Below are 288,358 nucleotides of genomic sequence, written 5' to 3'. Positions count from 1 at the left end.
CCCAGTTAACTGTAAGTCCCTACAAAACTCGAACTAATGATTACATTCTTAACCTGTAGACACAATGATAAAGTTGAGCCTGGTAATAACCAATTTCTGGGAGTACCATTCTTTCTCTATTTGCTAAAATAAAATTGCTCTTTTATGTAAAAACAAATCATCTGTGGCTTCTGGGTAGGTTGCAGTGAAGTCATGCTCATAAAGGTTGAATCCATTAGCGAGAATAGTATCTCAAGGAGACATGGTAAAGAGCAGAAGGACTAGTAAATACAGAAGTGGAACCAAGCAAAAGCAATATGCTTGGCCTTCACTTTCTTACTTTATTTACCTCCTGGGTGAGCCCATCGCACCCTGCCCCAGCCCTTGATTATCATAAACATGCTATGTTCAACCTGCCACCAGCTCAGACTCACTCCCAGTGTCCACACTTATGGCCAATGGTATACTTGGCATACCTAAATATACATCCCAAGCCACTTCAGAACCATCCTAAGTAAAACTGGATTAATCCCTTTCCACTCCAAATTCTTTGTTCATTTACCAGCTAATTAAATAATACCTGTTGTGGACACTCCAAAAATACTGGGTGGACCTCAAGCCAAAATTCATCCAGATGTCAAGAGTGATGATGCCCCAAAAGGTCTGGAAACATTTACTATTCACCTAATGAGGTTTTATGGGGCAAGCAGGGAGCTCTGCATCAGGTTGAGACTGGTTTGGCTTTTAATGTGATTACAGGCTTAAGCTAGAGTGACAGTTCCCTTGTTTGGTCCAGGTCTTGAGGTGCTGGGACTTCCCAGGGGGCAGGCATTAAAGAAGTGAACACCTGAGTTTTCTTATCAACTTCCCTGGATGTGGGGCAGAAGGAAAGGGAGGGCTTAAGAGCTGTCAGTCACCCTTACGTGTGAACTGTACGAATGATTCTGACACCGATTTTGAGGATTCATTTTTGATGTGAATTTGAAACAGGGATTTAGAAATTCCTAACCACCCATGCAAACACATGGAATGTACTGTAATCTTGATAGTGTATCCTTATGGATGTTCACTTTCATTCTACAGATTATAATTAAGTGGTGCTATTTCTAAGGATAAATTTAATGTAGCAATCTATTAAATAAGTGGACACTGGCAATGATTCACAGACAGATAGTAAAGAGTAGAATACAACACTGGATTTGAACTGGAAAAGTTAAATACTGTGTATATATACGATAGATTATATACGTATATATGATAGATTAACGGACTAGTGTGTGTGTGTGTGTGTGTGTGTGTATGTATATATATATATATATGTATATATATATATATATTTACACACATAAAATAAAATTGAATATTATATTTAACATTCTATGAAATAAAATGCATAATGAATTTTAGGCCAATGTAGAGTGAATTTAGTAAAATTACCAAATTTTATTACACGTATTACACTTGAGAAAAAGATACTCCTATTAACATCTGTTTCTTCACATATTGTTCCTTGGTGCTGTTGAATCATTCATAAATTCTTTGGAATAGAAGGTGAAATACTGAAACTGATGTAAACAGTTTAAAGTTGCACCACGTAAAAAATTAAACTTTTATTTTTAAGGAGGACTGGTCTTTAATCATGCTGTGTTCTCTCATTAGTAGCCTCATGGTTTTTTTCCTACAGTTCAAATCTCAGAAGAGAAACTTTCATTGCTAAGAAGTCCCTTAGTAGGTCAATGGTAAGGTTTATTTTACCAGAGTTGGCCGGATTTGATGAGAACAATTAATCACAATAATTTTTACAATGGCAGAAATGGATGGATTTAATTTTTTATCTTTTTTGCAAGGAAGAGGAGGGGTGGAGTAATATCTTTTAATATTTAAAAAAATAGCTTATTGACAAATTTGTAAGACAATTAAGAAAAATTGTATTATAAAGTCTCTGTTAAATCATTTCATTGTTGCAAGTATTTTGACCTCAATATTAGTTTCCCTCAAAGAGGATTTGACAAAAAAGGATGCTAAATAAAATATAGACTGAGAAGGATAAAATAGATTTTAAAAATATATAACCTATTAAAATCGTTCGTTATTTTATTTATTTTTTAAATGTTTAGTTTTGAGAGAGAGACAGTGTGAGTGGGTAGGGGCAGATAGAGAGGAAAACACAGAATCTGAAACAGGTTCCAGGCTCTGAGCTGTCAGCACAGAGCCCCACGCAGGGCTTAAACTTATGAACCATGAGGTCATGACTTAAGCCAACGTTGGACACTTAATCAACTGATATATATATATCCATCCAAAACAGATGTTTTTATAAAAATACTTAATTTCTTGGGGTACATGGGTGGCTTGGTTGGTCAAGCATGTGACTTCAGCTCAGGTCATGATCTCATGGTTTGTGGGTTTGAGCCCCATGTGGGGCTCTGTGCTGACACCTCAAGAGCCTGGAGCCTGCTTCAGATTCTGTGTCTCCTCTCTCTCCGCCCCTCCCCTCATGCTCTGTCTCTCGGTCTCAAAATAAATATAAATACAAAATAAATATAAAAACATTTTTTAAAATAAACTTAATTTCTTAAATTGAAAGAACCATTTGCATAATCTTGGTAAATACAAAAGGGTTTGCCTCAATTATGCTGGCTTAAATTATTTTCTTTGGCTGTATAAACATATACGGTTCTATCCCAATATAGATATTTTAGGAGAACCCAGCAGACAATTATAAGAAATATTTAACTGAATGGATTCGACATCCAACAACATGCCAGGACTCACCGTCCTGAAACCCTCTAACCTAATGATTCTAGATAAAATATTGCACGTTCAGTGAATGGCTTTGAGAAGGGAAGAAGAAAGAAGTCTGCAGATACCCTGAACAAGTGAGCAAGAAAAGCCAGTCCCAGGGGGTCACAAACATAGTGATAGCTGCGGATTCTTCAGTAGGACTTAAATGCCACAGGCTCATCCGGGTTCCTCTAGTGTTACTACGAAAGCTACTTCTGTCTTTATCACAACTCTCTGAGTAGGTACTGTTGTTATCCAAGTTTACAAATGTGAAAGCGAGATGCAGAGATGTTACATGACTCGCCCAGGGTCACACAGGTTGTAGGTGGCAGCCATGGAATGAAAGCCTATACACTGTGGTACCAGAGACAGTAAGCTTGACCAGTTGGTAAGTTACAACCCCGTGGATCTGAGATACCACCAGTCTCAAAGGTTCTAAAATGGAATTCAGAGACATTCACAAATAAACAGAAATCACAATGAAAGAATAAGACTGTAAAATAAGAACAAACATATTCGAAGAAGATCTAAAATAGGACATGAGGAAGGAAAAGAAAAAGTCACTCAAAGCAAAACTCATCTTCCTTTACTAGGTATTTCTTTAGTAAACTAGTAGTATTCAGCACAGTGGAATGTTGGAACGACAGATAAGGTGAAACGTGCTGTATTTTTCTGGCACTAATTTAGGAAATGAAAACCCATTGCACGCTTCTGCGTTGTAAAACTTAAAGCTTCATGGTTTCCTGCTGCCTCAACATCCCCAAAACAGGCTCTAAGCACCTTGCCCACATGACCAGGAGAAAGTGAGGTAAGCCTGGCCCCGGACGCCATAACCCTTTTCACCCTGACTGTGACCTAGTGACATCAACTGCACACTTACATCTCCTGCTGTTCTCGGGGGTACTCCACTCTGACCTCCAGTAAAGGCACTTGCCTAGAGGTCTCCTCTCTTTCCCTTCTCCCTGCCTCCCCCTCTCTCTCTCTCACCTCCTCACCTCCTCACCCGCTTGGCTGGCACACTCCCCTGATGCCCTCTTTGTGGTCCCTCTTGAGTCCAGTGACTGTCTCTCTCTAGGACCTGTGAGTATAATATCAACTTTGTCTTCTTGAGCCTCTCCTGTGTCCCCTCTTATGGCAGCACCTGATGGACCATCTCATGAAAGAAAAAGGCAGTTGACTCATAGAGCTGTTTCTTCAACTTACACTTGCCACATCCAACCACACAGGTCAGAAAATTACAAACCTACAACGTGCCCAGGTGGAGGAGAACCAGAATACTGGAAAATACTTGTCCTCTGGAAAATACTTCTACTATAAATATTCTTTGATGAAAATATTTTATTATTTCCCCTGTTGTTATTTTTTAAAAATGTTTATTTATCTTGAATGACAGAGAGAGAGTGTGTGCAAGTGGGGGAAAGGGAGAGAGAGAAGGAGAGAGAATCTTAAGAGGACCTCGGCCCAGAGCCGGACATGGGGGCTCCATTCCACGACCCTGGGATCATGACCTGAGCTGAAATCAAGAGTTAGACGCTCAACTGACTGAGCCACCAGGCACCCCTCCCCCTTTGTTAATATTGAAACACATTTAAAAAACTTTTACTGCGTCATCAAGTGAATTTCAAAAAGCCTACTTTTCTTATAATTAAAAATCTTACTAATAGCTCAGTGTATATTTTATGGTTCTATCACACACACACTATGAACTTGGTTGCTTTTCCTGAACTGAAACGGTCAATTCCATTCCTAATAATTACAAACAGAAAAGTGATAACAAATTCCACCATCAATGACAGTAGGAGGTTTTCTTCCTCTGTTTTGGCAGAGGCACACACACATACTAAGATAATTTTCAAAATGAAAATCAGAATGATCACTGAGAACGACCAAAACACAAAAGTCTGAGATTAAATATTACTTTCATTAGTGAGGATGAAATTAGTAATTCAAGGGGCAATCAGCTGCCAGTAGTCTTTTAGGAAAATAAAGAGAAGTAATGAAGGAAATACTTCTTGTGCTTTACCAGGTATTAAAATAAAGCTTTGCCAAGTTTTGGCAAAGAGATGCCAGGAGAGACGAGTATAGACAAAGCGCGAGTTTAACAGACTGAATCCTTAGATCTAGGTTCCGTGTACCAGGGGCACTGATTTCGCCCACCTTCATACAATCTATGCTAATGCCTCCAAAGGACTTTAGAAAGGAGAACTTCTAGTCCCTTTTAAGATTTTTTAAGTATTTGTAACAGAAAATGTTTGGATTTTCCTTACCACCAATTATACATACTAACTTTGCTTGAGTCATTAAATGTGACTAATACATTTCAAATAAACCTGACAGTTTTCAATTTACTCTTTGCTTTTGTCCTGACTATCTTCCCCATGTTGTACTTTTCATCTCCGTGACTTATTAATTACACAAGAGTAAATGGTGTAATGCATGACATGCATTATTATTTACTCTACATGTTTCAATAGAGTCAACGGAGTTATTTTTATCTTAGAAAATTCTCTGATTTTCAAAACCGTCTTTTTCCTTAACGTCATAGAACACCATAAAATCGCTTATATTATATTAAAATGGGCCTCTTAATGACAGGCCACCAAGCATGGATGACCCCTTATGGGTCAGGTATTTTACACATCTTGCAATAAGAAATCGTATCTCGGGGAGATCAAGTTGCTCGCTGAAGGATTCTCTAAGGAACAGACTTGAGTAACCAGGGTGTATGAATGAAAAACTCTTTTCCAGTCCTCAAGCTGCCTCCTGAAGTGACAAGAGGAAGGAGAAGCAAAGACAGTAGGACTAGAGAAAAAGAGAAGCACCCCGATGACATTTGCAAGAAATAATTTCTCTCTCTTTTCAATGCCCAGGATGCTTTATCTGTAACTAAACTATCATCTCTTGTAACAAACATTGATTTTAAATACAATAAAAATATCTACCATTACTGAGTTCTTACTTTGCCCCCAAGTACTTTTTTTTACCTTTTTAAAAATTTATTTATGTATTTTGAGAGAGAGAGAGAGAGAGAGAGAGAGAGAGAGAGAGAGAGGCAGGCAGAGAGAGAATCCTAATACTATTACTGTCTTAGAAGGTAGCAAAGTCTTCTCTAAATAACAAGTGTGTTTTCTGATATATTTTATATCCTCATGTTTTCCTAACTTTTTCCAACATCAAGAGCAATAGGATTATTGAGGAAAAGTAAACCTTTCATGTTTAAAAAAAATTTTGAAGTGTGCGGTAGTAAACATCTCAGGAGAATCATGTCAATTCTTATTATTAACATAGAGCAGGTTTCAGTTAACCATTTATTTCCTATCCCTTTTCGTCTTATTTATAATCTGACGTTACTCATTGTGATTTTCAAATCCCAAGGGATGTTCTGAGTATCTCTTGGCCTCCCCATGATCCTGTCCTTTTGACGGAAGGGCAAGGAGGTGGGTGACCAGCCTGAGATCAGGCTTGAGCTACCCAAATTTAGGATTAGAGCTTGAGGACCTTGTGATGCTGCATTTAGCTCCCCACCCCAACAACCATTAAAATTCATCGGCCGCAATAACAAGTACAACAATCACAAAATCTAGTAATTACTTCATTCTCCTCCCAACCGAGGAACAGAGTCACAGAATTGTTAGACTACACGGATCACAATCCAATAATCAAAGAAGGAAAAGAGATGAACAGCACCTTGCCTTGAAAAGCTGAAGTTGAAATAAAGGCTCAGATGGGGACACGAATGACTTACCTTAGTGTATCTTTGATCCTTTCCAGATTCTTCATGACCCAGAGAGGGAACACAAACGGCTTACCTTAGTGTATCTTTGATCCTTTCCACGCGATTCTTCATGGCTCAGAAAGGGAACACGAACTTACCTTGTGTATCTTTGATCCTTTCCACGTGATTCTTCATGACCCAGACAGGGACTATGCTTCCTCATGTATCCTTTCTCCGACATGGAATCCTTTAAATATAAAATAAACAAGTATGTGGTGATGTGTTTAAGTTATTCTAATTTAATTTGACATAGTTCAAATGTATGTTATTAAGCATGCAGGAAGGTTTTCTTTAAACAAGCAGTAATTAAGTCTAAAACTTTCAAGAATACCTACGGAAGTGTCTCACACCTACCCTCTGGCAAAAAGTAAATAAAATGGCTAAACTGACTACTTAGACAAGGGAATATTTGATTGAAAAGACAGTCGTGTACAAGAAAATAAAAGAGGAACTAAGATCTCAAGTTACCTGGGTGATTACTAGAATTCACATTTCAGAGTGTCACAGCGGATTTTAGTCACTTACACATCATTAATGAACAGGCAGACCAGACTGACAAATATCTGACATGTGTTCACTTACGAGCCACTGATACAACTTCAGGGATCCTGATATTTCTCAGGATCTGATATTTAGCCTGGAATGGGCATCAATTATATATGTTTCCTAGGAACACTAAATTTTGTTACACATATATATGATTCACTAATAACTTAAGAATACCAACTAAATTTTTGAAACCTTGATTTTTTATAAAGTAACATGACTGGAATTGACATTTCAATTTCTTGCAAGGAAGGCTGTTTACAATAAATGGAAGGTGTTCTCTTCAAGCCTGATTCATGCCCCACATCAATGCAAATTCTTTTTCAGACAGTCACAAAGGAAGTGAATCAGGTGTATTAGCATTTGAGTCATGAATACATTTTATCAAACGTATTAAAGGAAAATATAAAGAGAACCTAAATATTTTATTTAAGCATTCAAACATTTTCTTGCTTACCATTATAGTTGGCCTTAATTTGCTTGCTCTCTTTTTTCTTTCCTTCCCGTCCACCCCCACCATTTATGTGTGTTGTCTTGTAGAAATTGAAAAACAAATTGTATTCGGAAAATTACAAATTCCAAAAAATTAATGAATGACTTGAGCTGAGAATATACAATGGATTACTGATTTGGTCAGATTTCAGGAATCCTGTCTGAAGTTAATTGTTTAAAGAAAATGAAATCAATCATCACCAATTTAACACTATGTCTTAAATATGGCAGAGATCTTTATCCCAGGTATCTTAAATGTTTCTTAACTTCTTTTTCCACATCAAAGTATCTCCTCTTCTCCCTTCCCATAAATAGAAAAACAGGAAATAAAAATCAAAGTTTTTAATATTGTGTGTAACTTTTTACTACAATAAAGATTTAACTATGATGATGAAGGAATCATTACAACTATTAACTTGAACATAAACAAAAATTATGCCTATAACATAAACTTATATTGCTTAAAGATATAAGCAGGTTAGTGTAACATTTATAATTGAATATGATATTATGCTTATAATAAAAATTTTGGTTTCGTTTTAAAAGATTAACTCAGATTTACATTTTTATAGTAAAATATTTAGCATGTTCACATTTTAGTTTTTAATATATAGGCATAGATAAGCTCTATAATGATTTAAACTTTTAAAATGGTGTATTTTTTTAGGGGCGCCTGGGTGGCTCAGTCAGTTGAATGTCCGACTCTTGGTTTTGGCTCAGGTCATGATCTCACGGTTTGTGAGTTCGAGCCCCGCAGCACCGAGCCTGCCGGCGATTCTCTGTCACCTTCTCTCTCTCTTCCATTCCCCCACATGCTCTCTCTCTATCTAAATAAGCCATACAGAGAAAGACAGATACCATATGGTTTCACTCTTATGTGGATCCTGAGAAACTTAACAGAAACCCATGGAGGAGGGGAACGAAAAAAAAAAAAGAGGTTAGAGTGGGAGAGAGACAAAGCATAAGAGACTCTTAAAAACTGAGAACAAACTGAGGGTTGATGGGGGGTGGGAGGGAGGAGAGGGTGGGTGATGGGTATTGAGGAGGGCACCTTTTGGGATGAGCACTGGGTGTTGTATGGAAACCAATTTGACAATAAATTTCACATATTAAAAAAAATAATAAAAAAATAAAATAAAATCTTAAAAAATAAGATAAACATTAAAAAATAAAAATGGTATATTTTTTAAAAAGTTTATCACAATCTTTTTATATAAAACCATGAAAATAACTGTCTTTGCAGTATCAAAAAATTTAGTATTTAGCATCTATTTTCACTTCATGTGCAAACTCTGATAATTTTTCAATAGTTTTTTCTAACGTATTTCTTCTTTTTCTAAATGCTATCCACCTTTAAATAAAACCATAACATTCTAACTAACGATCACTTGGTACATTAAAACAGATAAAGCACATGTGGATAATTACATATATTTAAAAAATACATTATTATTTCACTTACTTTTAAAAGCCTACACATTTAATCATATCTAAGGCACACACTTCCTTTTCCTTTTTAGATTGCTTTTAAAAATACACATGTCTCTCTGACTCCCTCTCTCTCATACACACACACACACACACACACACACACACACACACACACACACCTCTTTTGAACACAAGAATTTTTCCAGGATCCTCTCAGCTTCTCATGGACTATATGACTCAGAGCTTATGTTCAATCATTGTTTTGTGAATGTTCAAATAAATGGACTCCAAATGGATTAATATGCACATAAACTATACTGTTATTATCATTTCTAATCATTTCTTTCAGAACAATATTTAATCATGTCTTTGGTGTTGTTCATTTATTAATTTATTTTTAAAATATCTCCATAAGGAATTGGCTCTTCTCACCCGAGTAAAAACAGCTGTCCATCCTCTGTGCCTATGCTAATCTTCCTGCATATGGCCAAGCCCTCCGTTCCTACATTTCAAGCACGTGTCAGATCCACCGGCTGGGATCTGAGCCCTGGCCTTCTTTAGCTTGTACTATCGTCTTGTCATCGTGCTTTGGTAGGACAAAACTCAGAACTAAGTGGAAAGAAAGTTTTTCACCGATTAAATAATGTATACACGTTGACTTTCAAAGTGGCTTGCTTTGTAAGACTATAGATACCAGAAACATCTACTGGAGTCTGGAGCCTTGAGTCCTTCTTGTTTTGCTTCCCATGTGCAAGTCAAGTCTGAACTCCTTTCCCCATCAGCAAAAAGTGAAGATCTATATCTAGGTAACACAAAATTGCTGTGTTCATTTATGACTATCTGAAAACACTATATAAAGTGACATCAATATAGGAATTGGCAAATTATCATCTGTGGTCCAGCTGCCTGCTTTTGTAAATAAAGTTGTACTGGACCACAGGCACACACATTGATTTATGTATTTTCCACAGCAGGCTTCAGCTATCATGGCAGAATTGAATAGTTACAACAAAGACCTCTGGCTTGCCAAGCCCCAAATATTTACTCTCTGGCCCTTTAAGAAAACAAATGCGGAACCCTCCAATTAACATTAATACTTACTACTATTACTTACTTACTAGTAGTAATAGCAGCAAAAGTCAATTTCTACAAGACTCATTAAAGCCATTTGAAATACCCACCAAGTAGTGATGTATTGTTTCTTTCTTTGGAAAATGAATATGGTTGATCTTGCTAACTATTCAATAAAGTCAAATGGGAAGTTTTTATTTCCATATATCCAACCTGAAGTTTAAACCCTCCCATCAGCGTGTGTGCTTAGTAATCTCCAGGATGACAATGAAAGCTTCAGGCACTTAATGTTTCAACAATACTGCTCAATACTGGCTATGAACATTGGAAAGCGGGCTGACACATTAGTGTGTGGTCATCAGATAAAGTTCTATATATTATTCATATTTACAATGTGGTACACTGAACAGATGTCACCTATAATTACTTGGCTTAAATTAAAAAACTATAGATTAATGTTTCCAAGTTTTAAAATACATATCAGAAATGAAAATCAATTGGATTATTTGATCTAAGTTAATTAGAGAAATATATTCATTTTATTAGAATCTTCAGATTAGAGGCAATTTGAAATCAGTAGTAGCCAAGCAAGAAACTGCAAAAATGATCTATTGGACACCAATTGTAATGCAAAGTCATCCTCTGCAAAAGGAAAAGCCATTGGAGGTTTGATTCCATGTAAAAGTTTGTGTGACTGACAAGTACCGGAAACGCAGTAGACACACGAGAGGTCCCAGTGAGATAAGAGACAGCCAATGCAGTACAGATCAGAGGGAGATTTGTTATTCGTGGGGACTTCCTCTTTACAGGTATTTCATTTGCTGATATTTTAGCTGTGATAAATCACAGTTTTTAATGTGATATTTATTTGAAGAAATCAAAACAGTATTTTCTTTCCTTTTGGGACATAAAACTTACAAAGTTTCTAACTAACTGTAACCTATAGCTATTAGTCTAAACACTTAGACTATTATTACATACTCTTCAAAAACAAAACATAATCTGTCAAACACCCCAATGACAGACGATTTATAAAAACAGGCTTCCTACTTTTCGAAGGTTATTCATAAAACATCTTGACCCTTTGATACAAGTCAAGAGTCGTCTCACCCATAATCTGCATTCAGCATAGAACGGATCTATTTTAATTCTAGTCCATCCTCACGATTTGACCATATTGATAAACCCTCAGAAAAAGTCTCCTCAGAAGAAAAAAATCATCAATACATTTTGACTAGAAATTCCATGATTTCTTAGGATCTTATATGACTCTACTTTGGGGGATCTAACTTCTAAGTTAGTATCCCACAGACTAGTATAGATCCTCTCTCTCCAAGGCCTCTATTCATAAAAATGATGCACACTCTTACTTGTCTACTTGTACATTACTTTAGAAGCAAATCAATTAACGAGAGGAATTTAAAGGAAGAATTTCAGGATTTTTTCAGGATTTCTCAGGATATTCTTGAGATGTGTCAAAGTCTTCTTTAAAAGATTACAGAGTTTTGTTTTGTTTTCTTTTCTTTTCTTTTTTTTTTTGTATTTTAAGCAAAGCTGATTAATGCTCAGCCTGACTTGTGTTGCAAGCTCATGAGAACAGATGATAAATGAACTGCTCTCTGATATATAATGTTTAATAATGAACTTGAGCCAAAAAGAAATATCAAAGAGAATGGTTCAAAAGCTAAAAATCAATAAGCCAGTAGTTTCTCCCCTTATATGTATATGACTATGGGTGGAAAACTGGAATAAAATACATATTAAAAAAGAACATAATTCTACCTAGATTTTTGGTCAAGTAACACTAAAGCAAAGCAGAAGGAACAAACAAGATAATAAAGAGCAAATTGAAAAATAAACCTGACAGGAAAACTTAGAAATGTGTGTCAAAAACCTTAATAATATCCTTAATAATCAATCACATCCATAACTTTTGTAATCTGTAAATGCTATGGTTCTAAGAACAAAAAAAAATCATATTCCTTTCCAGGATTTTTCTATCACCTTAAATTCTTCATAGAAGATAAAGAATCACCAAATACAATGTTTGAATCACATAAAATTATAAATATATGTATATATATGAATGTGTGTACAGATATGTGCATATATATTAAATATACGTAATTTCTAAGAGCTGTTGAAAAGAGGCTAGGCAAAGAGCAGTCATTCAGAAAGTTCCCAATAAACTCAATTTAACACTTTTGTTTGGCTATTTAGTGACCCTTACAACCAACACAAGCAGAATTTATTATAATTTAATTTGGGGCTGTTATGACAAATTATCAATGGATGAACCAGTATAGTTATCTCTTAAAATCTCCTCACTTACTTATATGTCTGTCCTTTCAAAAACAAGAATTTATAACGTGTATAAAGAAGAAACTCTATAAGGACACACATCTGAACAGGCATTGTTGGAGTAAAAATCTACCTCTGCACCAAGAAACCTCAGTGTTCTCAAATAAAGTTCTGTGTGTCCAGTAAGTTTAGCATGCAAAGCTCCCCAGATGCTTGCTTTTGGGGGGAAAAAAGAGCACACAGAGAACACGCTGGTCACTGCCATATGTTTTGGCCGGAACTGACGGTGCGCGTGATCACGTGATTGCAGCTACCTACTGTTTTCCATGCCACCTGTGACCCTGCCATCCATTTCATGTAATTAGTGCTTTAAATAAAACGACTCAAAAGCTTTTCTCCGTTTTGCAAAGTGAAAGATCAGATCATTGTAAGGGAGAGAGTTAGCATCAAACCAGCGTAACCAGCTATGACACCTAGTAATTGAGTCCTGTCACGGTGCACAAAAGTTATCTACAGCTCATTATCTCCGAAGCATTCTGCATATATGAGACTATAAAATCAGTACTGCAAAATTGCCAAACTACTGTCCTCCACCTTCTCTGCTATGTGGTTGCTTCGAGAAAATTAAGTCCACTATCTTCGCTTTCATTTTCCTTTTAGACATTGAGTAAGTGTGATAAATGTTTCATTTTAATTTCCATGATCAGATCGTCAGAGCCACAGACCTATTCAAGGGGGAAATGACTTGATATCACTAAGTCTGGCTGTTTTCAGAGACGTAATCCTGCAAGTAGGGGCTGCCGACGGACAAGCCACTCCCTGGATTTAACCCAGAGGCATGTTTAACCATCCCAATATTTTAGAAATTGGGAGATTTTATGAAACATTCCTATTTCTTGACGTCTCTTGAAAACAAACAATCTTTCGGTATGGATCTTCGTTCTCGTCTGGTAACAAGAAGCCAGATGCAATTCCTATTTGCCAATCTGTACCATTTTTATCACCTTATGTCCTGGGCACCTCACTGATTCAAACTGCCTACAGGCATCTGACTCTGAGTCTCTTGCAGTAGAATATCTACATTTTCTGGCTTAGTTGCTTTATCCATGACTTGGCCCCTGGCACAATTCAAAATAGCAATTACCTGTTCCCCTACATTTTTAACTAATATTTCCTATTTGCTTCCTTATCAATTTTATATGGGCTAACTAGATTCATGCAGCATGTGATAATTGAAGAGTACAGAACAATAAGGTAGGAGACTGAAATCTCCTTTTATTAATGATTAAAACAGAAACAGCCGGAGTTTGCATTAGGATGTGCATTCTGGCCACTTGTCTCTGGAGCTTGAAACCTAAACACCAAAATTGCCAGTATGCCTGTGGTTGGTCCACTGCATAACCTGACCTATGTAGACAACTCCTTGGACAAAACTATGAACCAGACATTTTTTGGAATCTTAAATTATAAGTACCAAACCCCTTCTGAACCTCTTCAGTGCCAGAGTTTAGAGTGAAATATTATAACAATACTTTATAATAATCAGGTAAAATCCCAGAGTAATCCACTTCAATGGACACATTTTTAGTTTTAGTTTTTTTTTAAAAAGTGGTTAGCACTAAAAATGGCATTCCTCTGTAGATGGTAAGCTTTCTTATAATAGGTATATGCAATATGTGGCAATAATATAATTGTGCCTGACAATAATAATATGTGCCTGATACCTTACCTCTGTAATCCCTAATCCGGACCTTTTCATCCTCCATATTTCCTACCACAGTTGAGATGATAAACACGAGCAGCATTTAAATGTGACCAAACCAAAGAACTGTGATGAGCTTGATTCTACGTCCCTTCAGCACACAATTTCTTTTTCTATAAGGCATGATAATCAGATGCATTGAAACTCTGATCTTTGGGCTACATTTTTTAATTTATCACTTAGGTTTTCTTAGTTGTGTTTTACTTCATTCTAAGCTTCATTTCTGACACAATATCTCTAATTCAAGCATGCCACTGCCAGATGGAAATAACTTCAATAATGTGGAGGTACAAATTGTAAAGGCAAATTCAGATTCCTAAAAGAATTACTGGAGAATATAAATTTATCATAAAAATCCAAACCATACTCCATTATGTATGAGATACTTCTTCGAAAACAAATACAAACATAAACGCACACTCACACGCAAGTCCCTTTTTTAAACAACAATCACTGTAATTTGTGTGTTTTTTATATGCTCACTACAGATATTAAAGTTTGTTTCTTTCACTCGATGATATGTCTTAGCCATCTCTCCTTATTAAGATGTGTGGATTTAGTGTATACTTAATGCCTACATAGGATTTAATTGCATGATAAATCTACATTTCGCAAACTGCTTCTGGGAGAATACGGGTTATTTGTTTTTCTTTCTTTTGGGGGGGGGCTATTACCAATTTTAAGTGACTATTTGTTTTTACATCTTTTCACACTTGTATAAGGTGAAAAGGGGATGAATCTTTAGAAGTAGAATGGCTGGGTCAGACCTTTGGCAAATAAATACAACAGTTTAACACCGGCCTCTGAAAATATTTTATTACTTACACTCTTACCATTTCTTCATCAATAATGGAAGATGTTTGTCTCTCCATATTCTTGTGGACACCGAGTGTTGTCAGTTACATAAAACTTTTAGACTTTGCTTAATCAGTTTGTGCCACTTGTATTTTTTTTTATCAGAGATAAAGATTTTAGTACAGTTTTCTCTCTCATAATATGACATATTAAAACCCCTGAAAGTGAGCATTATTACTAAACGCTGTGTCTTAAAAAGGGATAGATAAATACTAATCAAGAAACAAAACTACCGCTGTCTAACCCTTCTAATTTAACCAAATCACTGAATATTTTAACCCATTTCATAGCTCATTCGCCACCATTTTAGACATGGTAGTTTGTGTCCTTTGAAGCACAAGCCATTTCCTTTAGTATTTGCGACACCATTTGGAATGTACATAAAGCCTTAACTGGTGTCAAAGATCTGGAAGAGTTTCCTTGTCTCCTCTGACTTGACCATTAAATGCTTTATTTTCCCATTTTTTTAAGTTACTCTCTCTCAATCTACCACAGAAATTTTAGTCACTTATGCGTATGGTTTCTTCAGAAAAGGTGGGGTTTACTTTTTTAAATAGATAATATGCTATATATTATATGATAATATACAATATAATACTATAATATATACTTTTCTCTTTAAAAAGGAAGATTGTATTTACTACATAATTTGTCCATTACACTACGTTTAAATAAACTAGAATTATATAGTAAATAATATTTTGTAGATTTTTTTAAAGACTTGACAGTATACTTCTTTGTTACATACGAAATCTTAGTAAGTGAATTCTCTAGAACTACAGTAGAAGGATTTTAATACCAAAAAATAGCAAGATATTAGGTTTCTAAACACATAAAAAAATAAACAATACTACAACAAAACAAAATCAAAAGCTGCTAACTATGGCTTCTAGCCTTGGGATCAAGATGTGTTAAGTAACTTCAGGCATTGAGGAAACACTTTCTAAAGCAGAAAGTGCTATTTCTAAAGAACAGCTTCTGGACATGGAAATAGTTTGATGATATCAGAGTCTCAAAAAGCATCAAATAAAAAAGAACAGTGCAATCAGGAAGTTAGTGTTGGATTTCCATGAAACTTCCATATTCATTTTCCTGAATATACGTTAATGTGTTTTGAAGTTGTGTTTATTCTTTTTTTTTTTTAAATTTTTAAATGTTTATTTTTGAAGGAGAGAGAGACAGAGTGTGAGCAGGGGAGGGGTAGAGAGAGGGAGACACAGAATACAAAACAGGCTCCAGGCTCTGAGCTGTCAGCACAGAGCCCAACACAGGGCTCAAACTCACAAGCTGTAAAATCATGACCTGAGCCGAAGTCATAGCTTAACGGACTGAGGTACCCAGGTGCCCCTAAAGTTTAGTTTATTCTTTAACACACTATTCCCAATGTTTTTCATCGTATTAGTGTAGATGCCCCTCAAACCTGCCTCTTGATATTTAAATTAGCCTTTGCTCCTAAATTTAGATCTTAAAAAAGCTCTATATCACCATCTATTCAAATATTTCATTACAAGTACAATTACTTAAGCTTTTCCTGTTTTTCCCTAAACTTCAGCATTTTTTTTCCAATCTATACTATTTAACAGGAAAAATGAGATATTTCTTATGAATCATCAATGAAAAAACTCTAATAAATAAGTTGCTTTCATAGATCATTTTTTGACCCACTACAGAAAAAAAAAACTTTGAGCCACACAAAGTGTGCTAAGAAACTGAAAACAAACAAACAAAAAATACTGTAGGAGTCAAAGAATGGCATCTGTTGTCACTAATGAGAAGTTCAATGATATAGAATCGTTTACTCATTATGGCACATACGTAATTGTGCTTTACTAAGCAAAATAATTTCATAAAAACCTCCAGCTTCACCTCATTCGTGAACTAAGACATTTACTCTTTTTCTAAACACAAGTAATTAAATATAAAACAAGGGTTCAACATATTCAACCCTGGATAGACTTAAATCTTACTTTATTCCTCAATGTACTCTCCCTTGGTAAAACTCTTGGGGAACCATACAGAAAAACAGACTCAATGGATTAAGGACCTAAATGTGAGGCCTGAAACCATAAAACTCTTAGGAAAAACCACAGGCAGTGATTTCTTTGTCATAGGCCACAGCAACATTTTTCTAGATCTGTCTCTTAAGGCAAGGGACACAAAAACAAAAGTAAACTACTGGGACTACACCAAACTAAAAAGCTTTTCACAGCAAAATAAATCATTAACAAAATGAAGAAACAACCTAATGAATGGGAGAAGATATCTGCAAATAATACATCCGACAAGGGGTTATATCCCTAACACCAAAAACGCACAACTCAACACCAAAAAACCCCAAATAACCCAATTAAAAAATGGGCAGGAGTCCAAAATGGACATTTTTCCAAAGAAGACATACCAGTGGCCAACAGACACTTGAAAAGATGCTCAATATCATTCGTCATCAGGTAAATGTAAATCAAAACCTCAATGAGAGATCACCTATACTTGCCCGAATAGCTAGGATGGAAAAGATAAGAATTAACAAGTGTTGACGAGGATGTGGAGGAAAAGGTAACTGGTAGTAAATGTAAATTGGTACAGCCACTGTGGAAAACAGTATGGAAGTTTCTCACAAACTTAAAATAAAAATACTCTACGATCCAGTAATTCTAGTATTTACCCAAAGGAAACAAAAATACTAAATTGAAAATATACATGCGCCCCTATGTTTACTGAAGCATTATTGACAATACTGAAGATGCAGAAGCAACTCAAGTATCCTCTGGGATGAATGGATAAAGAAGACGTGACACCTATATACAGTAGAATGTCACACAGCCATGAAACAAGGGTACGATCTTGTTATTCGTAACGGATGGACGTAGAGGGCATTTTGCTAAATGAAAGAAGTCAGATAGAGACAAATATCTTACGCTTTCACTTGTGTGTGGAATCTAAAAAACTAAACAAATGAAAACATAAACAAAAAGCAGATTCAGACCTATAAATATGGAGGAAAGAACTGATGATTGCCAGAAGGGAGGGGGTAAGAAGGTAGGCAAAGTGGGTGAAAGGTACCGGAAGATACAGGCTTCCAGTTATGGGATGAATACATGGGAATAAAAGGTATGGGGGCGCCTGGGTGGCGCTGTCGGTTAAGCGTCCGACTTCAGCCAGGTCACGATCTCGCGGTCCGTGAGTTCGAGCCCCGCGTCAGGCTCTGGGCGGATGGCTCGGAGCCTGGAGCCTGTTTCCGATTCTGTGTCTCCCTCTCTCTCTGCCCCTCCCCCGTTCATGCTCTGTCTCTCTCTGTCCCAAAAATAAAAAATAAAAACGTTGAAAAAAAAATTTAAAAAAATAAAAAAAAAAAGGTATGGCACAAGCAACATGGGCCATGGGACTGTAAGGGCGCCATATGGTAGCAGACGGTAGCTACACTTGTGGGCAGCATAGCGTCGTGCACAGACTTAGCAAATAACTATGATGCAGTCCCGAAACTAATGGAGCATTGTGTGCCAATTCTCCTCAAATTTTAAAAATTTACTGAAAAAAATTATTTAATATAATCTACATCTGATACTAAAAAACAAACCAGCAAAAACGTCTTGGAGAAAGTCTGATCTGATCTTTAGGATACGTCCAAAGTAAACTTCTATGTAAATGCCAGCTCAGGTCCTCTCTTATCAAACTTCTAGTCATCCAGTATATTGGATTATGGGTATCCCAGTACTTGTCATTTACCCAGGAGATACCAATGCCTTCCTGGGACAATACCTAACATGAAGTCGTTCCCTCCCAGGGCTTGACTTTTGGCTTTCTCCCATGCGTCGCCTTTCTTTAGACTGGTGTTTATATTTTGTTTCTGCATTTGTTTCTTGGAAAGCACGCAGGATCTTAGCTTGGGCTCATTTTCAGTGATATGATCATGGAAAATTCAGCAGAGTGGTTAAAAGCCTAGGCTTAATTCAAATAGTTCTAAATTTACATTCTAGGGATACTGTTTACTAATGCAGTCTTTGGCAATATACAGAGTTGGTTGGAGTAAAGCTTCTTCATCTATGAAGTGTTACATTCCAGGATGGTTTTAAAAGTTAAATGAGAAACATATGTGGGTGATGGGCACAGGGCTGGGAATGTATTAAGTATTCAATAAATGTCAGCTATTAGTATTATTGGTGTTTTTATGAACCGTCTTGGAACAACACCTTAATCGTGGCCCCACCCGACCCATATCTCAGGATCAGGCCCCTTGCTTCAATAGGAGTTTCACCCTCTTCCCATTCCCTGAATGAGATAATAAGGAGAGAGAGAGAAGAGATGGGAGTTCTAAAATCTTGTGTGCTCCCCACAACTGTGTCTAACACAGTTTTACACACTTATGGCACATATCTAACGTTTATAAAAAGAGGACCATCATTTTCCCACATTAACTGGCTCTGAACGTGTTGTCAGAGGGAACAATAAGACAAAATAAGTGATGATTCCCTCCATATTTTATTCAGTGCCCTCAAAAGGCATACTGATGCATAAACCGTATACAGAGTGGTAAAGGATCATACAAAAAATGGCATGAGTTTATGTAGGAGGGGGAATTTTCCTTTAAGTCTGTGGTTGGCTGGAGACTATAAGAGAACACAGTGGAGTATAAATGCTAACTGTGGCCATAGGGACAAAAGAAAAGCAATGTTACATAATGCTGCTGGTTAATCTTAAAAGTCGTCAGCTGATCTCCCCATCAGAGTACGCAGATTATTCTGCAAATAGTCAATTAATTTAGTGCAAAAGCTAATAAGTCAATCCAATACACTGACACTAGATAATTCATCTTCCAAATTATTTGAAAACAATTTTAGCCTCTGACCCAGAATGGCAAATGACTAACAGTCTTTAAATCAAAAGATCAAAAAGGAACTGTTTTATATTTTCAGGTAACTACACATTATCTCTGACTGGCTTTTAAAAATAGATCTCAAGCCTTTTGGAAAAAGTTGGATCAATTTCACGCACTATGCCCCAAAATAAATTTGCAGAGGATAAGATAATTAAATGCAAAAAAGAAACCCCACCATTTAAAATATACCAGAAGTAACAACTTGTGTGAGAGAATCTCTACCTTGTGAATGGCCTATGACTCAAAATCAACCAACAATAAAGATATAGAATTTGATTTTATAAAAATTACAGTATTTAAAAATCTTGGCATGGCAAATGCAACCATACATGAAATAAAAAGACAAACACAAAACTGAGAAAAATATTTGCAATTTATATCACATACACAATGTATCTAGTATATGAAAATGCTCTAATAAGAGAAGAAAAAGCAAAATGTTTCAGAACAATGGACTAGAGGGGCACCTGGGTGGCTCAGTCAGTTAAGCGTCTGACTCTTGATTTCAGCTCAGATCATGATCTCACAGTTCGTGGGTTTGAGACACACATTGGGCTCTGCACTGATGGCACAAAGCCTGCTTGGGATTCTCTCTCTCTCTCTCTCTCTCTCTCTCTCTCAAATATAAACAAACATTAAAAAAAAAAAAAGAACAATGGACTAGAATAATGATCAGTTAGTTCATAATAAAAATGCAAATGGTTCTAAGACATAAAAAAAGTGATATATGCATGAATCTTTTGACTCAACAATTCCACTTTTGGAAACCTCCTGCAATTATACCCCGCCAAATATGAAAAGATTTATATTCATGGCTACTCAATTACTTTTTTTAACGTTTTTTCCATCTTTTATTATAGTAAGACTGATTAGCTTTTTTTATTTTTTTTTTTATTTTTTTTTATTTTTTTTTTAATTTTTTTTTCAACGTTTATTTATTTTTTTGGGACAGAGAGAGACGGAGCATGAACAGGGGAAGGGCAGAGAGAGAGGGAGACACAGAATCGGAAACAGGCTCCAGGCTCTGAGCCATCAGCCCAGAGCCTGACGCGGGGCTCGAACTCGCGGACCGCGAGATCGTGACCTGGCTGAAGTCGGACGCTTAACCGACTGCGCCACCCAGGCGCCCCTGATTAGCTTTTTTTCAAACACAAACAAATAAGCATCTAGTGTAGTAACTTTGACTACCCTCTTCATCACAGTTTCTTTTTTTTTCAAGTTTTATTTAATGTTTATTTATTTTCGAGACAGAGAGAGACAGAGCATGAATGGGGGAGGGGCAGTGAGAGAGGGAGACACAGAATCCGAAACAGGCTCCAGGCTCTGAGCTGTCAGCACAGAGCCCGATGCGGGGCTTGAACTCACGGACCGTGAGATCATGACCTGAGCCGAAGTCAGACGCTTAACCCACCAAGCCACCCAGGTGCCCCAATTTCAAGTTTTATTTAAATTCTAGTTTATTAACCTTTAGTGTAGTTAAAATGGCAAAACTCGTGCCATTTTGGTTTCAAGAGTAGAATTTAGTGATTCATCACTTACACCTAACACCCAGTGCTCCACACAAGTGCCCTTCTGAAGTCCATCACCCGTTTAGCCCATCCCCCACCCACCCTCAGTTTGTTCTCTGTAGTTAAAAGTCTCTTATGGTTTGCTTTCCTCTTCTTCCCCCTCCCCTAAGTTCATCTGCTTTGTTTCTTACGTTAAATCATACGGTATTTGTCTTTCTCTGACTTCTTTAGCTTAGCATAATACACTCTTTAGTTCCATCTTCATCACTGCAAATGGCAAAGATTCATTCTTTTGGTGGCTGAGCCATTTTTCATTATCTTTCTTTATCTACCTACCACGTCATCTTTATCCACTAATTAGTTGATGGACATTTGGGCTCTTTCCATAATTTGGCTACTGTTGATAACGCTGATATAAACATCAGGGTCCATGTGCCCCTTTGAATCAGTAATTTTGAATCCTTTGGGTAAATACCTAGGACTGCAACTGCTGGGTTGTAGGGTAGTTCTATTTTTAACTTTTTAAGGAACCTCCACACTGTTTAACACGCATTAGCTTTTTAATGTTAAAACAATCTTGCGTGGCTAGGATAAACCCTGCTTGGTCATGATGTATTTACCCTTTCTATGTTCATTGCTGAATTCAATTTGTTAATATTTAGTTAAGGATTTTTGAATCTATATTAATGAGGGGATACGGTCTCGAATTTTTTGTTTTCTGTGTTTTTTTTTTGTAATATCGTTGTTTGGTTTTAGTATCAGGGTAATTGCTGGCCCACAAATTAGGTTTGGAGAGTATTTTCTCTTTAATTTTCTGGAAGAATATGTAGAATTGGTATTATTTCTTTCTTATGTGTTTCACAGAACTTACCAGTGAAGTCATCTACTAAATGACTAGTTTTAATAACAAAAGGCAGGCAACAACCCACTTGTCCATTAGTAAAACATTGAATAAACTATGATATTATATAGCCCCATAAGGAATATAAAAAGTTTTAAGAAGTAAGTAGAGAAATAAATGTATAATAATATACTATCATTTATATAAGGGGAAAATGTGACCATATGTATGCCTGAATTTTTAATTAAATTATGAAAAGATAAATAATCACTTTTTAAATGTTTAGGGAAAGGCAAGAAATAGGGTAGGTATGACAGACTGAGAAGCGGGACTCTCGACCAATCTCGTTTTGTAGATTGGAATTTTAAATCATAAAAAAATTTTTACATAATTATAGAACATTTTAAAAAGCAATCTCTAAAAAATCTAAGTAACATGGAACAAAGAAAACTAGACATGTATTCAGTTGCTGGCAGAATGATTATAACGATGTTAATTTGATAAGACATTGCCAAAGGGAAAAAAGAACTAAGAACAAAAACAAACAAAAATACCTTGAACTATTTTCAGTAATTGACTGTTGCAAGTGGTGTCGGTATAGATATAAGATTTTATATATATATTAAAGAATAAAAGGCATGAGTAATTATGTGGAATGCTAAGGACATCAATGCAAAATAGAAGGGGTTAAACAAAACATCCATGGCCTTCATTCTGAACTGCAAGTTATCAATATAAACTACTGATGTATTTTATCTTAAAATTCTATTTTCTAGCTCTTGTCCCTGAAACACTCTGGAAACAATGACCTATCCAGTAACAAGGAGCCCTGATATCGCCCAAATCTAACATCAAGTTTTAAGATCTGTTTTTACTAGAAGGAACTAAGGTCATTGAAAAATATGGGTGATTCCGGGTCTTAGTCAAGAAATGGTCAAGAAAATCCTAGGCCATGTTCAGGCCTGTGATCAAGAAAAATTATAAAAGATGAAAAAGTTCATGCCAAAAGGCTCATCAACCATCTCAGTGAGGTTCCCCTGGCCCATTATGGAAAATCTGAGTATATACAGATCAATAAATTAAATGCTTCTACTCAAAAGTCTATAATGATACTAAAGCAGCACAAAACAAAATTAAACAACTAATTGGTCACCTCCAGATGACAGAGAGTGGAATCATTTTTTTAATACCTGGAACATAAAGGCAAATAACATAAACATTTATCCAGCCTTTCCTATATATACTGTGCCACTGGATAACCAAAAAGTAGACGAGGTGAAGTTTCTTTATTTTAGCAGTTTCTCAATTAATAAACAAAGAGGAAATAATAGAATGAAAATAGCCTCATTATACAACATTAATATACAATGAAAGATCTCCGTGTTGCGTATAAATGCTGCTAACATCACAGAATAGGAAACACCCAGATAGCATGGGCCTCTTGATGAAAAAATCACATTACCACTTATGAACCTAGTATTACCAAAGGGTGGAAAAAACAAATCTAAATGTGATCACATCTCTAGATCAGCACACAGGGAGACATGCTAAATTACACCACAGGGATATAATCAGCAATGTTCAGACTGTGGCAAGCTTTGCAGAATAACCCCTCTCCTGGCTTCTTCAACAATAAATTGCATGTGAAAAAGAAAAAAAAAAAAAGAGCAAGACAGTTGAAGGAGAAATCATAGATTAAAAGAGACTTCAGAGACATTGAACTGTCACAAAACGTTGATGCTATTTAAATCATTCTTCAAAGAAATGTGGGGGAAAAAAACAATAGGCGAGAGATTACTGGAAATGTGAACATTGAACTGATATTTAATAATAAGTACATTTTAGGTACATTAATTACATTGTGATCGCATGAGAAAAGAATTCTTATCTTGTAGAGTTGCATACGGAAGTAATTATGGATGGGATGGATACAATTGGGCTTTGCTTCAAAATAATTCAGATAAGGGGAAGTCGGTGAAACAGATAATGCAAAACTGACCACGAATTGATGCTTGTTGACAATGGCTGAAGGGAACATGTGTCTTCATTACTCCATTATGTTTTTGTGTTTGCTTGGTGTTTTCCATAATCAAAGTTAAAAATCAATAAAAGAGTAATCTCTTTCAGGCCTTTCCTTCACAGTTAGCCTTGATAAAATAGGCCAGTTCAATTTTGCAAAATAAAAATAATTATATATTATTCTCTGCATAAAAATTTTACATTTTAAGAGGTTTGTAACATGTATTATTATCAATAAGACTATCAAACATTTAATTGCATTTTTGCTTTTCTTTTGGATTAGTGATTCTTGCTATCCTTCTTAATATCTAATTCACATGAAATAACCACAATGCTTTTCTGCATTCTCATTTTTATAATACGGCTTCAAAACACCCCATGTCCTTTTGGACTTCTTCCAGGATGATGGTTATAAATTACTGCAGCAGCCCCTGATAACAATGTGTAGTCTTCAACTATTATTATTATTATTAGGACACCTTAGAATGCATAGAGATTTTGTGGTAACTCTATATAGACACTTTGATATTACTCCTGTTTTCTTCAGGAAATGAACTATAGAATGCAGAATGAACTATAAACTGATATTTTCAAAGTCCTGTAATAATTGAGAATTTCACTGACCATTAATGGTACACTGTGATTGTTACTCACTCTCACTCCCCATGTCTATCAGGTGGTCTCAGTGCAATGCACAATTCCCAGCACACTTACGCTAACTGTACCCTTGCCTCCCTCAATTCTGGAATGCATGTGAAAAAGTGGGTCATCATTATGGTAAAGACCTGAAACTAATTTAAAAAATACTATACATTGTTATTACTAAGACATTATTTGTGGCGCACCTGGGTGACTCAGTCGGTTTAGCGTCCGACTCTTGGTTTTGGCTCAGGTCATGATCTCACGGTTCATGGGTTCAAACCTGACACCGGGCTCTGTGTTGACTCGCAGAGACTACTTGGGATTGTCTCTCTTTCTTCTCCCTTTCTCTCTCCCCCTCCCCTGCTCACTCTCTCTCTGTCTCTCAAAAACAAATAAACATTGAAGAAAAAGGAAGAAAGAAATTATTTACATAGCTCCTCACAACTCATAGCAATGCATTACTGTGTCATTAATATGGTTGAAACTCTGCCTCAAAAGATAACTTGGTGTTTTGAGACACAAAGACAAAGTTCATTACGTGAAATTCTTAAATCTTAAGTCGTTTGCCCTTTCAAGGGTTACATTTCCAAGGGAAAAAATATTTTCATTCTTATTTATTTATTTGCAAAAAATGAGTCATCCCATTTGAGAATGGTGCTGGACCAATGGGTAGGAAACAGGAATAAAATACATGTATTCATTCAGAGAAAGAATAAAAGGAAACTTTAAAATGCTCACACACACACACACACACACACACACACACACACACCCATACTGATGAAATTAGCTGACTCAAAGAACAGAAATTCAAAATGGGCTTAAGTCTGTATTCAGCAAAATAAGAAAACGTTTTACTACATTAAAACAAAATTAGAGGGTCTTCAATAGAATTTGCTGCTAGAAATAGTTACAGATTGTTTAGTCCCACTGCATTGCTTCCTGTATTAAATCTAACCACCACTGAGCTTTGCAAATTAGTCTGCCTTAAGAGGTTTTCACCAGCACTGGCTTTCACAGATCGGGATTACAAATAAGGCCCAGTAAAGCGGGGTTTTGTCGCTGTGAACTGCTGACCAGTGGGAGTTGTGGAGTTAGATGTTACTAACGCTTCATTAATAATACAGGAGTAGAGGGAAGACTATGAAGGAGGCAGGATCATGTGGCAGCTGTTTCTGGGAAAGTGCCAGATGGGTTCTGCCTCCTGGTGTCCATTTTTTTTTTAACAGAACTTTGTATTGCAAAGCTGCTTGAAGGGGTAAAAATACACAGTGGGGTTTACCAGATACATACAAATGATGCCACCCCATCTTCGGCACATCTATGTGCATGCCACCGAGAGCGTGCGACATGGCACATGTAAGCTGCACACCTCCACGTTTCTTTGGTAGCACGTAAAATCATTGAGTGCCAAGTATCAAATCATCATGGTCAAAATAATAATGTAACTTGACGGGGAAACTCAAAGTTGTCTCAGCGCAACTGATAGTTGATAAATTGAAATCACACCGCACAAAAGAGAAAACGATGTCATGGAATACGTATTAAAACTATGCACCAACAATACCATTTGATAAGGTAACCTAAACCTTTGGACATGAATTAAACTTTAATTTCCCAGCTTAACATTAATTTGGAACGTGACTTTCTTGACCACTAAGTGTGGAAGGAGTCTGTAGGCTTGAAATGGGTTCCCTGACAATAGGAAGCTGTCAATCTAACTTAACCTGGTAGATGTGCTTTCACAGCTGGTACCATATTGAGATCACGTTTGGGCCTCTGGGAGGAAAAGGATACGAAGCCCAGCGAGCACCTTTGTGAAGTTGTTTGGTAGCAGACCTAGAAGTTAAAGTGTTGTTTTCTTAACACGACTCTAGAATTCGCTGAAGCTTTTCCCCTCAACCCCAATAAACCACGTTGATTTCATGAGTGATCATGAAGGAAATAAAGGAAATAAAACTTAGACTACTCATCTCCTGTTATGTGAAATTTTTATGTGAATCTAAAAAAAAAAATTCACCTGGTGAATTCACTTCTAGAATTAATTTTTAAGATGACCGAACACATCTTCTCAACTTAAAATGGCGAAATAAATTTTTTTCTGCAGCTTCTGTTTTTTTCAGAACCGCTACCTGGAGAACACAGCCATCTTTGAATCGGAGTATAGTACGTGTCCCAATTTCATGAGAATTTTAAAGTGAAAACCTTGGGTTAGATAGTTCCCTCTTATGTTTTCTTACAGATTTCTGTTGATAATTGTGGGTTTTCTTAAAAAGTCTTCAATAATCTCTGAGTCACTTCCCCATGATCAATAGCATCCCCTTCCCAATGAATGGCATTCACAGAAAGGTAAGGCGGGGGCAAAGCACGCTACCATTGATCTCCATGGATTAGCAGTGTGGTCTCCTGAGAGGACACACAGATAACATCCCAAGGTTTGTTTGGAGAAGCGCTCAACTGAGGTCACTTTTCAGAACAACAAACTGCTGCTCTCTGTGACCCCGAAAGGTTAGAGTTTAGGAATTTCCTGGAGAGACTGTGTTTTGTCTAGCATTTCTTTTAAAACTATCGAGGGACTCAACTAGCAATAGTAGGATTATCTCAGTCAAAGATGTGAAAAGGGGGTGGGTTTAACAAAGTGCATTGAGAACTAAAGGTGAAGCAAAGAGAAGACAGTCAGGAGGAATCATCAACAAGAAAAAAATGCTCCACTTTCCATTAAACAAAAGTCAAGTCATTTGTATGGTTCTGTTTGCTGTATTGCTGCTTATTCATTTGCAGTAACTTTTTAATTGTAATGGGAGTGGTCTGGGTACAATAGTATATGCATCAGTGATAACTCCTGCTTGCAGCTCACGTTTTCTTTTGCACTTATTGTAACTCATTAATAATGTTTTGTGTTTGGTAATCTTTGTATATATTCACGTGACTTATCAGTAGAATAAAGCTCGAATTCCAAAAATCTAGTGTAATGCCAAGCAATACCATAGCAGAGCTTCCAATGCCATCAGGTTTTTCTTTTTCTCCTGTAGACGTTTCTCTGTGTTGAAACAGACCTGCCTGGAGATGATGGTCAGAACCAATCTCTTCTGCTGCTTCCTAATCTTATGCTTTAGTCAACAACTGGACGGCAGACATGCGGTGTGTCAAAATTAAGTAGCTTTTATTAGTTATGTTTATCTCAAATATATACACCTTGAAAAAAACATGAATTCAAAATACCTATTTAAATTAGTTTTTTTTTTTTTTTTTTTTTTACAGTTGTACACTAGCAAATGTCCTGAATTTTTCTGGTGGTGTTTTTCCCAACTTCACAGGTGATGGGTCAAAGTCATCACTCAACTGAATTATTTGCATAAGGAGGGCTTTGTCCCAACTCAGCCCCATATTGAGGCTACTCTTGGATTCTCTACTGTGAAATTTAACATGAGACAAACTCCCAGTATGTCTTGGGGTCATGTAGGATTTTGGCAAGCAATGCCATTACGTGCACTTAGCCACTGAACTGTACTGTGAAATTCAAATGCCTGTTATCGTAGATCCTTTAAACAGGTGGTGCTCGTCACAGTACCAAAGGTCCAAAAAATGTCAAGTGGACTGAGGAGAAACAACATCATTATGGCTTTTGGAAAGGATTTGGCTAAATTTTCTTTTTCTGTATGCTACAAATACAAAACTGTGTTTTTTCTATATAATGAATGGTTTGTTAATTTCCAACACACTAAGCCAAATACTTTAGCCAGATGTGAATTATACCTACATATTCTGGAGGGAAAAAAAATCAGCCCTTAAAAATCAAGAGAGGATTTTGACAGGTCAGCATGAAGGTTAACTACAAATGGTAGATTATGTTGCTAGATGAGTCGTGCCTAATGAGGCTTAGTGTTATAGTACTTTATCTATGAATTGCTGTGCAAGGGAAATATACTTTCTAGGGAAGGCCCTTTTCAAGACTCCATGACAGAGAAATGAACTAACAAAAAGGAAGACGCTCCGAGGGCTACCCAGGACAAATAATGTTAGCATCTCTTATTTGGACCAAAAGTTTTTGTAAATGTATGTGGAGAAAAGAATCATGCATGTTAACTGGATAAACACTTATTATTAACAAGCACTTGATTTTTTGTCAGGTGTTATATATATCCAGCAGCAAATATCAATATCTGATATCACTGGGATCTGATCAGACAGTGAGAAAAACCAGGTTAAGCAGAAATAGAAGTATAATAAACAGGCAGGAAGCCCTGGTGCTTAATGGACATTATGTCCCTGCTGGTGTCCCCAAGAGCTGCGACATCTTTTAGAATCAGAGACAGCATGGCTCTAGGCAGCTTACCAGAAACTCAAAATTTATCTTTATATTAAACTTTAAAATTCATTATTTGAACTTAACATGAAAATATGATATTATGTTCCTTAGACAAACTCTTGGTAGATATTATTTATTATCCTTGGTAGATATCATCTAAACCTTTATTTTAAGAGGAGGCGATGAAAACTCAGAATACAATTTATAATTACTAATATAGAAAAACTACCTAGAGGTTTTAAGAAAAAACAATTTAAAGGTGGAATATTAAAACAATAATGTTTAAAAACTCCTAAACTCTAGGTGAGACTGGGTGGCTCAGTCGGTTAAGAATCAAACTCTTAAATTTTTTTTTTTTCAACGTTTATTTATTTTTGGGACAGAGAGAGACAGAGCATGAATGGGGGAGGGGCAGAGAGAGAGGGAGACACAGAATCGGAAACAGGCTCCAGGCTCTGAGCCATCAGCCCAGAGCCTGACGCGGGGCTCGAACTCACGGACCGCGAGATCGTGACCTGGCTGAAGTCGGACGCTTAACCGACTGCGCCACCCAGGCGCCCCAAGAATCAAACTCTTGATTTCAGCTCAGGTCATGATCTCACAGTTTGTGAGATGGAGCCCCACACTGGGCCCTGCACCAACAGTGCAAAGCCTACTTGGGATCCTTTTTCTCTCTCTGCCCCTCCCCTAGTCGCGCTGTTTCTGTCTCTCTCACTCTCTCTCAAAACAAGTAAATAAACATTAAAAAAAATAAAGAAATTCCTTGGGGCACCTGGGTGGCTCAGTCGGTTAAGCGTCCAACTTCGGCTCAGGTCGTGACCTCGTGGTTCGTGAGTTCGAGCCCTGCATCCAGCTCTGTGCTGACAGCTCAGAGCCTGAAGCCCGCTTCAGATTCTATGTCCCCTTCTCTCTCTGCCCCTCCCCCAACGGTGCTCTGTCTCTCTCTCTCAAAAATAAACAAACATGAAAAGAATAAGAAAAAAATTCCTAAAATGTGGTTTAATCTTTTGTTTCTGTTTATTATTATCCCTCAATCTAAGGATGCAAGTTTATTCCATACACTTTCGCATTCGCAGACTTGCAGAATGGCACTGACACTGAAAAAAGCTGCTGGCGAGTAAGCCCCCCATTGTGTGCTCTTGTCCCTTGCGTGTCACAGTGTCAATGGCTTCCTGTGTCATCAGAACCACACTCACAAGCCATGTGAATTTGCTGACGCTTAGGTTCTCACATATAAAACCCAGGGAAGAGTGCCCCCCTCAGAACATTAGGGACATACTAAAGGAACACATGGATATAAAGCTTGGTACCTGGACACAAGAAACGGCGGATAACTAGTAGTTATTACAATTACTACGATAATTTCATTATCATCACCAGTAGCAATAACATCGAACTCAAGAAGGTCAAACCTTTGGCCTTTTGATAACTAAGTAATTATACTGAATTATGGCCAACCACATAGTCGAGGATATTCATTTCAAATATGAAACTTAAGAAGAAGAAAATAAGAGTAATTCTTCTTGATCTGTAACGCTTTCCGGTTTTATTTGTAAGTTTCTCACATCATTTTACCATAGTCAATACTTCCGGGACATAGAGTCATCTTGTTTCTGACACATGTAAACTATACCCATTGTCATCTGTCAGCTCTTTATTTTTCTTCCCCCCAACAGCTCCTCCTCTGGCGTGTGTAACCTGTACGCCTCAATCTGGTACATAAGGAGGAATTTTCACACAAGCGTGCTAAGAGGAAAGTTAACTTTTTGATGACAAATTTCTTTAAAAAGACAATTTACAAACCTATCAGAGTAAAACAACACAACCACACACACACACACACACACACACACACACACACACACACCTTAGTCTACCACCGTCCGTGTCCCTCCCCCTTCTCACCATCCTGATCCTTTTAACTCCAGAACACTCGGGATTTATCTACTTCTCGTAATGTAATTTAGACAGATGGGACACAAGGGACATTGGCCATATAAAGTTGCAACACCAGCTTATCTTTCTAATCTAACCTAGTCAAACTGTTGTTTTTAATATAGAGACTTCATTTATTATACACCGGGAAATATTTCTTTCCTGTAGCTTATGAAAATATTATTCAAATTTACTATAACAGATTCCTATTAGAAGCATAATTGAACAAGTAAAAGAAGAGGTAATAAATATGTTGTATAATTAATAATATTCAAAGAAACATGAAATTCTAACACTTGGAAATTCTTGTGCTTGTGAAATCCTCAAGATTTAGCAAAATTTCTATGATAAAGCATTACACGACAAAGGAGGGATAGAAAATAAATTTGAAAAAGTGTCAGCCTGAATTTTCAAAGCAAAAATTACATGGCATTTTTGTGCAATCTTGGGTTTCTAGTGTATCAAGATTTACTAGAAAATTTTTTTTCTCACAAAGCTATAAAAATTTTCTTAAGACTGAAACATTAACTTCATAAATTAACCATGTAATGAGATTTCTTAAATTTAATTACATATTTATGGAATAGGAAAATGACCATGCTACTCTTAAAAATTCTTAGCTCTTAATTTTAACTCTGCCAAAATGATGAAATCTATGGTTAAAGGCTGAATGGGAACGCACACACAAAAGTAGAATAGGTTGATTTCTTGATGACCCAGGATAGTGCATGAAGTTGTTTTTTTTCTACCTTCATTTCTTCTGACATTATTGTTACATTATAGTGTTACAACACTATAGTATTATATTATTGCAAAATACTATATTGTTACTATTTGAATAGTTTAAAAGCCCTCATTTAAAAATAATTCTTTCTTGGGGCGCCTGGGTGGCGCAGTCGGTTAAGCGTCCGACTTCAGCCAGGTCACGATCTCGCGGTCCGTGAGTTCGAGCCCCGCGTCAGGCTCTGGGCGGATGGCTCGGAGCCTGGAGCCTGTTTCGATTCTGTGTCTCCCTCTCTCTCTGCCCCTCCCCCGTTCATGCTCTGTCTCTCTCTGTCCCAAAAATAAATAAAAACGTTGAAAAAGAAAAAAAAATTAAAAATAATTCTTTCTTTAAAGCCTAATTTCTTTGGGGCGCCTGGGTGGCTCAGTCGGTTGGGCGGCCGACTTCGGCTCAGGTCATGATCTCGGAGTTTGTGAGTTCGAGCCCCGCAATGAGCTCTGTGCTGACAGCTCAGAGCCTGGAGCCTACTTTGGATTCTGTGTCTCTTGCCTCTCTCTAACCCTCCCCTGCTCATGCTCTGTGTCTCTCTGTCTCTCAATAATAAATAAAAATAAAAATTGTTTTTAAAACCTAATGTCTTCATAAATCATAAAAAAGTATTACTTTACACAATTTGAGGGGCGCCTGGGTGGCTCAGTCGGTTAAGTGGCCGACTTCGGCTCAGGTCATGATCTCGCGGTCCGTGAGTTCGAGCCCCGTGTCGGGCTCTGTGCTGACAGCTCGGAGCCTGGAGCCTGTTTCAGATTCTTTGTCTCCCTCTCTCTGACCCTCCCCGGTTCATGTTCTATCTCTCTCTGTCTCAAAAATAAACGTTAAAAAAAAAATAGTAAAAATCTGAAAACAAAAAATGCAACATTAAACACAATTTGAGGGTGTATCTATGAACAGAATGAAACAGGGACACCTGGGTGGCTCAGTCAGATAAGTGTGTGACGTGTGACTCTTGATTTCAGCTCAGGTCGTGATCTCACAACTCACGAGATCAAACCCTGTGCTGGGCTCTGGGCTAACAGTGTGGAGCCTGCTTGGGATTCTCTCTCTCCCTCTCTCTCTGCCCTCCCCTGCTCTCTCTCTCTCTCTTTCAAAATAAATGAATAAATGTTTTAAAAAATAGTAAATTTTGAAGAGTTGAATAAAAATTTTACATACTGATACAACAATCGTCTAGATATTTTATGTGAGCACAACTTTACAATAAAACAGGTGAATAATATGTATATCTCTTTCCTTTATCCAGTTGGTGAGAAAGCCAGAAATAAAGCCATAGACAAAAAGATACTTGATTGCTTACTTCTGGTCTTTTTTTGTTTTCATCTTTTTTCTTTTTTTAAGTCTTCAGAAACCCTATTATCCCTCTTTTTTCAGGAGGGTGAAAAGTAAACTGTTCTTATGCCAAAATAACTCAGAGAGTAAGTTGTTGTTGTTTTCTTTCCTTTGTTGATACTGAGGCACTGAGATACTTTGAACACTGAGAACAAGCTGTGTTCTTAGCAGACCCTTTGAACGTTTGGAAATGCCCTCACTTACCCATGCAGCATTTAAAAACATCACACAATTAAAAGAAAAAACATGAAACCTTAAATTACTTAGTGAGTGGGAACACTAAAAAATTCCTCTGGACATATCCTAGATTTTAGGCACGTACAGATGGGACCATTTCCCTGGGTAGTCAGAGTATATTTATATAAAATATAATATGCAATTACATTAATTATCTATTTAACAATTCCAGCTTGTGATTAAAAAAAATGTCTCCCCATGGTCAACCACCATACTGGCACCACGCATAGCAACCTTCACCAACCCAAGTCACTGACCCAAGTTACTGTATGGGCTACAGATTTTTGTTTTGACACAGGACAGACAAGAGACAAGGTTGAGAAGCGAGAGACTCGTGTTCAGAAATGAAAAATTGGGATGAGAGGAGCTGGTATAGCAAAGAACAGAATGGATGTCCCAGAAGATTGATATGAATGGATCCTCTGAACGACACACACAACTGGAAAGCAGCTAGGGTTGGGATGCTCTGTGAGCACAGGGAAGAGAAAGGTCCTCTGCGCTCCCCTTTCTTGTCACCAACCTCAGGAGCACCTCCTGGGACTTCTCTTTTTTCCCCTATGTCTCCTCATCACTCTTCCCTAGTATATGAAGGAGACTGCTAATCTGGTAATAGAGGATTTTCTCTTTATAGGGCTGTTAGGAAATCGGAAACAAAATCATAGCCACTTGTAGTAAATAGGTAGCAATGCTTTGAACTTAAAATACCACCACCATCATCTTATTGCCCTACTCAAATTTTCCTTTTAGCCAAATTTCTTTTTTTTTTTAATTTTTTTTAACGTTTATTTATTTTTGAGACAGAGAGAGACAGAGCATGAACGGGGGGAGGGGCAGAGAGAGAGGGAGACACAGAATCGGAAACAGGCTCCAGGCTCTGAGCCATCAGCCCAGAGCCCGATGCGGGGCTCGAACTCACGGACCGCGAGATCGTGACCTGGCTGAAGTCGGACGCTTAACCGACTGCGCCACCCAGGCGCCCCCCAAATTTCTTTATCTAATTTGAATTCCATTGTACAACTCTGATAAGCTGCCTCAGATCTTCTTTTGAAGGAGGCAGCAGATAGATGGATGAATGAGAAATCGATGATAAAGAGAAGACGGATGAATATTTATACTCTCAGCCTGCACAGGATTCAAACTGTGTATAAAGACTGGAGAACAGTACAGATGGGAAAGACAGGGAGCAGAAGGGATCCTACGGTGAAAGAAAGACATTTTCTCTCCCATCCCCTCTCCTTCGTGTCTTCGCCAAACCCAATATTGCATAGCACACAATAGGGAGCAAGAGATGAAGGACGATGGACAAATACTGAGAGAGGCTTGGGTAGAAATATTTAATGGTAGCAGTAAAAGCAGAATGAAACCCGCTTATAGAGAAGTCAAGAATTGTGCGTGTGTGCGTTACACAGATTTTCCTTATTTGTATGAATGTATGTTATATACTGATTATGTGGCATAACACACACACACACACACACACACACACACAATCAGTTGAGAAAACACAAGAGATTTATGATACTAAGAAGGGGAAAATGCAGCCAGAAAACTGCTTTCTGGCCATCTTTCAAAATGAATCTTGATTAGTTGGCGTATATGTTATAAATAATTTCTCTCTCTCCCCAAAGCGTTTGAGTCTCAAATTAATTCTGTGCCTTGTAGCTACAAATTAGACATATCCAGTAACACTCTGTTCCAGCCTCAAGCTCAGAAACTTGTTTGGGGGGCTAATAGAAGATACTATAGAAAAATTAAATCTTTACGGCTCAATATGTCCAAAACAGGACTATTGGTAGTAAATATTATATCTCTTAGCATTTCTCTGGAATTCAGTACATGACAGACAAACATCCACCAGATTTCCCTGGGAAACAGCCTAGGAATGCAATTCTTAGTAATACAGCCTGCATTGAAAACGATAAAAGTCCTGGTACAAATGACCATCACATACCATGATTTAAATTATTAAACTTCAATAATGATTTGTCTTAAGAGCACATAGCCTATAGCTTTGTAAGTCAAGACTGAGCTCACTGGTCTCGAGATGACTTCACATCAACATGTCTGACACATGACATCAAAGAGAACGGTAGTAGGGGCGCCTGGGTGGCGCAGTCGGTTGGGCGTCCGACTTCAGCCAGGTCACGATCTCGCGGTCCGTGAGTTCGAGCCCCGCGTCAGGCTCTGGGCTGATGGCTCGGAGCCTGGAGCCTGTTTCTGATTCTGTGTCTCCCTCTCTCTCTCTGCCCCTACCCCGTTCATGCTCTGTCTCTCTCTGTCCCAAAATAAATAAATAAACGTTGAAAAAAATTAAAAAAAAAAAAAAAAGAACGGTAGGAGGGGCCAGGTTATACACTATCAATTTTCCTTATTCACTTATTATACCATCTTTCCAGACTTGTCTCTGGTTCTTTCAGGTCTAATTTCACGATGTCATGTAGTGAAAATACTGGATGATAATTCAGTAAGAAGCTTCTCAAAGTTTCCAGTTTTGTACTGAAAATTACAAAACCACAAAAGAACCAGAAGACATACCTCCACCCCTTTTACCATTAGTGACAAATAACAAGATGCTTCGGATGATGCATAAAGCGATCAAGAGAAGTTGTAAGCAAAACACTTAGGTTAAATAATACCTATTAATCAGTGTCTCACTGCCAATCGTTCTGTAGTTAAATATTAAATGGACACGGATACCTATTACATGACAATGTTTTCAAATATAAGGAAACTAAGGCTCACAAGGGTGATTTCCATAGGGTCACAAAGATGACGGGAGGGACATCTTTAAGTCCAGTGTCCTTTTTACTAAGTTTCTATTACCTTCAGGAGTAAAAGAAAGGATTCCCTTATAACCGGACTTAATGTTAGGAAATCAAGCCTGTTCTATGTTGAATATAGTTTCTTTAAGTCCAAACAAATGGAAAGAAGACATCTATCATGAGCTGGCATAGAAGTAAATAAAATATGGGCGCCTGGGTGGCTCAGTCGGTTAAGCATCCGACTTCAGCTCAGGTCATGACCTCGCGGTTCGTGAGTTCGAGCCCCACGTCGGGCTCTGTGCTGACAGCTCAGAGCCTGGAGCCTGCTTCGGATTCTGTGTCTCCCCCTCTCTCTGCCCTTCCCCTGCTCACACTCCCTGTCTCTCTCTCAAAAATAAATACACATTAAAAAAATGAAAAAAATTTTTAAAAAGTAAATAAAATAATTTGCTTCTTCTCTTGCCCAGGGTGGACGGCAGCGTTGATGGACATATTCTCACTATGACATAAATGCTGCATCCTTTTCTGCAAACCTGACCCCAGAAGACAGGGCAGTAGAGTCCCAAGAGGAACTGGGAAGAAGGACAGTCTAGAGTTACAGTGCCCAAACTCTCTGGCATGGTGATTTGCTGGAGCTGGCACAGGACCGGTCAACTTTCCTTTCCTAAAAATTCTCTCTGAGCAGCCTTTTAACGGATTTTACCTTGATGGGAGTAAATATATATATATAAGGAGCCAGTAGTACACACCCAAATAATTTAAAAATTGCTTGTGTACACTGAGTTTATAACATAAATGTCATAATAAAAATTAATTTTAAAAATTAAATATAACACACAAAAACCCCACACTCAACCAATAAGGAGTTAAATGCATTCTTTGGGACAGTACAAATTAATTCAGGAAGGATAATTAATGTTGTCTGAAGCTGAGGAATCCTTTAGCAGGAGGGTTTACTTAAAGGGCAGTGACAGAGGTAAAGCTTTTCCCAGTCTGACAGCTCTTTTCCATCGAAACTAAATTGTTTTTGCAATTTACCTCTATTCCCTGAGTCTGTCAGTCAAAGCACGTATTAAAAATGTGCTGGTTTGTTTCATACGTAAAAAGAGAAAAGCCAAGGGACAGCCTAGATCCTCTTCCATTCATCGCTGATCAGAAGTGGGGTCTTTCCACATCGAAGAAGAATTTGGGGGTCAACACAGTAAAACTAATCTTTTCCGCATATTGCATACGGTTGTCCTTTCTCTTAGAATCGGGATCCAACATGTTCTGACTCCAGGGAGCTGAAGTAAATAAAATGATTTGTTTCCATCAGACAGCTTTCATCATGGACACTACTCATCTGTGAAAGCACAAAGCATTATTTATATACCCTATTGCATACTGACGTCCTGAGGCACCTGGGGGTTAAAATTTCCTACAAGTCATTATTAGATACACTTCAAATAAGAGAATTGCAATCCGGGGGATCGTAAAGCAGGAAATATAATTGTTTTTCTCCCAGTGTGACTCTTCCAAGATTGAAGCATCTTGAGTCTCAAGTGAGTAGAGGTGAAACAGGAAGCTGGGTCTTTGACAGTATCTTTTCTTCAGCGTCTCCAATGTGTTTATGTACGAGAGTCCCTTCTCCTTATGGGCTTTTACGTTAGTAATGGACCTATGACTAAGTAAAAACATTTATCAATAAATAACCTGGAATAGATCTTGGTGCCTTTGGCACGAACTAAACTGAAGGCGTACAAATTTCGATCATTTAAGATGAAACGGAAGAAACTAAATATTTACCTCCTTCTTTTACAGCATTTGTGGTTTTTACCCAAGTACTTGTTTAATGTCAATCTTTCCCATTCTCCTTTGAATATCAGATTTTTATTTCTTCTCTTTATATCCAGGTTTTCAGCAGATTTCATCTGAAATCTAGAGGGTACAAAAATGTTTCTTGACAAATGTCCACTGAGTACAACTCATTTTCATCTTGATGTAGTCAATTCTCCCTGAAGTCAATTTTGCCTTCCTTTTGACAATTGCCTCAACATTGTGGTTTCACATGATAATGGTAAAAGCACCAACCGAGGAACTGAGTCAGATACAATGGTAGAACTTTCCATTTACTACCTTAAATAGTCTGCCCAGCAATCCCATGAAGACATGACTATCATTGCCTCACATAGCAGATGAAGAAACCAAAGGCCTAAAATCTTAGAAATGCATTAATGGCACACACATTAATTATTTAATTATAAAATAAAACAAGTTTTGTTTAAAATGTTATAAATCCTCATGAATTCTGAACTTTAAGATTTTGGCATCTGAAAGACATAGCCCAGAAATTATAAGCTGCTACAAGTAGGAATTTTAGCCATTTCATTCTGACCTGTACTTGAAATGATAATAATAATAATAATTAGTATATATGAGAACATGTATTGTAAATGAGCAAAAGCATAGAATTGTAAATTTCATTAAAGTATATAGCTATTTTCACAAAATGATATTTTCTGTTTCTAGTTCAGACATGTTCAAGGAATGAATATGAAATAGGGGCACTTGGGTGGCTCAGTTAAGCCTCCAACTCTGTTTTTCTCTAATATTTATTTATTTTTGAGAGAGAGAGAGAGAGAGAGAGAGAGGCAGAGCATGAGTGTGGGAGAGGCAGAGAGAGGGAGATCAGAATCTGAAGCAGGCTCCAGGCTCTGAGCTGTCAGCACAGAGCCTGACGTGGGCCTCGAACTCGAAATGGCGAGATTGTGACCTGAGCTGAAGTTGGACACTTAACTGATGAAGCCACCCAGTGCCCCAAGCATCCAACTCTTGATTTCAACTCAGGCCATGTTCTCACAGTTTGTGGGTTCAAACCTTGCATGAGGCTCTGTGCTGACAGTGCAGACCCTGCTTTGGATTTTCTCTCTCCCTCTTTCTCTGTCCCTCTTCTATTAGCTTGTTCTCTCTCTCTCTCTCTCTCTCAAATAATTTTTAATATTTTTTTAATGTTTATTTTTTAGAGAGACAGAGCGCGAATGGGGGAGGGGCAGAGAGAGAGAGGGAGACGCAGAATCCAAAGCAGGCTCCAGTCTCTGGGCTGTCAACACAGAGCCCAATGCAGGGCTCGAACCCATGAAACATGAGATAGTGACCTGAGCTGAAGTCGGATGCTTAACCGACTGAGCCACCCAGGTGTCTCTCAAACTTTTTCAAACAAGAATGAATATGAAATAGGAATAGAAGAGAAATTTAGTCAGATATTAAGTACAGATTCTAGCTTCTGAGCAATGTCAGATTGATTTCCACATCACGTAACAAATCTCAGTGACTAACATAGCTAAACAAATCTAAGCACCCTACCTGGATCCCCCATTTTGTCCTAACCACAATGCTCTGCTTGCAAAATGGCGGGCACACTGGCTTCAACATGGGAGTATGATGAAGGTTTGAAGGAACCCTAACTGTCCCCACACAAAACCTGGACATCATGTGATTCACTCCCCTTGACAGCAATTGAAGGAAGAGGAAATAACTAGAACGGCTGGATTGTTTAAAGTGCTGTTTGTGAAACTGTCATCTTGTCCTCTTCCAGGTCAGAGGATTGTTCATTCTTTCTAAATCATTCTTAAAAAAAAAATTACCCAACATAGAATTGTTAGTATTTTACTAACAGTTTTGCAGTGTTTACCTGTTGTTACAGGGACCATGTCAACATTCTACAGAACTCCAGGGAGCATCATTCACACGGAACGCAAGGTGAATGGCTGCCTTGAGGTGTGACCAGTTTTGACCCTGATTTCTTTTTACCATATGATTTCATTTACATGTGGAATCTGAAAAGCAAGGGAACCATGGAACAGACAAAAAGCAGAAACAGACCCATAAATACCGAGAAGAAACTGGTGGTTGCCAGAGGGGGGCAGGCAGGGGAGCAGGGTGAAGAGGAGTGGGAGGTATGTCTTCCAGTTACGGACTGAAGGTCACAAGGATGAAAAGTCCAGCCCAGGGGACAGAGTTCATGGTGTTTTCATAGTGTTATATGGTGGCAGACAGTAGGTGCACTTGTGCTGAGCATAGTATAAGGCATGGATAGACTTGTCAAATCACTGTGATGTCTCTCTGAAACTAACATACATTGTGTATCAACTATATTTCAATGTAAATATATATAAAAATTAAATCATTCAGTTCTTAAACTATTACATTCTTCAGGTCTGACAATATTCAAGTTTTTGCTAAACATTACAAATGCGTTTATAGCAAACGTTATAACTTCTCTTGTGGTGTAGAGGAAAGGGATCCTCAACCTGGAAGAAGTTTTTCCAAGCACCGTGATTGACTTTTGAGTAGACTCAATGTTTGCCATAAATCGACATGATTGCATGTAAGATAAAGCCTTAAAAGCTGTTTTACAGGCTTAGCATGAAAACATTGGTCTAACTGCTTTCACTTATCATGTACTTTCTTGGCTAGAGGTGTCTGGGGTATCTTTTTCAATGGGGTGAAAACTAATTTATATGAATTACTGAGCAAATTAACTAATTTCCTATAAATGTGTACAATAGCTTCCAGTTTACCAGCAATTATCTGCTGCGTAGCTTGCACGTGCCTGCCACGGGGTCAGCACTGGACTTGACTCACGACGAATTACAGTAAAACCTTGGACTGTGAGTAACTTGTTCTGTGAGTGTTCTGCAAGCCGAGCAGACATTTATAATAAGCCTGATCTTGATAAACGATAGACGTCTTGCAATATGAGTCGTACGTGACGTTGAACGTCACACGATCACAACTGAGCCAATGGTTCTTTTCTCTGTCTCTCTCACTGGGGGACTGTGGGTGATTGTCTCCCATGCACGGATGCTGGGTCTCAGGTCATGATATGTGGCAGGAATCAGTGATTTTTCAGAATGTTGGAAGGTTTCCACAACTGGCACTAGTGTACTTTCTGTCACTTCAAGACACCTATGGACAGTCCTTTGCTTTCCCCTACAAAAGTAAGCTTAGGAATGCTTTGCTTCCTTCTAGGTCAGGCCGCCTGCAGATACAGACCCTTTCCTCTGCTGCCTTATTGCCAGTTCCATGAAATACAGCATATGACAAGAGTTTATTAATACTGTACTGCAGTCAACATCCGTGCAAGTGTATACAATGGTCCCCATGCAAAAAAGATATCATGGAGCCAATAGATAGCAGTGATCCTGTTAGTAATAGTGTAAGTCGTCCTACACAATAACCCTCCTCTCTCTTGTCTCCCTCACACCAGCCACGAAGAGTTTCAAAGGCAAGTGCAGGTTAATTTGCTTATTTTTCTTTGTATTTTGTATTTTATTATTTTGTATTATTTAACAGTATTGCAATAGTTTTTTTATGAATTTTGGGGGTCATGGAACAAACGATGTGAATTTCCATGATTTCTTATGGGGAAATTCACTTTGACATATAAGTGCTTTGGATCGTAAGCATGTTTCCCGAATGAATTATGCTCACGAACCAAGGTTTTACTGTAATCTTAAAGAAAGGATACAGATTCGGGAAAAATTCATGCTCCATTTTAATAAATGCCTCCTAAGAATCTACAGTGGATTCTTGGAAGACACACTTTTAATACCAAAGGGACAGCCAAAGGAACATGAAACCCATTTTAGGAAGCATAATTTGGCTGGATGTGCAAGAGATGAAGAGGCTCGAGGTGAGGTTACGTACAGACAGAGGAAGAACAATAATATATTATTGCTCCGTCAAACTAAATGGAATATGCTGGGTCTTATTTTCATGTTGACTTTGGCATGAACCACAATACACTTGAATCATTTTGAAAGATGATAATATGAGAATTTGTGTTGGCAACTGGCCAAGTAAAAGCTAAGGATAAAAAGCAGTAGCCATGACTATTTACTTTTGTCTCTAGAGGTTTTGCTAATCCCAGAGCCACGGGCAATTCCCAGCGGGAAAAACTCTTTCTCTTCGCAAGTGAGAAACGCTGGAAAAATCTAGGGAAAAGAAGAGGACCCAAGAAGTGGCAACACAACTGACACAATTTCACACAGTGAGGTTAGAAGGGAGATGAATCATGCTGGGCAATTCTTCTTTGGCCTTGGGGACACCTGCAATATGGAATCAGCACAGCCTTTGATGGCTCCCTTGAGAAGCGCTATGCTTTGGAGAATGCTTTCCAAGGGAATTCACAAGCGTGGCTTTATGGGTCGGCTTCTCCCCATACTGAGGATTTGCTCTCTTTGCTGCACTGGTTGCTGTTCAGACTTTTAGATTTTTCTTAGTGACTCAGAGGCCATAATGACAGTACTAAAAATAAATATACATACTCACACATAGCCATGACTGACAACACCCTACTCCAAATATATCATTGTGTCATAAAACCTAACGAAAACCGACCATCTCCTCCATAACACTGCCTTGACAGACCCTCTCTCAAGTGGCCCGCCTTGAATGGACAGTCAGATTGGTAATGGACAATCATTACCATTCTGGGCCACATTGTTAGTGCCCAGTGAAATGTTCAGTTGTCTTCCAAAGTATAAGAAAAATAAGAATACTTATAGTAAATTTAATTAAAGCTATAGTTATTCACTATAATGAAGCATCTTTTAATTTGAAACTATGTCACCCCATTTTTCAAAAGTTCTTCACCTAAAAATACTGGTAAAAAACTAGCTTTTTTATACATTGTTTTGCACTTTAAGTCTTTATTTGGCCAAAGTAGGACAAACTGACAATTTTTGCCAATTCTGATTTTACTTTTGTAATGGATTGTTCCATAAAATTAAAAAGTCCAGGGGCACCTCGGTGGCTCAGTGGGTTAAGCGTCTCACTTTGGCTCAGGTCATGATCTCATAGTTTGTGGGTTTGAACCCCGCATTGGGCTCTGTCCTGACAGCTCAGAGCCTGGAGCCTGCTTCAGATTCTGGGTCTCTTTCTCTCTCTGCCTCTCCCCCACTTGTGCTCTGTCTCTCACTGTCATTCAAAAATAAATAAATGTAAAAAAAAAAATTCCAGGAACTATTTCAAATGGTAGACCTAGTGACAAAAATTTGGCCTTCCAAGCTCTCCAAATTAAACATAGGAAACAAAGTACAAGGAAAACAAATGAACCTCTGTCAACTGGAGGAGTTGTATATATGTATATAAGAAGGTTGTGAAAAGGCAGCATTATGCAAATGAAAAGTCAAAATGACAAAGCTACTAACAGTGAGTGTTGGAATGAGTGTAACAGGCATCGTCACACCCCAATGACAGCATTGCACGCAGATACAAATATCTCGATTCCCATTGTTAATGGCTATCAAAAGACCTGTCAGTGCACATTTCTACATGTAGGCATTTCTACATGCAGAAATTAACTCGAAAAAATAATTATGGATATATCCAATGATTGGGCTCCCAGTAGTCTCTCCTTGGAAGTGCTCATACTGTTAAACACATCAGAAAATACCCAGTGTACTGAAATGGGGAACTGGTCTAAAAAAAAATCATGTAGTCCCAAAACACAATATTATATAGCATTAATATCACGTTAAAACATGTGGTTTTTTTGAAAGACTTTTACAGTATATCGTTAAGTCGGGGGAAAACACAGATCTAAAATCCTGTGTGTAGTGTGATAAAATGGAGAGAGACAGAGACAGAAAGAAAAACCTGAAGGTGTACATAACAAAATAACAGCGAGGTGGTAAGATTAAAACATTTTCTTCCTCCTCTTTTGTTTTGATGAGTGTTATGAGTTCAATCGTGTCCCCCCAAGGATATGTTGATGTCCTCACCCCAAGCACCTCAAACTGTGACCTGATTTGGAAACAAGGCTGTAACAGGTGTAACTGTTTAAGATGACACATACCGGAGTAGAGCAGGCTCTCCATCCAATGTGTTTGGTGCCATGTAAGAGGCATCATGACAATAGAGATACGAAGACAAAAACACCACGTGACAACGGAGGCAGAGACTGGAGCAAAGTAGATGTGAGCCAAGGAGCGTCAACAACCACTGCCGGCAACTAGGAAGAGGCAAAGAAGGATCCCACCCAGAGCGTTAGAGGATACAAGGCTTTGCTAACACCTTGATTTTGGACTTGTGCTCTCCAGAACTGTGGAAGAGTAAGTTTCCATTGTCTTAAGCCCCCCAGTTCATGTACTTTGTTATGGCTGCCCTGAGAAACTGATACAATGGTAGCACATTCAGAAAAACACAAACATACGTATGCACAGCTCAGGGAATTCGTGAAAAGAAGATGTACCTGTATGACTACACCAGGAGCTGCTCTAATGACTCCTCCCAAACCCCATCCCTTGCCCCCTTCCAAAGGTAACGGCTATCATGATTTCTAAAGCTTTCTAGTTTAGTTTTTGGTATTGAAAATGCATTTACAAATGGAACCAGATGGAATGCATTCCTGTGTGTATGGCTTCTTTCACCCAGTATTATGGTTCTGAAATTAAACCACACAGGGCCACCCGGGTGGTTCAGTTAAGCGTCCGACTTCGGCTCAGGTCATGGTCTCAAGGTTTGTAGGTTCAAGCCCCATGTCAGGCTCTGTGCTGACAGCTCGGAGCCTGGAGCCTGCTTCGTATTCTGTGTCTCCCTCTCTCTCTGCCCCTCCTCCGCTCATGCTCTGTCTCTCTCTCAAAAATAAACATTTAAAAAAATTGAAGTTAAACCACACATATACTATAATCTATGCATCCATTTATCCCTGATGGATATTTAGGGTGTTTGTAGGTTACCACAATTATCAATAATGCTATGAACCTATCTACGCATGTCTCCTGGGGCCTACGTACATCCATTTCTGTCATTTAACTGGGAGTGGCAATGCTGAGCCACAGAGTGAGCTCATCCACGACCTTACAGAGAATTAACAAATTTCTAAAATACTTGTATCAACTTACACAGCCACGAGCAGTGAGAATTCTTTTTATTTTTTATTTTTTTAATGTTTATTTTTGAGAGAGAGAGAGAGACAGAGTGTGAGTGGGGGAGGGGCAGTGAGACAGGGAAACACAGAATCCAAAGCTGAGCTGTCAGCACAGAGCCTGATGCAGGGCTTGAACTCACGAACCGTGAGGTCATGACCTGAGCCGAAGTCAGATGCTCAACAGACTGAGCCACCCAGGCACCCCTTGAGAATTCTTACACTTGGTACTCATGGTCTTTTTGAATTCTCATCATTCTTGAGGGAGAGTAGTAGGATCTTACTGTATTTTCATTTGCACTTCCCTGATCACTAATTAGTACTTTCCATGTGTTCATTAGCATTTGGATACCTACGCTGTGAGTGCCCAGTGGTGAAACTACACTGGAAAAGAATGTGATGGAGTAAGTAGTTTAACGGTATTAAGAAAGGTATTAAGCATAATAGTTATTAGAAAATATTATCATTGGTAACACATTTTAGTAATATTTATTGGAATTAATATTATGATGTGTATCAACAATAAACGTTTAGAAAAGGAGTGACACTCATACTACGTCATTCATCTGTAAGAGTTTTATGAAGCACATTGCATCAAGATATTCTCTAATACAATAACAATTGCCGAATATAATAACAATTTCAGAGTAGCATGGCTCCAGGCTTGATTAACTCAGTAAACATCATTGAGACCCTTTCTCCAGTGTTCAGCTCTACAGTGGAATACTGAAACAGGTTCTGTATGGGTATAGACAATAAGGAGGTGCCCTTCAAATTTATGGAAAAAGTTGGTATATTATCAGTGACTATTTCCTCATGACCGATAAGCTCACTGATTTGTTATCTGATGATATGCTTTGTCTTTTGGGGAAAGAAGGCCAATGTCCTGAGTCAAATTTCACACAATATGGCCTACTAGATGTAGGCGAGGAAAAACTCTAAGTAGTAAGTATCTTGAATTAATGCCCAATTAACAAAATTACCAAGTTTAAATTCCACATGGAGATTTCCTCATACCCAAGTGGGTCGTTACACAAATCTATAACCCAAAGATCATGCTTAAATGTTATTTAACACCTTAATGCAGGACACTGGCTAATGCTTTAGTCATATGTGGATAATCTTATTTCAAACTAGAAGTATTCTTCAAAATGAGATTTCAATACGAAAAGAATTACTAGATGGCAGAAAAGGTTTATTAAAATATTTTGGTGAAAGTTATACAGAGATATCTAGAAACAGATTTTTTTTGTTACTAGCAGTTAACATTCTTGATAAAATGAAACATAAAATCTTTCCTTGTAAAGATGTTTGTGCTAGAATTGCATTCTTTAAAGATCCCCCTGGGCTCACTGATGCAAAATAACTATCCCCCACACCAAGATCCTAAACCCATCCCTGGCAGCCTCTGCAGATATCACCAAACAAACAGAAAACTAAGGCATGTAGAACACGAACACCCACCCCCACACTCGCCCTCAGAGAGGCCCTGTCACTCTTCCCCAGAGACGAACTAGGAAGCTGTAACTCCCTTCTGCCTTCAGGTTAGCCCAGCAGATGGTTCTCTCCCCTACTTCAACCCCTGCTTTCCTTGAACCTAGTTTTTCTTCTCTTTTTGGGTATTTCACTCAATTCCTGTGTCACTAGGATCACCCTTCCTCTCCCTTATGATTCCTCAATCTCATGTGGGCTTCAGGATCCGGCACATTCCCTACTTACAGAAAAAGCATGGAGGTTCTCACGGAAAACAGAACCAGTGCTCTAGAAAGAATTTCCCACGCTTTTCTCTCCTGCCTTAGATGGTCTTCTTTCTCCCAGAAATAGGCAAGAAACTCAAGAAATGTTGCTGCCTCATTCACCCGGGTCCCAGTAGATACTGATGAGGACATAGTCAGTTAACTGGAGGTTAAGACTGATGGACAGTTAACATTTCCTTTGCAGCCCAGAAATGATCTGCTAAACTAAACAGAACCTGCTACACCTTCTATCTATAACTATGATTAAATGCCATATGTCTATGACTATCATTAAATGCTTTTTTTAAAAAAAGCTTTCTTAAAGACACAAGAAAAGATGCTCAAGATGGAGAATCATCAGGGAAATTCGACTCAAAACCAGGATAAGCTATCAATTCACACCTGCCAGAATGATTATTATCAAAAGATAAGAAATCACAAGCATTGGTGAGGATGTGGAGAAAAGGGAATCCTGGTGCACTGCTGGTAGGAATGTAAATCGGTGCAGCCACTACAGAAAACAGTATGGAGTTTCCCCAAAACATTAAAAATAGGACTTCCATATGAGCCAGCTTTTCTGATTCTAGATATTTACTTGAAGAAGACAAAAACATTAATTTGTAAAGACATACACAGCCCTATGTTTATCGGGGCATTGTTTGTAACAACCAACATATAGAAGCAACCTAAGTGTCCATCAATAGATAAATGGATAAAATATTTTTGGTAACAGCTATATGGAAATATATAGAAACAGGCTTTTTTTCACTTGGATTTAGCATTTCTTCATAAAAAATAAAGCCTTTACTTATAAAATTTTTTTAGGTAAGAGTCTATACACACACACACACACACACACACACACACACAGGAATATTACTCAACCATAAAAAGAATAAAATCTTGCCATTTGCAACAACATGGATGAACCTAGGAGTATTATGCCAGGCAGAGAAAGACAAATACCATATGATTTCACTTATATGTGGAATCTAAAAAAAAAACAAAAAACACACAACCCAAAGTGGGGACTTATAAACACAGGGAATAAACTAGTGACAGGCACAGGGCAGGGAGGTCAGGGAACAGGCAAAATAGATGAGGGGGATTGAGAGATACAAACCAGTTATAAAATAATTGTCACAGGGATGAAAAGTATGCGTAGGGAATACAGTCAATAATATCATAGTAACTTTGTATGCTGACGGATGGTAACTACACACTGTGGAGAGCACTGTATAATGTAGAGAATTATCAAATCAGTATGTGGTACACCTGTAACTAATATAATACCATATGTCAATGATACTTAAGGTGTTTTTTTTAATTTAGTAAAAAAAAAATTTTAAAGCTTTCTATCTGTAACTTTGATCACATGGTCAAAAGGTTAGCATCAAACCCGTGACAAAGAAAAGGGTTAACCAGCTCGTGTTAAGGGAAAAAGACACTTAAATATTCTGAGCACTAGACTCATCCCTCCATACCTACTGTGGTATTTGGGATACCAAACTGTACAGGCCAATACTGTAAGTACTACCCCATTTTTCAGTAGGGCTTTAGAATCTTGACCAAAGACATCCCTGTAGGAGAACACTAAGACTGTGACCGCTGGTTAGACGCAGCTAGTGAGCAACTGAGATACGGCTAGGGAAGCTGAAGAGCTGAATTTTAAATTTTATTCCATTTTAATTAACTTCAATTGAAAAACTGCTACTCGAATCTATTGTTAGAAACTTTAAGTGTGCTTGGAACAATTTTGGTACGAGTCTGCTTGTCAACTTTCTTATTTCAATGAACTAAAGATCAAGGATTTCAGGTAAAATTTTAACACCGAATGGAGATATTTTAGCTGTGAGTATAAAATATACTTTGGATTCAAAGACTCAAGACCAAAAAATGTGTAAAATATTTCATGAATGGTTTCTAATATTGATCGTATATCAAAATGCTATTTTGAATATATAGATTAAATAAAATATGTTATTAAAGGCAATTTCACTTCTTTAATGTGACTCCCAGAAAATTTTAAATTACATATGTGGCTCATATTATATTCATACTGAACAGCACGGGTGTGGAGAGGCTAACTTTAGAGTAAAATCTAGTGTGTCTGACTCCCACACTGGTTAATTCCATCAAGACTAGGCTGATTCTCAGTGTGTGAATCACTGGTATTAATCATTTCTCTTTGAGTTAAATAGAAAAATTGAATAATGTTAAATTTTAGGAGTAACTGGGGAAATTAAGGTGGTATGTTTTTATTCCATGCTTTCAGGGCCACCAGGGTATGCTTACACAATATTCAGTAGTCCAACACTGCTTTGGTTTCATCATTCTTAGATCTATTTCCTTGCAAAAATTGTTTTTCTTATTTTTCCCCCTTGTTCTCTGACTGAATCTTCTCCTTTCTCCAAACCTCCTACAGTCATGTTTCCCCGGCAGATCTTTCTTGCCTAATCTCACACACCTTTGGTACTTATATTCTGTGGACCAGGCAGTCAACTAAAGGGGTCCTCTAGCATCAAGTAGAAACTATCATCCATTTAGCACCTGCTAAGCATGGACTGTCATCTGTACCATTTGTCCAAATGGCTCTCAGAGGAAAGCAGACAGACATAATGTAATGGCCTTCCAAAGAGTATTTCGGCTGTGTAGAGATCTTTCATTCTTTTTCTGTTTAGCTTCCATTTTTGGCAATATTCTAGATGTTCCATGTGGCTAAATAAGTGAATATTGGTATTATTTCCATTTTTAACGTTATTTTGGCTCAAAAGTTCAAGTGCACATTAATTAACTCTACAGCTGTTACTATCTACTAAAAATGTCAAGAGGAATCACAGCAACGAAAATTCTGAAATACAGTGTATTAAATCAAGAGTCAAAATATTCCATCTGCCAAATTGTTTATTTCTGAATGAAAATCCATTAGAGAATATTCACAAAAAGACCTTTGAGGGCTCATCATGATAAGGATCTTCAAGACACCAGCTAGTAAGGTGGTTTTGTTTTTCATACATTTCCATTTTGTAGTAAGACTGCTGTTTCGAGTACAAAACCAAATTAACAATAGATTAGCGTGTACTCTAATATCCACTTACAAGGTCTGAATAACTGTTCTTACCTTGGTATTATAATCAAGGTCAAGACACCAATTTAATTTATTGACTACTTTTGGGCTTTAAATATTTTGTTTTGGGTTCTTTGGATTCTATTTGTGTGTTTATTTTCATGCCAGAATATCCATGGATCCTACAGTCAAGAAAATTTGGAATTTCCACAGATCAATTTACTCATGGAGCTTTGAGTTTTAAAATGTTAGGGTAGATTATAAAGAAACCAGCATAAATTACAAGATTGCGTTTTAATAAAGGTTATCTACATCAGCTTTTCAAAAGGTTTAGACAACTTCCCAAAATGTAGTCAGATTTATTTCCTGAACAACAACAACAACAAACAACAAAACCAACCACCACAAACCGGACTTAAAGTGCTTAATATAATAGGAGAAGAAGAGAAACACAGTAAGTAGGTCCCAAGGGGCAGTGTTTATAGACTATCTGTTAGGACAGCTAGGACACTATTACAAAGGGCAAGCTCCAGAGCCAGGCTACCTCAAGGTGCTCTGACAAATATTCCTTTCAGTACTCCAGTCATCGTGTTTTCAATGTTATTCTGAAAACATAGGCTATAAATATCTCTGCAGCAGAGTCAGTCCTCCCTGGAGGGCAGAGCACAGAACAAATGCTCGTCTTAATACAGGATGGACCAGCCATGCAGAGACCCAGGCATTCCATTCATGTCTGATTCACTTGTTGATCTTGTTGTCAAGACTCAACCCTCCATTCTTCCCCAAGCTGCCACCCTGTGGCATACATCGTCAAGAGGAGACAAGCAAGATAGGTCAGATCTGGAAGCATTTTGTGTCATGTTGTTTTTTTAAAATAACTTCTCATGTTCTACCACTTTACTGGGGATGTTCTCCTAAAATCAACTGAAGGAAAACTGAAGTCTTTTATCAGAAAGAAAAATGAAAACCAAAATGACAACATACAGAATGCCAGAGTTGACCCTGTGCCCAGCAACTTGTACAATCTCACCGTTTGCTCCTCTAGTGAGAGCTCTGATCGTGCTTCTTTCAGAATGTACCACGGTCACCACTTTATCCGTGGTGTCACTTTCGGTGGTTTTAGTTTCCCACTGTCAGGAAGCAGATGACCCTGTAGGTCAGAAGGTCAATAGAAGCCTGACGCTACAACACAGCGTGCACGTCACTGAGCTCACTTCATCTGAGCACATAGGCATTTTATCATCTCATATCAGCACAACAAGAAGAAGGTTCGGTGTGGGACGGTAAGATATTTTGAGAGAGAGGGGCCATATTCTCATAGCTTTTACTACAATATGTTGTTATAATTGTTCTATTTTTATTAGTTATTGTTGCTGATCGCTGAGTGTACCTAAAATTTCTAAGTTAAACTTTATCATACGTATGTACCTATGGGGAAAAAAGGATAGTATTACCAGGTTCGGTACTCATCACGGTTTTAGGCATCCACTGGAGGTATTGGAAGGAATCCCTTCCAATGAATTAGGGGGAACTACTGTATCTTTTGTGGAAATTCAGTAAAAAATGAATTCTTATTCCATTTGTTCCCTTATCCTCAATGTCTACTGAATATAAATTTGACTTTTCAAAGTTACCAGTGGCCTATACTTAGAAGAAATGTAGAATTTATTTTAAAGCTGTATGTTAAAGTGCCTTATAAAATGTTTTAGGGTTCATGGTTTTCTTCTAGAATGTGAAACAACTTACATAGACCTTCTCGGCTGAAAAATGCCCTTAAACACTTATTTTGAATTACACTGTGTACAATTTCAATGGATTTCGGATTGATTAAAAGGGACTTTCCCAAGGGTAGCAGAAAAACTCATGAGCTGTATTACCTCCCTGAATGTATGTTTTAGTAGTCTACAACTTTTACCTATTGGAGAGTGTATGAATGGGGATCGACCATCAGTGGTTGCATGGAAACTTTTTATTTGATTTATGCTGCTTTCTCCCTGGCACTGAAGCTTTAGGATTTGTTCCTCAAATTTATTGATTGTAAATGATTCAGCCATGTGTTCATTTTTAATGATCTCAATAGTTACTCAAAATGGATTTTTAAAAATCATTTTAATCATAAATATAAGACAATAAATCCTTCTATAAATTTAAGGATAACTCATTTTGATTATCAGTGAGGAAGCTGAAAAAACAGAGGCCAAGAGGAATAATTCAGAGACATCCACCAGACCCATGACAAAACAGATGTACCTAGAAAACAATGTACATCAAAAAATAAGTCGAGAGAGATCAATAAATAATGTCTTGTACATTTCACCCCATTTTTTCCAACTTCTAGATGATGGAGTGCCCCAGGATTTATTCTTCACACCTCCTCTTATCCATCAATATTTAGGCCCTATGTAATTGTATCCAGTTTCAATTTTAAATGACACCTGTACACTTGGCACCTCATAAATTATTGTCTGCAGCTCCAGCTCTCTTCTCTATTCCAGACTCATACACGAGTCTGCTCGACTCCTTCATTCAAATATCTAACAAAGAACTATCTGAAATCCGTATCCTATTTTCTCTCAGAACCTGTTCCTCCCAAGGTTTTCCCCATTTCGGTAAAAGAGTGTCTCCTGTTGCTAAAAGCCAAGAGCCTTGGTGTCTTACCAGGAAAAACCTATAGGCTCTACTTACCAAACACACTCAAACTATGACCAGTTGTCTCCCACCCAGCCCTAGCAACCTGAGCCCAATTACCATAACCTCTCATCTGGATTGTGGTGGTGCAAAACCTCTCAACTGGCTGCCTGCTTTACCAGTGCCCCTTATTCTCCACGTAGTAGCCAGAATAATGGTTTTTTAAAGTTTGTTTTGTAGCTCAAAACCCTCCACTGCCTTGATGTAAAATCAAAAGGCAAAACAATGATTTACAAAGGCCTGCGTGATGTGGCTACTAACACTTGTGGGACTCTGGCTTCTACTACTTCAACTACCATGCCCTCCTACCCACTCTGTTCCAGCCCCAGCGGCCTCCTGCATGTTCCTTGAACATCAAGGTGTTGACGCTGCAAGGCCTCTGCTCTTAATGTTGGTTCTGCATAAATGACTCTTTCCCCAGATATTTGAATGACTTACTCTTCCTTTCCCTCATGTCTTGGATGAAATAGAAACTCATGAGCAAATCCTTACCTCACAGCCCTATATAACAGTTTTCTCCCTCACCCTTGCACTCTATTTTCTCTTGCTTTATTTTTTAGTCACCATCTGAAACACTAGATTTATAATATTTCATCTATTTATATGATGACTTATATAGGATTTGATGTTATTACATCTATTTATATGTTTGTGTGCTGTCTGAACTCTCCCAGAAACATAAATGGAAAGAGACTTGGGGTTGAGTATGTTTTGTTTTCTGTTTTCTCTCCATTGCTTAGGACAGTGCCTAATATCTGGTGGATTCTCGAAAAAAATGTTGTTTAATGACAGAGCTATTCAGGTTTAGTTTACAGAACATAATTCAGGAGAGGGAAAGCACAAGAAATGGATCAGGACACTGTCATGGTGACACATGTGGTAGATGATGGCAGCACGGACCAGGGTGGCAGGAAGGATGACAGGGTAATTGCCCATCTTAAGATGCATATTTATAGTGCCAACTGCATTTTCTGGTACATTAGACTTAGACCCAGATTTAGGACTAGAGTAAGTATGTGGATGGTGATGCCATCAATTGAGATGACTAACAATAGATGAATTTGTTGGGAGTCGGGGAAGTCCCAAGTCCTGTTTGGGATATTTTGGACATCTATTAGCATCAAAGTAGAAGTGTCAAGTCCGCAGTTTGATATCTAAGCCTGGATTCGAGGGAGTGCTAATGGCTGGAGAGATCACTGGGTATCAAACCACACACATGGATTTTAAAGCTGTGGTAGTGGATGAGATTTTCCAAGGAATGAGTGTATGTAGAGGAAGAGGACCAAGAATGGGGCTTGGGATAATTCAGTATTTGCAGGTAGGGGCAGAGGAAAAGGAAGACAAAGAGAAAGAAAGAGTGGCCAGTGAGGTGGGAGGTGATTTCAAAAGCTAAGGGGAAAAATTGTCTCAAGAAGATGTTGTAACTGTCAAAATGAGAGAATTAATTTTTCTATCATTACCAAATTCCAGATAGATACGGATTGATCCGCACTACAGTACTCTACGTCATATAGAAGATGAACAAAAGACAGAGGATTTTTAGGGAAGTAAAAATACTCCATCTGGTATTAAAATGATGGATAGAAGTCATTATGTACTTGTCCAAACCCATAGAAGGTACAGCAACATGAGTGAGCCCTCAAGTAAACTATGGACTTGGAGTGATGACGTGCCAATGTAGGTTCATCATTGGCAAAATTGTACCATTCTACTGAGTAATGATGACAATGGGGGCAGCTTGTCTGTACCTTCCTCTTATCTGTGCCTTCCATCATCTTCTACCTCATCTAGGAGCTCATGTCTCCCAATGCAGATCAGATACTATTACTATGCCCAAATGACCACTGCAATCACATTTTCCCTGAAATCCAAAACCTTTCATTACTTCTTGTTCTCTCCCAGTTAAAGTCCAAACTCTTTAGCCTTGTATTTAGTGCACTTTGGAATCTAAAACCACTTTCTCCTTGGGGTGCCTGGATGGCTCAGTCGGTTGAGTGTCCAACTTCAGCTCAGGTCACGATCTCGCAGTTTGTGGGTTCAAGCCCCGCATTTGGCTCTGTGCTGACAGCTCAGAGCCTGGAGCCTGCTTTGGATTCTGTGTCTCCCTCTCTCTCTGCTCCTCCCCAACTCATGCTCTGTCTGTCTCTGTCTCTCTCTCTCTCTCTCTCTCTCTCTCTCTCTCTCTCAAAAATAAACATTAAAAAAAATAAAAAATAAATTAAAAAAAATAAAACCACCTTCTCCTTAAAGCCCACTTTTCCAGTATTATCTAATCCAAACTATAGATTAGGTCTCTGTAAATCTGCCACATATATTCCCAGCTCTATGCCTTTGCTTATGCTGTGCCTTTTTGTTTGTGCTTACACACGCACGCCCACATGCACACACACACATTCATGCACACGCACACACATGCACGCACACACACATGCACACTATTTCTTTCTCTTGCCATCCTGTGCATTCTTTTAGATAGTGTCACTTTCTTCATGAAACTTCCCTCATGGACACATTACAAAATGTCCTCTGGCTTCTTTGAAATCAAGTAACACTGGCTGTATTATTCCCATGCAATTCTAAATTTACAATAAGAAAGCCCAGGCCCACACACATTGTCAGTTGATAATTATGTGACCATGAACAATTCATTTTATGTCTCTTAGCCTTATTTTGCATACTGGTAAAACACAAAGATTATAAAGGTTAGTAAATAACAGTCTAGGCAAAGGTTCTATTCACATAATCAACATTTGTCAAAGACCTTCTTGATGGATCGTTATCAATACATAAAATGAAGCATTTCTGCACTGGAGACAGAAAACTCAGAATTTACTTGTTATTTGACAATCCAGAAAGCAGTTTTGACAGAAACAATCCAGCAGTTTAAAGTCTATCATGACTAAGAACAGCAAGAATAGGCACATCATTATCTCTCCACTAAATATTTAGTAGGTCTCTACTATGTGCTACGCTCTTTGTAAACAAATACTTATATAAGGAATGGAAACTGCACAAGCCAACAACTCTACAGCATCTAGAGAAATTGTGTGATAGCCAGAACGGTGCCTTTGGTTATAGCAAAAAGAAACATTTCACCTATCTTTGATATAAATACAACATCCAACATCGGGACTTAAAAATGAAAAGGCACACAGAGGGGAGTCAAGTGGGGAGTACGAGTGAAATAGATAGAGAGGATGAAGAGGTTCAAACTTCATTTATAAAATAAGTCACAGAGATGAAAAGTACAGCATAGGGAATATAGTCAGTAATACTGTGCTAACATTGTGCGGTGACAGACATGACTACAGTTCTCACGGTGAGCACGGAGTAATGGAGAGAACTGCTGAATCAGTATGTTGTACACCTGAAACTAATATAACACTGCATGTTAATTTTACTTTAATAAAAACCCAGGAAAATGGCCCACCAACAAATTATTTTACTTTCATGACATAAACAAATCCATCCTAGTGATTTTTTTAATGGATTGACCAGTTGGTTGGCAACAGGAAAACACAGACTTGCCTAGGCCATAAAATAATTTGCCAAACCAATCAACTCAGTAAAAACAAATGAAACATCACTAGCACAACATTTCCAAACGGAAGGGCGGGACTCCCGCTTGTCAGTCTGCTGTCTTGGAGACATAGGCACGTGCGGTAGGTACATCTTTTCCTATTTTGAACTATGTCTTTCTTCCCTTTAATCGAGGGATTGCTTTATAGAAGACGACAGAACTGGAAATTTCGATTTCGGATGGAAATTTCTGTGATGTCCCAAACTTAGAGGTGGGGAAAAAGGGATGAATCAGATACTAGGAGGACTGAAAGGTTGTAAACACAGAAAGAGGAGCTGAAGAAAACAATCTTTTGCTGTAAAGTTCACCTAGTTGGGGGTCAGTGGGAGCAAAGAATCCAAGCGTACAGACAAAAATTGAATATGGAGAAGAAGCTAGAGCAGAGACTCCTGGGTTGGCCAGGCAGACAACGCCTCAGAGCTCTGAGAAGAGAAAGGTGGCCAGATTTTTCCACTAATGATCGTCTACTAGACAGCAGTGGATAACATGAGCCTAATTTATACTCAGAAGTTATCTTATTATCTCTTTTCCGAGCTTATTATCCAAAGAGTGCTACTTCTAAAGTTGCATAGTTCGCCAATACTTTTTTTTTACGCTGTTGTTGAAAACTTAGTAAAAACAAAACAAAACCAGCAAAAAAAAAAAAAAAACAAAAAAACAAAAAACTTTGGTTAAAATGGATTTACAGTATTTTAAGATCCAATTATTTAGATGGAAAAATCAAAGTAGAGACCAGGGGAACAGAGTGTAAGACAAACAGAACCTGAACTGACAATCAGTAATTCTAGAAAAACTCCTGCAGAGGAACCAAACAAGAGAGATTAAAAGAAATTAGATCTCCCTGTGAAAAGGTCTTTCGCTTTTAGCTAATAAAAATCGTCTTCCAAACAACCTTGTTAAAAACCTGAGCTTCAAGGGCTGAGCAGCTCGCCTTTACACCCTCCTACATTCATTAACTTTGTAAAATCTGGGGGTGAAGGCGTGCCAAAGAAACAATTAGTTTACACTCCACCAAACAGAAGGTAGATGAGCTAATGCGATCTCGGTCACTGAAAACGGAGTCTGGTGAGTGTCTGCTGTGGTTTTGTTTCGTTTTTCCCTGAAAAAAAGTATCATAAAAAGTGGGAAGGTGCTAGCGAGCTTAAAGCTACAGCCTTGGCATGTTAATTCAGGACACTGAACTTCTTCCCCCTGTTCAAATGGACAGAAAATTGTGACTTCAAAATCGCAGGGAATTAGGATCTTTCTCTAACCTGCTGAATGAATCTACCCAGGACGATTCCGAGCACAAGCCAATTTCAGTTTGCCTTTTTTTTTTTTTCCTCCCACAGGCCGCTGCTAATTTTTCCATAATTACAAGCACTATTGACTTTATACTAGGCACCAGTGTTTTTATAACGTTTGAAGATATGTATATAAAAAATTGATATGGTGTCTTCCTATGGAATTTCCTCTCCAAACTATGCTTGTGAAAACAAGTGTGATTCCTTAATCAGGAGGCCCACGAAATCGAAGACAAACGAAATCACTGGACGTCTACATCTGCTTAGCCTCAATTCTTTGCAACACGTCTCCGAGCCCAGCTATGGAGCCCGCAGCTCACGCACAGTGTGGCTTCAGGACGGGTGCACGTGAAATAGGCCAACGGTCCACTTCCGTCTGGGACCAGCGTGGCTGTCATTTAACTGGCATAGCTTAAAGGAAGAGTTTGTGATAGAAAAAAAACATACATTTTAAAGCAAAACTGATTCTTGCTGAGCTCTAGTTCAATATTTTACAATATTTGCATGAGCCTTGGAAGAAAGCATACAAGGAAAAAGCTGTAACTTATGTTTCCACACTTACCTCTGTATTACTTACAAAACACCCCCCCCACCTCCACCTGCCCTCCGAATAGCCTACTCAAAGACAACTTGTCTTCTCTCCCTATTCGCCCATTCAAAAACTTACAGTGGTTTCTTTCTGCTTCCCATGTTAAGTTCTGCTTTCTCACTGACCTTGGTATTCCAGCTCCAACATTTGAGATCATGACTTCAGGCTCCTAGCTCCTACTCACTGGCCACACTTCTAGCCCATCCAACTCTCACTCAGGTGATCTCACTACTACTGCTCTTGGTGCTTTTAAAGGCATCCAGGTGGTTTACTGTTTACCTAAGATGAATCCTCTCCAGTCCTTATTTTCTTAACTTCCAGGAATCACCAATTCAAGCTCTCTCCTGATTAGTCCTGTATATTTGCTCTAATTTGTCTTGTATGGGGTTCACCTGAAAAACCCAAACCTGAATCTACCCATTTCTCTGCTTTCCCCATGCGTTCGCCTGGGATGCACATCACCATGAGCTGGGCTCATTCAACACACATTTGTAACTCTCTCTCTCTCCTTTCTTGCCTTTGTTACAGAGAAGTTAATACTCTCCTTCCTAGGTTCTCTTGAATTTCTAAATGTCACATGACACAACTCTGGCCAATGAGACATATTAGGAAGTTGACATAAAAGCTTTTTCTTTTTTGATTAAAAAATTGTCTATACTGCCCTTCTTTCTTCCACCTTTAAATGCAAATGAGACACCTAGAGCTATGGCAGCCATCTTTAACCAGGAGCAAAATACCAAGGATACGACCGTGACACCATTCCTCACCTCACAGGGCTGCTGAACTCCGCACCATTCTTAGCATCTGAGGAAAAATAAATGACAATTTCTTTAAGCCACAGTAACTTAGCTTCCTCTTACCTGAAGAAGAAAGCCTTGAAGTAATATTTCTGGTCTGCTGAATGAATTCTATACTACTACAACTAATAGTAATAAATAAAAATAAGTCACCCACAGACTGTTGTCACAAAACATTCATTATAGACTCCAACTCCCTGAGTGTTGCCTAGCAATCCTAATCCTTCCTTTCTCTTCTCAGGACGGTTTTCCAGGTCTCCGGACGGGCTTTTATTTTTGTTTTTTTGTTTTTTTGTTTTGGTTTTTTTCAGAGAGGCTATTTTAAACCTCTGTTCTATCAACCCCATCAGTCAATAATTTCCCTTCCCAATTTACAGAGAAAACAAAAGCTGCCAGTGTTTTATCTCCTTCACTCTGCCTTCTGTTCCCACCACTGTGTGGAACATTGCATCAGCCATATTTCCTGACCCTTGTCTTATGTGCCCTAGCAAGAGAATTCCACACAGTCCCTCACATCCTCTTTTGCCTTAAATCTGAGTCCTTTTCTAGAACACTCTTCAGTTACTCATCCTTCACGTTTCCCTTTGATGTTGGTGTTTTCCATCATTCTGTGGTATGTCTTCTTATCCTCTCACACTTCCACCCAAGGTTTTCCTTTTTTCTGTACCTTACTGCTTGCTTACTAGAAAACCTGTTTTGATGCCTCGGTTCAATGCACTTCAAATGCAACCTGTCCTAACTTGAAACCCTATCTTGTCCCAAAACCTCCTACTGTGCTTATTGTCTCAGTGAAAGACATCATCCTGTACCTGGTTACTCATGGCAGAAATTTGGCATAATTTCTAATTCCTTTTTCTCCCTCAAACTTCACATGGACTCCCCCATCTACTCTTGTCACTCTGTCACCCATATATGTCTCAGGATTCTGGATACTGTTCTTTGACCTCGCTGATGCTTTTCTACAACAGACCCTCACCAGCTGTCTCTCACATTACTACAATAGTCTCTTAGCTGGACATGTGTCCTAGCCTGCTCACCTCTAGCCCATTCTCCACCATCTACACAAAATGATCTTCCTAAAATGCTGTTTGGTGTTATCTTACTCCCCTGCTCAAAGCTTAAATGACTCCTAACAGTTCTTTCTTTCTTTCTTTTTTTACTTTTATTTAAATCCAAGCTAGCTAACATACAGTGTAGTAATGGTTTCAGGAGTGGAATTCACTGATTCATCACTTACGTATAACGGTTATTTATTTTTAGAGCTAGTAGAGTAAAAGTGTGAACTGTACCTGCCAACTTCTCCAGGCGTTTCCCTTGCTTTTCTTTCCCATTGACACCTGCTGCTGGAATTTCCCTAAACTTGACCTAGTTATGTACCTGTGGCGCCTCTCTTTTCTCTCCAGGACTTCATACCTGGGATGCAGTTTTATATGGAAATCTTCCTCTCTCTCCACACCTTCCCTTACTAGGAATCTGTGCTAAACTCCAAATCTGCTTTAGTTGTCCTTCTTTTTGGCTACCATATTACCTCTATTTCTTTATGTTTGGAGGAATGTATTCAAGAGTTCTAGATCAGACTCTTTAACTTCAGACATTGTAAACAATATGCAGTGCAAAATATTTGCAACATCAATGGCGATGTTCAATTTAAAATAACATTCATGGTTTTTCATATCAAAGAAAGGCATTCTCAGGAAAATATAATATCTTTACACCAAACCTATAATTGTGCAATAATTTGGTAAACAAATAATTAAAAATTGGGAGTTATATAATTTTTAAATAATAATTATTTTGACAAATATTAGTTCTTATATACTGAGATCTATTACCCCATCCAGGTATCATGAATGATATAAAAGTTCCAACATGAGAATTCAAGCACTGAAAGACAGAGAGTAGGAAGTCTCTGTACAAACGTAAAGGTAAGAAATCTGGAGTCTACCACCCTCCTCCAGTCTCCCTCCCCAGCCCCATCCTTCAGGTTTAAATGTAAAATTTAAGACATAAGAAATTCTATATATCTCTACATTAGCAAGCCTGACTCTTCATCTGTTGTATTTTCATGTTTTTTGAGCCCAGGAAGAGAGGCGGTTAGGCAACAGAATATATAATTTATCAAAAACACCAACCTCAGTCACTTTCAAAATGAGAAAATTCTAACCGAGCTGGAGTAAGAATAAAATGATAGAACATCATTTAAGCCAGGAGGTTTGAAGCCTTGGAAACTATGCTTTAATGTATTCAGCTGCATTCTATTATCTCCTGCTTGAGGCTCAGCCCTAGCGACTCTTCCATTATACTCTTCATTAAAATCTATCACTAAGACCTTGAAAGAAGCACCCTTCCTATGCTTTTGGATGAATACATTAAGTATGTTCAATGACGCAAAGAACGTGTTCAATGTCTGGAGTAGAAGGAAATTAATCTTTCACTTATACAGAACTAACAACTCTTCTAAGTATTTGGACCTTTCAGTAGACGTTGATTCATTTACTGGATGGGTTTATAATACTAAATCAACCAATAAGTATGCATTGATTAGTGTACATTCAGCACTATTGAGCATGGTAAACTAGGCAAGAGAAATCCACAATATAGTGCCTGCTTTTTGAGAAAGATAGGAGACTCACGTGACACTACTAGAGAATGACCTCAGGACACATATTTAAACGCCAAGCTTATTTAAAGTGCTTCCCTGAAAGTTCAGGGAAGGGAGAAATCATTGAGTGTAACTATAGATTCAGAAAAATTTAGGGCTTAGAGATAATCTCATTTGACTTCTTGATTTTACAGATAAGTAAAACAAGACCTAGAGAGGTAAAAGGAAGGGAAAAGAAAGAAAATAAAAATTTTTTACAACCATACTTTTTGTGTTATTTCATGCAATCCTGCCACCAAGTCTGTGAATTTCGTGTTACTATACCCATTTTCATAGGAAGCTCATGAGGTTGAGATAAATTTTGCTGTGTGTAAGATCTCAAAATTCAGGAACCCACACTTGGGTTCTCTGATTCCTAAATCCTATTTTCCATAGCATAAAAACATGCTGTGGCACATATAACGTGCAAGATATATTCATATAGTCTATCTTAACTAAAAAAAAAAAAACCTGTCTTCCATAATTTAAAAACTCCTAGTGCTGGCGCACCAGGGTGGCTCAGTCAGTCGAACGTCCGACTTCGGCTCAGGTCATGATCTCACAGTTCTTGACTTTGAGCCCCGCACAGGGCTCTGTGCTGATGGCTCAGAGCCTGGAGCCTGCTTAGGATTCTGTTTCCCTCTCTCTCTGCCACTCTCCCACTTGCAGTCTGTCTCTCAAAAATAAACAAACATAAAATTATTTTTTATTTTATTTTATTTTTTTCAATATATGAAATTTATTGTCAAATTGGTTTCCATACAACACCCAGTACTCACCCCAAAAGGTGCCCTCCTCAATACCCATCACCCACCCTCCCCTCCCTCCCACCACCCATCAACCCTCAGTTTGTTCTCAGTTTTTAAGAGTCTCTTAGGCTTTGGCTCTCTCCCACTCTAACCTCTTTTTTTTTTTTTCCTTCCCCTCCCCCATGGATTTCTGTTAAGTTTCTCAGGATCCACATAAGAGTGAAAACATATGGTATCTGTCTTTCTCTGTATGGCTTATTTCACTCAGCATAACACTCTCCAGTTCCACCCACATTACTACAAAGGGCTATATTTCATTCTTTCTCATTGCCATGTAGTACTCCATTGTGTATATAAACCACAATTTCTTATCCATTCATCAGTTGATGGACATTTAGGCTCTTTCCGTAATTTGGCTATTGTTGAGAGTGCTGCTATAAACATTGGGGTACAAGTGCCCCTGTGCATCAGTACTCCTGTATCCCTTGGGTAAATTCCTAGCAGTGCTATTGCTGGGTCATAGGGTAGGTCTATTTTTAATTTTTTGAGGAACCTCCACACTGTTTTCTAGAGTGGCTGCACCAATTTGCATTCCCACCAACAGTGCAAGAGGGTTCCCGTTTCTCCACATCCTCTCCAGCATCTATAGTCTCCTGATTTGATCATTTTGGCCACTCTGACTGGCATGAGGTGATATCTGAGTGTGGTTTTGATTTGTATTTCCCTGATGAGGAGCGACGTTGAACATCTTTTCATGTGCCTGTTGGCCATCCGGATGTCTTCTTTAGAGAAGTGTCTATTCATGTTTTCTGCCCATTTCTTCACTGGGTTATTTGTTTTTCAGGTGTGGAGTTTGGTGAGCTCTTTATAGATTTTGGATACTAGCCCTTTGTCCGATACTTCATTTGCAAATATCTTTTCCCATTCCATTGGTTGCCTTTTAGTTTTGTTGGTTGTTTCCTTTGCTGTGCAGAAGCTTTTTATCATCATGAGGTCCCAGTAGTTCATTTTTGCTTTTTTTTAAAAAAAATTTTTTTTTTCCAACGTTTATTTATTTTTGGGACAGAGAGAGACAGAGCATGAACGGGCGAGGGGCAGAGAGAGAGGGAGACACAGAATCGGAAACAGGCTCCAGGCTCCGAGCCATCAGCCCAGAGCCCGACGCGGGGCTCGAACTCACGGACCGCGAGATCGTGACCTGGCTGAAGTCGGACGCTTAACCGACTGCGCCACCCAGGCGCCCCTCATTTTTGCTTTTAATTCCCTTGCCTTTGGGGATGTGTCAAGTAAGAGATTGCTACGGCTGAGGTCAGAGAGGTCTTTCCCTGCTTTCTCCTCTAGGGTTTTGATGGTTTCCTGTCTCACATTCAGGTCCTTTATCCATTTTGAGTTTATTTTTGTGAATAGTGTGAGAAAGTAGTCTAGTTTCAACCTTCTGTATGTTGCTGTCCAGTTCTCCCAGCACCATTTGTTAAAGAGACTGTCTTTTTTCCATTGGATGTTCTTTCCTGCTTTGTCAAAGATGAGTTGGCCATACATTTGTGGGTCTAGTTCTGGGGTTTCTATTCTATTCCATTGGTCTATGGGTCTGGTTTTGTGCCAATACCATGCTGTCTTGATGATTACAGCTTTGTAGTAGAGGCTAAAGTCTGGGATTGTGATGCCTCCTGCTTTGGTCTTCTTCTTCAAAATTACTTTGGCTATTCGGGGCCTTTTTGGTTCCATATGAATTTCAGGATTGCTTGTTCTAGTTTCAAGAAGAATGCTGGTGCAATTTTGATTGGGATTGCATTGAATGTGTATATAGCTTTGGGTAGTATTGACATTTTGACAATATTTATTTTTCCAATTAGTGAGCATGGAATGTTTTTCCATTTCTTTATATCTTCTTCAATTTCCTTCATAAGCTTTCTATAGTTTTCAGCATACAGATCTTTTACATCTTTGGTTAGATTTATCCCTAGGTATTTTATGCTTCTTGGTGCAATTGTGAATGGGATCAGTTTCTTTATTTGTCTTTCTGTTGCTTCATTATTAGTGTATAAGAATGAAACTGATTTCTGTACATTGATTTTGTATCCTGCAACTTTGCTGAATTCATGTATCAGTTCTAGCAGACTTTTGGTGCAGTCTATCAGATTTTCCATGTATAATATCATGTCATCTGCAAAAAGTGAAAGCTTGACTTCATCTTTGCCAATTTTGAAGCCTTTGATTTCCTTTTGTTGTCTGATTGCTGATGCTAGAACTTCCAACACTATGTTAAACAACAGCGGGGAGAGTGGACATCCCTGTCATGTTCCTGATCTCAGGGAAAAACCTCTCAGTCTTTCCCCATTGAGGATGATGTTAGCTGTGGGCTTTTCATAAATGGCTTTTATGATCTTTAAGTATGTTCCTTCTATCCCGACTTTCTCAAGGGTATTTATTAAGAAACGTTGCTGAATTTTGTCAAAGGCCTTTTCTGCATCGATTGACAGGATCATATGGTTCTTATCTTTTCTTTTAGTAATGTGATGTATCACGTTGATTGATTTGCGAATGTAGAACCAGCCCTGCATCCCAGGAATGAATCCCACTTGGTCATGGTGAATAATTCTTTTTATATGTGGTTGAATTCGATTTGCTAGTATCTTATTTTTGCATCCATATTCATCAGGGATATTGGCCTGTAGTTCTCTTTTTTTAAAGGGTCTCTGTCTGCTTTAGGGATCAAACTAATGCTGGCTTCATAGAATGAGTCTGGAAGTTTTCCTTCCCTTTCTATTTTTTGGAATAGCTTGAGAAGGATAGGTATTATCTCTGCTTTAAACGTCTGGTAGAACTCCCCTGGGAAGCCATCTGGTCCTGGACTTTCATTTGTTGGGAGATTTTTGATGACTGGTTCAATTTCTTCACTGGTTGTGGGTCTGTTCAAGCTTTCTCTTTCCTCCTGATTTAGTTTTGGAAGAGTGTGGGTGTTTAGGAATTTGTCCATTTCTTCCAGGTTGTCCAGTTTGTTGGCATATAATTTTTCATAGTATTCCCTGATAATTGCTTGTATCTCTGAGGGATTGGTTGTAATAATTCCATTTTCATTCATGATTTTATCTATTTGGGTCCTCTCCCTTTTCTTTTTGAGAAGCCTGGCTAGAGGTTTATCAATTTTGTTTATTTTTTCAAAAAACCAACTCTTGGTTTCATTGATCAGCTCTACAGTTTTTTTAGATTCTATATTGTTTATTTCTGCTCTGATCTTTATTATGTCTCTTCTTCTGCTGGGTTTAGGCTGTCTTTGCTGTTCTGCTTCTATTTCCTTTAGGTGTGCTGTTAGATTTTGTACTTGGGATTGTTCTTGTTTCTTGAGATAGGCCTGGATTGCAATGTATTTTCCTCTCAGGACTGCCTTTGCTGCATCCCAAAGCGTTTGGATTGTTATATTTTCATTTTCGTTTGTTTCCATACATTTTTTAATTTCTTCTCTAATTGCCTGGTTGACCCACTCATTCGTTAGTAGGGTGTTCTTTAACCTCCATGCTTTTGGAAGTTTTCCAGACTTTTTCCTGTGGTTGATTTCAAGCTTCATAGCATTGTGGTCTGAAAGTATGCATGGTCTGATTTCAATTCATGTATACTTATGAAGGGCTGTTTTGTGGCCCAGTATGTGATCTATCTTGGAGAATGTTCCATGTGCACTCGAGAAGAAAGTATATTCTGTTGCTTTGGGATGCAGAGTTCTAAATATGTCTGTCAAGTCCATCTGATCCAATGTATCATTCAGGGCCCTTGTTTCTTTATTGACCATGTGTCTAGATGATCTATCCATTTCTGTGAGTGGAGTGTTAAAATCCCCTGCAATTACCACATTCTTATCAATAAGGTTGCTTATGTTTGTGAGTAATTGTTTTATATATTTGGGGGTTCCTGTATTCGGCGCATAGACATTTATAATTGTTAGCTCTTCCTGATGGATAGACCCTGTGATTATTATATAATGCCCTTCTTCATCTCTTGTTACAGCCTTTAATGTAAAGTCTAGTTTGTCTGATATAAGTATGGCTACTCCAGCTTTCTTTTGACTTCCAGTGGCATGATAAATAGCTCTCCATCCCCTCACTCTCAATCTGAAGGTGTCCTCAGGTCTAAAATGAGTCTCTTGTAGTCAGCAAATAGATGGGTCTTGTTCTTTTATCCATTCTGATACCATATGTCTTTTGGTTGGCACATTTAGTGCATTTACATTCAGTGTTATTATAGAAAGATATGGGTTTAGAGTCATTGTGATGTCCGTAGGTTTCATGCTTGTAGCGATGTCTCCGGTACTTTGTCTCACAGGATCCCCCTTAGGATCTCTTGTAGGGCTGGTTTAATGGTGACGAATTCCTTCAGTTTTTGTTTGGGAAGACCTTATCATTCCTTCTATTCTAAATGACAGACTTGCTGGATAAAGGATTCTTGGCTGCATATTTTTTCTGTTCATCACATTGAAGATCTCCTGCCATTCCTTTCTGGCCTGCCAAGTTTCAGTAGAGGGATTGGTCATGAGTCTTAAAGGTCTCCCTTTATATGTTGGAGCACGTTTATCCCTAGCTGCTTTCAGAATTTTCTCTTTATCCTTGTATTTTGCCAGTTTCACTATGATATGTCATGGAGAAGATAGATTCAAGTTACATCTGAAGGGAGTTCTCTGTGCCTCTTGGATTTCAATGCCTTTTTCCTTCCCCAGTTCGGGGAAGTTCTCAGCTATTATTTCTTCAAGTACACCTTCAGCACCTTTCCCTCTCTCTTCCTCCTCTGGAATACCAATTATGCATAGATTATTTCTCTTTAGTGCATCACTTAGTTCTCTAATCTTCACCTCATACTCCTGGATTTTTTTTATCTCTCTTTTTCTCAGCTTCTTCTTTTCCATAATTTTATCTTCTAGTTCACCTATTCTCTCCTCTGCCTCTTTAATCCGAGACGTGGTCGTCTCCATTTTATTTTGCAGATCATTAATGGCATTTTTTAGCTCCTTCTGGCTGTTCCTTAGTCCCTTGATCTCTGTAGCAATAGATTCTCTGCTGTCCTTTATACTGTTTTCAAGCCCACCGATTAATTTTATGACTATTATTCTAAATTCACTTTCTGTTATACTGTTTAAATCGTTTTTGATCAGTTCTTTAGCTGTCATTATTTCCGGGACGTTTTTTTGAGGGGAATTCTTCCGTTTCATCATTTTGGATAGTCCCTGGAGTGGTGCGGGACTGCGGGGCACTTCCCCTGTGCTGTCTTGAATAACTTGCGTTGGTGGGTGGGGACGCAGTCAGACCTGATGTCTGCCCCCAGCCCACCGCTGGGGCCACAGTCAGACTGGTGTGTGCCTTCTCTTCCCCTCTCGTAGGGGCGGGATTCACTGTGGGGTGGTGTGGCCCGTCTGGGCTACTTGCACACTGCCAGGCTTGTGATGCTGGGGATCTGGCGTATTAGCTGGGGTGGGAAGGCAAGGTGCACGGGGGCGGGAGGGGCAGGCTCAGCTTGCTTTTCCTTCAGAGATCCGCTTCTGGAGGGGCCCTGCGGCACCAGGAGGGAGTCAGACCCGCTGGAGGGATGGATCCGCAGAAGCACAGCATTCGGTGTTTGCGGGGTGCAAGCAAGTTCCCTGGCAGGAACCGGTTCCCTTTGGGATTTTGGCTGGGGGATGGGCGAGGGAGATGGCGCTGGCGTGTGCCTTTGTTCCCCGCCTAGCTGAGCTCTGTCGTCCGGGGCTCAACAACTCTCCCTCCCGTTGTCCTCCAGCCCTCCCGTTCTCTGAGCAGAGCTGTTAGCTTATAACCTTCCAGATGTCAAGTCCCGCTTGCTGTCAGAACACACTCCGTCCGGCCCCTCCGCTTTTGCCAGCCAGACTTGGGGGCTCTGCTTGGCCGGCGGGCTGCCCCTCTGCCCCGGCTCCCTGCCGCCAGTCCGTGGAGCGTGCACCGCCTCTCCGCCCTTCCTACCCTCTTCCGTGGGCCTCTCGTCTGCACTTGGCTCCGGAGACTCCGTTCTGCTAATCCTCTGGCGGTTTTCTGGGTTATTTAGGCAGGTGTAGGTGGAATCTAAGTGATCAGCAGGACGAGGTGAGCTCAGCGTCCTCCTATGCCGCCATATTCCCCCATAAAATTTTTTTTAATAAATAAATAAATACCTCCTAGTGCCCCCTCCTGTCTTGGCTTCTGGGTGCAATTATACAAATCAGGAATGACCCAGGGCTAAGCAAAGCAATGTTTGATCCACCTCCTGCTATAAGGAAGAACATTCCCTACCTGGAGTCTAGTTTGTATCTCAAAAGAGATGGGTGGAGATAGGTGACTACAGGATTTACAGACTGAGGATCAAGTGGTACATGGAAGGACTTTCAACACAAGGATCTGATTGAGATGGGAAATTCACCATATATGGTTTGGGATTGGGGGACATAATGAGTTGAGGGTCCCGAAGTGAGTTTTGATAAGTAAATAAAGCTATGAAATAGGGAAAGAAAACATTTTTTGTTCAGACGTTGAAGTCTTCATTAAAAAAAAAAAAGCTACATTGTGGGTCGATGGATTTTAAATGAATAGATTCTGGACAATGAAGTAAAGGGCTACCCAAGTCTGTGTATAGATGGGTTAAATGCTGAGAGTGTCCGCCCAGGTGTTTCCCAACAGACATTATTTCCATATTACAGTTGCAAAGAGTGAACTAGTAACTTTCTAAGGGTCATGCACCTTCCAGTCCATAGATTTCTTGGTAACGTTTCCATAAAGATGTTATATTTCCATTCCTTTCTACAAAAATAGTGACCAGTGTAGATTTATTTCTGTTCCAATTCTGTAGGTAGAAGACCAGGTCAATGATAATGTCACATTTCTTTGTAGCAATACCACGCACTGAAGCTTTCTGCTCTGTTTAAAGAAAATGCTCTTTAAGTATCTTCGGGAGCAAATGTAAGATTATTGGTCTCACTTGGATTGTTTATTTTTATCTTCCTCTCTTCTTGAACTCCTATTTCACACAATCAGTTGGGAAAAAAATTACCAATAAATCTTGGGTAGAGCAATGTTGCAGAGGAGCAATTAAACTGGATGTCATGACAACAAAAGCTGAATTTCCACCTATATTTCCCTTCAAAATACAGTGTTAACTGCCAGTATATTTTGTCATTTGGCTACTTGAAAGTTCTTAATAATTTTATACACAAAATGAATAGCCTCCATAGCCATCATCAATAATTATGAATTTTCCTCTTAAGATAACATTTATGTATGCTTCACTTGACTGATAAAATTCCAATATATGAAGACTTGCAAGCTGCATTTAGAATGTGCACCTAAATTTGAAAGTGGGTGGTCAGATGTGAATGATACATCTGTGTGATGTGCCTTGTGCCTGTTCCCGATATTCCATTCAATGGCAACTTACAGGATCTCACAGTCACAATGACAGATAGGTTCAGCCAAGTAAACACACATGCACACACACACACACACACACACACACACACACACTTAGGGATGCCTGCACAGTTCAGTCAGTTATGCGTCCGACTCTTGATTCCAGCTCAGGTCATGATCTCACAGTTGGTGAGTTCAAGCCCCATCTCAGGCTCTGCACTGACAGCGTGCAGCCTGCTTGGGATTCTCTCTCCCACTGTCTCTGCCCCTCCCCTGTGCATGCTCTCTCTGTCTCTCTCTCTCTCAAAATAAATAAATAAACTTAAAACACACACACACTTAAATAGGCATTCAGCCTATCAGTTCCAAATGTCAAAGGCAAATAGTAGGTTTTCTGCAATTAACAAGATTAAGCCAAATTGTGGTTATCAAGTCATTGTACTTACACTCTGTTTTTACTTTGATGAGCTCCAGAATCTATTCAGGAGACAGAAAAATAGAAAATTCAGGGATTGTAGGGACGCCTGGGTGGCTCAGTCAGTTAAGCGGCGGACTTTGGCTCAGGTCATGAACTGGTGGTCTGTGGGTTCCAGCCCCGTGTCGGCTCTGTGCTGACAGCTCAGAGCCTGGAGCCTGCTTCGGATTCTGTGTCTTCCTCTCTCTCTACCCCTCCCCTGCTCACGTGCTGTCTCTGTCTCTCTCTGTCTCGCAAAAATAAATAAAAAATGTTTAAAAAAATGTAAAAAAAAAAAAAAGAAAATTCAGGGATTGAAACAAAAATGTATTGTTTTTTTATAAACACTTATAAAGTTAAAATTGAACTATAATAGGGGCGCCTGCGTGGCTCAGTTGGCTGAGCGTCTGACTTTGGTTCAGGTCATGATCTCGTGGTTTATGAGTTCCAGCCCCATGTCAGGCTCTGTGCTCACAGCTTTGAGCCTGGAGCCTGCTTCGGATTCTGTGTCTCCCTCTCTCTGCCCCTCTCAATGTTCACACTCTGTCTTCCTCTCTCTCAAAAATAAATAAACATTAAAAAATTTTTTTAAATTGAAATATAATAAATGACATCTATTTAAGTATACAGCTTGATACATAGATAAGTAGATGCCTATAAAACCATCACCAAAATGAAGGAACAGAACATTTCTGTTATTTCCATGCATTTACCAATCCCCGGCTGGTTTCTACTTAGTGCAGTGCCTCCCCAGTCCCCAGACAACTGCCAATCTGCTTTTTGTCACTCTACCTCATCCTGCATTTCCTAGGATTTTATATTAATCAAATAATAAAATACGTACTTTGGGGGGGGTCTAGATTTTTTCGGTCAGGATAATTATTTTGAGATTTGTTAAAATGTGTATCTGTAATTCATTCCTTTACATTGCCAAGAAGTAAACTGTTGTGTTCAGATTTCACTGTGGGTTTAATCATTCACATGGATAGCTGGGTTGTATACAGTTTTTGGTTATTACAGCGAAGGTGCTATGAACATTCACATGCCATTCTTTGTAGGAACGTCTGTTCTGCCTTCTCTAAATACTTCGGGATGGAACTCTTGGGCCATGAGACAGCTGGATGTGTCAAATGTGTTATACCATGTCACGGTCTCTCCACTAGGATACGGTGTGACAACTGTTGTTTGAAAAAGTGCATTTCTTGTAGCTACAGGACCAAACACAGATTTTCTTGCCAGCTTTCAGCCAGGAACTTCTCAGCAACTAGAGAATGTCACTAGGTCTTTGTTACATTGCCTGTTCCACAGACACTCTCCTAACATGGCCTACCTCGTCAAGACCAGCAGTAGAAGCCTTCTCATGCTTTGATCTCGGACAAATGCTGGGCACAGTCCCCTTTAAAGGCTCAACTGATTAGGTCAGGCCCACTTAGGGTAATCTCCCTATGTCTACATCAAAGTCACTTGATTTGAGACCTTAACTACATCTGCAAGATATCTCTACCTTTGTCATATAATGCATCCTAATCACAGGGGTGAAATCCGTCCTATTCTTCAGTTTCCCCAGAAAATAGAAATTCAATGTAACTAAAAGTCCTTTGAGAAGATCAATAAAATTGAAAAATCTCTAGTCAGAATGATCAGGAAGAAGAAAGAAAGATACAACATTACAAAAAGAGAGAAATGGCCTCACTGCAGAGTTAACATATAACATAATATACGTATAGTAAGGGATTTTATAAATAATAGGTCTCGCTTTTTTATCCAATCTGAGAAATTCGGGCTTTGATTTATAGTATTTAAACCAATTATATTTATTGTTTTCATTAATATGGTGAGGATTAAATCTATTATTTTCCTATTCATTTTCTACTTTTCTGTCTGTCCTTTATTCCTTTTCCCTACATTCCCTGTTTACTTTCAAATTATGATACCAATTCATCTCCTGTGTTTGGTTATTTTAGGGGTTGCTTTAGGGTTTACAATATACATCTATAACTTATGATACCATGTCTAACTTCATTAGATATTACATTATTCCACATTTAGCCTAAAAATATAACACTAGTATTTTCTCCCCTTACTTTTGTGTTATGGTTGGCATATGTTTTAATTTCACATATTTTAGAAAACCTATACTATATTGTTATTTTTATATATTGAATTACATTTTAAAGAGATTTCGGGGAACCTGAGTGGCTTAGTCGGTTATGCATCCAATTCCTGATTTCAGTCATAATCTCACAGTTGGTGAGATTGAGCCCTGCATCAGACTCTGCACTGACAGTGTGGAGCCTGCTTGGGGTTCTCTCCCTGTCTCTCTCTACCTTTCCCTGCTCGCTCTCTCTCTCTCTGTCTCAAAATACATAAATAAAAACTTTAAAAAATAGATTTAAATAGTGACAAAAAAATCTTTAAAAAATGTTTATTTATCTTTGAGAGAGAGAGAGAGAACGTGCAGAAAGAGGGCAGAAAGAGGGGGACGGTGGATCCAAAGTGGGCTCTGTGCTGACAGCAGAGAGCCTGATGCAGGGCTTGAACTCACAAACCATGAGATCATGACCTGCGCCAGCTGAAGTCAGACGCATCACCAACTGGGCCACCCAGGTGCCCTGACAAAAATATCTTACATATTTACTCACATTACTTATCATCTCTGGTGCTCTTTATTCATTTGCATTGATCCATACTGTTACTTACTAGCCTCTTTTTTTTTTTTTTTTTTTTTTTTTTGCTTGATTTCAAAGTTTCTAATGTGGGTTTGCTGGTAATTAATTCTTTGAGCTCTACATGTTTAACAAAGTCTTTAACCTTAATTTTTGAAGGATATAGTTGCTGGGTATACAGAATTCTAGGTTGTTAGATATTTTTTGTTGCTCTAAACATGCTGTCCCACTAGCCTCTCAGTTGCCTTGGCTCCCATGAGAAATCTGTGGTCAATCTTATCCAGGACTCTGACCTGTCTTTTTCTTCTTGCTACTTACAAATTCTTCATCAATGTTTTTGAGCAATTTGATTATGTTCTCTCTTAATTTTCTTTGTGTCTCTTTTACTTAGGGTTTTTGTCCAGCTTTATTGAAGAATAATTGGCAAATATAATTGTATATATTTAAAGTGTATGTATCTGATGATACACATTCATTGTGGAATGATTACCAACATCAAGATAATGAACACATCCATCACCTCATTTAATTAAATCTTTTGTGAGTCCATGAATTTAAGGTGAAAACATTTAAGATCTACTCTCAGTAAATTTCAAAAAACAACACTTATTATTATAGTCATATAAATAACTATATAACTGCATAGTTATATATATATAACTATTATATATACACATATAGTTATATATAACTGTATACCTGCACATAACACTATATAGTTATATAGTTTATTATAAACTATAATAAATATGTTATTAACTATAATCACCAGGCTGGACTTTATAGCTTCAAAACTTACTCATCTTATAAATGAAAATATGTACCCTTTGATCAACATCTTCCCACTTTCCCCTCCTCCTAGCCTCTTTACTCTTTGTTTTTATTATCATTATTATTAATATTATTAAATTTTATTTATTTTGAGAAAGGGAGGGGGGAGAAGGGCAGAGAGAAAGGAAGAGAGAGAGAATCCCAAACATGCTTCATGCTGTCAATGCAGAGCCCGATGTGGGGATCAATCTCATGAACTGTGAGGTCATGACCTGAGCCGAAATCAAGAGTAATACGCCTGATCAACTGAGCCTCCTACGTGCCCCATCTACACTTTGTTTCTATGAAATTTTCGTTTCCTTTTATATTCTACTTATCTGTGATAGTATACAGTATTTGTCTTTCCCCATTTGGCTTAATTTACTTAGCACAGTACCCTCCAGCCTCATCCATGTTATTGCAAATGGCAAGATTCCTTCCTTTCTGTGGCTGAATAACGTTCAGTTGTGTATGCCACATTTTCTTTATATGCTCATTCATTGACATGCTGTTTACATATGTTGGCTACTGTGAATAATACTATAATGAACATGGAAAAGCAGATACATCTTTAAGATACTGATTTCATTTCTTTTGGATAAATACCCAGGCATGGGACACTCAAACTGTATGATAGTTTTATTTTTTAATTTTTTGAAGAGCCTCATACTATTTTCCTTACTTGGGATTTATTAATTTCTTGGGTATATGAGTTTGTAGCTTATCAAATTGGTAAATTTTTCAGCCATTAATTCCTCAAATAGTTTTATGCCCCACCCCCTTCTCTTCTGCAGGCACTCCACACATTTGTATTTTAAATTCCAGGGCACCTGGGTGGCTGAGTCTGTTGAGCGTCTGACTTAGGCACAGGTCATGATCTCACAGTCTGTGAGTTTGAGCCCCACATCACACTCTGTGCTGCCTGCTTCAGATTCTATGCCTCCCTCTCTCTCTGCCCCTCTCCCACTCAGTCTCTCTCTCTCAAAAATAATCATTCAAAATTTTTTTTAAAAATTGTCCTACAGCTTACTGATGCTGTGTTGTTGTTGTTTTTTAATTCTCTTTCTCTGTGTATTTATTTGGGGTAGTTTCTATTGCTATGTCTTCAGGTTTGCTAATTTTTTCTTCTAGAAAGTTTAATTTGCCCACAATCTTCTCTAGTATAATTTTTCATCTTAGACACTGTACCTTTTTGTATCTTCTAATTCTTTCCTTAACTTTTTTTTAACATATGGAATACAAATGTAATAACTGTTTAATATCCCTGTGCTAATTATAACATCCCACAAGGAACGGATGAGAGTACCAATTGCTCTATATCTTTGTCAGCATTTGGTGTTGTCAGGGTGTTGGATTTTGGCCATTGTGATAGGTGTGCAGTGATATCTCATTGTTGTTTTAAGGAACTGGGGTTTTCATGCAGGCAATCTAGTACTACAGCCTGTAGATTTTAGCTGCTATATTCTACTTTTCCAAGTAAAGCACAAATCCCTAACTTGTGGACTATTTCCCATGCCCTCCTATACAAAGGGCTTTGCTCCATCCTGTCATAGAATTTTCTCCTCTTTTATTGGATCATCCCCTTCACAATCCCTTTTATCTTAAAAAAAGACCCTTAGGCTCACTATCCTTTTCTTGATCTATTCTCCCCTCCATGGCAAAACTTCTCAAAATATTTCTTTGCTTGCTATCTATATTTTGGTTCTGTACTACTCTTGATGTTATGCTTCATTTTTCATCTTTCTCTGATTGTTAATATCATCAATAATTCCCATTTAGCCCTCAGCATTTGACATACTGGATTCCTCATATATTCTTGCAACACTTTTTCCACTCGGTTTCTGGGATGCCGTATTTGCTGATTGATCTCTTACTACATTTGTCCATTGCATTTACATTGCTCTTATTAATTCTTCCGATGTCCTAATTTTTAAAGGTTTGAGGTGATGGTATCCATTTCCATGGCTTTAAATACTACTTATAATCATCAGATTCACACGTATATATTTTTAACACTCCTCTCTACCTTTAGATCAGAGTCATGTATCAAACTGAACACATGACATGTCCAACTGGATATGAATCTATGTCTTGCCAAGCTCAATATTGAAATCTCCTTCCCACCCTTGTCAAAACTGGCTTTTCTCATAGTGATCCTCATTTCAATAAATGAACCACCATTCACCCTTATGTTTCTGCTAAAACACTGGGATCATCCTTTAGTCCTCTTTTGTTTTCCCCTTGCATTCAAAATCCAAGTTGAAACAAATTCTCTTGGTTTAGCTTTCAAGTTAGATCTTAAATCCAACAACTACTCACTACATCTTCTGTTGCCCTCAGATTCTCCATGCTCTCCAGCTTCTGGGGTCACCATTTACTTGGAATAAAATGAGAATTTTGCCCCAGGGTTGTCCAATGCAGTGGCCTTGACAATTCATGACTCCCTCATCTTTTGTAATGATATTGTAATAGCTTCCTTTCACATCTGCTTCTTGAGGAAGGTAAGTTGTAGAGTACAAATTGGTAACTTACACATTCTGTATCTTTTCCATTACTGAGGTTAGTTCTCCATTTGTGATCAGTGTTTCCCAAACTGCATCTCTTAATTCACGACTCCTAACAGATGCTGCTCAATGAAGGGGGGCATATCCAAAATAAGTTTAAACACGATCCCCAAATATATGCCTCCCCATGGAGATTCACAAGGTAGTTGGGCAGTTGAAAAGGCCTGCAGGAAGGAAACATATTTAGGTACTTTTCCCTTAATCTTATTCCTGATAGAACATTCTTCCTCATCTTATTGGGTAAGGAGTAATGTTTACACCTTCCACCTCACCTGTTCTTTTAAGACCCACCCGAGTTTCACTATATACAAGGGGAATCCATTGAAGTGAACACATTGACCCGGATCTTCATCATCATATTTGTTTCCCACCCCTGGACCTTAGAGTCTCAGATACATAAAATCAGACTTACACTAGGAGTATGAATATTGTATCTGAAAATTAGGAAACAGGCTCCAGGATGGCTTTTTCTACATCCTGACTGATGAATCACTAAGAAAAACAGTGGATCTTTTATGATTCCTGTTTCTGTTTGTTAATCCTACCTGAGCCAAATTTTCCGAAGTGGTGGTTATGGGGAAGGGGAGACAATATTCTGTCTCAGTCTCAGCTCGTTCATTGGCCTCCATGACAGGTAAATCAAGTTAGGCTAGCACAGGTAGGGCTCACATGTCTCAAAGAATGAGAAGGAGGTAGGAATCCCATCGGCTTCCAGTTTAAATTGTATCCTCTAACATGTTTGTCTAAAACCCTAAACTCTGAGTTTGTTTCATGCTGCTAGCCATTCATTTCTAAATTCCGTTATTTCTAAATTTCTGTCACTCCTATAAATGTGTTCTCTAAGAGGTAAACTGTGATGAGAGGTGACTCTTAGGGATGAGAAGAATCTCAAGCATTTCGGTATAATGAGTAAGGGGAGGGAGACCAGAACATGAACGTAGCATTTAGGCAGTATTACCAAAAACAGAGGTATGCAACATTTATGCTAACTCTGATTTCAAATATCTCTCAGTCCTTAGGAACTAGAAACATTTGCGTAGCATCTGATTGCAAATATCTCTCAGTCCTTAGGAACTAGAAATATTTGCATAGCATCTTAGGGGAGAAGAGAGAACATGATAAATTTTACATGCCCCACAAAATTATCATTTGCAAAAAAGAACTTCCTTTATCTAAATAAGATGCAAACAGGATAAATTCCTGTACAAATATATTTAGAAAGTTGCTGCACTTATTAGATCACTAAAATGGAAATTTTCCTTCAAGTGTGGAAAAATATAGTTAATCAAATTTTTGTTTGAAAATGTTCAACTATGCCTTAAAACCTTATGTTTTCTTCTTCCCCAAGACCTTGAGACTTCTCACCATTTAAAATTTTTCTTTTCTTTTCTGCTCTGGAGAAAGAGATTTAGTTATTTGCAGTATATCACAAGTGAACCTAGAAGTATAAATCATTTGCCATTTAAAATACCTGTCCTTTTCTATACCAATTAATTTAAGTTATCCCCATTCCTCCTGTTACATTAGTTATAGTAGCTTTGTAGAGATTTTTGTTGAATCAAGTAATCTCATTCTTATGTAATTTTCTCAGACTTTTTTAAGAAAATCATCTTACTCCGCTTTCAGACATCCTGCGACTCTGCAATAAGGCACTCATTGCCAGCCAGGTCTGTATTCCTTATTCATTCACTGTATAACTTCTAGTTAACCATTTAAATCTATTTGTCTCAATTGATTTATCAATAAAATCGTGATACTATTCTCCCATAATCCCATGCTTATGGGATATTTAGTAGAATCGGTTGCCTGGGGGGAAAATCTATGAAACACTGAAAACAGCTGTTTCTTTTTCACCTTCCCCCAACAAGGTAAATGCTACATTAAAAAAAAGTTAACTTTTCTCCTGATTGTTCCTCTACCCACTCATCCTATCTTTATATAAGCCTCCTCTTTTGATGCAATGCTACCAAAATACAACATCAACAAAACTTTTTATAATTGGTTTCTTTCTTCTATAGCAATAATTCAGCTGCTAAGAATTGAAAGAATAGTAGTTTGCATGCCATTAAACCAAAAATAGAGGAGCTGGATACTTAATTTTAGGTGTATTAGTTCTGGTGACTATCCCTGAGAATTGTGTAGTACGTACATTTTAATGGAATAGTTCACAAGTCAGCAAAGGAACATTAAAAGAGGAGTTTTTGCTAAAATATTTTAGACATTTTTTTTGTAATGTAGTCTAAGCACATCATACCTCAGATGACTCAAGCATTACTGGAACATTAGGCTTCCCTGAGAAACTTGTTCCCATTCAAGTCAAACAAGGAGCGACCTCACCCCACCTTATTTACAATGCCTGGTGGGACATTTTAAACTTCTATTGTTGATGGAGTCTCCACTAGGAGCCATTTGCCTGAGGAAGTTATTTATTGCCTGGAGGTCAAAGGCCCTCAGGGCACTTGACCAAGAAAACAGCCATGTTCTCTCTGCCTCTGTTTCTCTCTTTTTAGGACATAAAAATCCGAATTTTAATAATCAAGTAACAATATCAGCTATATGACTATGATTTATTTCCTATTACCCTCAATATTTTGTATTTCCCTTTAACAAAAGAACTGCTTGGTTATTTTTTTCTGTTAAATTGGAAGATTTAACATTAAAGATTTAATGCTAGGGGCGCCTGGGTGGCACAGTCGTTTAAGCGTCGGACTTAGGCTCAGGTCATGATCTCGCTGTCCGTGAGTTCGAGCCCCGCGTCGGGCTCTGTGCTGACAGCTCAGAGCCTGGAGCCTGTTTCGGATTCTGTGTCTCCCTCTCTCTCTGACCCTCCCCTGTTCATGCTCTGTCTCTCTCTGTCTCAAAAATAAATAAACATTAAAAAAAAAGATTTAATGCTAAAGATCTAGAATGGAATATAGAATTTTAGTTTGAGATCTGGAACCCCTTCACAAAAGGGAAATTTTACTTATCTTACTAATTCTGGCTAGTGCACATAGGAATGTGAAAAATGGGTGACTGGGAAAGTTTTAATCTAATTAGAACTGAATTTGCAAAATATCAACACTAAAAGAATACATAAGGAGAAAGAAGAAGTAGAAAATGATGAAGCAACTTCATGAACCTCTTGGCTGCTACACATCTTGAGATAAATAAATTATTTATTAATACTGCGTTAGCCATACTAGGCAAAATGTTCAACATTTAGAAGACATTTTCTAGGGGAAAAAAGGGAATACTGTCACTGTTGAAATGATTAACGATGTTGTTTTGTAGCTATTAATAAGAATAGCGATTTTGATATATAACTTCAACGTTATATATTAGAACATCTGCAGATATATGGTACGTGATCACTGCAGAGATTACACAGAACATACTCTACTTGTTAGTATACACATGTGATTTTTGTTTAGCTCATGTATATTTTCCACACATCTAAAATATGTAAAATCTTCTCAAGCCGAAAAAAAATCAAATAAAATATGTAAAATCTATGGCTTTTTCATCGTAAAATGTAAAGCAAAACTAAGTTATGGCTATTCAGTTTGAAGTTAATAATCTTGAATGAAAATTTACTTTAAAATATTTTGCATTTTGACTTACACGTTAGCTGTACTGTAGCAGGAAAAACAATAACCACAAATGAGTAAGACAAAATGAGGGGCTGAAAAAACTCTAACACAAGAGAACTGAGCTCAGATGGCTAAGCCTGTCAGAGGGATCAAAAGCAGAACTGGGGAGGGGCACCTGGGTGACTCAGTCAGTATCCGACTTCAGTTAGGGTCATGATCTCACAGTTCATGAGTTCAAGTCCCACATCAGGCTCTGTGCTGACAGTTCAGAGCCTAGAGCCTTCCTGGGATTCTGTGTCTCCCTCTCTCTGCTCCTCCTCCACCCACTCTCTTTCTCTTTCTCAAAAATAAACATTAATTTAAAAAAAAAAAAAAAAAGGAGAACTGGGGACACACCTGTGTCAGAATAAAATCACGACGAAAGAGAACAAGTTCAAGGAAGAGTGACTGGGAAAGCAAAAGAGGAAACTTAGAATCACTGGCAGGTTGGCTTCAAGAAGGTGTAGACGGTCATGTTCCCATGACACGTGCTCATGTGGTGCTCACTATTCTTGTTTCTACAGATTCTTTTTTTTTTTTAACATTTATTTATTTTTTGAGACATACAGCATGAGTGGGGGTGGGGTAGAGAGAGAGGGAGACACAGAATCTGAAGCAGGCTCCAGGCTTTGAGCTGTCAGCACAGGTCCTGACGTGGGGCTCGAACCCACAGACCGGAGATCATGACCTGAGCGGAACGCAGATGCCCAACCGACTGAACCACACAGGTGACCCTACTTCTACTGATTTTAAACACCTCTACTGATTTTAAAATGTGGTAAAAGCAGCACATTATAATAATTAGAGTAAGAAGCTAGATTAAGAGCTCTCATTAATAAGTGGGTTTTTTTTTTACCATCAATCAATAAATGGACACTTACTGACTACTCTATCCAAAATAACCCTTTTTCCTCAAGTGCACATGCAGCATTCACCAAGATGACCATACCCTACGTGATAAAGTAAATATGAACAAATTTAAAAGAAATGAAATCATACAACTTATGTCCTCTGACTATGATATATTGGTTTCTAGCTTAGAAATCAGTAACAGAGGGGCACTAGGTGACTCAGTTGGTTAAGCATCTGATTCTTGATATTAGCTTAGGTCATGATCTCACAACTGTGAGAAGGAGCCCTGTGTGTAGGCTCCACACTACTTGGGATTCTCTCTCTCTGTCTGCCCTTCCCCAGCAGGTACGAGCATGCACTCTCAAAATAAATAAATAAATAAATAAATAAGTAAATAAATACATACATACATAAATACATAAATACATAAATAAACAAACAAGTAAACTTAAAAAAATAGAAACCAATAACAGAAATACTTAGAAATACTTAGAAATTAAATTACATACTCCTAATAATAATACATGGGTAAAGGAGGGCATTTCAAGAGAAATTAGAAAATATTTTAAAATGAACAAAAATGAATATCAAAACTATGGAATGCAGGTCTGAAATCAATAATCTAAGTTTCCAGTTTATGAAATTAGAAAAAAGAACAAAATAAACTTGGAACAAGCAGAACTATGGAAATAATAAAGAACAGAAATCAATGAAGTAGAAAAGGGAAGAACAATAGAGAAAATAAAAAAAAAAAAACACAAGGTAGGTAATTCTTTAAAAATACTTTAAAAATTGATAAACCTCTAGCCAGACTAACAAAGAAATAAAGAGAAAAGACAAATTATCAGCATGAAGAATGAAAAGGTGGTATCTCTACAGACCCTACAGATAACAAAGATAATAAACACTATATAAGTAACTCTACATGCATAACTTTGACAATATGGAGGTATTCTTCAAAAATCACAAACTCTAAAACTCACCTGATATGAAATAGAGATTTTGAATAATGCTTTAGCTATTGAAAGGATTGAAATCATTGTTAAATCCTTCTGAAAAAGAAAGCTCCATGTCCAGATGGTTTTACTGGTGAATTGTACCAAGCACTTAAAAAAGAAATAACACCAATTCCGACATCTCTTTCAGGAAATAGAAGGGGAGAAAATATTTTACAACTCTTCCTTAACTTCCTTAACTTAATAAAGGATTTCCATAATGATAAAAATCCTATAGCTAACATCATAATTAATGGTAAGACTGAACATTTTCTAAGATCCGGAACAAAGCCAAGAATGTCTACTTTCCTCACTCATATTCATCACCATACTGGAAGTTCTAGCCAGTGTAATAAAATAACAAATCAAAGGCATTCAGATCAGAAAGGAAGAAATAAAACTATTTCTATTGCAGATGACATGACTGTCTACATGTAGATTGCCAAGGAATCTACAAAAATGCTCCTATCAAGGTCACACGATACAAGGTCAACTCACAAAAATCAATTGTATTTCTATATAGTACCAACAATGAACAATTGGAAAGCAACATTAAAATATATATATTTTCACAATGGCATCAGTTAAATGAAATACTTAAGTATAAGTATCTCATCATTCCTCACCTGCAGGTGGGGGCCATTATCCCCATTTTATACAGGAGGAAACTAAGGCAGAAAGTGAGTGACTCACCTTAGATTACTCAGATGAAAAGTAGCCACTTGGAAGTCAGCCTGAGCCCACTTAATTTCAAAACTTCCTCTTAGGCTCTTATACAGAGTGATGCTAAGAAATATAGTCTGTTCGCTGTTTCATAACCTGTGTTGAACCCTAAGTAACGTGAAGTTAAATAAGAGAGAGGCCTTTTGGAAAACAGACTAACTACTTTTTAAAAATGCAGTTGTTTAATTTTCCTGACACTGATTAGAGCAATCCACTATTTGGATGTGAGAGCACTGCAGTGCCCTGTGACCTGCACTGACAGTTTCATTTCCTTGCACATATTTGGCAATATATACACATAAGCCAGGGACTTGAGTTCCCAACTTTTATTGCCATTTAAAAAATATACAAAAGACCATATGTGGTTGAAGAAGTTTTCTGATATATTGGAAAGATAAATTTTAACTGACCAAGTCCTCAAAAATCTTATTTAGTGTTCAGTCAGAATGACTGATACACCTACCTTCTTCTTATCTAGTTCTCTGTCTTCTCAGGACAAATTTAAGGCAATAATCTACAACTGCATAAGATGTAGCAGGGTTCTACTGCCTGGCGTTTGAAAATGCCTGTGATGTCTGTCTATATGTTTTCTAAATATGAAATACAATAAAGTGACTGAAAGTGATAGAAGTCAGAGTTCTCCAGAAAAGCAGAATTAAGGAATTGGCTCACATGATTGTGAGGTCATGGCAAAACCGAACAGTGGGGCAGGATAGTAACATGGAAACTCAGGCAAGAGTTAATGTTGCAGTATTGAGGCAGAGTTTTGTCTACTCCAGGAAAGTTGTTTTTGTTCCCAAGGCTTTCAACTGATTGAAGGAGGCCCACCCGAATTATGTAGTCACTTCCCTTACTAAAGTCATCTGAACTGTAGATATTTAGCCCATGGACAAAATGCCTTCATAGCAAAACCTAGATTTGTGTCTTTCAAATCACTGAATATTGTAGCCTATCCAAGGTGACACCTGAAACTAACCATCACACAGATAAAGCACAGTATTTCTCGAAGTGCATGTTAAGATATTCCTAGAAGTATATAAGGAAACTGTTCAGAGGTTGGTGAGTCACCATGTCAAACAACTGACAGCTATCAATGACAACTTTTGGGGGGGGTGGTAAAATATTTTTCCTAATACATGGATAAGCTCTACTTTCTTCTTTTACATTGTTTTATCCTCACACCCATTTGACTTCCATTCTCTTTTCATACCAAGCCTATATCCTCATAAAGAGTCATGCAGCTAACGTCTATTTTCTAGAGTGATACAGTAAGATTTTCCTGCCTCTGTACAGGAAAATACAGGAAAACTAAGATGATAGTTGATGACACCCTCTCTGTGAAATAAAATTGCCACTGTCCAATGTTCACTGTATTAGAACTTGTTAATATTTCTCTAATTATGGTAGGACTATTTGTTCAAGTCAATGTTGTTTAAAGAGAGAGAGAGAGATCTTTTAACATTGAAAAATAGTCTTCAATGAAAATCTCATGTATCAAATGTAATATTCCATCTCCTTTATGAGGAGAGAGAAGAAGCCCACAAGCTCCATTTCTTTTTTGTTTGTTTTTTTTTGGGGGGGGGAGGGGTGCAAATGAGCAAGATGAGAGAGAGAGAGAGAGAGAGAGAGAGAGAGAGAAGCAGGTTCAGCTGGGTCTCGATTTTTATACAAGGCAGGGCTCGAGCCCACTGGAAGAGGGGGCTCATGCTCGATGTGGGACTCGAACTCAGAAACTGTTAAGATCATGACCTGACCCGAAGCCAGATGCCTGACGGCTGAGCCACCCTGGCACCTGCCCCATTTTTTAAAAGTGTGAATTCTTCCATACTGTTTTTCTGTTGCTCAACTTGAAGTGTTAATTGCCCAAACACTGATACTGCTGACATGATGGCCATATGCCACAGGACCTCTGGAAATAAAGAGTTCTCAGCAAATACTTTATTGCCTTCCCGTTTTTCTTTATATACTTTTAACCTGAATTTTGCACTTATGTAAAGAGCACTAACTCCATTGATGAAGCAAATATTGCTACCTGCTATTATTGCTTCATTATGTGTCTTTAAGGAAGTGATCCAGGCTTAGTGAAAAGCGTTTAGAGTCTCAAGAGACTAACGCAATAGCCAAGAAACTCTTGGCAAATTGTAAATCTTAAATGCAGAATGATAAATTGGTCCCTTCTTCACTTTGAACTGATGGATGGGAATAACGTGTCCTTATAGTTACTTACTCCAGTGCAATGCTAAATAGTTCTCTCACTGACCTTGGTTTAGATGTTTTCCAAATATGTGCCCTTCAGCCCCTCCTCTTGATCCATTTTTTTTAGTCGAACAGACAGTTGGAATATTTAGGCTTTTCTTCTAAATGTTTTCGTCCACTGTCTAACTTTTTACTGTTTGTTGTTATTGGTTGTTGGGTTTTTTTGTGTGTTATTTCCAGCATTCTCAGCGTCCTAGTGGCCTTCCAGTACGTGTTGGGCACAATCTCCCATCTCCCACACAGCCTCTCAGTGCCCACTAACATAAGGCAATCCGAAATTGTCCTCAGCATCCACAGCTAACCACCCTGAATGTGCCTCATCTCGTATGCTCTTAGAAGCTAAGCAGGGCTGGGCCTGGTTAGTATTTGCATGGGAGGAGTTGTCCTTGGCACAGCCTGATTAAAAACTTGTAATATTGTGATGTGATCATTCCAAAATTAATTATTGCAGTTTGCTTATTATATCTTATAGATTTGAACTAGAATTATTCTTCTTCAATGATGTCATCACACTTTCACTGGGGGGTGGATAAAGAAGGAGATGAATTGTCTAGCGTGCATGTAGTTTTGCAGAGGATATTTCTCTGGGGAGGGAAAAGGAAAACAGACTTTATAGTACATGTACTTTGCGTTGGGCACTATAAATTAATATTCCTTGCTTTCTTACTCTGCATATCAACTCTCATAGCTGGTTTAATGCCCAAAATCCCTTATATAAAATCCTCAGGCTAAATAGGTCTCAGAATTGAGAAATCTCCAAGTGTTAGTATCTGAGGACTCTCCCCTCCATCAATAACATGAATTCCTCAGTGAAATGCATGAACACCTCTACAGAGTGGGATAAATCAAGGCTGTAAATAACCTCGTGTCACTTCTGGTCAACTTTGCTGACAACGGGTTCAAGGTTTCGCTGCCAAATAAGAAAAAAAAAAATTTGTTTGTGATGGTCTTGGGTTTCAGAATTGTAAGTAAAGGATAGTACACCTGTATTAACCCAATTTCAGAAGAAGGAACTGGGCATCTGCAGTGATTAATACAAACCAGACATACGCAATTTAAACCGACACCTGTCGTGTGCAAGAACCATTTTTTGCCGCTGTTGTTGAAACCACATTAAGGAGTCATGATCTCGCAGTCCGTGAGTTTGAGCCCCGCATCGGGCTCTGTGCTGAGCATCGGCTCAGAGCCTGGAGCCTGCTTCAGATTTTGTGTGTGTCTCTTTCACTGCTTCTCTGCTTATGCTCTGTCTCTCTCTCAAAATAATAAATATTTTTAAAAAAAGCTTTAAAGGTTATTATTGAATCAGTACTTTTAATACTTTTGAACAGTTTTCCATTGTGATCACCAATCACACTATCATAGGGGAGGTTATTTTTCCATCTTTTTTAGTTTATTTATATTCATTTTTTTTAAGTTTATGTGCTTTCCTTAGCATATAACTTCAAATTAGCTCAAGTGGCTATCAAGGGATCGCTTTGACACAAAAAGTTTGATGCTAGGTTAGACCTGAAGGACCCAGGAGGCTATGATTTTCATGGCCATCCATGTGGGCTCTTAAATAATTCTGGTCTATGTTCACATCTATTCCCGTCCTACAAAGGCCTCACCTTGTCAAGCTTACAAGCGTGTGTAGGCTATTAACAACTGGATGCCACGGGCATGATGACAGTGCAGTTTTGCCTGGGCAAGAAAAGCTGGCAAAAGCAGTGCAAATACTCTGTGATGCTATTCAGCCAGAACTTTGACTAGGGTTTTTAGAAAAACATGATGTTATCCTGAATACCAGATGCTGCGTGCTAAAACTTTTGGACCAAGTAATCCTTTATTGGAAAGCCAAATATAGTCCCCATGTGTTGCAATCAGCCAGAATTTTCTACACTTACCATTCTACCCTTAGGTGAACTTCCCCTGATTATACCACAAACAAAGAAACAGAGAGTAATTCTAGTGGAATGCTTTAAACTGGAAACAAGTGACATTATTATTACTGTAGTCAATGAAACCTTAGGTACAATTCATGCCATAAGTTCAAAGTAATGGTCCTTTAAAAATCACTGAAATTTTTACTTGGTTGGCTTTCGCATTAAGTAAGAAGACGTACAGCAAGATAATTCTTCTTAGAAAAATTTTCCACTACAGGCAAATCAATTAAAGATTTGGCGAGCACATTTTTATTACCTCCAGAAAATTGAAATGGCTATTAATATTATAATAATTGTAATAACTATTTTTAATGAGCCATATTTAGGTCTTTACCAACAAATTTTGGTCACTCAAACAATAAAGCTGTTAGGAATGTAGTATTGTGACCAATATTCAGAAAGGTAGTGTCATTATGCATTTTAAAAGATGTTAAGTATATGGTACCTATTTTCCCTTTCTTTTTTTGCTAGAAAGTTACAATTGGAAACTGTGCAAAGGTAACCTAATACTGACTTTATCTAAGAGAATTATTATACCCCCCCAAAAATGTAGTCAATAATTTAGATTCTACTTTTGATTTCTTTTGAGCCATTTATAATATACTTATCACGTTGGCCTAAAATTACAACACCTTGGTATATTTAGCATAAAAATTCTCACTATGGGTTAGAAAGAAAAACAAATAATCCTCTACTTATACTAACGAATCAAACTTCTAAATGATATCATTCCTGGGTCCAGTGTAATTTTTTTAATGTGCCAGCAAAATTACATTAGTCACAAATCACTAGGAGCATTCGTGCATAAACAATGTAATAATATCCCTACTACTCTTAGCAAAATTTCCCTTTGACTCCTCTTCTAATAACTGGAAAAACTTCTATCTCTAGGGATTTTAAACAATGCCTAATATTCTCCAAAATATCTTTCAGTATCTCTAACATAATGTATTCACGGCCATTTAAGGACACTTAAATAATACTTACGTCTATTCTCTAGGTAATGATAATTCCATTTATAATACCAAAAAATTAGTATTTACAGAGAAACTATTTCATTAGTTTCTGGATACATATACCCTTCACACCATTCACACTGATTGCTGAGATAGAAAAAACATTATACTGCCCATTATGATAGCCACTCAGGCATACGAAATGAAATATGCCCAGAAAAGACACACAAGTTAGAAAATGACAACTCGGTTTCCCCCCGACTCTGGCTGAAGATAAAATGAAGAGAACTGAATCAAATAAAAACAGATTAACCATCCTAGCATTTCATTTCAATTTAAGCATGACATATAACAATTGGCCAGCCAAGAAAAGAGCGACGAGAGAGGGACATACAGTGAAATATTTTCAAAGTGGTTTGAGATAAAGACTTGTTGCTGTTTATTCAATTGTATCCTTAAGAACAAGAACAAATTAGAAAGATAAAAGAATAGATGGGGGATGACAGGGCATGAAGAATGGAGGAGTTAGCTCCTTATTAATATTGTTCCATTGGTTTGTGACATGTTTACACACGTTCTTCTGAAGTATGTGCAAATTCATAAAATGATTTTGCGCTTTATTTTTGTTCTGATTCATTATTTGCTGAAACAGTAATTTTAAAACTTCAAATATCAAAGGTCTAAGACTAGACTATAGGAGCAGATAAGCACCATGCATTAGCACTGGCAGAATGGCAGTGTATTACCAAGGGAAATACTCTGGGTCACAGAACCAATACAATACATGGAAAGAGGTCTACATAAGAGGAGGTTATTTCAGAAATCTGCTCACACAGCTATAGAAGCTGAGAAGTCCCACCATCTGCTGTCTGCAGCTGGAGAACCAGGAAAGCCACTGCTATCATTCAGTCTAAGTCTGAAGGTCAGAGAACCAGGCATTTTTCTGTGCAAGGGCAGGAGGAGGAGGACTGTCCAGATGAAGAAAAGAAAATGTGCCCACCCTCTACCTTTTCATTGTACTGGGGTCCTCAACAGATTGGACAATGTCTACCCACACTGGTGAGGGAAGATCTTCTTTACTTAGCCTTCTGATTCAAATGCTAATATCTTCTGGAAACATCCTCTCAGACACACCCAGAAATAATGTTTTACCAGCTGCTTGGCCCAGTCAAGTTGACACATAAAATTAGTTGTCACAAATCATAAGAAAAAAAATCGGCTGGAAACTTCTCTATTTGAAAGACTTGTTGATTGGGGCACCTGGGTGGCACAGTCAGTTAAACATGCGACTTCGGCTCAGGTCGTGATCTTGCAGTTCGTGAGTTCAAGCCCTGCATGAGGCTCTGTGCTGACAGCTCAGAGCTGGGAGCCTGCTTCAGATTCCATGTCTCCCTCTCTCTTTGCCCCTCCCCTGTTCTCTCTCTCTCTCTCTTTCTCAAAAATAAATATTAATAAAAAGTTTTTTTTTTTTTTAAAAAAGAATGCATACTGTTGACTGCATTGAAAAAAAAAAGGAAACACTTGATTATTGTAGAGAAGATAGTTGGAGAAACTCCAGCATACTATTTGGGTATTTCCGCCTTGGTAAATTTACACAGATCCAGTATCTTGTCCTCAGGTCTGCAGGGTAAGAACTTCATTACTTGAATTACTTTGGTTTAACAAAAGGTGATTAAGCCTGGGAAAACCTATTGACACCATTCAAACAATCTTACTCAAAAGAAATAGAACATATAGAGGCCAGAAGGTCAATCTATTAATTTTCCAAAGGAAATTACAGAGACAATAGGTCTACTTGACCAATTATGTATCAGAATATCTTCTTTAATCAATGTTTCTCTACAGCCCTCAATTAATTTATCCAATTTCTCTGTCATCATCAAGTTACTTATGGTTGGACAACATATTTTACTTCTTTATCAGTGGCTGAAATCCCTTGAATCAAACATTTTTGTTCATAGGATTCACCAGACCCAAATTACTCTTTTAAGCTTGACTGACTCCACCGCCTGGGGCATATGTTTCTTGAATAAGATGTCTGACACAGTAGTCCACGTTTAATTTAAATGATTTCTATCTTGGGCCTTCTCCTGCAGTTTAATTCAAATGAATTAAATATATGTTTGCTGCAACTCCACTGTGCACAGCAAATGAATATGATCTGGTGTGTCCTTCTTGAATGTGACAGAGTGGAAAGAACAAGGAGCTTTGAATCAGAAGCACTGAATTTCTAGGCTGTTTCTGCCCCTCGGTGTCTGTCAGATATGGAGCAATTAACTTACCTTCTAAGTTTGTTTCTTCAGGTATGCACTGGTGGTCCCACATGATATATCCTGCAGATTTGTTTTAAGGATTGAGTCATGAGACAATTGTATACGAATGGTTTCTAAAATATAGTTTCTGTGTCAATGAAAGATACTATAATAAAAGACACAGGAAGACCTTGACCTGAACACCTATGTTAGGGATTTCTGGCCATCTCCCAGAGTCAGCTTTTTCTCAGTGCCCTGAACCCCTCCTGGAAATGGTAACAGGAGACAGAATCTGCCAATCAGATAATATACAGCCAGTGCTCCTCAGTGAGAAGTCATTTCATCAAAACATAAGACCAGGAAATTAGAGGTTCTCTCCTAAAAATAAAATAGGGAAATAGGGAATAATTTCAATTTCTGTAATAATAAATTATAAGCCCTGTAATAGTTTCTACGGCTGCCATTAAAGAAAACCACAGGCCAGGTGGCTTAAAAAACAGAAGTGTGTTTTCTCACAGTTCTGGAGGCTGGAAGTCCAAGACCAAGGTGATAGCAGGTTCAGTCTCTCTTGAGGCCTCTCTCTTTATCTTACAGATGGCCATCTTCTCGCTTTGTCCTCACCTGACCCTTTTTTGGTGAATGTGCAACTCTGGTGTCTCTGCCTCTCTCAGAAGGACATCTGTCATAATGGATTAGACCAGTTCATTTAAATGTAATTATCTCTATAAAGGCCCTACCTTTCAAATACGGTCACATTGGGAATTAGACCCTCAACATATAAATTGGTGGGGGGGGGGGCACAATTCCATCCATAACAAGGACCTGTATACCAACACAGTGACAATGGGAACAAAGGGAAGTAATATTTGAAAGAAATTTTTGAGATAGAATTAACAACATTAGATGATCAAGTGAATTTAGGAAGTGGGAAGAATGAAAAAGAATTAAGGCTACCTTGGCATTTGGCATATATTCATCCTTGTATGAACATGAAAGACACAGCCCCTAGTGTAAAACTGTAGTCCTTCAGAACGTGTATGAACTTAAGCGACCATTGAGTTAATAGAGCCTGCTATATACATAGGATCTTATATATATGAACCCAATGGTAACCACAAATCAAAAACCTATAGTAGATACACAAAAAAATAAAGAGAAAAGAATCTAAGCATCGCACTAAAGAAAGCCATCAAACCACAGGAGATGAGAGCAAGAAAAGAAGACAGGAACAGAGAAGAACTGCAAAAACAACCAGAAAACGATGAGCAAAATGGCAACAAGTACACACCTCTCAATAATTACTTTAAATGTAAATGTCTAAATGCTCCAATCAAAAGACTGAATGGATAAAAAACAAAACTCACCTATAAGCTGTCTATAAGAGACTCACTTCAGACTTAAAGACATACATCGGAAGTGAAAGGATAGAAAAAGATATTCCATGCAAATGGAAGAAAAAAAAACACAGTAGCTAACTTAAAATAGACAAAACAGATTTTAAAACAAAGACTGTACCAAGAAAGTAAGAAGGGTGTCACATAATGATAAAGGGATCAATCCAACAAGACAATATAGAAATGGTAAATATCTATGCACCCAACACTGAAGCACCTAAATGCATAAAGCAAATATTAACAGACATAAAGGGAAAAATTGACCATAAAACAGTAATAGTAGAAGACTTTAACACCCACTTACATCAACAGATAGACCATCCTGGCAGATAATCAACAAGGAAGCAATGGCTTTGAATGACACATTTGACAAGATGGACTTATATATATATATATATATATATATATATATATATATATATATAGAACACTCTAAAACAGCAGAATACACATTCTTTTCAAGTGCACATGAAACATTCTTCAGGTTAGATTCCACAAAATAGGCCAAAAAAGGCCACAAAAAAGTCTCAATAAACTTACAAGACTGAAATCATATCAAACAACTTTTCTGACCACAAAGGTATGAAACTAGAAATCAGATACAAAAAAAACAAAAAAACAAAAAAAACAAACAAACAAAAAAAACACACCAGGAAAAGGCAAACACATGGAGGCTAAACAACATGCTACTAAACAACAAATGGGTCAATGAAGAAATCAAAAAGGAAGTAAAAAATAATTGGAGACAAATGAAAAGGAAAACACAAACTCCAAAACCTTTAGGATACAGCAAGAAAAATTTCAAATAAACAATCTAACTTTACACAGAAAAGAAATAGAAAAAGAAGAAAGTTCGTAGAAGAAAGGAAGAAATAATAAAGATTAGAACAAAAATAAATAAAATAGAGACTAAAAAAACAATAGAAAAGATCAAAATGAAATCAAGACCTGGTTCTTTGAAAAGATAAGCAAAATTGACAAAACTAGCCAGACTCATAAAAAAAGAGAGAGAACACTCATAGAACAAAATCAGAAATGAATAAGGAGAAGTAACAACTGACACCACAGAAATACAAATGATTATAAGAGAGTATTATGAAAAATTGTATGCCAACAAACTGGACAATCTAGAAGAAATGGATAAATTCCTTGAAGCATACAATCTTCCAAAGCTGAATCAGGAAGAAAAGGAAAATTCCAACAGACTGATTATTAGTAATGAAATTGAATCAGTAATTTAAAAACTACCAACAAACAAAAGTACAGGATGAGATGGGTTCACAGGTGAACTCTATGAAACATTTAAAGAAACATTTAAAGAAGGGATAATATCTATTTTCTCAAACTATTTCAAAAGGCAGAAGAGGGAGGAAAACTTCCAAATACATTCTATGAGGCCAGTATTATACCCTGAAACCCAAAACTAGACAAGGATGCTACAAAAAGGAAAACAAGTCCTGTGTACAGGACCTGATATACACAGATGCAAAAATCCTCAATGAAATAATACCAAAATGAAGTCAACAATATATTTAAAGAATCATTCAACATGGTCAAGGTGGATTTAATCCAGAGATGCAAAGGTAAGTCAATATTCACAAATCAATGTGATGCATCACATTAACAAGGAAAGGATGCAAACCACATGATCATCTCAGTGGATGCAGAAAAAGCACCTGACAAAGTACAACATCCATTCGTGATAAAAACTCAACAAAGTGTATTTAGAGAGAACATAACTCAACATCATAATAAAGACCATATACGAAAGACCCACAGCTAACATTATACTCAATGCAGAAAAACTAAAAGTGTTTCCTCTAAGTCCAGGAGTAAGGCAAAGTTGTCCACTCTCACCACTTTCATTCGACACAGTACTAAAAGTCTTAGCCATGGCAATTAAACAAAAGAAATAAAAGGCATCCAAATTGGTAAAGAAGAAGTTAAACTGTCACTATTTGCAGATGATGTGATACAATAAACAGAAAATACTAAAGACGCTACCAAAAACTATTAGAATTAATAAATGAATTCAGTGAAGTTTTAAGATACAAGAATAATATATGGAAATCTATTGAATTTCTGTATCCTAAAAATGAAGGGCAGACACAGAATTAAAGAAAAAAAAAATCCCAATAATAGCTGCACTAAAAAGAATTAAAACAATTTGGAATAAATTCAACCAAGGAAGAGAAAGACCTATACTCCAAAAACTAGAAGACATTAATGAAAGACGCTGAAGATGACACAAATGGATATACCATGCTCATGGATTGGAAGAATTAATATTGTTAAATACCGTCCACACTACTCAAAGCATTCTACAAATTTAATGCAATCTCTATCAAAATACTAACAGCATTCTTCACAGAACCAGAACAAATAATACTAAAATTTGTATGGAAGCATAAAAGGCCTCAAAAAGCCAAAACAATCTTGAGAAAAAAGAACAAAGCTGGAGGTATTACAATCACAGATTTCAAGATATACTATAAAGCAACAGTAATCAAAACATTATGTTTTGTAATCAAAAGTGGCACAAAATAGGCATATAGACCAATGGAACAAGTTAAAAACCCCAGAAATAAACCTATGCTTACATGGCCAAGTAATATATGACAAAGGGAGGAAGAATATACAATGAGGAAAAGAGTTCAACAAGTGATGTTGGGAAAAGTAGACAGCTGCATGCAAAAGAATGAAACTGGACCACTTTCTCACACCATCTACAAAAGTAAACTCAAAATGGATTAAAAACCTAAATGTAAGACTGAAACCATAAAAATCCAAACAAACAAACAAAACAAAACCAAAAAAACACAAAAACAAACATACAAAAATAGACAGTAATCTCTCTAAGACATCAGCCTTAGCAACATATTTATGCCGATGTCCCTCAGGCAAGGGAAGCCAATGAAAAAAAAACTATCGGGCTACACCAAAATAAAAAGTTTCTACACATCAAAGGAAACAATCAACAACACAAAAAGGCTACCTACTGAATGGGAGAAGATATTTGCAAATGATATATCTGATAAGAGATTAATATCAAAAATATATAAATAATTCACACAACACAATACCAAAAAAACAGAAACAGAAACAAAAACAAAAAACAATTGGCAGAGGGTCTGAACAGACATTTTTCCAAAAGAGATATACAAATGGCCAACAGACACATGAAAAGAGGCTCAATATTACTCATCATCAGAAAATGAAAATTAAAACCACAATGAGATATCACGTCACACCAGTCAGAATGGACAGTACCAAAAAGACAGGAAACAAGTGATGGCAGTGATGTGGAGAAAAGGGAACCCTCATGCACTGTTGGTGGGAATGAGAATTGGTGCAATTACTGTGCAAAACAGTATGGAGGTTTCTCAAAATATGAGAAATAGAAATTCCGTATGATCCAGTAATTCTACTACCGGGTATTTACCCAAAGAAACACTAATTCAAAAAGATACATGCACCCCTATATTTATAGCAGCATTATTTATAACAGCCAAAATATGGAAGCAACCCAAGTGTCCATCAATGGATGAATGGATAAAGATGTTGTGCGTATGCGCGCGCGCGCGCGCGCACACACACACACAGAGGAATAGTACTCGGCCACAAAAAAGAGTTAGATCTTGCCATTTGAGACAACATGGATGGACCAAGAAGGTATTCTGCTAAGTGAAATAAGTCAGACAGACAAATACCATATGATTTCACTTACATGTGGAATCCAAAAAGCAAAACAAATGAACAACTAAAACAGACTCTTAAATACAGAGAACAAACTGGTGGCTGCCAGATGGGAGAGGGGTGGGGGCGGGATGAGCTTAATAGCTGGAGGGGACTAAGAGACACAAACTTCCAGTTACAAAAGAAGTAAGAAAGGGAAATGAAAAGTACAGCATAGGGAATATAGCCAATAATACTGTAATAACATTGGTGACAGATGATAACTACATTTACAGTGGTGAGCAAAGCATAATGTATAAAATTGTTGCATCACTAACTGTACACCTGCAATTCATATAAGATGGTATGTCAACTATACTTGACTAATATATTTTTTAAAAAGACACAACCCTTGCATTCAAACAACAGATGCTGATTTTCAAGTAGCAAAATGAATTCCTATATTTGGGAATTGCCTAAATTGCTTAGCTTCATACCTAAGCCTTAAAAAACATACAAAGTCAATTATTTATCTTTAAGGGAATGCAGGCATTGGGATTTGTCAGATCTGATTTTATATCATGAATTTATAATTCACCAGCTTTATCGTCTTGGAGTCATTATTTCTGAACCTCCATTTCTTCGTCAGCAACACACGACTAACAAACATCCAGCTTACATGGCTGATATAAGAATAAAAGGAAAGACTATAAATAAGGTGGATAACACACTGCCAGATCTGCAATAGACTTTCAGTAAATAATGTTTGTAAAAAAAATTAGGTAGCTTCCAACAAATAAATATCATGTTTGTCTCTTCCTGGTGGGAGTAGGAAGCTAAGGAGACAGGAATGGTAAGATGACAAGCGAGTCAAAAAGCTACGAAAAAGGTCAATGGGAATCAAAAGATGCACAAGTGGAAAATATTCCTAAAGATATCGTGGTGCTAGGTATGCAATTTGCAAACATTTATGTATGCATATGAACCTCTTTGAAGGCAATCTATAGGACTCTGAAGGTCCATGGCCCGTAAATTTGGATCCAATGGCCACTTGGGGATGACAAATGTAGAAATCAGATGGCTGCTACTTCTCCTAGTGTGATTAAGTAATTTACTTAACCTCTTAGAGCCTCCACTGAAATATCATTGGTATTACCCGCTGTGCCTTCAGCGTTAAGCTGAAGTGCAAACAAGACCAAGCATAAATTCACCACGAAAGGTCTGGCTCTCTTCTGCTACCATGTTGTAAGCAACAGAAGCTATCAAAAGAGAAAGACCCGTGAAAATGTGAAATTCTGGTAGTAACTAACAGTAGTATTCTTCCAGGAAGCTGATGAAGTTATTTTTCTAATCCCGTTTTTTAATGTTTATTTTTGAGAGAGAGAGAACAAGCAGGAGGGGCAGAATGAGAGGTAGACACAGAATCTGAAGCAGGTTCAGGCTCCCGGCTGTCAGCACAGAGCCCGATGCGGGGCTCGAACTCACGGACCGCGAGATCACGACCTGAGCAGAAGTCTGACGCTTAACCCACTGAGCCACCCACGCGCCCCTCAAATCATTTTTCTGTATTCCTGTTTCTAAAGAAGTGGACTTAGGGACCTATACCCTGCACACCATATGTGATATCTCCAAAATCTTCAGCTATCAAATGGAAAAAAAAAATCCTAAATTAGTAGGAATTTTAAATTAGTAGGAAAATTTTCTATCCTACTTCATGATATTTTTTACTAGAGCATACCACATAATAATATTGGTTAAATGAAATTTGATATAGGCTTTCTTATCTTCCCATAGGAAAATAAAACCCATAAATGTTTCCTAGGGGAAGGTTATTGATGAATGAGGGGGCACAGCCAATACTGCTCTTTGGTAGCATCCAGAAAGCCTCCAAACATTCTGTGATAGAAAATGATGGAAAAGAATAGATGACAGAAACAAATTTGAGGACTGCTGGGAATGAATTAGTGAATATATTTGAGATGAGAGTTCTACTTGCATTTATTTACACAGAAGTTAATCACCAGCAAGCAAGTCATGTCCTTTCAGGAACTAAAGAGTATAGAGACGAGAGACTCAAGAGATACAGTGTGCTGAGAAGTCACAGGAAAATAAAAAAGTCTTGTCACTTGTTTCCTATTATATAATTTATTCTAAGCGAAATAATTCACATTTTGGATGGAAGGATCCTCCGGGGACCAAATCAATGCTCGGAAGGGCACAGCCCTGCAAAACTTTACAATAATGAAGGCTATTATTTAAAAGCTGGTGGCTTTTCAAATTAAGGGATCTAAAGCAGCTACAGAAGCCTTTCGAAACTGTCTACAGGAAGAGCCATAAGATTAAAAGGCTATAAACTATTAGACACCTTATAACAAGCAGAAGAGAAAGAGGAAGAGACAGCCTGGCTGATCCCAAGGAGAGATAACAAGGCCAGAGAAGGATTCCCAGCAGGAGAGCACAGGGGTGGGGTGGGAGGGGGGCATTATAAGACTGCAGGGGAATGGGACCAGGAAGCACATTAGATCTATGCCAAAACCTCACTACCTTTCCGTGCTCCGTCCAAAGCCCAAGCTGACGCATCCAGTAAGTTTTCTATCTGATTTGCCTTCTTTTCAACTTGAGATTATGTTTTGCTTACAATGTGTTACCAAATGTTATCTCTTCAATCAATCTAGAGAGCTTTATTTTTAAAGATTTGCTCAGTATTTTCCTCAGAGACACATTTCCAGACAGCCTGTTTCTCATTAGCTGGAATAAACAGGACTGTGTTTATAGCACAGCACCAGACTTAAAAGAATCCCCCCTTCCTAGGGAAACTGGTCAGGGAATTAGCAGGGCAGTAACATAAAGGAGGGAATTTCAGCGCTCAGCTGTGACATAAGACAGAATATTGGTTCATTAACTTAGTCTCTAAAAAGCAAATTGTGTAACTCTTTGTGACACAAAGATAGAGTTTTGTTCTGAACACAGGTTTAAGCAGTTTTAACATACGAAAGACCGTTGATGTTAAATACATATAGTGACTACAAAATACCTAACTTCCATTCAGCAAATATTGTCTGCTCACTGTGGGCAACATACAGAACACAAAGATGTTTAAAACAATGCTAAATAGTTTATAGTCTAGTGACTAATCCAACTTGTTGTATAAATAGAACCCTTAGAAATCACTCTCTTAGACAACAGGAGTGCTTAGAAAATAAAGGTATCAGTTAAGACAATACAAATTATAGGGATTTATCAGTGGAAGTCACTACCATTATCAAAGGAAGTAACTGAGAATATTTATAACTATGGTGATAAGGAGAGAATGTACAAATACTTTTACCATTGTAAAATATTCCTCAGATGTCTTGGCTAGCAAAAATCAGTAGTCAAAAGCAAAGATAAAGCTACTCACACTTATCCAATCACACTGTATTATCTGACTTAATTTCCCTTCATGGAGGTAATTTCACTGTCATAATGGTAACAGTCTACCAAGACCATAAAATGCAGTGAGGATGAGAAATTTGGATGAAAGACAATGTGGATAATTTACATACAAGTAATTGGAATGTGGTATTTAATGAAGAGCCAGTAGAATATTAATAGGGGATTTTTTTTTAATGTTTATTTATTTCTGAGACAGAGCATGAGTGGGGGAGGGGCAGAGAGAGAGGGAGACACAGAATCAGAAGCAGGAAGAGCCAGTAGGATATTATTTAGAATAGCATATATAGATATTGCTCTCTCTGGGTTCACACATAAGTATTTATTGTAATGTTCCTGTAACAGCAGTAGTAAGCACAGAATATTGGAAATAGCAATGTAGTTCCTTTAGGTAAAAAAAAACATATACAGGATATTTTTTAAATAATGTATTTTTATTACTGACCATTTAATATTAAGCAAAAGTGTAGCCCCCAATTTTCAAGCAACATACCTTCTGCTTCAGGTATTAAAAAATGATATTAAACTAGTTCCAAAAGAGAACATTTAATCTAAAAATATTACTTACTTTTCAAACAGCTCATTAATCGCTTAAGACTACATGCTGTCCTTACATACCCATATGACATTTAACTTTGTGGTTCTTATTACCACAGTGTAAATTAAATTTTAAATCAAACACCTATTATTTCCTCATAAAATGATTTTTAAAAAGGAATAATCATTTATGTTGGTTTATTTTCTTGGTAACAAAAAGTCGAAGCTCAAAATTTTACAATACATGACCTGTCTGTTGGTTTCTCAATACATTTCTCTCTGAGATCTGAAACACACACGCTTTTTCAAAGGGCCACAAGATGCATAACAGAAACTGCTATGGGCTGCTTGGTGTACAGGGAAACGTTTCCAGATATGGTGAATGGCATATTGTGCACTACTTTTTATGATCATTGCCTTTTCTAACTATTGAGAAAAATATTTTATGAATCTGCACTATTAATAGAATAGTGACAATTCTGTCTGAATAAGGGGCGGGGGGAATCTGCAAAAATACTTTGGCATCTGAGAGGGTGTAAGGAGAACAGAGAAAGAAAGGTGAGAAGGGAAGATGAACAGAGATATCCGTTCCGTTAGAACAGCTACAACAGAGTCAGCTCAGTGAACGTGAGATGTGATCATCTGGAAGTCATCCAGGATAAATCGCTCCGAGCACCACGGTGGATGCTATGGGACAGTATCTGTTGGCTAAGGCTCAAGTGGCCGTTGACTTGGAATGTAGCTTTCGAGGATAGCCACTAGAGGATGACAAGGTCCCACCAACACTGCGAAGACAAAGGTGCTTTGGAGAAGACACAGGCACACTCCTTTTGTGAACTTCTGTTATGTGGAGTGCTTTGATCAGAAGATGGGAAAAAAATCTCTCACTAGAAGAAGGAAACTCTGAGGAAGTTACGGTACATAAAGAGCTAGTCTGGCAACTGTCACAGGGAGCGGTCTAAATAGGTCCGAATTTATTAGTTCATTACTTTCCTTGCACTTAACCAACAATACAGTCATTGTTTTTACAGTAGTTTATTGAGAATTATTCAGGTGTACTTCATGTTCGCAATCTACCTCAAACCGATTCAAAGCAAAACACAAAACTCTTACTTCCTTGAATTTTAGCAGAATGGTGTTTGGAAAAGCAGTGTGTTTCTCAAAAGTTATTAGTAAGGAAAATGTAAAATGTTGAGAGAAGGAGGCTGTGGGGGCTGCTGGACCTAGAAAAAAGATGGAATGCCTGAAGAATAGGTCTTTCTCCTAGGCAAAATAGTTTTTAGAAATTGAGGTGAAATTCATATAATTTAAATTCACCATGATTTTAAAGTATACCCTTTCAGCGGTTTATAGTATATTCAAAACGTTGTGCAACCATCACCATTATTTAATTCCAAATAATTTCCATCATCTCAAAAAGAAACCACACACCCATTACCCATCATTCCCCATTCCCACCTCCCCTCGGCCCCTGGCAACTATTTTCTGTCTCTTCGGATTGGCCTCTTCTCTGGATTTGTCTGTCTCTGGGTTTGCCTATTCTGGATGTTTCACACAAACAAAATCTAACAATATATGACTTCTTGTGTCTGGCTTCCTTCACTCACCACAAGTAAAAGTTTTCACCTACAGTATATCGTAGCATAGAATGAAAAGGACTTCATTCTTTTTTTGTGGGTAAATATATCCCGTTGTATAGATCTATCACATACTTTTCTATTCATTAGTTGATGAATATTTGGGTTGTTTTTACCTTTTGGCTATTGTGAATAGCACTGCTATAAATATTCATATACAAGTATTTGTTTGGATAACTGTTTCAGTTCTCTTTTTAAAAAACAATGTTTATTTATGTTGAGAGAGAGAAGGAGCAACTGAGGGAGGGGCAGAGAGAAAGGAAGAGAGAGAATCCCAAGCAGGCTCCATGCTCAGCATGGGGCTTGACAGGGGCCTCGATCCCATGAACCGGTGAAATCTCAACCTGAGCTCAAACCAAGAGTCAGACACTTAACTAACTGAGCCACCCAGGCGCCCCTATTTTTAATTCTCTTGAGTAATTACCTAGGCATGAAATTGCTGAGTTACATAGTAACACTAGATTTAATTTTTGAGGAATTGCCAAACTATTCCCCACAATTTTGGCACCATTTTACATTCCCACCGGCATGTATGAAGGTTTCATTGTCTCCACATCCTCAACAGCACTTATTTTCTGTCAGTCTGTCTGTCTGTCTGTTTGTTTGTTATTACGCCCATCCTGTTGGGTGTGAAATGGTAGCACATTGTGGTTTTGATTTACTTTTCCTTAGTGACTAATTATGTTGAGCATCACTTCATGTATTGGCCATTTGTAAAAATTCTTAGAAATGTCTGTTCAAGTCCTTTGCTCATTTTTAATTGGATTGTTTTTTGTTGTTGTAAGAGTTCTTTATATATTCTAGATACTAAACCCTTAGAAGATATAAGATTTATAAATATTTTCTCCTATTGTAAGGGTAGTCATTTCACTTTAATAATGGTCTTTGATGTGCAAACATTTTTAATTTTATCCAATTTATTTATTTTTCCTTTCGATGCACATGCTTCTAATGTTATATTTATGAAACCAATGCCTAAAGTCATAAAGATTTACGACTATGTTTTCTTCTATGAACTTTATAGTTTTGGCTCATACATTTAGGACTTCTAACCATTTTGTGTTAATTCTTATATATGGTGTGAGGTAGGGGCCCAAATTCATTCTTTTACACATAGATATTCCATTGTTTCCAATGTTGAAAACATTATTTTTCCCCATTGAACAGTCTTGGTAGGTCACAAATCAACTGGCATTGATGTATGGCTCCTTTTCTGAATTCTCAATTATATTCCGTCAACTAATATGTCTATCCATATGTGAGTATCATGTTTTTATTATTATAGTTTTATAATAAGTTTGAGATCAGTAAGTGTGCATTCTCCTACTTTGTTCTTTTTCAAAATTGTTTTAGCTCTACAGGGTTTCTTGAAATCCCACATGAATTTTAGAATTAGTTTGCCTATTTCTATTAAAAACTGCTGTCAGAAATTAAAGGGGTTAAAAAAAGTATTCTTATAGAAATTGCATTGAGTGCAGATAAACTTGAAGAATATTGTCATCTTAATAATATTAAGTCTTTCATCCATGAAAATAAGATGTGTTCCTATTTTTTAGATCTTTTACATTTCTTTCAACTATACTTTGTAGTTTTCAATGCACAAGTCTGCAATTTCTTATTTAAATTTACTTCTATATGTTTTACTCTTTTTAGTGACATTATAAATTGAATTGTTTTCTTATTTTTGGTTGTTTATTGCTAGTATATAGAAATATAATTAAAATTGGTATATTGAGTTTGTATACTACAACTTGCCAAACTCATTTCTTAGTTTTAACTGTGTGTGTGTGTGTGTGTGTGTGTGTGTGTGTGTGTCTTCCCTGGAGTTTTCTACACCTAAGATAATGTCATCTAGGAACAGGGTATTTTTATTTCTTTCTGTCCAATCTGGATGCCTTTTATTTATTTTTTCTTTCTTAATTACCCTGACTAAAACCTGTAGTACAATGTCTGAATACAAGAGGAAAATACAGACATCATTGTCTTACTCCTGACCATAAGGTAAAGTTTGTGGAGTGTTTTTATCATGAAAGGGCACTAAATTTTTACAAATACTATTTTTGTGTTAATGAGATTCTTATGTGTTTTTCCCTTCATTCTATTAATACGGCATATTATATTGATTAATTTTCTTAAGTTGAACATCTCTTTTTTTTTTTTTTTTTTAGTATTAATGTATGTATTTTGAGAGTGAGCCAGCAGGGGAGGGGCAGAAAGAGAGAGAGAGAGAATCCCACAAAGGGTCTGTCAGTGGGGCTGAACTTACAAACTATGAGATCACAACCACAGCCAAAGTCTGATGCTTAACTGACTGAGCCACCCAGGTTCCCCCATGTTAAACAGGAGATAAATAACACTTAGTCATAATTTATAATTCTTTAGATATACTACTGGATACAGTTTGCTAGTATTTTGTTGAAAATTTGTGCCAGTATATTCATAAAAGATATCTGTAGTCATTTTCTTTTCTTGTGATGTCTTGTCTGGCTTTATTGCCTTTCCTGTATATAATAATTTGCATGTCACATGTCTGTCTCTCCTTTTTGGTCCAGCTAAGTTGTGTCAATTTTGTTGATCTTTTCAAAGGACCAACTTTGTTGATTTTCTCTATTGCTTTTCTGTCTCCTATTTCATTTACCTCCATTCTAATCTTTTTTATTTCCTTCCTTCTGCTGTTGTAGGTTTCATTTGCTCTTCTTTTTCTACTTTCTTAAGGTAGATATTTCAGTTACTGAATTAGTATCTTTCTTCTTTTATAACATAAGTTTTCATAAACTGTGATTTCTCTTTCACTCAAGTAAAAATGTTTCATAATGTCTCCTGTGATTTCCTCTTTGAGTTATTGGTCATTTAGGAGTGACTGTTTAATTTCTACATATTTGTGAATTTTCCAAATGTCGTCCTGTAATTGATTTATAATTTCATTTCATTCTGGTCAAAGGACATACTTTGCATGATTAGAATCATTTTAAACTTATTGAGAACTTGTTTGGTGGCCTGATGTATGGTGTATCCAAGAGAATATTCTATGTGTACTTGAGAAAGATGTATTCTCTCCTTTTACTGGCAGAATACTCCATTAGTATCTGTTAGGTTTATGGGGCATCTGGGTGGCTCAGTCAGTTAAGTGTCTGACTCTCGGTTTTGGCTCAGGTCATGTTTTCATGTTTGGTGGGTTCAAGTCCCACATCAGGGTCTGCGCTGACAGTGTGGAGCCAGCTTGGGATTCTCTCACTCCCTCTCTCTCTGCCCCTCCCCCACTTGCTCTGTCTCTGTCTCAAAATAAATAAACTTTAAAAAATATCTGTCAGATATTATTTATTTATAGGGTTGTTCAAGCTTCTATTTCCTTGCCATTCATCTCTCTAGTTGTTCTACTCATTATTTAAAGTGGAGTACTGAAGTCTCCAAATATTATTATTGAACTATTTCTCCTACCACTCTGTCAGCTTTTGCTTTTGTATTCAGGGCTCTGTTAGGTGTATCTAATTGTTAAATCTTGATGAGTTGACCTTATCACTACATAATCACAAGATAATGTCCTTCTTGTGTCTCATAAAAATTTTGTCTTAAACTCTATTTTATCTAATAGCATAGCTACTCCAGCTCTTTTTGAAGCTTTTTACACAGAATATCTTTTTTTATACTTTCACTTACTATATATTCATGTCTGTGAATTGAATGTAGTCTCTTATTGACAGCATATGGGTGGATCATTTCTATTTATCCATTTTGCTAATCTTAGTTTTTTTTTAATTTTTTTAATGTTTTTTTTTATTTATTTTTGAGACAGAGAGAGACAGAGCATGAGAAGGGGAGGGGCAGAGAGAGAGGGAGAGACACAGAATCCGAAGCAGGCTCCAGGCTCTGAGCTGTCAGCACAGAGCCCTAAGCAGGGCTCGAACTCACAAACCAAGAGATCACGACCTGAGCCGAAGTCAGACACTTAACCGACTGAGCCACCCAGGAGCCCCTAATCTGAGCTTTTTAGATTGCTTAATCCATTTACAGTTAATATAATTACTCATATAGGAGGATTTACTTCTGTCATTTTGCAGCTTTTTTCTATATCTTGTATCTTTTTTGTTCTTCAATTCTTCCATTACTGCCTTTTTTGCATTAAACATATTTTTTCTTATGTGCCATTTTAATTCTTTTGTCCTTTCTTTATATTCATGAGTTATTTTCTTTGAGGTTCATCTGTGGATTACAATTAGTGTCTTAATTTATAACAATCTAGCTTGGATTAACACCAACTCATTGTCAACAGTATACACACTTTGCTCTTTTATAGCTTCATCTCACTGTTTATGTTGTTATTACCATAAACTACATGTTTATACATCCAGTGTGTCCATTAATATAAATTCATCATCATCGTTTTATGCAGTTAGTTGTAAATGGGATGAGAGAAAATAAGTGTTACAAACCTGAAATACATTACTACTGACTTTAATATTCACCTATGTAGTTACCTTCAATGGTTTTCACCATTTCTTCATGTGGATTCAAGTTACTGTGTTGCATCTGGAAGGACATCCATTTTACCCTGAAGGACTACTAGCACATTTTGTAGAGCAACTGTCCTAGCAAAGACTATCATTTTGTTGTTGTTACTGTTTAAATAGAAATGTATTAATATCTCCATCAATTTGGAAGGATAATTTTACCAGATATAGAATTCTTGGTTGAAAGTTGGGTTTTTTTCAGCACTTTAAATATATCACCCCACTGCCTAGATTCTAGAGTCCGTAATTTCTGAGGCAAAATCAGACATTATTCTCTTAGTGAGGATTCCTCCGTTGTATGTGACAAGTTGCTTCTCTCTTGCCATTTTCAAGATTCTCTCTTTGTATTTCCTTTTCAATAGTTTGAGTATGATGTGTCTTTGTTTTCCACCATTACTTCATCAAATATTCTTTTTTTTTTAATTTTTTTAATGTTTATTTATTTTTGAGACAGGGAGAGACAGAGCATGAACAGGGGAGGGTCAGAGAGAGGGAGACACAGAATCTGAAGCAGGCTCCAGGCTCTGAGCTGTCAGCACAGAGCCCGACGCAGGGCTAGAATTCACAGACCGCAAGATCATGACCTGAGCCGAAGTCGGCCGCCTAACCGACTGAGCCACCCAGGCGCCCCTCAAATATTCATACTGTCCCTATTTTCACTCTCTTCTTCTGATATTCCCATTATACCCATGTTGATATATTTGATGGTTATCTCACTTAGGCTCTTTATTTCTCTTCATTCTTTTTTTTTTCTGTTACTCAGACTAAAAATCTCAAGTGACAAATCTTCAAGGACACTGATTCCTTCCTCTTCCTGTTCACTTCTGCTACTGAGCCCTTCTAGTAAATTTTCATTTAAATTACTGTACCTTTCAATTCCAGATTTTCTATTTGGTTCCTTTTTATAAGTTCACTCTCTTCATTAACATTCTCTACTTATTGAGAAACATTCACGATCTCCTTTAATTCTTTGGCCATGGTTTCCTTTATCTATTTGAACAAATTTAAATTAGGTGACAAAGTATTTATGTATTTAGTTTCAGTATCTGGGCTTCCTCAGAGACAATTTCTATTAATTTCTCTTTTCCTGTGAAATGCCATTTCTTATTGTTTCTTTGCATATTTCATGTTTTTTTAATGAACATTTAAAATATTATTATGTGGCAACTCTGGAAATCTGATTCTCTCCCCTCCCCAGGTTTGTCTTCAACTACTTATTGTAGTTGTTTATTTGTTTGTTCAGTTATTTTTTCTGAGCTAATTTTGTAGTCTGTATTCTTTGTCATGTTTTGCCACTGAAGTCTCTCTTCTGTTACCTTAGTGGTCAGCTAGTTATTGGACAGTATTTCCAGATCCACTCTGTGTGTGTGTTGGGGCCTGCCTTTAACACTCAGCTAGGCAATTTGAATTCTGTCTTAGCTTTCACTTCCTGCTTGTGTAGAACTTGAAGGTCAGCCAGAAATGAGAACTTAGGGCCTTCTCAGGTCTTTCCTGAGTGTGTGCATGGCCTTGCAGGTCCCCAGGAATATGTCAGAGCTTTTTAAAGTCCTTATTCTCCAAAGCATCTCATTCCTCATACTTTCCTCCAAAACTCTTTGGTTAGTCTTTTTTGGCCCCAACTTTCATGCACTGCCCCAAGCAGCAAAAAGTAATATATTTGTCTATAAATGTCTTTGACAAACACTGCCCTTTTAGCCAGTCCTCCAGGGAGCTATCACACAAGTCAAAACAAACAATTCTTTACAAATGAGATCCATTCTGCTCTCTCCAGTACTGGAATCTGTACTTGAAATGGGGGCTGTTATCTTCAAGGCCACTGCCAAAGTGCTGAGTAGGGGATGGGACTAGAGTAAGTTAAAACACCACAATACTCTGTGTTATTTCTGAGATACAGCCATTTTTTTTTTTTTTTTCTGGATAAAGCATTCCACTGGTTGCTGCAAGCTATTGGTGACATTCCAGATTTCCGAGAATGTTGATTCTGATAGTTTTTGCCAGAATTTTTGTTGCTTTTATGGAAGGATGGACTTTTGAATTCCTTACTCCATCATTTTCTCTGGCATCCTCTAAGCAAAATCTCTACACATGTCCGAACCAATCTAAAGTTTCTATGATCTATTAAGGTTTGGCTAACATTCTACTATTTTGTTTTGTTTTTTCACAAAGATAAAGGTAAACTTTTAGTGGCATTACAAAAGGAAAAACAATAGTGTTCTGTGAATTCATTTTTTTAATCAGGTACCCATATTGCCAATTGCCAAACTTATGTTAGAATCCCACCCCAAACTTCTAATCTATCTACACACATCTCTCCACAGCAAACCTAAGCCCTTAAATTATTATTTTTCCTTCTTTATGTAAGTGTATATTTTAACTTCTATTATTATGGTTAACTTACATTGAATAAAGTACATCTAAATCTGAAAAATCTTATTTCTCTAAATGAGATTACATTGTTTCTAATGTTTATGTATTTTTGAGACAGAGAGAGAGAGAGAGAGAGAGAGAGAGAGAGAGAGACAAAGCACAAGTGGGGGGAAGGGCAGAGAGAGAGGGAGACCAGGCTCTGAGCTGTCCGTATAGAGCCCAACTCAGGGCTTGAACTCATAAACCAAGGGATCATGACCTGGGCCAAAGTTGGAAGCTTAACTGACTGAGCCACCCAGGGGCCCCAAGATTACAGTGTTCCTAAAAGTTCAATGCAATTACTCTCCCCTAGACTTTCCCTATATTTTTAGCTTTTTCAAGATAGTAATTACCATTAGCTGAATCAATATATGATACTATATATAGATATTAGCTTTAGCTAACATTGACATATCTAATGCTTACAAAAAAAAGGAGATATTCTTCAAGTGGACTAGATAAGCTACTTAATTTACACGTGTCTCTAATTATCTGCAAAACAGGGTGCTACAGTGGCAAAGAAAAAATGTTAGTTAACTAGCACAACCCTTGTAACCCTTTCTTCCTCAGAAACTAAACCACAATTTTATTGGAATTAGTCATGTACCCAGATAAAGACTCTATTTCCTAGCTTCTTGACCAACAGTTGGCTCCCCAAACATTGCCAACATGAAAACAGAAGATAGGAACATAAACAGATGGCACAATACTGAATTTATTGTTTATAATGATTTACTGCATTACTGCTTTGCAAGCTCATCTCACTTTTTCTGTCTACTTAGGCTTGAAACTTAATGCAAATCTTGCCTTATGAGAACTTGTTTTCTGATTATCAGCTTCCAATTACATCCTCCTAGAACATGTTCTGTCCATTTACTTTGACTTCAAAGCATGTATCAAAATTCCACTTTAAAGTTCAAATTCTCATATAAATTGTTTTAAATTTTTTTTAACGTTTATTTATTTTTGAGACAGAGAGAGACAGAGCACGAACGTGGGAGGGTCAGAGAGAGGGAGACACAGAATCCGAAACAGGCTCCAGGCTCTGAGCTGTCAGCACAGAGCCCGACGCAGGGCTCGAACTCATGGACCGCAAGATCATGACCTGTGCCGAAGTCAGCTGCTTAACTGACTGAGCCACCCAGGTGCCCCTTAAATTTTTTAAATATTTATTTATATTTATTTTTGAGAGATAGAGAGCACACAAGAAGGGGAGGCGCAGAGAGAAGGAGACACAGAATCTGAAGCAGGCTCCAGTCTCTGAGCTGTCCTCACAGAGCCCAACACAGGGCTTGAACTCACAAACTGTGAGATCATGACCTGAGTCAAAGTTGGACACTCAACCGATATTTTTGTTATTGTCATTGACTTTCTCATTACATTGCAAATTTTAGTCCCCTGAACTAACACTATTTTGTCCATAGTAGATATTTATTCAATGATGTGAAGGGAAAGAATTTACCTTTATTTAGGACTAACCTTGCATCAGTACCATGAGGCTCTGTGCATATGCCAACTGATTAAAAAAGACCCTACTCCCATGCAGCTTACATTTAGCGGAGAGGGCCTGCAGATAATCTCTGTGTTAATCATGTCGTTGAAAGTGACTTTGAACTAGGCAGTGGCAGTCATTGTTGCTAATGGCTGCCCAGGTTTGGTTTGGCTGTGGTAGCCAAGGAAGCCAAAAAGGATTACTAGCAAAGCAGAACCCAAGAAGGCACCGGAATGTAGGGACAGTGCAAAAAGTGCTCCACGACCTGCCCAAGACAAGTGCATGCCTTCTGCAGTTGATAAATGGTGGGAAGAGATAAGAAATCTGGTCATGGTCACTGATGGGGTGTGTGGTAGGCAAGGAGTTTAGAAGGTACCAGATCAGAGGGCTCTGAGGATCTGGGGAAGGGGTTTAGACCTTTATCTAAGTGTGATGGGAACTGGCTGATGTGTTTTAAACAAGCCAATCTCATTTCATTTCTTAAAAAGCACCTCAAGGCACCTGGGTGGCTCAGGTGGTGAAACTGCCGACTCTTGATTTCAGCTCAGGTCATGAGTTCAAGTCCTGCATCAGGCTCTGTACTGATGGCACAGAGTCTGCTTGAGATTCTCTCTCTCTCTCTCTCTCTCTCTCTCTCTCTCTCTCTCTCTCTCCGCCCCTACCCTACTTGCACTCTCTCTCTTTATCAAAAATAAACATTTAAAAATAAAATAATAAACAAAATAAAATAAAAAGCACCTCAACTGCAATGTGAAGAAACGTTACAGGTGGTTGTCTTACCCCTTTCAGGCTCCTATAACTAAACACCATAGACTAGTTTATAAACAACCAACGCTTATTTTTCACAGTTCTGGAGGCTGGGAAGTCCTGCATCAAAGTGAAGGCACATTCAGTGTCTGCTGAGGACAGCCTCACAGATGGAACTTTCCTGTTTCCTCATGTGGCAGGAGAGGCCCAGGATCACTGTATGATCTCTTTTACAACAACACTACTCACGTCCCAAAGGTCCCACCGCCTATTACCATCACCTTGAGGGTTAGAATTTCAACATATGACTTTTGAGGGGACACACGCATTCAGTCCACACCAGTGGTCATTCAAAGTAGCCTCAAAGATTAGTGTTTTCCCCGCTCCTTCCTAAAGAGAAAAAAAAAAAGCCTTACAGTCACAGAACCAGTGACAAGCAGAGCTCTGATTTGACTTCAGCCATGTTTAATCCAAGCTCTGATCTTTGATATCTTTTTTTTATTTATTTACAAAAGGTCTTCATACTACTTTAAATTGATGGCACTTTATCATTCAACTTTAAGATAAATATGGAGTTTGTCGTAATAGCATTGAAAATGCTCTTTATGCACATGGTGTAGAAAGACACACAACTCAGAGAGGAAAATGTGCTCAATGAATCGTGAGCTCCAAGTTGGCTAGCTGACTTGTACGGAGCCTGGTGGCATGTATCTAACAGCTGGGAAAGCAGAAACCATCTTAATCCATGAGCCGAAAAACCACCATTCAGCAATGAAATGCTTATCCCATTGAGCTGATATTTAACTACAAGCAAAAGTGAGCCAAATATAAATCTTTATGGAATGTCTCTAATACCCGTAAATATTTAAGAAAGGACTATATTTCCTATTTTTATTCTTGATATATCTTTTCACATTCCCATTTAACATGGCTGTCCTGTGATAGTTCCTGTAGATAAAATATCAGTGAATTTGTCACTAAAATTGTGTGCCTCATGAATATTAATGCCACTTGGGGGAAAGACATTCAGTGTGCGCTTTGCAGTGTTTAGCTTATCTTAACTTCTGAGCACAATTACTGTGACACTGATGTATTCGGAACTATTATGTTTGTATTACTAAAAAGTCACTTTAAAATAAGGGTTTTCTCTTTAAGAGACTCTCAGGCAAAACGGAAAGTAAAGATGCCCAGGAAAAAAAGAGCTAAGTGTCTAAAAAACAAGATTAGTCTTCCTTACTTGATCTTTGCTAAAGAGAATTGAGCTGAGATCTTTCAGCACTGACAGTTTTAAAGAATCCCACTTTTTCTTGGCCTTTCAAACTCTAGGAGCAAGGGCCACAGGGATTTCTGCTCTTTCCTTGTCTCGTGGTTCCACTGTATTGCTGTGCCTGTGGGAAGTGACCTAATGTGAATGTGACTGGTAGGTTCAGCACCACTAATACGACCTGTTAGGGCTTCAGGGGAAATGTCCTAAATTCTTTCCTAGAGATATTAGATAAAATGCACCCTTCTGATTAACTGAGGTGATTTTATCCATTTCCTCAGTGTACAGAAGCATGAAAAGCAAAAAAAAATAAAATAAAATAAATAATAATAGCCATGTAGAAGGCAGGCACATCACGGTCACATACTTGGCCGTTGGAATTATCATACAGCGTAAGTATTAATGGCAGGTACAATGCTTCAAAACAGTTACAGGAACATTTAGGGTCAACATTAATGCAATTACTCCTTTAACAGTTTCAGTGGTTGCTTTTGAAGACTTTAAAAGACTTTAGTTTAAATTCATTTTCTTTCAGATAAGACTCCCATCTTTTTTTTGGAATATCTATTTTCAATCAATAAGAAAGACCAAATGTCAAACCTAATGCTCAGTTTTTTTATTTTAATAGAAAAGTCTTGCCCATTTATGGACTATATAGTGTATACCATCTAGTGTATAGTTTCCAAAGCACAGAGGGTAAAGTGTTTAATCAATGGGATGTTAAAGAACACTGGTAGGTAAATACATTTTCTGAATTTTCCATGTCATTCTCTGATCATAAACAAATTCTCCTTAACCTTGATACAGGTTTTACTATTATTTGTCAACTCAAGTTTGGCTTTAACTTGTCCAAATATGTAAGGAAGTTCATCTGGTGTATTTCTTGCACATGTTCTATAAGTCAAGCATGTTCTCTTTTCTTGGATAAACTCATAATAAGTATCATGGCTCCACACAGTAGTGAAACCCGTAATACGAAAATATATGCATAACCCATGCTTCATCAAGTAAAGCCCAAAAGGATCAGATTTCTTTCACTAATAAAAGTAATATGATTTTGCTTCTTAGGATAATCTCACTTACTTGGGAGTGTTAGTCATATAATTCTGAGACTGTTGCTCTTGTATTAAAGCCATCATCAGAATTCAGAAGCACCACCTTGCTGCGAGAGAACATCACAGAATTATCCGATACTGGTTGGTTAATTTGAAACAAGTGGTGCCAAGCGAGAGCCTCCCAGGAGGACAGCCGGCAGGCCCAGCTCTCTGTACTACCACCCACAGCTTGGAAGCATCAGAGTCGTCTTGCCATTGCCATGGGAACTTGACGCACTGGTAGTGGGCCGCACCGGTTCCACAAACCTCAAGGAGCTTTCCTTCCTCAAGGAGGAAGATGTGGAGGAAGAGTCACCACTGCGTGCACGGAGCAGGCAAGGGCAGGCAGGGATGAAGGGACAGAGTTGTCAGGCGGTAATGCCCAATTTTCTATCTGGTGAGCTTGGGAGTAAAGACATTAAACAAGGGACGAAATGCAAGGAGAAAACAATCACAAGGGATGAAATGCAGGGAGAAAACAATCACAACTGGAGAACTCAAGGAAGAAGGAAGAAATAGGAAAAGCTAAGGAGATAAGACGGCATTGGAAAGGCTGACAATGGAGCTGGCAGGACACAGGATATTCAAAACCATGGGGCTGATGAAATCACCTGGAAAGCGCGTACGGAGACATGTGGCAGCTTGAAACTAACTTGAACAATTGCTAGCATGCAGGTATGTTTGAGCACCTTCAAAATCAAATAGTGTGGGACGGGTCTATTAGGGTCAATTAGCAAAGAGGGATTGAAGAGAACACAGGAAAAGCATCTGTGCTGAGGGAATACCACACTGCCGGAGGCAATTCATAGTTCTCGTTAATATCTGGCCCTTTGAACTTGAGCCATCTACACTCCATAAACAAACGTGACTAGGCAGCGGAGAGGGGCCAAGGGAGAAAACAGGGGTGCAAGGAGGCTGTGGTCAAGTGGAAAGGATGAAGGCTGTGGGCTGGGAGAAACATAGCCAAAGGGTCAGATTTCAGAGCTATTGTGGTTTCATTTGAATGCAAAGTGCTCAGTGTAGTTCCAAGACAGAAAGGTGGAAGCAGAAGGGAGATGAAATTTCTTTGAGCTGAAGACACCAAGGAACTGAAAAATTAGAATGTGAGCTGCTTATCCACATAAACATTGAAATTGTGTAGCTAATCCAGGGTGATTAGTGTGAAGGATGAAACTGCGTTGAGCATGCAGAGTCATTAATTAGCGTGGACCTTCTTAGGAAATAGTATATGGCAGTAAGAAATAGTTCCAGAAGGTGTGGGATTTACCCCCGGGCGTAGGCGTAACGGTCTAGAACTGCGCTGTCCTGCACAGCAGCTGCTACTTTCACGTGGCCACCGAATACAGGAAAAGCTTGGTTTGCGAGCATAAGTGGTTCCAGAAACGTGCTTGTAAACCAAAGCGCTTGTATATCAAAGTGAATTTCCCCACAAGAAACCATGGAAACTCAGATGATTCGTTCCACAACCCAAAATATTCATATAAAAATGATTACAGTAGTGTAATATAATACAAATTATATTATATAATACAAAATAATAAATAAACAAAATAATAAAGAAAATACACACCATAAAGAAAAATAAACAAATTATCTGCACTTCCCTTGGAAAACCTTCATGGCTAGTGTGAAGGACACAAGAGAGAGGAAGGTTATTGTGTAGAATGACTTTCACTGTCACTAACGGAACCACTGCTATCTCCTGGCTCACTGGAATCTTTTTCTGCATGGGGGCCGTTGTGTATACACTCGCACAGATGTTGGCTACAGTGCAGTATTAATAAACTCTTGTCATATACTCTATTTAATGGAACTGGCAATAAGGCAGCAGAGGAAAGGGTCTCTATCTGCAGGCAGCCTGACCTAGAATGAAGCAAAGCATTCCTAAGCTCACTCTGGGATGGAAAAGCAAGGGACTGTCCATAAGTGCTTGGAAGTGACATCAAATACACAAGTGCCAGTTGTGGGCACCTGCCAACGTTCTGAAAAATTAGTGATCTCTACAAACAGTGCGGCCTGAGACTGAGCCTCTGAACATGGAGATGATCACCCACAGTCCTTCAGTGAGAATGTGAGAGAGAGAGAGAGAGAGGAACCATTGGCTTAGCTGTGGTCATGTGACATCTGGTGTCACGTCCTACTCCTATCACAAGACACTGCTCATTTATCAAGTTAAAATTTGTTAGAAACGTTTCCTTATAGGGTCGCCTGGGTGGCTCAGTCAGTTAAGCATCTGACTTCGGCTCAGGTCATGATCTCGCCATTTGTGAGTTCGAGCCCCTTTGCCGACAGCTGACTCAGAGCCTGGTGCCTGCTCCGGATTCTGTGTCTCCCTCTCTCTCTGCCCCTCCCCCTCTCATGCTCTGTCTCTCTCTCTCTAAGATGAATAAACATAAAAGGAAGGAAGGAAGGAAGGAAGGAAGGAAGGAAGGAAGGAAGGAAGGAAGGAAGGAAGGAAGGAAGGAAAAAGAGAGAAAGAAAGGTTTACTTGTCTTGCGGAACACTCACGGACCAAGTTACTCACAACCCAAGGTTTTACTGTACTTGAATTACAGCCAGTCCAATTTGAGATATGCCGTGACTGTAAAACACACAAGCTACTGAAGACAATAGAAAGGCTATAAAATAAGCATCCAGTTAATACTTTTCTATGAATATCTGGTTGAAATAATGAGAGTATTTTAGATACACTGGTTAAAATGAAATGTATTATGAAAATTAATTTCACCTCATTCTTTTCCTTTTTTTTTCAAAGATGGCTATAAGAAATCCTAAAATCACCTCTGTGGCTCACATTTGTGGCTGACATTATATTTCTATGGACAGGGCTGATCGAGAAGTTTAAATGATTTCAGATAATCACTCTTATCCTTTCTTCCAACTGCGAGCTGACACAGGAAAACAGTACCGTGCTAGTTTACTGGCATGGTTTTGATATGTAGCCATATGATACAGTAAAAAAATAAGAAGTTATTAAAAAGCAAGCACAAAGTGGTTAGGGCAGATTATTGGGGATGAAATTTCTTTCCTCCCCAGGTTCTGGGTTTGGATTTCTGTGGGATTATAAAATCTGAGAGTGAAAACTACAATTCACACTCTTCTACTGATTCCCCTTCCTGCTTCTCTGCCTCCAAATAAGCTCCTACCTAGATCCTTTCACACCTGGAAAGAGAAGTCAAGCTGACTCACGGAGCATATTACAGATAATTTTATATGTTAATATGATGAAACAATTTTTAAATAATATTGCATATACATCCCCCAATTAATCTGATGTAACAGAATTTATGTGTCTGATTTGGGACATGGGCAGATTTCAATGAAATCCTGACATGATTTTTTTTTCCATATTAAAAGCCAAAGCATGATTTCAAAAACTAATTAATGGCAAAGAATATAGTTTGAAGCAGTCACCTTTTTCTTTGTGTGACATAATTAATCTTTAGAAATGAATATTGATACAAGGCATGCTAAGAATCTAATGTGATATATAGCATCGATTTAAATGTGGGCCAAGGAGAAAACAGTGGTAGTAAAACCAACATGAAGCTAAGGGGAAACTTTGCCAAAAGCCCATAATTTCATCATTGCTAGAGGTAGGCCAAATATTTGGCAATGAGCTCTATAGTACACAGAGAAAAAGGGAAACGCAATCTCAGGAAATAGTCATAGTGACCACAAGAGAAGAATAAACCAGTTAGTTTGGAAAACTATGTATTTTCCTAATAGTGAGCCTGAAAAAAAAATCCTGCCGTGGTTCTTTAAAAAGAACATATAATGTGATATTGTTTATTGAGTCCAACAGAGAATTTAGTTTTAAAAAACCTGTAATATCTGTATCCATGTGCATACACACACACAGTCTGCTTAATTGATCTCTTTCTTACCCTTAGCCAGCCCCACAAATAGTTGTCTGGCTTTCCCTCTCACATAATAAAGTCGAGCCAGTCTTATCATGTATTTTCCCACTAAAAATTAACTTTCTAGACTGCTTTTCAGCAAACCAATCTAAGTCACTAACCTGAGAAACTGAATATTTCCTGGAATCACTAAGTGATAAGGGGTTACTAGGTTACCTCTCCTGAGAACTGTATGTAACTTAATGGCTTCTTTCTGGTCGTACGCCAGGCCACAGATTTTTAACTTTTTCCTTTTTTTTTTTTAAGCAGAAATTGTCCTTTGAATGTTGGGTTTTTTTTTGTTTTTTGTCCCCCCAAAGAAAGTTTAAGTGGAGCTCTAATAGATCAAATGGACACAGAAGGAGCGGCCCAGGTTGACGTATTGCACCTCAGGAGTCTAGCCTACCTTGGCGGTGCCTTTGACGCTCCACGGCGGCTGAGCCCCAGTAGCGTGCCAGCAAACTAAGGAGCACAATTTCCACGCCACTGCCCTATACAAGAGGGATGCCAAATTCTCATACTGGTAGCAGTCAGGATGTTTGAGGGCTTATCAGCCCTTCAATTTTCTCCACCTAGACAGCTGCAACTCTGCCTCTGACTCTTGTCAGCACCCCTAACTTCCGTGCTGTAGAAAGTGTCTCAGAAATATCACATCAATATGACCACCAGGAGATTTCACATTGGTTAGAATATATAAGGGTTAAGGAGGGGATTAAGGTTCTTGCTCTATAAGAGAGGCAGAAAACTGCATCAAGGACCCAAATGATTCTCTAGGAGCAGCATTTAATGAACAGTTCACATGGCATGAATCACCTGGCCAATCTGGTTAAAATGCAGATTTAGACGGAGTGAGTCAGGGCGGGGACAATGAAACCTAAATTTCCAACCAGCTCCTAGGTGATGCTCAGGGTGTTGGTTGAAGGACCACCCTTTGAATAGTGAGGGTCTAAGACACCTCCTAGTAATACCTCATCTGGTGGTAAGGAGTTCATTGAAACATACTCTTTTTTTAAAAAATTTTTAATGTTTGTTTTTGAGAGAGAGAGAGAGAGAGAGAGACAGCACAAGTGGGGAAGGGGCAGAGAGAGAGGAGACACAGAATCTGAGGCAGGCTCCAGGCTCTGAGCTGTCAGCACAGAGCCTGACGCTGGGCTCGAGCCCATGAACGATGAGATTACAACCTAAGCCAAAGTTGGAAGCCTAACCGACTGAGCCACCCAGACGCCCCAAAACATATTATAAGATCCTCCAATTGCACTCCTTGGTATTTACCCAAAGGAGTCAGAAACTTATGTCCACACAAAACCCTGCACATAGATTGTTTATAGCAGCTTGGTTTATAATTGCCAAAGCTGGGAGGCAACCAAGATATCTTTCAGTAGGTGAATGGATAAATACACTGTGGTCCATCCAGAGAATGGAATATTATTCAGTGCTAAAGAGAAATAAGCTATCAAGCCATGAGGTCATGGAAGAAACTTGAATGCTTATTACTAAGTGAAAGAAGCCAGTCCGTCTACATATTGTCTGCTCCCAACTGTATGACATTTTGGAAAAAGCAAAATTATGTGGACACTAAAAAGATCAGCGGCTGACAGGGGCTAGGAGAAGGGGAGGGTGAACAGGCAAAGCACAGAGTACTTTTAAGTCAGTGAAAATACTCTGTATGATATAATGATGGGATATGCATCATCATACATTTGTCCAAACCCATACAATGTACACAACCAAGAGTAAACTCTAAGGTAAACTATGGACTTTGAATGAGGATGATGTTTCAAAGTAGGTGTATACTTTGTAAAAAAAAAAAAATGCACCATTCTAATGACTGATGTTGATAATGGGGGGGACTATATATGTATGGGTGCAGGAGGTTTGGGAAAGTCTCTGTACCTCCCTTTTAATTTTATTGTAAGCCTGAAACCATTGTAAAAATTAAAGTCTTTTAAAAAGAAAGAAAGAAGAAGTTCATTGACAACAATTACAACCCCATACGGGCATGGCCAGAGTGCTCAGGATTTGCTGGAATGAAGGTTCAGGTTGTACTGTCTGGTATTCAATCCTGCCCAGCTGGGTTGCTACCTGAAGGCAAAGCAAATGTGAAATGCAGAGAGAAGGAGGAAGCTATAAATGATGGTCACGACTCACGATGTGTTGCGCAAGTAACACCCCATTAATTTTTTCTGGTTCTACTATATGCCAATTTGTTTTTGGACTCTATCTCGTGCCTCTACTCTTTTATTTAAGGTGGGTCATTGGCAGGAAACGTTACAATTCAGTCCTTAGTTATAAGGTATCAAGTAGTGATTGGCTGAAGTATAAGAACAATTAGAAATCAAAGACCATAAAACATACTCTTAAATTCTGCAAACTGGAATTATAGACTCAATTTGGCATCATCTTTAATAGAACTATACACTGGGCAGCAATCATAATGAATTGTGAGGAACAAGAAAGTCAGGGTAATCAAACTCACTTTTATAATAAAATGAAGCAGCCAGGGGTTTGAGTGATAGTGATAAATGTATTAATTCTAGATGCAGCTATTCACAATGGCCACATTTCTGTGTCATATACTATAGCCTCTGTAAGATGGGAAAAAATGAAATAAAAATAGCTTACTTCAGAACTTTCCCAAGGGTCAGGTTAGCTTCACGAAATATTAAGTGAATCACAGGTGGATTTGTAGATAATGTGGATGTGGTCTTCTCTAGGATATCTCATCAAATGAATTTTGAACGGTTAATCTTTAGATTTATAATTTTGTTTTTTGTTGTTGTTATTGTCAACATTTTTACCTGAAATCACTAGCAATAAAAAAGGTTCCTTTAAAAATACCTTGACCCACAGAAGGAATTTAGAGAAAAAGGGCCATTATTGTTTGCTTGCGTTAATTTTGAGAATACCTTTCTCATGATCCAATTACTAATGGTGTTAAAAAGAAAGTCTGAGGGGTGCCTGGGTGGCTAAGTCGGTTAAGTGTCTGACTTTGGCTCAGGTCATGATCTCACAGTTCGTGGTTTCAAGCCTCGCTTTGGGCTCTGCCTGCTTCGGATTTTGTGTCTCCCTCTCTCCCTGCCCCTCCCCTGCTCACGCTCTGTCTCTCTCTCAAAAAACAAACATTTTAAAAATTTTTTTGAAAAGGAAATCTGAGATGGTCACTATTTTTATGTTCTCTTATCTTTTAATCACCGAAAACATCATATACATACAAAGAAAACAGAACAATATAAAGAATCTCCACCTACCATTACTCAGTTTCCATAATTATAAACATTCTGCCATTCTTTTTTTTTTTTTTAATTTTTTAACGTTTATTCATTTTAGAGACCGAGAGAGACAGAGCATGAATAGGGGAAGGTCAGAGAGAGAGGGAGACACAGAATCCGAAACAGGCTCCAGGCTCCGAGCTGTCAGCACAGAGCCCTATGCGGGGCTCGAACTCACGGACTGCGAGATCATGACCCGAGCCGAGGTCGGTCGCCCAACTGACTGAGCCACCCAGGCGCCCCAACATTCTGCCATTCTTATAGTGTCTATACCTCGGCTGGTTTCCCAATTCCCACTCAATAATACTATCAACAATAATAATAATGACAACTACTTCATGGGTAAGAATAATGACTATTAGTATTATCATTATTGGCCTTCATGTGAGGTATAAGTTCCACACATTAAAAGGCATTGAAATGTCAGCTGAAAAATGGTGACGAATGGATACAGCTATGTAACCCACATCCATTGTGGTACAGAACATCTCCTTCTCCCCAGAAAACATCCTTGTTTCCCTTCACAATTACAAGTCCCTCACTCCCAAAGCCACTGTTCTCATTTTTCTCCTTAGTTTTGCTTGTTGTAGAATTTCTTATAATCACAGAATTTATTTTTTCAAAATATTTTGCACCAGCTTCTTTTCTTCAAACGATGCCTGAGACAATCATTCATGCTGTGCCGTGTATCAGTAATTAATTTTACTGCTAATCAGAATTCCACTGTATGGATATACCACAATTTGTTTATCTAATCTCTTCACGACAAATAACTTCCTAATTACTCCTTTAACCTCTTTTGACCTATTAATTAGTCTGAAATGTATTTTTTTATTTCTAAATATTTTGGATTTTTCCACTTTTTTATATTAACAAATGCTGATGATTTCTAACCTCATTTCATCATGGTTAGAGAACATATCTTACAGTATTTCAATCTCTTGAAATTTGTGTATTAAGACATTTTTTAGAGGTCAGCATATGGTCTGTCTTGGTGAATGTTCCATATTCACTTGAAAAAAATGTCTTATCTTGTAATTGTCGACCATATCGTTAGAGGCCAACACGATTAATGGTGTCATTCACATTTTGTACATCATTACTGATTATTTTTGTCTACTTGTTCTGCTGAGAAGACCGTGTTGGAGTTTCCAACAGGACTTTTGGATTTGTCTATTTTTATTTTGTCCTTTCAGTTTTTCTTTCATGTATTTTGAAACTCTGTTACTGGGACCATACATATTATAAACTTTGTTTTCCTGATGTACTAATACTTTTATCATTTTCAATGTCCCTCTTTGCATTTTTGATAAAATTTGCTGTTTAGAAGTACTTTTTCCACAACATATAATACAGCCCTCCTAGCTTTTTATTAGTACAGTCTTCATGACATATCCTTTTTGTGAATTCTAACTTTCAACTTGTATCTTTGTAATTAATGTTATGTCTCTTACAGACTATATATAGGTGGGCCTTGCTTCATTCATCAGATTAAAAATCTTTGCCTTTTAATTGTAGCATTTAGTCATTTATATTTAATGCAATTATTAATATATTTCAATTAGGGCCACTATTTTACTATTTGTTTTCATTTGGCTTTAATGGTTTTCTGTTCCTTTGTTGGCTTTCTGGTTTCATTTAGGATAATTCAATTCTTTTTTAGTATTTTGTTTTGATTTCTCTATTGGAATTTCAGTGCTTTGTGCTATTTTTCAAGTAGTTACTCTAAAGTTTACATTATGAATCTTTAAATGGACATAATCTACTTAGTGTTAACTCTGTACTAGTTCACACTAATTTATGTTGCTACAGTATAGTTATATTTACATTTGTTCTTCGTGCTATTCTTGCTATATATGCTACAACTATTCCCATTATAAATCCTTCAACATGTTACAATTATTGGTTTGTTAAAGAAATTAAGAAAATAAATTATATGTGTGTGCATTTACATATTTTGAAATTTTTAAATGTTTGACTACATGCTTACATTTCAGGTGATCTTCATGCCTTCCTCTAGATCCAAGTAACTATCTTCTGTGTAATTTCTTTCCAGTCTGACAAGCTTCTACTACCATTTCTTGTCTGTTTCCGTTTAATCCTCAAGAGTACATACTCCTCCATTTTCTGTCTGATTTTGGCAACTCTCTCAGTGACTTCAAATAGTTGGGGGCTTTGAGGGCGTTGTGGAATGGGGCAGATTTGATAACTGTTACCTGTAGCTGGCTTAGTTGGATCAAGCCCCCCCCCCATCAGCAGAAGCTAAACTCCCTATGGTTTATATTTTAACACACTAAATAGTAGTCCTATTCATTCATTAAAGAAACACTTATTCAGACTTTAAAATGTGCTAGACATTAACAAAAGTAAAGCTTTATACATAGAATTCCAAGTGACTTGGTATGATTAGGAAAGAGGGCAAATTGGGGAGAGTGGAGAGCAGTCGGTGATAAAAACAGCCATGTAAACATACATGTATTTTACCTTGTAGGTTATAAGGATCTGTGGATAGAATTTAAACAAAAGAGAAATACAAGCAGATATGGGGTTTTTGAAAGAGCAATGGTATGGATAAAGAAATTTATAGAGCAAAGCCTATGGGTAAAATGATCAATTGGAACCCTCAAGGAATTCATGTGGATTTAAAGAGAAGGAGAGAAGACCAGAAAAGCAGAAGGCAGAATTTGGGGACTGATTTGGATATTGAGAGTGTACAAAAGTGATGTGACAGAAGGTACTGATCCCAAGTTTGCTCATTAAAAACATTAACTTAAAGGAACTAACTTAAATTCTGAATATCTCTTTCTGCTAAGCCTTACTGATATAGTGGTCTAAACATCGTAGTGCATTTCCCTGACATATCTAACAACAGTTCCTGCCATCTGCTGTGTGCAGAGGACACTAAGCAAGCAGGGACTCAGACATCTCGTAAGATCAGAAGCCCAGTATCTCAGATGTTAGGAATGTTTTCCTGGAGTAGTGGTTCTTAATCAGGATGCACATAAACACCAAGAGACTTTTTAAAAATACTGATATCTAAGTCCCACCCAGAGAGGCTGAAGTAACTGTTCTGTGGCTTGGCTTGGGTATTGGAATTTTTAAACCAGTGGTTGTCAAACCTCACTGGGCATTACAATCACCTGGAGGACTTGTTCAAACAAAGATGCCTAGGCCCCACTCCCAGAGTTTCTGATTTAGCAGGCTTAGAGCAGGGCCTGAGAATTATTATTTCTAGAAAATTCTCAGGTGCTGCTGATCTGGGGTCCACATTTTGAGAACCACCGTCTTAGAGAACTTCCCAAAGAGCAGCTAAAATTACACAATACCACACATACCATGTTAGGAATAAAGATTGCTTTGATTGATATGAAAATAAATAGAAAAAAGTTTTCCACTCCATTGGGTAAAAGTTTAAGTGATATAAACCAAGAGGATTAAAAAATGCCCAATAAAGATACAGAAGGATTGGTTAAATAATATAAAATTCCAGAGCCCATAATTTTAAAGAGTTGGATGTTACCTGTCTAGGTGATTAAGAGAGAATTGTATAAACGATCTTTAAAAGAATGATACTAAGTGCTCTTCTACAGAGAGCAATTCAAGGTAAAATTTATTCTGAGATGCTGATAAATTATTAGATCAATATTTTTTCTCAAGGATGGTAATTAAACAAAGCTTACCAAGATTGCTTCTGGGGTAGGGTATTTATGTATCTTAATTCTAGAATGAGTTGAATATAGTTTTTTCCCAGAAATGTGTGCCTGTGACATCTGCGTTTTCTACCTTCATTTTTGCCCACTGCTTGCCCTTTTGTTCTGTCTACACGATTTGGGGATTGGGTCCAAGATGGTGATGTTGGAATACCCTGAACTCTCCTCCTTCACAGAACACATGAAATTACACCTATTTGCAGAGCAATTCTTCCTGAGGAAGAACTGAGGGCTCACTGAACAGCTTCTGCACAACAAAAGACAGACAGAATGGCAAAGAGAACAGCAGGAGAGGCAGAGACCCGGGACCAAAGGGAACCCCCACGGCCAACTCCACAAACTGCCCTAGGGAGGGACAGTACTGAGAGAACATATTCCTCCACCCTTAGGCAGAGGAAAACAAAGCCTCCTGAGGAGATCAACTAGCATACAAAAAAGCCAGCCCTAGAACTCCCCCAAATGGCAGGGGAGCTGCTGGAACTCTCTCTACATGGGAGGGCTTTGACACACAGGGTTTTGACCCACCTTGAAAGCACACCACCTGGGTGCTCTACCCAGCCTGCTGCCTCAGTGGGCCCTGAGCCCCTAGCCTGCACCAGCCCTAGCAGTCCCACCAAGGTGGCCAGGAAGTGGTACACACACCCAAACATCCCGTGGTAGCGCTCACTACAGTTCCAGCCGTTGTGCCAAGGGGACACAGGTGCAAACCACCTTAGAGCACTCCAGGCCCACACCACGCTGACTTCAGACGGCTTGCTAGGGCACTGTTAGCACAGATGATTCCAGAATTTGGACTTCAAACAAATCATCCTGACTCTCTGCTCCAAATCTAGCCACTCTGACAGGACGACCCCTGCACTGAGTGCCCCGGGACAGCCCAACTTGCACTCACTTTGGCTTTAGCTGTCCCACCAGATCAGCCTCTGCTGGAAGAGTCCTGGGAAACCCCAGCCTGCAACCACTTCAGCTTCAGGGCACGTTTTGTGCAGAGAGCCCAGGAACCACCCTGGCCCACATCCACTTTAGCTTCAGCTGTCCTGCGGGACGACCCCTGTACAGAGCACCCCAGGACACCTCACCCTATACCCTGCTTTGGCTCTAGCCTCCCCTCCGGGACATGCTCTCTGCAGAGAACCCTCCGGCTTGCATCCACGTTAGTTTCAGTTACCCTGCCAGGGCACCCTCTCCAGAGAGAGCCCCAGGACGTCCCGGCTGGCACACCACCTCAACCCCAGATGCCCCATCAGGGCACACCCTGCACAGAGTACCCAGGACACCCCAGCTCGCACCCCTTTCAGCTCCAGCTGTCCTGTCAGGATGCACTCAGGACGCAGAAGCCCAGGATACCCCGGTCTGTATCAGCTTCAGTTTTAGCCCTTCTGGCAGGGCACCTATTGCACGGAGAGCTACGGGATCTCCTGGCTTTCACCCACTTCATCTCCAGCTATCCTGCTGAACCCCAGGACACCACAGCCACACCACACTTCAGCTCCAGCCACCCTGCCAGGGTGCCCTCTGCACGGAGAGCCCCAGGAAACCTTGGATAGCACTTACTTCAGCTTCAACTATCCTACCAAGATTCCTTCTCCAAGTAGGGTGTCGGAACACCCCAGCCTGCACCCACTTTAGCTTTAGCTGTCCTGCCAGCACATCCACATCCTGCATGGAGAGGCCAGGGATCACAGTGGCTTGTGCCCACTTCAACTTCGGTGGAGTTTATCAACACTAAATCAGCCTTGCAAGAAATATTAAAAGGGCGTCTTTAAGTGGAAAAGAATTGGCCATAATTAGATATAAGAAAATTATGAATAAAAAGATGTAAAATATGATAGCATGGATATGATATGTGGAGGGAGTAAAAAAAATGAAAAAAGGTTTTTTTTTAGTGTTTAGGGGTGCCTGGGTGGCTTAGTCAGTTAAGCATCCTACTCTTAGTTTCAGCTCACGTCACGATCTCACAGTTCGTGAGTCTGAGCCTCGTGCCAGGCTCTGCACTGACTGTGCGGAGCCTACTTGGGATTCTCTCACTCTCTCTCTCTCTCTCTCTCAAAATAAATTAATAACCTTTAAATATGTTTATTTGTTTATACATTTATTCATTTTTGAAAGACAGAGACAGACAGAGCACAAGCAGGGGTGGGGCGGACAAAGGTGGGGTGGGACACAGAATCTGAAGTAGGCTCCGGGCTCTGAGCTGTCAGCACAGAGCCCGACGCAGGGCTTGAACTCACGAACCATGAGACCATGACCTGAGCTGAAGTGGGATGCTCAACCGACTGAGCCACCCAGGCGCCCCCCCTTTAAATATGTTTAAATGTAAATGACCATCAACTTAGTATTATAGATTGCTATATTCTTAGGATGTTATATATGAGCCTCATGATAACCACAAACTCAAAATCTGTAATAGATACACAAAACTTAAAGAAAAGGAAAACCAAACATAACACTACAGAAGCTCATCAATCACAAAGAAAGAGAGCAAAAGGCAAAGAAAGGAACACAGAAGAACCAGAAGAACAAGCAGAAACAATGAACAAAATGGCAAGTCAATACCTATCAATAATTACTTTAAATGTAAATGGCCTACATAATCCAATCAAAGACACAGGGAATAGATTAAAAAAACAAAACAAAAGAAAACAAAAAAACACCAAGACACATCTATATGCTGCCTACAGGAAATTCATCTCAGACCTATAGACAAATACAGACTGAAAGTAAAGGGATGGAAAAATATTAACCCTGAAAATGGTGCAACAACAACAACACAAAGCTAGGATAGCAATACTTATATCACACAAAATAAACTTTAAAACAAAGACTATAACAGACAAAGAAGAGTGTTACATAATGATAAAAGGATCAATCCAACAAAAGGATATAGCAATTACAAATATTAATGCATCCAACATCGCAGCACCTAACTACACACAACAAATATTAATGGACATAATAAGAGAAACCAATGGTAATACAATAATAGTAGGGGACATTGACACCCCACTTACATCAATGGATAGATCACACAGACATAAAATCAACCAAGAAACAATGTCTTTGAATGACATGGTCTACCAGATGTATAAGATATATACAGAACACTGAAGCCCCAAACAACAAAATATACATTCTTTTAATGTGCACATGAAACATTCTCCAGAATAGATCATATGTTATATCACAAAACAAGTCTCAAGAAATTTTAAGACTGAAATCATAACATTCATCTTTCCTGACTACAACAGTATTAAATTAGAAATAAATCATAAAAAAATAAACAAAAACATGCAGAGACTAAACAACATGACACTAAACAACAAAATGGATCACCAAAGAAATCAAGAATAAATTTTAAAAAATACATGGAGACAAATGAAAATGAAAACACAGGGATCCAAACTCTTTGGGAAACAGCAAAAGCAGTTTTCAGAGGGAAATATATAGAAATATAGGCTTACCTCAAAAAATAAGAAAAAGCTCAAGTAAACAATCCAAACTTTCACCCGGAACAAACAAAACCCAAGATCAGTAGAAAGAAAGAAAGAAAGAAAGAAAGAAAGAAAGAAAGAAAGAAAGAAAGAAAGAAAGAAAGAAAGAAAGAATAAAGATGAGAGCAGAAGTGAATGACACTGAGAATAAAAAAATCAATAGAAAAAAAATCAATGAAACCAAATGCTTGTTCTTTGAAAACATGAACAAAATTGATACACTCTTAACCAGACTCAGCTAGAAAAAGAGTAAAAGGGTCCACATAAATAAAATCAGAAAGAAAAGAGAAATAACAGACACCACAGAAATAAAAAGGATTATCAGAGAATACTGCAAAAATTATATGCCAACAAATTGGACAATCTAGAAGAAATAAATTATTAGAAACATACAATGTTCCAAAACTAAATCTAGGAAGAAATAGAGAATTTGAACAGACTAGGTACTAATAACAAAACTGAATTAGTAATCAAAAAACTCCCCCCAAAAAGAAGTCCAACACCACATGGATTCACAGGTGAATTCTGTCCAATATTGAAAGAAAAGTTAATACCTAGTCTCCTAAAAATATCACACACACACAAAAAAAATAAGGGGCAGCTGGGTGGCTCAGTTCCTTAAGCATCTGACTCTTGGTTTAGGCTCAGATCATGATCTCACAGTTCATGAGTTTGAGCCCTGCATCAGGCTCTACTTCGGTGGCTGGCATGGAGACTGCTTGGGATTCTCTCTCTCTCCATCTCTGCCCCTTCCCTTCTCTCTCTCTCCAAGTAAATAAACATTTTTTTAAATAAATAAATAAGAAAGGAAAGCTTCCAAATTCATTATATGTTACCCTGGTTACACCAAACCCGACAAAGACACACAACACAACACACACACACACAAACACTGAAGAAAGCCTCAGGCCAATATCCCTGATGAGCACAGATGCAAAAATCCTCAAAATATTAGCAAAGTGAATTCAACTACACATTAAAAGGACCATTCACCAAGATCAAGTAGAATCTATTCTGAGTACTCAAGGATGGCTCACTATTTGCACATCAATAAACATGATATACCACATCAACAAAACAAAGGACAACAATCATATGATCATCTCAATAAATGCATGAAAAAAGCTTGTCACAAAAGTCAACATCTGTTCATAATAAACACTCTCAAAGAAGTGGGTTTAGAAAAAATAGGTCTCAACATAAGAAAGATCATATATGAAAAAAACCACAGCTAACATCATATTCAATGTTGAAAACTGAGAGCTTTATCTTTATGATCAAAGACAAGACAATGATGTCCATCCTTGCCACTTTTATTCAATCCAGTACCAGAAGTCCTAGCGAAAGCATTCACCCAAGAAAAAGAAATTAGAGGCATCCATACTGGTAAAAAGGAAGCTCAACTATACTTTTTGCAGATGACATGATACTACATATGGAAAGCCTTAGAGTACCCAAAAACTCTTAGGCCTGATAAATGAACCCAGTAAAGCTGCAGGATACAAAATTAATAACCACATATTGGTAGTGTTTCTATACACTAACAATAAAGAGGTGAAAGAGAAATTAAAGAAAATAATTCCATATCCAATTTCATAAAAAGAATAAAATATACTGGAATAATCTTAACAAAGGAGGTAAAAGAAGGTACCTGGGTGGTTCAGTAGGTTAAGCATCTGACTTGATTTCTACTCAGGTCATGATCTCACAGTTCATGAGTTAGAACCCTACATTGTGCTGACATTGTGGAACATGCCTGGGATTCTCTTTTCCCCTCTCTCTGCCCTCTACCACTTGCATTCTCCCTCTCTCTCTCTCTCTCTCTCTCTCTGTCCCTCAAAAATAAATAAACATTAAAAATAAAACTTAATAAGGGCACCTGGGTGGCTCAGGCAGTTAGGCACGGTCATGATCTTGCAGTTTGTTAGTTCCAGCCCCACATCAGGCTCTGTGCTGACAGCTCAGATCCTGGAGCTGCTTCAGATTCTATGTCTCCCTCTCTCTCTGCCCTTCCCTTGCTCACACTTTGTCTCTCTCAGAAGTAAACATTAAAGAAAATTTTTAAAAATTTTCTAAACAAACAAAAACTTAACCAAGGAGGTAAAAGACCTGTACTCTGAAAACTATAAAATACTGATGAAAGAAATTAAAGATGACACAAACAAATGGAAAGATATACTATGCCCACATGTTAGAAGAATTAATATTGTTAAAATGTTCAGACTACCAAAAGCACTCTACAGATTCCATCAAAATACCAGCAGCATTTTTCACAGAACCAGAACAAATAATATTGAATTTGTGTGGAAGCACAAAAGACCTCGAATAGCCAAAGAAATCTTGAGAAAGAAAAACAAGGCTGGACGTACCACAATTCTATATTTCAAGATATACTACAGAGCTGTAGTAGTCAAAACAGTATGGTACTGGCATAAAAACAGACACACAAATCAAGAGAACAGAGTAGAGAGCCCAGAAATAAACCCACACTTATATGGTCAATTAATCTATGTCAATGGAGGCAAGGACACACAATGGGGAAAAGACTGTCTCTCCAATAAATGGTGCTGGGAAAAGTGGATAGCTACCTGTAAAGGAATGGAACTAGACCACTTTCTAATGCCACACACACACACACACACACACACACACACACAAAATGAAGACCTAAATGTGTGTCGTGAAACCAAAAAAATCCCAGAAAAGAATACAGACAGTAATTTCTCTGACACTGGCCATAGCAACATTTTTCTAAATATGTCTCTAAGGCAAGAAAAACAAAAGCAAAAATAAAGTATTGGGACTACCCTAAAACAAAAAGCTTTTGCACAGTGAAGCTAAACAACATCAAAATAAAAAGGCAATCTGCTGAATGGGAGAAGATAATTGAAATGACATATCTAATAAGGAGTTAATATCCAAAATACATAAGGAACTTATACAACTCAACACCAAAAACAACAACAACAACAAAATCTGATTAAAAATGGGTCGAGGAGTCGAACAGACATTTTTTCAAAGACGACGTAAAGATGGCCAACAGACACATGAAAGGATGCTCATCACTCAACCACAGGGAAATGCAAATAAAAACCACAATGAGATATCACCTTACACTTGTCAGACTGACAAAAACAAAAAACAAACAAACAAAGAAATAACAGGTGCTGGCGAGGATGTGGAGAAAAGGAATTCTTGTGTACTGTTGGAATGAATGTAAATTGGTGCAGCCACTGTGGAAAACAGTATAGAGGCTCCTTAAAAAATTAAAAATATAAATACCATATGATCCAATAATTGTACTACTGGGTATGTACCCAGTAGGAGAAGACACTAATTCAGAAAGATATATGCAGCCCTATGTTTTCTACAGCATTAATCGTAACAGCTAAGATACAGAAACGAGTGCCCATTGGTAGATGAATCACTAAGGAAGAAGTGGCATATATACACAGAAAAGTGGCATATGTATGTATAACGTAATATATAACATACGTATAATGTGATATTCCATAGCCATAAAAAGAAATGAGATTGTGTCATCTACGACAACATGGATGAAGCTAGAAGGTGCCAAGTCAGATCAAGAATGGCAAATCCCACATGATTTCACTCACGTGTGGAATCTAAAAAACAAACAAACGAATAAACAGCAAAAAGTAGAATCAGATGTATAAATACGTGGAAGAAACTGATGGCTGCCAGAGAGGAAGGGTGTGGGGGGACAGGCGAAATGGGTGACGGGGAGTAGGAGACACAGGCCTCTAGTTATGGAATGAATAAGTCACAGGAATAAAAGTCACGGCATAGGGAATATAGTCAATGATATTGTAATAGCGTTGTATGGCGACAGATATTAGCTACGCTTGTAGTGAGCACAGCATAACGTGCGGAGAAGTTGAATCGCTAGGTTGTACACCTGCAACTAATGTAACAGTGCGCGTCAACTGTACTCAAAAAAATTTAATTTTTTAAAATTAAAAAATAAATGAATTTAGGAGCTCAGATTATATAGAGAAAAGGAGTGAGAAGGCGAAAGCTGGGAAAATTATTCCAAAATTATTAAATTCATGCTATATTTTTCTGCCAATCAATAACTTGAAAGGAATTTTTATTTATCAGTACAATTTTTGTCATAACTAATTAACAGACATCCAGAATTAGTAGTGCCTTCTTAGATATGACTATCATTTTTAAACACAACAGTCTGTGGATTTCTCTCAAAGTAAATAGCATTTTAATAAACAGATAACAGGGGGCGCCTGGGTGGCGCAGTCGGTTAAGCGTCCGACTTCAGCCAGGTCACGATCTCGCGGTCCGTGAGTTCGAGCCCCGCGTCAGGCTCTGGGCTGATGGCTCGGAGCCTGGAGCCTGTTTCCGATTCTGTGTCTCCCTCTCTCTCTGCCCCTCCCCCGTTCATGCTCTGTCTCTCTCTGTCCCAAAAATAAATAAACGTTGAAAAAAAAATTTAAAAAAAAAATAAATAAACAGATAACAATGGAAAACATAAGAGAAACTATAATTATTCATGTATGTTGTCAACTCTCAAAGACCTATTCAAACACAAATGGCAAGTGATGTTTATCTATAGTTTTTTTATAGTGTTCTTTCAGGAAAGAAGCATTTCCTGTTACTTCTTTGGCAGTTTATCTGTATCCTAAAACATACTAAGTATGGGTGAAGTCATTCTAATTTAAAACAAGTATATATCTGTAAGTATGCCATTTTGTTATAATGACATTCCTATCTACATCTCATTGTTTTCTTTACAACTAAAACCTCAAAAATAAACTGCTAGAGAATGGATAGGTACATGTATCCAGTAACAAACTGGAGGCTGTAGTTCAACACAAGGAACCACTTGATGGGTTACCAATACTGACCGTTGATAAAGTCATTCACTCGGTCCTGACATTTATTTCGCACAATTTTTATTGTCACCTGCTTAGTCATTTTTTTCATCTTACTTCCCTAAGTTTATTTTCTTATTAACTGACTTTACTTTACCTTCTGTTTCTAAGTTATCAAGTGACATAAATTCCATTAGAAAAAAAAGTGACAAAATAAATTACGGGTGGACAGATGGAGGTCTGTCCAGATGGATGGTCCTACTACAGATAAGAAATGGTGAGTCATACAAGAGGGGAGAGGAGAAAAGGAGGAAGCAAGGGAGGAGGGAAGAGGAAGAGAAGGAGGGAGAGAGGAAAGCTGAAGGGGAGAAGGAAAGAAAAAATTTCCATCAGTCACTTTGGGTGATAAAACCTTTGGACTGGATTCAAGAAATGCCATCTAAAAGATCAACGAGTTGCGTGTCTAATACCTTAGTTTATTGTTGCAACAAACAAACTTGGGCAGGAACCAAAAGTACTGCTCGCCCTCTTATCCTCAATTCTCAGCAGATCCAAAATTTAACTTATTTTCCCTACCTCCCTATTTTTTCGTCTGGTTCTTCCGTCCTCACTGTACCCCATATAATTAGATGATTAGAATAATGCAAAATATTTTGAAGACCGTCATAGGAGTTTTGAAGAACAGAGTAAATTCAGGCAAATTACCATTTCTCACCCAGTTTCCTCACTAGATTGCTAGGATAAAATGAGATAATACTTATGAAAACTCTACTTCCCTGCCTTTCACACAGGAGCTGTTCAGCAAATAAAAGTGTCTTTACTTCCTGTTACAGTCACAAGCCTATTGTTTTTTAACTTCAAAACTACAGAATGTAATTCCTTGTCATCGGTCACCTACGTTGCTGGAAAAATTTATTATCCTGTTTCTCTACCTCAATTTCATTCTGTCTACCTCTCAACACACCTTTACCCTAGCTAAATAATGGTAATAATTCATTCTCCCCAACGCTCTTCTCATGGCATCAAGCGTTTCTGTGTAAAGCTTGTGGGTGGGTGGTCACTGCAACCAGGTGAATAAAATTTACATTTCATCTCAAATGTGTTTTCCATTTCAGCCAACTCCAATCTGGTCTCCCCACCCTCCCATTCTGACAGGCCCTCTTACTTTCCCTCTATACACATCTCCATCTAGCTACCTGTGAACTCTCTCTTCTCTGGGCCATCCACATCATCCAGAAGCATTTTTCTACACTTGCCCCTATTGCCTTGTTTTCCCCTCTCTCCTCAACCGACTGTGCAATATGACCTATGCTTCCAACGGGACACCAAAATATTTTAGTCAGGCCAGCGGAGGGTCCAGTGAGTGTTCCTTAGAACTCATCTTACTTTTTTTTTTAAGTTTATTTATTTATTTTGAAAGAAAGAGAGAGAGAGAGAGCAAGAGCAAGCAGGGGAGAGGAGAGAAGAGACAGAGACTCCCAACCAGGGTCCACGCTGTCAGCATAGAGCCCAACACGGGGCTTGATCCCCTGAACTGAGGAGGACTGGAATGGAAATCAAGAGTCGGACACTTAACCGACTGAGTCACCCAGGCGCCCCGTCTTACTTTCTTTCTTGGCAGGACTGACGCTGCTCGTGGACACCTCTGTGTCAACATACTCTCCTCTCTTGATCTGACAACCCAGTCGCCTAGCTTTCTAATTTATAGGCCACCCCTCACACTCCTTACACCTGGTCCTATTCAGCTTTCCTATCTTGCTGAAGGATACATCATCAACCCAATGGTGAAAACCAAAACCTGAGATCCAGCCCTCAAACTTTTCTCTGGTTCATTCTAATGCTCACTAAAACAGAAACTCTTTTGAATCAGTAAAGCTCTTGTGAATTCATTCACCTATTTCTGGTTCTGCTGCTACTATCCTAGTTCAACTTCTGGCTTTCTCTTGACTGAACTGTCATAATTGTACCCTGTACCCTCTTATCTGTTCATAAACACTCCCATTCCATTTTTAGCACTGCAGTAAGGGTATTAATTTAAAAGTAGAAGGCTGATGATGTCACTATATCATCATGAAGCCCAAATCGGCATTATGAGATCTGGCTGAGAAGTCATAAGCCATCTGCTGGAAAGTAATGAATCCATGCAGTTCAAAAGAAACTGCAGGTATAATACCCCCACTGATAAAGGAGTTTCAAAAGAACCACAATAGCCAAAGAGAATTCTCTCTTTTTAATGTACAGCATAGGGAATATAGTCAGTAATATTGTAATGTCTTTGTATGGTGACAGATGGTAACTACACTTATCACAGGGACCATTCTAGAATGCATAAAAATATCCAATCACTAAGACGTACCCTTGAGCTAGAATACTGTATGTCAATTATACCTCAATAAACAATTGCCATGTATATACTGTACCCCCAAAATATAATTTGTACACTCACATTTCTGAAGTTTATAAAAAATTATTAGATATTCTCTTGTGAGTTGCTTTTCTCACTCAATATTATGTTTGCAAGATTTGTGCATATTGATGTACATATTTGTAATCCATTTTAACTGCTACATAGAACTCCATTTTCTGGAGACCTATAATTTATCTATCATTTCTACTTTTGATGGAGGTTTGAATTATTTTCTAGTTTTGTTTTGTGACTATGGAATAAAGCTAAGAACTTCGAGGGAAAAATAGATCCACAACAGCCAAAGAAAGTTAACTCTTAACGTTCTCCAAGCTCAGAGAATAGTGAAGGTAGACCATCAGGGCACAAATCGAGAAATACGTGTCCTCCTTTTATCTCCTTATCTTCTTTCCCTTCCCTTATACTCAGAAGCATCAGAACTGCAGCTTGCAAGAAGAAGGCAGGGGACCAGCCACCGAAAGCAACTGCACTCACCTCTTTCTCTCTATTGGCAGTAAGACTGTGTAACAAGACTAGGAGGGAGGGCTGCAATTTCTAATAAAGACAGAAATTCTCTGAATTGGAGTAATGAATTACAGCATGCAGACTGCTTCTATGTCTAGAAGAAGCTGGAAGGCTTTTTGTTACCTAAAAAGATCAGAAAACTTATTGGGCCTGACTTAATTTTCATGCAACTGGCAGGAGTCAGTTTAAGAATGTCGTCATGAAAAACCTCGGGTTCTTTTCTAATTATACACGATGAATCTTTCCCATTCAATGCACCAGTCCAGGGAGATAAAATATGCAGAACTTAGTGATTGAGCGGCAAGTGAACAGAAGGAATCAGGAACCGTGGATGTGGAAGTTGCAGGTCCAGCACCTGTCTTGTGAGCAATTGGACGACCTTGAGATAGAAGCCTTGAGATGAATAGCAAAGCAGAAAGACTGACTGACTCCATGGCCCTGATGAATGTACTGCCACCACATCAGCCCTATTCTTCTCCCCTATAGGCCCATATTTCATAAGAAAATGTATGCATGTTTGCACATATATCTTCCATTTTTTAAGTAGATTGATATACATGCCAGTCTTTCCAGGAAAATATAGGTTTACATCCATTGTTACAGTGTAATTGTTGCTAGAACCTGTTTTGTTCTCAAAGGGGTCTTATTTCTTAGACAACATACATGGCACACATAACAGAGATTAACGACGAGTGGAACAAAAACTAATATAAGTGTAAGGAGAGATGGACAAACCCAGATGGAGGCACCATTGTCCCTCTTGTGATAACTCAGAACGGGTAGACAGAAAGTCGGAAGGGACATAGGAAAACTGAACAACACTGTCAATCGGTTTGACCTAATTGACATTCATAGAAAATTCACCCCGCCACAGAAGAATATACATTATTTTCAAGGGCACATGGAACATTTAGCAACTTAGAGCATATTCCACGCAAGAAAACAAAGCTTAAGAAATTTTAAAAAATCAAGCCATACAAACTACTTTCTGTTTTCACAGTATAAATTAGGGATAACAGAAAAATTTCTGGAGTACCTGTATTTGAAACTTACATGACACAATTATAAATAACCTATGAGTCAAAGAAGAAACCAAAAAGCAAACTAGAATGTGCGTTTCCCTGAATAAAAATAAAAGTACACATACCAAAATTTGTGGTATGCTGCTAAAGAAGTATGCACTTAGAAATTTATAGCACTAAAGCTATATTATAAAAGACAAAATGTCTGAAATCAATGACATATTTTATCTTAGGAACTTAAAAAAATACAATAAGCCCAACCCACACATAAGAAAATAATGAAGAGTAGAATCAGTGAAATAGAAAACAAAAATTTTAGAAAAATCAATGAAATAAAAAGTTGCTTCTTGGAGAGATCAATGAAATTGATTAGCCTGTACCCAGACTGATCACAAAAGAAAGGGAAACAGAGAGGGGGAAGACACAACCACTGATATCAGGAACAAGAGAGGTAACATCAGGACAGACTCTACACATACTCAAAGGAATAAGGAAATGTGAAAATTTTATGTCAATAAATGCAACAACTTAAAATGAAAGAAATCCACGAAAGGTACCACTACCAAAGCTCATTCAAGAATAAGTCAATAAACTAAGGAGACATATATTACATAAATGGAATTTACAGTTAAAAAGTCTTACCACAAACAAGATTCAAGGTCCAGATGGTATCAACCGTGAATTCTATCAAATCTTTAAAAAAGAAACAATACTTTTAGTCATTTGTTTTGCTTCTTAAATTCCACATGTATGTTGTGCACCCGAAACTAACACAAATAAAAATTAAGAAAACAAATAATACCAACTGTATGCAAACACTTGGAATTATTCCAGCACAAAACAGGTTGATTCAATATTTGAAAATCAATCAGTTTAATTCATCATATTAAGCAGCTGAGAAAGAAAGCTCATGCAAGTTTTTGTCCCTTGTCACATCAAGATCTTGATAAGAATGTTCATAAAAACTTTGTTTGTAATAGCCAAAAACTGGAACAACACAAATGTTCATCAAGAGGCGAATGGATAAACAATTATGGTACATCTGTACAATGGAATGCTAATCAGCAAAAAAAAAAAAGAAGAAAGAAAGAGAAAAAGAAAAAGGAATAAACTTTTCATGTGCTCAACAACATGGATGAATTTAAAAATTATTATGCTGGATAAAAGCGGTCAGACCTAAAAGTGTACATACTATATGGCTTCAGTTATATAAAATTCCAGAAAATTCAAACTAATATATATATAACAGGAAACAGTTCAATAGTTGCCTGGAGATGGGGGAACAGAAGGAGGCGACATGAGGAAACCTACGAGGGTGATAGGTATGTTCACGACATTGATCATGGTGATTGTTGCATAGATGTGCACATAGGCCAAAATTTATCAAATTCCATGTTTTAGATATGTGCAGTTTATTGTATGTCAGTTATATCTTTATAAGGCAGTTAAAATAATAAACGAATAGATAAGTTTCTGTCTCAAATTCCTTGCTCACTTACTTAAATTCAATAAACTCTTGTGCTAGATGATACAATAAAGACACTGATGAATGAGATTCAGTCTCTACATAGAAGCTGGTTAGCATTAAACGTGAGGGCCAAGGCAGCGGCAGATACAATTTTTATCAGATTGTGATTTGGAGGAGGTTAGAAAGGAAGAATGGGAAGGAGGTAGAGAAGGGAAGAAGGAGAATGAGCAGGAGAGAAGAAGCATCTGCGCTTTGATTACCCAGGGTAACACGAGGCTCACTTATTGTTCAAGCATATACTAAGTATTTATAATATTCCAGGCACCGTGCTCATCACTAAGAAAATACCCTCACTAAGTAAAATGTATGAGATAAACACACATTTAGATCATGAAATTTACAAAAATAATGACACACAAAAGAGGAAAGAAAGAATTCATTCTGATGGCTTAGATAGGAATGTTTGACCATGACCATGACGATGAAGAAAGAAACAAATAAAAATAAAAACATTTCAGTGAGCGTTAAGACTGGAAAACATTGCTCCTCTTATGGAAATAAGAGGGAAAATGTGCTTTGGTGAGAGAGTTTCTCTGGTGTGACTGAGAAATGAAAATCCGTCTAGTATGGTTGGCAAATAGGACCCACAACAGAAAAGAAACAGGAAATTAAGCTAGAAATGTGGGGCTGTCATGATATTGTGAAAAAAAATGCATCCCATAGTAAGCACTTTGGAATCAATTCTGTAAGCATGTGGCTTTTTAAAAATGACAGCATGACGACCAATTGTTCTAATCAACTGAGATGTTTCACAAGTAATCTGTTAATTATAATGATCATATCACTCTAGTTTGTAAACAATAGTTTTAAAAAGTCAATCATTATTTTCCCACTGATAAATCATACTTAGCAACTAGCTTTCCAAAATTCTTTGACAAGCATGAGGGTTGGATGTGCAATCACAATTGGTGGGTGGTGGAATTTCAATAATCTTTAAGAATCACAGGAAAGTGTCACAAAAGTGAACTATGTACACGGGTATCATAGCTGGACAATTACATGTGTGAATATATACATATACATAAAGAGCAAGAGGAATCATTGGTATCAACAATGGGGGGCAAGTTCAAAATCAGGTAGAAAAATTCTAAGACGCATTAGGAAAGGATGAATAGATGGAATGAATAACAAGAAAAGTTAACACAAATGAAAATAAAGGTAGAATGTCAACATCTGTGTACAACATGTTCTAGAAAAACAAGGGGAAAAACAGCTTGTATAAATTATTTGAAGACACATGACCCATTATTCAGCAAAAATTACCCCCACATACATACAAACATGAACTCAGATCAAGAAAACCCAAAGCGTGCCAAAGAAGTTACAAATAAATCACTATGGACACTTACAGGGAAATTTAATAACAGCAAAGACAAATGGACCATTCTAAATTTTCTGACAAGAAATGGCAGATCATCTAAGAAGGAAAAGCACCACAGCAGTACTCGTCAAGTGACAGTAAATAGGGGGCAGTGCTTAATCTCCTGGTCTGGAGCCACCTGCTTTGAATCCAGGATCTGTCAAACACTAGCACTAGCTTTAACATTAAACAGGATATTTAACTTCTCTGTAGCTCAGTTTCCTCATTTACACAATACAGATCACAGTAATTTCCATGTCATAAGATTGTGGCGACTACTAAATACATTACAATATGTAAAACCCATAAAAATACAGCAACACATAATAGACCTTATATGGCTGTAAACTATTCTTGTTTTCAGATTTCTTGGTAGCAATATTTCACGGAGAAATACAATAAAATAACATTTTTTTAAATGCTTAAGAAAAAACAGTCAATGTGAGAATTTTATATCCATTGGGACAATCATTTAATTACAAGGGTGAAAAAATGGAAAAAATATAATACATGTAAGGAAGAAATGAAGATTAATATATCAATATATTATTAATAGCATACAATTATTAATAATTATTAGTCATGCTTTATCCAAAATTTATTGAGAACGTTAAATGCCACGTATTATTTTAAGTTCTTTACATAAATTAACGAATTTAGTATTCACATGAACCCCATGTGGTGAAGAAAGGTTCACCAGAGGTCACTCAGGGTAGGTCTGACAGGCAATCAAGAGTATCTCCATACTAAGCCTCCTTTGTAAGGTCCGTAAATGTGAGACAGATCTTAAATACAAACCATCTGTTCCTTGTTCCCTTTCTGAGTCTTTCCTCCATGAAAGCTTGTTTACAGACGTTATCTCTAAGAAATGGTCCTTGAGTGTGGTTTCAGTGGAGGCAGAAGCCTTTCTTTCTAAGGAGTTTGCATTTTGGTTACCTGTCCTGTTGTGTTCTCATCCGCATAAAAAGCCAGTCTGTGGTTGAGTCCAATTATGGATGAAACCAAATATTTCATAACAAAGGACTGGCACTAGCCGATTGGCACCCGTATGCAAATGTGTGCAAAACACAGAGCTCTGCTGTTTTTTTTGGACAAATCCTGCACACATTTCTCCCAGTATTTGAGTCAGAGCAAGAAATGACTAAAGACAGAGAAAGCAACATGAAAGTTAGAGACCTTGACTTTTCACTGGTTAAGAAATAACAATCGTTGGTTACCTACCCAGTCCCCTAAGCCTGTAATCATGGAGGAAACTTGCCAAGAGGGAAAAGAACAAAAGCTTATGGATCTGAGCATGGTTCCAGTCCTCCAAGTCCAGTTCCGTAGGCCTCTTCTGGAAGCTGGCCCGCAGTGGCCGTCCTGTAGTCTTGGCACAAGGCTCTGAAGTGGAAGTTCTCTCCACCCAAAGACCAACTGCTTCTAAAACAATTCTTAAGAATTCCTAATTTTAAAATGTCTCAATCCTGCTGTCAGTGGGATAAACCTTGCCTTTTCAGCTGGATACGTGAATCTAAGTATTTTCTTTCTCAAGTGTAACCGCTGTTCTATGATCAGAAATTAGCCCAGCATTTTTTTATGGTGTCTTTTCCAGCTGACAAAGTCTGAGTTCTTTAGGTCGTGGAGAGGCCACGTGGGAGAACACGAAGGAAATGCCACTCATCCCTGTTAGTACTAAGCCTGGTTAGATTGCCTGAGTCTCTTTTAGTCTCTGCCCAAAGCAAAGTAGAGCCAGAATTGGGGTCGAAATGAGCACCCTGAAAGGGAGGCCTGTGACATACTCTTATGGTAAGAGGCAACGAGTGTTCATTTGAGTTTAAAAACACCACTCACCTTCTCTATTCTTCATGATCACTGTGAGTAATAGGGACAATAAAATTTCGGAGTAAACATCGAGGCTTTGCAAAGTTCTTTAGTAACCATCCCAGTACACTGAGTACCTCCATTACCAGAGAAATAGTTTGGAAATTCCCCAGATTGAAAACACAAGGTCAAGCAACTTTTTTGCTATGACTAGAACTATACAACTAGAACTAGAACTATATTCCAGCAAACAAAAGTTTCATTCCACCTTGAAAATTAGCAAATATTGACTAGGATATTCAAACTCCATTGCGAGTGGAGTTTGGACCCATTTGTAAGTGTTCTAGGGCACCCGAAAATTACGGTTCTTGTCTACCTTCCATCTGTACAGCTTCACCAGAATTAATCTGGTGCAGATGAGACATGCAACCAGAGACAAGCTCAGCAACCTTAATAAAATTTTCTCACCAATGCTGACAAAGTATTTGTCAATTTGTCTTCCTTGAAGCAGGTGATTTCTTCTTAAATGTCTGCCAAGTTTCCAACTGAAGACTTCTTCTGGTGATGCCAAGCAGCCAAGGTGACAGAGATTATCTTCCCCAAGTGTTTTTTTTTTTTTAATCTGCATACTCTAAAACAGGTATTGTGTCACAAAAAATATTCCTCGGTCAGGCTCTTGGGGACTTTAAGAGGAAATGAGATATTGAGCCCTTGACAGTCATTTGTGGCAGCTTCATTGATTTTCCCTTTCCTTTTTTCCCTTCAGTTTCACTTGGCGAGAGTTTAGAGGTCCAGCAACAGGACTGTTTTCCATTCCAGTTTTTGCTTGTGTATGAAATCCCTGATTTCTGACTTAAGGCCATTCAGTGAGGAAAGAGCTGTGGTCATAGCTGCTCCAAGATCTACACCTGAATGTTTTCCAAAGGTGTTAAGGTCTCCAGTATATTCATCTTTCTATTTGTCTGTGACCGTGGTCTCCAAAATTTCTAATATTTATAGTGTTTCTAAATTCCTCCGGTTTTATTATAGAATTTGACATCTTTAAAGCCACAATCAGAATATTCACAGTACCTTTTCCATTGAATTTTATCACATATGAGGTTCCTAATAACATATAAATCAATTGATGTAGATCTGGGAACTCTCAATTAAATGCCCTTAGAACCACAGCAAATTGCTGTAAATCTCCGCCTACCCTGCATAGGCTTTGGAAAGCCTTTGAAAATCACTTTCAGACCACAATCGGGGCTCAAGTTCCACTACAAGGGGCTTTTTCTGACCTGGATAACTTTAAGAACCAATTCAGCTTTCAGAGTGGTTGGCTGGCCAGCAGGAAAGGAGAGCTGGTCAGAAAGAGTGTTGGAGGTAGGGGATAAGGGAGGACCACAGGATAGAAGAAGAGGGAGGGTAAGATCAGAACTTTTAGGTTCACGTTATGGTTTGGGAAGATCAGAAAGACAGCCTTTCACATTTTTCATTTGTCTCCTTCACAGAATATTTAGAGAGGCAATCGTGGAATCTGAATTTCTCTTGTAAGCTTTCTCATACCAATAATAATAATAATAATAATAATAATAATAAAAAAACACAGGTCATTGAATGTTTGCATTTTTAGTCCCTTTCCATTCTAAAAACAAACAAACAAACAAACAAAAAAAACACTTCTCAAATGAACGATTTTGTTCCAATGAAAGGTTTCCCCAAATGGCCACGAAAGTTAAACTACTGTTGGTAAAACTGTGCCATTTCGGACACAACTCACGTGTATTCGTTACAGTATAAATACACCCAAGAGGCCTTCAGGAGACACACACCTGGGTTTAGTCTGAGACAAACGTGTGACAGTCTGGCAATGGTCCGTCAATTCAGTGGCTTGTTCACCTATGTCCTGGGCTCCCCAACCTATTGGCCTGGTGGTCTCCCCTGGCAGACCTGACAGATCTTGGAAGACATGAGGTTTAGACATGAACTCCCACCCATCCAAGAGCAACAGAAGACCACGAAAAGCACAGTGACCCAAACCAACGTTGTTAGTACTGAGACAGCTTTCTGCCAGGGATATATGCCTACAGATAGGATCAAATCATCAAAGAGTCCCTGAAAGGCAACCTCATAGGACAAAATACACTTAGCACTTCAGAGCTTGATGAAGACTGGAACTGAGACCTAATGGGGACACTTACCTCATTGCAGGCCTCAAGGGGGGCTCCCCAATTCTGAATTAAGGAACTTGGGCTTCAGCACAAAGGGGACTTTAAATAGGGTCTCGGTGGGATTTCCAGGGTGTTTAGCTCACCAAAGTATCACCGGATAACCCTTCAATAAACAAATGTCTCGGGCGCCTGGGTGGCTCAGTCCGTTAAAGTGTCCAGCTTCAGCTCAGATCATAGTCTCGCGGTTCATGGGTTCGAGCCCCGCGTCAGGCTCTGTGCTGACAGCCCGGAGCCTGGAGACTGCTTCAGATGCTGTGTCTCCCTCTCTCCCTGCCCCTCCCCAACTCTTGCTCTCTCTCTCAAAAATAAACATTAAAAAAAATTTTTTTAAATAAACAAAAGTCACATTTAGAACTTACTGCATTAAGGGAAAGCACCATTGTGACAGTTTTAGCAGTGTCCCAGGAGAGGTCAGTCAGAAGCAGAAAAACTGTAGGACTTCGGGGTCTGCACTCAGTAGGTTAAGATGGTGTAGGATTGGGCAGTCTGTGATGTCACCGTTCAAGACTGGTTGACACATGAAGGGGAGGGTCTTGATAAGGAAGCTGTTACTGACAAGAAGGCTGTTGCCAGAGTGAGGTTACTGTCTTTGATACACTGATTGGTAGGCTTTTACTGCAGCAAACTGTGGATTTAATCGCTAGTTTGCAATCTTCTCTTTCCTAGGCTAAAGTTTCCTAGAAGGAATAACTAAGTGGCATTGACATAAGTGTGTTTATCGTTGTCTCCAAGTCAGGTTTACAGATGGCCTCAATTCTCAAAGACTCTGATTTTAATACCAGTAAAAGCAGAATTTCAAATGAAAACATCAGATATTACAAAAATGGACATACACCAGTAAAAGAAAACAATTTGATTAAAAAACACATTATGAGCATTTCATTTTATTTATTTATTCATTTTATGTGTTTGAGAGAGAGAGCAAGGGAGAAGGGCAGAGGGAGAGAGAGAAAGAATCTTAAGCAGGCTCTAATATGGGGCTCAACACGGGGCTCAATCTCATGACCTTGGGGTCATGACCTAAGCCAAAATCTAAAGTTGGAAACTCAATGAACTGAGCCACCCAGCACCCCACATTTCACTTATTTTATTTTTATTTTTATTTACTTTAGAGAGAGTGAGAGCACGAGCGAGGGACAGGAGCGGTGGGAAGGAGAGAGAGAGAGGAAGAGAGAGAGGGAGAGAGAGAAAGCCCCATGGGGGCTCAATCCCACAAACTGTCAGATCATGACCTGAGCTGAAACCAAGAGTCAGATGCTCAACTGAGCCACACAGGCAGCACCCCCCCCAACACATTTCATTTTAAAATTCACTCTAAAGAACAGAATATTACAATAAGCTCAAACTTAATACCCAGCAAGAAGGGGGCACAGAGAATTAGTTCCCCAAATCAACCATGTACAAAGTCACAAAGAAAACCTCAATGCAGCTCTAAGGTCAACATCATCTATAGTACAACTAAGTAAAATAAAATTAAAAACTACTAACAAAAACTTCATGTGTCTTTTTCCAATGACAAAAAAAAAATTTAATAACTTCTCAAAGAAAAAAAGTCGAAAGGAAATTATGGTAAATTTACAACACCTCAAAGAAAAAAGTCGAAAGAAAATTATGGTAAATTTACAGCTCACCACAGAAAGCAAGAGCCAAATGCAGCAGGAAAAGGTAAAACAGCCATTGTCCCCTTCGACCTTCAAGGCACTCTTCAACACCTAATGCACGCTGGTCTTCTAAGACTGGTCTTTCTTTCAAGTATACTTTTTGCCAGCATTTCTTTTACTTGAAATAATATCAGGGGTAAGAAGATAACATTTTTGAGAGGAAAAAAGTCTGTATGTGCTTCCTGCTGTATTTCATATAAAATAGATCATACCGTTAATATGATACATTTTTAAAATACGTTTTCATCGTTGATTTGCAGTCTCCACACTATGCCCTGCCCTAGGAGTGTCCTAAATGCCCGAGAGTCTCAATGTGGTGGCCCATTAGGGTTCTAAGTCCACATCCTACCCCAAACCAATTAAACCAGAAACTCTCCAGGGTACACTCAAGCATGTTTTCGAAACCTCTGATTGGTATTTCAAGTGCAAAGCGGAGAAAGGCTCTCAGAGAGAATGGTCAAGAGAAAGCTCCAGCTAGGACTTCGATCCTACTCCCCGTCTGACCTTGCCTCCTCCCTTCCCACAGGTTCATCAGTATCTGAAGACAAATATAGCAAACTGATGAAACAGGAGTAGAAAGACAGTAAGAATATCCCAAAACATCCACCATGCCATGATCTTGGGCTGACTCCCCGAGGGTTCCCAACATAATAGAGATAAATAACAAAGCTCGGATCTTGGGCACAGGAAACCAACTTCACAAATAATGGGTAATGTGCATGTGACTAACACCACTGCACATGAAAAATTCTTGAGGAATTTAGTTGATTTTTTTAATGTTTATTTAAAAAATTTTTTTAATGTCTTATTTATTTTTGAAACAGAGAGAGACAGAGCATGAGCAGGGGAGGGGCGGAGAGAGAGGGAGACACACGGAATCTGAAGCAGGCTCCAGGTTCCACCGAGCTGTCAGCACAGAGCCTGGCGCGGGGCTGGAACTCACAAACCGTGAGATCATGACTTGAGCCAAAGTCGGATGCTTAACCGACTGAGCCACCGAAGCACCCTTGTTTATGTATTTTTGAGAAACAGAGACAAAGTGTGAGTGGGGAAGAGTCAGAGAAAGAGAGGGAAACACAGCATCCGAAGCAGGCTCCAGGCTCTGAGCTGTCAGGACAGAGCCCGATGTGGGGCTCGAACCCATAAACCGTGAGATCGTGACCTGAGCCGAAGTCGGACACTCAACTGACTGAGCCACCCAGGTGCCCCGAATTTAGTCGATTTTAAGTGTAGTGTGAGTCAGTAGTCATTTGGCTGCCAGCAAATGAACTCCACCGGGGGCTGGATCAATAAATGTATAACGTCTGGACAGAGAAGACTCTGTACGTGCTTCCGGGAACACTTTAAGTACTGAGTCATGTTCTGAGCAGCATACTATATGAAGAACATGGAGAATGAGATTAAGGTTGATGAGGGAACTTGGAACTGTCATCTTCGCAAAAAGGATATTTTGCTGGGAGGAAAGCTAGCATAGGGAAAACATAACAGATGTTTTCAAAATATTCGAAGAACTCACATGTGGAAGTTAGATTAGATTTATTGTGTAAAGTCCAGAAGTCGAAAGCAATGGCTAGATGGAAGGAAATGCTTTTCGGCAGTGTTGGTTTTGCAAACGCACAGAGGACTCCCTGTCCCTGGAGCTATTTGAGCCTTCAAGTATGCAGCGGGTGAGGGCGGTTTCGGAACTTGCAGAGAATTGAATCAGATAACAGCGCGTCCTCCGTCTAAGATTTTAGGATCAGTGTACTGAAAAGTAGCTCGGGCTTCTCCTGTTCTGAACACTGTTGAAACCCAGTAGCTTGGTCATCAGCAACCCGTCCGCTCTGCCCCGAGGAGGAAGACACCAGGGCAATCAGCGCCACAACGTGATTTTCCCAATGGGGACACGCAGTGACTTCTCCGCAGAGGTCACTTCCTACAATAGGATCAACACACGCGGCCCTTTATCGCTCCCTTTCCCATTTAAACCCAACTTCCCTGCAGAAACTGACGCCTCGTGACTTTGCTCTCCGCGAAGACTGTGGCCCTCCATCCCCACCCGCCCCAAGTTTGGGATTCCAAGGGGATCATTAGCATTCACCCCCGTAGCCCGTCCTGCACTCTGAGCTCTTGCTGCACATTAAAGTTGCCCAGAGGAGGGGAGCGAGGGGGCGGCGGCGGGCTCCGAGGTCCCGGCGGGGTCTCCGCCATTGTGACGACTCTCTCTCGGACCTTCTGGAGCCCCCCGGGGGCACTTTGCAAACCTGGAGCGGGGGGGGGGGCGCGGAGGGCGAGGCGTGCCGGTGGGCTAGGGGCAGGAGCCCGGGAGCCGCCCGCCGAGGACAAAGGGTCGGCCTGCCTTCCCCACCACGCCGACTCGGTCGCGCTCCCCCTCCGCCCCGCGCGGCCCGCCGGCCCCGGCTGGACTCGCCCCACGGGCCGCGCTCCCGGGAGGGGGGCGGGGGGAGGGGACGCGCGGGGCGCCGGGGCGGAGGCGCGGGGCCGCGGGGAGCGCGCGGAGCGCTTCCGAGGGAAAGTGAGAGGGGAGGGCGGCCGGGCTCGGCACGCTCCCTCCCTCGGCCGCTTTCTCTCACATAAGCGCAGGCAGAGGGCGCGTCAGCCATGCCCTGCCCCTGCGCCCGCCGCAGCCGCCGCCGCTCGCCCCGCGCTCCGGAGCCGCCCGCGCCGCCGAGCTCCCCCGGCCTGGCCGCGCGGCGCCCCGCCGCCCTCCTCCCGGCCGCCGCTCGCTGCACCGGGGGAAGGGGAGGGGAGGGAGGAGGGGGCCGCGGGCTCGGGGGGGTGGGGGGGCCGCAGGGGCCGAGCGGCGCCGAGGGGGTCGGCTTTGCCCCCCTCTAGCCAGAAAGCGAAAACAGAAAGGCGGACCGAGGCGCCGTCCCCCACCCCCCCCCTCGCCCTCGCCCTCGCCTCACCTCGCCGGCTCCGAATGCGGGGAGCTCGGACGTCCGGTTTCCTGTGAGGCTTCTACCTGACCCCGCGCCCCTCCCCGGCCCCGGCCAGCACCGCGACGCGAGGCGTCGGGAGCGCCCAGCCGCGGACCGCTGCCGCCGCCTCCGGCCGCCCTCGGGGGGTCGCCGGCGGCTCCGCGCGCAGGGAGCGCAGCGTCGCGGGGGCGCCACGCGCCCACCCCGCCCCCACCGCGGCCGGGCCGCCGCGCTCCGGGTCCTTCCACCATGCACTTGCTGGGCTTCTGGTCCCTGGCGTGTTCCCTGCTCGCCGCTGCGCTGCTGCGGGGTCCGCGCGACGCGCCCGCCGCCGCCGCCGCCGCCGCCGCCGCCTTCGAGTCGGGACTCGGCTTCTCCGACGCGGAGCCCGACGCGGACGAGGCCCAGGTAGGTGCGGGGCCGGGCCGGCGGTGGGGGGCGACCGCGGGGCGCTGCGGACGCAGAAGCCGCGCCGACCGTGTGTTGCTGCTTCACCTTCGGAACGTTGCCTCCAAAGTTATACCGAGCAGACTGCACGCTTCCTGGGAGAAAAGTTTTGTTTTTGTTTTTGTTTTTGCATAAAGTTGTTACTAAGGAAAGCCAGAAAGCCTGGTAGACGCAGCCGCTGAGGTGGGGTGGGGGTGGTGGTAGAGATCGCGGAACCTGCTGGGGAGCAGTCGTCCCCCGCGGGTGCGCGCAGCGGGCTGGAACCCTCCCCGGGAGCGCGGCTCCTCCGGGTCCGCACTGCTCTTTTCCCTCCGGAGCAGATTAGTGGGAGTCCCCTCGGCTCCTGGGGCCCGGACGACCGGTCAACCGAGGTTCATTTTCCCGGAGTGTTCCCCCTAGGCGGAGCACCAGGCGATTTTAGGATAATGTGGAAGGGATTTAGTCACCGGGGCTTGAGGGCTCAAGACTTCAGAGTCACTTGGAGAAGTTGGCCAAACTTGAGCTGCAACAGGATCTCCCGTAGATCACGATCAGGCATGACTTTTCAACTTCAACCTCTGCGTTGCTGAAATCTGGTCCTGAAAGTCCTGAACAGTAAGGTGGATTGTTGTTTTGTTGGGTTTATGAAATAGCGGTTTAACCCTTTGCCGGAAAATGTTGCCAAGACACTTTGGAGACCTTCTGATTTTCAAAAAGGAGTGACCGTAGGTGTGCCCGCTTCTCAACTTGCTTTTCCAAAATGTGCGCCTAAAAAACGTTCAGATCTGACATTGAGGATGGATAGTATTCGTAACAGAGTTGGGAAGTCCTGAAGAACTTTTTATATTCCACATACTCTGGGACGTCCCCGTTCAAACATGCGCAGTACCCCTGGCTGGGTACAGAATGCGGAGCTTTATTTCAACCGATGGCAAGTGGAGAGGTGCCCATGGTGTGTGACTATCAACTGTGAGTTGACTTGATTGAATGACATGTTGAATGCGCAAAAATTGAATTGCCTTCACAGTTATTTTGCAATACGTTTTAGATTGAGAAGACTAATTAAAAAAAAAAACTACCTTTAAATTTTAAATTTCGGGGTGGGGGGGAATTGAAAAAAAAACGGAATTTGTCATTCAATAGAGAAGTCAAGGAAAACAACCTTGCGAATAAAAAAACTGTTAAATTGCCGAACAGAGTGTATTCTAGGACTTGTGAAATTCCCACTTAACAGTGGTAGAACTATTATCGTGAGAATGTCTTCCTGTGCTTAAATGCCACAAAAATGTAGCATTAGACCCACTAACACTTCCTGTAATTGGAATGCCTGGAGTTTCATGATATCGACTCACTTTCTGTTTCTGCAAAGTCAAGCCATTAAAAGTATGATCTGGTAAGGCAACACCCGGAGAGGTGGCTGGTGAAAGAGACCACGTAACCTGTTCCAGAGCAGGTTATTGCCTGTGATTACTTTCTTGAGTTTACAGTAAGAAAGTGTGAAGAAGGAGGTAAAATGAGAAGTCTTGCCCGATAAGCCAGAAGCCTGTATGAGAGTCTCTCACCGGTGGGTCGGTCGTGAGTGAACATGCCCCTGTGTGCGCATGCGTGTGTGTTATATGTGGGCGTCCCGTTGGAGGTTAAACTTGTTAGTCTTCAAATCATCTTCGCTGGTGACGTAATCAACTTTTTCTTTACTGTGAAGAAAATCTTTATGCATTTTTATTTGCTTTTCATACTTAACCATCTTTTATATCCTGTATGGTGCACGTGAGTTGACATTCTGTATGTGATACGGACTCTTTTTCACTTGGTGAAACATCATTTTAGGTCTCTTGAGTTCCACCGACCACAGGGCAGTATATTATGCGTGCACTAAAGTGTTCCTCATTGGTCGAGTAGAGGCTTGACAGGGCGTGTGTCATGAATGCCTTCAGTGAATTGCTGTGTCCCTGCCATGAAACTCCCAGAAGACCTGGTCCAAAGACTCCATGTCTCTCCCTAGTGGCCTAAACAAGTGACTCACAGGGATGGAAACCTTGGAGAGGGAACTGATTGTTAATTTCCTGCGAAATACCTGTATCCCAAGAAGAGATTTCAGAAGGTAAATAAGGAACACTGAGTATACAAAACCTCCAACAAATGCAGGGTTTTGGTTAATTCACATTTAGGAAGTACTTTTGTAATGTTTAAAAAATACAAAATAGCTCACAAACTATAAACCAAGCTTAGCCATCCAGTCCTTCACCCCACCCACAAAAGCACACAAAAATCGGGAGGTAAAATCACAAAGAGAAATGAGATCTCCTTGTCACTTGACTCATATTTGCATTTATTAGGTTCCTCTTTCTAATTATCCGTGGTACACGACTTACTAAAAGATCCCAAAATGTTTCCCTGAAGGATAGGAGTGCAAGCAAGCCAACATCAGAAAAGTGAGGCAAACACAATTTTGCCTATTATATAATTAAAATTAACTAGGCGTGATGGGAAAAAGAGGAAATATATAGAATTATCATCCAACTAAAAATAAAAAACTGCAAAGCCTAGAAAGAGCAACTAGATTGCTAAATGCAATTATTTGCCAACATGACATTGCACAGAGTTCACTCTGGTTGGATGAAGTTCAGGATTTTGATGTTCAAAGAAAAAAACTGTTTATAATAATAAAGGAAGAATTATGCGAAGTATACTTTTATTCCAAAAAGTGTTGGACTGGGAGTATAAATACCTAGATCCTTATATATTTTTAGAATAATGAATTCAAGGAGAGCATGTCTTATGTTGCACATGCCTTTGTTAAAGGTCAAAATCAACAAAAGAAAGCTTAAAGATTTATAATCTTGTATCAATTAAGTGAATAATCTAGAAGATCAGTTATTCTTGAGTGACAAAATACAACTTCTGTTTTACATAACTTTAAGTATCCCTACTTTCTAGTTTAAATGAAAAAAAAAAAAGATTAGCTTAATATTAACATGAATTGCTTTAATGAGAATTGCTATTTTAAATTAAAATAGTAGAAGCATATATGGTTTATGGTGTCTATCACAAAAAAAAAAAACTTCCTAATATTGGCAACTGGTTTGTAACATGCCAGGTTTTCTGTCGCTATTATTTATAATTCTGCATACTTTTGTACTTGGTTTATTTGCATTTACGGTTTCAAATTAATCAGTGATGATGTTTTTCAAAATACTATCTGTATGTTACTCGCATGAGAATTCCCTAGAAGTCTTTAATTTTTTCCTCTTACCTGAGACCAGCCAAATCTCTCGGTTTGGGTCTAGGAATATACATTTTTAGTGAACATTCTAGATTACTCTCATACACAATGACAGTTTTAGATTCGTTGGTTTTACCATCTTCATTATATAACTGTTGAGTTTGCAAGGTAATGTGTTAGGGATTGAGCATCTTAAAAGACATAAACTATTTTCCTCTCTTCAAGGAGCTTACAACTCAGGTAGAAAAAAGAAAATCTTAAGCACAAAAATACTGTGAGATACCAGGGGAATGGTACCAAAGCATTGTCTGTGTCCCGAAGTTGGCACAAGACACTCAGGCATGTGGCCTGGTTGGTCCGAGTGCTTTGACGTAAGGCTGGACTTGGGCTAACAACTCGGGTGAGAATTTCTAGCAGATGACTAGACTACATCAAGCACAGGAATCCCTTCGTGTTGTGGCTGGCTTGAGGAGGTGAGAAGGCAAGGGGATTATATAGGGTAACAGGGAAGAATCGTAACTATGAATACGTTTTTAGAGGTGACTGGGGCTACACTGCACATAGCCCACGCCAGTTGAAGGTGGGTCATGGAGGGTGATTCGTGCACTGAGCTCCCGAAAGACACAGGGAGCAAGAAAAGTATTGGAACCATTTGTGGGATGTTATTAGAGATCACAAAGACTTCTGGGGACGTGGTCTAGTGACCAGCAATACTCTAGAAGGGGAAGTGATGAATAGGGCAGAGTGGAGGCAGTGAGAATAGCAGCCAAAGCTGTCACGGAGGAAGAACCCATAGCTTTGGTGACTGATTTACAAGAAAGATTAGGAAGTGGAAGAAATGGACCTTGGCATCGGTGTTTTCATCATAGGACAATGTTGGTCCTACATGCAGGATTAGGGCGTCGCAGAGAAGAGCAGAGGCTGGTTTTCATGGACCGTTGATGGAGGATGACGGCATTATTCTGTAAATCACTTAAGATTTTACTAGACTTCAAACTCTTTGGAGAAGCAAAATAAGCTTTGCACATTTACATCCTATTAAAGGAAAATAATTGCCTGGGATCAACGGGACTTAAATGGTGTAATATCCGTAAAGTATTTGAGCATTTGACAAGTACTATTACAATCCCAAAAGGAAAATTAACAGTATGCATAGTCTACTGCCCTGCATTCAAAATAAAGAGGCAAATTTTATTCCACTGAATTAGGCCATAAATGCAACTATAATATGTAGTCATGGACTTGCAGGCTTCTCTGGGCTTCATGCCTCAGTACCCATGACATTTCCTGATGTACTGCAAATGTCCATACTTTCTGGCAGCCATCTTTAGAAAGGAGGTTCGGTAGTAAGGAAATACATTTGTGAAAGTGGAAACCCATGAATTCTCTTGTCTTCACTCTGCATCAGTTTATGGCGGGTGCCTGGAGTTTCACTCCCTGGAGTCCCTTTCTGAGGAGGGCAAAGGAATACATAACGGAAGGATTGGATTGGGTTCTTGCAAGCTTCCTGCCTTATGAGAGATTTCTGACCAAACTCTGAGTGATGCTGGGGATCTATGGTTTGGGGCATAAGAAACTCAATTCATCCTTCATTTTGGTTTCCACTTCTGTGTAGTCTTTCTTCTGAATTGTGAACACTTAATTGGCAGTCATTTGTTCGAGAATCAGTTATCATCAAAATTGCTTCATAGGAAGCAGTTACCGATATCGGTGGCATGGCTTCCAGACCAGTGGGTCTCTATTCTTGTCCTTCTGAGTTGCTCTGAGAAGGTGGAGGGTGGCGGACCGGGGAGGTGTCTTTCTGGCCTTCCAGTTCTAGAGCTCTTGATATGAAGGTCTTGGCCTCCTATCAACATGGAGGAGGAGCTATCAACCAGGAGCTCTGTCTCATAGCTCTTTCTAGGGTGTTTTGGGACACAGGGGTGGTGGGAGAGGAAAGATGGTTTCCTGTGCCCCTGGCATGGCTTTTGTCTTTGGCAGCTATAGTGGTATTCACAGGTTCTAATTGCCCCCTGGGTACCATACATATGTCTGAATATTGCATAGATGTTTACATCATAATTCGCTTTCCTCTACGACATCCTCGGTATCTATCTATCTGTGCCATGCGCTGTGCTGAGAGCTTTACAAGTTTGTTTTTCACACATCTTTTAAATTTTTTTTAATGTTTATTTATTTTTGAGACAGAGAGAGACAGAGCATGAACAGGGGAGGGTCAGAGAGAGGGAGACACAGAATCTGAAACAGGCTCCAGGCTCTGAGCTGTCAGCACAGAGCCCGATGTGGGGCTTGAACTCACGGACCGCAAGATCATGACCTGAGCCGAAGTCGGCCGCTTAACCAACTGAGCCACCCAGGCGCCCCTGTTTTTCACTACATCTTTATGGGATGGATGTTATTCTGACTTAGCCAGGAGCAAGGATAGAGCTTTTTTGTTTCATTTCTCGTTTTATTTACTTTTTAATTTTTTTTAACGTTTATTTAGTGTTGAGATGCAGAGAGAGATAGAACATGAGTGGGGAAGGAACAAAGAGAGAGGGAGACACAGACTCTGAAGCAGGCTCCAGGCTCTGAGCTGTCAGCACAGAGCCCAATGCGGGGCTCCAACCCAAGAACCATGAGATCATGACCTGAGCCAAAGTCAGATGCTTACCCGACTGAGCCACCCAGGGACCCGCATTTCTCATTTAAAAAATACTTACACGGCATATGTTTTAGAAAAGTGTGATAAGGGGTTTGGGCCTTCCGGATTTATGAAAGACCCATGATCATATATATATATTCCTTTCTTGTTGTAGCCGGGTGCAGGAAGGCAGAGAGAAGAGGTACTGTGCCTACCCAGTTACTTTTATTTAAGTCCTGATTCCCTACAATTAGACAAATCTGAAATAAACCTGTACTTTCTTCCAGGCCTTACCATATGGTGCCCCTCTGACCAAAGAGGCATCACAGATGGCCTAATCCATAATAGTCTCGTAAGAATGACTGCGTAACAAGAATCTTCACCAGAATTCCTGACAATAATCACACCGTTTTTCAAAGTTGCACTACTCTGACTTCAGTGAAGGATTATGGTCTTACCTATGCCAAGTGACCTTTCCAGGAATCATTGGATTTGGAGAGAACAAACTGTGGTTGGTGGAAGCATTACAGGCCCTCTGATTTTTGGGCACCCATTGTCTTATCTTTAAAATTTTTTTTTTCAATGTTTATTTATTTTTGGGACAGAGAGAGACAGAGCATGAACGGGGGAGGGGCAGAGAGAGAGGGAGACACAGAATCGGAAACAGGCTCCAGGCTCTGAGCCATCAGCCCAGAGCCTGACGCGGGGCTCGAACTCACGGACCGCGAGATCGTGACCTGGCTGAAGTCGGACGCATAACCAACTGCGCCACCCAGGCGCCCCCCCATTGTCTTATCTTGTACCAGTTACATTATTTCTGGTAGAGGCGCAGTCAAATACTACCTGGTCCTACGTTTTGTTGCAGAACGCACATTTGTAAGTGCAGATTTGTATAAATTTTGACTTAAGTATCATTGAGTTTTCACATTAGAAATAACAGATGTAGCAGAGAACTTCAAACAAGGGATGATAGTTCAGTTAACTTATAACGTAATTCTACAATTTACATTAAAGGGGCGCCTGGGTGGCTCATTTGGTTAAGCGTCTGACTCTTGGTTTCGGCTCAGGTCATGATCTCACACTTTCATGAGTTTGAGCCCCACATCCGGCTCTGTGCTGACAGTGCAAAGCCTACTTGGGAATCTCTCTCTCTCCTTCTCTCTCTGCCCCTCCCTTGCTCAAGCTGTCTCTCTCTCTCTCTCTCTCTTTCAAAGTAAAAACGTAAACTTTAAAAAAGTGTTTAAAATTTTCAGTAAAAATTATAGATTTGTCTGGGTAATTGTTTCTTCTGAAATTTCCTCATGTATATTCAGGTGGTTCCTATCCTTAGTTGATTTACTCTTTTTCAGAATTTGTAGTTTAACTGTTAGAAGAAGACATTGTCTTTCTTGGCATTCATCGTAAGAGTCAGTCAAATGGATGCCTGGAAATGCCTTTTGCTGGTAGATTCTTACTGTTTTCTGGTACTGATCATGAGCTAGTGTCTTTCAAAGTGTCAGGAGGCTTTCATGAAGTTCTGGAATCCAAAAGCTCATTTTCGTAAATTATTTGGTGCTATGACCCTGATATAACATAAGGCTACGTATAGTATTTATTCTCTGAGTTTGAATATTTCTAAATTTCATTAAAGAAATAGTAAGGTGTTCACTTATGAGATGTGTATACGTATACCCGGGTTTGCTGAAGAATTCTGGGATCTGAAGTTTGCGCAGGCTCCAGGACAAGGGGAAGGGATTGGATTGTTGAGTGGTTCTTTTCCAAAGGCTTCCCCTAGTCCCCTGATCACCCCAGTGACCACCTGGAGGGGATACTGAGGTACTCAGGAAGGAGGCCACGGTGATGCTGCTAACTCCACTTGCCCATTAGTATCAGGTTTATGGATTTCTTACTCCAAATTCTCCTATTTAGATTGACTTCAATTCAGGGGCATTTTAATTAATTCTCACTAGTAGCAGCTTCAGTTCTAGGCAGGAAATTACAATGTGGTGAGTGATCACACAACTTAGAGTGAGTGATTCTTGTCTATAGCAAGCATGTGATCTTGTGTAAGGAACAAGAAGCTTACTCATTAAAAATACCAGAAGTGGGTTACACTGGAAATGCAGACAGTGGAAGAGCTATTGTAAGGAAGTCTCCTGGTTTACCAGAAGTTGTCGAGTGAGCCCTGGAGGCTGCATGGACAAGCATGGGAAGGCTGGGCTGGTATGAGGTCAGCTGTGCAAAGCAAGTCGATGGTGGTTACAGAAACAAAGGAGGGGATTTCACATATTGAAGTGTGAGTGCAAAGTACAAGTCAGTCTAGTCAGCAGGGTGTTTGGGGAGAAGGGAGTAGACTGTCCAGAGCTTTAAGGGAAACAGAGGGGAATCTTGTAGAAGGTATAAAAAACCAAGGAGCAGGACCTAAGTTTGGATCTCGGTTGACACAACAGGAGCCACGGAAGATTCTTGAGTGATAGGCTGAAATTGGTGTCTTAAGGAACTTAATTTGGCATCACTGTGCAGAAGTATCTAAAAGAAGAAGACTAGGGGCACCTGGGTGGTTCAGTCGGTTGAGCATCCGACTTCGGCTCAGGTCATGATCTTGGGGTTCGTGGGTTCGAGCCCCGCGTCAGGCTCTGTGCTGACAGCTCAGAGCCCGGAGCCTGCTTCGGATTCTGTGTCTCCCTCTCTCTGTGCCCCATCCGCGCTCATGCTCTGTCTCTCTCTCCCTCAATAATAAATAAAATATTTAAAAAAAAATTTTTTTTTTAAAAAGAAGAAGGCTAGAGGGTGGCCACAAGCTTCCCCGAAGCCATTATCAACTGCAGACTTCCTTCCAGTGTCTGTCAACGATTGCTGTTCTCATTCCGTGGGCCACCCATATATGGAATTTGAACTCCACTATATGTTCCTGGTTATTTCTGATGATGATAGTGATGACCACTGCAGACTTATATAAGCACCCACCCCTGCGCTATCTGGAAACATTTATAAAGTATATTAATAACAGACATTTTCTCTATTATGGCTCACATTCCAAACAGAGCAAGTAGTGTAAACAATGGTCATGCTTAGATACACACACACACACACACACACACACTACCCCCCTTGTCCCTTTCTGTCCCCAATCCCCTCCCTTTAATCATTCTTCAAACTGCCAGCCATGGCTTCTGTATTTTTTCTTGCCTAGCTAAATATTTTCAGACAATCCATTGAAAGAGAATGTAAAAAAAATCAGAGTATATGATATTATATTCTCCACAGTTTATATACTGATTTGTAGTTCAGCTGACAAAGAGCAAGAAAGGGAGAGCAAGACAGAGAGAGACTGGTAACTCTGAAGTGTCCTAGCAATTCCTGCCCCCGCCCCCCGCTTTTTTTTTTTAAGATGGCTCTGTGCCCACTGTGGGGCTTGAACTCCCAATCCGAGATCAAGAGTCACATGCTCTACCAACTAAGCCAGCCAGGCGCCCCAGCAATTCCCACTTTTTAAAATCTGCTTTGGGTGCCTGGGTGACTCAGTCGGTTAAGTGTCTGACTTTGGCTCAGGTCGTGATCTCGTGGTTCATGGGTTCAAGTCTGGCATCGGGCTCTGTGACAACTCAGAGCCTGGAGCCTGCTTTGGATTCTCCCTCTCTCTCTCTGCCTCTCCCCCACTCATACTGTCTCTCTCTCTCTCTCTCTCTTTCAAAAATAAATAAACATTAAAAAATGTTTTTAACCTGCTTACAAGTATTCCTGCCAACAGTAAGACTAGAGGAGGGGACAGCCATAAGCTATCAAATTCTATAACTTCTTGTTAAATAGATGGGTTTCACCGTCAGAAACACATCATAGACATAAAGGCTGTGGTCCTAGGCATAGGAAGTAACTGTGATACTCTTCCGAGTGATTCTCCAACACCTTCCACCTAGTTTATTACATTTTTATTATAAGCTTACAATTTTCCTGATTTCTAAAATATGGGAAGAGGAGATAATATTGATATTTGATTTTGAGACCACTGAGTCCAGGAATAGGGGACGATGGTCATCGTCTGAAATGCCCTGCACTTAAGTCATTTGGTGAAAAGGATTTTGATACACACAAGAGTTTTACAATGCCATATCATTTCACATGACCTCATCCTGAATACTTTCAAGGCTTAAATACTTTAAAGTTCAAATCTCTGTTAAAGAAACAGATTAATGTTGCCACTTTAGTGTGTAAACCTCTCAAGTCTTTATATTATTACCTAGCATGAGAGAAATAAAAATATACGTTCTAAATTTACAGGGAAACCTTTCCAGAATACCTAAAATATTAAAAGTGGAGTGTCCACGAATAAAACATAAAGAAAATGTCATGCCAGCATGTTACCTGCAAGAGGGAAGCTTGTGTAAATTTGTTTAGGAAAATGTACCAGCCCTGCCTCTCTGGGGCAATCTTCCAGACTGGCAAAGTCTGTCCGGTCTGTGCTGTCATGGAGATGAACCGGGGAGTAGACACTTCACTTTGAGAGTAAGTGTGGTTTACAGGAGGACCCTGGTTTGCTCGCGGTAGCTGAGTTTGTTCGATGGTTCTGTTTGCTGGCCTGCCAGTCAGCAGACACTGAATTTCTTGGTGCAGCCTCTTGGTGCGGATGGGGGTGAGGAGTGTTGGAGGTGCATGAGCAAGTAAGGAAGAGGAAATTCAAAATAAGTGAGGTACACAGCTCCTAGCTCCTCAAGAGCTAATGCTGTATTTGTTCTTCATTAACATCTTGAAAGTACACTTCCTTAGGATTCCAGTACAGACGTTAGCGGAAGTATTTTAGGAACTTCTGACCAGATCCCGTATTTCTAAACTGAGAATGTTGTCCTGACTCAGTCCGGACCAAAAGATTAAATGCTAATTAGGCACTCAGCCTCCTTGTAACTGAATAAAGAATTAGATGACATATTAGCTATAGAAATCTGTGCATATCTATGTAGATTAGCCATTCAAGTCTTTATGCAGGTATGGGTATCCCCCTCTTTTAAAGTGAGTTTCATATTTTTATTGCAGGATCAGAACTATGAGTCATGATATAAAATGCAGCTTCATATGTAAGTGCCATTATATTCCCTATTTTCAAATTTAAATTTTGCAAATTTAAATTTTAATGTAATTTTCTTCACAGCAACTTTTATACAATTTTTCTTCCCTGTTAAAAGGGCTGTGGCTTGTATTTTTGGTCAGAAACAAGATTAAAATAGCATTGCATATTTAATATTCCTTTATATGTAGAGGAAATGTTGTGCAATTAATAATACTTTCGCTTCCAACTTGCTGAAGTACTTGAAACAGATGAAAACTTTCTGAGAAGAAAGAGCAGACTTTGACATTGTAGTTGTTTAGGAAGAGTCTTACATATATATGCATGGGGAGCCACACTCCTGGGAACTGGCTGGGAGCAGGGAAACTGACTCCTTATCACCTCCTCAGCCAGCTAGTGGTCAAAGGTTTAATGTCTTTTTTTCTGAAATGGCAAAAATCATTACCTTACTAAAAAAGATGTGTTGGCAAGAGCCCTATAACCTTTCCTCAAGAAAATAGCGCATTTTCTTTTCTTTGTTTACACTTACATGGAGCCTTTTCTTCCAATGCTCACCTCCCCCCCCCCCCAAAACAAATGGTGGGTGGGTAAACTTGACAAATTAAATCAGACTGAAATCTGAAAGAAAATAGTCCTGATTCTCTTGTAACCAGAGTGACCACACATCTGCCATGAATCTTAGACTGAATTCCTATAATCTGTGAAAGGGGTTGTTTTTTCCTTTCACTCAGAGTTCCTTGGAAGTAGCCGGTTAATATCAAATACCAGATGTGATGCTGTTTTAAACCACTGTGGTTTACTTTACTACGGTTAGCATTGCCTCCATGGAATATTTTTGATTCTTTCTTTATGTGTGCATCTGCTGTGTATATTTCGTTACTTTATCCTTCTTAAAGGCCTCTTCCAAGTTTATGTTTTGAAAAATGGAACACTTATGGAGGTTCATGTTTGCTTATGGGTCATGACAGTTAAGACTTCCCTAAAACACAAACTAATCCTTTTGTCTCAGAGCCAGATTTACGTTTTGGGATGATAGTGAATCATTGTTTGTTCTCTTTGAATCCTAGGGCTTAAAAAAAAAGAATTGGTGTCCATCCATGCCAAATTAGAATTTTACCAAGGTCAAAATTACTCGTGAGTCATGACCATTACACTTAAAATTGAGTAATTTGAAGCTGCTTTAGATACACAGATTAAGCAAATAATGATGTCATAAATTGTAGCACAAATGACTTTTTTCCTCCTAAACATTGGTAGCCGGGGTGGGGGGCTGCTCTGTTGAGAGCCATTCTGTTTTACTTTAGAAAAACACACCTTTGTGTCATGGCCACAGGAGCGTAGCATAATGACATTACTGTAACCTAGCATACGGTGACACCCGCCTTCGTGAATGGAAGATGAAAAGATTTAAAATTGGCGTTCCCTCGGGGCGCCTGGGTGGCGCAGTCGGTTAAGCGTCCGACTTCAGCCAGGTCACGATCTCGCGGTCCGTGAGTTCGAGCCCCGAACTCTGGGCTGATAGCTCAGAGCCTGGAGCCTGTTTCGGATTCTGTGTCTCCCTCTCTCTCTACCCCTCCCCCGTTCATGCTCTGTCTCTCTCTGTCCCAAAAATAAATAAACGTTGAAAAAAAAATTTTTTAAATAAAATTGGCGTTCCCTTTCTGTGTCACGCTTATCTGTCAGGGCAGCCTGCAGTTTCTTCTGGATTCTTAAACCGGGGCCAATGTTAGTGTGACTGCCTCAAGCTTCCTCCAGCAGAAAATACCTGAAATTTTGCCATCGCGGGTGCCAAGGTTTGCTGTCGTCGTCGTCGTCGTTGTTTTTAAATAAAGGTGTTCTTGACATTGATTTTGACTTCATTGCACCTCTGTAAGGCATTTGCGGTGTGGTAGGAAGGAGAACAAATATGCCTGATTTGCCTTAAATACCCTCTTAGGACTGACTGTGGGTTTTCTCCTCCCAGGAGTGTTTTAGATAATTATAAATTGGACCTTCTGCCCCCAAATTAAAATGGTAACTTAAACACTAAGATATTCATGTGCTAAAATTGAATCTGTGACATTCAGATGAGCTGTATGGCACACCATATGCACTGTGTGTTGCACGTAAGCGTTCCACACTTGCTTAGCCAATGGGTTATTAACGAGTTGTAACAGCTACGTCTGTGCAATGCCAAGCACTCAGGTGCCATTAGTCTGAACTGTAGGAGTTCCAGTTAAATAGTGAAGTTTAAAACCTTTCCCTTTTTAACGAAATGTCACCAACCTGTCATTAAACAAGGACTTCCATACCTGTGAGGAAGAGTGTCGTTTAGACCTAATGGTACGCAAATCTCTGAAGCTGTGTGATTTCGTGAGCACCCTGGTGCGTTGTTTCTACCCGTATATAAGTTCAGTCTTTTCCAGAACAGTTTCTGCCTTTCTAACCCGAAGCCTAAACGATTACCATTTTAGTTAACTAAATTCTGGTTTGTTTTTTTTTTTCTATCTGGGTCCTTTGCTGGACCCCCTGACACGAGTTGGTCTGTCCCAAGGGCAGAAAGAACGTGTTGTAATTCCAGGATCATGGGCTCCCTTGAAGGTTACAAAGACTCCTGATTAGAGAGTAATGCTTCACTCTAAAGCAACGTATCCCTCTTGATAACATGCCCTTGGGTGCTGACAGACATGGGACCATTCTTTCATAAAGCAAAATTACAGACACATAATACTCTTTCCGATAAATTACATAATCTTTCCTTTTCCTATATTCCATCTTTTTACTCTAGTATATTTTGCCATTAACTATCTTTCAACACACTTTAAACAACTTCAGCTCATTACAGAATAACTATGTCTACCACTGCCAAGAGCCATTGTTTATACCGCCTTGTACTTCAGTCTATATATAGCATTCTACAAAGAAGGTCAACAATTTAGTGAGAGTAGAATTTCTTAGAGTACATTTAAATTTGAACTTAATTTCTTTTTGGAAAATTAGGTTCCAGGCCCTGCCATCTTTGCACCTCAACACATCTTCCCACTATTTTGGTGCATAAATGATGCTTTTATATCACAGTTGCTTCCATTTTAATGTAATATTAGCTGGTTGTGGCTTGGAAAACTTAGTACATACACTTCTTCCATGACTACAGAAGTACACATAGTAAGTAGGTCGTATGTACATCTAGGGTGCATTTAACATGAGGAACCAGAATTCCTTCCCAACTTTGGGTGCTTTTTCTTGTGGCAATATATATAAATTTATAATTTTGTCACGCTGGTTTATGCTGTTGCTGCAATGTGAAATCAGAAAATTTTCCAGGATATATCTGGAGTTTATGAGGACAGCAGGAATATTTGAAGACGAAACACTCTCAGGAAGTTGGGAAGGTAAGTTGCTACACATGTAGAATGTAGAACAGACAATGTTTTGGGCGAGACCAGATGTTTTGCAGCAGGGAGTGAGAGCACGGTTAAAGTATATCTGGGTCATATGTAGCTATCAAAACCCGACTTCACTGAGACTGGGAATTAAAGATGAGTATAGTTTAGATTCACCCTTATGAGTCTTCAGTTCAACAAAGTAACTTGCTTGCAGGGCCAGGTGATTTAGTCAGAATTATTTAATTAGGTCGTTCTTACTTGAATCCGCATTTGATCGTAATAGATGTCATAGCGCTAAGTAATTTGGGATTGCTAGCTTAATGATTGTTGAAGAACAAACACTTGTTTTCTTTGTGTTTTTTTTAAGTTTATTTATTTTGAGAGAGAGAGTGCAAATGGGGGAGGGGCAGAGGGAGAGGGATAGAGAGAGAATCCCAGCTCATAGTCAGGAATCTTGAGTTCATGACCTGAGCTGAAATCAAGAGTCTGACGCTCAACCAACTGAATCACCCAGGCGCCCCTTGTTTACTTTGATGTAGGGCACTTTAAGGAACACTTTCCCTCTGGTAGCATTCTTTTCTAGAAGGGGACCGTTCACTTACTTTCTTCGCGTGTGTGTGTGTGTGTGTGTGTGTGTGTGTGTGTGTGTGGCATTCTCTTCCTTGCTTCCAATTATAATTGTGAACAAATATCAGTAGAAATTCCATGTAACCCAGTATGGATTAGTTATCGAAGCTCACCAGCAAACGTATTTACCCTGAGAATACAGTCGGCCACAACTAGACCATCAGCATGTGAAGTCATATTGTCCCCTGTTGCTCATGCATTTTTTTCCCCTTTTTATGTACTGTTCTGGCTAAAGTTCAGTATTTTGGTGATTATAATTGTGGGCCGAATAAAAATGTATTTCATTTTGAATTGTAAACAGAAAAGACATCAAGTTCTTTGACTTGAAGAATTACTTAGAATTTGAGTATAACTTTGAGCTGAGAGAAGTCAAAGAATTAGATTTCTAGGCACATTCTGACTATAAAATGGATACCTTACATATACCAAGAATAAATCATATATCCGTATCTGTTACTTTATAAAATTGATTACTTGGTTCACTAGTTATTGCCTTCTATGTATCAGCATTTATGGTATTAAGTAAAATCTGAGGAAAACAATTCTATAAGATTCCAAGATGTAAGCTTTTATGTGCTTAAAAGTTTCATATATAATAGTGACTTTTTTTTTATGGAACAGTTTTCATGTATTCGGTTAAAATTTATAAACTTCTTTTCTAGTGTTCTTCGTAGGTGGCACTGGCATGGGATATTCTGGCCAATGAAGTATAAGGCAGAATCTAAGATTTATGGGAAAACTTTCACTTTTCTGATAAAACACTGCTTTTCTTCTTGTTTTCTTCCCTGGAAATAAGAAAAGTCGCTTAAATTTAAAAATACTTCATACTTAACAAAGAACACTTTTAGACTTGTGTGGACTAAAATTTTTTAAATTATTAATGTAAGCATGTGACTGTGGAGTGACTTTCTAAATTTGTACAACATCCTCAATCTGTTGCCCCTAGACTTATAATAATTTGTATCTTTATATCCAACCTTTTTTGCATGACTGATGGATTCTCTTAAGATGATATTTATGTTCATATTTTGTAAATACTTTAAGCCAGCCACATCTGAAATAAATAACAATTGTGTCTATGAAGACATGTACACCTCCTGTCCCTTCTCACCGTTAGAAGTATTAATAGCTTGAGAGTGACTCCGGACCAACTCTAATTGTTTAGAAAATGGCAGCTAGAGAGAAAATTCTCATGGGATTTAGAGAGAGAAAACTGGATGAGAAGTCTCAAATATGAGGAAAAAATGTGCAAACAAGGAAGTATTTTCATATCTTCATTCAGATTAATGAATAATTAAACACCTGGGCTGTCCAAAACTTGTGTTTGATTCCAGGCCTTTACAAGCCCGAATGTGTCATCAGAGCATCAAGATGGGAAATTAGGAAGGCATGCTGATTTAAATTTAAAGCAGCTGGAAATACAGGACATGGCATAGAGGCCCATCTTCACATCTGTCAACAAGTGCTTACAGATGCCACATGAATGGCTTTAAGTGCAATTATAAAACCCAATGGAATGTTCAGAGGTGCCTCCAAGAATGTGATTGGCCAACGTACAGGGTGCTCATTCCTAAGAAAAGCTCTGTCCAAGACAAATTTGAAATGTGTACAATCCCTCCTATAGTGATAAACAGTTTCAGCTTAATGTTTGGGGGGGAAATATCAAATAATAAGAGATATATTATGTTAGTTGACTTTTCTTTGTGTTTTAAGTTTATTTATTTATTTTGAGAGAGAGAGACAGAGCACGAGCAGGGGAGGAGCAGAGAAAGAGAGAGAGAATCCCAAGCAGGCTGCACACTGTCAGTCAGCACAGAGCCCGATGTGGGGTTCAAACTCACCAACCGTGAGATCATGACCTGAGCCAAAACCAAGAGTCAGATGCTTACCCGACTGAGCCACCCAGGCGCCCCTTAGTTTACTTTTTCTAGTAAAAGTTTATTTACAAGCACAACACAGTTCTCTTTCGGTTACATTTTTTTTCCCTCAGCTGAAAGATTTTGGATCTGGAGCTCACAGGCCAGTTGTAGTAATCGGTAATGATTAAGGATTTCATACTTGACTAGCCCTTCTCCCTGAAAATTACGGGCTCCCTCTTGGAGCTGTGGATTTATTAACTTCCACTCCAGGGTGGGTAAGTGTCCTAAATTCACTTCTGCCACGTTATTTGCCATCTAGGGGACTGTTAGGCTATCGGTGGCTCAGCCAGAATCGTACGGTGGACTCCCTATCTATGCTCAAGGCACTTTGACCAGATCTAGTCATTGAAATCTGATCAGTCGTGGTTCTAGTCTGAGGCTAAACCAGTTGATGGCTAGATACTTTTACCTGGCAATCTAGAGAATACCAATCAAGGCATTCATATGCAGGAAGCAACACGAAATAAAGCGTGTGTTCTAATGCTTTTCCCTTAAAACACAATATGGACCATGACGTGTATTTTTGCTTACTAAGTTTCTTATTGGGATATTATTTTAATTTCTAGAAGTGGTCATACTTCTCCATTTCTCACTTGTCTGATGTCTAAATTTTCAGTTTTCTATTCTTCCATGTTACATGCGGTAGCCGTTTTACATCTGGAAAGATCATTTTTTTGCCACAAAAATAAGTGTTCGACACACTCCACACATGTAGACTACTGGAATAACTCAATACAGGGATTGAGTCGCAAGCAAAAGTGATTCTTTGATTTTTTTTTTTTTTTTTGGTTTCTCAAGTTATTCACTACCTATTACTTTCTGTCACATTTAAAACCTAAAGCTCATAAAGTTAATTTTCACAATGATCACTGAATGTAGTAATTCAAAGTATCGATGAGAATTCGTATTTAACCATTTCTCCTTAATTAAAAATCGTTTGCTTAACTATACCTTAAGTTTTCCTATGCGATACATTATTCAAGAGTTTTAGTCAATTGCATGTTGTCAATCAACTGCGTATTGTGGAGGACTGATTTTATTATTTTCTTTTTTCTGAGCAGTGTGCTGGGAACAAGACTATTCCACAAGCAAAGGATACGTGCTTATCATTATTCAGTCTTTCTAAAGAAGTGAGGTTGTCTTAAGTGAATTTTCTGGACTCCTGCAAATTAGCACTTTTAAGTATAATACATCATATTTTTATTGTGTTGATTGAAGCAGGTTAAACATAACCTCATTTTAATAATTGGGCTATAAAGGGGCGCCTGGGTGGCTCAGTCGGTTGAACGTCCGACTTCGGCTCAGGTCACGATCTCACGGTTCGTGGGTTCGAGCCCCGCGTCGGGCTCTGTGCTGACAGCTCAGAGCCTGGAGCCTGTTTCAGATTCTGTGTCTCCCTCTCTCTCTGCCCTTCCCCCACTCGCTCTCTGTCTCCCTCTGTCTCAAAAATAAATACACATTAAAAAAAATTACATTAAAAAAATAATTCGGCTATAAAATAAGAATTACTGCTACTTCCCATTTTTCTTCCTACCACTGTTACTTACCACTTCTGTTTGCAGGGTCCTTTGCACCTTTTAAAAATTTGTTTTTACACTTGTCTTTTTTGTTTCCTTTCCCTAATGCTTCTGTACGTCTGTTCTTTGATGGAAGAGAGATATTTTTTGGTTTTTAGCTTTGGGTTCTTTTTTTTTTATTATTATTATTAGTGCCATACCATCAAAGAATTCTATTTCAGCCTCTGGTGATCTCGCCAGCTACTCTGAGAATATCAGTTAAAGTGGGATCGGGCCATTTGTACCAAAACTCTAGCTCAGCGGCTTAAGCGAATTTGAGTTTCCTTCTCTCCCCAGCGGGCAGTTAAGGGCTCGTGCAGCCAGGAGCTCCACGGGGCTGTCCGCGTGTCAGCCCCCGTGTGCTTCCCCGCTCACGGCTGCAGCAAAGCTGCCTCCTCCCAGCCTTATGTCTGGTCTGGAGGAAGGAAGGATACGGAGACGGGAAGCGGACGTCCTAACAGGAAAGCAGCAGCTTGCTCAGAAATCCCTGGTAGATTGGAACTTACTCTTCCCACAACCGTCCTGTGGCCATCTCTAGCTGCAAGAGGGGCTAAGAAATAAAATCTATGCAACCTCAAGCAATATTGGAACTCGCTCCCTAAGGAAGAAAAGGAGAATGGATTTTGAGTAGCAGTGTTAGTAGCGTGGTATCAGTATGATTTGTAGCTTTCCCCCCGAAATTTCTCACGTTTTTCCTCACGCCTGCAACATCGCTGTGTCCCTTAAATACTTAACTGAAAATTAATGTCACTGAAGTGTTGATTTTTAAGCAATATGAATGTATCACACGAGACCTTTCTACTCTTCACAAGATTTAAAAATCCAGTTTGGAGGGGCGCCTGGGTGGCTCAGTCGGTTAAGCGTCCAACTTCGGCTCAGGTCATGATCTCGGGGTCTGAGTTCGAGCCCCGCGTCGGGCTCTGTGCCGACAGCTCAGAGCCTGGAGCCTGCTTCGGATTCTGTGTCTCCCTCTCTCTCTGACCCTCCCCCGTTCGTGCTCTGTCTCTCTCTCTCTGTCTCACAAATAAATAAACATTTTAAAAAAAAATCTAGTTTGGAGAGATAGTGCCTTTATGAAACATTTATAGAACATGAGAATTTAAACTTGCTAATTGTATTGTGTCAAAAGTAAGTGCAGTAACAGAGAAGGGAAAGACCGGAAAAATCTAGTGTTATTGAAAAATACTCGAGGGGTGTGGATTTCAGTATAGGACAATACTACCACCCAAAGTAAATATGACCCACTTCATTTAAAATTTTTTCGGTAATATATTGGTGTCGATTTTCCTTTTACTCTGTATTCGCTGTGAGGTTGGACACGGAAACATTTCAGATTTGGCATGGCTTCTTTCTGACAATGGAGTCGTCACCATTGCTTAAGGCATGAACTTAACGTGCTCAGTCTTTCCTCTCCGTGGAGCTGTATTGTTTGTGAGGCCAGCTTGGTACTGATGGAGACGTCCCCTCTCTCCTTCCCTCACACAGTTCTGCTGGAAGAGTGGAGCACGGCTCCACTGTCAGATCGCAGCCCACTCCAACAGAGTACCATCATCCCGACTTCACTGTGTTGATTCACAGATCACACCCCCCGAGATAAGGACGGAAACTAGCCCTGAGACAGGGACAGAGTCAGTGGCCTCACCCCCCCAGTGAAACGCCTGGTACGGATCCGGCTGTGTTGTCCTCACACAGAAAGGACCAGGTGGGGTGTGCACGGCATGACTACCAGATGTGAGCATCTTCCCGTGTGTTCTACGATGCCACCCTGTGGATGGCGGCCGGGCAGGGAGAAGGCGCTCACCACATGGAAAAACAAGATGATGTAATAGGCCTTACTGGAATGCTCACCGCTTTTATTGAACTGTCTGCCCCGATTGCTTTAAACCAACTCAGGAGAATGTCTGTTGGCGAAAATAGGAGCTCAGTTGTTTTTCAGGGGCAGTGGTCCAGAGGACACGATAATAGGAATAGATAATTCCAAAGCTGAAAATACATTAGATACATTCTTATTCTCTGTTTGGAAAGTCTGCCTGGAGACTTTCTGCCATTGTGCTGTCTCAGGGAAATACCCTATTCAGGTCACTGGAAATAACATGTCAGGTTTGAAAAGAGACTTCATACATAGCCAAATAAACTGGGTAAATATATTTAGAAAGTCATTCTAGTGACTAATATATTAGAATGTTTCCACAATAATAATGTTGGTGATGTTAGGATTTATCCTTTTCAATGGAATGACTTGTCACATCTGGAAAGAGACTTTATGGGTAGCTAAATATACTTGCTAAACGCGTTTAGAAAAGATTTTTACTATGGGCACCCGACTGGCTCAGTCGATTGAGCATCCGACTTCGGCTCAGGTCATGATCTCACAATTCGTGGGTTCAAGCCCTGCATCGGGCTCTGTACTGACAGCTCAGGCCCTGGAGCCTGCTTCGGATTCTGTTTTTCCCTCTCTTTGCCCCTCCCCTGCTTGCTCTCTGTCTCTCTCTCTCTCTCAAAAATAAATAAACATTAAAAAAAAAGGTTTTTACTAACAGTTTTGTTTCTGTTTTTGTTTTTTTTTTTTAATAGCTGATTAATTTCAAGCAATAATACTGATTGAAGTCTTTGGGTAGCCAGGGGTAGAAGTTACTCTGGTTTTGTTGGTGTAGTTCTAAATATTTTCAGTTTGATGAGAAAAAAGGAATAAGATGTACTTACAATTGGAAGTTTGAATGTTTAAGCTAGGTGAATTTTGTTTTTCAGAATGACTGTTTCTAAGATCATGTGTAATTATCAGATATTTTTTAAGATGCCTGAAAACTTATTTTCTAGTAAGTAGATGTTTCTTCTCAAGCCTTGTAGGAATATGTTTTATATATTTTGTAAACATAAAATTTTCTTTTAGCATAGGTTAGCAGAAAATAGTAATTTGGGGGAGTACAGGGACCCAGATTTGATTCCCAGATAATTCAAGTAAGCCTTTTATAATCCTTTCATTCTGTTTTACTATCAGAGAGCATAGGGTAGTTGAAACCGCTTGGACTTTGGGGTCAGAATTGAATTTGAATTTAACACTGCACTTTAATAGCTGTGAGATCTTAAGACTCCTGAGTCAGGTTCTCCACTATAAATTGGGGGAAATAGTGTATTCCTTACAGCACTGTAAGAGAGCTCATGGAAAGCAGTGCCTCATGTTAACTACTGATAAAGCCGTAGTTCTCTCTCCAGGCCCTGGCAAAATATTTAACTCCATCAGTGTGATTCACACTCTTGCCTTCAGAGTCCTTAATTAATGTTTTGTGATCAAAGGCCCACAGATGGAATAAAGTTCATCTAAACATCCACTTATTAATGGAATATCTACTGGCTAAATACATATTAATTAAATATAAATAATACATTGCTCTTTGCAAGATACCAGTGATCTCCATGTTGCTGAAGCCAGCGAACCATCATCAGAACTTTGTGTTCTGTGTTCTTTTCTGGGATGGTCAGTCAGATGTGGCCACGAGAGGAGTCACAAGAGAGACGCAAGAAAACAAAGTCTATAATACTCACAGGAAGAGCTCCCCACAGGCCGTGCGTGGCCACAGGGGAAGATTTTGGTGAGGAGGCAGAGAGCAGGAGTGAGGCAAAAGCAGAGTTTCCACAGGAAAGGCATAGCAAGGCATGGTGAACCGGTTAGGGCTTAGGATTGGCTGGTCTGAAAAAAGTCAGCAGGCTCTACACTGGAGGGGTGGTCCCAGGTTGCCTGGTAACGGGCCTGGGCGTGGGGGATGATGAAGGCAAAGAAGTAGTGCCTCGGGGTGTAAGGGCCAGCTAGAGCAGGTGCGCCTCTGGACTGGTGAGTTTGCTTGTCAAAAGCATGCTCCCAGCTGCAGCCCTTGAACCTCGAAGAACTGGCCAGCCTGGGAGGGGCGGTCTATCCCTGCCAGCCAGCGCTGGTGCAGAAAAGAGAACCTGAACTGCTGGCCGTTCTTCTTCCTGCATTTTTAATACCCAAGTGCCCCCAGCTCCACCCCATGCCCTCTGTTCTGGTGTCCACTCTCTCTTGGTGACGCAACCCAGGCCCGTGGTTCTCAATGTCCGCCAATAGTGTCTTCAGTCCAGATCCCTCTTCTGAACTTCAGAACGTAACCAACTCTCTTCTCCTCTCCCTATTTGACATTTCCACTCGGACGGGTGAGAGACATTCCAAATTTAACATATTCAAAGACTGATCAGACTGATCAGACATATTCACCCCTGAGCAGACTGCCTTATCCACAGCTCTTCCCTAACTCAGTCAGTGGCACCAAAGTGCTTCAAGATGGACAAGTCAAAATGTAGGGAGTCATCCCTGACTTCCTTCCTATCTTCTTTCCTGCCCCAAATCCAAATATGGGAATCGAGTCTGCGTGGCTAAGCCTTCAAAGTATATCCCGAATCTAACCACGTCTCACCACATCTACTGTGACCTGTCCTGTGCTGAGCCACGGTTGTGTCTCACGGGGATCACAGTGAGACAGTGCTGTGTTCACTAGTCTCTCTGGTTGTACCCTTAACCGCTTCATAGAGTATTCGCAATGGAGCAAACAGAATAATCCTTTTAGAACGCAAATCACATCACAGCCCTCTTCTATTGAAGGCCCTAGAATAGCTCCCTATTTCACACAGCAAAACCCAAAATCTCTGCAAGGGAATAGCAACCAGGATTCTAGAAATGTTTTAATCGAAGAGAATTTAATGAGGATATGTTTAAGGAGGTGTGGGTGTTCAGGAAGCACCCAGGGGCTTAGCAGCCGCGGGAAGCCCTAAGCACCTGGGTCCTGCAGGAGCAGGGTGAGGGGGTGGTCCTGGAAGTGACGGAGGGACTCGATCTCCAGCAGGATCTGGTGTGTGGCATGCACACACGCTCATATCTGTGGTGAGGCAGGGACGTGCAGGAGGAGAGTAAACCCAGTTTTTGTTCACATCCTGGTCAAACACTTGATTCTGTCACCCTTTTCCATTTTAGCCATTCTGGTCATTACATAATCATATTTCATCGTGGTTTCATTTTGCCTTCCCATGGTGACTGTAATGAAGCTGGACACATTTTTATAAGGTTTTTTATTTTTGCCCATTTTGGCTATCTTCATTATAAAAATGCCTGTTCATATATTTTGCTCATTTTTCTGTTTGGCTGTATATCTTTCTTTGCAATTGTTTTTTCTATTGTTTATTTTAGAGAGAGAGACAGAGTGCGAGAGCAGGGGAGGGGCAGAGAGAGAGTGAGACACAGAATCCCAAGCAGGCTCCAGGCTCCAAGCTGTCAGCATGGAGCCCTAAGAGGGGCTTGAACTCATGAACCGTGAGATCATGACCTGAGCCGAAAATGGACGTTTAACCGACAGAGCCACTCAGGCACCTCAGTTGATTTTTAAAATAAATATATGTGATTGGACACCAGACTTTCTTAAGATATATATTTCAAGTATTTTCTTCCACCTACTACTGGCCTTGCTTTTTTATTTTATTCAATGGCCACAGTTTTCAAATTTTAATTGTAGCGTGATTTTCCTTCCTTTTATGATTAATGACTTTTATATCTTAAAAAGAATAAACTTTTTCTTAAAAAGTTTAAGGAATCTTTGTCTACCCAGTGTCATGAAGGTATTCAAGAAGCTTTAGTGTTTTTACCTTCCACAGATTTATAATGAACCTGGAATTATTTGTACAGCAAGAGGAGTATGAGTCGGGACAAATATTTTCTACTTAGATATCTAATTACCTCCGTGTGTTTTACCACTGATCCTTGGTGTTACCCTTGTAAAAGTGTTCTCTCTATACATATGCAGTTCCTTTCCGGATTGTCTATTATTTTACTCTATTTGTCTTGTGTTAGTGTTGTGTGCATTTTTTTTGTTTCCTAGAAAGACTTGATACATGGCACAAATATTTCCAGTTTGTTTTGGATGTTGCCTTGACTACATATGTTGGAATTGCATTGAATCTGAAGATGAATTAAGGAAAACTGGCATATCTAGCAACATTGAGCCTTCTATTTAGGTTTTTAAAAATTTCTTTCAGTTGTACAAAACCTTTTTTTCTTTTTGTGTAGAGGTTTTGCACGACTGCCTCATTGGTGCCCAGGTATTTGACATTTTGATGCCACTGCAAAGGGGATTTGCCTTTGCATTCCATTGCCTAACTTTTCTGGGTATAGTATTCTACATTGGCATTTTTTTCTTTACCTACTTTATTTTTTAGCATTTGTTTATTTTGAGGGAGAGGGGAGAGCAGCAGAGAGAGAGGGAGAGAGAACCCCAAGCAGACTCCATGCTGCACATGGAGCTCAGTGTGGGCCTTGATCTCATGACTATGAGATCATGACCGGAGCTGGTATGAAGAGTCTGACACTTACCTGACTGAGCCACTCAGGCACTCCTATCCCTGTTTTAAAGATTTTTCTCCCCCGGCCCTTGTTCTGATTTCATTGTTTCCACCGTCAATGTTATTACTCCTTTGAACAAGAAATGAGCTTCCTTGTTGGCTTTTCGGGTTTTCTGTTTTTGGATTTCAGTAGTTCTGTTACACTTTTAGGTCTAGCTCCCTTTGTATTTAATATGCTTGGAGTTCACAGAAATTCTTCAATCTGTAGCTTGACTGTTTTCATTATTATTTTGGAAAATTCTAAATCATTTCGTCAAATATTTCTTCTGTCCTGTAGTCTCCCTCCTCCAATTGAATGTATGTTAGACATCCTCACTGTGCCCTCTATTTCTGCATCAAATTTTTGTGTTGTCTGTGTCTATTAGGCTTTCCCTCTAGTTTCCTGTGGGGGTTTTCTACTGACCTATCTTCCAGTTCACTGATCCTCCCTTTGTCCTAATACTATTAATCCAATGTACTGAGATCCCTGTGTTTTCAGTTAGTATGTTTTACAGTTCTCAAATTGCTGTTTTTTTCTTTGATAAATTCAGTTTCCCTGATAACATTCTTCATCTTGCCTTCTATGTTCTTACCCATACTAGTCACACATATTGCAATACCTGTTTCAATATCTGGCTTATCTATGGTTTTATTTTTATTGCATACTTTCTCTATGATTTTGTTTTCTTCATCTAATTTGCAAGTGTGGTTGAACATTATTGATTAAGTGCCTGGCATTGGATATGAAGAGTTATAACTGAATTAGGCTTGTTCTTTCAGAGAGGGTTTACTTTGTCCTCTGCTAGTCAGCTAAGATGGGGACAGGTCACCCCCGTTCAGTCAGCGGGTGGCGTGCCTAGAGGCCTGTCTGCAGTCTGGGTGTGGGTCAGGCTGCTGTGGTTCGCTCATGCGCCAAGGGAGTACACTCAGGGGATTTATCTGAGAGCCATCGTTGCTCCTCGGTGGGTCCCGAACTCCAACCGTGGTTTCCTCAGCACTGTGATACCGCTGAAAACACCCCATACTTTTCAGATTTTTGCTTGGTTACTTTGCTTCTTGCCCTGGACAGTTTGAAAATCTTCTCCAGTGCCCCAAAAGGAAAACTAGAAATGTCAGATTGCTTCTCTTGTCTTACTTACCGCCTCTCAGGATGTGAGCCCCTCCAAGCCTGACTTTCCCTGCAGGCCCAAACTTCAATGTTCCCTCTTTTCAACCCAGCAGATTGCCAGAAGTCCCCACTTTTAACTATGTTGCTTTTTGCCCGGATGTTCAGCCTCTTACCCTTGCGAGGACTGGCATATTATCCAAGGGTAGTGCTGAAAATGTCAGCCCAGCTTTCTGAGTTTTTTCTATCCATCATCCTGACTCCTGAAGCCTTGGCCACCTCTGCAGTTAGATATTCCAATATGTGTATGCTGTCTTCAATTTTATCTCGTATGTTCTAGTCCTGAGCAGAAGCTGCACCCATGATGGTTACAAGTGACATTCACTGAACAAGCCATCTTAATAATTATCTGGTTAGGATGGCTCGGTGACTAAGGGAACAAAGTTTTGGATAGGTTTGTGATTTGAATTCCACTTACTGTGTGTGAAATACCTACCTAGTGAGAGCTCAGTTTTATCACCTGTCATCAGAAAATCAGAGCTTTTTCATCACATACTTGTTCCCTTAACACCAAGTCTCTGTAATTCATCCATGGTAACATTTTGTATCTGTAGTTCTTTCATCCCCCTCCCCCCCCCCATTTTTCAACGTAGCGAGATTTTATTGTAAAAATATCCCCCAAATATGTATTTTTCTATGAATGGAAATATGTTTTCTGGTTTTTCATTTTGGACTTTTTTTTTTTTTTTTTTGGAACCATATCTAAGTGGATTGAGGATGAATTTGTGTTGAGCAGATTTGTGTTTGCTGTGTTAGGCACCTGTGGACATCATAGATAGAGACCACTTTCAAAGGCAGATTTGGTTAAAGTCTGCTTGAACTGCACTGGTAGATTTTTTCAGAACACAGACCAAGAGGAGAGCTCTTTTATGATCACCTCACAAGGAAGAGAGTTCTTCCCCCTCTTTCACCCGGAAGAAATGTTGAGGTGGCAACTCCTGCTGTCTCCTGCTTTCTTCTAGTTTGCCCTTGTACTGAGGGGACACTGTAGACTTTGGGTGTTGTAGCTTAATACAGGAATATTTATCAGACTTCCAAATCCAGGAGAGTTCTTGGCTCTGTCTTCTCTGGCACGATCAATCTCAAAGCCCAAGTTCACCAGCCAAAGCACCTGTTTCTCATTCCAGAGTGAATATGACTTGAGTGCTTTCTTCGTCTGTGATTTCCCTCTTTCACTTCATTTTTGGCTTCCTAGGAATCTTTACTTTCTTACCAGACTTTCACTGTATATGGGATGCACACACACAGACACTTTTTATATGTACGTAGGTCGGTCGGTCGGTTGATAGATACCTTTTTAGAAAAAATCTCTTCTACCAAATGGTTAGAAGTAACTAATTCATTTTTATAAGAGATTTTAGGATTGTCCTTAAGACTCGGTGATTTTTAAGGACTTGTGTTCTGTGTCTGCTTCTGATACCAATTCTCAGCGGTGCCAGCTGCACAGCCATGGGCATCTCTAGTCATGGGTGCAGGGTGAGATAGACAATTTTCACTTCCTTCCTAAGCTTAGCTGGTACAAACGCATGGGACATTGCTTGGTTATACTGAATAAATTGATGATTCTAAATAAAATTAATACACAGGTCAGAGACAGCTGGACTTTACTCACTATCCCTCTCTTACCTTTGTCTCTCTGCCCATATTTTCTTCTCAGACTGATGATGTCCTCCAACTCTGAATTCTAGTACTTTCTTTCACCCCATTTATACTCCATGCCTTTCTCTCTCCCCGTTGATCCTTCCATCTGTGTGTGATGAGCCTGCATGCCCCTCCCTCTGTATTATTTGTGTGTACCATAAGATATAATTAGCCTAAGTGCTAAGTGTGTGTTTATTTTTCTAATGTTATATGGGCATGTATATAATGTGCACAGGGAATCTGTCTGACAATTTATATCAATTCATTGTTGTCCTTGATGTAGTATTCAACTTTATCAATTCCTACAATCTTAGTAACTCTGTGGCATACTTAGTTTTGTTTTTGTTTTAGGGATCATCTATAAAAACTATGTGTTTGTTCCCCAGAAAACCTCCATGTGTATATAGTCACTACAAATGATAACAACTGTTTTTATATTCACCGATACTAGCTTAAAGATAGTTTGTATTAGAGTATTCACTGATATTTGAAGGAAAATGTCCAGCAAGAGGAAATAAATACATTTGCTTCTTAATTGTGTTATTTAATTTCATAGCAGTTTTGGGACACTTCCATAAAAGCACTGTGATCATGCACTAATTTTTATTTTTCAAAAACTGTCACTTGCTTTTGTTAGATCAGTAGCAGGAAAACACAGAACTTTTTCACTTTAGGGAACAGACCATTTTAACTTCCTGGGAGGCCTAGCCTTGCTCACTGGGCCAGACACACAGCACGCCAAACTTGTTTATGCTGACTTTGAGTGATTTTACCGGGAGCAAAACGATTGCTGATACGATGAGTAGTAATAAGCTTAGACAACATCCTAACTGAGATTGATGCCATCTGGAGCCGCCTCAATGTGGTGTTTGTTCAGTTCTTTAAAAAATAATTCTTTGTTTTGGAATCCGTAGATTATTAATGAATGGCATATTTCTGGGGGAATAAATAGGACTTTTTCAAACCCTATGCATGGGAAAAAACTGGCCAGAGAAAATGATTCTTTCATTCTGTGTTTCACAGAGAACTTGAGGTTGTATGAAAAAAGTTCTGGAGTAGACTGCCGAGGGGGAGTGTTGGATAAGAAAAGGAAACACTGAAAGCTTGTTACAGCATAGAATTCTTATTACATTTCCTACTTACCTGCTGCCCTAGAGAGCCGTCAGTCAACAGGTGGATATATACATATTACAAATATGTAGACATCTGAAGACATTGTAGCTGGTCTTAACTGAGTGTGATTAAACCCAGCAACCACTAAAAGATAGTTTTCCTTGGAGAATTATTTTTTATTTGTCGGAGATAGCTATAAAAGGAAAGACTGTTGCTTAGTAATCTAGTCAAAACATATGCATAAAAGTCAAATAGAAATAGCCTTTTTTGGGGAGCACCTGGGTGGCTCAGTCTGTTGCGTGTCTGACTTTGGCTCAGGTCATGAACTCACAGTTCATGAGCCTGAGCCTCACATCGGGCTCACTGCTATCCATCTGGAGCCCACTTCAGATCCTCTGTCCTTCTCTCTCTGCCCTTCCCCAGCTCACACTTGCTTTTGCTCTCTGTCAAAAATAAATAAACATTAAGAAAAAAAATGTTTTTAATAGCCTTGTTTTGAACTGCTTGTCTAAACATGTGTTAGATCTTGATAGGTAATTTTTAAAAGTCAGAAATATATTAAAATGACCAACTGTAACATTACTGTAAGTGCTTACCATGTTTTGCCCTATATTTTTCCAGGCTGCAGTTGGAAAAATTAAACCATGCTTAAAACACTGTTTCATAGCACAATTTTAAAATAGAATATTCTCTATTTTTCATATTCTGTTCCACAAGAATGTGATTTGAATGACTGCATTACTTCATTTTTTATTTGTTTTGTGTCCTCCTGGCTGTTAACTATTTTCATTTTTCTGTATGATAAATACACAAGTACCTTCTCCCTCTGCTCTCCTAAATGAATTGGCTCAACCCAGAAATGCCACATCTAAGAAGTCTTTTCAAAGGGAAGCCTGTTAAATGTAATCTCTAAGCATAAATTAAGGAAAATTTATCCTGACAATTATAAATTTCAGTAGGTAGCACAGTCAACTGAGTTTTTACTTTGGTCAGATGCTATTTTAGCTTCTTTTGTATTTGTGAATCTTTCCAATTCCTTTGTGACTTCACAGGTTCTCTTTTAGGAAGGCAGATACTTTTAATGACATAATTATCCCTCTGGCGAGAGTTTCTTAGTATGTCAGAAAGTCTGCTGGTTCTTTTAATGGGAAACTCTCCTAGTGCATTTAAAATGGAGCTCAGTGCCTAGCAGTGGACCGGAAGGTAAGTGACCCTGGCTGTGCTGTCCCTGGATGCGGGTGCAGTGGGACAAGCACAGGAAGGCTGGCGTAGCACCGAGCAAATGCCACTCAAGACTAAATACGTGGAAGACATCAGGGGACTGTTCGAGGAATGGCCGTGTGATAGTGTAAGTGCAGACGAGAGTGAGAACCTGAGCATCTCAGGAGCCAAGAGATTGGCAGCTTGGGTGTAATGTCTGGTATCTGAACGCCATCATGGGCCCTGAGGTGGACGTCATGGGAAGGTTTCAGACTTTGGAGACAAGACAGAAGCTGTTCTACTAATAACCAGGGCTTAAGGAAGAGCTCATTTTCCGGGGAAAAGTTACACAAAGCGAGAAAAAGCAGCAAGTCCCGAATGGTTGGTGTCCCATTTGGGAAGCTACCTACTGTTGGACTTTATATCCTCCCTGGCACGGATCAGGCTCAATAACCACATTTAATTCAACGGTAGTGAACAGGAAGGAGGTTTTCTAGTGCCGGCTGCCAAGATTAAAAGGATGTGCGGGTCCTAGCACTACAAAGTGTCTGGTGTGACTGATGCTTGTACTTGTTCATCTAAATGTGAATTTACTACTGGGAAGTATATCTAACTTCAGGATCTTCCTTCAGTATTTCAGATCAGCAAGGTAACTGAGTGTGGCCTCTCTGAATGGTGAGGAATAAACCTTAGTGAGAAAAGCAGAAGCAATTAAGCTTATGTCTGTCCTCTAAAAATGAGGCCTCAGATCTATAATGGGGTTTTATTTGCTGCTGGTAACCAATGTTTCCTTCCTTTTACTAATGACTATTATTTGGGAATATTTTTCATTTTTCACTCTAACAGGACCATGCCTAAGTCATTTTCTTCCCTTCTACAAGTTAAAAACAAAGAGTTTTTGCACATAATTGAATGACCAACAAATGTGTGTTATTGAATGAACAAGTGAGAAATTTACACAAGATAGTACTAAGACCTAGGATACATAATTTCATGAAATAACAGAAAATGCCCAGCAAAATTATGCTTTCACTTTTATGGAAATTTAGGACAAGGCCATATATTGAGTATAATAAATTATCATTTCCCAAAATGATACTGCATCTATAATGAGGTTCATTTTCAAGGAAATTAAAGAGAACTGTTGCTGTTTAAACATAGGACTAATTATACGAGAATGAGGTGTATGGAAAAAGAATTGAAAGCTGATGAAAATTGTGAAGGGAGCTGGCAGAATGTATGTTCAGGTAGAAAAAAGAATTTGAAAACTGAACTCAAAAGATGACTAATCATAAGAAATGTTAATAAAGACCATAAAATGTACAGTATTAAAAGAGAAATTTTTGGTCTGTTTGATATTCCTTTAAGTCTCTGAGTTGGTGATGCATGCCTTAGAATTTACATTAGAATGTAGTATCTGTGATTTAACTGTGGAAGCAGTGTCTTACTCTCTGTTATTGTCTGTTTGAAATAGTTTCTAACAGATCAGACGGTCTATTTCGATTGAATTTCCAGTGCACAGTATTGCATGGCTTAGGTTAGAAGTAGATAATGTAATTTCTATATTGAAATTCGGAGTTTATGTCACAGATCCAGTGATCCTCTGTCTTCTGAACTCCTGTGTGGCCATCACTGCCTATTCCATTCATTTGGCATTTGATATGTAGTAACACCAAGACTGGTACCATATGGGGGCGCCTGGGTGGCTCAGTTGGTTGAGTGTCTGACTTAGGCTCAGGTCATGATCTCGCGGTCTGTGAGTTCGAGCCCTGCGTCGGGTTCTGTGCTAACGGCTCAGAGCCTGGAGCCTGCTTCAGATTCCGTGTCTCCCTCTCTCTGCCCCTCTCCTGCTCGTGCTGTCTCTCTCTCAGAAATAAATAAACATTAAAAAATTTAAAAAAAAAGACTGGTACCATATGTATGTCCTTTTACAACCCTTAACATTCAGTATATATGTGTGGATTATAAACGGTGCTCAGAAAAAAATATACGTATTGGTAATGAATAATTGTCCTATCCATATATTTATTTCCGCTGCCTGTTAACATACTGTCTCCATTTATATTCCTCATTTTACTGGTCTGCGTTTAAATTCTCTTTCCACCAAGGTTTATCATGTCGCTATCATATACTGAGAGCTTAATATGTTCTAGGCATTCAGCAAGCCTAGAAGCCTAGCCTTCTGTGTAATATATATAATGAATCTGGGAAACATCCAAGATCTTTTCTATCTCGTTGCCTAAACCTCCAGCCATCTATCAGCAACTCAAGGCTTCTCTTCCTTTCAAATGAATCCCAAATCCACTTAATTTCACTGTACTTCAGCCTCTATCCTAACTTAGGCCATTGTTATCCCTTGCTTAGATGATTGTAACAGAACCAAATTGTCCTATTTCCACTCTTCACCCTCTTTGAATCTATTCTAACCATGACAGCTGAGGTGTTTCTAAAATTGTAAATGAGATGATATCATTCCTAAATCCCAGCCCACCAGTGGCTTCTTTCCATCACATCCAGACTAAAATCCAGACTCCCAACCATAGTTGCTAAGACCTGGCCTCTGACCCTCTTTGACTTCACCCCCACAACACTGTGCCACACCATCCCTTTTCGCAAAAGACTACATCCCCACATTTTTTGTCTACCATGTAAACACATTCTTTCCATAGAGCCTGGAATGTTCTTCCCTAGAGGAGCATGGCTGGCTCTTGTGTTGTTGTTCTGGTTTCAGCTTCAGCACGATTCTTCATTTTCTTTTTGATTTATTGCTTTATTTCTTAATTGATTCTGTCTCTCCACCAGAAACTCTAAGGGCTTGGAGTGTTTGGTTCACAGTCAAATGCCCAGAACCTAGAATAATGTCTGGCATTCAAAGAATATCTAGAAGCGTTGAGTACATTTTGTTAAATAAGAAAATATAATCTCACATAACTCTGAGGACATCATTATGAGTTTAATGCTGTTACTGTTATTTAGCATTTGTCAAAATCAGAGATTTGAGAGGTAAATTACCTTGCCCAAAGCCAGTGAGTATGTTCAGTGGTAGAGGCAGAATTTGAACTCCGCTTTGTCAGACATTAGAACTTTACCTGGATTCTTCAGTCTCTATGCCATGTTATCCCCTTGTGACAAATTATTTCATTAAGTTACGATATCAAAGAAGGTATCTACAAAATTATCTTTGGCAGAGGAATATAGTCTTTGCATAACACATCGTGCAAAAATTAACTGGACACATAATACACCTGTTGACTTGAATTGCCTAACTAAAAATACCAGACTGGCCTTACAGTAATGCAGTAATGCATTCATGTTAAAGATACAAACTCATGGACACATTGATAACACATTGATAGCTATGTGACTTTGAATATACGTATACCAATGGGGTCATTAGTTGCGGTTTCCTAGAAGTAGACTTTGAGATGGGGATTTTGAGGCAAGGAGTTTATTTGGGAGATGATGCAAGGGTACACTTATAAGGAGGTGATCAACAACTGAGACTGGGTGGGAGAAGAGCCAGTCCCTTATCAAGCGAGCTACTGCTGAGAGCATCTGGAGTTTAATTCCACTGGGTTACTCTGGGAATCAGCGTAGAATGTGCAACTCAGAGTTATCCCAGCCAAGGAGCAAGGCAGCTGGGGTACTGGTATTTCCTGAAACAGTGAGGACATAGACATTTAGGGTATTGACAGGGGCTTCTAAACTACCCATATGCACATGGTAGTTTCTTGTGTGTGTATATGTCTGTATGAATTGGGGCCAACCTAAGAAAAGTAGCTGACTGACAACGAGAATATAGGAATTACTTAGATGCAATTGCTGAGACCGAATATACGGATAATACTCTATGTAAATCGGTTTCTGTCTGAATGTATGTACTGATGGGAACCGTATGACAGTCTGCATTTTAGGGATTGTTGATATATTTCAGAAAGCTACATCTTTATATAATATATAACCATCCTCTTTAGGATATGCTCTCAGTAGATAATCCTAACAAACTTAACAGCGTGTCTCTATGTTAAAACACCTCCAACCCCATTGGTATAACTACATAGCGTTTAGATAACTCAGACCTACCTGTGGTAGGCAGAATATTGCCTTCCAAAGATGCCTACATCCTAATGTGTGGAATTTTACTTTACATGGCAGAGGGGACCTTGCAGATTGGATGAAGTTAAGGAAGTTTGGGAAGACTATTACCCTGGATTATGTGAGCAGGTCCAATGTAATCCCAATAGTCCTTAGAAGTGAAACAAGAGGAGACAGGAGAGTCAGGTTCACAGTGACATGGTGTGGAAAAGACCCTCGTGGCCATTCCGGGCTTTGAAGGCGGAATGGGGACATGAGCCAAGGAATGTGGGCAGCTTCTAGAAGCTGGAAAAGGCAAGAAAGTGAATTCCCTTTTAGAGCCCCTTAAAAATGACCACAGCACTTGTGAGAACCACTTGGGACTTGCTATCTCCAAAATAATGCAGTTGCATTGTGGCAATTTGCATTGGAGCAATTTGCCCCAGCAGCAATAGGAAACTCCTATACTACCTAATCAAACACAGAGATGTGAGGTCACCTCAAGTGAAAAAAAAAAAAAAAAAGGTTGACCTGTATTTTGTAAATACAGCAATTTTCATATAGGTAGATGGATAGATGAGTGTAGCGAATACCGTTTGGAACATTGAACAGATTTTGGGATTTGAAAAAAAGCAGAACTGGTTTGGAATTCTGCCCAATTAGCCTCTATTTCACCTCAGTTAACATTTCATTTCTCTTAGCTCTATGTTCGTGCTCTGGAACACAGGAAGAGTAATAACACTCTTGCTTCTTTCAGGAGTTTATGGAAAGATCAGTTCAGAGAATCCACGTAAAAGTACTTTCTAGACTGCAAAATAGTATATGCAGGCTTACTTGGCTTTCTCAATAGATGTTAGTGCCAAAGAGTTAATCTCAGAAATCAAAAATTCAAAATATACGAATGAAGCCACATAATTCTGGTCCATTTATAGACTTTTTAAGTGTTGCTGAATCAATGAGCAGGTATATATCATATGCCTGGTCAATAAGTCATAAGTCTGTGTTAAACCACGAATATTTACCGAGAGTGAAAATGCCATCGTTATTTGTCTGTCATACATTTTAAGGTGCATTTTCTAGCCCTTAATTAGAAATATTTTAGAGCCGCCTGGGTGGCTCAGTCGGTTAAGCATCTGACTTCGGCTCGGGTCATGACCTCGCGGTTTGTGAGTTCGGGCCCCGCATCGGGCTCTGTGCTGACAGCTCAGAGCCTGGAGCCTGCTCTGAATTCTGTGTCTCCCTCTCTCTCTGCCCCTCTCCCTCTCCTGCTCTCTGTGTGTGTGTCTCTCTCTCAAAAATGAAAAGAAACATTTTAAACAAGAAAAAAAAATATTTTAAAATGCTTCACTTACGTGGGAATAAAACATCGCAGCGGACTATCAGATCTTGAACCCAGCCTCCTCTCCTTCAGCCGGTTTATGAAACCGTGCTCTTGCTCTAGCTTTTCTAAAACTTTGGCACAAATATTGTTCGGAGCCTCCCTTTGCATCTGTCTTAACATCAGCAAAGATCGTTTGGGGGCACAGAAAAGGACCGACCGTCTCTGATGAAAGGGGTCACCCTTCCTGCGACCGAACGGGCCACCTGCAGGGCTCCAGGTTGGCCGTGGGCTCCAGGGTGAGGAACCCACACGGCTAATGAGCTCCGGAAGGTGTGGCTGCTGGCGTCTGTCTTCTCAAGCCCCAGACCCGAGGCACTGGTGCGCGGGTTTTTCCCCCTGTGGCCTATGTATCACCTCCCGCCTTCTCCTGCCCCTTCCAAAAACAAGCTCAAAGCAAAACAACAATAAACAGTTTGCTGTTTGATTTTCGGACGCCCCAGCCATCAGACAGCCCTGAATGCCACAGCTGCAGCCTGTCACTTGGTGTTGCCGCGGGAAAGCCCGGAGGTGGGAGAGGGAGGCAGGCAGGGCCGGCTGTGTCACCGTTTCTGTTCCTATGCGGTTTTTCAGTTCATCGCCCTCAATGCCGGCGAGCTGTTCCGGACCTGTTTCCGTGCCTTCAGGTCCCACCCTCCGTCAATGGGCAAACCGCATGCCACGGGCTGTAGTTTGGGTCTTTAAAATAACATCAGATGGAGGGACCGACGTTCTCATTTTAGAAATGAGAGGGCTGAGTCTGAGAAGTCCCCCAGCCAGCTGGGAGGTGGCGGGGCCGATGGGCTGGGGAACCTAAGCTGTCTTGCTTTGGCCACGTTCCGCTTCTGTGGGAAAGCCACGTCCCCTCGCTGGGTGTCAGGAGCACCCTTTTCGGCTTGTGTACGTGCTTATGCTTGTGTGACGAGCACACGGTACATCTTACGTGGAGAACTTGACTTAGAGGATGTGCTCGTCCTTGCAGGACTATTGAACTGCCACTTTGGGCTCAGAGGAAATTCCCATTTTAATAGTGAGTGGAAGGAGTGGTTCTTTTCGCATTCTCACCCCTTCCTGTCTAAATGCCTCCTGTGCTGTCATGGTGTCAGGTGATTTTCAGTTGCTGTCGGTGGTGTTACCAGTGCCCTCGGAGCCAGAAGCTCTGGCCTCTTGTGCACTCAGATTACGGAAAGTCAGGAGGCCGCTGCGAGTGCCCAGGAGAGGATTTACTCTACAACCTCTGTTTTCCATACAAATTGTGCCCTGCGTGTTCCTGGCACCTTACGGGGGAAGAACCGCTTCAAAAGTTTCAATGCAATTTGATGCAAATTTTGAACAAAGTAACATAATCATTTTTGCATCAAACTTTGCAGAAGGTAAATTGAATAGGGCTTATCTTGTCAGTCTGTTATAGATGAGGAAATGGAAGCAGATGGACATAATGTGAATATGAGGTTGTTCACCTAGTTGGTTTCTCACTCTCTTTCACCTCCTCTCTCTTTTCTTTCTTTCCTTCAGTCTGTACCTGTGTCACTTAGCTAGTAGCCGCATATCCAGGCACTGTACAAATTGCTTTTTTACATTTAATTTGCAAACCATCCAAATATATGGATATTATGGTTCACATGTTTGAACTGAAGAAACTGAGACTTAATGAAGTTAGTAGCCGCCGAGTATAGATTTTACAGCACATGACCTTGTAAAGCTCAAATGTGGGTTCAGAAATTTGTTTATTTCAGAATCATGCTCTAACTTCTATGTTGATTTGCCTTGTTTTTTTTAATATAAAGTAATAATTCATCACCTCAGCAATTCTCTATGAGCTGTTACTAAGACGCAAAAAGATCTTCTCTTACATTAAAATGAGTTTTACCGGGGCGCCTGGGTGGCGCAGTCGGTTAAGCGTCCGACTTCAGCCAGGTCACGATCTCGCGGTCCGTGAGTTCGAGCCCCGCGTCAGGCTCTGGGCTGATGGCTCAGAGCCTGGAGCCTGTTTCCGATTCTGTGTCTCCCTCTCTCTCTGCCCCTCCCCCGTTCATGCTCTGTCTCTCTCTGTCCCAAAAATAAATAAACGTTGAAAAAAAAAAAATTTATAAAAAAAATAAAAAAAAAATGAGTTTTACCTATGTGATCGCATAATAATGTGACGCATCACATAATAAATGGATCCAACCAGACTGAGCCAACCAGACCAAGATCAGTCTGGTGCAGGCTTAGTGTAGTCTAAAACTTTCAGGACTTTTGGTTCACATATTAAATGCCTCAACACATATTTAAAAAGCATTTGCCAATCCCAAAGGAATTAATTTAATATTTTTTTTTAAATAAGGCTAAGGGGCACCTGGTGGCTCAGTCAGTTGAGCATCCGACTTCGGCTCGGGTCATGATCTCACGGTTTGTGAGTTCAGGCCCCACATCGGGCTCTGTGCTGACAGCTCGGAGCCTGGAGCCTGCTTTGGATTCTGTGTCTTCCTCTCTCTCTGCCCCTCCCCAACTCACGCTCTGTTTCTCTCCATCTCTCAAAAATAAAGAAAACTAATTTAAAAAATTAAAATAAGGTTAAACTCATGGTGTGTCCAAACAAAGTGCATAACACTCGGTCCACACCAGCATCTCCCTTCCTTCTGGCCCTCATGTCCCCCTTTGTTAGCATAAGCTATTTAATGAGGCAGAACTTGGTCATTCCTTGAGTGCTGTACCTGTCCAATCTCTGCTTCTGGGCCACAGCCCACGATTATGTTCATTATAGTTCTGAGTAAGTACTGACGGTGATATTTCCGTTAAAGATAGTGGATTTGTTTTTATCTAATTTATCTCTGCCTGTATTTTTACTATTAATTATTCAAAATAGATCGGCATCATCCTGTATTGTATAAATAATTCACGTCGGTTTACTTTAACACAGGGCCCTAAATGAAGAACATACTCAGTTCATGACTTCAGTTTGTGTCCCTCTTGATGGGTCGTTAAGTGCCTCTCATTTCCCTGGGCTTCCCGTTTTAAAGCTTATACAACCGTGCTGTTAAATTTTCTACACAGAGTCGCAGGATGCAGTCCCCTGCCATAGTCTCATGACGTCAGATCTCTGAATTGTGAGACGGGCGCCATGAACAGAAGCACACCTCTCACTCACCGTGCACGGTCATGCAGCGTGATGTTCAGAGGATGCTGTTTGTCCCTCCAGCCACAGATTTCTAGAGCGCATGCCTCCATGGTACCGAAGCACTCGAGCAATAGGCAGGTTTCTGCATCTGGTTAATAAATTAAGCAAACAAGAGTTTATCAACATCTGGCATCTGCCTTCCTTGAGTGGCTTTACATGAATCACTGATGCCTGGTGGCCTTTGATAATTTTTGTGGTTGCTTGGAATTTCAGTAGTGGTTTGATGTTTGTGTGCTCTTGTCAATGTTCACATCGTAACCAGCTCTCTGTTGGCTGCTTTACACTTCCTAGAAATCACAGGGTCAGCCAACGAGAGTCTGTGTAGCCGTCAGTTTGGGTCACATATACCTCCCCTTGAAGAACTTTACAAAATACAAGCACAAGAGGAAAACTATTTAAGAATTCTATTTTATAAGGGAAAGAGGGAGGGAGGGGCACCTGGGTGGCTCAGTAGGTTGAGCATCTGACTTCGGCTCAAGTCATTATCTCATAGGTTTATGGGTTGGAGCCCTGCGTCGGGCTCTGTGATGACAGCTCCGAGTCTGGAGCCTGCTTCGGATTCTGTGTCTCCCTCTCTGCCCCTCCCCCACTTGCATACTGTCTCTCAAAGATAAATAAATGTTTAACTTTTTTTTTTTAAAAGGGAGGGAGGTAGATTTTCAAAAGTATATTACTAGCAAGTAACAGACACTGACCCCTACAAGCTGCTCATTGAAAGGGACTTTTTTATTTTAAACAATTATACCATTTTAGTGCGGAATACCGAGTAAAGACTGCACAGCCAAGACTCTGGAAGGTTTCTGGCTACTCCTGGATCTCAGCAGTAAATTTCACATCTCTCAGACATATGTACATTCAGGTGTTTAGTTCCAAAGATCATCTCCGTCTGTATCTTAGGACCTTGGACTTCCCAAAAGGATGAACATCATTAACGTAGCATGGGTTTTCTCTAGGTGCAGAAGGACTAGCACAAACATTAGCCTGGGGGGTGATGTTAACTTTGTGAGCTAAAGAGATATGCTGCTTGTCTTTTTATATAAATGATGAACAAAAACTAGTGACTAATAAATAGAAAATGCCCTACAGCATCATCTTCTGGTGTATCTTCTGCACCATCTCTGGCCAAGTATCTCCCATACCATCCGTCACAAGTTACTTTGCTTCCGTATGATGTTGGCCTCACTCCTTTATGTTATGGGAAAGCTCTAGCACTTAGAAAATGTTCAGGATGAACCAAAAATTTGCCTTTGCACACTGGTTTCAGCTCTGTCCCCTGAGTAACAGAAAATGTCCTCCAAATCTGAACCCAGTAAGGATTTGGAAATAGATATCTTTTCCTTTGAATTTGTACTTCCTACACTTTGTATCTCTCGTGCTCCTAATAGCACTTGCTGTGGCCTTTTAGTATTTTTATTGTCCCTCTTGTCCTGCTGTGGATCATCCTCTTCTGTCTTGAAATGAGGTGCCTATGGTTGGACACAACGCTTCAGCTGTGGTCTGCCCAGAACAGACCCAAGCAGGCCTCGGTGCGACTTTAGCCGGACATCACAGTTTGGGATTGGGATCAACTTATAAACCCCTAAAATACCCAGACTTTTTCACATGAGCTGTTAGGCCAGGATGTTTTCTGCATTATTTGAGACATGGTCTGACGTGATAGGTCCTGGAACCCGATCTAGCAACTTCTGTAGGCAGGCAGTGGAGAAGTCGGCTAACCCCACAGTTCCTGGCAGGTGCAGACTGGGTGATCTGTGAGAGTGGTCTACGGATCTGAATCCCATGCCGAGTGATTCCCAGCGATCAAGAATACATCAGTATCTATAGGAGGCAGACCCAGGGACTTCTATTTTTAACAGAAAGAAATATATATATATATTTTTTTATATTCTTTAAATTTTTTTTTTTGAAATTTGAGAGAGACAGTGTGAGTGGGGGCGGGGTAGAGAGAGGGAGAGAGAAAGAATCCCAAGCAGGCTCGGTGCTGCTGGCAGAGAGCTCGACGCACGGCTCGAACTCAGGAAACCATGAGCTCGTGACCTGAGCCTAAACCAAGAGTCGGATGTTCACCTAAGTGAGCCACCCAGGCGCCCTGTATTTGTATGTTCTTTAACAAAAGCTTTGGAATCAGTGGTGTGGTAAAGGTACAAGCAGTGGGTGTTCGGGCGAGCGATGAGCAACTGTGTGACTGTAAGGAAGGATAAAGCGTCCCAGAGCACTCCCAGAAAAGGTGACATTCGGCAACCTGCAAGGATACGTGGTCGGAGTCAGGGCAGCCTGTCTTTGAAACCTCGGTCCTTGTTACCAGCGCTCGTCAGAGTCTCCAGCTTTTCCACCAGGTGGATGGGGAGAAAAGTTGGCTATCGGGAAGGAGTGAGACCGAAAGGGTAAGACACACCCGGTTGTCAAAGCTGCACTACGCCTGGGGAGTGTGAAATTATAAACTTCACAGATTTCTCGGGGCACCTGGGTGGCCCAGTCTATTAAGCGTCCGACTTCGGCTCAGGTCACGATCTCACGGTTCATGAATCTGAGCCCCGCGTCGGGCTCTGTGCTGATGGCTCGGAGCCTGGAGCCCGCTTCGGATTCTGTGTCTCCCTCTCTCTTCGCCCCTCCCCTGCTCATGCTCTATCTCTTTCTCTCAAAAATAAATGTTTAGATTTTTTAAAATAAGTAAAATAAAAGTCACAGATTTCTAGAATTACACAGAAATGCGGAAATGTAGTGCAAATAGCACCGGCTGTGAAGTCACAGGAATGTGGATTTGAATCCTGTCTTCCCTGCTTATTGGCTGCATATCCTTGGCAAGTGATTTAACTTCTCTAAACCCCAGTTTCCTCATCTGTGAAATGAGGTTGATATTACCTACCTTGAAGTACTGTTACAGAAGAAGCAATAATGTATGTTTTAAAAAGCTAGCACAGATTCTAATTAACAATAAAAATTTCAATAATTATTGCTATTATAATGAGCTTATAGATTTTTTTTTAATTTTTGTTTTTAACGTTTATTTATTTTTGAGAGAAAGAGCATGAGCAGGAGAGGGACAGAGAGAGAGGGAGGCACAGAATGTGAAGCAGGCTCCAGGCTCTGAGCTGTGAGCACAGAGCCCCACGCGGGGCTTGAACTCACAAGTGGTGAGATCAGGACGTGAGCTGAAGTCAGATGCTTAACTGACTGAGCCACCCAGGCACCCCATATAATGAGTTTATATATCTTGATTGTCCTCCTTCTCATCAACAACTATATCATTACAAGAGTATTACCAAAATATTGGGGTTCACATGCTGAAATCTCTCCTGTGAACATCATAATTAACCCGAAGTCCCTAAAGAAAGAGGTAACATCTTATGCAACATTGTATCTATAGGCCCATCCCAGATGGACCCTAAATTGTAAAGGGAATGGAGAGTTACTTTTTCATTTAGGAAAGGACTTTGATATTTCTTAAGGAAATGTTTGCCCTGGGCACTTCAGGCTTGCTAAGAAAATTCGGTATTTCTTTCTACTTAAATTGTGTATAGGCTGCCCAGGATTCCCTAGCTGTTCTGAGCATTCTCTATACTCTAGCTCAAAATCTCACCCATCACAGATTCCATTCAAAGTAAATTAAGTATGTTTATAAAGTAGAGGCTAGTATTGTCCAACTCCGTTCACTGAAATACTTATGTAACCAGCGACATTGCGGCCAGAGTCCATGAATTCACAGGAATGAGTATCCAGGACTAATCACTGCCAAACATTTTCAACGTAAAGTGATTTTTCTTTCTTAAGATGGGAATTTTACTACATTCAAGTTTTATTAATGCCCCAAGCATGACAAGTTTTGAGTCCGATAATGGCTTTGAGAAAGGATACCTGGACGTACAATAGAATAACAAAGGTTTCTTGAAATTGTGGCCATTTTTTCCTTTCTGGATGCTGACCAGCATTTTTGGAAATCAAAATTTTGATACGTTTGCGTGGCCCTAAGTATGGGGTGGAGGCTTGGAGCCATTGGTCAGAAACCGTAGTTATTCCACATTTACAACGTTGCTATGTTATGAAGTGTAGACCGTAACAGCTAAGTAACAGCTTGCAGAGTAGATGTTTTAAAATCAATAAAGAATATATATTATTAAATGTCTACACACATTTGTCATTCATATGAATAAAACAATAGAGAAATATAAGATAATATTCCATCGCCGCTGAAAAGATTGTACTAAGCATCCTCAACCCTGGAGCAGCGTATTTATACAAATATAGAATCATAAGCTCTGTTATATAACATATATTATTGACATGTTATAATATATTGCCTTATATATTACATATTTATACATATATGTTATGTAGAATATATACGGTGACTATACAATTGTGCATGCTACATCCTGTTTCTAGTCTACTGTCATAGAAGGCTTTTCATCATTTATCCTCACTTTATGGTTCTACTGTGTGATCTTTTTATTGGATATCATTTCATTTACTTAAATAAGCAGGGCATACCAAATAGCTACATACATAGTTTATTACAGATTTTCTTGCCCCAAATATTTTCAGCATTTGTATTCTATTAATACGAAAATGCTTTGAAAACAAGCCCTTATTGTATGCTCCGTCCTGAGTCTTTGAATCCACACGGCCTTCCACACGACAGGAAGGAGACAATGTGCAATCGTAATGAGCAGGAATGCTCAACAAGGGTGTTTGCCCATGGCCCATGTCTACCTTTTGACTTCCTTCTTGAGTTCCCTCTTACTGTTCTTGTTTCCGTGGGTTGCTAGGCCTTCCTTGAATATATCTGACTTCAGTATCCTTCCTTTTCCCTTCATCCAACACCCACATGGGCTCCTTTGTGTGGCTAGCTGACCATGGTCAATACCAATACTTTGGTATTGACATTATCACTGTCTCAAATTAGGAGACATTTTCCACCTGTCATCTCCAGCACCTGGGACGTTCTTGCCAAATAAATATTTTGGGGGGGAATAAATTTAGTTTATGACCTTTCGCATCATTATGGACAAAAGCTACACCACCAATCATAGAATAGATAGAAAAGAATTAGTTAAGAATAGAGTTGTTTTTAGAATAGTACAACTTAAAAATTAGTACCAACAAAATGCATGAAGACGGTGATATGTAATTGTTGAACAGGTTGAGCATTTTAATCTTCAGAACAACCCGAAAGACAGTTACTAAGAAACATGTTTAAACATAATTAAATTGAGACTCAGAATTATTATGAATAATTATTTGAAGGTAAGCGAAAAAGTACATAGAAGAACTAGGATTTGAACCAAGGTCTGTCTGGTCCCAAACTCATGATCTCCCCTTAAGCCATACACTTGAACCATATGAAGAAAGAGAAGAACAACATTGAACTGAATAAGAGAATTGATTTAATACTACATGATTTATGGCTTTTCTTCTTAAATGTCGTAACTGACAAGAAAAAGCATAATAGCCCATCTTGCACCCCTTCCCTTTCCCTTACGTAGGTCTTGGATATAGTCCAGAATAGTTTTTCTTAATGAACAGCACAATCAGTAACAGTTGCACCAAACAGTTCAATTTAAAATCCTCATTAAATGGTTTTTTCAACTAGAGGTTACACTTTTTTTTTCTTTTTTTTTTTATCATTCACAGCATAATGTGTTTTAGGATGTATGGGACCCTGTGTACTCTCAGTTTAAAATGAGGAACCAGGGGCGCCTGGGTGGCGCAGTCGGTTAAGCGTCCGACTTCAGCCAGGTCACGATCTCGCGGTCCGTGAGTTCGAGCCCCGCGTCGGGCTCTGGGCTGATGGCTCAGAGCCTGGAGCCTGTTTCCGATTCTGTGTCTCCCTCTCTCTCTGCCCCTCCCCCATTCATGCTCTGTCTCTCTCTGTCCCAAAAATAAATAAACGTTGAAAAAAAAAAATTTTAAAATGAGGAACCAGAGGTCTTAGACATCATATACACAGCATAATTCAGTAGCAATCTGGCAGTTTCCCAGTTGCTACAATACTAGAGATAACTGTCCCAGATAAATCAAGCCCCAAAGTAGACTCTGTCCTGGATTTCTCACTTTTTAATATGCTTGCAGAGTATCCCAATACATTCTTTAAAAAAAAATTTTTTTTAACATTTATTATTGAGAGACAGAGAGACACAGAGCATGAGCAGGGGAGGGGCAGAAAGAGGGGGAGACACAGAATCCAAAGCAGACTCCAGGCTCTGAACTGTCAGCACAGAACCCGACATGGGTCTCGAACTCACAAACTGCGAGATCATGAGCTGAGCCAAAGTCGGTAGCCCAACCGACTGAGCCACCCAGGCGCCCCACCCCAGTATAATCTTCATCGGTGTTGATTGTCCAGCTGTCACAGCCCTGGGCACACACGTGGTTTACATAAAATAAGTCATTGTTCCAACAACTAAACCAGCTGAAATTAGCATAGCCTTTTTGCTTGTTTCTTATATTAAGAATGCTTCCATGCTACAATGTAAGGATTTATGTGGAACAAACACGTTTCCTGTGTTCTCTAACTTTCCAGTTTACTATAAATGATGATTTTACATAAAGACAAACCATCAAAATGGAGCTTTAGCTTTAAAAATGAGCACTTGGGGCCCCTGTGTGGCTCAGTTGGTTGAGCATCCGACTTTGGCTCAGGTCGTGATCTCATGGTTTCATGGTTCAAGCCCCGCATCAGGCCGTCTGCTTTCAGCCCAGAGTCTGCTTCAGATCCTCAGTCTCTCTTTCTCTCGCTCCCTCCCCCACTCACTCCCTCTGTCTCTAAATAAACATTAAAAACAATATTTTTAACGAGCACTTAATGTGCTTCATGTGGCGTGCACACACACAAAAGGCCAAGTACATAAGAGATATTGGGCAGTGTCATTGATAAATGAAGAATGTGAAACTAAATATTGACTCCTCAGGTTTTTTGTTGTTTTATCTCTCAAATTTAGAGAGTTCTCATTGACCTCCTTAATTATCAGACTAACAACTTTATACAACAAACATTTGTTGAGTACTTGCATTCATTTCAATCAGTAAGTATTTACTGAGGTCATACTGTGTGTAAAGAACTGTTTGAAGTGCAGTGGACAAAAGTTACCTGAACTTGGGACAAAGGAGAAGTTTGCTTTTGCTTAAGATGTTTACGGACTATTGACTTTTGAAAATGTCTCCATCATCTGTAGCAGTTATTTTTCTTTGGAATAATCTAAATAATGCCAAATATAAAAACAGCCAAAATCATTTGAGGCCAAGTTCTGTAAACCATGTGAGTATTCCAATTATTAGAGAAGGCTTGTTGTGATCACAATATCTGTTTAAGGTGTTTGTTGGTGTTGGTGTGTGTGTGTGTGTGTGTGTGTGTGTGTTGAGAAACAGTTTCAAATTTGAAATTGATGGTTTGGGCATGTTCCTAACCCTTTCTACAGCCTCTGAAGACAAAACCTCCCAAGCAGATAATAAGCAGAGAAACACAGATCCCAGCCTACAGCTCACTTACATTTTCCTGAACTTGATTAATTAGGCTTGAGGTTTATTTCTTTGAGGATGAGCCTTACCATCATCAAGCTATAAAAATACGGTTAATACCAAAATTCAGTTTGGAAACTACCAAGTCACCGTGTAATTTAAATGTGGCATTTACCAAAAGTCTCGTGTCTGATTTGCTTTGATAAGGTGATCCAAAAAGTGACTTCAAACTCGCAAAGGTCTGATTTCAACTACATACTGATGCGCTTTGGTCCAGAGCATGCTTTGTGCAAAGTCTCTCCTATGTTCCTGGTTCATCAAAAGTTGCTAAGATTATAAAACATAACCTCACTTTGGCCCAGCATCCAGTTTTAAAAGCTTCAACCCATTACCTACCTTGTTTTGTTTCTTAAAAAACTTCAAAGCCTTTTTCTCACAATTTCAAGCTGTAGTTTATTCCTACCTTTTGCCCAGATCCAGCATCTTATTCTGTCAAGTTGATATTAGAAAGATTCTTCTTCAATTTAAATTTGTTTAATGGGTATTCATTTTTTGAGAGAGAGAGAGAGAGAGAGAGAGCACCCAAGCCGGGGAGGGGCACAGAGAGAGGGAGACACAGAATCCGAAGCAGGCTCCAGGCTCTGAGCTGTCAGCACAGAGCCTGACGCGGGGCTCGAACCCACGAACCAGGAGATCGTGACCTGAGCCAAAGTCGGACGCTTAATCGACTGAGCCACGCAGGCACCCCAGAGTTTTCTTCAATTAATTATCATCTCCCGAACAAATAAACTTTTATTCAACAACTAAAGAAATGTGGAGTAGTATCTCTCAAAGCTTGCAAAAACATTCTGCTCGTTTTGTGCTTTGCATCTGCAGCTTATATTTTAAACTAAATTTGAAATTATATGTAATGAGAATCATGGATTATTTTTAAATAGCCACTAAGGAATAAAATATGATAAATTATGAAGAATCGATGTGATTTTCCAAGGAGAGTTTTATTGGGAAAAAATTAAAGTTATACAATGAAAGTTCTATAACTAGACTATCTGTATAATTATTCTGTTTAAAACAGTAATTTATATCATTATTTGGGGCTCTTTTCATAAAGTGAAAGAAGAAGGTATTTCTCCTTTTCAAATAATTTTTAGATATGAACTGTATGAACACTGAACGATAAATGTTTTTAAGAAACATTGAATAAATTCTGCATTAATCTGTAGTTTTTTCTGAAAAACATCTCAAATTTAACATATGTTAATAATTACAAAACATTTTTAGAATATTTTCAAACAAACATAACAATTCCCTCTTCTTTGAATTAATAAATTTTTATGGTAGTTTACATTTCTTTTTCATTGTTTACATTTTATTTTAGGATGTTTATTAGTTAATTCAACATATTGGGTGGTCTCTTAATTAATATTATCACTCAGGTTTGTAAATAGTGCATGTTTTGTATGACCATTTAGAATTTATACACTGACACATTAGATATTTTGTTTAAGAATGGTTTACAAAAAAATAATTATTAACATTTGTTGAACTAGGAGGATCAATATTTTAATATGAATCCTTAAAAATAAAACACATTACGTTCACTGTGTAGCTCATTAATAAATATTTACTCCATAGTTTTCTTCTATCTGTATGTGTTTAGCTAAGAATTGTTTTTCATTTGGTGAATAGTACCCTATTTAGGAATGTGAGAAATGTTGGAGCAGTTACAAAATACTTAACGATTTTATAAAAGAAGAAACATTTTAAGAAATCACAAGAGGAATTCTCATTGAAATGAATACTTATATCCAAGATGGAGTCTTTCTTTCCTTTTATGTGCATAAATTTAACTTTAAAATGCATACTTCTCTTGGAGCCTTAGAGGAAGTAGCTTCACACTATGTAGTATCTATTGTGTATACCCAGAATTATACTGACTTCTATACACGTATTATCTCTTCTGTTTATTCATTTATTTATTTATGAGTATGGTTAACACACGGTGTTATATTAGTTTCAGGTGTGCAACGTAGTGATTGGACAAGATTACGCATTATGCTATGCTCCGCACAAGTGTAACTACTTTCTGTTCCAACACATCACTGTTATAATATCATAGGCTGTATTCCTCATGCTGTGCCTTATGCCCATGATTTATTCATGCCAATATGGAAGCCTGTTTTTCCCTCTCCCCTTAACTCATTTTGCTTAACCCCCCACCTCCCTTCTCCTCTGGCAACCATCACTTTGTTTTCTGTATGTATAGATTTAATTCTGCGTTTTGTTTATTAATTTTTCTAGATTCCATTCGCGAATGAAATCATAGGGTCTTTCCTAGTCTGCCTTATTTTACTTTGCATAATACCCTCTGCGTCAAAATAAAAAGCTTCTGCACAGCAAAGGAAATCATCCACAAAACAAAAAGACAACCTAATGAATGGGAGAAGATATTTCCAAATGATATATCCAATAAGGGATTTACATCCAGAATACATAAAGAGCTTATACAACTCAACACCAAAAGAATCAAATAATCTGATTAACAATGGGCAGAGGACCTGAACCGACATTTTTTTTTTCCAAAGAAGACATACCAGTGGCCAAAAGACACCTGAAAAGATGCTCAACATCACGCATCGTCGGGAAAAGGCAAATCAAAACCACAGTGAGATACCACCTCAAAACTGTAAGAATGGCTGAAATCACACATCATCTCTTTGAATCATTGTAAGAAATAGTGAGGCAGCCAAGTTTGTTATGCCTTCTTTATAATAGAATTAGTTGAGGCACAAAGATACTAAATAATGTATATGCAGCTGAGTTTGTAACCTCCGAGGCTAGATCTAAAAACTAGGTTCTTAACTTCTATATTGAATGTGTAGAAAGATTTATTGTTACTTAAAATTATAAATCAAGAGAAAAACACCACAAAATGTGGCTGTAGGGTACTTAGCCATTATTGCCCAAAAGCATGCAACCTTTTAGTTTTCTATTGGTAATTTAGGTGCACATTATTCCAATATTTTCTGTCGTATTGAAGAAATAATTTTCAAGCCTAGAGCCCTTACAGAATTTCTCTGGTTATAAAAATGAAGGAAGAGTCTCCATGGAGGAGATGCTCCAAGCTGGAGATAGTGTGTTTCTCTAGCAGGAAAGAGGGGCTAAAAGTCCATTTTTAGATGAACAGGTACATGTGTCACAATTAAGGCCAAAGTCTTTGCCATTTTAGATGCTATAAAAGGCTATTTAAATGTGTCAACTTATATAAGATTTCAAAAGGTTATGAGAATTTTACATACATCACTGCAACAATTTCATAGTCCTTTCAAATAGCCATTTGAAAACGATCCAAATGGCAGACACCCCTCTGAAGCAGTGTGATAGGATTTGGTCCAGTGTCTCCTCACACTTGGAAGGTCAGCATTAGGGCCTCCAGGATTAAACTCTGCAGTGTTCTATTCAAAGTGTCACTATTTGGAAGCGTGCTTTTGCAAGCTCTTGAATATGGCATTTCATAGTCACTTACTCCATTGAATTCTTCCTATACAACCAAATAGAAAAAGATGAGAATTTCATTTCTGGGAAGATTTCCTCTAAGAGCCTCTGTCCAAAACATCCAGTGCTGAAAAAGCAAAGATAGTGGCAATAGCTAACCACTATTATTTTGTTTTGTTTTGTTATAGCTAGCCACTATTATTTTGTTTTGTTTTGTTTTGTTTTCCTTTTCTTTCCTGTGTAAAGAAAAGAACTGGGTGGAAGGCTTGTGAATCAGAATTCTATCTGTCTAGATCCAAAAGGTGGACAAATCTGCACTTTTCTGAACAGAGTTATTCTATACTGTCAGAATTTAACTTATTAAAGTAAAAACACATAATGACTAATCTTACCATGGTGTTTCACAATCTTGTATTTGATCCTAAAAGTATATGTGAAAGGGCTGGATAAAAGAAAATGATGTTTGAAAAATATCTGAGGATAAAGAATAGAAAACAAATTTCCATTTGTACCTGAAAGGCTGATTTTGGGAAATGTTACTAGATTGTGAGGATTTAAAAGGTGTTTTTGAATCTATTTGCCATCAGTAAGTCATGTAGGAAGGAGCTCCAAGGGGAGAGAGAACTGAATACTGCAAGAAGAATAAAGATTCCCAGGAGATTGAGAATAAACAAAATTCCATTACAGAGAAATCCACTGGAAATACCTTTTATTGAAACCAGGGAATGAATCTTTCAACAACAAGAGATAACATGTTTAGCAAAATCAGAAATAGTTGCCTTGCCAGTCATTTAAGTTCAAAAGAAAATGTTGGAACCATGATCAAGTGCCATTTATTCCAGTGATGCAAGCATGGATTAACATTTGCAAATCAGTGTGATGCATCACACTTATAAACATTATCATCTCAAAAGATGCAAAAAAAGCATTTGACATTCATGTTAAAAATTCTTAACCATGTAGGTTTAGAGGGAACATACCTTAACATAATAAAGCCTATATATGAGAAACCCACAGCTAACACCATACTCAATTGTGAAAAGCTGGGAGCTTTTACTATAAGATCAGGAACAAGACAAGAATTTCCATTCTGCTAGCCACAACAATCAGACAAAAAAGAAATAAAAGCCATTTTAATTGGTAAGGAAGAAGTAAAACTCACCATTTGTGGATAACATTATACTATATATAGAAAACCCTAAAGACTCCTCCAAAAAACTGCTAGAACTGATAAGTGAATGCAGTGAAGTCACAGAATACAAAATTAATATACAGAAATATGTTGCATTTATTTTCACTAAAAATGAAGTAGCAGAAAAAGAAATTAAGAAAACAATTTCCTTCCAGTTGCACCAAAAAACAGAATACCTAGGGAAAACTTAACTAAGGACCTGAAAGACCTGCGCTCTAAAAACTATAAAACATCAATGAAAAAAACTGAAGACAACACAAATAAATGGAAAGATATTCCATTCTCATGGATTGGAAGAATCAATATTGTTAAAATGTTCATACTGCCCAAAGGAGTCTACAGATTTGATGCAGTGCCTATCAACATTTTTCAGTACCAACAACATTTTTCACAAGCTAGAACAACTAATACTAAAATTGGTATGGAACCACAAAAGACCCCAAATAGCCAAAGCAATCTTGAGAAAGAACAATCCAGAATTTCAAGATATACTACAAAGCTGAAGTAATCAAAACAGTATAGTAGTGGCAGAAAAAAAATAAACACATAGATCAGTGGAACGTAAGACAGAGCTCAGAAATAAACCAATGCCTACATGGTCAATTAATCTACAACAAAAGAAGCAACGATATACAATGGGGGAAACATGGTCTCTTCAACAAACGGTGTTGAGAAACTGGACAACTACATGCAAAAGAACAACAGTGGGCCATTTTTCTTACACCATACACATAAATAAGTTCTCAATAGATTATAGACTTAAATTTGAGACCTGAAATCGTAAAACTCCCAGAAGAAAACATAGGCATAATTTCTTTGGTATCAACCATAGAAACATTTTTCCAGATAATGTATCCTCTGGCAGGGGAAACAAAAGCAAAACTAAACTATTGGTACTACACCAAAATAAAAAGTTTTTGCACAGCAAAAGGAACCATCAGTAAAATGATATAAAAGGCAACCTACTGTGTAAGAGTAGGCACACCTACTGTATGATATATGCAATAAGGGCTTAATACCCACAATATATAGAGAACTTCTACAACTCAATGCCAAAAAAATCAATAATCCATTTGAAAAAATGGGCAGAGGATCTGAATAGACATTTGTTTCAAAGAGGACACACACATGGCTAACAGACACATGAAAAGATGCTCAACATCACTGATCATCAGCGAAATACAAATCAAAACCACAATGAGCTATCACCTCACACCAGTCAGAATGGCTAAAATTATAAAGATAAGAAATAACAAGTGTTAGCGAGGATGTGGAGAAAAAGGAAACTTTGTGCACTGATGGTGGGAATGCAAGTTGGTACAGCCATGGTTGAAAACAGTACGAAGGTCCCTCAAATGATTAAAAATTGGACTACCATATGATCCAGGTATTCTATTACTGAGCATTTACCCAAATAAAATGAAAACAATTAATTTGAAAAGATAAATGTACCCATATGTTTTTTGCAGCATTATTTACAGTAATAGCCAAGATATGGAAGCCGTCCAAGTATCCATCAATAAATGAATGGATAAAGAGAAAGTGGTGTATTTAAGTATATGTATGTGTGTATACATATATATATATATGTGTGTGTATGTATACGTGTATACATATATATACGTACACACACACACACACACACAATGGAATATTACTCAGACATAAAAAAAAAAGAATGAGATCTTACCATTTGCAACAATGTGGATGGACCTAGAGAGTATAATGTTAAGTGAAGTAAGTCAGACAGACAAAGACAAGTACCGTATGATTTCACTCATACGTGGAATTTAAGAACTAAAACACAGAAATAAAGAAACAAAAGACCAAAAAGCATGCTGTTAAATACAGAGAACAAACTAATGGTTGCCAGAAGGCAGGTAGGTGTGGGGATAGGTGAAAGAGATAAAGGGCATTAAGAGTCCACTTATGGTGATAAGTAATGTAATGTACAGAACTGAATTGTTATGTTATACACCTAAAGCTAATATAACACTACATGTTAATTATACTTCAACAAAAAAAATTTTAATTGACTGTTTTCAAATTAACATTTATTAAATTTCTCCCTGAATACAGTCATAAAAATTGTCACTGTCTTTAATTACTTCTCCTAAAATCATTATTCTAAAACCACATACACAGAAGTTGGGTGAACATTTCTCCACTGACATTGTATAAATGAAATCCTTCTTTGCAAATTGGTATATATTTCATAAGTGAAATCCTTCTTTGCAAATGAGTAATAAATATGTATACCCATAAACACACATATCCATTCTAAACATTTTCTTTTCTGGTACTCTCACACACTTTTAGGTTTCTGTCACTTAACTTTTGCCAGTTTCACCGGTTTCTTATAGTCTACAAATTTCTTTCACACCATTTTCCTAAAAGCAATTAGTCAGTGCTGGCTTTACTAGACTTTGGTAACCTATAAAAGTGGTTATTTTTAGTTAAAAACATAAACAATATGTTTTAGAAACTATTTTGTATTTTTTTCTCTTATCAGTCTAAAGATGGGTTTTTTTAATGTTTATTTATTTTTGGGAGAGAGAAAGAGAGCACAAGTAGGGGAAAGGCAGAGAGAGGGAGACACAGAATCTGAAGCAGGCTCCAGGCTCTGAGCTGTCAGTACAGAGCCCAACGTAAGGCTCGAACCCAAGAACCGTGAGATCATGACCTGAATTGAAGTCAGAGACTTAACCAACTGAGCCACCCAGGTGCCCCTAAAGATGAGTTTTCTAACATAAAAATGTGATAATCCCTTCTGTGTATTGACCACTTATATAATTTATTACAATAACTGTTGAATGTGTTGTTTAAATGTGTTTTTAATGATAAAATGTTTGCTACAATTACAGATAATGACAGAGCAGACCACCCTGTGGATCTACTTAAAGTAGATTTGACTATCTCATTCAAATTTTACTTATTGTACTTTGCACACTACAAAACATAAAACAATAGAAAAGCTTTTTACACAGATGCTAAAATCAGTATCTTTTTAATAGGAAACTGAGACCCAGAGAATTCAGGTCACTGTTCCAAAGTTACTTAGCCATTAACTAGAAACAAAGCCCATATTTGACCCCAGATTACCATCTTCAACATAATATTGCTTCCAACTCACTCAGAATATAAGATCATACCATTTGCAAAGAAAAAAAAAAGAAAAAGAAATCTCATAAGTCCTATGCATACCAAAAAATTTATTTCTAGATGAACATCTAAATTATATTTTTTGTTTAAATTCTTTTTATTGCTAAAAAAAATCGATAGTGTTAAGGTTGTGTTTCCCTTTTAAATTGGCCTTTTAGTTTTTCTTCAACGTTTTTTTTTTTTTGTTTTTTTTTTTTTTTTATTTATTTTTGGGACAGAGAGAGACAGAGCATGAACGGGGGAGGGGCAGAGAGAGAGAGGGAGACACAGAATCCGAAACAGGCTCCAGGCTCTGAGCCATCAGCCCAGAGCCCGACGCGGGGCTCAAACCCACGGACCGTGAGATCGTGACCTGGCTGAAGTCGGACGCTTAACCGACTGCGCCACCCAGGCGCCCCTGGCCTTTTAGTTTTTATTGGTACAAATATTTAGATGAAAGATAAAATTGTATTTAGTCTTCAGTGTTTATGTGTTTGCACTTTAGTTAGACTTGGGATCCATTCTTTGTAATAAAGTTTAATTATTATAAGTATCATAATAATATCCCTTATTAGCATTTAGTGTCATATTTTTTTTATTTCATCCTTTCTCACTGATATAGAGTGGTATCTCATCAAGTTTATAGTGAGCATTTCCCTAATAATAATGTGGAGCATTGTTTCATGTGCTATCTTTATCTATCTTTGGTGAAATATCTGATAATATCTTTTGCCCTTTTGGTTATTTTTTCATCATTGGGTTTTGAGAGTTCCTTTCTATTTTGGAAACAAGTCTTTATCAGATTTGTGCTCTGTGAATATCTTCTCTCAGTTTGTGGCTTGTGTGACTTTCCAGAAGCAGACGTTCCAGTTTTCTTGAAATACAATTTGTATTTGTATTTTATTTTACTTTATTTTAGGTTTCCTTCTCTTGGTATTAAATTTAAAAACACTTTGCTTCACCTAAGAGCACAAAGATTTTCTTCGATAAATTTTGATGGGGTTTTACATTTAGGTCTCTGAGAACTTTATTTTTTTTTTTTAATATATGTGTTTTGTGTTTATTCTCTCTGTACTTCACCTCCTGTCTATCTGAGCAATGCTGAGGCATTCTACTTTCATAGATTCTCCAGAAAGATGAGGTGGTTTTGAAATCTATCCTCAAAAACTGGCGAGTCACATGTTTTTTGAGTGATGTTATTTGGCTCCCCTAAGAACCTACTAAGAGTCCCTCAAACCAACCTAGATGCCCCCCCCCCCACCGCAAACTTAAGTTTATTCTTTTAACAAATCAGCAAGAACTGGTTAGGGAAATTCCCATTCTCCTGGGTAATTCATCCTTCAACGAATCGACCCCTTTTTATTTTGTCTGGCTCTGCCCTGCACTCCACGGATGAAATCACCACCTTTGTTCTAGTCCTTCTGATGGTTCCAGGTGTCATCTTACAATGGATGCAAACAAATGTAACTTTCGTTTTAAACCGTTCCCTCCTTTCAGAAACTTTCTTCTACCTTAAATTTTATGACACCACCTCCTCCTACCTCTCCTTTTGGTGTTTCACTGGTTCACTCTCTGGAATCTGAACAGTCGGGTCTTGGAGCTCCCAGCCTGGGTTCTCTGTGGTTCTGTTCACTCTGTATCCTTTTCTGAGGGAATCTCAGCCACACACGTGGCTTCATTTACCAACTAGACACACAGACAGCTGTCATATTTATGTTCACAGGATAGGCTTCTTCTGATTGGTAGAGTCACTGTTCTATTGCCAACTCAGAATTTGCACATGAATGTCTTAAATGCTTCTCACCTGGAATGTCCCGGGTGAATCATTATTTGCCCCCAGCCAAATCTGGTCCTCCCAGAGCATTCTTCTTTTCACCTTTTGGCACTCATTCCAGAATCTCTGTACTCACATGGACATTTCCCTCTCCCTCACTTTGCTAATATAAACCACACATTCTACATTTTAGAACTCAGTAGCCCTCAAATCTGTTTTCCAATGTCCATGTCCACAAAAAGAATGGTTTTCACACACAAGGAGAATTCAGCAAGTAATTGTTGAATAATGATGACTACAGTTGCCCCACATTAAAAGGGTGAGTAATCAAGAGCCAAGATGTGAAGTTCACTGAACTTCAGAATGGCTGAAGAAAAACTCAAGATGAAATTAATACATAAACATGGCCTTGAATAATTGGTGCCTTTTTGATGGATGAGAAAAGGAAAGAAATAATTTGAAGAGGGGTTGCATTAAGAAGCAAATTACACATGGGCACGATGAGAATCATTTGGTACAGAATCACGTCGGGGAATGGGGGGGGAAGGTGTGTAGAAAGTTGGATATGAATTATGGAGGATTTTAAAACCCACTGACTGTTGTGTGATTCATAGGCTAAAATGTTGGGCTATACATTTCAACCAAATTCTTCAGTGATTGAAAATTTAACTTTTGATTAAGTGATACATTAGGAAAGTTAAAGGTAAAATAGTTTCATAGCTCTACTAATGAAAAAACTATTTCCTGCCACCGCCTCTCTTGTTCTTAATCCTGTTCTCTAGATACAGTCTCTTTCCTTTTAATGGTTGCTATTGGCCGTTACCTCCATATTTTGGCACTCTCTCTTGATTTTTTGTATTTGTATTTCCTCTATTGGCTTGTTATTAAAGAATATAAGGATCTGGTCTGTATCCCTCCTTTTATCCCTTTTATACACCTGCCACTGATTATTCTCTGTATTAAATAAACACACTTCTTATCCATCTATCATCTTTTTTTAAGTGGTAGGGATTTTTTAATGTTTATTTTGAGAGTGAGAGAGAGAGAGAGAGAGAGAGCGAGCAAGCGAGCACAAATGGGGGAGGGGAGGAGAGGGAGACAGAGGATCTGACCAGATGCAGGGCTCAAACTCATAAACCCTGAGATTGTGACCTAAGCTGAAGTCAGACGCTTAAGGGACTGAGCCACCCCGGCACCCCTTACCCATCCATCATCTTAAAGGAGCTACAGTACATCTAAATTTGGGGTTGAACATACATTGTTTACTTTTCCATGCACTGTACTATTCACTGTTGAGTAATTTTTCTTCTTGTACAGTAATTATTTCATAGGTTGCTTGTCCCTGCCACAAATTTTCTCCAGATATTCTAAAATAATTATAAAAGTCTACTGAAAATTGCTAACAAAACATAGAAGTTAATTTACAAATTATATATTTTTCTCTCTCTCTCTTTTTTTTTCTCTCCTGGAGGCTTCTCTCTGCCACTGGTTTCAACTTGTACAGTTCTTTGTGCCTTTCCAGTATGCGACTGCTAATCTCCGGGGCTGTATGTCTTTCTCTTGGCTTCTTCCCTCACTTTGTTGAAGAATCTCATTTTTTAAAGTTTGTATTTAACTTCTACTTAGTTAGCATACAGTGTAATACTAGGTTCAGGTGTGCAGTATAGTGATGCCCCACTGCCAACACCCGGTGCTCCGCACAAGGGGAGATTGAGAAGAATCTCATTTTTTAACAGCTTTATTGCAGAATAATTTGCATACCATGAAATGTACTCACCGTAAGTAGATCATGATTTATAGACCTACAGCAACCATCACGATCCAGTTTTCTATCTTTACTGCCCCCAAAAACACCCTTGTGTTTAGTCAATCCCTGCTCCCACACCCAGGCTCAGCCACATAGACTTTGTGTCACCCAGGCTCAGACACATAGTCTTTTGTGTCTGGCTCTTTTCAGTTAGCATAATGTTTTTGAGGTGCATCAGTTTTGTAGTATGTATCCATAGTCTATTCTTTTCAACTGAAAGTTGTTCCATTATATCAATATAACACATTTTTCTCATATTTAGCCAGGTGACGGGTTTGTAACTTTTTTTTTTTTTTTTTTCCAGTTTGGGTGTATTATGCATCATGTGACAGTGAACAATTCACATACAGGTGTTTGTGTGGACACTCCACTAGCAGTGGAATTTCTGGGCCATATGATAAGTATTTGTTCAGTTCTTTAAGAAACTGTCAAACTAACTTCCAGAGTGCGTATTGTACATTCATATGAACAATATATGGGTGGTCATTTCTGCACATCCTCACCAGTACTGGTATGTGATTCTTTTGGATTTTAGCCATTCTAGTGGTTTGTGGTTTGATCTGCATAACTTACCTTAGTAACTAACGATGCTTACCATCGTTTCACATGCCTATTATCTATCTGAATATCTTTTTAGGAGAAACATCTATTCACGTCTTTTGCCTCCCACCTTTTTAAACTTGGGTTGTCTTTTTTTATTTGGAAAATTTCTTACGTATATTCTGGATGCAAGTTCTTTATCAGCAACATGATGTTCAGACATTTTATCTCCATGTTTGGCTGTGTTCTGATGTTCTTTTTTTTTTTTTTTTTTTTAATTTTTTTTTTCAACATTTATTTATTTTTGGGACAGAGAGAGACAGAGCATGAACGGGGGAGGGGCAGAGAGAGAGGGAGACACAGAATCGGAAACAGCCTCCAGGCTCTGAGCCATCAGCCCAGAGCCCGACGCGGGGCTCGAACTCCCGGACCGCGAGATCGTGACCTGGCTGAAGTCGGACGCTTAACCGACTGCGCCACCCAGGCGCCCCATGTGTTCTTATGTTCTTAATGATATCTTTTGAAGAACAAAAGTTTCCATTTTGATAAAGTCCAGTCTACCATATTTTCTTTTATAAATTGTGTTTTTGATATAGTATCCAAGGTACTGTGGCCTAATCCAAGTTTGCAAAGATGAAACTACATTTTGTTCTAAACATTTTGCAGTTTTAACGCTTACCGTGAAGTACGTGATCTATTTTGTATTAACTTATGGGACTAGTGAGAAGGAAGTGGTTTTGTTTTCTGCTTTTGGGGGCTTGGGGGTTGTGGTTTTGCTCTGTTTTCGTATTGGCATATGATTAACAGATTGTCCTAGCACCGCCTAGACTACCCCTTCTGCGTTTATTTGCCTTGGCACTTTAGTCTAACATCTTTCGATCATCAGTACAGAGATTTTTTATTTGTTTCTGCACTCTCTATTCTAACTTATCAGTCGTTTCTTAAGCCAGTATCACACTGTCCTGATTACCCTACAGAGTTTGAGACCTGATCATAGGAGTCCTCCAACTTTGTTCTTCTTTTTCCAAATAAAATTAGTTATTCTGACTCTTTGCACACACTTTGAGGTCAGCTTGAAATTTCTACAAGAAATTGTGCTGGGATTGCATTAATGTACTGTAGATCGGCATGGGGAGGATTATCGATTAGTGATACTGAATGTTCCAATCTGTGAACATGGTAGGTCTCTTCCTTTATTTGGATTTTCTTTAATTTCTCTTAGCAAACACCACTGAGAGCATGAGAATACAAGTTTTGTATTGGAAGAAGATGTTAACAATACACATATTCAACAACGGATTTGTATCCAGGGTCATTAAGAGCTCTTACAAATCAGTGACAAATAAGACAGTCAACAGAAATGAATAAAAAACTTTTAATTGGTACTTTTTAAAAGAGGATTACCTAATATCCAAATAATATGAGAGTGGTCAACATATTCATCGAGGTGTGCTACACATTAAAACCACAACAAAATATTATCACAACCTCATGGAAATAGCTAAAATTAAACACCAAACACCGTTAGTCATTGGCAAACATATGGAACCAGGAATTCTGATATACAGCCTGCAGGAGTGTAAATTGGTAAGATTATTTTGGAAAATGGCCATTACTATAAGCTACATATATGCATACCTCATGAACCGCCATTCCTGTTTCTATTTATAGACCCCCCATGCATATTATGTTCATCACAAGACATGCTGAGGGTAGACTAGATTAATAACTTGCAGTGCAGACAATGAGAAAAGACACAGCAGGAAAACCAGCTGCTTCAAACAATGGAGATCAATGTCACAAACATAAGGGTGAGAAAAAGGACCTGACAGAAAATATTTTATGTTACTGGATACCATTTATGTAAAGTTGAAAAAGACGAAAAACTATGTTGGTAGAAAACAGAAATGCCTAAAGGTAACAAAATGGCAATATTTGGAGGAGAATTGTCACTGAGGAGAATAAAGGAAGTTTCTGGAATGTGGTCGATGCTCTGTATCTTGATCTGGGCGTGATTACGCATGTATGTTCAGTTGGTAAAAATTTATCAAAACTGTGTCATTTGTTCACTCTCCTGTGTGAATATTCTTCATTAAAGATTTTTTTAAAGCATTATTAGTATTACTTCCAAGATTAAATAGCATTAACATAAATTGGCCTTTAAAATATCAAAGAAAAAATTTACTGGAAAGGGATATTATAATAACCTATTACATTTTTTAATTTCAAAATTAAATGTATGAGATGTTCTTGAAATTAGTTTAGTCTTCAAAAAAATGAAAGCAATCAAAGGAAAATAATTATGAAATGTTTTGAATTTCCTTACCTAGAAAGACTGTGTCTGAACTGCTACATTCTCTTCTCTTTATGAAACAAAGGAATGGTGTTGAGAAATGCTTATGCAAAAAGAAAAATGAGATGTTACCCTGGATGATAAATAAATCTCACTAAGAATGTTACTAAGTCCACCTGCTGGTGGTGTTTTAGATCCATTCATTTACTCATTCTGTTGTCTGTAGGGATTTTAAAAGGTAAAATTCATGCAAATTTTCAGCCTTCTGACATGTTCTTAAGAGGCTAATAAATGACAAAGCCCACTCTTACGCAGCTGCAGAGTTTACCAACAGCAGCACCAGTGAGTGTTGGCCTGGATTATCCTTTTCTTGTAGGGATCGTACATCGTAGAATGGTTGGTGGCGCTCTTGGCCTTCACTTAACTACTGCCAGGAGCATCACCCCACAGTTCTGAAAATGAAAATGTCTGCGGATGATGTTGCCAAATGACCCTACTGGTGGAGAGCCACTGTTCTACAACATGCATATATTAGAATGCTAGAGTCCTAAGTTTTAGTTCCTTGGAATCACCCTGTTGTCAGTAAAAACACTGTCTTTGGCTTCATCCATCTGGTGATATCTTTGCCATCATATATATATGGACACAGGTTGCAATTGACAGTTCTAAAATGGTTTTGTCATTCTACAAAGAAGGAAAACCAATTCCGTTTGTAAATAATTGGCAAGGAGTGGTTCTCAGTGTGTGTAGGTTTCTCAAGGTGTGTGTAGGAAAGTAGTGTATACAGAGTGATCGTACACAGATGTGACTGCCTACTTTGGCATTAAATTAGAAAGTTGTCTCAGCAGTAACAGGAGAAATGAAGATTTAAAATATTTTCTAAGAGTCTACTTAGATGATGAAACAAGTATTTGATTTTTTAATTTAACCCATGTATGTGATAAACTAAAGGAGTGACTTTTTAAATGCTTCCACACATACTTTTCTTACAGTGCAATATTGGTTTCAGGAGTAGAATTCAGTGATAACAGTTCCATACAACGCCAGGTGCTCATCATAAGCATCCTCCTTAGTACCCTTCACGCATCTATCCCGTCTCCCCCCACTTCCTCTGTCAATCCTCAGCTGGTTCTCTATCATTAAGAGTTTCTTATGGTTTGTTTCCTTCTCTTCTCTTTTTCCCCCACTCCTCATATGTTCATCTGTTTTGTTTTTTAAATTCCACATATGCGTGAAATCATATAGTATTTGTCTTTCTCTGATTGACTTATTTCACCTACAGTAACACATTCTAGCTCCATCCATGTTGTTGCAAATGGCAAGATTTCATTTTTTTTTTTGGTGGCTGAGTAATATTCCATCACATGTATACCACGACTTCTTTAACCATTCATTAGTTGATGGACATTTTGGCTCTCTCCATAGTGTGGCTATTGTTGATACTGTTGCTGTAAACATCAGGGTGCATGTACCCCTTCAAATCTGTATTTTTGTATCCTTTGGGTAAATACCTAATGCAACTGCTAGATTGTGGGGTAGTTGTAGTTTTAGTTTTTTGAGGAACCTCCATACTATCCTCCAGAGTGGATGCATTAGTTTGCATTCTCATCAACAAGTGCAGGAAGGTTCCCCTTTCTCTGCATCCTTGCCAACACCTGTTATTTCTTGTGTTGTTAATTTTAGCCATTCTGACAGGTATGAGGTGTATCTCATTGTATGAGGTGGTATCTCATTGTAATTTTGATTTGTGTTTCTCTGCTGATGAGTGATGTCGAGTATATTTTCATGTGTCTGTTAGCCATCTGGATGTCTTCTTTGGAAAAGTGTCTATTCGTGTCTTCTGTCCATTTCTTAACTGGGTTGTTTGTTTTGGGGTATTGAGTTTGATAAGTTCTTTATAGATTTGGGATACCCTTTGTCAGATATGCCATTTACAAATATCTTCTCCCATTCTGTAGGCTGCCTTTTAGTTGATTATTTCCTTCACTGTGCAGAAGTTTGTTATCTTGATGAGGTCCCAGTAGTTCATGTTTGCTTTTGTTTCCTTTGTCTTCAGCGATGAGTCTAGTAAGAAGTTCGCTGGCCTGGATGCCTTTTCTTTTTTGAAAAAACAATTTATGCTATCAATAATAGATATAAAAAGATCCCATTTTTTATTATGGCTTTATTTTCAAAATTTGTAACAAAACATTTTCAGAGGATTAGGCAAAAAATTAAAACCTAAAACTCCCAATTAAAAACTTCCAATATTAAACTAAAATTTAAATGTCTGCTTCCAGGGTTACCTATCTGTGGCACATCAGGTTGGTGTAGACATGGATGATGGGTGACCTGTGGGGGAAAGAACCTGACTCTGACACCTTCACTGAAACATTAGGTAAAATGATTTGCTAAGGTCATTTAAAACATTTACAAGTTTCTGTTCCTTAGAAGGATATCATTTGATTTTATATATTTATTTATGACTCTCTACTAAAGGGGGATTTTAAAAAAGAAATTTTACAACTATGTATTAGATGATTTTTCAAATCCAAAACCTTCTACATTCCAGCACCTTGCCCAGATTTTGCTTTAAAAAGGTATTTTTTATTAATCAAAATATAATTTTAAGACTTCCAAATTTGCCTAGTGTGGATAGTTACCTGAAGGAAACAGAACAACTCACAGTTCATGTGTCCTGCAACCGCCACTATTAAGAAGGACTGAATAAGCAAGTTCCTTTGTTATGTGAGGGGAAGAATGATTTCAGCAACTACTTATTCTAATGATTGGATATGACCTTATTTCCAAAGAAAGAAAGAAAGAAAGGGAGGGAGGGAGGGAGGGAGGGAGGGAGGAAGGAAGGAAGGAAAAAGAAAGAAAGAAAGAAAGAAAGAAAGAAAGAAAGAAAGAAAAGCCAAAGGTAGTGTAGAGTTATTGATCTCGATAATTGCCTTACAGTAGATTGATCCTTACTGATAATCTGGTTTCTTAGGACAAAGGAATGATGCATGTGATGAATAATATGAAAAATACTTTCTTTTAAACTTTTTTAGTAAATTTCTTGTCTTAATAAACTGATAATTGACCAAATAATTTTCTTTTTACTTTGTTTTATGAAATTATCCATGAAAATGTACATTTTAAAAAATGTATTACTTAAGCCAGACTTTTTTAAAGATAATACATTTAAAGAAAAAAATGTAAGTATCTCTTATTTTCCAGTTTGCATAGTAAGTTATCTCCTCTCCCCCCAAATATAAATATATTGGACAACTAAACAAATTGCCTATGACCATTTTAGCTACTTCATGAAAATACACTAGTGTGACCAAACCTATCTTTGATGGATGGACCCTTGCCCACTCTTTCAGTTCTGATGATTACGATTTGATAAGAGTATATCTTTTTAAAAATGAAAGAAAATTTTCCGTAATTAAAATATGTCCATTTCCTCATGAATTTTCAGCTTCATAAATTAAATGAGTACCAAATTTATATATAGTGTAGCAATAATTTAAGATTGTTGTTTGAAGGGATTATTGACATTGGATTGGTAGGATTTTTTTTTTTAACTTATTTCTACTCATTGACAAATGCCAGGCCATTACTGACAATCCTAGGTGACTTCCTACTTATCATTGACTCTCTGGGTTGTTACATTTTGGGGAAGGAAGGACAACATCTGTGCCCTCGTGATTTCTCCCAAACAGACATCTGAACAACCCCTAGTCAACACAGAGAAGCAAGAGGAAATCTAGATTTTGTAAGCCATATGTGTACAATGTAAAGTCAATTAGGGTCCACAGCCAATGCTACCTCAAGTGTTCACTTCATGTTATGATTCTTTATAATGAAGTGGGTTTACAGATTGCAGGTGAACCCCCAAAGTTTGTTCTCATCATGTCACTCCTGGAATCATCATTCTTCTGTTACATTAAGAAGGGAATGCGTTTTAGGTACGTGCCTTTGACACTGCACACTCAGCTTGACTTCCATAGCACCTCAATATCCTCCACTGATTGTCACGTAGGTTGCTCTTTGCAAATGTATACATGCTGAACGTTAAATAAGAGTCATCACTAGAACCTCCTAACTGAGCCCTCCAGAACAGAATACAAAATCAGATTTATCTTTACATTACTTGAAGCTTTTTATTACAGTTGAATATCCATTTTTAAGACACTTTCTATTTTAAGACATACCAAATTGCTTTGGAAAATAAAAGGAATATGTCAACCATTCAAGCAAATGACTTCAACATGCTGGAAAACACTGGTGAACATAAACACTCAAGAAAGCATTTAGATATAGCAATACAGGCCTACCTTGAGAAACAAGAAAATTCTCAAATAAACAACCTAACCTTACACCTGAAGGAGCCAGAACAAGAGGAACAAAGCTCAATGCTAGTAGGAGTGAAGTTTTAAAGATTAAAGGAGAAGCAAAGGAAGAAAAGACAAAATAAGAATCAGTGAAACTAAGAACTGATTCTTTGAAAAGATAAGCAAAATTGAAAATATTTAGCCAGATTCATCAAGAGAAAAAGAGAGAGGACTCAAATAAATAAAATCAGAATTGAAGAAGGAGAAATAAGAACGAACTCCACGGAAATACAAAGAATTATAAGAGAATATTATGAAAAATTATTTATCAATAAACTGGAAAACCATGAAGAAATGGATACATTCCTAGAAATATGCATCTTCTAGAAATGAATAAGAAATAGAAACTTTGATACAGATTGCTAGTAATGAAATTAAATTGGTAATCAAAAAGCTCCCAATAAATGAAAGTCCAGGACCAGATGGCTTCACAGATTAATGCTTCCAAATTTTGGAGAAGAGTTAACATTTGTTCTTCTCAAACTATTCCAAAAAATATAAGGGGAAGGAAAACTTCCAAATTTATTCTACAAGGTCAGTATTACCCTGATTACAAAGACACTCCAAAAACAAACAAACAAACAAACAACAGAACCTCAGGCCAATATCTCTGATGCAAAATTCCTCAACAAAATAGCAAACAAAATTCAACAACATATTAAAAGGATAATTCACCATGGTCAGGTATGATTTATTCCAGGGATACAAGGGTGGTTCAGTATTCATAAGTCAATCAATGTGATATGTCACATTAACAAGAGGAAAGGTTAAAACTTTATGATCATCTCAATACATGTAGGAAAAGCCTATGACAAAATACAGCATTCAATTCATGATAAAAATTCTCAACAAAATTGGTTTAGAGGGAACATACCTCAACATAATAAAGGCTGTATATATAAAACCCACAGCTAACATCATACTCAGTGATGAAAAACTGAGAACATTTCCTCTAAAATCAAAAACAAGACAAGAATGTCCACTCTCAATATTTTTATTCTACACAGTAATGGAAATCCTAGCCAACACAATCAGACAAGAAAAAGAAACAAAGCTATCCACATTGGTAAGGAAGAAATAATCACAATTTGCAGATGACATATATAGAAAACCCTGAAGACTCCACCAAAAAACTATTAAAACTGATAAATGAATTCAGAAAAGTCACAGAATACAAAATTAATATACAAAAATGTGTTTCATTTCTATACACTAGTAACAAAATAGCAGAAAGAGAAATTAAGAAAATAATCCCATTTAAAATGGCACCAAAAAGAATAAGATACCTAGGTATGAATGTAACCAAGGAGGAGAGAGACCTATCTATATTCTGACAACTACAATATCAATGAAAGAAACTGAAGATGACACAAAGAAATGGAAAGACATTCCATATTCATTGGTTGGAAGAATTAATATTGTTAAAATGTCTATACTACCCAGAAAGCTACATGTTCAGTTCACTTTCTATCAAAACACCAATAGCATTTTTCACAGAACTATGACAAATAAATTTGTCCTAAAATTTGTATGGAACCACAAAAGAATTCAAATAGCTAAAGCAATCTTGAGAAATAACAAACCTGGATGGAGGTATCACAATCCCAGGCTTCAAGATGTACCACAGAGCTATAGTAACCTAATCAAAACAGTGTGGTACTGGCACAAAAATAGACCCATAGACCAATGGAACGGAATAGAGAATCCAGAAATAAACCCACAGTTATATGGTCAATTCATTTATGACAAAGTAGGCAAAAATATGCAATGGAGAAAAAGTCTCTTCAAAAAGTGGTGTTGGGAAAACTGAAGAACTACCTGCAAAAGAATGAAATCAGACCCCTTTCTTATGCCATATACAAAAACCAATTCAAAATGGATTAGAGATTTAAGCGTAAGACCTAAAACTGTCAAACTCCAAAAAGAAAACTTAGGCAGTAATCTCTTGGACGTCAGCCATAGCAACATATTTATGGATACGTCTCCTCAGGCAAGAGAAACAAAAGCAAAAAGGGAACTATTGGAACTACACCAAAATAAAGATTTTGCACAGCAAAAGAAATCATCAACAAAATGAAAACGCAACTTTCTGAGTGGGAGAAGATAGTTGCAAATGATATATTTGATAAGGGATTAATATCCAATACTATAAACACCTTATACAACTCAATACCATAAAAAATCAAACAATCCGATTAATAAAATGGAAAGAGGACCTGAATAGACATTTTTCTAAAGACATACAAATGGCCAACAGACACATGAAAAGGTGCTCGACATCACTAGTCATCAAAGAAATGCAAATTAAAGCCACAATGACATACTACCCCATACCAGTCAGGATTGCTAGTATCAAAAAGACAAATAACAACTGTTGGTGAGGATGTGGAGAAACAGGAACGCTCGTGGGCTGTTGGTGGGAATGTAAATGGGTACAACCACTGTGGAAAACAGTACAGAGGTTCCTCAAATAATGAGAAATGCCATACGATCCAGTAATTCTAGGACTTTACCCAAGAATATGAAAACACTAATTTCAAAAGATACATGTACTCCTGTGTTTATTACAGCATTATTTACAACAGCCAAGAGGGGCACCTGGTGGCTCAGCTGGTTAAGTGTCCAACTTTGGCCCAAGTCATGATCTCACAGTTTGTGGGTTTGAGTCCTGCGTCGGACTCTGTGCTGATAGCTCAGAGCCTGGAGCCTGCTTCAGATTCTGTATCGCCCTCTCTCTCTGCCCCACCCTCTCTTATGCCCTGTCTCTGTGTCTCTCTCAGAAATAAGTAACCTAGGAATAAATCTAACCAAAGATGTAAAGGATCTGTATGCTGAAAACTATAGAAAGCTTATGAAGGTAATTGAAGAAGACTTAAAGAAATGGAAAGACATTCCCTGCTCATGGATTGGAAAAATAAATATTGTCAAAATGTCAATACTACCCAAAGCTATATACACATTCAATGCAATCCCAATCAAAATTGCACCAGCATTCTTCTCGAAATTAGAACAAGCAATCCTAAAATTCATATGGAACCACAAAAGGCCCCGAATAGCCAAAGGAATTTTGAAGAAGAAGACCAAAGCAGGAGGCATCCCAATCCCAGACTTTAGCCTCTACTACAAAGCTGTCATCATCAAGACAGCATGGTATTGGCACAAAAACAGACACACAGACCAATGGAATAGAATAGAAACCCCAGAACTAGACCCACAAACGTATGGCCAACTCATCTTTGACAAAGCAGGAAAGAACATCCAATGGAAAAAAGACAGCCTCTTTAACAAATGGTGCTGGGAGAACTGGACAGCAACATGCAGAAGGTTGAAACTAGACCACTATCTCACACCATTTACAAAAATAAACTCAAAATGGATAAAGGACCTAAATGTGAGACAGGAAACCATCAAAACCTTAGAGGAGAAAGCAGGAAAAGATCTCTCTGACCTCAGCCGTAGCAATCTCTTACTCGACACATCCCCAAAGGCAAGGGAATTAAAAGCAAAAGTGAATTACTGGGACCTTATGAAGATAAAAAGCTTCTGCACAGCAAAGGAAACAACCAACAAAACTAAAAGGCAACCAACGGAATGGGAAAAGATATTTGCAAATGACATATCGGACAAAGGGCTAGTATCTAAAATCTATAAAGAGCTCACCAAACTCCACACCCGAAAAACAAATAACCCAGTGAAGAAATGGGCAGAAAACATGAATAGACACTTCTCTAAAGAAGACATCCAGATGGCCAACAGGCACATGAAAAGATGTTCAGCGTCGCTCCTTATCAGGGAAATACAAATCAAAACCACACTCAGGTATCACCTCACGCCAGTCAGAGTGGCCAAAATGAACAAATCAGGAGACTATAGATGCTGGAGAGGATGTGGAGAAACGGGAACCCTCTTGCACTGTTGGTGGGAATGCAAATTGGTGCAGCCACTCTGGAAAGCAATGTGGAGGTTCCTCAGAAAATTAAAAATAGACCTACCCTATGACCCAGCAATAGCACTGCTAGGAATTTATCCAAGGGATACAGGAGTACTGATGCATAGGGGCACTTGTACCCCAATGTTCATAGCAGCACTCTCAACAATAGCCAAAGTATGGAAAGAGCCTAAATGTCCATCAACTGATGAATGGATAAAGAAATTGTGGTATATATACACAATGGAGTACTATGTGGCAATGAGAAAAAATGAAATATGGCCCTTTGTAGCAACGTGGATGGATCTGGAGAGTGTAATGCTAAGTGAAATAAGCCATACAGAGAAAGACAGATACCATATGGTTTCACTCTTATGTGGATCCTGAGAAACTTAACAGGAACCCATGGGGGAGGGGAAGGAAAAAAAAAAAAAAAGAGGTTAGAGTGGGAGAGAGCCAAAGCATAAGAGACTGTTAAAAACTGAGAACAAACTGAGGGTTGATGGGGGGTGGGAGGGAGGGGAGGGTGGGTGATGGGTATTGAGGAGGGCACCTTTTGGGATGAGCACTGGGTGTTGTATGGAAACCAATTTGTCAATAAATTTCATAAAAAAAAAATAAAAAAAAATAAAATAAATAAATTATCTAAAAAAAAAAAAAAAAAAGAAATAAGTAAACATTTTAAAAAAATATTACAATAGCCAAGATAAGGAAGTAACCCAAGTGTCCATCAAAAGATGAGTGGATAAAGAAGATGTGATGTGTGGAGGTACACACACTTAACGGAGTATTCCATAGCCATAAAAAAGAATGAGAACTTTCCATTTGCAATAACATGGATGGACTGAGAGGGTATTATGCTGAGTGCAGTAAGTCAGCCAGAGAAAGACAAATACCATATGATTTCACTTATATGGAAATGTGGGACCTAAAAAACAAAACAAGCGCTCTTAAATACAGAGAACAAACTGGTAGTTGCCAGAGGGGAGGTGGGTGTGGGGAAGGTTGAAACAGATGAAGAAGATTAAGGGATACAAACTTTCAGTTATAAAATAAATAAGTCATGGAGATTGAAACAACACATGGGAATATAGTCAGTAATACTGCGATAATATTATCTGGTGACAGATGGTGACTACACTTACTGTGGTGACCAATGAGTAATGGAAAGAACTGGTGAATCACTATGTTGCACTCCTGAAACTAATATAACATTGTATGTTAATTATATTGCAATTTTAAAAAAAAAAAGCTTTTTTTAGTTTTTAAAAAATATTTATTTTGAGAGAGAGAGTACAAGCAGGGTAGGGGCAGAGAGAGAGAATCCCAAGCAGGTTCCGCAATGCCAACAGAGAGCCGGGGGCTCAATCCTACAAACAAAGAGATCATGACCTGAGCCCATATCAAGAGTCGGACACTTAACCAACTGAGCCACCCAGGCTCCTCCCCCACCCCCACCCAAAAAAAGAAAGCTTTGAGAGGAGCCTGGGTGGCTCAGTTGGTTAAGCATCTGACTTCAGTTCAGGTCATGATCTCGCGGCTTGTGAGTTTGAGCCCCATGTTGGGCTCAGTGTTGACAGCTCAGAGCCTGGAGACTGCTTCAGATTCTGCCTCCCTATCTCTCTGCTCCTCCCCTGTTCACTCTCTCCCTCTCTCAAAAATTAAGAAACATTTAAAGGAAGGAAGGAAGGAAGGAAGGAAGGAAGGAAGGAAAAGAAAGAAAGAAAGAAAGAAAGAAAGAAAGAAAGAAAGAAAGAAAGAAAGAAAGAGAAAGAAAAAAGAAAGCAAGAAATTAAGAAAGAAAGAAAGAAAGAAAGAAAGAAAGAAAGAAAGAAAAAGAAAGAAAGCTTTGAAAAAGAACTTGACTTTCACTTGACTTCTACTTGAAAGATTTGAATGCGTCCCAGGTTCAGAACTCATTCTAGGTTACTGGGCCCCCTTCTAATTCATTGAAAGTAGAATATGAAGATACCATGGTGAGCTGGTATTATCTAATCTTAATATTTGGGTCTTCTCTGGATTCACTCAGTAGCCCTGTCACTTAGCTGACGATGCTGAATTCCTAGGTTGCTGCTTATTTAGAACAAAAATGGAGAAGACAGAGGAAAAGAAATATCGTCCCAGAACTGGTACAATACTGAGAGTTATAGTCCAAAACTGAGTAAAAATTTCAATTTATCTAAAAAACAATTTCTGTACTGTTTCATCTCTAATGATGTTGTAATGACAAGTAATTCCACCCTTAACTGTAAGATTTGATACTTCTATATCAAATGTCTGTTTGGATCATCATAAAAATTCTGTGGAGAAGGTATCATCATTCCCATTTTACAGAGCAAAGTGAGACTCAAATGAAATCTAATGACACTCCATTAAGTAAGGTCTTTAGCCAGGATGGAAATCTGGATAGCTTCTTTTTCTTACACAGATACAATGACTGAAGTCTCATGGGAATAAGTCAATTAATTGCTCAGTATCAAGCTATTTTTATACCATTTTGTCTGTCATAGCTTCTGCTTTGGGCAGTGGTTGCTATACGTTAAGTAATATTTGAAGGGCACGCTCTGTGGAGACAAGAGTGAAGCCAATGAAGGCTGAACTAACTGCTGATACTGTGCCCTGCCACTACACTTAAAGATGATTATTTTTATTTTCTTTATTATTGTTATTATTATTTTAAAAAATTGTGTATTTATTTTGAAAGAGAGAGAAAGCGCAAGTGGGGAGAAGCAGAGAGAAAGGGAGAGAGAAAGAATCCCAAGTAGGCTGTGAACTGTTAGAGCAGAGCCCAACACGGGGCTCAAACCCACCAACAGCAAGATCATGACCCGAGTCAAAGTCAGATGCTTAACTGACTGAGCTGCCCAGAAGCTCCTATTTTTTTTTTTTTTTTTTTAAAGAGAGAGAGTACAAGCAGGGGACGGCGGAGAGAGGGAGGGAGACCATCCTAAGCAGGCTCCATGGCGCCTGACCCAGGGCACCATATCTCATGACCATGAGATCATGACCTGAGCCAAAATCAAGAGTCAGACGCTTAACCGACTGAACCACCCAGATGCCCCAAGATGATTACTTTTTTTTAAAATTTTTTTTTAATGTTTATTTATTTCTGAGACAGAGAGAGACAGAACATGAGTAGGGGAGGGCAGAAAGAGAGGGAGACACAGAATCAGAAGCAGGCTCCAGGCTCTGAGCTGTCAGCACAGAGCCCGACGCGGGGCTCGAACTCACCGCGAGATCATGACTCGGGCTGAAGTCGGACGCTTAACCGACTGAGCCACCCAGGTGCCCCAAGATGATTACTTTTAAATTTTCATTCTGCTAGTAAAAGTTATATATGTACATTTTTAAAAATTTAAAGTACATAAATATATGAAGAAGGACATAATACCTTACATCCTGTAATTTGGAGAGGATATGTATAGATAGATGGAAAGATAGATCTATTTTTGCTGCATGTTTTACTCTTGTCTATAAACACACACGTATGCATACTATCTCTACATAAATTTGGTTTTGTAAAAAAGACTGTACTACAGGTATAAACAATGTGCGTATTGTGTATAAACTGTATACTGTACTTCATAAAGTATTTATGAACCTCTTTACATGTCTCAGTTATGTATCATTTTATAATGTCATTTTATTACATTTCTGTGCTAATTTCTGTTTGTGCTATATGTTATTTAATATATCCTTTTATTATTATCTGTATAGATTGTTTTTCACATTCATAATGATAGACAGCCCCATGATGAAGTTGTACATACATCTGGCATAATTATATTCTCACTTCTGCTGGTCGGAAATTTTAATTCCAAAGTGAATGTGCCATATAAAATGAAGCTATATTTTAAATCCTTTCAATTTGAAATAACACATTTGCCTTAAATAGCTGTACAAATTTATACTCCCACCAGGATTGAAAAAAAACTATAGCTTCCTTCTTTTTACCATCACCAAAAACATATTCATATGTTCTTAGTGAATATTCCATTTAAGATCTTTGCCCATTTTTCTACTGAAGTGCCTGTTTACTTTTTTGTCATTAACATGTTCATGTGGTATTTTAAGAATACTAGTCCTTCTCCATCTGTCCTGTATATTGCAAATAGTTTTTCTACTTTATTGTCTTTTATTTAGTTTACAGTATTTGCTACCATACAGATAGTTTACATTTTATTTTTATATTCACCTTCAGAAAGGCCTTTTTTCAGCCTAAGAGCTTAAATATAACTTTCATTTTCTAGTCCTTTGTTGTGGTTCGGTTTTAGGTTCTTTTCTCAATTTTTTTTATATTGCATTTTTTCTATTTGGAATGCTATGCTTATATTTTTCTCCTATTTGTCTACTGAGTGACAGTGTTTTCTGTCATAGATACAAGTATTGTTATTTTCCCTTCTTTTTATTTATTTTGAGAGTGAAAGAAAGCGCAAGCAGGGGAGAGGCAGAGAGAGAGAGAGGAGAGTGACAATCCCAAGCAGGCTCCACACTGCCAGTGCAGAGCCCGACACGGGGCTCGAACTCCCAAACCAGGAGATCATGACCTGAGCTGAAATCAGGAATCGGACGCTTAACTGAATGAGCCACCCAGGCACCCCTGTTATTTTCCCTTCTTAATTTGAAGTACAAATTAAAACTTAAAATAACAACTTAAAACTTAAAATAATAACTTAATTGGAAGTCCCTCCTTGCTACTACCTTTTATCTTAAAGGCCTGGGGTGCACATTTCATTGTGGCGTGTAACACTGGAGTGTGGTCCCACAGCCCTTCCTGGCAGAGTGCACACTCATGCCTGTGCCTGTGAGATTCATGTGATCAGCTGAGGTCACATCCTGACTTTATTTCTGGCCGAATTATGGAGAAAAGAATCCCGGGGACCCACCAGTCACACAGACCCGTGTTGCTTCTGTTGGTTCAAGGGCTATTCAAGCAAGCAGCGGCAGCCAGAAACCCATCCATAGCGTTTCACTTCCGGTAGCAATGACCAAACATTGGCCCATGTACTTCTGCAAACTTTCCTTCCAGTTGCAATCCTTTTCCATTGCGACACATTTTGAGTCTTGAATGTCGTGTCATGTGTGAGATTTTCTTGAGACAAATATTAAGAGTTGAGAGACCGTGTGAGGATATGTGGTCACTTTCGCCTAAGCTGGGATCTGTCCATCCCCACCCGCCATGTTGCCAATGGAATTACTCTGGGTATAGCTGCCTGGCATGTCAGGAATCACCCTATATATTCCAGAAGGTAATGGATTAATATCAGTATTTTTAAAACAAAGACCTAAAGACATTAAGTGATATGCCCCAATTACACAATTAATGAAGAAAGAGAAAATCCTGAAATTAATAGCCAATTTTATTATCTAAAAGAAAGGAACACATTTCATAATCTACTGCCTAGGAGGCTCTATAATGATAAAAGGAAATCATGTTAGATGCTGTTTCTCAAAACACAGTACAAATAGCACCTACATCAGAATAACGTTGATTATTCAAAGTCATGGTGAAAAGACTTTCAATTAAATAGCATTTTGATTTTTCAAAGCAAATATTTCAATTTTGTACATCAAAAATTAGACAGGAGAAACCTGTAACCTGCTAGAATGTGGAGTGTTGACCTCCATCTGAGACAGGCGGGGCAGTTCCTGCATTGAACAGCTCTCCGGCTGACCCCTGTGCGCGCCCCACTTGAAGAACCAATGTCTGAAGTGTTTGCTTCCATGTTTAGACCTCCATATTTATGAAAGCATAAACTAAACTTCTGATGTTGTAGTTCCCTTTGTATACAAAGTTAAATAATGTCCCATTTTCCCCAAATTTCAAAGTATGATTTAGAAAACTGTTGTTTTTCATAGCTATGGTAACTACCTGAATATAACTGTTTTCAGTTTATTTATTTTGCGAGAGAGAGGGATTGTGTGTGCGAGAGAGAGGGGGGCGGAGAGAGAATCCCAAGCAGGCTCCACATCACCAGCACAGATCCCAGTGCAGGGCTCAAACCCACAAACTGTGAGATTATGACCTGAGCCCAAATCGGACACTTAACCAGCTGAGCCACTCAGATGCCCCAGTAACTACCTGAATATAACTTGGAATGTTCGACTTAATTGGATACACTAATGTAGACAATCACGTATAAGCAGAATTCACCTTCTCTGGATCGTTTCATGTCTTTTTCGTAGCAAAATAAATCTTCAGTGTCAACATTTTTGGGAATACTTGGAGGTCCTACCAAAATACATACCTAAATGTGATACTTTTGTTGAAGTCCCTTTCCTCATGGGATTATTTATTCTAAAGTAACTTCTGTAAAATTAGATTCCTAATCCCAAGCATCCTGCTTAATTATATTATATTGATGCTGGTAATTAAAAGTGAAGCAAAGGATTACAGCGGACTACGGTTTATATGTGCTGAAGGCTAATACGAGCTTGAATAAATTTTCTAACTTAAAATTTGCCAATTAGGTAAAACTGTATATCGAACAGGCGACTTTAGAAATTGTTTTTAAAATTATGTCTCACAAAATTTTTGTCTTAAGACCCAAATATATATTTTCCAAATTTGGTTGTGGTACTTAATTTCATTTTTAATTGTGGTATTGATTCAAACTAAAATATGAATATAATTTTACCAAGAAAAGTTAAAATTCGGGGATAATTGATACTATATTTTTTTAAATTTTTTTGTTTATTTTGAGAGAGTGAGGAGGGGGGAGGGGAAGCGGGGAGAGAGAGAATCCAAAGCAGCCTCTGTGCTGTCAGCGCAGAGCCCAACATGAGGCTGGATCCCATGAACCATGAGATCATGACCTGAGCTGAAACCAAGAGTCAGACACTTAACTGACTGAGCCACCCAGGCGCCCTGATTTTTTTAATTTTTTTTTTAATGTTTATTTATTTTTGAGAGAGAGAGTGTGAGCAGGGGCAGGTCAGTAACAGAGACAGAGGGAGAGACAGAACTCGAAGTGGGCTCCAGGCTCTGAGCTGTCAGCACAGAGCCCGACGCGGGGCTGGAACTCACGAACTGTGAGATCATGACCTGAGCTGAAGTCGGACGCTTAACCAACTGAGCCACCCAGGCACCCCAATTTTTAATAAGGATCTGGCATACATAACATTAAACCTACAGGTTTTTTGCGTGCATTATTTCCAAATCCCCTAATCTGAGAAATGACCGATCTTGCGTGTTTCTTTGATAGGCATATGCCGGCAAAGAGCTGGAGGAGCGACTGCGGTCCGTGTCCAGTGTCGATGAACTCATGACCGTACTCTACCCAGAATATTGGAAAATGTACAAGTGTCAGTTAAGGAAAGGCGGCTGGCAACATAATAAAGAACAGCCCAACATCAATGCAAGAACAGAAGACACTGTAAAATTTGCTGCAGCACATTATAATGCGGAGATCTTGAAAAGTAAGCATGGGAAGAAAAATATTTGATAAGCTTCAGTCAGCCCAGTGAAAGCTGCTAGTGTGTTTTCTTTCTTTTTAATTTCAGTGTTTGTACCACTAAAGCCCTTTAGGGCTGAAAGCAGACAACAGAAATAAAGGTTTTCAAAATATAGCATTTTATGACTTCACCGTGAGTGGTTAAGAGGATTTCTAGAAATATAAAGAATAGAAATGTGGATGCATATCAACACGTTTTTTTTTTCAATTGAGGTGATATCCCAATGCAAAATTTTCAAAAGGTGAAGATATATTTTACACACTCTGTAAGCATTTAAGCATTCTATGTCTTACAAAGTAATTGCACAGAAATGTTTTGATTTGGATTCAGAAATGCTCAATTTCTAAATCACCCCAAATCATCTTTCCAATGACTTCTTCTTGCCTTGTTTCTTGATAGCTGGACTTTGGGAAAGCTACTAAAAGATCTAGCAGAAAGAGTCACAAAAAATTATGATGCCGGGTAAAGTGGCATGGTATAAATTGGTGGGCTACTTTTAAATTTTTTTTTTCAACGTTTATTTATTTTTCTTGGGACAGAGAGAGACAGAGCATGAACGGGGGAGGGGCAGAGAGAGAGGGAGACACAGAATCGGAAACAGGCTCCAGGCTCTGAGCCATCAGCCCAGAGCCCGACGCGGGGCTCGAACTCACGGACCGCGAGATCGTGACCTGGCTGAAGTCGGACGCTTAACCGACTGCGCCACCCAGGCGCCCCTATGGGCTACTTTTAAAAAATAAGTCCCTTCGCTTGTTAGATATGAATCGGTCTCAAGGTTTGAGACTGCAATTTATTTTCAAAACAAACACACACAACATGGCTTCACGGTTGAGTAACCAATAGCTTCCACGCTTTTTTTCTAAAAATTTTACTTGAGGGCAAATAGGGGAAAAATAAGCTAAAACATGTTAAGAAGTACGTCACCTATAATGCAGTAGTTAAAAGGTCAGCAGTGCTATGGCCAACCCACTAACCCACTGTAAACAGAATTCCAAGAGAGAGCATCAAAGGAACAGAAAAATTAGACTTTCCCGAAAGCACTTAGTTCAGGATCCGGGCCCCACTTGATGGAAAATACCCCTGCGTTTCAAGTAGCCACGGCCATAACATTACCCAAAGCTGCCAAGCAGCCTGCCTGAAAACCATCTCTGAACGCAGTCCAAACCCATAGCCATTTTCTCATTTATATCTCAGTTTAAAAAGAAAAATTAAGTCACGTTCATATTTGCTCGGAGACCACAAAAATAGTCCACGCTGTAGCCGAAGAACGTGACTTCCTCTCCGCGGGTCCTGCAGATGATTAAATTTTCATCTTCTTGAGCAAAGAAAACCGAGCACAAGTGCTGTAGAAAGTCGGTGTCGTTTCAAGAGAGCATAATCCTAATTTCAGCTTGTTACACGGCTGGAGAGGTCCGTGTTTCAAGGAAAATATCCGTAGGCGCCCCGTGAAATATCGTAGCATATTCCAGGTCACGGGGCAGCTTAGGATCCCGTCGACTCCTTGTATATTTTTGTAACGTTACATCTCGCGCTTAAATCTGGAACTCTGAAATGGAAAGCCGCTGGCCACTGCCAGAGGCTCCTGGCCCTCGCGGGCTTCGCTGTGACTCACGGCCTTCCCTGTGACCCGGCAGGTATCGACAGCGAGTGGAGGAAGACTCAGTGCCTGCCGCGTGAGGTGTGTATAGATGTGGGGAAGGAGTTCGGAGCGGCAACAAACACCTTCTTTAAACCCCCGTGTGTGTCCGCCTACAGATGTGGAGGCTGCTGCAACAGTGAGGGCCAGCAGTGCATGAACACCAGCACCAGCTACCTCAGCAAGACGGTAGGTGGGTGGGTGCCGGGGCTCTGCCCTCCAGAGCCGCCGACGCTCTCGCTGGGAACGAAGTTCATTTCTCAGGGCCCCGCGGTTTGGATGGTACAGTGTCACAGAGAAAGTAACTGATGCTTGAGGACCCCTGTTCGTGGTAGCGGTATCCGAGAATAAAGGCACGTACGAGTGCGTGTCTGAGAGAGAGACACCCGGCTACTTTCCTTTGGCAATAAAACGACTGTCAGGTGCTTAAGTCTTCCGATGACAGAGACACGGCACGAATTACACGTTCAAAATACATGCTGAGATGCGGGTGGGTGTTCTGTGCAACAGGCGTAATACTGAGATGAGCCAGCACCCTGAGCTGCATTGTGTTCGTCTAGGAAGCAAAGGAGACGGTCTGCCGCTCAGTCTCATGGATTCTGAGTTACCTGTGAGGTCCCATCACACGAGACGGGAGGCTTCGAACAGATAGCCCAGAAACGTATCTTAAGGTTGGGTGCTGGGATCTTGGGAGCGGATGCGCTCACCTGCACCGCGGGTCGGCCGTGGAGGAGGCGGCTGGCCGTCAGAGGGCACGTCTGGGCGCTGGTGGTGGCCACGGGGTGTTGTCTGAAGGGGTGTGAGCCACTGGCCTCTGCACAGAGATGTCTGGAGAAGCCCGGGGCCTGGGCCGGGCTGAGGCAGACTCCCCGAACGACAAAACCGTGTTTGCCTAAAAGGCTTTTCTGATCCATTTTGGGAGGTGGAATCACACAGGCAGCCTGGCTACATCCAGAACTGTACTTTGACTTGCTTTTTTTCAGTTTGATTTATTTATTTTTGAGAGGGAGACAGAGAGAGTGAGTGGGGGAGGGGCAGAGAGAGAGGGAGAGAGAGAGAATCCCCGGCAGGCTCTGCTCTGTCGAGCGCGGAGCCCGACGCGGGGCTCGAACTCACACACCGTGAGATCATGACCTGCGCCGAAACGAAGAGTCGGGCTCTTAACCGGCTGAGCCACCCAGGCACCCCAAGAACTGTACTCTGACTTTTAAAGTGAAAAATAACCTCAAAAATGGGATGCTCGGTGTGATTTGTACAGTGTGGAATGATAACAGGGTCACGCTTTTAGTCAGATAATGTCTCTACTTGGAACCCGTGTAAGAGAAGCTTCTTCTCGTATAGACCTTGCTGCTCAGAAGTTTGGATCGCACTAATAAAATCTACTCTTATTTTGATAGAACTAAGTGGAAATGAAAGTTAAATTGCCTTTCTGGAAAAAAAAAAAAAACAATCGTATTTCTTTTTATTGCTCATACACCTGCTGAAGGAGCCAGCTGTTTCAGATACTAAGACTTGCAGGAGGAAACAAAAATTATCAAACTGTATTTTCTATTCAGTTTACCTCTGCCTAAACTCTAAAGACTAAAAACAAAAATGAAAAGGTGGTGCATCGGGGCCTGGCGTCCTCCCTGTTATCATAATTAAGCACAGCCAGAAGGACTTCATTTATTCTTGATGAAGCAGCATACTCCTAAATATAGTCACGCATTTAGAAACTTAATCAGTAGAATGTTTGTGGGCCATAGCATAACATTCCAGTGCTTGATAAAATTCTGATATTTGAATGGAATAACATATCATCGTAGTGTTTGAGCACAGCACCTCTTACTCACTCATTCCCCTCCTTCATCAAACAGTGATTAGAAATTTGGTAGCTGAGAACTGTACATTTACTGTATACTATTTGGAATAAAATGCTACTGATTTCACAGGTTTTACTGGATAATAGGGCTTTAGCTCATCATAACCCTGAAGTATAACAGGATTTTAGAAATCCTTTTATAGGTGTTGGCACTAAACACCTTCTTTCAAAAATATCGAACTACTTATTCCAGTGGGATAGTCTCTAAAACATAACGCTCATTTTTAAAGAGATGTTAAAATTAAAAATGTTGCTGGCTTTCATATTTTAGCTGAAGCCCATCAAAGGATTTTTGGCTTTCTGTGTTGTCACAGTTAGAGAAAATACACGAGGGTGATTTGGGAAATTACCTTTTTGGAATGCCTTTAATAGAATATATTTGTAAATATTTCCATTAAGCAATATGATATCTACCCTAGATTATATTATTATTGTGGGGTTTGACTTAAGGCAAATAGCAATTTGGTTGACCTTCAAAAAGTCCAGATAAACCAGTTGCATTCTCCAAAGACCAAAGGGCTAGATCTGGTTTAAAAATGGGATGGCATGGAAGAGCGTCAAAAAATAGATTTTGAAGATTTCATGAAATAAAATGTTACCGACTAAGAGCTCATTATTTGTCATCTCAAAAGTGCCTTATTGGATTTGGTTGTTGGGTGAAACATCCAACACTTTATCATCAAAGTGCTCGTGTTGTAAAGGTGAAAAGTTGAGTCATAACTGTTTTAGCATCGGGATGTTGTTTCGTTGGTTCATTTCTTGAAATTCCTGTCTTTTTAGAGTTAATTTATTTTCTCGGTGAAAATCGGTTGCCAGTTGACAATAATGCTGTTTTTCATTATTAATTCCTTCCACAAATTCTTCTATGATGCCTTGTTAAGCTGACAGAAAAAAAAAATAGTTTGAAATGAATTTTCTCTGGGGCACCTGGGTGGCTCAGTCGGGTAACTGTCTGACTCTTGATCTCGCCTCAGGTCATGGTTTCACATTTTGTGGGACCAAGCCCTGCGTCGGGCTCTGGGCTGACGGTGCGGAGCCTGCTTGGGATTCTCTCTCTCTCTGCCCTCTGCCTCTCTCTGCCCTTCCCCTGCTCACATGCACTCCCCGCTCCCCACTGAAAATAAATAAACTTAAATGAAGTTTCTGTAAAAAAAAAAAAAGTCTCAGACTTTATAGTATATTATTTATTAAATATTTTCATATTTAAGTTACATATTTCAAAATATATCTTTTTTAGATACAGATGCTCAGATGTTTTGTGTAATAGTTCCTCAGACAAGCTCTTAGTTCCCCAGTACCACGCTCAGCCCAAACAACACCCTGGTCTTGTGGTTTTCCCTCTGGACGCGTGTCTTCATCTCTAGTCAGGAGCACAGGGGTCGTCCTTGACCTCTCCCTTCTCTTGTCACACATCCAGCCTGTCACCAGTCCGATGTTAATTTTGTCCCGTAAGTATCTTGAATCCCCATGTCTACCACCATCACTCTAGTCCAACATACTTTTCATGCTTTTTCCAGCTAATGAAAAACCAGCCTCTCTGTTCTCCTGCTTCCATTTCCCTTCGATTGTCTCAACTGCCCCCAAATGCGGTATTTTTAAAAACAAAAGTCTGAGGCTGTTTCCAGCATAAAGACCCTTCGGTGATTTCCCACTGCTCTTAGAATACAACCAAACTCTTTATCACAGCCTTGAATGTCTGCTTGGCTCTACAACATGGTCTGACAGAAGTGTCCCTTGTCCTTACTTTTTGTGCTTCTAAATGCTCTAGGCTTCCTTGAGTTCCTTCCACCGTGCCCCCTCTGGCCCAGGATCTTTGCTCATACCCTGGCCTTCTGGTCTCCTCCTTGCTGGGGTACCAGTTCTTCCAGTCTCCATCACATGACTCAACAAGTCCCTGGGGGAGATTTATCTGACCTCCTTGATTGGATCCTGTTTCTTTTAAATTCTTTATAGTCTCCCCTACTTTTCTTTCATTGCACTTAACTGCAGCTTATAAATCCATTTGTAACAATATAGCCATTATTATTTGATTAATGTCTGTCTCCTCCTTAAAGCCAAAAGCTTTAAGCTTTAACCCATGTTGTCCATGGGTTACCTGAGTATCTACCACAGAATTAGCATACAACCCCTTTTGGAACCACATAAAAACTGGACCCTCTCACCAGAAAAAATGAAAATATGGACATACCCACAGTATTTACACCAGAGTTCCAAGGATATGGCTTCCTTACCCTACTCCTTATCTGTTGAACCAGATTTTAAAACTACTGCCTTGAAGGTTAATAATAATAAAATAGTCGGGGCGCCTGGGGGGCTCAGTCGGTTAAGTGTCCGACTTCAGCTCAGATCATGATCTGGCAGTTTGTGAGTTCGAGCCCTGCATGGGGCTGACAGTTCAGAGACTGAAGCCTGCTTCAGAGTCTGTGTCTCCCTCTCTCTCTGCCCCTCTCCCACTCATGTTCCTGTCTCTCCCTCCTTCAAAAATAAACATTAAAAACAAATAAAATAGTTGATTAACTCACCTGTGTAATTTTATTTATTTTTGAGAGAGAGAGAGAGAGCATGTGCTCTCGAGAGTGGGGAAGGGGCAGGGAGAGAGGGAGAGAGGGAGAGGGAGAGGGAGAGAGAGAGAGAGAGAGAATAAGAGAATCCCAAGGAGGCTCTATGCTTTTAGTGCAGAGCCTATCATAAGGTTCAGTCCCACAAACTGAGAGATCATGACCTGAGCTGAAATCAAGAGACAGAGGCTCAACCAACTGAGGTACACAGGTGCCCCAACTCACTTGTGTAATTTTTAAATAAATGGATCCTACTGCCTAACAAAAGTATATGCTGTCAATTTTAGAACAGTATTTCTAAATGTCTGTTTTTTAACAGATAGAAAATTCTCCCACTTTCTTTTCCCATTCATAGATGGCAAGAGCAAAAGTTACCATTCTAGGGGTGCCTTGGTGGCTCAGTTGGTTAAGTATCCAACTTTGGCTCAGGTCATGATCTCCTGGTTCCTGAGTTCAAGCCCCACATCAGCTCTGCACTAACGGTGTGGAGCCTTACTTAGGATTCTCTCTCTCTCCTGCTATCTCTCTCTTCCCCTCCCTCTCCCTTCCTCCCTCTCTCACTCTCTCAAAATAAATAAATAAACTTAAAAATCACCATTGTATTCCTCTTACTGCTGTCTTACTAAATACATGCTTACTTTACACAATATGTGCCAACTTAAAAATCACCATTGTATTCCTCTTACTGCTGTCTTACTAAATACATGCTTACTTTACACAATATGTGCCAAATAGATCTCAGGAGCGCCTTGAGTAAAATCTAAACTTGGGAAACATAACATCACTGTTAGCAAACAAAATCAATAAATGTAGTCTTCAGTTGATCATTGGTGGTTTTTCTGTGACCAGTGCATATTTGTTTCCTGCAGTGGCATGATTAGGTCCCATGTTGACCTCATTGGTGCCAGAGTAAAAGCATTTATTCAAGGATGAGTATGTATGCACAACAGCACACACGCTTCTCTGTCAAGTTGGAAGCCTCACGTGGGTGCAGGCTTCAGAACGTTATAAGGCTTCCAGGCTAAGAAGAACATTTAGTGCTAAGTTTAAGGTATGTGTAGGTGAACTAGAATTTGGTCCAGTATATTTTTCTACAGGAAAACTACATCTACTTTAGATCATATGGAATCAGTTCTCAGTGTGTTTCATCCTCTTGCACCTCTAGCCTTCACAGAATTTAGGTTTACTAGTATAACAGACTTATGATGTTCAAATCATTTCACCTGCCTCCTCCAGTCATCTGCTCCTATGAAAAATCAAGAATTTACCTATAACATTTTTGAGATCTGGTTCCCTGCTGTTGGTTTTGTGTTGTTTTCTCAAGTTTTTTTAGATCCTTTTTGATAGGCTTGATATGTGCAGTAATCATAATTCTTATAAGTTCTGATCTACAGAGCACTAGTGTTTTTAAACGTTGTATGCATCACTGTAACAGCAGGCTAGATCTCATCTCCGCACTTCCCTTTGCGGAAGAGTTGCAGAGTTTGAATTAAAAATTTGAGGGGCGCCTGGGTGGCGCAGTCGGTTAGGCGTCCGACTTCAGCCAGGTCACGATCTCGCGGTCCGTGAGTTCGAGCCCCGCGTCAGGCTCTGGGCTGATGGCTCAGAGCCTGGAGCCTGTTTCCGATTCTGTGTCTCCCTCTCTCTCTGCCCCTCCCCCGTTCATGCTCTGTCTCTCTCTGTCCCAAAAATAAATAAACGTTGAAAAAAAAATAAAAATTTGAAATGCATTGAAAACAAGGTACTTAGCCCTCAAAGTTCTGCCCCAGGACATGTTCTTTTCTGACTCCACACTCTTTCCTTGGGTTTCCTCATCCACACTATTTTGCTCTTCATGGGGATTACTCCAAAATCCTTATCTCCAGCCCAGACTTCTCTCGCGGTTCCCATACTCGACCCTGTGACTCCGCTTCCTCTTTGACGATCATGGAAAGTGTGTGCCCCACTGGAGTTTACGACCTGTTCCCGCACAGCCACCCCACCTATGCAAATAGACAAGCAATAAGCCCTTTCCTCTTCCAGTATTCTCTTAGTAAATAACACCCCTCATCTTGTGGGTTAAATAAGTTATTCTTCCTTTCACTACAAGCCCAATCAATTCCTGTTAAATCTAGCTTCCAGACATGGCTAGAATCCATCTGGTGTCTTCATCCTGCTGATCCCACTCTGATCTAGGCCACATTCATCAATCACCTGGGCCAGCCAGCCTAGTAACTGGTCCCATGTCTCCACTCTTACTTCCCTCTAGTCCACTGGCTACATTATAGCAGTAAGTTTTCTCTTTGCTAAATGCTAAATCAGTTATTGCCCATGCTAGCACCGTTCTTATTGGTCGATGCAAATGTTCTAAGTCATTAAGCATTTTGAGCAGCACTCTCCTTTAGGTGTCTTCTTTAGGTTAAATCCATCAACACGGTTCGCTAGGCCCTCTGTGATCTGGCTGCCACCTAAATCTGTAGCCTCAGTGGTCACTGCGTTTCCCCCCAAATATTGCTTTCCACAAGAACCCAAATGCTTTCACTCCTTCAATTATGTCAGTATCTCTTAGCCTCGAAGTCACTACAATACTGTCCTTTGTGTTTGAACATCTCCTTATATACCACCTTGACCTCCCATACTCATCTAGCTAATTTCTACCTATCTTTAGGCCTGGATAAGAATGTCACTTCCAAGGCATTGTGTTGTCTGCCCCATAGCATCCTTTATTGCCCATATAACATCATTATCTATTCTGTCAGACTGTTTTAGTCCCTGAGCCCTAAGCTCCATGAAAGCAAAGATTGTGTTCGGTTATTACGCTGGAGCACAGCACAGTCATTGGCACGTAGGAAACGCCAAGCACTCAATTGAATGAATACAGGAAAAAGAACAGATTTGAGGCCAAGGGTAGAGCTGGGAATATGCCGATTTTGAAAACTCTGAGTGATATTTATGTGGAGAAAGGAAGAAGATTGGGCAGGTAACTCTAGAATTCTATAACAGTGATGGGATCCCTAGCTATAGATATAAGAGGAAACATCATATTGATAAATGTTGTCTGAAGCCATGGTGTACTTGTTACTATGGAGAGAATTCATATAAAAGCCAGTGCCAAGGGAAAGCCAACATTCAGTCATATAGTACCACCCGTTTCTCTTCCTAATTTTATAATATCATCCCTTCTCCCACCCAAATAATCCACTCAGATAGTTTTTAATAGTAAAAACAATTATTTTCATTTAAATTCAGTTAAGTGTGGTGAAGTACCCACTATGGGTGCTTCATACCCTGTTGTATTAATGGGTATATAGTCATGTATGGACCCTGCACTAACGGAGCTTACAATTTAGCAGGGAAAATCAGCATTTATCAAGCAAATAAAAGTAGCCTAAGTGTTGTAAAGAAGAAATAAATGCAAGGGTTTATGGAAATGCATATCAAGGAGGACAAGGCGTGAAACTCCTGAAGGCAATGTTTTCATGCATGGTTTAACATTTTCACTAATATTGCAGCTTATAGAGGTTTATACCTAATACCTTTCCTAAGTGTATTTTTTATTATATTTTCAGTGTACTATAAATGGGAGCATGTGATGATCTCTTTCAAACATAAAAGGAAGTTTCTAACTGCTGTTTTTTCTGACGGGGATGAAAAAAAAAAAAGTTGTTTTGTCAAAGGAGTTCCAGACACAACTTTTAACAACAAAAATCACCAACTAGAATCATAAATTTTAAAGACAATGTACCTTAGGTGATATAAAACCCAACTTTTTTTATAGAAACTTCCTTAGAATTCTTTTTAATAGGGCTCAACGAAGGGCAGGTTTCTAGAATGTGCGAGGAAACCAGCCATTTGAAAAGTGAAACCACATGCCCTAAGCATTCCAGCGTGAACTAATAGGTCACAACTGCTTTCAAAGTCCTCCCTGCTATCTGCTTCAGAGAAGTAAACGGGGTGGGTGTCTTTCTGACCTCCTTCATAAACATGCGCCTTCAGTCTATTTTCTTACGAGAAGTTGTATATTTAAGGGATATGACCAAAAACCAGAAAGTGAATTTTGCAGGAGATAAATTATTTGATGACTCAAATAAAAGCAGAAGAAGGTCATCTCCTTTGGAGCCAAACACTTGGATTAAAAAGTTATCTAAATGTTAGTATTTACCTTACATGGTTTTTCCAAAGATAGGAATGAAGAAGAAAAACTACAGAGCCCATGGGGCTTCTCTGGAAATCCTGGGGTTAGAGCTCAAGAGACTATACCCTCTTTGCTGTGTTTTTTAGTGCCAGCAGAAGGAGCCCGCTCACTCTGGAAGCTGGGCCTCCTCTGGTCCATGCTGATGGATACGGACAGCAATATTTAAAATTCTGTGTTGCCATCCAAAAAAAAAAAAAAAAAACTTACATTTTTAATTATTCCATAAAGAAATAATATAAGCATATATATTAGCAAAAACATTCCAGATTGTATCTGAGTTCAACTGCATGCTTCATAAAATGTTCTTTTACAGCAAAATTTATTTAAACCCGAGTAAAAATGTGCAACTATGGAATCAAACTGCGAGGTATTATTTTGTACCGCAGCAGTTCGGAAGATTCCACTCGTATGTATTCAACAAGTGGAATGTGATTTGTTTGGAATCTTTAGCTAATTAATATTTGGCAAGCGCAGTTGTTGGAAATCAGGTTTTGTCCAGATGTATGTGGGGAAAAGCTCTCTACCATACCAGTTATCAGAAGTGAAAGAAGAACGTTTGCCTGAAGGAAAAAAAAAAACGCATCTGTTAAAAATACCTTTTTTCCAACTCCAGGCACTGTGATCCTGTGTACAAAACTCATTCAGTGTTTCTAAAACTCCTGAATTAGGGTTTTTAACTATAGCATTGTTTATGCATTTTATGTATAACATTATATAAAATTAATTCCATCCCAAATGGCAATCTGTTCTTCCCAGACCCGATTTAAGTTCTATATCCCCTTGACAGTAGTCCTGTGGTTGGTCTGCTCACTTGATAAGCTGACAGTGAACCCTCAATTTTTAACTTTTCCCATTTTTAGGATTTACTTAAGTGCTGTGTGGTTTCCCTATATCATCTTACGGTCATTAACTATACTCTCCAGAAGCTCCAGATTGCCTCTATACTTAATTAATGGACTCAAGATTGGAATATTTAAATTAAATATGGCAACGAGACATGCTATGAAAAGAAACTGGTTATATTTTGGGGGTATAAAGATGTCGTAAAGGGCAGCATTTTTTTGTTTCATATTTGTACCCACACAGACATTCCCTTAAAATGTAATACTAAACTGTAGTCCAGGATCTTGTCAGTAAGGAAGTTCTACACCTTTTTCTTGAATAGCCTGCAAGATAAGTAGAAATAGGAATTGTTGTTTTACAACTGTTGCTAGGCTGGTATAAACAGCCTATTGTTTCAAAATGTGGCTTTATTTGAAGTCCATTCTTGTTGGTGAGAATTGACTATTAAATACTCTTATTAAAGAATTCCAGTAGATAACAACTGGGAACCATTCAGTTGGAAATGTTTGGCGTTTCCTCTTTTTTATTGCAGCTTTACAGAATACACAGATTTTTTTTTTCCCAATGTCCAGGCTTATTTAAATGCCATCTTTATATAAACCCTTTTGATCTCTAAAACCAGCAACTCCTCAAACACATATGCAGATAGTATGGGTCCATTATGAATTATATTACTCCTTAAATCCTAACTTAGCTACAAGCTATTATCATGTACTGTTCAAGAACAATTCACTTTATAGCATAAAACTATTTTAGGAAAATCACCACGTTCAAAATATCCAAGTATAAATGTCATCATCCTCAATTAGGATTGACTGAGTATACATATATACATGGAATTGTTAGCTAATGCTGAACATAATACATAAATTTTGCACCCTGTGAGCTTAAATATAAAGTAGAGAATACCGTTGTGCACACATTAAGGCACAAAACAGTCTGACAACGGTATGAGGATAGTTGTTTTATTGAAATATAAAGAATTTATCTGTTGTTGCAACAGTGATGTGCCGGAGAGACCTTGACTCTTTTGAGAGAAAATTATACTGACTGTGTTGGTTCAGATCTTTATATAATGGCAAGCACAGATTTCAAGAGAGTTAAACTGCAGGTTCTTGCTCACGAACGGCATTTGTGATAAACGATTTGATAGTTTAAAAATTCTAACATGGTATCATTATATGTGTATATGTGTGTGTCTGTATGAGAGAGAGAGAGGGGGCAGGGGAGAGAGAGTTGCATGGGGCAAGAGCCACTGATTGATGAGAAGTTGTCATGGCACTTGGTACTCGGCATCTTGTTGGTTCTCAATAAGGAGTTACTGAAAACTAAACAAGGTAACATGTCAAATCGTTGGGATTCATCTACCAAAGATTCAGATCAATTTTGAAGGAGAACCACTGTTCAGAGAACACCGCTATGACATCACCACCAGTATTATCCCTATTTTATGGATAACAAAATGGAGGCAAAGGGAAATGGGATAATTCTTCCAAGTCACGGAAATAGTAAATTGCGGATGCAGGACTCAAATGTCTGTGTTTCTAAGACTTGGTTCTTGGTTACTCTTCTAACGCTAGTAAAGGAGAGAGGTTGCTGGTTATTTGGAAATTACATTTAATGATTGGGGGGGCTGTGAGTTTATAAAGTGATTCAAATTACTCATTTTTCATTGTCGTTCAAACAAGTTTACCGTTTCTAAAGCACATACTATCTGATTAGGGAAAAGGGCCTGTGGACACTCATCATAATGTGGGGATTAAATATAGCTATATAAAATTTACAAACGGATCTGGAAGGAAGGAAACGGAATTTATCATACTTCTTAAACAGGTGGTGGAAACCTTATAATCATTTTAAATGAGAAAAGTCAGTCAATCCACACACTTAAGACCAGTGCAGGAAGAAACTGGAAAATGAAAGAGGCCTCTTCAATACATGACAAGAGCCACAATAGGTACCATTGTGCCTGAATGTACACACATACGGCACGCTCTCCTATATTTGGGAAGTTGATAGATGAATAAAACTTATTTATCAAGAACCTTCTACTTTTAATATTGGTCAAGGCATCTTTCTCTGGACCCTTAAATTTTGTCCACACTGACACACTCAAGTAGAGAATTTAAAAAAGGCTATCTGAAAAACTCAGGTAAAAATTTGGAGTCAGAAGATGTGTTTCAAGAGAAGGGACTTTTTTTTTTTTATTTTATTTTTTCAGCCTATTTATTCCTTTCACCCAAATTAACTGAATTCCGCTGCCCAGTTGCCTGCCTAGACCCAAATAAGAGAAATGAAACATAAGTAATTAAAATTTGGGGGTTTTATTTATTTCACAAGTAAATTTTTCTCTCACGTTCTACTGTACTTTTAATACTTATGAATGTAGTTGTACTTATGAATGTAGTTGTAGTACTTAGCAGGAAAAAAGAGTTCTCTAACAGCGATTTTCTTTTACTGCCTGTTTACCTGTCCCTTTGTGCCTTTAGTCAGTGAGTTCACAGACCCCAATCTCTTCCACCCCTTGGAAGTGTACAGCCAGGCTTTTTTTTCCCAGGAAGATGCTTTCTTAATGCAGAAGAGTGTTCCCCTCCCACTAGAACATTCTTCAAAGCCCCAGTTCCTAAGTGTACACTTGGGACTCCAGGGCGGGTCCTGACTGTGGACGTCATCCCCCCAGCAGTGGCTGGAGGGGACAGATCTCTCTTTGCCCTTGGGAAACCTTGCCAGGGTGGCCTCTGGGAGGTAGCAGTCCCTGAGGGCGGGGAACATCAGGCAAGCTTGCACAGCAGCGGGGTCTCAAACTGCACCTCCCCCGTCCCTCTCAGGCCCCCGGGCTGCCGCCTGTCACTGGAGACAGTGCCAGATCCCCAAGTGATTCCATGCGTTCTGTAAGCAAACACCGCTCCCCTGGCCTGAGCCCACTGAGCGCTTTCCCTCTGATCCCGAGAGGTCTGTCTTCACCCCCTGCCCCGCCCTGCTCCGGTCCCACAGCCCGACCCCCCACAGGGCCCAGAGCTGCTCTGCTACCCCGTCCGTCGACCTGTCCTGAGGCTTCATTCCCCCAAGACATCGGGCCCTGTGACCACACACGCCTTTCTGAAGCTCTCCTGTCTTCCTTTGGCTTCTCTTGGTCTACCAGTAAGCCCTCCTGGCTCTGCGTCTTCATTCCTTCTTCTTCCCAGACATAGTTACTATTTGCCTTTTCCACCCCTTCATGATGCACCTGTTCCCCAGGCTTCTGTCAGACATTTTCCCCTTCATTCAGAGTGATCTCACCAAGTAATCTCATCGGGGTCCAAGATGTCAAGAAGGGCTTTCATATCGATGGCTTTGAAGTGTCTGTCCTAGGCTCTAGACACAAATCCAACTGCCTGGTAGACCCAAGTTCTTAGGATTTTGTCAGCCAGCCTGTGCATCCTACCATTTCTACTATTACACAAGGTTTACATAATTTTTAAATTTTATACATATAAAAATTGAATAAGTAGTTTATGAAACATACATTTCTTCTGTTCCACTGGTTCTATGCTAGGGTCCAGAGATGCGATAAGAAGCAGAAAAACTGTAGTATATATAGACACTGCAGAAGTCTGTCTCTTAAAATAGTTTTACCTAGTGCAAAGGATTTCTACCAGGGTGACCTTTCACCTAGTAAAAGGTGTCTTCCAATCTGCATAAACGAATGTCCTTTTAGAGAAGTGACTGGTCAAAGCCATAATACTGGGATATGTTGAGGTCATCTGTTGAGATTTATCTGTGTATCATGGGCAGTATTCTGGAGGAGATCTAGAATCTTGAGAATATGTGCAAAATATAAAAAATATAGCAATCAGTACGCATATCACACTCATTGACGTTAACGTATGTCATTTTATAACCATCCCATGGACAGTGGGTCAGATGTTTCCTCAACTTGACTGATTTTTAAAGAAATATACAGCTTAGATAAGTTAAATGACTTTTCCAAGTTTACACAACTTACAAGTGGGGTTGGTAATAAAACTGCCCTGTTGGGGTGTGGCCTTGTGCCCCTTCCTCCTAAGGCACCTGTGCTAACAAAGTAGCTGAATTTTTCAATGACTATACAATAAATGTATTTCAAATGTAGAAAATGTGCATTTTATAATTTAGGTATCTCTGTGTTTCATCCTTCAAATTGCATGTCCATGAATCTCCCTGTAGGACTAAATGGGCAACTAATTCAATTCCCTGAAGATTTCCAATGATCTTCAAGTGTTGGCTTGGAAGGACAGTGAGGGGCCGGATCACAAGGCTCTGGAGTTTGTCATCGTTTTTAGCCCTGCTCAGATTGCCAGAAAGACAGTAACACCAAAGCCGTTCAGCTATCGTCCTATTACTACAGACGGATCTTATCAAGCACATAATGGCCAGGACTTCACTTTTACCATGATTATTGAGAAGTTAGATTTTTTTTAAAATTTTTACATGTTTATTTAGTTTTGAGAGAGAGAGACAGAGCACGAGCAGGGGAGAGGAAGAGACAGAGAGGGAGACACAGATTCTGAAGCAGGCTCCAGGCTCAGAGCTGTCAGCACAGAGCTCAACGTGGGGCTCGAACTCGGGAACAGTGAGATCATGACCTGAGCCGAAGTCAGATGCTTAACCAACTGAGCCACCCGGGAGCCCCTGATCAATTAGAATTTAAGAAACTTAAGAATTTAAATCCACTCAGTTTTACTTAACCATTAATTTATTTGTAAATTCAACTTAAAACACTGACTTTGGCGAAGGAAGAGATGAATTGAAGTTCCCATAAACAAGGCATTCGGAATGAGACTTTAAATTTTCAGACTCTAACCCACAACCACGTATCATGTCCTACCTTATTTTAAGCTTATTATTTTCATAATGCCTGTGACAAAAGAGCAGAAACAAAGCTTTATCTACTAAGTGATGAATGTGTTTATTTTCTTTTAAACCTAATAAACTCATAAGATTATCTCGGACAAATGTAAAACTACTTTGAGGTGGAAATTTAGTTTGGAATGAAAATCAACTTCACATCTATGTATTTTATGTCTCTGTATTCAGTTTACATAGAATAAGACTTAACCAAAGATCTCTAGGTTGTGTGGCCAACAGCTGTTTACTCTCATAGAAACAAAGATATTTATATCTGTGCCACTTTTTAATAACCCCTGGAATAATCGAGGACTCCGTAAAAACGCTTTTTCCCCCGAACACCCTGGTCCCTTGCATCTCTGCTCCATAATCATTAGCCGGTTATCAAAATTCTAATATGCTTTACAGTAGTGACACGAGAGAAGCATATGGGCTATTTATTATTCTGATAAAGGATACTTACTGATTTGAAGCAAAACGGTTTTTATGTCGTAATCATGAAACAACTTTTGCGTCCTGCATATATCACAAAGCACTACCTATCATAAAGAATTAATCTCACTTTTTTTGGACTCCGACATTTACCATAAAAATGCTTTCTAGCATCTATATAATTTTTTCTTCTTTTTGTCCCTTCTTTGTAGTTGTTTGAAATTACAGTGCCTCTCTCTCAAGGCCCCAAACCAGTAACAATCAGTTTTGCCAATCACACTTCCTGCCGATGCATGTCTAAACTGGACGTTTACAGACAAGTTCATTCAATTATTAGACGTTCCCTGCCAGCAACACCACCACAGTGAGTATGAATTAAATCTATTTTTCTGCATCCTCTACTATATAAAATTATTCTCAAGTAAGCACAGTTTATCAAAAGAACTTTTGTGAAACTTGCTATAATATACTTTGCATCAAATGCAAAAGACAAATTGGAGAGTGCACCACGAAAACAAAGTCAAACTCAAACCAGGAAGCCCTTCGTATAGACCATCTAGTTAACAGTATAAAGCAAGTATTTCTATGGAGTGACACACATCCCCCCAATATTCCTCTTATAAGTAATTTAGCCTAATTGATCTAACATCCATGAAATCAAGTGTGCGAACTCATAAGTGACGTTTTGACAGCTAAAAACATTTAAGCCTCAGTAAGATTTTTGGTCCCAAACAAAAAGTAAATAGGAAAAGATTATTTTACATCTATTAGCATTCACTTGTCTTTTTTCAATCTCAGTTGTTTTTCTCTATCTGTTCGTATTGTTTATTTCAACGTTTATTTATTTTGGGACAGAGAGAGACAGAGCATGAACGGGGGAGGGGCAGAGAGAGAGGGAGACACAGAATCGGAAACAGGCTCCAGGCTCCGAGCCGTCAGCCCAGAGCCTGACGCGGGGCTCGAACTCACGGACCGTGAGATCGTGACCTGGCTGAAGTCGGACGCTTAACCGACTGCGCCACCCAGGCGCCCCCGTATTGTTTATTTCAATTGTTTATTGAAATACTGATGAATTACCTGAAAGAATTTTCTCTTACTGTTATCCCAAATTAACATTCAAAGTACCATTTGTCACTCAAATTCCTTTCTCATCAAATTTTTTAGGCTCGTAAATGGCGGCATTTGCTGCATTAGATCACAAAGAAGGGGCTGGAGAGGCATCAGGTGTGGACTCTATGAATAGTGTAGACTGAATCATTATGCATCATCATCAAAAATCTAGGAACTTTTCAGCTCGCTACCCCAAAATGAGGATTCGGCTCTTTGATCTTTAGGATATCCAATGCATGTGAATAAAATTTACTGAACTTCGACATCTATAACAAACTGTTCAATAAATTGATGGGCAAACCTATACATTACCAAAAAAAGTGTAGCCTTGCATTTTAGGGGATGTGACAATAAATGTGAGATGCTGAGAGCATTTTTTCCCCATTCCTGCTTTACTTAGTACGGCAGATAGGAGGCCTGATCTTTCCAGGAACACTTAAACTAAGGATAGCATCATTTGAGTGAAGTCTGTCCTCCACGTGAGAACAAAAAGGTCTTACAGGCCTCTGTAAATAAGCTGATGCCACCATACAGGAGGACGAGTACCCCCCAAAGTTATCGTGTGTGCGAGTTCACCCACGCAGCTCAGAAAGTCGCACCCCTAGCCCCTGTGGCCACTCGTCCGTTCTCAGCACCTCGGCCATTATCCCCTTGCTGGCTGTCCCCAACATTATGGTTTAAGACTGACTTAAAATATATCTACATCTCCTCTATTGCTGTTTGTATCAGATATAATAGGTACAAAACCCAAAGATTAATTCTGTTTATTTCTACGTTATTCATAGCACTTTTCTCTCATATTCTTTGAGGCCTTGAAATCACACGGTTGTCATTTGCTTTTTTGTCCTGATTTTATTTGGGGGGATGGGGGAGACGGGAGATATTTGCTCCAACCTATATACATGTAGTTCCTTTCTATCACTGCCATCCTGGCTCACATCATCCTGCATGCAGACCTCATCTAATGCAGCGGTGTCGATACCCGTTTTCTCATGCCAGAACTTTCTCCAGCTCCTGTGTGATGTCACAAGTAAGCTTTAAAAGGCCTCACTTCCTTCGTGTGACCAGAAACTGTCGGTGGCTTTCAGCTGCTCAAAGAACTGAGCACAGATTTCTCACCTCCTTGTCCTGTAATCAGCCTTCCTTTCTTGTTTCGCTTCTCATTTCTCACCAAGGCTGGGTTTCACCAAGTCTTATTCCCTGAACACCAAACTCATTTCCTGCTCTGTTTGTCCTTTCTATTCTGGCCCTGGCTTACAATAAAGTCCCTTTTTTTCCTGCCTTCCCAAAGCCCTGTCCACTTCTCAGAGTTCGGGAAAGGTCTCGGTCCCACATCTGTCTTGCCCAAATGCAAGCCTCCCTTGCTTCCTGAATGCCCATAGCAATTACTGTATTTGCCTTGTCCTCGCATGGGTTTGTAGGGCTCCATAAATACGGCAAGTGTGCAACTGGATGGTAAGCTTTTCAGGTAGGTTTGTACCCTCCACAGTCTCCAGCGAATAATGCTTGAAAATTACTGAGTCATTACTGTACTTTCAGCCCTTCACATGCACTGTCTCCCTGAACCCTCCCAAAAAGCATCTCTGAAGCTGATAGTGGTGTAGCTTCATTGTACACATGAAGCAGGTCATCACACTCCAGAGTTAGGAGCGAAACAATACACTCCACTGATCAGCCGGTGTTTGTTAATATCAAATCACTTCTGTATCTGCAATTCTGTAGCATTTGCATGTTTCGCTCAGATTTTCACCATTACTTATTCACACAACTTATTCATATAACTTAAATGCTGTTGAGGCAAGAAGAGACAGAAAGAGCAAATCAAGCCTGTGCCTCACAGTGAGGCAGGTCTGAGCCCGAATTCAGGTTGGCCACCAACTCGCTTTCTAAGGTTGCGTTATTTCATGTGTCTGAACCTCAGTTTGCTTATATGTGAAAGCACAAAGTAAAGAGGAATGAATGAAACACTGACTATGGTGCTTAGCACAGTGCCTGGCATCTAAGCGATAGTCAGTAAAAGGCAGACTTACCGTTACCGTTAAGATCCATGTCTGATTCATCCATCTCCTCATGTTTTCTAGTGTTGTTGTTGTTTTGTTTTGTTTTGTTTTTACCACGGTCTACAATAAAAAAAATGCATTTCACATTCCACGTCAGTACACACATGAATCTGTATGGGTGCAATATCTATGTTTATGTAATATGCATATAGCATATGTAGTGTATATATTTAAATTAACTGTATAACCTTACATGTAGTTATATATAACTGTAAGAGTAAAACAGAATATTATTTTAAAACACTCTCATTTATTACAGTAGCAGCCAACTCTTTTTTCATTATCACCCCCTAAGGATCCTTTTGCAGACCTTTTTTGTAATCACCTCCCTCATAAAGTTTTAATACCATAGACCTATTCTTATAGCTTTAGGTATTATATGTATATTTGGGCTTTATACATAAAAAAAGGAAGTAGAAAGCTTTTTACAAGACAAGTGCTCTAACCCCTGAGCTATAGGGCCTCACAATAGAAAGCTTTTTAATGCAATGTAGGACTAAAAATGACAAAAAAATTTTATAGTTAAAAGTTAAATTAAAAACATAAAAGCCATGAACATCAAACATAATTTTAGTACACAGTATTTGCTGACAAACCTTTAAGGTAAGTTATTTACTAATATAGTGGTTATATATCATATTACATATGGAAAGTACCAATTGATATAAATATATAATGATACGAATGTATTTTTAAAGAAAACATTCCAAATATTATTGTTCCAGGAAAAGAAGGATAATTTTTTAGATAATTTATGTAACATTTTTTAGAGAACTTAACTTCCACATCACGTGAGAAAACAACTTGTAACTTCTATAACTGCTGGATGCTTACTTAGTGTCACCACCTTTTTCTTCTCAGCATTTGACACACTAATGGCTTGAATAACTGCTGGAGAATTAAATAATAAAATAAAAACTGCTTTTACTTAATTCCCTAAGCTCACGTCACGCACAAAACACCAGGGATCAACCATTGGCAGCAGTCCCAAGGCAGCCAACATGCCCACACAGGCAGCTGCTGCTCTGTGACCTTGAGATTGAGCACTCAATTCAGAGAAAGTCCTTCAGTGACAGCCCTCCGTTCACTATAATCTCATAGCCCTTATCTTGCAAAGACTCTGGATATCTTCGGTGCCAGTCCTGCTCACGTGACAACCCATAAGACCCAATAGAATTTACTGGTTCAAAAGCTTTTCTTGGGTTTTGGAGAGACAAAAACCACTGCAACATTTAAGATTCCTCCTCTCCAATAACTAGTTTTTACTCCCTTGCCAATGATACTGCCCCCATTGTGAATGCATGCCTTGCTACTACCCATGGTATACACAGATACTTCTTTCTTTTCTGCTTCTCTCTTTTTTTTTAATGTCGGTCTCCACTTATTGTGAAGTGTGGCCTTCAATTTAATTAAAAACTGTCATGGCAACTTATATATGATGAGATAAAGCCATGTGACAAAACCATTTGTTAAAAATAGCAGGAATTGCCACCACAATGGCCAAAATTAAAAAGAAATGACAAAAGCTAATAGTGGAGAGGACATGGCGCTATGTTCATAAGTCACTAATGGGAATGTTAAACGGCATAACCACTTGGCAAAATATTTTGGCAGACTCTTATCAACTTAAATAATACACTTCTGATATCATCCATAAGTCATCTAAAAACATATTTGCACACAATAACTTGCACATGAATGTCCACAGAAGCTTCATTAGCCAGTAACTAGAAACAACCCAAATACCCATCAAAGGTGAATGCATAAGCAAACCGTGGTATATCCATACAGTGGAACATTACTGAGAAATATAATACAAATGAACTGTTGACACGCCCACCATGAATGGGTCTCAGAACATCAAGCTGAGTAAGACAAGCTAGACTAAAAACTACATGTTATATGATTCAATTTACACGAACCCTAGAGAAGACAAATAGAACCTAGACTGAGAGAAAGCATTTTGGGAGTTGCCTCAAGATATAGGTGGTGGGGATTGACTGGAGGGAGCAAAAGGAAACTTTGGGGTGATAAACATGTTCCATATTTTGATTATGGTAATAGTTACATGGGTACCTACATGTGTAAAAAAAATGAACTTAAAATACAAGCATTTTATCATATGCCCCTTACTTCTCAACAAAATAAAAGAGTTTTGAAAAGCCAAGAGCAACAGACCTATTTTATTGACTATAATTTTGAAATTCATGTAGGTTTAAAGGGGTAGATTCCTTAAAATCTTCATGATAACAAAGTCAAATATTTTAAGATTCTCAAAGATTCCCCAGCAGGGAGGGCCTCCCAGCCCTCATTTGTATAGAGTTCGAAATTTCCCAGCAGTGGCCCCAGCTCTGCCCAACCCCTGCGCTCTTACCAACCACTGTTGGGACAAAGACAAGACTTGCCTTTCTCAGGTGCATGGCGCTCAAGTCCCATTTTTAGGAGATTAAACGAGTAGCAGACCATTTGTTCCAGGTTATTTATGAAGAAGTATAATTCAGTAAATAAATGAATCTTTCATAAAGTGAGTTGTCCATAAAAAACTATTGAGACTCTAAAACGGGCCGAGAACCCTCCAAGGTAGTGTGAGGGAGGATAGGCACGGGCTTGGCTGATTCTGACCTCAGAGCGTGTGCACAGACAGGGAGGGACGATCGTAACTCGTGTGAGCAGTCAGGTAGGGACGATCTGAGCATGCGCGGAGTCAAGGAGGGAGGATTCGTGCATGCACACATTCAGGGAGGGACGACACGTGTTCTGTCTGTACAATTATCAGCATTATGATTTTACAAAACGTTACCATGCACCAGGCACCTGCCACACACCACCACATGCTCATCCTAACCCTGCTAGGTGGCCGCATGGATGGTCCACACCACAGAACACAGGGGGGAATGGTACACACTGCAAGCAGCTTCCCAATTACAAAACTTATTTTCTGCTGTGAGTTTCGCTACCTTCGGTCAACTTTTTGTGATTCATTTTCTTCATGTACAAAACAAATTCAAATGTTACATTCAAAAATGTAGTGTCACATTTATAACCTAATCCTCACAATTAACCTCTTCAGTGACATTTCATTAGTCCGATATCGTAGAAGAGTGAAATAGAATAAGAGTAATAAGGAGAAGGAAGAGGAGAACATCCAACACATAGGGATGCAGTGACATTTATACTCAGTGACACCTGCCCGGTCTTGGCACAGTGCCTGATGCCTGACGGTGAGCATTCAATAAACTTGGGCTGCTATTTTTACAGACATTCTACAAATGGGAAAACGGAGTATTAGAAGTGTTAATCAGCACATAACAAAGCTGAACAGCTAAGAAAAGTGCCAGAAAAAAAATGCAGATTCAAGTCTTTTCATCTCTTAAACCCATGCTCTCCCCCAGTATCTTCTAGTATTTAAAAAAAAACAAAACAAACAAAAAAAAAAAAACCCAACAACTTTCAAGTCTCAATATCAATACCAAGATACGTCAGAAAGTCCAGAGGTAGAAGATATTCTCTCTAGAAGTGGTTAGATATCAATATTCATGTTGATGTTCTCATAGATTATTTTCTTTCCTTCCAATTATTTCTTCCTATATTTTCCTTCAGCTTGAACTCCATGGATTCCCATGGCCCCTTACATGGAGGGTCTCTTTCTATGGAGGGAATCATTTGTAATTAAGAAGTGATGCCAGAGATTTTTTTTTTTACTTGACAGAAGTAGTGTCTATTCATTCATGAGATATTTGAGTCTTCCATGTGTGTCACACCATCCTAGATGAGGGATATTTTAAAAAACGGATAATTCCTTAACTAAAACCGCTCTGTGCCAGAGTACAAACACAAGTATTTCTAATATAATAAGTACATAAATGTACACTGTGCTCTGCTTTATTGAGTCGTTCATCAAACACTTATTGTGTATCTACTTGGTATTGCTATTATGGTAGGTTAGACAGAGAGGAAGGTAGACAGGCTCACTCCTCTAGAGAAATCCCGTGAGTCAGAAAGATGCACACGGGACATGAGCTGGTGAGGCAGAGGAAGAACGCGGGCTGCATCCCTCCCGTCACACACAAGATGCCCGCGTCCAGAGGTACAGAGAACTGCATCTGCCATGCCAAGGATGGACTTTGTCTTCAAGTCTCTCAGGAGCCATTAAGAGATACATGTATGACCCACGATATTTACATTGTATATTATAGAAAGAACATCTGGATGGCAGTGTAATAATAGAAAAAACATGGATAGCACCATAGTAGGTAGATTGAGCCCCAAAACAAGAGGTGGAAAAACTGGAGAAGAAGCTTCTGAAATAATCTCATAGAGAAGCAACAAGGGTAGGAACCAAGGCGGTGGAAATGGGAATGGAAAGAAAAGAGATGGAGAGACAATTTTGAGAAAGTCACAACTTGGGCATGGCATGTACAGGAGAACAGAGGCAGAAGTTGAGGGTTCAGTGCATGGACAGTATTCACCAAGACAGAGAACACGTGTTCACAGGAAGAGTGGCATCTCTAAGAAATCAAAGAGAAATGTTTGCAAGGCAGTAGGATCTGGAGCTGGGAGGGCGCTAAGTTGGCCACTGCCAGCATGAAGCTGATAGAGCGTTGGAAGAGATGAGCCCAACCGAGGAAAATAGAGACAGTAAAAAAAGCAGCAGCAGCCGGCACTATGCAGAATATCAATATCTAAGAAACTGGGAGAAATAATAGTCTGTGCAGAGACTGAGAATAGTCAGAAAAGTCAGGGATTCAAAACTAGTTATTACAGAATCCAAAGGATATTGCAAAAGCCAAACAAGAATTCAAGGAACAAAGAAGTGGTCAGAAGATCAAGTCTTAGAAAAAGCTCATGAGTAACTGTGACGGACTCCCTTATCTGAAGGACATGAAACGGAGGTAACACTTATGAATACCCTATCTTGCACAACCACTTTGAGAAGGAGGAAGAAGAAACAAGGGAGTGGAATTCCCAGTTACACATGAGAAACTGAATCGGGGATTAGGTCATTTGCCCCAACATCACACAACTCAAGAGTGGCAAACCAGAGATTCAGACTAAATTTGGAGTCCATCCATTCCTTTGGGGATGCAGTCATGACGACATTTTTAACTTCTTTACATTAAAAACAAAAAACCCTTCAAACATATAGGAAAGAACAAAAAAAATGCAAAAACGACATATCCCTCCACCCCAATTCTGTCATACTCACTCAAGACAACAACCCAAAGCCATAGTCACCATTCAGCACCCTTCCTTGCCAGAGGTAACCACTGATTGAAAATTGTATCCTCATTCATGCTCTTCCATTTTTATAAGACAAAAGAATGTCTAGTACGGCTTTGCTTAAAATATGTTAAAATGGTGACAGTACTTTTTTCTCTGGACATGATGTTTTAGACATGTAATCATTTTGAGGTCTCTAGGCCCCCTTTGTTCATTAAATACCTGTGTAGTATTCCATTGTATGGATGAATGAATGAATGAATGAATGAGTGAGTGAATGAATATTCATGTTTATTCTACGATACAGACTATAGGGAAGCAATATACTACATACTAGGAAGAGAGTAAAATCAAAGGAGAGAGATGTCACATTTGAAACATAAGTGCCATGAAATGAATTCTACCCAGTGGTAAATTCATTGGTCAATTGGTTATCACTGACAATGTTCCTAAAGGGTTCCTAAAGGAAATAGCACATTCTGGGGACAATAAATCCATGAGAATTGAATCGACGAGGATTGGGTGTTAATGGAAGAAGGCCATCGGAGATTCAATTAAGAAGGCAGTGCTAAGGCTGTGCTTAGGAAGCTTTGGGTACCAGCCTAGAGAGTTTCACCCTTCCTGTGGAGGTACTGGGGAGCATGTGGAGCATGCTCAGCACAGCCAGGGTACCTTGGATTTTTTTAATGAATACAAAATAGAAATATGTATGATTTCAACCTGATAAAGAGGTTCTGCCAGTCTTTGGGAGAGAGCCATGATGTGGTAACAGAGGAAAAGAAGGGGTGAAAAAAGAGAAAATGGAAAACTCTAGCTTGAAGGCTCATTGATTTTTATTTGTTTACTGGTTTTCATTTCTTTTACGAAGTTGTCAGCATTGTTTACTAAGACACAAAATAAAACATATTTGCCTCTAAGAAGTTAGAGTTACCCGGGCTTATTAAGGAAAATTTCATTTGTGTGAGAACGGCTCTCTTCTCCAAGGAACAGAGCAAATTTATCGCCCTGGCAACCTTTGATGTAGAACTTGAGGGCTCAGTGTCTTCATTAATCTGTAACAGATCCTCAGTCTGAATGCTTAGAAGCTTGAATATCCATTAGGCTTTGATTTTCTCCTTTTAATTATTTCTTTCCTTTTCATTTCAAGATCATGCATTCCATTCTTGCTTTACCAAAAATAGAGTAGCATGATGCAGTTAGTAAACTGCATCAGAACAGAAATGCAGAGACAATACATCTGCCAGTGAAACTGGGACATGAAGTCTTGCTCCAGGTGGCCAGAAACTACTTTTCCACTATTTTAAAACATGCATCTGTGACCTGCCCTGAAAAATCCCCTCTTGATAGGTTTAAAACTCTCCTGATCATATGCAGTTATTTCTGAAACCTTAATTCATAGGTCTGCTCATCCTTTTTTTCTTTTTACAAAGCTCGTTATTATCTAAATATTGTCTAAGCCCTTCGAATGAGCACTGATTAACATGAATCCATTTAGCCATGGAACTCAGGTAAGAGTCTCCAGGCCTTGGAGCATATTTTTTCTAACAGGAAGCTAACTGTGCTGACCTGTGCACCCACCTTTGGACTGTCTGGTTTCTGTCTTCTGAACGATAACAGGTGAAAGCACAGCCTTTTTTTTTTTTTTTTTTAGAAGTTTTAGGCTTATAGAAAAACTGAGAAAAAGGTATAAAGAATTCCCATCTACTCCATACCCTTATTCCCTAGATTCCCCTATTATTAATACCGTGCATCAGATAGTCAAGTGTAATCAAGGGCCATGCATAAAGAACTCAAGACCAACACAATTCAGTCTTTGGAAATCAAACTGTTGCAGTCTTTTCCCCAGGGGTGTGTGGCTCTGAGAGTGAAAGAAAAGAGTTGCCCGTGCAGCTGCTACTCTGACAGCAATCTTGGGAGGGTCTGGGTGGATATGCTTTCAAAATATAATTACAGGTCTGAGTGATTGCTAATCCTAGTGGGTGAAGTTCAGATGACAGCAACAGTTGGCATTTAGGGAACCAAACCTGTATTTGGGTATTTATCCAAAGTATTAACATGGTCAGAGTGCCCCCTCTGTGTTTTCTTAATGGAGTACAGAGCATATTATTGGCTAGCTCATTGGATGATATCAAGATGCTCAGAAGAAATGTAGGAGAGCCCACAGCACATGCTTTCAAACGAATATTACTGGATCACACTTCACATTGAATAGATTTAAGGCAGGATTGCTACTTAAGGAACACGACTGTATTACAGGTACCACACTTTCATCAGAATTTTAATCAGTTACATTGTTGTGAAGACACCTTACGAAAATAGATGCCAATGAGAGTACTTGATTAATAGCACAGTTCATGTCACAGAGACAATGTGGTATTTCAAAAAGCCATTGAGTGCCACAAGTTGAATGTGTATTCAGTTACTGTTAACACTCATCTTGAATGATCTATGAAATATTTTAAGAGATATTTGGTCAAGTAGATCAGTAGTAGTTTAATACAAATCAAGACCCCGTTCATTGTTTCTCACTTAGAGATATATTACAAAATACATTCAGCTCAGTTCTCACTAATGCCAAACAAAAGGTGGTAATGTGTCTGCATTCCTTAAATACGGATTTGGGGGGTCAGGAGATTTCCAAGTATATAAAAACTCAAGGGGCAAAGAGTAGAGAAGTTGAAAGAACCCAAACAACAGTGTGCAGAAAACAGTCCGCTGCAGTGGCCCAGGCACAAGAGCCAGTAACTCATCCAGTATCAGTAACTCATCCAGTACGCACAGGACATATCCATCCTTGAAAATCTCAAGAGAGAGATCAACGGCAACATAAGAACGATGTTGATCATTAAATCCATTATTCTGTAACACACATCCCCTTACACTTTTGTTCTCTGCTCTTAACTAGCAGTAGCTAACAAACCGGTGGAGTGAAGTAATGAAAGAATTTTTAAGAAAAGCGTCTTTTATCTGCATAAATATAAACGGGGCTATGGTTATGTGTACGGGGGGAAAGTTAAAGTAGGCAAGTTCATTTATTTACATGTGATTTTCCACCGAGATTTACTTTACAAGTAATGGCATAAGCGTTGGCTTTGGAGACAAAATGTGCCCTGGAATCATCTTATAAATACAATGTACAAAATAACTAATTTATTTAAACGCTTTAATGTGTTTACACACATCAATGTGCAGAACTTGAAGAAATATCGCAATAGAATAAAAATGCTTTGGAGATTAAGATATGGAGAAGATAAGTAAATGGTGCTCACCCCTCTATCCACAGTAAAAACATTTTCTTTCATTCTAAAATAATACTTTGGAAATTGTGTCTCCTTTTTTCTCACATGACAAGCTTTAAATGCTAACAACTTGCCATTCACTTTTAGAGTAGGGATCCTCATTTAATAATTATGAAAATGTATTCTATGCAGATACATGTTTCTTTAATTAAATGGTATCTAGCAGGATTTCAAATTTCAACATTAAAATAGGTTAACATTGAAAAGTAGGAGTTACTTATTTTTGGCAAAGCTTCTAAAGTCATTTTTCTAGAAATTGAAGTTTTAAGTATATTAGAACTTAAAATATTTAGCTCACCTTTAGCAAAGCGTAATTAGTAATATCAAGTTTACTTTAGCAAAAACACTTCAGGTGTAACATAATTGAAATTGTTATTCTGAAGACTATATTTTTTTTAATTTTATTTTATTTTTTTTTTAATATGAAATTTATTGACAAATTGGTTTCCATACAACACCCAGTGCTCATCCCAAAAGGTGCCCTCCTCAATACCCATCACCCACCCTCCCCTCCCTCCCACCCCCCATCAACCCTCAGTTTGTTCTCAGTTTTTAACAGTCTCTTATGCTTTGGCTCTCTCCCACTCTAAGCTCTTTTTTTTTTTTTTTTCTTCCTTCCCCTCCCCCATGGGTTCCTGTTAAGTTTCTCAGGATCCACATAAGAGTGAAACCATATGGTATCTGTCTTTCTCTGTATGGCTTATTTCACTTAGCATTACACTCTCCAGTTCTATCCACGTTGCTACAAAAGGCCATATTTCATTTTTTCTCATTGCCACGTAGTATTCTATTGTGTATATATACCACAATTTCTTTATCCATTCATCAGTTGATGGACATTTAGGCTCTTTCCATAATTTGGCTATTGTTGAGAGTGCTGCTATGAACATTGGGGTACAAGTGCTCCTATGCATCAGTACTCCTGTATCCCTTGGGTAAATTCCTAGCAGTGCTATTGCTGGGTCATAGGGTAGGTCTATTTTTAATTTTCTGAGGAACCTCCACATTGCTTTCCAGAGTGGCTGCACCAATTTGCATTCCCACCAACAGTGCAAGAGGGTTCCCGTTTCTCCACATCCTCTCCAGCATCTATAGTTGAAGACTATATTTTTACTCAACATGAATGTGCAAAGTCAAAATGCCTAGTGTAGCCAGATTATATGAAACCATTCTGTAAAACTAGACAGTAGATACCTTGTTGTGACATTTCCAGAAATACATTCCTACATTGGTTTCTATACATGGTCCATATTTTTGAACTTATATTTTTAAGAATGTGAAATATTAGAAAACTCTACTTTTTTCCTCACTTCATGGGAAACAGGAAATGTTTTATTTTCGTATCTATTTAGGGTGCACAACCTTGTATACCTACTGAAAGTTCAGCACGGATACGTTAGCACACACTCCTGCAGTTAAAGAACCCACTACTGACCAGTCTCACTTGGCTAGTGATGGGGATCTCTAGATCTCTGGATACTTCTTTCCATAAAAAATAAATAGCTTAGTCATGTGTTTATCAACTACCATAAGTAAAAAAAGAACGCATTTGACATTGCTACCACATTCACATATACACATGTGGCAGAGGGGGGAAGGTTGTATGTGTGAGGGTGCATACATGCATATTTATATATACATGTTTATATATGCATATTACATATATTACAAATATATATGCATATACACAAGTGGCATATAATTGCAGAAACCATCTTTATGCGTGCATTCTAGTAGTATTTTAATATATGTCATTCTTTTACATTAAGAATGCATTTCCCATCCCTTATAATTGATTTGTGATCCACTGGTGGGTTACAGCTAACAGCTGGGAGAATGCTGGGTTTCGGTAATGGCGGTATAAATCACGTATTGGCAAAATGAAAATTCCCTTCTACTGCAACCACCACAGCGCTGTGCCCTCCTGATACCAACATGGGAGTGTGTTACTTAACTCACGTATATGTCAAGAGTAGGGCAATACAGCCAAAATGGACTTCTCTTCACTTACAGAAGAGTAATCTAAGCTCATTCAGCCAGTATTAGTTGTTATTATTCTGTAACCAAACATAGCTGCATCTTATTTGATGGAAGGGTACTAACACTTTGGAAAGGAGATAAAGGAAAAAACGATATTGTTTTAGAAAAGTGATACTGTCTAAATGTTATGTGGAACAATGGTTTGTGATTAACCAAGAAAATTCTAATGACAAAAATATGTGGTAAGTAGAGACTTGTTCTTGGGAATACATAAAATTATCGGAAAAGTACAATGCTCCCCAGGGGATATTGTTCACAAGAAAAGCAAGGTTTGGAACAGCATGTAAGAGACGCTGTCTTCTGCGTAACAGAATGGAGGAAAAGATATACATGCGCACGTACTTTTCCTTTATTTACAGAAAGAAACACTGAAAACAAAAAGCTACAAAAAGTATCTGCATGCTTAGGACGTGGGTCAGAATGAATCCTCTGAATATATATTTGCTCATAATTTTAACTGAAATCACATAAATGTTTCAAAAAATAAAATTATAAATAAAAAGGCATGTAGCATATAAGGCAAATATATTCTTATATATACTTTAGAAAATATAAATATTGTTAGTAACAAAGATTTTAATGGAAGTTATTAGTATGAAGTCAAAGGGGTACATTTAAAACCCCAGTAATGCTACATTGTATTTGGACATAGCTCTGTGACTGTTTGTTTTTTCCTAAAAATAGGTACATGTATCTTTTACTTAAAATCAATAACCTATTTCCAAAAATATACATTGCAAACATATCTTTTATTGTTTTAAATGGGAAGAATTATAAAGTATTGTAGGGAAACCCCAAACACAACTAATCCCCTACAAAATAACTTAACTATCTGTAGGAAAAGGAACATCCCATCTTGATAGGATCTAAAATGCTCAAACGCTATTCCCTTGATCATCCAGCAGTTATCATAGTTGTTAACACACAGTTGCTTTATATGTGGTTACTTGGATTATTTGCATGCTGAATGAGAAATTAATTAGCTTATGAGACGGGAAAGCAGATAGCACACAGCGTTCAAAGACTTGTTACAAATCAAAAAATTCAAGAAAACTTTCCATCACAGATGGTTTTTCATCAAGCTGGAGACATGACCCTTGAAGAAAGGCACAAGGAAGGAGGGGTAAGGGTAAGACAGTCATTGCCATTCGCAGTGCTGTGGGGAAGGTGTTTTAGGGAAACAATCATACCGAATGGAACCAGTAGAGATTTTGTGGGTCTTGGGGCTCCTGTAGAGACTGCTGGGTGGGAGAGTTCCCATAAATTCCCAGAAGTGGTTGTCCAGGAAACAGTGGTTGCAAAATATAGATGTGCTCACACTGTTCAAAAATTCCTTTCTGTGGTGCTGTTCAAGACATCAGGCTGTCTTTTAACGAAAGATGTGTCATTACCTCATCACACAGTAGGCCTCTGAAACTTTTCTTAGCACCATCCAAAGCACATGTCCTGTTTGTTTACACTCAGTGGCCCTGTGAAGATGATGTTATGTTCTAACAGTTTGGAATGTAACCCAACACTCTCCTGTCACCTGTCGTTCACGATACTGAGTGTGGAAGATATAATTGTATAATTATTTCCCCTGCACCAACCTCAGCTGAACAATTAGGTAGTAAGAGATTTATATACACTCTAAGTTAGGATATTAGGAGCCAAGAATCCTTCTATTGGGTAAACATTACCTACAGAGACATTCTATGGGATATACAGGCATTTTCTAGTGCTGTGCCCCACAAAGGTCAGTGTAACCTGATGTCACTGAACGGACCTAATCCCAAATGCCATTTTCCAACAAGCAGCATTAGGGCCCCTTGAAAGAATGGCTGATTCTGGGGGTAGGGGGAAAATGGGCAAGATGAGCTTGTGACATCTGTTCATGCCAGAGAAGCTTCAAACTAGAGGGCTCGTTTCATACAGGCGTCAACATGAAGGTGGCCCAGTTAGCCAACAGTGGGACAGCTGCAGCAAAAGAGCGCTTGGTGTACTTGACTGAAGCCCGTATGTTCATAACTTTTACCGAAATAATGAGGATAGAAGAAAAGGAAGGAGAGAGGGAGGAAAACCTAGAACAGCAGCGTTAACAAGACTTCAATGCCTTTCTGGTGGAGTGTAGAGTGGAAATTTGTATTAACGGACACTTTATAGTTATAGGTATCTGTTTTCAGAAACATCAGGAAAGGGGCACCTGGGTAGCTCAGTTGGTTGAGCATCTGACTTCAGCTCAGGTCATGATCTCACAGTCCGTGAGTTCAAGTCCTGCGTCGGGCTCTGCGCTGACAGCTCAGAGCCTGGAGCCTGCTTGGGATTCTGTGTCTTCCTCTCTCCCTGCCCCTCCCCCACTCACACTCTGTCTCTTTCTCTCAAAACTGAATAGACGTTAAAAAATAAAATTAAAAAAAGAAAGGTCAGTAAAGGTAAATGTATGAAGATGTTTCCTATCGAATTATTTGAAAAAGCCAAAAGTAGGAAGCAATTTCATTAGCTACCAATCGGAGATTCATAGTACATCCATTTGATGGACTACTGTGTCACCACTAAACAGTGGATGTGACAGTACATGATGATGTAACCTATGAAGATATCCACAATATATTGTTTAGTGGAAGAAAGAAATTCCAGAGTGATAGAAGAGGCTTATTCCATTTGTACACAAGCTAAACCACTACGTGATCATACAAGTAAATGTACTTGCCTTAACCCGATAAAAGTCTGGAAGTGATACAAGACCACACCACCGAGAGTGGTCCCCGCTGGGCTTAGAATTTGGCCGCACATGGGGGTGAGGAGGGTAGTCTGAGAGGGAATATTCGCATTTCACTTCATACATCCTTCTGTCATGGTAAAGCTTCTTCACAAGCATGCATTGGCTTTACGATACGTCGGTAAGAACAGAGACGATCCCTTCTGCGTACCAGTTAGACTATTAATTCGTGTGTCTCTCTCTCCCCCAGGTGCCAGGCTGCAAACAAGACTTGCCCCACAAACTACATCTGGAATGATCACCTGTGCAGGTGCCTGGCTCAGCAAGATTTTATTTTTCCTTCTAATTCTGGGGAAGGTAAGCAGAATGATGTTTTAAAGGCTAACTGCCACGGGTCTCTATTTTGGTCAACAGATACGTTAATGTTAAAAGCACATGTATGGTGTTCAGACCGTCTTGCTCTGAAACGAGTGACTACAAAACGGGCCACTTTCTACTTGACAGTGGGATTATTTTGAGTTTCCTCGTAAAGGAACATACCCATGTTTGTGCACAACCCTTCAATGAAACACACGAAGACACTTTTAAGTGCTTTTAATTGTTTCCCACCACACCCGGCGCTAAGTAAGGTATAGTAAAGATGTCTGACTGTATTTGTCTAGACTCTACAGATGGATCCCATGACATCTGTGGACCCAACAAGGAGCTTGATGAAGAGACGTGTCAGTGTGTCTGCAGAGGGGGGCTCCGGCCTTCCGGCTGTGGACCCCACAAAGAACTAGACAGAAACTCATGCCAGTGTGTCTGTAAAAACAAACTTTTACCCAACTCATGTGGGGCCAACAGAGAATTTGATGAAGACACGTGCCAGTGCGTATGTAAAAGAACCTGTCCAAGGAGTCAGCCCCTAAACCCTGGAAAATGTGCCTGTGAGTGTACGGAAAATTCACAGAAATGCTTCTTAAAAGGAAAGAAATTCCAACACCAAACATGCAGGTAAGGAATCTTCATAAATCGTATTCACTTGTCTTACTGAGAATAGTTTTTCTCAACCAAAAGAGCAGTTGCTTTTCGGAATGAGACCAGTTAAGTTCTGGGAGGCGAATTCTGTTATTTTCTAACCAAGGTTAAACTTCCGCTGAGACCGTGTTTACTCCTGAGAAAAACAAGACAGGAGCCCTGGGAACCCAAACCAGATCCGAGCTCCGAACACGCGCCAATCCTTGTCCCAGAGGCTGAGGCTGTGACAGTGGTAGGGAGACAGAGGCGCGGGACGGTCCCTTGACGAGCGTTTCTGGAACATCCGAACGACACTCAGCCGCCCCCACCAAAAATTATGATGCCATCATAATGCAGGACACCTGTCCTCAGTGCAGAAACGTCTATGCAAAATATTCAAAGGACAGGATAGTGCCACTAATTGTAGAGTTGTATCGAGAAAGAATGACAGTGAAGCCGAATAGTGGCGTTAGAGAAATAAATCAATATATCGCTCAAGATTATTCAAGACTCATTCCTGAAACGTGGCTTCCGCCCCCTTTTCCACCAAGAAAAAGAAAATGAGACCGTTGGACTCAGACCCTTCCAGGGTTGAGCTGCTTCCTCTTTAACCTGAGGGCGAGGTGGTCTGCATTTTAGCCAGATCGGTGCCTCCGGCATTTTCTTCAACCCTGCTCCGCCAGACAGGCCTTCTCTCTCCCGTACTTTTGACGTCGTCAACTACTTTTCTTTCCCCTCAGCTTATGAGCGTTCCCGGACTTACATCTCATTAGCATCTTACTGGGATGCCGAGCGTATGTTAGCAGCGAAGCTCGGTCCTCTTCGAACTTGCGCCAAGACCTAGGCACTTGGCAATTGTGTTCGCCTCTTGCATCTGTCACATATTTAACCAGCCGTAATCGAGGTTACGCCCTGGCATTCCATGAGAAAGTTCTATGGAAGGTATCCGTAGACTCCACTGCCAAATTCAGTGGACACGTCGGTGTTCGTGTAACCTGTCCTTTGTGTACTTTTTCTCGAAGCTCCCCTCTTTGTCCTGGCTGACATAACGTTTCACTCTCCTCGCTGCCCTTTCAGCTCTCAGACCGTCGGTTCGTCATCGCCAACACTGGCTTCTCTTCTTCCAGCACACTCTTTAGAGATGGCAATAATGCCCTTGCAACAGCCGAGCACTCACATGACTTAAAACTTAAATTGGGGTGCTGGGGGAGACTCTTGGGTGGCTACGTCGGTTAGGCATCCGACTCTTGATCTCAGCTCCAGTCGTGATCTCATGGTTCTTGAGATCGAGTCCCATGTCAGGCTCTGTGCTGACAGCATGGAGCCTGCTAGGGACTAGGGATTCATTCTCTCTCTCTCTCTCTCTCTCTCTCTCTGAGCCTGCTAGGGATTCATTCATTGCTCTCTCTCTCACTCTCTCAAAATAAACAAACATGTTTAAAAAATTCAATTTCATGTATTTACAATTTCCTACCTACATTAATGTTTACTACTTTTCCCAGTAAGTAAAATTTCCATCTTTTTGATGCTCGTGAGGCTTGTGTTCCTGTTATAATTTATGTCGCCGATGATCTGTCCACACTAACATTTTAGCTGCTGCATAAGGGAACTTCAGTGAATCTAGGTATCTCATGGATGACATTGTGTTCTTCCATTACTGTGTCAGAGTATCTTATAGGGATCTTGTGTTTCCTTTTTAGAATATCTTGAGCAACAACTGTATCCCAATTTTATCTGGGTATCTGCCTCCCAGAAGGATACTTCAAAAAGGCAGAATATTGTGTATACTAAGTCTTACTACAGATTATTAACCATTTTGCACAGTGAACCCTTCTAAGAGACCCTACTATACTTGGAAAGCCTGATCTTATCTTTCCATAAGACTAAACGAGCCACCATACTTGTCTACAGAATTCTTACATTAACCTAAGAGAAAAGATTTCCATCTTTGTAATTCTCCTAATAGTATACGTTGTTTCATGAAGACTTTGTTTACTGAAACGCTGTGTTCATTTTTCTAAGGATATACTTCCAGGTGTATATGTATACATCGAAGCAAAAACATATAATATTTTGAAAATGTGGACACTCATTTCTTAATATGTATTCCAAAAGTGTCGGAATGGGGCAGAGTATATATTTTTTGTCCACTGCCTTAATCATCAGCTTCCACTGATCATTGAGAATTGCATCTTTTTAGTAAAGGAATACCAGTAGTCCAACAATAATGCATTTGCACTTAGAGGGGAAAAAAAAAGTAACACTTGAACTAGGTATGTTTTCCGGAGCACAAGAAATGACACTTCCAACTCACACGTGCAGGGTCTCTGTAGCGTGCTTCTGATCTCCCTGCCAGGCCACGCTGCCTTACGCCCTGGACGCCCATCCCGTTCTTGCACCGGACATGTCTCACACCCCCCAAGCTTCTTCAGAGGCAGCTCCCGTTCACTGGAGCAATAGGGCCTTTGGAGCATCTGCCCTTTCCCCACTGGAAGTCCAGGGTGGGAAGAGAGGGGGTCCCAGGGAAGCACCGTCCCTCTCCCCCTCCCCCAGACCACCTTCTACTCCCCTGGAGCCCAGGCGGAGAGGGACAGGGACCCCGTGGCCAGCCAGCTGCCTGCCGGGTGGAGAGAAACAAAGGGAGGGCGGGGCTCCCCACTGGGGCCCACGGTCATCCCTTCCAAGTCTGGGTTCCGCACAAGCACCCAGACTCCTGGGGACTCCGCCACGCCTGTGGGCTCACACTCTATCTGCAGAACTTCGACACTCACTTTCCCGGTCTCTCTTTTATGCTCCTTTCATCCACAAAGCAGAGGACACTTCAAAAGAACCAGTGCTCACATCACCTCCCCCTCACATCTGTTCGAGCAGCAACGCTGGTTTTAGGCTTTTGCGGTCCTCCTCGGTTTTCTAATTCTCAGCCTCAAACTTCAGAAAGACAGAAACCTAAGATAAGGTCTATGGTCACATGAGTAACTTTGTTCTCGTTTTAAATGCAGAAAAACAACTGCGTTTGTAGCATCGTGAATCCGTTGCGTTGGTCGTCAACACAAACGCTTTCCTCTCTGTTTTCCTAGTTGTTACAGACGACCGTGTACGAATCGACTGAAGCCTTGTGAACAAGGACTTACATTTAGTGAGGAAGTGTGTCGCTGTGTCCCTTCGTACTGGAAAAGACCACACGTGAACTAAGGCTGCGCTCTTTTCCAACTTGTCACCTGGCGATCTTGGAAGACCGTGTTGCCACGCTCGAACTGTCCGTGAACAGAGAGACCTTTGTGGGACCCTGTGGACCAAGACAAGTCAGGGTTCGCTGGACTGTGTGGACAACTTTACAGAAATGGACTGGAGCTCACCTGCAAAAGACCTCTTTTCAATGACTGGTTTTCTACCAAGGACCAAACAGCTGAGGTTTTTCTCTTGTGATTTAAAAAAAAAAAAATAATAATGACTATATAATTTATTTCCACTAAAAAGATTGTTTCTGCATTCATTTTTATAGCAATAACAATTGGTAAAGCTCACTGTGATCAATATTTTTATATCATGCCAAATATGTTTAAAATAAAACGAAAGCTGTATTATAAACTGGTAAGTTCAGTCCATTACTATCTTACATGATGAGCAAAACTTGATGATATGAAAACGTGCACCTCCCCCTGCCCTTTTTCCTTTCCTCTAACCAGACGTCAGATTTTGATGACTATGAAAAAGCGTGATTCTAGAAAACAAAGTTTCAGAGAGACAACATTTGCTATTCCATTTTATTTAAATTCATCTCAATATATTTAATAATTATAAATACTGTAGCACATGACACTTTTGAATTTATAACCAAGCGAGTCAATACGGAACATATTATTAGTTCGTCTGCTTAGTATGTCCCCAAGATGAAAGTTATGCCACGCACTGGGATGATTCATTCAGACTCTTCATGTGATTTAATATCCCTCAGTATGTATTAAAATGGCTTTAAAATATTTCACTCAAAAAGAATCCTTCCCGGATATGTGACTTCTTCTGACCAGCTCAAACACTTTGTGTAAGCGGAAATGCTCCTATCTGGCACGTTTAAAATACACTGGAGATCATGTTTAAATGCTCTTCTGTGTTAAAAAGAAAACATTTTGGTAACACAATTGAAGTGTTTATTTCATTTTTTAAAAAAAAAATTTTTAATGTTTATTTTTGAGACAGAGAGAGAGGGAGACACAGAATCCGAAGCAGGTTCCAGACTCTGAGCTGTCAGAACAGAGCTGACGCGGGGCTCGAACTCACGAACCGTGAGATCATGACCTGGGCCGAAGTCGGACGATCAACTGACTGAGCCACCCAGGCGCACCATCGTTTTTAAAAAGGCATTATGCTAAAATGCTTTTCTCTGGGAACAAATATTTTGGCTACATAAATGTAACCAGATGAGTAGTTTGCATATGGACAGGATTATTTCCTGGTATGACACAGCTACAGCAATACATAAAAATAATTAGTCCTGAAAGAAGAAAATTCTATAGTTATATGAAGATAAGTCTCTTAAACCTTGCAAGTTTAACAAGAACATCTTTAAATGGTGTAGGCGACTGCTCAAAATAGTAGTACTTGTGTTTTGCCATAAAATAATTTGCTTTCTTGAAAAGTATTTAAACAGACTGATGCCTTAGACATGCCCTCAGTGTTTTGAGTATTGACTTCTAAAATAATGTTGTCCACAGTGTTTGCAGAATTCCACTTACGTGCTGTGCATAACTTTAACATCTCATTTATAAATTAAGACTCTTCCTGTATTAGGGGAAGATGATCTTCTGAAATTCTCTCATTATACATTTATGACCATCTTCCTGTTGATTTGTGAGGACGGCTCAAGTCTTCAGGCAGAAAATACCTGTGTTGTACATTCAAAGTTCCAGCCAAGGTCTAGGGTATTTTCAAACATGTGAACAGCAGAAAATGATGATGGTAAAAATACCAAAGAAAAAATGCTTACATTTGACAAAAGCTGTAGTTTTATGAAGATCTCTCCACAAGCACAAATTCAGGGATGATTTTACCAAAGGAAAAGTGGAGTAATAAATAATATCTTTCCACCTGATGAGACGGTCCCTAGTGCGTAAAATCGTCACCGTCTGTGAAATTCAGCGGAGATTCACTTCAATCATTTTTCATCGCATTTGAGCCAAGAATGTAAGCAAACAAACATTATGTAATGTTATGGGAATCTGGTTAATCGTTTTTAGTTTTGGTACATTTAAAATGTATTGATTTTTTAGCTAATTAAGGGGGGAAAGTGTATTCTAGGTTTCAAATTAACCCCGAGGCCGCATAAAGAATATGAGAACCTGATACAATGACCACTATCAGCTTTAAAAAAATCTCAAGTATGTGTTGCCAATTAGTTTCTCAGAATATATGGCTAAGCCAAAAGAAATCACTAGACCAAAACTTAAATCATGAAGCATGCCAGAAAAATAACACTTAATTTGTCCCTGGAGATGTAATAATTTTGGTCAAAATTTAAAATGACATGAGCAGAAACAATATACTGCCAGAGATACTTGCAAACAATTTTATGTGGATGATAAAAATCTCACGTCACTAAATTAGAATAATTGAGATTTTGTGGTGCCAGTTTAGACTAGAGATTTTAGAGTTCCTTAGAATGTTAGCAAGCATGATTCAACAAAACACTGAAACAAAATTACAGTGAGAATGTAAACTCTCCAGGAGCCTCAAGATACCAGCCCAGCCAAATCTCAAGGATAACGATGAGAAAATACTGGAAGCTTGCCGGGATACTTGATACATTCAAATCCTAAAGAGTTTATACAGAGAATTTTATGTCTAGAAACTAAATACTGTATTCTCAGTTTAAAAGACTAATGGGCCTGGCTGGCTCAGTCAGCAGAGCATGTGACTCTTGATCTCAGGGTTGTAAGTTCAAGCCCCATGTTGGCTCTAGAGATTATGTAAAAATAAAAAAACCTTAGGAAAAAAAAAAAGCGGTCGTGTAACATTTAGCTTCCAGATATTTTTTTGGAAGGGGGTTTTAATTTGCTAGCTGCTTGAGTGAAACCGATCCGTGATTAGACTTTCTAAAAATAACCTTTGTCTGCCACGTGCATATAACTCACACCAGAAGTTTGAGGGGTGACCGTCAGCGGCATTCACTGGCCTACCCAGAATGCGCTTAAACACAAGGAGAAAGGGTCACACGCTTTCCTCTCATCTCTTCCGGGGTCCCTGCTCCGATCAGGTGAGGCAGACGCAGCAGGTGAGAGAGCTTATACTTCAGCCTTGTATAGCTTGCTGCCCAAAACATGCGACTCCTTACTTGGGTAACTTCGCATGTTCCCCAACCCAGTAGGTGCTGGGCAGAGAGCCGAACAAGGGTCCGTTGCCCTCACCTTACCTTTGTGACCACACTGTCCCACCCAGATCTGAGCCTTCACTGGCAGACTTTTCAAAGGATGTTTAGGGACTTTACCTCTTGAACCGCAAATGAGAAGGACATTTAAAAAAAAAAAAAAAGTTATTTCACTCTGCTACAGTAGAAGAGTGTTAACTGATTTTTATAGAGATGGATTCTAGAAAGTTCTAAATAAATCCAATATGGTTTCTGAGGAAGGCACAGACTACACCCAGAGAACAATTGAAGGAAGTCAGTGACATGTTTTATAACACAATTCCCAGTTTCTCTGTTCATGTTGGAAGTTTTAGTGTATATTAAGAATATTTTTCAAGTGGGGAATAATTATCTGTTAATGAGTGGAACGGCAAATGAGGCCAGACGGCTTGAAGACATTTTTTTTAAACCCAAGTTTCGCAAAAAAATTGCTCACAACTCATCGGCTCTAAAGAGCATACAACAATGGAAGGAGTAGGGGATCGGGAATTATGCGCCCGTTTTTTCATCTTGACTTTTCGGCCGTGCCCCTGAGCAAATCACCAAAACCCTCAGAGTCTCAACTTCTTACTCTATGGAAGGACAGAGCTGGGTGAAAATGGTGTATCAAATCTCACCTCTGAAGCTGCAAAGTTTGTACTAAACTACATGCAAAGGGGGGGAAAACACACAGAGAATGTTTTTAAGAAGTTCAAGGAAGCCCCATTCTTGAGATTAATGACCCCACTAAGAGGAAAAAAATTTTTTAATGTTTTTTAAAGTCTTCTTAAAATGTTGAGAAAGCCCTGTTCTTTGAAACCAGTGACATCAAGAGAACGATCATTTAAAAATGTTTTGTCTAAGAAATTATACGTGAAAACTCCTCTCCTTCTGCCTCTACTTCTTAAATGCTAACTAATTTAGACAGCCGACAGCATCGTTCTTCCTGATTTCTTACCAAAGGTGGTCACACAGGGAGACTCTGGAAAATTTCTTTCAAATGTTGGAAAGGGTAATTATCTTGAAAAAAATAAAAAACAAGCAAATTTCCCAAAGAAGGCAGAAAGGAACACTCCCCGGGCACCGTGTGCAAACCTCAATCAGGTGCCCATACGCTGTCTTTCATCCAGGTCAAGCCATTGCGCCACAGATGACTCTGAACGTTGTAGCCATCTGGAGTTCTGGTGATCGGCTCTCATCAGGTATGGGGCCCGCACCATCAGGACCTGGCATCTACATGATCTGGAAGTACACACGCTAAAACGCTCAGATGCTACCCTGGGGCTCGCCCACCAGGGCTGATGACACATCGGGCTTGAAAGACACGACTGTCCACACAGACAGCAATCACGTCTTTCATTCGATAGCCACGATGATGAAATGCCATTAAGAACTTCCTTGAAATCCATCAAATGATAACTAGCTGCCTAAGAATTAGAAATGGTCTCAGCCAGAAATAATTTCATAAATACTTTTAAAAATGTTTCCTGTATATTCAACACTACTTTAATTTTTTTTTTTTAACGTTTATTTATTTTTGAGACAGAGACAGAGCATGAACAGGGGAGGGGGAGAGAGAGAGGGAGACACAGAATCTGAACCAGGCTCCAGGCTCTGAGCGGTCAGCACAGAGCCCGACGCGGGGCTTGAACTCACGGACCATGACATCATGACCTGAGCCGAAGTCAGACGCTTAACCGACTGAGCCACCCAGGCGCCCCTATTCAACACTACTTTAGAAGACTTTCTGACCATATTTGTAGTGTGCTGTTAAAGTCTTGGGTTTTTTTCATCATTTTAAGGCAGCTATATCTATTCTTAATGTTTTTAAAACTTCATCTTCCTTCTATTCAAACATATATTTAAATTCAGTAGGAATTTGAGATTATCATCACACTTCCTTAAATAAAACTATGTGGCTGACACATTGTTTAAAAACAAGCTTTTCTAAAAAAAAAAAAAAAAAGTGGGGGGGGCACCTGGGGGTCTCAGTCGGTTAAGTGTCTTACTTTGGCTCAGGTCATGATCTCACAGCTCGTGAGTTCGAGCCCCGCGTCAGGGTCTGTGCTGACAGCTCGGAGCCTGGATCCTGCTTCGGGTTCTGTGAATCCCTCTCTCTCTGCCCCTCCACCACTCGTGCTGTGTCTCTGTCCCTCTCAAAAGTATAAATAAACATTAAAAAAATAAAAAATAAAAATGAAAATAAGCTTTTCTTCAGCACTAGTGTCATATGGAGATGTCTTGCCACCAAGATTTCAAAAGCCTTCCTGATGTGACAAACGTGTCCTCTATTATGCCCCCTTGTTTATACTTCCGATCTCCTTTCTAGGACAGATTTTTATTTTTTCAACCCACTAATTTGTTCCCCTTATTTCCTGCTCATCTTACCCAATGACCTGTTACCCCTGATTATTCTTTTCCTTATTCCCGGCCTGAGGTTTGTACTACATGTTTGTGACAATCTCTGCTCAATGGAACTATCACAGGCCAGAGAAGGCACATAGGGATCAGACAGGATGTGGGGACGTCAGACTCCACATTCCCAGCCTCCTCCGATTCCAGCCCAAGCGTTGGATGGACAGACTGATATCAAAAGTAGGGGATGCTATCTTAAAATGGATATGATGGGGACACCTGGGTGGCTGTCGGTTATGCGTCCAACTCTTGATTTCAGCTCAGGTTATCATCTCAGGGTTCGTGAGATCAAGCCCTGTGTAGGTCACAGGGGAGCCTGCTTGGGATTCTGTCTCTCTACCCTTCCCCTAGTCGTGCTCTCGCTCTCTCAAAATAAATAAATTTTAATAAAACAGAGGGAAAGGGAAAGAAAAGGAGAGACAAAAAGCCAAACACACTAGTATTTTAAGAAAAAAAAAAAAAGGAAGAGGTCTCATGTGACCTGCTGGGACAGCGACAGAGAAAGAAGGTGGGGTGGATTCCTGACACATGCAGGAAAAACTTCTGCGATTGGGGAACAAGAATGGCCGAGGCAAAGTCACACTATCTGTTGGGCAGGTCTGGGATTATGGTGTAAACCTGAGTAAACACGACGAATACCACCATGGTGATGTGACAGTTCCACTGGGAAAAGTCTGGCGTAAGACGCAGGATCCTTGGCACCAAGGAACGTCCGTCTTGACTTGTGCACGTGGCAAAACCCTGATGCCACCTCATTCACATCGAGGTGCGTAGCTTTTGATGAGGTCTTGGGGAAACAAAGAATGTCCTCATCTCTGCACTTAAAGCAGGCGTCTTTCCATGAATTTCAGAGAACTTGAGAGTCTCCTTGTGATCTTTTTTAAACAACAAGTTATGAGACCGTCTCGCCCTGGGTGAGAGAGGCGGACAAGCGCTGTTGCCCCCGTCATGAGTCACCTTCCAGGGCTCAGGCGAGCAAAGTCCCCTTGATCCCCACGGCGAGGGGACACACAGTGCCTGTGCTCTGGGCCATCTGCAGCCTCATTAAGCTGAAGAGATGGTGGAGGTGGGAGAGTGCTCTTCAACAAACGAGATAGTTCCGGAATTTGAGCTAGACCTGGGAGAGGTTTTTAGCGATGATAGAAATCGACCTCTCGTTCTTACAGATAGCGAATCCGCAGCCCTGAACCGTTCAAGGTCCTTCTGGGGACGAGCAGCAGAGCGGCAGAGTCCCTAAGAAACCCCGGGCTGGCCATCACGAGGGGTGGCATCCCGCCCGCTTCCACAGTGACCGTCAGCGTATGTCCGCCACGTCCTGGGCAGCCAGGCTTTCGTCTGCTTCACGGGAAGATATCGAGGGGGGAACATTCTTTTTTTTAAAAGGCTCTTCACAAGTGCTTTTTTTCAAATCGCTGCCCTACGCTAGGAGGTTTACGTGACCGAATTACTTTAACGACCTCTCGCTCTCTGCCAAAGCCATCATCTCCCACAGGTGCAGCTGTGGCTGACGTGCCAAAATCCTGGAGCATTAAGGCTCCTCTCCTGGACCGGGGGACAAGTGCGCTCAGAACACCGACCAAGGTCACGGCGCTCTCATCAGGAGAGGGACCAAGTTCTTAACCCCCGTGCAAAGGTGCCCCAGCCTTAAGAATGCTTAAAACAGGATTTATGGGGAAATGTTTAGATTTTTTTTTCAATTGCCTATCTGACAGCCTTAGACCAAAGCACAAACACAATGCAGCCTGAGCAGGGTGAAAGCATCCTCTGGGCTGGATTTATAATCAGCCCCCTCCCTCCAGCCAGGAGGCACTATTCTTGGACCAAATCCGTATACCATGACCCTCTCTTCCCTTACGAAGACTAGCTTTACAAAGACTTCAAATCTGCAGGGAGAAGGCTTCCGTATCTAGACATGCCTAATTTTTGTCAGGGGTCTGTACGAACTCAGTTCATTTGACACAACTTTGCCCCGGCTTAATCTGATCAGCTGCTGTAACAATAGCATGTGGGTAGCTTGGGCAACAGAAATTTTATTTTCTCACAGCTTTGGAAGCTGGAAGTCCCAGATCAAGGTACCATCAATGTTGTTTCTAGAAGTTTGTGGCGAAACCTCTTCCTAACTTGAAGACAGCTGCCTTGTTTCTTTCTCACTGTGCCCGCAAGGTCTTTCCTCTGTGAACATGTGAGAGAAATGAGATCTCTGGTGTCTCTTTTTCTAAGGACACCAACTTTATCAGATCAGAGCCCTACTCTTACGACCTCTTTTACCCTTAATTACCATCTTAAAGGTTTTATCTTCAAATGCAGTAACACTGGGAGTTAGGACTTTAACATCTGAATTTGGAGGGGACACAATTCACTCCATAATAACTCCTTTTTTAAAAAAAATGTTTATTTTTGAGAGAGACGGAGAGAGAGGTAGAGCGTGAGCAGAGAAGGGGCAGAGAGAGAGAGGGAGACACAGAATCCGAAGCAGACTCCAGGCTCCGAGCTGTCGAGTACAGAGCCCAATGTGTGGCTTGAACCCACGGACCTGACCGTGAGATCATGACCTGAGCTGAAGTCTGAGCCTCCCAGGCGCCCCCTTAATAACTCTTCTTTGTGTGCGAATTTTAATTGCTAAGAAAGAGATAAGAAAGAAACAGGAATCAAACATTTTGAAACCAAAAAGTATCTATTTCAAGACAGAATACCCAAATAGGGTTAGATGTTGGTACACGAGAAGAATAAGCAAGACCTTCAGAGAAAATAACCAGTTCGAGAACAACAAGCTATACTTGAAACTCTACCTGACAGAGTCTTCAAACAACAGCTCTACTGAATTGTAAGTAAAAATGATAAAATACATGTATGTTTAAGCTGGACTTTGCTGGGAACACGGGTCTTAAATTTATCTGCCTAGACAGTTGGCACATCGAGACGCCTCCTATTGTAATGAGCTCATGCTGAACCGCCTGCTGCTTTCACACGTCGCTACTACGGTTGTTAACTTGGCAAAAGGAACCCTAGAGTTAAGTGTGGCAATCTGTACATGATTTTCCCAAAGTTACAAGCTCACGACCCCCTTCGGCGCTGGGATTCCATAGGTGACCAAAAAGCAAGGCCACAGTTGCTGATTGCGAAGAGAATTTCTTTAATTCCTTGACTGTTGGGCAAGACGGCCACGTATGTTCATGTGCAAATAAAGCATGATCCCTAAATCGTTCCCATGATCTTTGGAAGTTTCAAATGCTAAATCCTTTTTAATCACAATTAAAGTCTCCAGAAATTCAGCCTCATTTACCAATTGCAACAGAGTTCTAAGAGAGCAAAACAGGAGAATGTCAGAATTCAGCCAAATATCAAATTTTAAAACCTTAATTTATCACCACTTGTGATGATATAAGACAGTGTCGTCATGCGTTTTGGAATTCAGTCACACTTTATGGTCAAATTAGGTCCTGAGACTTTGCACTTCAAATATATCAATTCCAACTCTTTGCCTTTAGTATGTCAAAAGGCACACACAGTCTAGAGGCTCTGAAAGACCAAGAAAAATATTCCAGGAATGAAGGACAATTTTAATTTAATTTTTAAAATTAAAAAATATATACAGAAAAGGGCAACAAATGTGAAAAAAAAAACAACCTAAAAGCATCTAAGTGTCGATGACATTAGGTTGAAAGTAAACTTTGTATTCAAATTTCAACTTAAGAATTTCTCCCACCCTTTTGGTATGAATTTCCTTCATTGTTAAGAAAATGCACTTCACTCATAAATCTGAGAAATTCAGTTTAAATCAGCACTTTTCAAACATTAACTATGAGTGAATTCTTACTGCATTTTTAAAAGGCATGATCTGGAAAATGTCAGAGAAATGCATAATGTTCCTGTGCTTTAAACTGAACCAAGGAGGCAACACTATGCCCTCACCATATAACTTACTTATGAGATTAGACATAACTATTCAACAGCTGTTGGAAAAAAAATACCCTCAGAAATAGCTATTTTGGGGATCTTCATCCATTTCTAGCAGATCTGAAATTTTTTACTCTTTCTTTCTTCAAAAGAAAAGAAATTTATAGAGATCTACTGAAATACAGAGTACCTTTTATAAAAGATAGACAACAGAAGGTTCGGTCAATGTGGTTCAAAGCATAGTTTGCTGAAAAGGGTTAAAGGTTAAAGCGTAAAATACTAAGAGCTTGGGAAAGGGTGGGGGGGGGTAAGAATTTAAAAATAAAACTATAAAAACACCAGAGCAAAGAGCGTGTGCACACAGAATTAAAAATTCTAATAGGCAAAATAAAACAGGACTTCCTATAATGTTCATAAAAAATATAAACCAGCCCCAAACACTCTTAACAAAGTTGACCTTTCAGGCGCTGCTTTTAGTTTACCGTAATCACGTGATCCTCTTGTCAAATGGCTCCTCCTACACATCCTGGTCTTGAACTAAAACACGCATGCGTCCAAATTTTGGTTAGATGATCACAAGAACCTTGTGGATTTCAGGCTGGAAATCCTGGATTTTGCAGGCTGGATTTCAAAGTTTCAAGGGGGCTGGGTCTCTATCCAAAATTCTAAGCCATCTCATCTTGAAAAAATATCTCCATCGAGGAAATAACAGTATTTTAAAACTGCATTTTAAATGCCACCCGCCTTCACGGATCTCATTTTGTCAGCATGAAATGCAAAAACCGGACCGACTGAAATCGGCTGTTCTGATGGACGTTCCTTTGGGGAAGGTGAGAAGAGCACCTCAGAGGCTGTGGGGCCATGTGACCTGTCTAAGCCTCAACTCCTTCAACCACGCCGCCGTCGGGGGTGCTGCATAGACTGGATGCAGGAGTGCATACGAGGGCCCCGAGGGGGATTGTGCAAAGAGCGGCTACTCAAACTTTTACTGAATTCCTCACTGTGTGTGTCTAGTCCAGAATTCGACCCATCATAAGGTGAAAACCTACTTCGTTTTCCCTCACCTTTGTCTACTCCTGTGCGGAAAGATCGATTCGCGTAGTCAAGTTCCATGAGATCTTTCCTTTGAGAATCAGTCTCTACCTGCTTTAGGTAGGTACTACATATAGGTGGAAAGGGAAGAAGTAGGAAAGAGGAGGAAAAGACAAAACAAAACAAATTCTAGATTTTGAAGAACAAATCTTACTTAACAGGATAGAAGATGTAAGAGGAGGAATAACAAGAAATAAGAATGCATTTAAACATCTAATATAACCTATTTGGTCTGCTGTCTCTGTATATCTGGAAAAACTACATGTTTATAGTAGAACGTTCAGAAATATATACATGTAAGAACATTAAAGTGGCCTGTTATACTATCCAAACTTAATCATTACGTTGTGTTGTACATAGTTTTAGGACTCTATTCACGAATATACAAAACTGGGATCATAGGGCCTGTACAGATTTGTTTCACGCATTTAGTGCTTAATGTTTGTGTGCGCTTTTTCTTCACAAGGTCTCAATTTTGCATAAATGCATATTACAGCTGAACAAAAATCTCTAATTACTCTATTACATTTGAACACTTATTTAATTAGCTTATGATTTTCACCCCATTACAGTTATGACCTCTAATTCTTATTAAAATTGTTTTTAATGTTTATTTATTTTTGACAGAGAGAGAGAGAGAGAGAGAGCGCGAGCGAGCATGAGCAGGGGAGGGGCAGAGAGAGAGGGAGACACAGAATCCAAAGCAGGCTCCAGGTTCTAAGCTGCCAGCACAGAGCCCGATGCGGGGCTCGAACTCACAGACTGAGAGATCATGACCTGAGCCGAAGTCGGACACTCAACCAACTGAGCCACCCAGGTGTCCCTGACCTCTAATTCTTTACACACTGTGTCCTAGCTCTATTTCCTTCTTATCTGTAACATCTATGGGTCAAGTGTATTCATCTTCTGGACAACTTGATATATATTGCCAACAAACTCCTCCAGAAAGATGTGTCCTTTGATTCTCTCTGTACAATTTTGCCAGAGACCTAAGTTTCCTTGCAACCCCACAAATACTATCTTTAAAAGAATCTCAGCTAATCTGGGGGTGAAAAGCACCTTAAATTGGTTTAATTTGTAATTCTTTTGATCAACCATGAGGTCGAATATCCTTTCATGTATTATTTCTCCGTGACAGTCCTCCTCTTTGCCAGTTTTTATTGGGTTGCCCTACCTACCAAATTGTAAGAACTTTTAAAACAGCAATCAAATAGCAAAAGTTTGATTATCTATTTGTGCATCTATTTTTTGTTTTCTTTTAGCTTTGTTAAGTAGTTCATAAAGTCTCTATGCGCAAACAATTTTTAATTTCATGAGTCAAACCTTTATTTGCTTCTTTTCGTGTCCTTCCTGCAAAGCTCCCTTCTCTTTGCAGTAATTAGAAGGTATTTCAGAACTATGTCAACGATGGAGAAAATGGTGTCATTAATCACGGAGGAATGTCTACAAGGCACCATAAGACTGAGGCTGGGATATGAACCTGTCTCTCTTCTCTATGTGGGACAATGCTCTATGGGCAAGTCCATCATCCTTCTTTTCTCTTCCACATCCATGACTTTGATTTCTTGGTAGATACATTCAGAGGCTCCTTTGAATGATAACACCAATGATAATTACCCTGGACACACTCTGTTCCTAGGGTATGAAATTCCTAGAGTAGCAGAATGTCCAGCATAAAGAAGTAAAATTATCCAGGGGGGGGGGGGGGGGGGCAAACTTAAAAATAAGTTTGCTAGAGAATCTATGACATAAAATATCAATCATTCCATCTTAAAAAAAAATCTTTTTATGAAACAACTGGTTCCTTAGTGGCATTTACAAAATTCAACTTTTTAAACCAACAGAAATATTAGGGTATGGTTGAACTTTTGCCCAAATCATTTAGCCAATTGCCTTACCAATACTTTTAAAGAATGATTTCTTCACATGACTTGTGTGTGTGGCATTCTTTTTCCACACATGTGTTACTTTCTTACGCATCATTGATTGTTTCCAAGGCTATCTGCTTTTTTTAAATCTATCTGCTTTGGATTCTTTCATCAGTGCTGTGACATTTTAGCCTAAATTATTTTGAATTTTTGGTAGGCAGAGCAAGCATCCCTCATTTGTCTTCTTTGAACCCTTTTCTTAGTTCCTGAAAGTCACAGGGATGCTCTCTTAAGAGACGATCACTGTCTGGAAGAGGAGAGTATTGGCCTCGCCAGGTCACAACTTGCACCCACGAGGGAGAGGAGAGCTGCCCGGTCCCTTGCAGGGACCATGACTGTCGATTTTACTCAGGTCCACTGGAATGCTTTACTGAAGAAAGCAAAAGACCAGTCCATCATCAGCATTTTAAGAACTCTATTTCAACCCTCTAGTTTGGGCAAATTCCTCCCAGACACTAAGTATCAGGTGTCAGGTTTTTTTGTTTTTGTTTTTGGCGGGGGTGGGGCGATTGGGGAGGGGGTCTTCGTAAGAATTTTGTTACTAAGTTGAGAGAAGTGAGGGAGGCCTTGCTCACCAGGCAGGTGGCATTTTGTCCCCAACTCCTCTTAAGTCTGTGATGTTTACGGGAACACAGTCACTCGAAGAAGTCGCATCTTACAATTTGCCTTTTCATCATGCTGAGGATAAGCATGCCTTAACTTGGAAGGGGCTTCAAAGACGGTCATAGCATTAACCAGGACTTGTCAGTCACCCACCAGGTGACTGCTCAAGAATCTTTGTGAAGATGCTTTCTACTAAGAAAAATATACAATGACTTCCCCTTTAGTGGCATTTTGGGAGCGCCTGGGTGGCTCAGTCGGTGATGCATCCGACTTCAGCTCAGGTCATGATCTCACAGTTCGTGGGTTCGAGCCCCATGTTGGGCTCTGTGCTGACAGCTCAGAGCTTGGAGCCTGCTTCAGATTCTGTCTCTCTCTCTCTCTCTCTCTCTCTCTGCCCTTCCATTGTTCACACTCTGCCTCTCTCACTCAAAAATAAATAAACATTAAAAAGAATTCAATGGCATTTTGGGTTATTGGTCTTCAGATAAAAATACAAAATCTCCATGAATAAAAAAAAAAAAAAACAAAACATTTGGGTGGGAAGAGAATTAGGTGTGGGGAAAATGGCACCCTCTGAATGAAAATGTTAACAAAACCTCAATCCAGATTCTTTGTCAAATTACACTTGCCCCCTGCAATAGGTGTGAAATGTATGAGGTACTTAATTTTCATTGTCTAAAATTAATGACATTAAAATAAAAGGGGTCTTTAAACTCTGCCCATGGTATAATTTGTGTCTGAATCTTTTGGGATGGAAGGGTTTTACCACAGATAATCAGAACTCATGCTTCGTGATTGATTAGTCTAAGAAGTTAAAGTGAAAATTATTAACAATATAATCATGCTTTAAATATACATTTTTATATGCCTGTTTACTAATTCACTTGGCTTTTGTTGTAGGAACAAGATCTTGTCTTTGGAGTTAGATCTTGGTTTTCTTGCATATACAATACTTGCAATGCTTTGTTTTGGAGTTTTTATTCCATTAACAAGGATTGAGAAATTAAAGTCACTTGCAAAATAGTCTGAAGAAAACAATTTCTTCTGCTACATTTCATAGTAGCCAAACATTGGTAGCTGACTTGCTCAGATTAAATTGGACAACCTTTTTTAACTGACTCTCCTTGACCGAGCCTTTCCAATGCATTCAGTTTTCTTAGACTTTGTCTTAATTTTCCACGTATCATGGTTACTTTCAGAAGAAAACACTGAGTAAACGTGTGTCCGTTCATTTCCTCTAGTAATTTACAATGCTGAGATAACCAAGTTTGGATCATATAATTGCCTAAGCTTGAAAAAAGCAATTCTTTGGGTCACCAACATAGACATAAGTGTTATTAAAAGGCTTCAAACTATGAACTACGATGTTTCAGAAAGTCATCTTTTCACTTTTCAGGGAGACTATCCCTAAGTACTAAGAACAAACAAAAACATCCAGCCAGATGTTTGCAATTCCTTAATCCTTTTTCCATTTCCTGACCCTCCTCTTCCCACCTCAACCCCTAAGGGGCGGCTCTAAGCTCATCCCTAGGAAACTTCAAAATAATGTCTCTGGTTAAACACAGAATGATGTCTATGAGAAGCTTATGCTATTCGGGATAAAAAATAATAATAAAGGAACAGGAATGTAGCCTCCGATCTCTTTGAACCAGAAGTGGCCTTTCAGGCTTCAAGGCCATTTACAGTTTCCAAACAGAAGTTTAATAAGTTGTAGGTAACCGAGTGAACTTAAAACATTATTGCAGGCAGCCTTCCGTGTATTTTTCTGCACACAATGTTGTGAACAATAGTCCTATTTGAAAGGAAGGACCGCTGCAGAAGTGAGCTCAAGTTTCGTTTTTCTCTCTTACTTGTCTTTGTGGATTTTAACCTTTCAGGACTCCTGAGACAGCTTCCCTCACCGTGCCCATCTGCTATTTGCTTCAAGCAGGCTTACGGGGTGAACTTGTAATGTTTCTCTAGCCATTAGTTCCTTTTTGCGTGCGCCCTTTAGACTAAAATGTGCAAAGGTTAATTTATCTCTTCCATTTAAAAATACTTCGTGCCGTCTGCCAGTTTTTTCTTTATCACCAAAGGAGCCTGATTAGTTTGCTGCCCTTAAGTTTACTGCAAATAAAGCATAGTTTCAGGACTTCAGACAGCACCTTTTCCGTCTTGGGGCCCGTCTTGTGTCCCGTCAAGCCTTTCGTGGGCAGCCTGTGGAATTAGCCTCCCTTCCAACAACAAAATAGCTTTCAAACCCCCATGGCCTCATGAGATTCTGCACCACATACTTCTGTTTATATTAGACCAGCCATTTCCATGTAATTTCATATTCTCTGCGATGTTTTTTCCATAGCCAAGTAAACCCAACAAGTGAACTTTCGAGATAATATCTTAAAAAAAAAAAAAACTCTCAGCTGCCCCAGTCTAAAGGAATGGGTTTCATTTAAATGTTTCCTGTTTTCGATACATTTGCCTCCTGGAACCATTGTGTGCAACACAAAGTCCAATTCAATTAGAAACTAAGTTGTTACGACTGAATTTCAGCTCATGCCCCAGAAAGTGCCAGAGGGTTGAACTACACCAGAGAAATGAGGAAGGGTACCGTGTCTTACACTGATGTACGGGGTCTCGTCACTGGACTGATGAGTTCGTTGTAGGTCCTGGTCAAGAGCCAGAGGTCTGACAAACAAAGAACTTCACGATCTCTCTTATCATTGGCAGCTTTAAATAAATTGAAATATTGGTCATCAGTAGCCGTCTATTTCTATCCTGGAAATATTTATACTCCAACAAGTCATCTACCAAGTTGAAGAAAACACCAGAACGTCATGCTGCTTAGGATGAGAACATTTCCAAAATGAACACAACTTCAACAGAAGCATCTGGCACCGATTTGTATGCACAGTCAACGCATGGTGTCAATGATGATTTCAGCTCCTTGTTTAATAAAGAATTATGCTGTCTGATATTAATATCTCCAATCTCTTCACTTGCTTTGTAATTGCCTGCAATTGCCTCTATTTTCAGCATTTCTCGACCCACTTGTTGCAAGCTTTGTTTCCTGAAACCAGCCTATAGGTTTTCCCTTCTAATGTGAGAGTTTTGATTTGCTGACATCTCATTTAATGTCCTGTATAATTACTTTTATTTTTCCACCTTGCTCTATGTTTAATTTTATACTGTCATTTCCTGTCTTAGTTTTGTGGGAAGGATCCACAGAATCCATGTCAACTGTTCACTCCATTTGCTGTTAGCGTCGTTTTCCCTGCTGTCCCCTAGAGAAGCACACTTTTATATGAAGGCAAGGTAAAAACTGCTTTCTTTAATTAAGACACATAACCCCCTGCCTTTACCAACCAGATGACACCTTTCAAAGAACTTTCTCTCTAACCTCTTCGCATTTCCCCGCTGTGCCCCACGACTATGGTTCACTTCCTTTCTTACCCACATTTGCGGACCTCACCTGACAGCATGGTGGGTGACATCAGGGCTCATCAATATACACTTCTCCTTTACTTCCTGTATTTCACTTCCCAGCTCCCCTGCGCTCAGCTGAGGTCATGGAACATGTTTGGGCCAATGAAATGTATGTAGAAGTCACGGGGATCATTTCTAAGCTGAGTAAGCAAAAAGCTTTTGTGCGCTTTTTATAGCCTCTCTCTACCGATCCCAGAACATGGAAAAGCGTTTGTCTTACGATGGCAGAACCACAAAACTTAAGTGCCTTTGAAATTTGAGAGGCCTCATAAGGTCAGCCATCTGGCAGAGTCACCCAAGGTGAAGACGACTAGAATCGTCAAGCGAGGACTAGGTTTTTATTGTACAAAAACCACAGAAATTTGGGGGCTGTTACCCAAATACACCATGTTCTATGCTTCCCTCTCAGGAGTCCTTCTTTGACACTTGTTTATTCTTCTGAAAACGCATGCCACAATGCTTCTGTTCCCTTTCTTCTTTATTTTCCCATCTCTCGAACTCTGTAGAGCACTTTATTTGGTTATCGGTTAATGTATTTTCTCAATTATTTTTCTCATGGGAGAGATGAATGGTCTACATTCTAAACTCAACTTTCTATTTTACTGAGGTATGGGCTGTCGTGGCTTGATCTAGAACTTTAGAGTTGCAGTCCTCTCTTCTCTTTAGGGGGTAGATCTCATCCCTGTTAATGCTCTAGATTCTTGCGGAGATAAGTCCCCGGCCGGTATGAGGTTTCCACTTTGTAGTAATAAATAAGTTTAACACTGTAGCTTGTTTGGTTTTCACTTGGTATCTGGTGTTCAAGCCTTTTATGCCGAATAGATGTGCATGTTTTCTTACCCAGCCTTAATTGAGCTCTTGGAAATTTCAGATTCAAGTCTCCTTCAACTCTAGAGGTTTTCCTTCTATAGTACTTGTTGCAGGCAATCTTGAAGATGCCCCCCAACGGTCCCCGCCTCCTGGTGTTCACACTCTTGTGAAGACCCCTCAAAGAGTGTGCCAAGGCTGGCCTGATGCAGCGTACGGGACACATGATAGCACGTCAGCTCAGATAAATGTGTAAGACTTTGGCTTCTCCATGGAGCACTTACCCTCCCTTTCATTCTCTCCAGGCCACGAATACACTCTGAAGCGGATGCTTCAGCAACAGTCAAGTTCAGACAACACAGCCTTGGCACATGGTTTGACTGTAATCTCTTGAGAGACTGAGTCAGAACACCACCCTGCTGAGCTTCCCCTGGGTTCCTGCCCCATAGAAACTATGAGATAAAATTAATACAAGTCACTTAGTTGGGAGATAATTAGTTACACAGCAGTGGACATGTAACACAATACTATTTATTTGATCTTCAAGCATCTTATATTTTCTTCTTCAGGACTCTTCTTAGTAACACATTTGGCTTCTTAAATCTATCATCCCAAATGTGTTGCTTTTCTCCATCATGATTTTTCAACCTTTTTTCAATTCTTCAATTTAGTTTGCTCCTGGGTTTTAAAAGACGTTTGCACTTGACCTTCCACTCGAATAATTTAAGCTTCAAAGGTGACTGGGTTCTCTCTTGCAATTTTTTCTACTGAGTTGTTTAATTGGGAAATCATATTTTTTTTATGGATCAGTATTGGCAGGTAGGGAGTTGTCTGTGCAGAAACACCTGGAACAATTCTACCTTCCCAAGGCTCAAGACAAGGCAGATTCAGCTCCTTTTTTTTTTTTTTTTCAGCTTTTAGGAGTCAGATGAGCAGTGCAGGACTAATACAGACTTTCCCCACAGACTTTCCCCTATATTTATATAAATATATATATATATATATAAATATATATATATACATATATTTTACTAATGAACCTTCAGTCGTCAAAACAGAAAAGTCATAATAGGGGCGCCTGGGTGGCGCAGTCGGTTAAGCGTCCGACTTCAGCCAGGTCACGATCTCGCGGTCCGTGAGTTCGAGCCCCGCGTCAGGCTCTGGGCTGATGGCTCGGAGCCTGGAGCCTGTTTCCGATTCTGTGTCTCCCTCTCTCTCTGCCCCTCCCCCATTCATGCTCTGTCTCTCGCTGTCCCAAAAATAAATAAACGTTGAAAAAAAAAAAAAGAAAAGTCATAATATACACAAAATGTTGCTCGGTAAAAGGCACTAGCTTATTGGTGTCAGTCACATAGTCTGTGACAAGAGCAGACCAACTCCTGCTATAAGTGGCTCCAAAGTAAAGAGAAGAGAACCAGAATTTTGTTGGCTTTTCAAAGCCTAAAGCGTACAGGGCGAATCAGTTCTTGCATTTCAAGTGATACGGAAACATACTCAAGCCAGAGTCTTTTCATCTCAGTCAAGTTCTTGCAGCATTTTTTTTTTTTTAAGTCAAGGACCTACCACATCTTAGGCATTACGCACGGCACCTCACACAATTTTTAAACCTTTTCCCCAAATCCTCATAGTGTAGTTATAATTGTTCCCATGTATGGGTTTAGAGAACAAGAAGCTACCGGTCGAAACACATTGTTCTGCTGATTATTTGTCCGTTCCACATCTTAGATTTCTCATCAGTTAGACACAGATACCAACTGTGCCTGCCTCTGGGAATGTTGCAAAAATTCAAAGTAGAGGCCAAGGAAGTCAAAGGTGCCCTTGGTGATAGAGAGAACACTGTGACATGTGCAAAATATTTTAAGACCTAGGGTTTTATGCCCCGGTAACAAGTCAAATATCCTTTGGAACATCCTCCTTCAAAAGCTGAAGAGAAATAAGGGTTTCTAATAGCTCGGGAATATTGACTACACTGATCCATTCACATACATATGTTATTTATTTATTTATTTATTTAATGTTTATTTTTGAGAGAGCGAGAGAGAGAGCGAGCATGGGAGAGGGGCAGAGAGAGAGAGGCAGACACAGCATCCGAAGCAGGCTCCGAGCTGTCGGCACAGAGCCGGACGTGGGGCTCGAACTCGGGAACAGCAAGATCATGACCTGAGCCAAAGTCAGATGCTTAACCGACTGAGCCCCCAGGCTCCCCCCCATCCCCCCCGACACACACACATATTTTAGCTGCTCGCAGTTCAAAAGCACTCTTAGTATAATGAAGTAGTATTTTGCTCATAAAAAAGTCTTTTTTTCCCCCAATCACTTAACATCTCGTTCAAGAATCTGTCAGACCCCGCACGATTAAGTGAGAGGGCTCCTCCTCTGTCCACGCCATTAGACATCAGGGAGAACGATGTTCAGTTGCAGCTGCACAGTCTTGACCCGAAAGCACACAGATGTCACGTAATTCTGTGTATGAGGATACTCACGTCAACAAAAGCAGATCCGCAACATGTCTGGAGATACCGTACAAGGTAGCCGGCACACCCCCTGTGCGAGCAGCCCCGGCTGAGATAACGGCGGCCAGACCCCTCGCAGCACCCCTGTCATCCTCAACCGGACAGAAACAACAGTACTGACGATGGTGAAAAGTTTCACAATGACCTCCAGGCACAGATCTCGTCCTTACCTATTTCCCCGTGAGAGTGGAGCCCTAGCTTTACAAGGGGGACAAGGTGACCGATCGGTCCCTGGGGGAAAGCTGCGAGACTTCCACACTGAGCACGCACATATCAAAGGCAGCGGCAGGGGGAGCGGGGGAATGAAAGGACATGGGTGACATTAACATGTCACCGTGGAGGCGCTGGAGTGTAAGCAAGCCCACGCTGCCGCATCCAAAGTCATGGGCAAACTGCACATTAGTCACCCCAGGGCTGACAGTCCAAAAATACACCCAGAAAAACTGGACGCTAACTTCCTCTGGAAGGAAAAGTTTCATCTAAACGCTCAGAGAGTAAATCCTTGCGTTTGGAAAATTCTGGGGTTTACCACCATCCTCATTTCCCACCCTGCACTTTTTTTCTTCAATTCCAATAGTATGAGGACATTCTAGGATCCTCATTTTTTACTCATCATTTTCAAACGGCTGTACGCTTTCTTCAAATGGTTCTAATTTGAGTCCATAAAAGGAGAATTCCTTCAAATTTGCAATGAAGGACGACATTTCAAGTACACAATTATCTCTTCGTGACAAAATTCCCTCTTCTCTCCACGGTAAACTTTCCATGTACTTCCCGCAGACAAACTGGGAAATAACTAACTATGCTGGCTGAACCTTCTTTTACACGCCGGTTCAAAAACATGAAGCTCATTTCACTAACCATTAAAAAAAAAAGATTCTCAAGAATATATGATGGGGGGGAAATTCTTCCAGGCATCTTGGGGAGTTATTTAGGTCTTCCAAAAAGTCCAGCTTGTAGAAAATTATTAAGGCCAAAAAAAAAAAAAGACTTACGTATTTTTTTAAGGATTTCTTTTTCCTCAGTGGCTTTTCAAATCTTATGTGAGGCAGTCCCTTTATGAATGCTTAGCCCTCAAACATTCATGATGGCACTAAGCTTTTCCATAGCTATTTGGTTCACAAGGAGAGTGGTTAGAGACTTTTGTGTGTGTTGAGGGGAGTGGGGAGGATATCTGTGCATGTCTGTCCTTAGCTACGTGTGGTGGGGATGTCTAACATTGCATTTTTACTATAAACTGCCTACTGAGTATCGGCTACTTCTTGTATTGTTCTGTGTGCTTTGCATGTAGATATTAACTTAATTGCCACAACATCCTAAGAGGCAGGTAATGTCCTGTCCAGTTTAGACACGAGGAGGCTGAGCACAGATGGTTGAACCAATTTCCCTCAGCTGTAGAGCTAATACATGGTATCACGGGGTGTAACCAAGGGCACCTGGCTCTCAAGTTCACTCTTAACTACCCAGCTGTGGAGTGAAAAGCACGTACACTATATATATACCTATTTTTTACTCCTTAGCTGTTTGCACATTACTTTGATTCCTAGATTTATCATATAAATGAGGATGCGCGCTCGCTGGCTGTGAACGCTGAATCCGCGGGGTTCCCCTGCCCTTTACTCCAAAGACAGAAGAGGTACCTTCAGGAGGAACCTAGAACGTAGACACAGGCAAGTAAAACCGAGAAGAACCCAAAGCCCCACGCTCAGCACACACGGCGAACACTTCACCACGAGATTCCAAACCACCGCCCTCAGGCACGTCAAGCCCTCGCAGGGCCCCAGACACCATGGAACAGGGAACATCGATCCCCTCCCACGGTGGGTATTCCTGAACCACAGAATCTAGGAGGGAAGGATTTGTTTTTTAAACAAATCCCACGGTGCTTTGTTCATGCAGCAACGGTGTGAAATAGAATTGGGTGCCTAGAAATGAAGGTCTGCCCAAACAGGCAGGATGTGTTTTCAAGATGAAGGGTCAGGTGGAAGCCTGAAAGGCCTGTGGTGAGCTGAAATGCTGCCCCCCCCCAAGACACCCTCACGTCCTCATTCCTGGGGCCTGTATCGCCTTATGGAAAGTTCTCTGCAGGTATGATTAAGTTACGGGTCTTGTGATGAGGAGACTTAACCTGGCTTATCCAGAGGGGCCGTAAATGCCAGCACAGGTGTCCCCATCAGAGAGGAGGGGTTCTGACACAGAGAAAAGCAGGCAGTGAAGACAGAGGCAGGAAACAGAGCGACACAGCCACAAGCCACGGCAGCTGGAAGAGACAAGCGAGGGTTCTCCTCCAGAACTTTCAGGGGAAACACAGCCCCGCCCACGCCTTGATTCTGCCCAGTAACACTGATTGCAGACTGGTCCTCCAGAACAGAGACAATCAATGTCTGTTGCTTTAAACCACCCAGCCTATGGTCATTGGTCAGAGCAGCCACAGGAAGGGACGCTGCCCTTAAAAGCTAGTTACAGGGGCATCTGAGGGGCTCAGTTGGTGAAGCATCTGACTTTGGCTCAGGTCATGATCGCAGGGTTCGAGGATTTGAGCCCCGCATCAGGCTCTGTGCTGACGGCTGGGAGCCTGGAGCCTGCTTCAGATTCTCTATTTCCCTCTCTCTGCCCCTCCCCTACTTGTGCTCTGTCTTTCCCTCTCTCAAAAACGAATCAACATTAAAAAAAATGTTTTTTAATAAAAAAAGAAGGTAGTTGGGAAAAGTTTGAGATTTTGGAGGTGGTTGTCGCAAACCAGAGGAAAGGAAACTCATAGGCAGCAATAGGGAGTTTAGCAACAGTCACCCATGGTCACATAGAGAATGAGAAATACACCAATGAACTCAGCTGGGTAAGGAGGCTTCAGGACAAGAGCCGAGGTCCATGTGGCTTCTCCTCGCTCCTATGGTACAATCTGAGAGCAGAGAGATTAAAAGCAGGTGTCGAGGTGTTAGGAAAGTATTTCCAGGCAGGAAAGCTTCTCAAATAAGAAAGGATCTTTGGTTCAAATATTAAAACCAGAGGCTAGCAGAAAAATATTGTCTCAGAGTAAAGATAAAACTTTCAGATAATTGTGAAAACCATCATGAGACCCTAAGATCTACACCCATGACACGTAGAAACGTTCAGACAAAAACCTTTCTGATGGTCTTCAGGGTGTGCCTGTTAAAAAACACAATCAGGGTTTCTAAAATTCTTAAGGACATTATCCCACAGAAGTCGCACGAGAGGCCCCAAGTAGAAATGGGCTTATCTCTAAGATTTGTTAATATATGGATTTTATCTAAATGGCTAGGTTCATAAATGGACAAATAACAAAGTTCTTAAACTGTTGACACTGAAAGGGACAGACAGGATGAAATGGAAAAAAAAAATCACTGAATCCCTGAACTGACAAGATACAAGATAAAAACAAAAATAAACAAAACTCTGCTTAGCTATCACTACAGGCTACGGCTTATGAAAAAGTAGGACTCGGAGACTGAACAAAGAGCTCAGGATACATCCAAATGCCAAAGGAACATGTCTCAGGTTGTAGGTCTACGCCTCGTTCCCGGAGCTGGTAACACGTTCCCTGCCAGATTTCAGAACTGCTATGGGACAGCGAGCGTACAGTTGAACACTGAGAGTCTGCCATGATTATCCTCATCTGCTTACCCGTTGAACATTTGCAGCTTTGGGGACACATAATCTGTCTCTTCTGTTCACAGACCAGATGGAGAGAAACCATACTGGAGACACTGCATCCGTGGTGTTTACACAATGCCCCAGTTTGGAGGACAAGATTCTGGGCCCTGAGCCTGAGATGGAAACTGAAATAGGAAGAGATGTTTTGGGATCTTGACAGACAGTGACTATTTTGCATGCCATGGGATGTGAATCACTGTGGCCCAGAGCATGAATCGTGGCATGCTAGATTTCCCAAAGATGGCCACCAAGCAGATCCTGTCCAAAATGCTGTCGTGAATTGTGCTTTGCTCACTCCCATCAAGAAGCACAGTCTACTGCCCTTGCCCGTCCTTAAATCTTGTGGGTTTCTGGTCGCTTGCAGCAATGGAGCACAGGGCAGGGCCACTAGAGGACTTTCAGAGTGAAGCACGTGCCATGCTTCTCTTATGGTCCCGGTCATTTGAGACACTCACTCTGGGCACCGTCTCCTGCTATGGTCTCTCACAGAACCTAGCCATGATCTCCTGGTGTATCACAACCCACACCAGGAGATCATGAGTAGCTGCACCAGTCAACAGTCCCATCTGAGTCCAGCCTTTGAGTCATACGAACCCAGACACCAGACATGTGAGTTAAGTAGCCTCCGGATGAGTCCAGCCCTCAGATATTTGAAACTCCCTCAGGCCCTTATGCAGCAGGCACAAGCCGTCCCTGCCATGCCCTGTCTGAACTCCTGACCCAAAGAATCAGTGAATGTAATACAATTATTGTTGCTTTACAGTGATAGATATGGGTAGTTTCATAACGATAGATTATAAAAGTACACAAGTAAAGACTTGATTAAAGAATAATACAGAGGTGGACTGTGAATGCCTTTGTTTACATGAAGAAGTTAGGCTTTTGGAGGAATATAAATCTCCTGCAAAGGCATGAGACCAGTTCGTGCTATGTGCATTACACACAGTTCATGAGTAATAACGGCAAAACCAAATATGTGCCCAATAGCAGCATGGAGAAAGCATGCCCATCAACATACTTTTGTGTTAGATAGCTGCCTGACAAAATGTAAGCAAGTAGTTTGTTTTCAAGTCCGCCTGATTTGCCAAAATACCAATAATGTTTTAAACATGGGGTTGGAGGCAGGGAGGAGGGAGAGTGGAAAGGAATTTTAAATAATCAAAGAAACGTCCAGCCCAAACCATGCTAATAAAAACAAGACTTTATAGCAAAGTTGCCAGATATTCCAATGGATTCAAAGCATTTTTATTTCTTACCAGTACACAAGATCCTTTTCCCGTGATAACTTGTCTCTTCACAAGCACACACGCACATGGTGAATAGGCAACACTCTGCTACTAGGTAGGTCTTTACATCTCTTACTGAAAACAAGGCTTACGATTTGTGCACATACGAAATAGTAGGCTATAGACCAGACTCCATTCTTTTTTAAGCAAAACTAAAAGGTGAACAAAATGTATTCATTATTCTGATTTGGTGCAAGTCACCCTGGTCAGATAAAGGAGAACAAGACAAGGTGAGTGAATCTCCTCACGCTGAAAAATATTTAATGGAATTATCCAACCAGGTAGACAAGTTCATGATTAAGAATTGTGTCAAGGGCAATATGGCACACGTAACTAAGTGCAGTGTGAAGCTGAGCATTCACTCAACATATTCATTCTCTACTGCCACAGAAACAGCAGCTTAGAACAACACCCATTCATCAACTTCCATTCCTATGGGTTACAAGCTGAGTACATCAGTGCCTCTAGAGGCCACTCCTGGGTCCTTGCCTCAGGGACTCTCCATCCCAAAGGCAGTTAACTTTCCTCACATAGAATCCGTCTCATGCTTAGCGTTTCCTCACAAAGAATCCCTTTGATGATTAGGGTTACTCGCCTGCAACCATCTGAAGAGATTTAATGAGGCTCAGATGATAGGTTACACCCACCCTGATAATTTCCCTATTTTAAGGGGAAATGATCAGCAATCTTAGCATCTACAAAATCTCTTTTGCCATATACGGTAACATGATCAAGGGAGGAACACCAATGGTAGAAGGTCATTGGAGCCATTTTAGAATTTTGCCTCCTATATCTAGTAACATCTCGCCAATGGAACCACATTGTTAAGATGACAAGAAAATAAAAATAAAAAATCCACTAATTTGCCTCCATCCCTCCCTATTTCGATGGCTAATTTCAACTATAAGGAACTGTGGCCTTCAATGGGGTCTAAGTTTCAGAGTCACATGTGAATTTTAGAGTTCCACTTCTGCCCCTGACCAACTCTGTGATGACAGACCTATCCATTCATCTCACAGAACCACAAGTTCTACATTTGGAAAGGAAAAGAAGGAAATAATACACATTCCATAGGGTTTTTATGAAAATTAAATGAGCTAATAAATGTAAAAAAATATTTAGTTCTATGTTTTCTACGTAGCGGGCACTGAAAAGAAATCCCTATGCTCAATCTACCTTCTCCCATGAAATTTCAGGTGGGCTATTAGTACAGTATTTATTATAACCCCTATGACCTCAGGCGCTTGGAATCTTTTAAAGCACCCACATGGGTCAAACTTTTTGCAACACTCAAATTAAGACAGAGCGATAAGCCACCAGCAGATGAGTACTGAAAATTACTTCTGGGTATACCAATATTCATGGAGTTGGGCTACACCAGTTAATATCAATGTATATTTAGTGGGAGAACTTGATACACATAAGAAAAAAAGAATAAACTTCCAGCAAATTTGATTTCAAGTGTAATGCCAATAAGCTCTGCAAAAGTTCTGTTAATTTTATAGCAATTCTATTTATGTAATGTTTAGTTTTGAGAGAGAGAGACAGACAGAGACAGAGCACAAGCAGGGGTGAGGCAAAGAGAGAGGGAGACATAGAATCTGAAGCAGGGTCCAGGCTCTGAGCTGTCAGCACAGAGCCCAACACAGGGCTGAACTCATGAGCCGTGAGATCATGAGCTGAAGTCAGACACTCAACTGACTGAGCCACCCAGGTGCCCCATTGTAGCAATCCTATTTTTAAGGAAAGTACCCCCTGGTATTCAGCCTATCTCTTTGTCTATTAACATATAAACTTACTAATAGTTGTGTTTGTCATGGTTCAGAAAACTCCAATGATTTAAAATAAATATACACATTTCATTCTGGGGATGAAATGTGAGGGTAATTCAAATAGCTCCTCCAGGATTGTTAAAAAGTTAATGGCAGGATTAGGAAAATTCCAGAGTGATCATCTCCCAGAGCAGAGCAAGCCCCAAGTCCTACACCAAGCCATGGACCATGACGTTACCTTCACTATCACCCCTGCATCCTCGAAATATTCATATTCATACAGCTTGGTGAAATGAGCATAAACCATTTGCAAATCGTGAGTTAGCCCAGATCATGGTTTCATTTGCTAAGAGCTGAGCACTGCTTGCCGATTCCAAGTACCTACAGTCTGGGTTCAGAAAGATTGTATTCTCAAGTTTTTTTTATTCCTGTTCTTCCGTACAGAGCATCCTAGAAAAATCACTCACTTTATAATCAGTCGTTGGTAATAACTGAGCAATGGATGTGGAAAGTCAGAGACTTGAAGGAAAACAGATGTTTCCAGGACTTTTTTTCTCTCTCTGATACCAGGAAAAGAAAAAAACAAAACAAAACAATTAAAAAAAAAAAACAGAAAAAGTTGCCTTGAGTGCATTTTCTTCTAAAAAACAAACAAACAAAAAAAAACACAAGTGAAAAAAGCTGCATTTCTCCCATAAATGAATTCAAAAGCACCAAGTATCAAAACTACCACCAGAATAATTAGACTATACCAGATCAGAAAGTTGGCATTTTTATCGACTCATCTGCAACTATTCCAGAAATTTGGAAGCACAGAGCTGGTTTCTATCATTGGAGTTTGGAAAGTGGAAAAAAAAATTTTTTTTAAGCTAAAAGGACTTTGGAAATACATTACTGAGGAGAACTCTTAAGATTTTTTTCCACAATTAAAGTTTTAAGAATTCTTGGAGACTTTCTAACTTTTGGAAATGTGGGTGAATTCAAAAATTAGAATTATAATTTTTTTAATGAAGAAATGGCCATTTAAAGATCGATGAATCATACTCATTAAGTTTTAAATGATCTGACAAGAGATAATGGAAATTGTTTTCCTGTTTGTGTATCTTGTCCAATTCCTCTTTGATGCTTTGCTGGTTTCTTTTAATTGACCAATGTATTTCCGGCAAAAGAACTCAAGCTATGTAACATTCCCCTTGGACTGAGAGCTGTATTTCGACTGCCAAATCCCTAATACACCAAACCACAAAAGTATTTTGTCAATTAGAAAGTTAATATGGACGTTCTACCAGTTCCTAAAACTAGTTTATATGACTAAGACTTTATTTAAGGAAGACCAAATATTGAGAAACTAACTGGTTAGTAATGGGTAGTTTTTTACAGAGCCTGCAGAGGAACATGTAGTCTTTTCATTCAGGAAGAAGAGAATATACCTGGATGTTATCTGTTTTATTACTTTTCTTCTTTTCCCTCGGTAAAGCTGGCCTGATTCTCAAATTAGTTTGTGCTCATGATCAAGTACCTTTTATTCCTAGAAGAATAACTCAACATTACTGTATCGGGTCTTCTCATTCCCACTGGCCATGATTTCAAATGAAGCAAGTACAGTACAGTGATATTCCGAAAACACTGCTGGGACTGTATTACCTGCCCAAGCATTTACGGTGTTGCCTTCCGGAACACAAGCAGAATACTCCCTCCCCACCTTGCTTTCAAAGCATTCTACCAAAATCCCAGTAGGGGTTTTCCATTACTGTACAGACCTTGCTCAGTCTGGACTGGACCCTCCACACGTCCCCAAAAGCCAATACCCCTTCACTTTTCCCAACACTGTACTTTCCTGGTGTCGGTCACCTTTGGGGACAGCACGTCCCAATTCTTGCTTAC

The 288,358-nt window shown here is 39.4% G+C and overlaps 1 protein-coding gene across 3 annotated transcripts; it reads left to right on the top strand.

Moving 5' to 3' along the window:
- Positions 1 to 146,777: 146,777 nt before the first annotated feature.
- Positions 146,778 to 260,236, top strand: VEGFC (vascular endothelial growth factor C). Of its 3 annotated transcripts, none has more exons than XM_030312083.1 (7): positions 146,778 to 146,951; positions 222,603 to 222,816; positions 224,487 to 224,677; positions 239,435 to 239,586; positions 255,900 to 256,006; positions 256,312 to 256,645; positions 259,726 to 260,236. In XM_030312083.1, the coding sequence occupies exons 1-7, from the start codon at positions 146,793 to 146,795 to the stop codon at positions 259,838 to 259,840; spliced, it is 1,272 nt and encodes a 423-aa protein (XP_030167943.1). In that variant the 5' UTR covers positions 146,778 to 146,792; the 3' UTR covers positions 259,841 to 260,236. The 3 variants fall into 3 exon arrangements, with proteins under 3 accessions (XP_030167943.1, XP_030167944.1, XP_030167945.1); XM_030312084.1 differs by lacking the exon at positions 146,778 to 146,951 and adding an exon at positions 147,347 to 147,938; XM_030312085.1 differs by lacking the exon at positions 146,778 to 146,951 and adding an exon at positions 209,462 to 209,482.
- Positions 260,237 to 288,358: the final 28,122 nt, after the last annotated feature.

Source organism: Lynx canadensis, chromosome B1 (assembly GCF_007474595.2).
Source record: "Lynx canadensis isolate LIC74 chromosome B1, mLynCan4.pri.v2, whole genome shotgun sequence".
In the NCBI taxonomy this organism is placed as follows: Eukaryota; Metazoa; Chordata; class Mammalia; order Carnivora; family Felidae; genus Lynx; species Lynx canadensis.
Note: the sequence above shows the minus strand (reverse complement) of the source record. Positions and strands in the feature narration are given on the sequence as shown.

Excerpts from the sequence above, each read along its gene's own strand:
- VEGFC (XM_030312083.1), top strand. The coding sequence starts at position 146,793 with ATGCACTTGCTGGGCTTCTGGTCCCTGGCGTGTTCCCTGCTCGCCGCT. Across the intron at positions 146,952-222,602 it reads CCGACGCGGACGAGGCCCAG|GCATATGCCGGCAAAGAGCT; the intron begins GTAGGTGCGGGG and ends TTTCTTTGATAG. Across the intron at positions 222,817-224,486 it reads TAATGCGGAGATCTTGAAAA|GTATCGACAGCGAGTGGAGG; the intron begins GTAAGCATGGGA and ends GTGACCCGGCAG.